The sequence below is a fragment of the Anguilla rostrata genome, chromosome 2, assembly GCF_018555375.3.
Source record: "Anguilla rostrata isolate EN2019 chromosome 2, ASM1855537v3, whole genome shotgun sequence".
NCBI lineage: Eukaryota > Metazoa > Chordata > Actinopteri > Anguilliformes > Anguillidae > Anguilla > Anguilla rostrata.
Window position 1 is genome coordinate 26616139 of NC_057934.1, and position 288358 is coordinate 26904496.

Sequence of the window (288358 nt, forward strand, 5' to 3'; positions counted from 1 at the left end):
AAGGATCATAGTTCAAGAACTGGAGAATTTAGTTGCATCTTGGGGTCGCCAAGTCTCAAATCAGCCATAAAACACCACCTCCATGGCAACAGGCTCTTTGGTGCATTTGTATAAAGAAAAATCTTACTAAAAGTAACCAACAGTTTAAGCCTTTGCACTAAATGTCTGAGTTCAGTAATCTCAGCACGCCGGCGTGCCGACCACTGAGAGGTTAAGATCACTAGCGTAATGAATTCCACCAAATACCAGGAAATCTTAGCCAAAAACCAGGTTGCCTCTGCAAGGATGCTGAGACTTGGCCGTAAGTGGAATGTCCAACCAGCACAGAAATAGTACTGGGAAAACTGAAGAGGGCAGTCCAAAAGTGCAACCATAAGGATATCCAGGAAAAATGTTCTGCATGGAAGAAATGTTCAAGATCCCTAAAAAAGGCCCCTTTATTATCCTGTTTTCATCGTTGCCAGGGGAGGCTGTAGAAGGTAATATGGGTGCCAATAATTGTGAAACCTATTTTTTATTTATATTTGAGAATGTTAAAATCATTTGGTTGATTCTATAGAATCATTAATAAATTATATTATATTATATTTATTATATTTTCTACACATTAGCTACAATACACGTGGGTGTTCTGTGGCTTTGGTTTCATTATTATTATTATTATTATTATTATTATTATTATTATTAATAATAATAATAATAATAATAATAATAATATGTATTTATTTATTTATTTAATATAGTGTCATGCTCCTTAGTGTCCAGCCCAAAAGAGCTTACAGTGCCATGAAAAAGTATTTGCCACCTTTAATATTACGCAAAGGGAACCTGAGTTAAGAAACTTAAGTTTTTAATTATTTCATTTATTTAATGAAAAAAGTTATCAAACACCCATATCACCCATGATTTATTGCCCCCTTATTTACTTAATCAAACAATTAACCAAATTTAATTGATAATTAGATTCAGCTGATTGAACACAGCTAGATTTGATTGCAGCCAGCCCTGTTGAATCTGAACTTCAAACATATTGAACTTTACCATCAGAGTGAAGTAGTCACCACAAAGTTTCTGCAAGCACACTATGCCACGATCAAAGGACATTCTAGAAGAGCATCCAAAAAAAAAAAAAAAACACACAGGCCTCTCTAACCTTAAGCCACATTTCCACCGCAGGAACTTTCCCCAGATACTAGGAACCTTTTTAGGAACTCAGTGCGTTTCCACCGCAGGGACCAGGGTTAGGGTTAGGGTTAGTTAGGGTTTAGTTTTAAATTAAGTTTCGGGGACTTTATTTTACCCCAAAAAAAGTCCCTGCTTGGGGGGTAGTACTTCCCAAAAGTACCGGAACTTTTGGGGTGGGGCGCAAGCGCTGAATATTTCTGATTGGTGGACTACTCGCAGTATTTTATTTCAACCGCCATTTTTAAAAGTCTGCAGCCGCAAACCGATTTATTTTCATAATAATAACTTGAATTCAAACTTGTATGTTATGCGGCGCAGTAGCCTACTTTTGGTTATAGCCAGCCAACATCTTGGAACAGATGAGAAATTAAAATTGAGGATTATAACGTGTACTTTTCTGTTTTCTTGCTTTAGTATTCGTTTTATAAAACGTTAAGCATTCGTGCTGGGACAGCATATTACGTACCAAAACATTCAAACGGTTTAATTCGGTTGCTGAATATTTTCTTCCGGATTTTCTTTGTTAGCCTGTTATAATTGACTCAAAACGTTTGATACAGTTATGTGAAGTAGCTATGCGGTAGTTATGCGTAATTTACATTGGTGATACAGTAAAGGCAAACTGGAAATCACTTTCCGCACTTTTTGTCAGGGTGAAATAACAGGTTAATTCTAGTAATCGTCCCTTTTTCTTTTTCAGACTGCCATAATTTTACTCTGCGATTTTTCAATTCCACAAAAGACCAGGAAGACTATGGACTAATTTATGGTGCATGGTTCGCATCTGGAGGGCACACTTCGCTGCTCCATTAGCAGTAACTTTGAAGGAAAGCAAACGGTGGCTGTACCACTGCAATATTAATTTAAATTTTCACGCAAGTCTGAGTTTTCATTCTATTTATTCTTGTCATTTTGCGATTAGCCTATATGGAATTGACGATGAGAGTCGAAGTAATCAATGCAACAGCAAATTATTTACGACGTGTGCATGTTTTCTGCTGTTACCAGTTATTTGTGGAATGTGAATGTATTCTGTCGCCTCGGATGTCAAGACATGAAAGTGAATGTTCGCATAGAAACATAATGAATGTGTTTGAGAGGATATATAAAACAGTTACAATCTGACTATTGGCCTGTTATATCCTATTTGTTGCATAACAACGGTCCAAGTCAAACTACCAACGAGAGTTTTGCTTAACAATGGTAAAATATGCCCAAACAGCAGTGGAAGAATATTTCAATTTCAGGTGATTAAGTCGATAAAAATCAATAAATACTAAAGTAACAATATATAGTCATTGTTGGTAACCCGTTGTATAAGTGGAATTAACCCCTCCAGGCTGTCCCGGTTATTAGAAAATAATGTAGGCTACTTCGGTGGTAGTATGGGGTTACAGAAGAAATCATATGACAGATAGACCAATGACAACGTTGCTTTTTCATACGTCAGTGGACTAATTTGCCTAATCTTCGCGGGTTTTTGGACCGTGGTGGAAACGCAGACAACAATGGGCTGAAGGAACCTTTTAGTTCCTTGAATAGTAGTTTGTGGGACTAAAAGTTCCGGGTACTTTGGGTGGACATGCGGCTTTAGTTAAACAGCCAAACATGATGGTGGCAGTGTGGTGGTGTGGGGATACTTTGCTGCCTCAGGACTGGACAAGTTGCCATTATTAAACGAACTATGAATTCTGCTCTGAACCAGAAAATTCTTAAGGAGAATGTCTGGTCATCTGTCCAGAACTGAAGCTGAAACACAATTGCAGCAAGACAAAGATTCAAAACACAAAAGCAAGTTCACATCTGAATGTTCTGACTTGAATCCAATAGAGATGCTGTGGCAGGATCTGAAATGACCAGTTCATGCTCAAAAACTTACCATTTTGTCTGAATTAAAGCAGTTCTACAAAGAAGAGTGAGCTAAAATTCCTCAACAGCAACATGAAAGACTAATATCAAATTATAGGAAACATTTGGTTGCAGTTGCTAAAAATGATGTAATCATTTACTAAGTTTAAGGGGGCAATTACGTTTTCACATGGGTGACAAGGGTGTTTGATAACTTTTTTCATAAAATAAATTTATTAATCATTTTAAAATGTTTTGTGTTACTATTCCAGTTCTCTTTGTCTAATATTACATTTTGTCTAAAGATATGAAACCATTCAGTGTGACAAATATGCAATAACAGGAACAGGTGAATACTTTTTCACAGCACTGGCTCACACAAATTAAAAGGCTCTATTTCAAAGCAATGGCACCAAATGGCCCTGTGTTTTTCATCAGAAGAGAATGTGCTCAATCAAACTTTTTCACATCGAAGTGTCAAATAACAAAATGTCCCTCATGGATGACGATATTTAAATTGATGTTTTAAATGGTGAATAAATTAATTTGATAAAAATATACAAGTTTTGTATATTTGCAACATAAATATCAATTGTAGAATAGAAACTACTGACATATTGATAAATCAATTGATGATTTATTATTTGCATAGATACATTTTTATAGCAGCATATAACATTCACATTTACATACAGATATTTATTCCAAGAAACATACAATTATTTACACTAGAGAAGGGGGTTGGGAGTGAATAAATAAACAAACAAATCAAAACATTGGATGGATTAGATGGATTAGAAATATTTAGGCCTATAAAACAAATATTGAATCTTACAAACATATCCGGACATATTTACCCCATTAATGTTCTGTATGTTTGTGAACTTTTGCTACAGTAAATAAGTGAAAACAGTATAATTTATTTAATGTAAAATATTTTGAAAAAATTTTGAACACAATTTCCCAAACAAAATAATAATAATAATAATAATAACTCATTTTATTCATGATGTGCTTTTGATTCAGTACTAGATGCAGAAAATTGTTCAATGAAATAGTGTTGTCATTTTTTAAGTGTAACACAGCTGAATTGCAGATTATGTTCACTATAAGTGATTGCCATTTCACACTTTCATGTGACACATACAGATTGAATGACCACAGTCTCTTCAGATGGTAAAACAGCCAAGTTACATGAAATTCTTTAGGAGACATTTGGTAGTATTGCTTTGGAATAGAGCTTGTTTAATTTGTGTGAGCTAAGATTTTGATATTAATACTTTGAATAGCAGGCGAAGATTTATCAAGTTTTCATGAATGATTTATAGACAGTGCTTTGTTTGCGTGAGTAACCAGGCATTTTTGTACATTCAAAATATTTTTTCTTAACATTTTATACACAGCAGTAAGCATACTGACATGTTAATTTCTTAACACCTGCTTTCAATGTACGCTACATGGCCAAAAGTATGTAGACACCTGTCATCCAACATCTTATCCGAAATTATTGGCATTAATATGGAGTTGGTCCACCCGCAGTTGGCTTTCCAATTGATCCCAAAGGTGTTGGATGGGTTTGAGGTCAGATGTATACAATGGATGGCAGATATATCCCAAAACCAGCCTTGTACACAGGGATAAGCGAAATCTCATGAATGGACAAGCTCACATTGGGTACTCGCTTGCACTGCTTTTTTTGGGCTGATCTACAACATGTGTACAACTAGACCCATTCTCACATATATACAGTGGAATACACAGCAGAAGATGTATTGATGTAATAGTGCTGATTGTGATAGAGTTGGAAAGTGATTACAGTGATTTATTGACTGACTTCATGTTTTTAGTAGACAACTAAAATCTTAATGAGGCATTGCAAGCCTAGGCAGGATGCAGGATGACAGGGTGACCCTACTGCCTCTGGCACAAGGGTTCATATGCATTCCCATTTTAAGAGCGAGTTAATAAAAACTGGATCCTGAATTTCAGCTCTGGTTTGAAAAGACCACAGTGTCTGATTTTCCAGAGTGCTGAGGAATGGAATTCATGAAGCGGAGGGTTTGTAAAAACTGCAAGCACCATGGTAACAGCAGACCTGCTTGTCAAGAGGCTGAGCAGTAAGGAGTTGAAAAGGCCCACTTGAATAAGAATTTATTTTTCTGATAATGCTCAGCAGTTTTTTTCAGGTGCATTCCTGCTTCTTCTGCTCATTTTCCAGGCATTCAAGGATTTAACTGGAAATTGTACTTTATTGGGGCTGTATGTAAATTTTTAGAGGACCTTATTTGTAATATATTTTCTTAAAATTGTAGTTGAACTCAGCACATTCTTCACCACTAATGTTGAGCCCTTTGAATGAGTTTTATGGTGGTTATGAGAAAGTGGACATATAAGGTTTTATGGGCTTCATATGTAAATATTCCATGTTTCCTGTGAAATTTAAAGTGGCTTTCAGGCAAAGGTGGAAATCCAGGAGTTAAAAAATAAAAGTCCTGCCATGTGTTTCTTTCACCCATGAACTCACCCAGCTGATTTCACCAGTTAGTTTTACCCCCTGGCTGAAGACTTACAGGTTATTGGAACAAAATACTGGGAAGGACTTTTACTTTCTGAACCTGGACTTCCACCTTTGTTTTCAGGCATTTATTAGGTGTAAACTTATAATAATAAAATTTAATATAAAAACATAAAAAATTACATAAAAATAAAATATATAGAACTTTAAACAAAGATAACATTCAAGGAAGGAAAAAGACCTAAGTACAACCTCATTGACCTGTACAGCCTTCATTTTTCACTAGCCCTGGCCAAAAGTTCAAATAACTGGACCATTCCTGAAATGTCACATTCCAGTATCATGACACCTCCCACTTCCTCCCCAAGAGTCCAAATCCTCTAACTTAAGAATACTAGTTTTATAAAGCTAGACTATTTGCAAAGTTTAAGCCAAGTATAAACCTTAGAATAGGATTGTTGTTCCCTTCTGTTAATGAGATAAGTAATAGAGAGAATAAAATGGAGACATGCAATTGAGGAAGAAAAACAAAAAACAAATGAAGAGTGAAAAATTATTAATTACATTCTTTCTGGAAGGAGGATGTCCTGGGTTGCAGTTCATTTATAAAGGTTTTTGTCCTGAAGGAACAGAGACTGGTGTTGGTTTACAAGGGGACTCACAAAATGGCCATGCTTCAGTTTGACTGTACTTTGTTCATGTGCAAGGAATGTAGGTTTGTTTCAGTGGACAGACTTTTAGCTACATTGCACACTAAAGAGAAAGCTACTGAAATACAATATACACACTATGTGTCACTGTGTCATTGCATCTGATGCAAATGTGTGCACACACATAAGTATAATTAATTATAATACAATACAAACAAACACAGTGTGAATATGGTCTGTGAAATTGTGTTCCCTGTAAAATATTGTACATGGATACAGTACATGTTTCAATGTCTGAGAAAAATTCTCAGATTAGTATTTGTACAGTATGGTTAATCTGCTGTCAGTTTTGGTAGATGAAAATATAGAGGTGGGAAAGGGGGTTTGAGAAGCCGGTGTAAAGTGATCCTCACCTTTCTCAAGACTACGGATCAGATAGCTCAAGTGCAGGGGGAAAGGCCAACCGTCTTTTCTGTTTTGTTATAGGTTTTATGTGAATATAATTCAATTTTCAGCACTACTGGCTGAATATATTGCTATCTTCCATATTAGGCTTACTATTTTGTCATTTTCTGCAGATTTACTTGTCCTCTTCCTCTGTTACTGAGGTACTGTATTGACTTAAGGCGGGGTTTGTGGTTTTTTTTTTCATTTCACTGTTGGTGTATCCCTAGGGATGTAACGTTCATCCTGAAAAGCTGAAATATATGTATTTAGGCCGCATAAAATGGCTGGAAATTTAAGGACAAGTCACAGGTAAGATGGCCACTTGATAAGAGTGCCAGGATTTTTGTGTCAATGTTGACTGAATACACAAAGGCCTATTGTGCCATCATTATCAACCTTGAAAACACAAATGTCAAAATCTCAAAAGAATTGAGTCCTTCAGGGGAAATAAATGTTTAATGTCCGGGATTGGGTAAATAACTTCTGTCAAACTCAAATGTCCACAGCTTTGCTTCTATGCAGATGACACCCAAATCTATATCAGCTCTACATCCACTTATCAGCCACCCACTGCCATCATTGAAAACTGTCTGACACAAGTCAAATCCTGGATGCAACACAATTTTCTTAAACTCAACTGTGAAAAAACTGAAATCATTCTCATCGGACCAAAACCCCAGCTCAAAAACTACACAACTTCTCCCTCACCATTGACGGTACCCCAGTCTCCACCTCCCCCCTGGTCCGCAACCTCGGTGTCATACTCGATCCAGCCCTCTCCTTTGAAAAGCACATCAATAACACTGTCAAGGTTTCATTTTTCCATTTACGCAATATCTCCAGATTCAGACCCTCTCTCACCCATCCCGATGCAGAAAAACTCATCCACGCATTCATTTCCAGCAGACTGGACTACTGCAATGCACTCCTCACTGGTCTTCCCTCCCGCCTCCTACACAAACTGCAACTGGTTCAGAACTAGGCTGCAAGAATACTCTCCCGCACATCCTCCCGGTCTCACATCACCCCTGTCTCGAAAGATTTACACTGGCTCCCAATCACATCACGCATCACATTCAAACTCCTCCTCCTAGTTTATAAATCCCTAAATGGCCTCGCACCCACTTACCTCTCTGACCTCCTGCTCCCCTACTAGCCACCCAGACAGTTACGTTCATCCACTGCCGGCCTCCTCACCACCATCCCCTCTCATTGCCGTTCTTTTGGCGACCGTGCCTTCTCAGTTGCCGCCCCCAAACCCTGGAATGCCCTCCCCCCTGACATCCGTACCTCAGACTCACTCACCTCCTTCAAATCACGTCTTAAAACCCACCTCTTTTCCCTAGCCTTCCCTTGATGTTTGTCTTCCTCCTCTCACACCCCCTCCTACCACCACAGCACCACTGGTCCCACTGCATTTTCTGCATTGTATGTTATTTATACTGTATATTTGTATCTTTTTTTTTTGATAATTCATGTATTGTAAAGCATCTTTGAGACTATGAAAAGCGCTATATAAAATAAATGTATTATTATTATTATTATTATGATGCACTGGAAATCTATGTCTTTACTTAGTTTCACCAAATTCCTGCACCTTTTACTTGTATTTGTTATTCTAAAATGTGTTCGGGATGTTTAAATGTGTGGCCCTCTTTTCTGTGTTGGGAGGGGTGGACATGGCTACAGAGCCAATGATTTTGGATCAGATTCCAGAGGTATTTGTTGCTTGTTAGCTGCTGCAGTGATGGATGCCAAGAAGCCTAGATACAGCGAACCAAAAAAACAAGCTGACATGGCTCATTCAATCACTATTGTCAGTCTTGGAATTTCTTGTCCTCGGTGCCATCAGCTGAAGTTCGCCATGGGGATGAAATTCGACGCAGAGTTAGCCTGTTTTTTGTTGGACCTGTAAGTAGCTTACTTTTAGCTAGATAGTTATATTAGGCAGCTAGATGCCAGAGGTTGGGGAGATTCTGTTCTCTCATTAAGATGTTTATATCCCTATGGGAACTGCTGTTACTGTTCATAGTCGCATCTTAGCTAGCTTGGTAATTCACCCGCATTTATTTCAATCGGGAACTGAATTGCATGCTATCTAGCTACGTGTAGGCAACTTCACTAACAAAGCTAACAAAGTTGCAAACAAAGACTCTTGTATTCATCAGGGTTCACTGATTATAAAACATGGCATAATTTGAAAATTGAAATATTTCAATAATTACTTTCTTGCTCTATACCTCAGGAATATAAAAATGTAATAATGTTACATTTCATTTTATTTTTCAGCAACTTTATCCAAAGTGACGCACAATAACTGCATACCGAAGGACTTTGGAAGAACTACAAAACACAGGTCAGATAAGGTAGCTACAATTTGCATAAAGTACCAGTTATCCATAGCCATGAATGTATACATATTATGTTGTATTTGAGAAAATAAAGAGGATAATATTTCAATAGGATACAGATAACTTTGTGAAAGTAATTAACTTTACAAGTGTATTAGCTAGCAATAATGTACCTATGGCCTGCTAATGTTACTTATTCTACACACGATTCTGTGTTTACATCACAGTTCTAATTAAAGGAAACACACAAAATAGCTACACTATGGAGTACCATATGATGTTCTCACATGTTAAGAGGTGTGCTCGGTGTAAAAGATTGTTATAACACTGCCTAATTACTGTTAACATCTATATGGAATCATTCATGTTGCTAAAAATGTGATTTTCAATATCCCTGACTACCTCACCTCTTAGCTTTCAGGCTTGTTGAACTCCCACTGGACCCTGTAGTAGAAAGAGAGAGGGAGAGAAAAATGAAGAGGTACAAAGAGGGAGAGAGAAAGAAAGAGTGGTCAGTTGGGACGTTTGTACCTGTATAACGGTACAACTACATCAGGATACGATACAATAGAGACACTCAAAATGACAGTAAGTTTTCTATTAATTTATAACAATGTGATTTACAATTAATAACATGTAATCACAATACAATTAAATTAGTTGTGATGTAAATGTGACAATTAGATTTGACAGATTCTCCCCGCCTCACTGACACTCAACAGATTATTGACACAACAAACTGTATAACTTTCAAAGTTAACAAGTGTCTTTATTAACTTCAGTGTCTCAATCTGCCTAAATACAGTTTAACATGTAAATGATTCCTTAAAATACAAAACAATTCATACATGTCATATCGATGCAGCTGTATTGCGACATTGGCTATGCAATGCATTGATGCATCAATGTTTCATCACATCCCTAGAAGCTTGTCACTGAAGGCCTGTAATAATTATCAACGGTAGGCTCTGCATTGCCAGGGAACAAGAAGCTCCAGTGAGGATTTACAAAAGAAGTGTATTCCCCTGAGGTAGATGTTAATTGTAGGGATATCTGATGGACAAAATATGTGAGCTTATGTAACAAAGTTGGAATGAACGAAAATTGTAGGTTTAATTCCTTACGGGAAGAGTGTTAAGAATTCCATGCCGCCCAGTATGTGAAAAGGGTAGATGCCAAGTTATTGACTTGAAAGAATTGAGGAAATATTGGGTAGCATTGCTTTGGAATACATCTTATTTAATTTCGGTGAGGCAAGATAGCCTATATTGTTTGTAGTACCGTAACTTGCCGTCATTTTGATAGCAATACTTTTAATGGCAGGCCTGGATTTTGGCAGTCTAATTGAATGAGTTATAGACGGTGTATGTCTTGTATGTGTGAGTAACTTGGCATTTTTGTACGTTGAAAACTTGTTTTTTTATGAGATTTGAATTTACAGACGTGACCCTCCACGCTCAGGAAAATCTATATCCACAAACACAACGTTTTTTTACATTTTCAACTTGCAGTGTACAAACACAAACCATAAGTTGCAAGCACAAGTCATTACTTACAAATACAAAATACTTTTGGCATTAATTTGAGCCCATATAAGAACACGTCGTGAATCTGACGTAGACTTTTCTTAGGATCTTTCTTAAGAATAAATTTAAGAAAAAACATTATTGTTTTTTGGTGAATGAGGTCCAACGTCTGCAGGTACGTCCACATCAGAAGTCGCGCAATGATATGTATCCTCGAGTTCGACACTAAACTGTCTGGGTCTACTTCCTGCATTTGTAAGGGAAGCAACAAAACAGCGTAAAATATTAACATAATGAAATAACTGATTGGAAAATTAAGAGCGACACATTCATTAGAAGGACTATATCGGTCATGAGAAGCAGAAGTGTTATAAAGTGCATTTCCCCTTTAATATTTATTGATTTTTATTGACTTAATCAGCTGAAAGTGAAATATTCTTCCGCGGCCGTTTGGGCATATTATTTTACCGTTGCAAAACTCTGAGGTGCGTTCAAGTTCAGCGAACAAGGCGAGCGTTTGCAAACTATTTCAAACTTTTTTCCGTTAGTTTTGTGTTCGCCGCGAACGCTTGCAAACATAAGCGAATGGTCTGAAAAGGTAGTTTGCGGCGAACAAAAATGGACGCTGGACTGAGGGAAATGTTCCCGGTTGGGTATTTCAATTGAAGATGCCGCAGTTTGATCAGTTTTTTCAATAATGTTATTGCTAACGCTAGCCAATGTTATTATTGTTCGCTAGCTATCTGTTTTTTTAATCATCGATGAACACAAAAGCGGCTTTGAGTACAAACACTCTCGTCGCCATGTCTGTTTACGTTTAATGCAAACAATTTGGAATGTTCATAAAAAACCGTCAAATTGAACTGTTCAAACATGTTCGCCACGAACATTCGCCTCTGTTCGCTGAACTTGAACGCACCTCTGGTTAGTAGTTCTAATTGGACCGTTGTTAAGCAAAAACCTCTGCTCGTTATTTCTATGAAAACAACGATTCCATCAAGAAAAAATAGTTCCTTCTCGTTTTATACCATACAATTAGCACCAATTTAGGTCATTTTTGTTATTACATTATTTAAGAAAACTGAATGAAACCATAACTCAATCAGATTAATAAGGTATAATTATGTGGCCTATACTTTACCATGCTATTGCAATATACACATTGCTTTGGAATTTTATTGTGCAGAGCTAGGGAGATTAATGATTTTTATTTAATGTGTAGATATGTTCTTCCTGGATTCAACAGTAATGTGGGTTCACATTATAAGCAATATACGTTGTCTGCCATGAACATTAGTATTCTATTTTAAAACTTGAAGTCATGGACAAAAAGCGTAAACTACTAGTTCATTTCCATCAAATAGCCTAGGCTACTACACATATTGTAGTAGGCTAATGTAGACCTATTGACAAAATAGCTGTTCTGCTTTGTGTATGAACAAAAACATTCGTTTATGCTTCGCCTACTCTGCACCCCGGAAGAACACCTTTATTCAACGTTATTTCTTTCTGATGGGTGTGGGACGACGACACTGAGGGAGGGGGAACAGGAAAAAAAAAAAAAAAACATTTACTCAGCGAGTTTGCAAAAGGCTTCTCAATGATGTGCGCGCTTTCAAGCTCAGTCGAGTGAAGTGGTGGAGAAATCCTCTTCGTTCTTGCATTGAAAGTGGGATCGCAATAGCCAGTCGGAGTGAATTAAATGGCTTCAATTCAGTTTCACTTGCTATCACAGGATCTGTTCCCTTTGTTAATAGCCTTATTTTCCGTGGCTCAGACCTGTTGTGGATTTAATTTAGATGTCAGATTCCCTGTCATTAAAGAAGGAAAGACTAAGGGCAGTTTCTTCGGATTTTCTGTGGCAATGCATAGGCAGACGGAAGGCTCCAAAAGATACCTGTAAGTATCCGTTCCGTTTCTGAAATAGAAAAGTGTGGTGCCACAGGTAACCCACACTTAAGTGGAATACGATGTTTCTGCGTAGTTCAATTAGCCTACAGGATGCATTGTAAGCGTTCTCGCAGATGAATTTGCTACGAGTCAATTACATTTAACGAATGGTTCAAAAGATGACATTGACATCGCTTAAGATATTTAATTTATCTTTATCATTTAGCGTAGTTGTTCTGTATACATTTTGTTTAGGATTAGGCCGAAGTTTATAGTGGGCTAGCGTGTGGCTTCGGCAGATGGCGAAGCTAGTTTTCAGTAGTCATGGCACCTTGCACCGTCTTTTCAACACCTGCCTTGGATTTTGGTCGGGAATTAGAGGGGACTCAATTATTATGCATTGTATAGTTATGTGCACCACCTCCCAAATACAACGAAACTGCTTCTTTGAACTGTTAGGCCCATACTTGTCACCTGTCACTATCTGACTCCCAACCAGCGATAAATTGGATGTAGCCTAAGGATTTATAATTACGTGGACAGTGGCCTTGAAAAAGTTTGTTTTCGCTACTAAATGTATTTTTTTTGGAATGTAGGCTACATCATCGTGTAGCCTACAGATGGTCTTTTAAGCATATGTTTTCTTAATGTAATCCGTTAATGTATGTGCTCATTGAAACTTTGCCTCTGTGCACAAGGTTTCAGAAGTTATCTATCCCACTGAAGTACCAAATGGCAGATATTAGCCCGTACAATTAATTTAGCGTTACACCGCAACTATTCTACTCACAAGCTGGCGAAAGTGCAGTAATTCATTCTGACTGTCTTGTTCATGAAAATAATGCCTTAATGGTGTCAGAATTAAACCGTCTTTTTCATTATCCCCCACAGTGCCCAGACTTTTGTTAGCTTTATGTTTTGTTCTGTGTATCGTTTGCACCATTTTCAGCTTTTTGATAGGCTACTGTTAAAAAAAGATGTATATTTTAGCTATATTTAAATCTGTAGCTGCAATGAATTATCCACAGCTATATGCCTCTAGCAAGGTGAAGGTCTTTAATGGCAAATCCGCCAGTAAACGTGGGTTTCCATAGAAATAAATTATGCTTATGCTTGTTACAGTGCACTACTTTTAGCCTACCTGTTTTTCTCAGAAAAATATAAGTGGCACTGAAGTCCATCAACCTAATGCTTATGAAATAATCGCCTTAAAGTGTTCCAAGAATATTTAAAATGCATTTTTGCTGCTCATATAAGTTCTCAGTTTCATGCCAAATCATGTTTTACAGGAATTATGTCTTTTGGTATGCAAGATTAATTGAGATGGCAGTTTATTGCCCTGCTTTTAGCTCCGTTATTCCCTGTGATTGACTCGTGAATATGAAACCTTGTAATTGGGATGGCGGGTATGTCATCCCGCCAAGTTATGCAAGATTTCCTGTAAAAAACGTTGGTTGACATGTAATGCCTTTATTAATATTATTATTATTATTATTATTATTATTATTATTATTATTATTATTATATGAAAGGGTATTTTGCAGTTTTCAATCAAATGCATTTATGTGTGTCAGCTTTGTAGATGTATCTCAAAAAGTTATTGTAATTTTGGTTAAAATGGAACATTCTACAGAAAAAGTTTACATACACTTTGTTAGTATTTGGTGATATTGCCTTTTAATTGCTTAACTTGAGGGTTAATTGTTTACAGAAGGAGTTAACTTGGTGTATGTAAACTTTTGACCCACTGGAATTCTAATATAGTGAATTAAAGCTGAAATAAATCTGTCTCTAATCGATTGTTTTAAAATTACCTCTGACCTGAACAAAGTAGATGCCCTAACTGACTTGTCAAAAGAAATGTATGGTAACATGAAATGTGCAGAGTTGTGATAAACTGAGTTTAAATATCTTTAGCCTAGGTGTACGTAAACTTTGGCCTCAACTGTATGGACTGCTACTGTACTGCAGTGAAAAACATGTTTTATTTGTCCTGTCTGTTTAGTCAACATGAGTCTATGCAGGCATGCACAAAGCGAAGGCAGTATGCTCCCTCTCCCCCTCTACAAGAGGTTCTGGATGAGAGCTCCATCTCATCTGATTCGTTCTGGCATTGAAGGGCTGTGCCTCCACAGAAGTTAAAAGAAGGACAGCCAGTCAAAGTGGCACAGGAATGTAACGCTCATTTTATTATCTTTAGTAATCATATCATGGCCCCAGGTAAAACAGGTGCTCCATGGTGTTTTAAGACAACATCTATGGCTGCAGGGTGTACTCTAAAAGACATCAGAGGGCTGAGGGGAGACTGTGGCACAGTCTGTAGGGCAACTGGCTCTTGGCCCATCCCTCATGTAGCCAGGGGCTTGATTTCCCGCCATGGCACTTTCTTTACTGTGATCCCATCTCTATTTTTAACCCTCCCAAAGCCAGAACAGCAAAAAAGACAGCAGAACCCCAAAACAGTTTTCCAAATTGGCTTATTTATTTGTGAACATGAAGAGTAAAGAATTTTATACAATATACAGTGCACTTTAAAAGCATGGTAAGTATAGTGTGAAATTTGTTATTTTTGTTGTTATTTTTGCTATATGCTTAAGGAACTTTGATTTGAGCTCAAAATATGACCGAGACAAAAGTACAATCAGCTTTTATTTCATGACATTTACATGTGTTATTATGTTATAGAATTTTACAGAAACAACTGCTTGTTTGTGGCACTCATTCTCAGCTATGCAAAAGTATGTTAATGGATAAAATTAAAAGTAAATAAAAGCAATATTTTGGTTGCAGAGCCCTTAAATACAATAACTGCACCCAGTCTATGAGCCAGTGACATCACCCAGCATTTGGTATCTTCCAGGCTTTCACTGCAGCCGCTTATACTTGATCTTTGCTTTGGGGGGTTTCTGTCTTCAGTCTCCTCTTCAGCAATTTAAATGCATGCTCGATTGGATTTAAATCATGTGACAGTCTTGCCCAGTCCAAAACTTTTTTCCCCTTCATGAATGCTTTGGTTGCATAGGCAGAGTATTTGGTGTCATTGTCTGGCTGTGGGATGAAACGCTGGCTGATGAGGTTGGAGGTACAGTTTTTTAGTCAGACAAAATCTGTCTGTACACTTCTCACTTCTGAATTCATCCTACTGCTGTCATCCTTTGTTACACCATCAGTAAAGATGAGTGAATCTATTCCAGAAACAGCCATGCATGCCCAAGCCATGACACTACCGTGTACTTTAGTATACTATAAAATACATTTCATGTTCTGTGTAGCTGGCACATTTCTCATATCATACACTTTTAAACAGCATCTTGGATCTTTATAGAATTCTTCAGAATAGGGAAAGCCAATAGATGTCTAACTAGAGGACTAAAATGGAACTTTGCAACAAAGGCACATAAAAAAAATTTTTTTGGAGTGCTTGTAGGAACTTAAAAGTCAGTAAAAGGAGTTGAAATATTGAATCAGTAACTTATTGATATGGTCTAACTGCTCTATATTCTGCTAGTTTCCTAGGGATATGTGATTGAAGGCATAAAATATATTTTTTTATCAGCTTTACTAGCATTCTTAGCTTCAGGCCATGATATTGTCATGGTGCAGTGCTTCCTTTGCTCGTTACAGATATGTATATTATCAATATACTTCAAAAAAATTTATTCTACTGCTGCCTAGAGATATAACATTATACTGCTGCACAGTTCAGAGTTAGAGATTTTCTTTCCTGAGATTAAAAGAAACAGTACCTAAAGACTTAAAAGGTGAACCACATCTCATCAGCATGGACCTCTGTTGTATTTTAAATGTAGATGACATACAGTAGCTGAGGAGTGAATGCTGCATTTAGCTGTGTGCTGTTGTCTCTCTGATACTCACATTGAAAAGGTGAGGAGTGCTCCCTAGACCGTTCTGCATAGAAGAAAATGTCTGTGTACTGTCTCAAGGGAGGATGTAGACAGATGGCTGCCATCGAAGGGCTGCAATCCAAGAGGACCATATGGCCCAGTTAATGGGGGCACACAGGACAAGCCCAGTTGCACCAGGGGGCCAAAGAACAATAATGTCTATGGCCAGTACAGACCTTCGCTGGTGCATTAAACTCTTCCTGACATTTCCTTATTTAGTGTGCAAGTTCTTCACTAAAAACACAGCTAAGTGTATTCACATATGGAGATTAAATTGTGTGGGAAGAGGCAGGCTTGTATAGCCTATTTTGTTGAGTATGACTCATGCTTTGAAACTCACCGTTTTAAATCTATATTTGTTGGCCAACAGGAGAATGCTTTGCCTATGCCTTATGCTTGGATGTATTTGAGATGTTGTGTTATTTCTCTTTGTTGTGTTGCTCAGAATCTGTTTGGAATGTGGTCTGAAATAGTCTTTTCCTTCTCTTTGCTTTTCTTATTATGATGGATTTATGCTGAATACATGCAAGCAGGGACACAGATGCCACACCAGTGTTATTACAATCTGCATAATTGCACTTTTTCAAATTCCAACAGTTTTCCTGAGACATAATAAGAAGATCATTTCTTCAGTTGTGTTGGGGGAGCATGGCAGAGGGATTAATTCATTTTGGAGGACATCTTTAAACTACCCAAAGGATTATTAAGAACATTGTATCCATTTAATTGTATATATTTAGCAGAATTTGTGAGTGCTGTTTACCTTAGTGTAGGCCTGTGCTAACTACCAGAGAGGAATGTGCCTTGCAGGCACTCCAAGTTCTGGACAGTGTTGCACCGTCCACCCACCTCTGAAGCCTGTTTGTACTCGCTAATCCCTAGCCATCCACAAGTCTTGACACCATCCTCCACCCCCATCCCCAGCTAGCCCCCGCACCTCCCAAGAAACCTCCTACCTCCTCCTCTAATACTTTTGGGCCCAGTCTTTGAGAGCTCTTTCTGCTTTTCCTGGAGGAGGGGAGCAGGTTGTCTGCAGGGTACTGATTGGCCATTCCAGCCCTCTAAACTGAAGGAATGTGTGGAATGCTTTGCTCTTCTTTGTGCTCAGTCTGTTAGACTGCAGGTTGGGACATGACTGAAAGCAGGAAGCAGGGAACTCAGACCCCTCATATACACATACCCCCCGAGCAGCTAAGGGCTACATGCTGCAGACTGTACTACTGAATCCAGTGCAAAGGCAAGGTTTCTTATTAACCGCTGCACTTTTTGGTCTCTGAAAAAGCAATGAATAAATGCAGTTCCCTGACTCAAACACACACTTAATTAGATGAGCATTACTGTTAGGAGTCATTTTCAATGGTATTAGGTTCTTGTTGCGGTGCTTGAGAAGCTGTCCGCTATGACTGGTGTCAGGTATTTTTTATTTTGATATATTTGTACAATTTTTTTACTTTAAGACATGTAGTTTCAAACTTGACCACATATTTGTGATACATTGCCATTTTAAACATCTAATTCTTCCATTTTTATTTGTCTGTATTTCTTAATTGACAGATGAATAAGCTGTCTTTGGTCAGGGGCAATATATTAGAAATGTACACTTTGTTCAGGTGAGTTTACCTATGGCCAATCCTTTCCCATTTAGGGGGTGCCCTGTTTAAAGCTTTATACAGTGACTCCAGGTGTGAGCATCACAGAGACGTGGAAAATGGCTTAAGTGAAGCAAGACATTTGTACCATTTACAATACTTCGATTAGTTTATATTCATAATTTATCATGCATTTATCTTGGCAAAAATGAACTTGTTTTTTTAGTTTGCAATGAAATACTGATACCCATATGGAGAAGGCAGGTATGCCATCCCACCAAGTTATGCCTTGGCGGAGCGACATACCCCATACCTGTGTACAGCACCAAGGGTTTGGTACTTTTCAGGGTTTTCTACAGAAATAACCACAATGACCAGTGACTCTCAGCCCTTAAAAACATTCATTTCTGTACCTGCTGACCTCATGTCAACAGACAGAATTCACAACTTCACACGTCCGCACAATAAAGCCCCAAACTTTTGGGATTTTTACTCCTCCTCCTTCTTTTCCCTGCCTGATTACATCATCATAAATGCCCCATGGCCCACAAGGAATACATCTCCCCATTGGACATTTAGGTATATCAGCCAATAAAAACATTGGATACACACAAATATACAAGTGCACAAATGAAACAATTTAGGAATAATTGGGTAGCATTGCTTTGGAATACAGCTTGTTTAATCTGTGTGAGCTAGGATAGCCAATATTGTTTCATGTAACTTGTTGCAATTTTGATATCAATGCCTTTAATGGCAAGTCTAGATTTGAATGAATGGTTTATAGTGCTTTTTATGTGTGAGTAACTTGTCATTTTTTCACGTTTCATGTTTTTTATCACATGAGAGAGAGAGAGAGATATATATTTCTAACTCTCATTCAAATTCAAAAAAGGGCGATAATTTTATTGAACATCTAAAAATGAGTCGAACAGACTCCTTACAATTCTTGGCACTCCAAACCCAAGAGCTCAGCCCAGGAAAGTATCCCCTCAGTCAGCTGGTTCTGAACCTCTCTAGACTAACATTAACACATACTAATGCAAACCAGCTTCAGACCAGCACTGCTTCACAACAGACAGCTCATTAGAGTCAACCAAATTATAAAACATCAAAAACTCCTATCTGGACCATTGGAACCAAGAAACACAATCCCAAAATAAACTGAATTGTTATCGGGCCCTAAATAGAAAATACACACAGGCAGAGTATCTCTTCTCTGTCAGAGATACAAAGCAGAGATGGATCCTGACCAAGTACAGGCTCAGTGACCACACACTTGCAATTGAAATAAGCAGATACAAAAACTCATGGCCACTGCAAGACAGGAGAGATGGAAACAGATGCACTTCCTCCTTACTTGCACAAAATATTTACAAATTAGAAAAAAATATTTCCAAAAACTATCCTAAATTATAAATTATTTTAATTTCATATCAAAAGAAGAAAAATGTTCAATTCTGTTAGGGGAAGGATCAACAGCCCCAATTGCGGCACAGTTCATTTCAGCCTGTCATAACCTGAGGGACAGTGAGTGACCACCCATCCAATATAAACATTGTGCATATTTAGGGGTCCAAGCAGCGAAGCTGGTGGAACCCTATTGTATCTGTTCGGATTATTATTATTATTATTATTATTATTAGGGGTCCAAGCAGCGAAGCTGGTGGAACCCTATTGTATCTGTTAGGATTATTATTCTTATTTTTCTCCGCTAAAAGTGTCTGAGGCTCAGCAACCAATACGTCCTAGAGCAACCAAATTTGGCAGATGGGTTCCTATGGCCCCCCACTACTCAGGCACTAAAAATCACCTATGGCAGCCAGATGGTGGTGCTATAACAGAGGGTCATGTTTAAAAGGTCATAACTCCCACACCGTTAGTCAGAACAACACAAAACTTCATCGACCGATGCATCTGAATGTGCTGTACAACTTTGCTTTTGGGAGCACCTATGTCCGCCATATGGTTTGCCCGCCATTTGGACTTTTTCATTAGGTGGGGAGCGGAAGAGCTGGAGCTCCAAATCTAAGTGCTACGACATCTAGTAAGCTTCTTTACGGCAAGCGACATCCATGGCGACGCAAGTAATCCGACACCGTAGGTCTAGTTTTTAGCAGTGAGGGGAGGGTCTGAGCATCGCGGAAGCAATGGAAGACAGTTCTTGAGCCTGCATCCATTTGAAGACAGTATCAGGTGAGTTCGTTTAGTCTTTGAATCTGTCATTACGCTGAGAAACAGCTAAACCATTTTATTTATAGGTTCTGAGTTTCTGTGCAAACGCGCGAAAACACGCTGGTATAATGAAACAATGATGGTAGCCTAATACATATATCGTCCGCTTCGTTCCGTTGCTACCATAACATAACGACCTACAGCTGCAGTTTCTCGCTGCAATTACTAATATTGAATATAAACAAAAGACGCAATTTATGCTGTAAATCGTATTCTCAATTTAATCTCTACATCGACTGTAAGCTTAGGGTTGTAACTAGGTAGTTGTTTCGTAGGTGACTTAACTCGTCTTAACTATTGCTTGTATTTTTGCATAGACTGCGTTGTTGCTGTTCTTGTTTGTGTTAGTGTTAATAAGTTTAACCTACAGGGTCCAAGTTGAACTATGCGGTTGTTCCCTGCACTCGGAACGGTAGGCTACTGCCCTCTAGGGTTTTCGACACACTTGTTCCTGCTTATGGTTAAACACTTTGTTGTACGTCGCTCTGGATAGGAGCGTCTGCCGAATGCCTGTAATGTAATGTAATGCAATATTTTGTAGCAACAAGATAAACCGGACATTAGCCCTAAAATATGCCAATACAGCAGTGAAAACGCTGCTCACTGAATAACGAAATAAACGAGACGTTTTTTTAAAATTATACCATGTCATTATACAGTCAATATCTGGGACTACGCATTTAATAAATATAGAATCTTACCATCGGGTTTTCGTGTAGAGATGTCCCTTTTGCGAATGAGTGGTCATATATTGTCTTGGACAATCCGTTTGTGAAATATAGGCTACGCGCATTTGTGATAACTGGGCTATCTTCAAAAATAGCTGTGTGTAATACCTTACCTGTTGCTTATGGCGTTGTCGCCCTTTTTAGGGCAATTTGGCTTGATTGACAATTCATTTATTCAGTAGGTGAGAGTATAAGCTTTCTAACGATGTATAACATGTCTGATTTTGCTTTTGGAATAGCATTTTATAGGTCAACGTAACCAAAATTTTTCTTATCTGCCAATGTCTAAATAAATAAAACGGTAGGCTACTTTGCGCGCAGCATGCAGATCGCGAGTCTTTTTTTTTCGTTTTTTCTCAATGTCGTATTTATTATTTGAAATGTGTATTTATGTGTTATTATTCTATCTGTCTCTGTGGCGCTCTGAAATGTGCATTCTCTGCTAAGCTGAGCAATGGATTGGAATATGTGTCTGACGTAGTGTTGCACGGTATACTAAAACGTCAGCACTTTCTCAGTACTTAAAAAAAAAAAAAAGAAAAGAAAAAAGAAAAAAAAAAAAAAAGAAACGGTTCGGTATTAGAATATTCCGACGTTCGGTAGTTTTGAGTCAAATGTAAAAGCCTGGGAAAATTGTCGCCCGCATAACTGATTGAGAGGATGAAAAGTGTAATTTGTCATAATCTTCGCTGGAAGGCAGTAGCAACTAAGGTTGCCAAGTGAGGTGACTTGCGCTTGTGCACTCAGCTCCTTGATACAGCGCAAGCTTTGACTCAGTTCACTTCAGTAGCAATAGGTGTTCCAATTTGGAAATATTTAATTATAGATAGATGCTGTATTGTTATTAAAATATGCTGTTTTAAAATCTATTTAAAGGTGAAAGACCTGTTTTAAAGATTATTTATTTACAACTGTTTAATTTTTGAAATATATTTCACATATTTTTCTATTGTTCAGTGTTGTAACACTATAGGCCTATGCATATTAATATGTTGAAGAGGCTTCAACTTAAAGGTTGCTAATGAACCAGGTTGCTTATGAACCATGAATTCGAAAATGAGGTCAACCCTTGTGGACATTACGTTTCTGATCTATTAAGGTAATTGCAGTATCGTTAGGTACCGAGTATCGAATTAGCATCATTTAAGTTTCAAGTATCATTTCATTATTGAGTATCGTGATACTAAACCTGGTATCAGTATCAAAGTCAAAATTTTGGTATCGTCACAACACTAGTGTGACGCCTTTTTTAGTTGCGGCGCAGAAACACTGCAGCTGTGCATACACGCCGGACCATCTAAGTGTTACGACATGCCATCTAAGTGTTACGACATAGTAAAGGCCTTTACGGGAAGCGGCCAGGACACATCCATGGCGACGCAACTAAGTCATCCGCCAGCTTCTCTTAGCACAAAATTGGCCATAAGTCATCAATATTTTATACAATCATCATGATATTCAGTAGATATGTTGGGTGCAGGCATATGATCATGAGGACAAAGCCATTTTAAAATCGCTCCATAGGGGGCGCGATGGTGCCAATGCTTGGACCCCTCCCAACGCCCCTTGCGGCTTTAATTATTTATTTACTTCTGTTGCTGTCAATGCTGTTATTGTTATACATTGTTACATTTATCATTATTATTTTAGTATTATTATTATTTGTTATATATATGTATGCTTTGGCAATAATTACATTTGTATTTTATGCCAATAAAGCAACCTAAATTGAAAATTGAAATTGAGAGAGAGAGCACAATCCTTCAGAAATGAAACAAAACATCTTTGCCTTTCACCCTAACGGGATCCAGATAAATAAAAAAAAATTAAAAATTAATAAAACACAAACTAAAGTAACAAAGACAAAATAAACAAACAGTCCCACAGCAGCTTTCAGCAGCAGCTCCTTAGTTGGTGCAGCTCACACTCCATTTCTGATTTCCCCACCCACTGGGGAAAGAGCACACTTTATATACTAGGACTAATTGCACTCCAGGTGCGTGTGCCAACTTCACCAGTGGGCTTGGTCCTTTGAATGCTCTGAACCTCTCCCACAAACTGAGCCATGCCACAAAACTGTTTGACCATTAAGAAGAGAGTACTGGTGAGTTCAGTAATCACAAACCTCTACAGTTGATGACAGTGGAATTTTCACCATAATGAAGGCAAACCCCAAAACACATGTTGAGCAGATCAGGAACACTCTTCACCTGTCCGACAGATTAGTTTGCAGATGCTTATACTCCTAATAATAGTAATATTATAAGGAGACAATGGGGCAATGTGTCACAGTAACATGTTTTTATTTACATGTCATTTCATTTTAGCCTGTGTTTACAATCAAAGATGTCTCCTCCGTCTTCCACCCCGCAACCTCGCATCTGAGTACCTGACCGAGTCACAGACACACACATTTCTGTTCGAAACTCCCGGTAAATGTCTCCCATCAATTACTGAGACTGGACATTAGGCTACCTTGTCCAGTTGGGACCACGAACCAGACATGTACAAATAATTTGAAAACCTGGCATTCTGGTCAAAAACTGTACGCCTGGCAACCTTAGCTGCATAGCTAGAGGTAACGTTACTTACAGGTCCAAAAGAAAACTAGCCAGCCCATGTCCCTTTTCATCCACTTGGGGAATTTCAGCTGACATCACCAAGTAGCAGTAGTTATTGAATGAGCCCTGTCAGATTGTCTTTTTGCTTTGCTGTATCTGGGCTGCGTTTCCGAGTTTCGATGTACCTTAACGTTTTACGAAGGTTCTTAAGGTATACCTTCTTAAGGGAAACCGCTTTTTTACGAGTGTTTCCCAGACTATACCTTAAGGCAACTGTTAAGGGACAACTTAAAGGTACATCGTAAGTTGGAACTGGCCTTCACTGTGGTGCTGAAAAGTTTATCAATCGATGCCAAGCGAATCGATTGTCTCACTTGTAAAGGCTTGTGAATGACGTTTTAATATTACACGTGTTGTGATAATCATTTTACATCAATCTAATATTGCAGAAGAGGAAGCTATGCCTACTAGAGATTATCTGCTAATCTCTTTAAGAGTCCGTTAAGACGAGACCTTGTGATAGTTTCAATAAATACGTACATATAGGCTACAATGGATAAAATAAAAAGCATCAATCGGGACATATAAGCCATAGTCTGGGACTTCGTGGAAGCCCAGGGAAAAGGATATAGGCTACATATGGGTGAATTATTTTGTTCTTATTGAAACAAAGGTCTAATGTTAATTTGTTTTTGTCACACAATATATAGGCAACTGTAGCAGCATATCACTGCACTGCACTGATTCCCACGAACTTTTCTCTGCGATGCAAAAATGATCGTAGATGAAAGGCAAAAGCGCTTCTGTGGAAATTGATCATGATGAATTATATACCGGGTGCCTTATGAATAGGTCTACCTGTTAAAGTGATTTGTTCATCCACCTTAATTTGCTGTTGGATAATCTTAAATTTAACCAAGAATATCATTATTGGGTTGTTTACCGAAAATCGTAAAACAACATGGTAAGAAAAATGTTCCGTAATGTTGATATTTACCCAGTGCTATTTTGTTTTATATAGGAGGTGTGAGCTAAAGGAAGGGGATGTAGATCATTTGGCTATGTTTGTCCATTATAAGCCACTGTACCTGTATGTGTGTTTATGGCTAGGCCAATCAACGTGCTCTAGTTCGGTCATACAAGTAGACTCACTCAACGTTGTTTTTGCACACACAGGTTTTATATTCTTAATAAACCGGCGGTTTGTTCCAAGTCAGTGTGATCATTGACTCACACACAAACAAACTAATTTCTACAGGGTATGCAGTCAGAAAAGCCATATCCTAAGTTAGCGCCACTACATTAAAAAAAAACTTTTTTTTTTCTTTTCACAAATTGGATTATTATCATGGATAGGCCCTATACTTAATTACCATCATGATGGGGATAGACAGGTAAAACGACAACATTCTCACAACGTGCTATGCACAGACACGTTGATTGGATAATTACTTTTCGTAAAGTAAATATTAAACTCATTTTCGCATGCCGATGTGCTACTAGATGCGCACTGTAGTACAACTGTCGATTTGAAAAGCAAAATGTTGGCATAATAAGGCTGAAACCGCAGAGCGCATCGCTAAGGGACAGCTTATGAGTGCCTCAGACCACCCTTTTAAAGGTATACCTTAATTAAGGTATACCTTAGCTAAGGAGACGCTGGGAAACAGCTCGAGAGCTAAAGGAAGAGCTTAAGGGATACCTTACGACGCACGTAGTGCTAAGGAGACTCTGGGAAACGCAGCCCTGGGCCATTAAAACAGCTAGCTAGCTATAGCCACAAACTCTCTGCTGAAATTTTAATCCAAACCACAGGCTTTGCAGGTCAAACTCACCCCTCCCAACACAGAAAAGGGCACCATGCCCGGATACATCCTGTACATAGTTTAGAATAACAAATACAGCTAAAAGGTGCACAAATTTGGCCAAAGTACATAAAGGCAGAGATTCTTAGTGCATCATCGATAAGTCTTAGCATGACTTTTTAATTATAATTTCAAGTTAAAAATCCTGCATATTATGCCTTTAAATTTCTGGCAATTAACTACAATTCAAAAGTTATTCCTGGGAGTAGTGACTATTAGTATTCAGCAATCCGGTGCATAAACTGGCAAAAATACTGTAACTGAGGAGTAAACTTGTAGCATTTAAAATGAGCTAGTTCTAACATTGTAAATATAGAAATGTCATCGTTATAATAAACATATGTAACATCACAATATTCAACACCAAGACTGCTTGCTTAATGGCTAGCTATGACTATGATACTGTTTTATTTAGCTGAGTGTGAGGTATTTGCAGCTAAAAGGTTGTTGTTAGTTAGATTGCTAACAATATACCTTAGTTTATCCTATTGTGCTTAGTTAACTTGTGAACACATTATTTGTTTAACGGTATTTTGTTTACTGACCGCAACATTATATTTCAGTGCCTAAAATATTCTCTGCAGCGTCAGTGGATTCTAAATCAAAACTGCAGCATATGGCCACACTGTCTCCTAAGGTGAACATTGTTCAAATATATGAGTCTAGAAAGGGTTACAAAGATATTTCTAAGGCTCTGGGAGTCCACCGAGCCTCAGTGAGAGCCATTATCTCCAAACGGAGAACACTGGAAGCAGCAGTGAATCTTCCCAGGCCAACCTACCAAAATTTCTCCAAGGGTGCAGTGACAACTAGACAATTTGCAAAAAAGCATGTGGATGATCCCCAAACCTTTTGGGATAATGTTCTATAGACTGATACGTGAAAAGGGGAATTTTGTGGATGACAAGGGTCTCATTATGCCTGACATAAAGAAAATACAGCATTTCACTGTAAGAACATCATATCAGTAGTCAAACATGTTTGTTGTAGTGTAGTATCATGGGTATGCTTTCTGATCTGTACGAGAAAATTCTTAAGGTAGATGTCTGGTCAACTATCCATGAGCTGAAGCTAAAGTGCAATTGGGTTATGGAGCAAGACAATGATCAAAAACACAAAATATATCTTTCATACCAGTAACTAATTTGGTTGCTCTTCTTTGAACCGTTTCCAGTGCTTCTCCAACTTTCTTGTAGTACGGTCCCCAGAACAGCACACAATACTCCAAGTGTGGTCTAACAAATGTATTGTATAAGATAACTATAACTTCCTTGGATTTATACTCAGGATTTATAATCCCATCATCCTGTTGGCCTTTTTTTTGGCCTATCTGGACAAAATCACAGATTTTATATTTACACCATTATCCGTTGGATATTTAAAGCGAAATTCCCTGCCTAAAGTGGACCTGATTTATCGTCATCACAACTGCTCTGCCCCATATAAAATGAAAGTTATCGTGTTGCTATCAGGTAATATTGGACATTTATGTGACCATACCACAAATGAATGGACACGCTTAATGTAACAAAGTTCTCAACAGCAGCAGATTGGCCAAATTTCACATCAATCAAGTGTATCTGTCTGTCAGGCAGAAGCTGTAGGGAAATTGAATAAAAATTGGAAGAATTAGACACATTTTTTAAAATGATACAGCAATCTACCAGCATGGCCTCTGTGATCGACATATTGGGCACCCCTGCTTTAGTAGATTCCAGACTATTAGCTGGGCCTCCCAGTTTTCGTGTCTTCTGTAAATTTTACTAATGTACTTTTTTATGTCCCTGTCAAGGGCATTGATATAAATGAGGAAGAGCAGTGGTCCCAGCACTTATCCCTGTGGGACTCCACTTCCTACAGTTCCTTGCTCGGATAATATCCGTCCTACTACTCTTTGTGTTCTACCCTGTTGCCAGTTATGAATCCACTCTGAAATACCTCCTCTAATTCCTACTGTCTTCATTTTGTGTTACCTTATCAAATGCCTTTTAGAAATATAAGTATATGATATCATAAGCCTTTTTATAATCAGAACACTTTGTAGCTTCTTCAAAGAATGCCAGAGGGTTTGTCAGGCATGATCTTCCCTTGTAAATAACCATGCTGGCTATCCCTTAGGATGTTGTTATTTTCAAGCAACACTTCTAACTTGTCTTTAATCATAGATTCTAGTATTTTATGTGATGCAAGTTCAACTGACAGGGCTGTAGTTTCCTGGATCAGTACGATCCACTTTCTTATATAGTGGTATTATATTACCTTGATTCCAGTCCTGCCAGTGGTTTAAAGACACTCACATCTCACCTAATTCTTTGAGTACCCTTGTGTTTACGCCATCTTTAGTTATTTATTTAAATTTTTATTTCATGTAATTTATCAAATCTTCATTCTCTATCTCAATATCTGTTAAGATGTTCTGAGGACTGAATATGTCTTCCAGTCTATTAGTAACCTCCTCTCTAGTAAAACTCTCAACAAAGTAACTATTTAACCTCGTAATTCCCCTAGTGGTCGGCATGCCATTGTTCCTAGATTGCTCAACTCAGACATTCATTGCTCCTGCAACCAAAGTATGAGTTGAAAACAGAAACTAGTTTCTGTGTTCTAGTTTCATTAGTAGACGATACACGGCAACTATGCTGAATACGGAGTTTTGCAGCATCACCATTGTCACGCTGGTCATTCATTTAACAAGCACCCCCTCCCTGCAGTCTCATCTGGAACTAGACCCCCCACCCATAACATAATGGACAATATTGTCTATCTGGGCATTCATAGCCCAGATCAGTAGCCCTAAGATATGCCAATACAGCAGTGAAAACACTGCTCACTGAATAACGAAATAAACGAGAAAAAGTTTTTTTTAAATGATACCATGTCATTCTACAGTCAATATCTGGGACTAAATATTGAATAAATGTACAGCCTTACGATTGGTTTTATGCGTAGAGATGTCCCTTTTGAGACTGAGTGGTCATACATTGTCTTGGACAATCCGTTTGTAAAATATACGCGCATTTGTGATGCCTGGGTACCTTCCAAAATAGCTGTGCGTAATACCACACCTGTTGTTTACGGCGTTGTCGCCCTTTTTAGGACAGTTTGGCTTGATTGACAATTCATTTATTCAGTAGATGAGAGTATAAGCTTTCTAACGATATATAACATGTCTGATTTTGCTTTTGGAATAGCGTTTTATAGGTCAGCGTAACTTATCATCGCATTCACTTACGCATTCACTCTGTGGTAGCAGTAAAAGACGTTGCTCCTAACGAAACGTGGTCAATGATTTTTCGTAATTTCTTGGAAAATACTATTATTATTGAGGACTTCTGGGCATAGCTAAGCCATATGTTAGCTGATAGACCTATCTGGCATCATTTTCTGGAGCAAAACAGAAGCGAATAGAACAGTATCATTTATTTACTGTCTCTGTGTCTACTGAATATAAGATTTCATCATTGCTATGTAAGTATTACTGCTCAAAATACTTCGGTTATATACATTATTTTTTAAATTGAATGTCTTTAAATAGGTTAGTGGTATTATATAATGTGGATATTTCACACTGTAATGTAAGCGTTAGTTAAGAGTGTAATAGTTTTCGTGAAGCATGCAACAGTGATGACGTAAGAGTTGGAACACTACCAAAACGGTTGAAAATTGTTTTCATGTCGTCCCATCCCCATACAAGAAAACATAAGAGAGTACAGAGTATGGAAATACATACAAGAGCTAATTGTTAGTTATTAATTATATAATTATTACACATTTAGGTACTGTACCGCATTATGTGACAATATCTTTGCATTATTTTCTAATCTGATAGCAATGTTCCATCTTAAACCTTCATAATGGGCTCATTTATATGCTTTAATGGATTTTGGATATGTTTCTGGACCCCTAGATATTTTAGACCACTGTACTGATGGAAAGCTTGTAATTCCCACTCGAAAATGATGCAACAGTGAGTTTCTTGAGACAAAACAGTTGATTGCAGTGAATACGTGAATATGTTGTGATTTACAGCAATGCATAATTTAGACATTTTGGATAGATGTGGAGACGCTGGGTTACACAGCTTAGTTTTTGCTTCATAGATCTATAGTAGTTGTACATATCCACCCTTATATTTTATGAACTTGTGGTCAAGACGTTTTTGATCCAGGACATGTATAGTTTAACCTGCTATATAGCCTATATGCAATCTCTCAGTATTTCATTGCAAACTAAAAAAGTGCAAATTCATTTTTGATTTTTTGTCTAGACAATTGCATTTGTGGCACTTTGTTTCTTCCAAAATTATGAATATAAACTAATCTACGTTAGTACTGTAAATTGTACAAATGTTTTGCTTCATTTAAGCTATTTTTCAAATCTCTGTGGTGTTCACATCTCGAGTTACAAGGCTTTAAATAGGGTACCCCCTAAATGGGCAAGGATTGGCAATATTTGGCATGTGCGCTAAGGGGTTAATAAATAATTGTATTTAACCTGTGTCTGTTTTGATGTTGCTAGAATGCGGGAGTCTGAGTCAAAATAGCCTATCCAGAACTATATCCTTCAGGTTATCGTAAATCTTTGATTTAATGATTTGATCCTTAAAATTTCTCATTTTGATTATTAATTGAAGTTCCAAATTTATGGTCGAATAGTCTAGATAACTGTTATTTCATGAGACTGATTTTTAATTGCGCGGTTATACCGCTTTGCCTACATAAGTGGTGCCCAATGTGAGAATATGGAAATATAATCCCTACATAAGTGATTCCCCGTGTAAAGCTATAATGTCATTTCCCCGACAGTGATAACTAACCATTATGAACAGATTTTATGAATAGAATCTCTCCAAAATGACAGCATTTGATTGAAATACAGGGTTTAGTCAAAAAGAGAGAATGGGTAAATAAAGAATATTTGTTTTGTGGGGTTTCAGATGGTACCACCCTCAATGAATTTCTCATCTGTAAGTGGAATATGGCCGGGAGAAAAGATATACAAAATATTACAATTTGGAGAGGCTTGGTGCCATTTGGAGAGGTTTTCAGGAGATTTGGGCCCACCTTTAGGAAAATGCATGTTAAATCTTACTTTTGTTCTGCTTTGTTCAGTCCACTCCAAACTGATTTCTCTGTGTTTTATACATCCTGGTGTACAATTTAGTCCCTCCAGGAATCACGTAATTAATGCAAATTCAACCAAACTCCGCAATATTTGCGGGGGCTTGCAATTTAGCATAATTCCAGCGATTTCTCCACATTAAATGTCCAAATCCAGAGCCGTATATATGTGTTAACGCATACAAAAAAATACGTAGCAAAATGCGTCTGTCGGGGCTGCGGTCATAAAGAAATGCATGACAAAATGGTTAGGGAAAGTAATCATAAGTACTTATCTGTCACAGGAGTCTTCAGTAACGTTGACTGGTGATCCATTTTGTGAATAAATTTGTTCTCTGATGAAAAAATATCTTTGGCATACGGCTCCTTCGGACAATCTCTGTTATCAACACTGCTATCTAGCATAATTAGCAAGCATAGCGTAGCTCAACCTGTGTAACGTTACTTGTTGCTCTGCTGGGAAAGACCATCCATCACTGCATACAACTTGGTTTACTCCAAAAGTCAGTTCGGAAAGCCACTGCAAAATCAAGCATTTTTGATCGCAACAATCACAAAAAAACTCTGCTAAATCCTGGAGGGACTAACAATTGGAAAAAGAAGTCTGGTTCAGTCCAATATCAGAAGTACATATAATCACTACAGAATAAAGCAAATACAAATCCATTTTTGGATTTCTTTGTTGTTTTTTCAGTATAAATATGTCCTGTATGTTTACGGAGTGAGACTCCTATAGTAATAGAGGATTTGGTCAATTTAAGAATGCCCTCTTTATTGCAAGCTTTGAACCATGTCTATACTGCATATCATTTTGGAGATAATGGGGTTTATTTAAGACAGGGAGGAGTCTTACAAAAACCCTTCCACACTTTTCATTCACAGTCTTGTGACGTTGCACCCAATCTATATTATTTGCTTGCATCTTGTAATAATTGGATCATCTAAAATAAAACATTCTACCCTTAGAGGAGGACCTGCTCATTTGCCAAAATATATTACGTTACATTACATTACATTACATTACATTACATTACAGGCATTTAACAGATGCTCTTATCCTGAACAACTTATGCCGAGTTCACACTACACGATTTTAGCCCTGATTTCCCACTCGCCGACAGTTTTTGGAGATTGCCGACAAAAGCCCCAGATCGGAGGCAAATCGGCGTTCGATCAATATGTGTGAACTGCACAAAGACGCAATCCGAGAGACTTGCCGATGCATCGCACACGCCGGAAAGACATCAAGCAGGCTAAATATCTGGACCTGTCGGGGAGTCCAAATCCTGTAGTGTGAAAAGTGTTGTGACTGGTAATGAGGGCGGCGACGAGCTATAGCCAATGACAGCAAGACACGGGGTGAGGGGAAACCTGGAGGAGGAGTCATAACACATGCAACGCGACAGCATCAACAAGTATGGCTACATTATGGCTTTATTTATTTATTTATTATTTATTTAGATATTTTATTTATTTATGGCTTTATTTTATACATGGCTTTATTTAACTCCAACTCTCTCTGCAGAACAGGCAATCCTTGCTGCCCACGTATCCCAATCCATTCTCTCACCCATATTCTTTTCTTTTTCTTGTTTTTTCGTTGCAAATCAGCGCACAAACAACTTGGATTGCTTGTTTTTTGTGCACATCCATTTTTTGAAGAAAAAAATCCTATCTCGCACATGGTATTGCGTCATTTCTCGTGTCACTTCTCGCGTGTGTTTTTGTGACAAAACATAGTTTGGAGACCAGATAGACTGGTCGGGGATTCCTCCTGGTGAAAGATCTTGTAATCTGTGACCCCCTGTCGCCGATCAGTCATGTAGTGTGAAAACCACAACGACTTCAAGATTCCTGATTACAAGACAGAAAGTTGTGTAGTGTGAGTTAGTACAGCGATCTGACAACTTTTAGAGTCGTGTAGTGTGAACTTGGCATTGCACAACTTTTTACATAACATTTACATTGCAAATATTAATACAGCTGGATATATACTGAAGCTAACCAGGTTAAGTTCCTTGCTCAAGGGTACAATGGTGTTGAACCTACGACCTTTAGGTTACAACTCCTTACCCGTTATACTACACTGCCGCATCAAAACTAACTGCAGAATGTTCAATTGTCCCAAGTGGCTCGATTATCTCTATGCTGCTAATTCTGTCTGGATCATTACATAGCGCCAGATCCAAAATTGATTTCCCTCTTGTGGGCTGACTGACATACTATGCTAAAAAAGAGTCATTTATAACATCTAAAAAATTAACTTTTTCCTTGTCCTGTTGTCAATTCCCAACTAATAGTGGGGTAACTGAATTCACCCATAATAATAGACTCTACTTCCTGACAAGCCTGTTTTATGTTTTCAAAGAGCACTGAATTCACGCTACTGTCTGAAGCTGGCGAATGGTTACACAGGCCTATCATTCCCTTTTAATGTTCCCCTAAGAGCTTAATACAAATATCCTCACTAGGCATGAGTTGGCCAATTTCTGGAAGCTCCAGCACATTAAGATTTTCTTTTACATAGAGCTACACCCTACCTCTTGCACTGGATTTATCCTTCCCAATGAGATTGTATCCCTCTATATTATATCCATCCCCATTCTCCCCAAACCATGTCTCCGTAATCTGTCATAGCCCCCACTATTCATTGCAGCCTCAAGTTCCAAAAATGTATTTTTTATACTTCTAGCATTTAAACAAAGACATTTCAGCTTATCACTGCTACACATCCTCTCCTGTTCCGTCACTCCCTGCTGTCCCAAGCCACTCTTACTAAAATTTATCTTTAAAAAGATTGAATTGCTGTTCATACTAGTACAGGTAGCCTTGATAGCTTCCATCCAGGCACCTCCCTACCCTTTCCACTCTCTAAACTCCCTGCCCCCCAAGTCCATGGTTTAAATAATCCGCTGCTCCTAAGCATATGCTCATCAAGTGCAGCAGTACCCCTTGGGTTCTGGTGCAGCCTGTCACACTTGTACAGGTTGCCCCTGTCCCAAAAGGAGTCCCAGTGCCCCATAAACCTATACCTCCTACACCACATTTCTGGCCACGTGTTAAACCTCCAAATAAAAATTTGCTTCCTTCTGCTTGCACATGATGCTGGTAGAATTCTAGAACAAACTACCATGGAGGTTCTGTTCCTAATCCTTTCTGCTAGTTCTACTAATTTGTCCTGCAGAACCTTAAACCTATCCTTACCTATGTAATTGGTTCCTACTTGAACCATTACCACTGGAACTCTCCCCGCTCTGGCCAGGAGCTTGTCTGCACACTCCAGGAGATCTCCTACATCTCTCCCCATCCTAAGTCTACCGTTGCTACCGAGATGAAGACTCCACAAGACCACAACTTGCTCAAGGTGGCTCCGGACAGCTAGCAGTAAATAGCAGCAAAAACTGGAGAGGAAAAATAAAGCACTTTTAATGCTTATCGAAGGTTAAGCGTTTAAATAAATAACACAAAAAATGTCTACCTGGTATGGATTCAATCCGGTTATAATAAACTAACTTACCTTTTACTCAATAGCAATAACTGAAGGAAGTCTTACTTACGTACTTACGTACTAGCTAGGTAATATTTTATTCACAGCGGTTTAGGGTTTTATTTGGCACTGCTGCCTAGGAGATCTTCCCAGCAGAGACAAATTTGCTAATATTTTTTTGTTTTTTCACAGGAACTACTTGTTGTTCCACAACCTCCACCGGGTTGCAATTGTGAGCACAAAAACACATTAACACTTCAACCACGGGACTCATAAACAAACTAGAACAGCTGCTTGCAGTATAATTACCGCTGCTCTTATTTTAATTGGAAATTTTAAAGGCGAGGAAAATCAGTTTTAGTGATGAGCTGTAAATAGGGACAGGCTATTCTTGTTACCATAATATTTTTATGTGTATCTGAGTAAAACTGACATTTATAAATGGTTATCCATGGAACTTTGTATTCAGACTGTGTAACTTAATAGTCAGATAATTTTGAGCACAGTAGAGGCTGATGTTATTCATGTTAGTTTCACTTAGGATATAGGGGAGAGTCAGTATAAATGTATTTATTTTTTATACTTCTTGCATTTAAACAAAGACATTTCAGATTATTACTTCTACACAACCTCACCTGTTCCCTCACCCCCCACCGTCCCAAGCCACCATTACTACAAGTTTGCTTGAAAAAGATTTAATTGGTGTTCACACTATTATAGGAAGCCTTGACAGCTTCCATCCGGGCATCTGCATATAGAGAGCATATACAGGCATATTTCCGTTCTCACCTACAACTCTTTTGAAGTACTGTCTGTTTTGGCCACAGTGATCCCAACCAGCCTGATGTCTTCTTTTTAATGTGTTTTTCTGTGCATATAGGCTACAGGCGCTGACAGAAACTGCATGCCGCCACTTTTTCTTAATCCATCGAGACCGTTTGCTCTTACAGTTGGCAGCCCACACATGCAAAAGTCTGTCCCTTGTCATTGTCTTGTAATGTGCGGCCTCATGTTGTTTCCTCGTCTTACAGTATGTGCACAATTAAAATGGTAGGATGGGACTCCTGGATGGTAAATGTGAGATGTCCTGCCATGTTAAGACATAAAATGTTGTGGTGTACATCTGACCTTAACTGGACATCAAGAATGCATGACAAAACTCTTACATGTAAACTTGTCTAGCCAGTCATTTTTTCATGAATACATTAAAAGAGCTTTATTCAAATTAATGGAATTTATGTCACGTGATGCTTTTATCCGTCCACCCGCTTATCCTGGGTAGGAGGGTGCTGGAGCGTATCCCAGCGTGCATTGGGCAAGAGTTAGGAATACTCCTTGGACAGGCCACCAATCTATCGCACGGAACGCACGCCATTCACTCAACATTCATTCACATACTAATACCTATGGGCAATTTAGAGTATCCAGTTAGCCTACCTGCATGTCTTTGGACTGTGGAAGGAAACCGAAGTACCCGGAGGAAACCCACGGGGACATAGGGAGAACATACACACTCCATACAGGAAGGCCCAGGCCTAATTCAAACCCAGGACCACCGTGCCGTCCGTTTTCCTATCATATAAAGGATAATACTGAAAACTATTTTTTAAAATGTAGCATTTTTATACTAGATTTTATACTAGATCACAGCTAGATTACAACAAATACACATGCAGATAATACAGCTATCCTTCTAATTAGGCTTGTGTTTAGGCACTGTCCTCCCTGATCGGTTCAACATACGCCGGCTACAAGAGGGAGGAGGGAGGGCCAGCTAGCGCAGTGAAATGAGTCGTCTGTATGTCACTTGGACATTTAAAAGAAAAAAATAGCAAATAAAAAAGTATAGTGTGTTGCTTAAGGAAATAAGCAACTAAATGCCAAAACATTGTTTGGGTGGCAGGAAATCTATTTGTGCTAGCCACCCAAAGTAGTATGGGGTATGTATGGGAAACATTGAATAATAATAATAATAATAATAATAATAATAAGGCCGCAAGCTTCAGTTACTTTTTGGTGAACACAAGGAACTGACTCACCTCCATGTAAGAATTTGTTCCTTTCGTTCAGCTCTCATTAAGTTAAATGGGAAACTGGTCATTTGCTGAAGCTGCAGCTACACCTCCTATTTAACCATTTTCACCATTAGGCTCTGTTGTCTGTAGTAGCCATTAGCCAACGACAGCATTGATCTGCTTGTGCAGGGGGCGTGCTTTGCTCTCTGAGCTCCTCTCACCAGTGTGACTGAAGCAATGTATGATGCAGGAAACCAAAACAATGCTGTTTACCAATGTAAATACAAATATAGCCCAGATAGAACGCAATAGCTGTCTTGCTACAATTGTGCACAGCACAACATTCAGTAGATTCTGCATAGAATTATGGGTCATAAAATTATGACAGGCACTGACTATGAAGATAAGTGTAAAACTGAAACGTCAAATCATGATTTTAGCTATATTACAACATTGTTTATTTTGTTTCTTTTCAACCATTCAGATGTGGACTTGCTTTTGTGTTTTGGATCATTGTCTTGCTGCATATCCCAATTATGCTTCAGCATCAGCTCGTAGACAGATGACTAGACATTCTCCTTAAGAATCTTCTGGTACAGAGCAGAATTGGTGGTTCCTTCAATAATGGCAAATCATCCAAGTCCCACGGCAGCAAAGCATCCCTGCAATGTCACACTACCACCATCATGTTTTACTGTTGGTATGATATTCTTACTGTGAAATGCTGTATTTGCTTTGCAGAAGATAAAATGGGACCTGATTCATCCAAAAAGTTCCACTTTTGACTTATCTGTCCATGGGACATTATTCCAAAAGGCTTAGCTTGAGGATTATCCAAGTGCTTTTTTTGCAAATGTGAGATGAGCATTTATGTTTCTCTCGGTTAGCAGTGGTTTCCGTCTTGCTATTCCCCCATGAATCCCATTTTTGCCCAGTCTCATTCTTATAGTGGAGTCATGAACACTGAATTTAGCGTAAGCTAGAGAGGGCTGCAGTTTTTTTGATGTTCTTCTGGGATTTTGTGTGACTTTATGGATGAGTAGTTGCTGTGCCCTTGGCAGACCGACCACTCCTGGGAATATTCACAGCTGTTCCAAGTGTTTTCCATTAAGAGACAATGGTTCTAACTGTGCTTATTTGGGAGGTTCATAGCCTTACAAATGGCTTTGTAACCCTTTCCATATATTTCAACAATGTTTTTTCCTTATCCCTTCTGGAATTTCCTTTGATTGTGGCATAGTATACTTGTATAAACTTTGTGGTGACAACTTCACTCTGATGGTAAGGTTAAATATTAATGAGGTTTATATTCAACAGGACTGGCTGGAATCTATCCTGGCTGTGTTCAATCAGGTGAATCTATTCATCAGTTATGTTTGGCTTATTGGTTGATTGAGTAACTAAGGTGGCAAATACTTTTCATATGGTTGTCTAATACTACATATTGTCTAAAGATCTGAAACCATTTAGTGTGACAAATATGCAATAATATGGAAAATCAAGAAGGGGCAAATACCTTTTCATCGCACTGTACATTGGGCTGATGAATTTGATTACATTGGCAGATGTTGCGGCTTATGTGTGTTTACGATGCAAATACATTTTTGCAGAATTTATATTTATCTTTTGAAAACAGTAAGGCCTTAGGCTGGTACTGGCACATCTGCATACTGTTGTTTCTGTGAAATTAGCATACCTGCCTGATTCATTCATGTAGTAGGTGACGCTTGCCATGAGAGTTTCTGTCCTCAGGGCACCGAACAGTCTGGGTTGATGACATCATCTCATCTCCACTGTGCTGTCAGATATTTATATATCATAGAAGCAGATATTTCACTGCTCTTTAGCAGTTTCCTGCAGAATTCCATCATAGAAAAGTGTTTTATCATGACTGTACACTAGTCACCCATTTAGTCATTACATTCAAATTTACCTGAGCCAGCACATAAATCCACATGATTCTTGCTTCTGCAACCAAGAGATGGTTTATTTTTTTCTGGCATGTCAGCAAACCTGATTGGGCAGGTATCTATGTTGCTGTTTGGGCAGTGGTATGAATGCAACCTGTGTCCTCACATGTAAGCTCTTAGTAACCTTGAAAGCTTGATGTTGACAGAAACAGTAAGCAGATTAAAGGGAAACATGGACTCTGGGTTTGCTTTCATGTTTTGTCAAGTCCAGACATGCTGGTGCTCACATACCCTTTTCCTCGTTCATTCCCAGCCAGACCTCATGGGTTGTCACAAAACTCCCCCTGAGAATGGTTTATGTAAGATGGGGATTCACCACTTCTCATCTGTTTCATCCATTCCATCCAACCTTTGTTATTTCTTTCTCTATTCTTCCCCCATCAGGTCTCACTCCACTTACTTTGAACATCAATGTGACTACATCAACTGGCTTACACACTTTCAGGAGAAAGAAACAAAGCAGCACATGCAATAACACTGATTGGTGTGATTGTAATTATCACTGCTAATTTTTTTTGAAGGTGTAAAATATGCTTTTATTCCCTTATACTACTTGCATATCATGTGACTTCATTCATTGTTTTCTCCCTACTTTTTTGAAATTTTTACTGAAATCTGATTCAGACATTCATTCAGGTATCTTTGTATTCCATTTATTTCCAGGCTTCTGACAGGAGCACCAAAGGAGAAAGCTTTGCTGAATATGCAGATCAATGAGACAGGTGCGATCTACTTCTGTCCAGTCAACACTGACACCTCGGACTGCACCAGAATGGATCTGGTCAGCTCAAGTAAGGAATGCTGTTCTGCCTGACTGTGTCTGATATATAGGTGTGTCTTTCCACCTCTATAACCTTTTATGCAATCATAGATTCATCCATCAGAAAGCACCAGTATGTTTGTGTTTTATTTTCTGCTGAACCTTGTAGAATACGCTGGATTTTTTTGTAAACAGTGAGCGCCTCATGGCCCCCTCCAGAAACACATAGCGAACAGAGCAAAAAACACTCCTCATTCATTTGTGAAAAGCAGACTGCTGGGGTCTGTCAAGCTGTGAGGCTCACATGATCAGCAAGGACATCTAACCTTGTAACCCCCACACCTCAAGTGGGCTGTTTGTGATGGAGGTCTTAACTTCAGCAGAAAAGGCAGTTCTGAGCTTTAAGAGAACTGGAGATGTACTCTACATAACTTTTTTCCAGTCAAGTATAGATTGGAAGAGAAACTCTAATCAGTCTACAAAATGACAAAATGGGTATGACTTGTCTTTTTGATATTGTGTGGAAATGGAAGCACAATATTTAGTCTACCTGAGGTTTCCAGCATTCTATAATTATCAAAAAACTATTGTGCAAATTCTGTGATAAAAACTAAGAAAAAAGGCACGGTTCCAATGTTCATTCAAGAAGACAAGTTTATTTACAGGAACGGAAGTTGTCAGAAAGACCAGAAATGCGCTATCGATTCAGTGGAGTTAATCAAAATAATGATGTAATAACTGAATGGCTTTAAGTACCTATCTTCTGAGGCAAGAAACAGAAATGTATATTCAAAATAATGTGACTGATTTAAGAAAGCTAGTGTCTGCTAAATCAATCAGTCTGTAAATCAGTAGGGGGTATGATGGTCAAACTTCCAGTGGCCTAGCCAGGAAACAGCCTATTATACTGTTAAGAGAGCCTACTTGGTTGGACTAGCTTTCAATCACTCATTTCCAGTTTTTGTTCTATAGTGAATATGCCTACTAGTGGTGACAAATCATTGCTTACACTTATCACCTCCATTCGCCTTATGATATGCTGGCCAAAATGATCTTGGTTGAGACATCACCTTACAATCTTATGAAGTAGTTGTCACTGGTGAAGCGGCAAGTTTAAACCATACACCAAGTTCAAACAATACACCACACACACACACACACACACAAACACAGCTTTCTCATGTTGCTCTCATGCACTCCGTCATGTTCATTTACAAGCGCTCATTCAAATATATGCTAAGCTAGCTATCGTCAGGTTACCTATAGATGGACGCTTTTTGATGTTACTCTTGTGTCGAATTGAGTCAGCCGCTGCTAATCAAAAGAACTTAGTAGAATACCTTCACCTCTTAGCTGAATAATTTCTATTAATTTGGTATTAGCTGAAATTTGATATTATAATTTAGTTATGATTAACTATTAATGTGTAATGTGTATTTAAATAATAATTTATTTAATTATTAATTTAAGTTGCCAATTTATAGTTTGTATATTTAATTTATGAGACTGATTATTACATGCTGGCACCACCTGTGAGGATATGGATGTATATCTTCAACATTTGGTGCCCCACTATGAGAAGTAGCAGCATGTCCCCTATATTACTGTTGCTACAGTTGTGCATGGTATGTCAATCGTATCTCATTGATGATGAAAGGCTATATAAATTTAATGAAATAACATTTAACAAAACTTTTTTCAGTTTTTCATGATTTTCAAAAAATTTGCTGTGACTGCTCCAGGACTTCATTTAATATTTTCTGTGACAAACGCCCAGTCCTTTCTGATCAGTAATATGAAGTACAGTATATGCCAATGCGCATATCAAATAATTGACAGCAAATAGGCTTATTTTATAGCCACCCTTCCAAATTGTGTGCAAAAGTGCAAGACATCAGAAGACACAGGCATTATTGAAGTTCTGATTCCATTGAATTTCTCTTCATTTCTTGTGTCACATTTCAAGCAATACATGTTTTTTTTGTATTGCGTGATTTCTTTTAGCTCTGAGGCTATTGTGGCACTGATTGTTCTCTCTTGTTGGAGCACCATCCTGACTGGTTGAAGTTACACTCCTTGAGGGTCCAGCTGAGGCAACGTCTCTCTGTTCTTCTACAATTAATATACAGAACATTGAAATAGAATTGTTTTCATTGTTGGCAAGTATTCTGGTTTCCATGGCGGAACCTGTAGGAGTTGGTGTGGGAAAGGGGAAGGCACTTGCCCTTTTCTATAGTTCGAAGACATGCTGCTTGATCCTTGCCGCTGGCCCCTTGCCTTGTGGGACTTACAGGAGTTGCTTTGCAGAATTCGCCACTTAGTGGGTGGCAGTCTCTTTGTGGTACTTGCAGGAGCACCACCAATCATCTAGCCTTCAGGCGTCTCATCTGTGTTCCGCCATGGCTAATAGCCGAGGGCAGTGGGGTCACAAGGGGTGGGCTTTCGGGGCTGAAGCCCCCGATGTTATTCGTCCAGCCCCGGACCTTTTGACACACAAAATTTTTTTTTTTTTTTTTGACGCCAAAACAAAAAAGAGATACAGCACCAAATATCATTCTATTTAATGGAGCCCTAACGTAAACAAATCACCCCCTTCAAATTGAGCAGTAAGTAACCTAACCGACCAGTAGGCGCAATAGGTTGTAATCAGACGATTGGATGGCTAGCACTGGTACAGTAAAGTTCAGTCACAGAGTTCTGAGTGACAGACTGACAGTTCCGCTTGTCTGGCAAACGTACGCAGACTACGCACTGCGCAGAGTTCTGTAGACGAGTTTGTAGAATATTTCTCGTTCAGTAACGTTAGTGTCAGTGAACTGTCTGAAACGATGGATATCCGCTGATTTTTAAAGAAAATATCGAGGCAGGTTGTTGAGGGGGAGATTCAGAAGAATAATGATGAGATTGACAGCGTTCCAGCGGATGTTGAGAGCCAGTCAGCAGCCGGAGAGTGCAGAGCAGCTAGCTTCAGGTTTGTGCAGGGCAGCACAGGGTTGATGATACTTGCTATACATGCAGCTAATTGTGATTAACTAAAATTAAGCTATTAGCGAGCTAAAATCAGATTTAGAAGTGTAACGTCAGCAAAATGATTACTCGTGATGCCAGCTCAGTAATGTTAGTACGGCTAACGTTAGCTAACAACGTTAGCTAGCTAGCAACATAACTGGCTGGCTAAGCCAGCTAACAACATTAGCTATGTATTCTTTTTAGCTTGCCTGCCCAGTGCCTTGCCAGTTACATGCTAGTATGAAAGATTTAAATTTTAAAAAGCCATTACATATCATCACTCACAGCTGCATAGGATAAGCAGCTAGGTAGTTAGCTAGCTATTTATGGGTAGTATTTTATTAATTTAGTTACAGTATATCTTATACATATTCTGGTAACTAAGTGTGTTTGTATAGCCAGTTATATTGAATCACGTAGCTATTTACTCTGTTAGTCTGTTTCACTACTGTAACATAACCACTTACGTTAATTGTGTAACTACATCTAGCTGTCTTCATTCTGCTTTGCAATATAGCCACATACATACATATCACATTCATTAAACATTATATCCCTATACTAGCCAGATTAGTATAGCACTGTCACTATTATGTTTTGTAATCTACAGTAATGTTTGTATGTGTAATAATTAGGGATGAGCGAGTACACCATTATCCGTATCCGTATCTGTATCTGTTCAACCAACAAAATTATCTGTATTCGTATCCGTACTCGGAACGGGCGGGGCTTAAACCGGAAATGGACAGGGAATAACTGGAAGTTGGTGTTTTAACTTCCAGAGCCCCTAGTGGTCGGCACGCTGGCGTGCTGAGATTACTGAACTCAGACATTCAGTGCTTCTGCAACCAAAGTATGAGTTAAAACAGAAACGCTTTGTTTTAGTTCCATTAGTAGATGATACATGACAACTATGCCGAATACGGAGTTTCGCCACGCCACCATTGTCGCTCTGGTTGTTCATTTAACACGCACCTCCCTCCCTGCAGTCTCATTTGCAACTACACCCCCCACCCATGACATGATGGACAATACTGTCTATCTGGGCATTCATAAACATATACTTTCACCACTGAAAAATCGTATTCTGTCATAGCAACACGATAAACCCGACAATAGCCATAAGATGTGCCAATACAGCAGTGAAAACGCTGCTCACTGAATAACGAAATAAACAAGAAAATGTTTTAAAAAATGATACCATGTTATTCTACAGTCAATATCTGGGACTAAATATTGAATAAATATACAACCTTACCGTTGGTTTTACGCGTAGAGATGTCCCTTTTGACACTGAGTGGTCATATATTGTCTTGGACAACCGTTTGTGAAATATACGCGCATTTGTGATGCTTGGGTACCTTCCAAAATAGCTGTGTGTAATACCACACGTGTCGTTTACGGCGTTGTCGCCCTTTTCAGTACAGCCGGGCCTGATTGACAATTAATTTATTCAGTAGGTGAGAGTATAAGCTTTCTAACGATGTCTGATTTTGCTCTTGGAATAGCGTTTTATCGGTCAGCGTAACGGAAAATTTACTTATCACATTCACTTGCGCATTCACTCTGGGGTAGCATCAAAAGACGCTGCACCTAACGAAACGTTGTCAACGATTTATCATTTTTTTTTCATTTTTCATTCATTTCTTGGAGAGTACTATTATTATTGAGGACTTCTGGGCATAGCTAAGGCATATGTTTGCTAATAGACCTATCTAACATCGTTTTCTGGAGCAAAACAGAAGCGGATAGGACTGTGTCATTGATTTACTGTCTCTCTCTCTATCTACTGAACACAGATAAAATGTCATCATTGCTATGTAAGTATTACTGCTCAAAATATTTCAGTTATATACGTTATTTTTGAAATTGAGTGTCTTTAAATAGGTTAGTGGTATTATATAATGTGGATATTTCACACTAATGTAAGCGTTAGTAGTGTAATAGATTTTGTGATGCATGCAACAGTGATGACAAGAGTTTTGGAACAAAACCTGATGGACGGTTGTAAATTGTTTTCATATCTTCCCATCCCCATCCATCATCATGCTAAGAAATACCTAAACCATTTTTATTGATAGTATTTGAGTTTCTCTGCAAACGCGCAAAAACATGCTGGCATAATAAAACAATGACGGTAAATATAGCCTATATATATAGTCTGCTTCGTTCTGTTTTTACCATAATATAACAAACTTTCTTGCGTCTACAGCTGCAGTTTTATTTATTATTTGAAATAGGCTATATATTATTATTCTATCTGTCTCTGAGGCGCTCTGAAATGTGCATTCTGTGCTAAGCTGAACAATGGATTGGAATATGTGTCTGACGTAGTGTTGCACAATATACCGAAACCTCATCACTTTTCCGGTACTTAAAAAAAAAAAAAGAAACGGTTCGGTATTAGAATTTTCCTACGTTCGGTACTTTTGGGTCAAATGTAAAAGCCAGGGAAATGTGTCTCCCGCATTACTGATTGAGAGGATGAAATGTGTAATTTGTCAGCATCTTCGCTAGATGGCAGTAGCAACTAAGGTAGCCAAGTCAGGTGGAGTGCGCTTGTGCATTCAACTTCGTTGATACAGCACAAGCTGCGACTCAGTTCACTTCAGTAGCAATAGGTATTCTAATCTGGAAATATTTTACTATAGGAAGATGCTGTATTGTTATTAAAATATGCTGTTTTTAGATCTATTTAAAAGTGAAACATCTGTTTAAAGATTATTTAGTTTACAATTGTTTAATTTTTGAATTATATTTAATATATTTTTCTATTGTTTAGTGTTGTAACATTATGGGCCTATGCGTATTAATATGTTGAACAGGCTTCAACTTAAAGGTTGTTAATAAACCAGGTTTTTAATAAACCGTAAATTTGAAAATGAGGTCAACCCTTGTGGACATTACGTTTCTGTTCTTTTAAGGTAATTTCAGTATCGTTAGGTACCGAATATTGAATCAGTATTATTTAAGTTTCAAGTATCATTTCAGTATGGAGTATCGTGATACTAAACCTGGTATCGGTATCAAAGACAAAATTTTGGCATTGTGTTTCGTGACAACACTAGTCTCACACCTTTTTTAATTGCAGCGTGAAGGGCTGCAGCTCTACGCGGGGCCATCTAAGTGTTATGACATGCTATCTAAGTGTTACGACGTAGCAAAGGCCTTTACAGCAAGCAGCCAGCACATATCCATGGCGACGCAACTAAGTAATCCGACAGCGTCTCAGCACAGAATTGGCCATAAGTCATCAATGTTTTGTATAATCATCATGATTTTCAGTAGATATGTTGGGTGAAGGTATATGATCATGAGGACAAAACCATTTTAAAATCTCTCCATAGGGGGCGCAATAGTGCCAATGCTTGGACCCCTCCCAACGCCGCTTGCGGCTTTAATTGGAATTGGAGTTGTACAATTAAGCTAAAATGACAGACAGGCAAAAATGAGACAAAGACAGAAACAAAACTACAAGGACACTCTCTGGCAAGGTGCTGATGAATCTGTGACAGGGCCCCTCCTTCCACAAAAAGCTCCCGCTGTTCCACAGTGCTACTGGTGGATGAGCTCGAGGATGTGCCCCTCGGGTCCATCACCCTCCCAGCCGACAAGATACTGCATGGACCTGCTGACGTGGCGACTCTCCAGAATCCTACGGACAGTGTAGGCTGGCTGTCCACCGAATATGCAAGGTGGGGAATGGAGGAGGAGGCGGAGGCAAAAATGCGCTCATGGTGTTATCACTCCGTTTGCAAAGTCTTCAAGTACTTCAGTACTAGTGTAGTCATGGTTCCTTGAATGTGACTAGTTCACAAATAGGTTTTTATAGTCTTGTTCATAATTAGTTAATATTTCACAACTGTGAAGCAATTAGCATGTTATTTCTTGTTGCAACTTGCAAGCACAATCACATGCCTTCCTTACTTTGTTGTGCAGTGTAGCTATTACATTACATTACATTACATTACAGGCATTTGGCAGACGCTCTTATCCAGAGCGACGTACAACAAAGTGTATAACCATAACCAGGAACAAGTATGACTAAAACCCTAGAGAGAAGTACCGGTCCAAGTGCAGGGAACAACCGCATAGTTCAACTTGGACCCTGAAGGTTAAACTGATTAACACTAACACAACGAGAACGGCAACAACGCAGTCTATGGAAAAAATACAAGCAGTAGGTAAGACAGTTAATGCACCTAAGTCACCTACGAAACGGCTGCCTAGTTACAACCCTAAGCTTACAGTCATTTACAGGGGGGTAGGGAGGGATGGGGAGAGGTGCAGCCTGAAGAGGTGAGTCTTCAGTCGTCGCTTGAAATGGGTCAGTGTCTCAGCTGTTCTGACCTCCACGGGGAGGTAATTCCACCATTGTGGGGCCAGAACAGACAGGAGACGTGTTCTGGAAGTGCAGGTGCGAAGAGGGAGAGGTGCCAGGCGTCCTGAGGTAGCAGAACGGAGGGATCTGGCTGGCATGTAGGGTTTGAATATCTTGTGGAGGTATGCTGGGGCTGATCTCTTGACTGCCTGGTATGCTAGGACCAATGTTTTAAATTTGATGCGAATTCTATTTTCTATTCTATTCTATTTACATTATGTTTCTATTTTGGTCATTTAGCACAGTCTTTTAATGTCTTGGCTCAATTATTAATCTGAATTTTATGGATGTTCCTACAACCCACATTAATGCATGTACTGTAAGTAGTACTGGAGTTTTTTGGGTGGAATTTTTGTCTATATTATTCACATATTGCTGTCGCTTTTGAACAACTGAACTGATGCATTTACACTGTCCCGCTCGTACACACTTTATGCTTTTCAAATATCAAGGCTGTTGACAGATCAGGAAAATGTATCTCATGCCTGCAATACAGCTGAACAGCCACACGGAATAGTTTGTACGCATGATCTGGGGCGTGAGTAGAGGTACACACATTTTCAGGACAATTTATAAATATCTAAATCTCAATGTTGTCATGGATTTCGGTGTACGCCCAATTTACGATCTGTGCGTATGACAGTTCTATGCATGACGCCCTGTATCCGGGTCTTTCTCTGAGGGGCCAGACTGGTGGTACAGAGCATCTGGTTTGGTATTTTTAGATCCTGGGTGGCATGAAATTGAGGAGGTAAAAAGATTAAAAACAGTACCCATTGTGCTTGATGTAAGGTAAGCTTCTTGGATATAGGCTAGATTTGGTTAACACCCCCTCTAATGCCCCCTCTAGCCAGTGCCTCCATTCTTCCAGGGCTAATATTAAGGCCAGCAGCTCTATACTAGAGCCCGACCGATATATCGGTTTGGCCGATATATCGGCCATTATTTGACTTTTTTGACGACATCGGGATCGACAGTTATGCAGCCGATGCGTCCTGATTTTTAAATAAGTATAATAAACAAAAAAAATATTGATTATTTATCTGTACTTGTCTGTTCGAATGTTGTAATTGCTATTTACTAGAATTATCCAGTAGAGGGAGCTCTAATACAAGTGTGAACTGCAGCAGCTGACGCGCTATTTGTGTAATAAGACATTTGTCACTCGTGCCTCATCCAATATTCTCCACTGCAAGACTTGTTTGCACAGATTCGATTGCCGCAATAAAGGTATGTATATTTAGTGAAAGTTTTTAATTAAATGCGTTTATACGACCACTATGTTTATCAATCCTCATTATCAAGCGAGCGAGCTAGCTAACATATTTGGTTCACTTTAGCAAGCTAGCTGGCTAGCAAGCCTTTATGAAGTGGCAGTGAGCACATAAGCAGCGTAGAATCTACATTTCCAGAGGACATCGCTGTATTCTCAAATAAATAGCCAGCCAAAATAAAATGGTGATTGAATGCATCACACATTTGTTTTTTATCTGAGATAATGATATTAGCTACTATATGATGCTGTGTCAATAGCCAACGCGTTATTGCAAGTGTGTGTGTCATCTAGTCACGAGTCATCGTAGCAAGCTAACCAGACAGTAAAAACGCAGATAAAACACTTCTAACGTGGATCATTTTAAGCCATGTTATCTAGCTTTGTCATGATAACATGAGAGAAGGATTGCTGTTGGAGAAGTGAATCAACCAACAGTTAGCGCGGGTAACCTACACGAAAGCACATTGTAGTTTTTTTCACGTATTTCATCCAGTCAATTTAATTTCATCTAACGTTACACTTGATTCACTCATTAGCTCCGCTCGATAATGTCTTACTCTTTGAGATCATGTAGTAGAAATAAAATAAGAAAATATAATTCATTTAATTTACTGAGAATATATAAGAAATAATGAGGCTGTGTCAATAGCTAATGCATTATTGCGAGCGAGTGTGTCATCTAGTCACGCAGCAGAGCGCATTGTAGTTATTTTCACCACCGAATTCTTATGGACAGGGAAGCTCGCTAAATAAAGTCTTACTCTTTGAGATCATGTAGTAGGAATAAAATAAGAAAATATAATTAATTTACTGAGAATAGATACTAATAAATAATAATAACAAATTAACAACAATAATAATATTCATAAAAATACATGTTTGAAACTGGAAAACTGATTTTTTTTAAGTTAATTTTTTATAGATGGCTGGAAAAGAAAGGAGTAAAAGCAAGGTGTGGAGTTGTTTTGATTTCACACACTTAAAGATGGTATTAATATATATATATTTAATTTAATATCATCTTTTAAATTTTTTTATCTAAAAAGTTCTTTGTGTGTTTATTTTTATTTGTTTGCTTATGAGTTAAATGTTCTTAAATATAGAAACTTTAATAAAATATAAGTTTTTCAAATTGATTTGAAAATGTTGCATTTTTTGACAAAATATCGGTCAAAACATCGGTAATCGGTGGGCTAGGACTCTCCAAAATTGGGATCGGCATCGGACCCAAAAATCTGGCATCGGTTGGGCTCAACTCTATACTACCTATATCATAGTTGCTTTTGGTGGGGCTTAGTCGCTCAGAGAAAAGGGCACCGGGATTCAGTCTCTGGTTGGCTGGATTATGTTGGGACAAGACGACTGACCCTCACATCAGAGGCATCTACTACAACAATAAAAGGAAGAAATGGATGAGGCAAAGTCAACACACGAGCTGTAGTGAATCTTTGTTTTAGCTCAGGAAAGGTTGCATCCAGCTCAAGACACCAGTTAATTTTAAATCCAGATAGTAACACATCTCTGAGGGCGCCCTCTGGCGAGGCGCTGATACATCAGTGAGATGCACAGTGAATTAATAGTCACTGACCTGAAGGAAGCCCTTATAATAATACTGTACCATATATTACATGACTGCATTCTACTAGCTGAGTGATTTCTTTGTGCACAGCTCTGCTTCAGTTTTATTTTCTAGAAACTTGCTTAGTAAATGTTTCTCTTACATGGAGTTTGTCAAAAATTACAAAAATATAGCTAGAAATGTAACAGGCATTCTTTTTTTGCGCAACACAAGACTTTGCACAACAATAATTTAACATAAAATTTGAATTATGATATCTACGCTTCTACTTGGTCTGAAAGCTCCAAATGTGCAGTTTCGACAGGCTTTCCCTACTTGTCTCCCAGTGCTATGAGCAGGAAGCTATGCATCTAGATATATCATATGCTGTTTGTAATCGTCAATGATGATGCCACCAGCTTGAGGGGGTTAATACACTTTTATCTCAGTGATTATCCCCCGTTTAACATTTATTGCAGGAATATTAGTGGAATCTCTGTTTTTAAGAGGGTTTGCTAACTTCATTTTGACTTTGTCCCCTCCTTCGTGAAATGTACTTCTCAACCAATCCAGATAGAAATCGTAATTTTGTTGTGTTGTTGCCTTGTACAGCAGCACAATGACAATAAAGTTTCTTATCTTATCAAAAAAAGAAAGCATATTCAACCATTGTTCATTTCATGCAATTGAAGTTTTATATCACAAATCCTTTTTTTTAAAGTTCTGTAGAATTATGTGCAACTATTTTCTTTTCTGACTGGTGTATCTGAATTTCAAATTTCACCATTTTCCCTTTACTTTCTTTTTTAATTTAGAGAAGAAGCTTATGGCCTTTCCATTTGATGCATCCCATTCTGTACTTTCAGTGTGGAATATTGTGTCAGTGTCTATATTGTCCTTTAATGAAAGCTCATTCTTCTCTGCTGTAAGAGAAAAGTATTAAAATGCCGCACTTCTCTCTGTATTTCCACTTGTAGTTCTACAACGGAATGATATTACACCAATATCGCAACTTATTACATTATCAGTAATCCTATTTTAAATATAAAAAATTTAAACGAGTTAAGACTAGTTGCCACAACTCTATGTGTCTTCAATCCCCATAATTCCTTCGTATTGCAATAACGAACTTGCCTGAGTAATAAATAGACCTATAGAATTAAAAGCAACTGGCTTACACTAGGTGGGTAGCCCAGTTACATCTGAGAAATGCTACAGGCTACTAGGAGCTATACTCTCTTATTTGTGTGATGTAAATAAACTGTGAACTATGTGAATTATGTTCTCTCCCTTTCCACCTTCGCTAATGTGTGGTGAGCTTTCTGGCGCAAAAATGGCTGTCGTGCATCACCCAGGTGGGTGCTACACATTGGTGGTGGGTGAGGTGAGTTCCCCCTGACTGTAAAGCACTTTGAGCATTCGGAAAGATGCTATATAAATGCAAGGATATTCTTATTATTATTATAAGGCCACCAGGAAATGCAGGAGACCGACACAATGAACTTACCCAACACAAATGTAGCCGAGGGATATCCAACAATCCTGCTGCAGTTACGCATGGCATGGCATGGCATTCGGTAGAATCCATGAATTACGGCTCATAAAATTAGGACAGCCAATGACTATGAAGATAAAGAGTGTAAAATTGAAATGTAAAATCATTTTGGCTAGCTATTTTTCAACCTGTTTGATCCACTATATAACATTTGCACCAATAAAGCAACAAATTCATAAGCAATTGGCCCACACTGCTAATTTTAATGTGCTGTCTTTAATAAAATAAAATAGTCTATAGCCATTATATTGTTATCATCAACCGTTCTGTCGTTTGCAAATTATTTAGTAGGTTAACTTGTGCCACTTATTTGCGAGCTAACAGTAAACACTATTTGAGTAAATTGCAAGAAAACATGCCCATGTTGGCTATTCATTTTTCCCACAGCCCGCAGGAACTGCCACTGTGGGCTATGCATGGCAAATTGTGTCACTTACTCACTCACTCAAGGACGACCTGAGAGGGACGTTTGGTGGGACGCATGCGCAGGTGGTGCTTTGTTTAGTAGGACACATGCGCAGGTGCATATCCCAAAATCACCACTTCGAACGGCACAAGATTTTTAAGCACCGCTTTATCGCAACGTTACTTTAGCTAACCTTAATATGTTCGCATTTCGCCTACTTTAGTTAACCTAGTTAGCGCATATCACTGATACAGATATATGGACACACGGATAACAACTAATAACGTTACAGAGGTGAGGACATGCCATAGCTAGCTAGCTATATAGTTAGCCAAGTTTTACTCATGACACTTTGTACAGGTGCACCGTGGGTATGGACGGTTTTGTGCTTGTTAAATCTGTGAAATGTTTCAAAAATGTCTGTCAATTGCATAATAACAGTGTCGTGGTTCCTGTAGGAATTCACATACAAAGGACAGCATGTCACATTTCTTTCGCTAGGAACTAGAATCTGAAGTTGGAATCAGTCCCTGCATGACTCTCGTTCTCGTTCACTAGGAACTGGAGTCAGTGAACGAAGAATCAGAATTCGTAATCAGTCCCTGCATGACTCTCATTCTTGCTCACTAGGAACAAATAAATATCTATGGAATGCCTATTCTATTGTTCAAGTAAGGGACGATTCTGTATTTTGCGGGATGGTTGGCAACCGTAAATCAAGCCATAAGTTGCAGTAGCCTAACCAAAACCGTGATTTAGCTTTGTCATGAAATTAGAGGGGATGTAACATTAATTCAAAATCAAAAGAATAAAATTGCTGTTTAATTTCTTTAGAATGTTGGATTTTGTAGCGCATTAATTGTAGAACTGTTAAAAGGCCGACGTGTCCTGTTATTGAAAATGAATGCACACCCTCGGACCAACCAAAAAATGAGCATTCAGCCAAGCTGTTGTATAAAAACGAATAATCGAAAATTCAAGACAATTAATCAAGAGACATCAAGAGACAAGGACACAATAGGATTGGAGTAGTGACGATCTCTAGTGGCTCTTAGGTGCTGTCATTTCTAAACGGTTCATCTGATATGTTTGAAAATACCCTCAAATTAAAGCTGACACTCTGCACTGCAACCTCATTGTCATTGTATCCTTTCAAAGAATCAGAAGTCGGAATCAGTCCCTGCATGACTCTCATTCTTGTTCACTAGGAACTAGAGTCAGTGAACAAAGGATCAGAAGTCGGAGCCAGTCATTTCGTGACACTCGTTCTCGTTCGCGGGAGTCAGGACAAGAGCTGTGAAGGAACCAGAGAACGAAGCCAGGAATGAATCCTTTTAGGCAACTGAGTCAAAACATTTGTGTCCCTGAAAGGAACTGGAATGCCCACCACTACTGCTCGCATTCACTCCACGATCTTCATTACACAGAGTCCCTCCTGGCATTATGTAGTTAGATTACTTGGGAATGGCTGGATCCATCAACACCAATGAGGGCTCATTTGAAAGGTTAAATTCTTGTTTAATTTATTCTCTGATTTGATTGGCATAAAAGTAAACCTATCACTGTTCAGATAAGCAAACATCTGCTATACAAATTACTACTGTACTGAAGAGAGGGGTGGTCAGATAAACCAGCCATGTTCTAAATGGATTATTGTCTGATTGAGTTTAAAATAATGGCTGACCTTGCTAACAGCGTTAGCTTGAATACGAGCAGGGGCATTTTGGATTACAGGCACATGCACATAGACAAAGGAGCCAGTATTGTATATTCCAAAAGTGAATGCAATGTAAGTACATTACATATTGACATTTAAAACTTTTTGAAAGCTGAAAGGGTATACAATTTTTTGATTAAAAAATAAACGAGACCAGGTAACCGTAGAAAGTACAAAAAAAAGTTTTATGATGTGGGTTACTGTGTAATAAGTGATTGGAGGCTGGGGAGCCTCCTTTTATTTTACTGCCATGTGTTGTCCTTACTGCTGATAAGGGAATGAGGGGTGTTGTTGTTGGCCAAACGTGACGCTCCCTCTAAACTGGCCTACACGTTATTTTCCACGAGCGGGCAGTAGAATAGAGGACACCGGTGAACTTTAATACTAGGTTACTACATCTGGGGCCTCATTTACAAAACGTATTTCAGATCAACTGTGTGGCGCGTGCATAGAAAATCACTTCAAAGTAGTGATTTTAAAAATTTCAACATGACTCGATTTGACCGTGGAAACGGTCGTCGCTCTACGTCAGGTCTTCACTTGACGTATGCACGCAAGTTCATTTTATAAATGAGCCCCCTGCAGTTTCTATAGCCTAATAAGCAAATGATTAAAGCACTTTCACGTGGATGTAATTTGCCACACATCGGCATTTATTAATCATCAGGAAATGATTGTTTATAGGAAATTCCTGTTTATTTCTTAACACAAAAACTATTCAAACGGCTAATACCTGTAGCCTAAAACAACATTAATTACTTACTCTGTTTAGTTTGTTTAACTTCTTTCATCATCAAATTTTTTCAAAATCTTCAGAAAAGAAAGGAAACATAGCCTGCCATGGGAACATTATTTAGCCTAAATTGTTAGCTGCCCAGATCTGTTGAACGAAGTGAAAAAAGAGACTGGCTCGCGAGGCTAGCTGACCAGTAACGTTAGTTGTCAATAGAGCTGGAAGTATCACCGGAGGTTATTGGCAAGGAAAACCAGACGATCCACTTGCCCTGGGTCCAGGGCAGAACGTTTTTTGTTGACAGAGGAAGTAACGTTAGCACAGGAAATGAACTTTGCATGCATGAACATGATTCGCCGCATGAAATTACAGCCTGCATGTTAATGCATGAACATGATTCGAACTTCGAATATTTTTTGACAGCCCTAGTGCTCACTGTAACTCAGGGCAAGAAAATTTTCACTTTTCAAACAAATGTAGTTCTTCACCGAACGCTTAGATGGTGTTAAACCGAATTCTCACCAGAAAAATGTTAATTTGGTTTATTTTGCTAATACCGTTCCTCTTTATGTTGGACTGTACTGTAATTTTGTACATACATACATTTTTCCTTGATAAACTGCATTTAGTGATGAGTATTGTAGGAATTTCTTAACAAAAATGATGGTATTGAAGATAAAGATAACAAACAAGTTTTAATAAAATGACTGGTTGGGAAGAGGTACAAGTACAGTCTTCGAAAATATTAGATCCAATACATGAGTTTAAATTGTTTTCAGAGACAAAGAGCTGTTGGTCCAGTCAATTATATTAATTTAATCGCCATATGCAAAACTTCCAATTATAGCTCATTTGAGGTTAGAGAGTCCATTTCAAGACAGAAATAGTTCATCATAGTTATAATCGGGCCAGTTAAACAGAAGTAATTTATTCCCTTAATGCACTTGATTACTGCAGCTGGTGTCTATGCCCTCTTACATTCCAACCAATACACTGTATGTGGTGAAACAGCATAGAATTAGATACATTGGCTATTGAATGTTAACATACAGCACTTAGTGAACTGTATCAAGTCATTAAATTTTATATAATTGCTTTTGTAATGCTTTATGTAAGTCATATTTTAAGGTATGACATGATCCTATAGTATGCAAGTTGGGGAGTGGTCTTATGACACATTCTTCCCCTCTCAGCGGATCCCAATGAAATGGTGGAAGGGATGTGGCTGGGAGTCAGTGTGGCAAGCCAGAGGCAGCAACAAGGGGGACGTGTGCTGGTAGGTTTTGCCACACTTTCCTGTGCATGGACTGATGTTGTTTTCGGTTGACATAATTAACACAGAAGAGCTCACTGACTCTCCATTGATATAGGTAGTTATTGATAGAGGAATTGCCTAGTGCACATTTTGTATTTTTCTTGTTGTATTGTAACAGTGCTGGCAAGCACAAAATATCTTTATGTATTCAATTCAATAGCTTTATGATATTATTCCAGTGCAGAAAGAAGGTTTTGAAAGTGTTGAAGGATGAATGAAGTGAATAGGGTAAAGAAAATACATTTTTCTCCATTTTGTCCTTTCGCTCTCGTCCAGGCTTGTGGACATCGCTATGTGAAGGTGATCAGAGGGGGTGCAGAGGAGCAATGGCGGATGATTGGAAAGTGCTATGTGCGGGGCAATGCCCTGACCTATGACTTCACTGATGATTGGCAAGAATACAACTATGAGGCCTGCAACCCAAACTTTGACATGGAGCTGGAGGGAATGTGCAACATGGGCATGTCAGCAGGCATAACTGAAACAGACATCTACATTGGTTCCCCAGGCAGCTTTGTATGGCAAGGTATGAGCCATTGTGGGCTTTTATGTCAGAGTATACCTCATGTCATTTATACCTAATTTGCACCATTTTACTTTGTGATCATTGTGATTGTTCCTGAACATCTGTGATGACTTTCACGTCTGTCACCTTATTTTAGGCAATGTTCATGTCACATGGCGGGATCCCACTCCTGGGAATTCCTGGGACTCCAATGTTAAAGACTTTGGCCAGCTGAGCAAGCGCTACAGCTACATGGGTATGGTGTCCATGCTACAGGCAGATTTCTGCACTGTGCCACACTAGCACTCCCTGATGCCAGAGGAAATTGATAATGTTGCAATACAAAAGACACTACAATTGATATAGATATAATTTTTGTTCATACTCTTTAAGTTTCTATGGTTATTATGTAAACACTTTTAGACGTATTTTAGAGTGCTGTGTAGTTTTATGTTTCGATAGTTGTGTTGCAGTGGGTGATGCATGTTCTGTTGAGTGTGTTACCCTGAGTAGCATATGACCCAGTGAGTGTTACAGTGAGCAAAAGATTTAAAAATGAGTGGGTTTTGGTGGCAAATGAATGACGTGTTACAGTGTTACAGTGTATGATTGGTTAAATTGAACCACGTATGTGATATGTTGCAGGTTACTCTGTCTTAGAGGAGAAGAAGTTGTTGAGTAGGCATGAGTACACAGTGGTGACAGGGTCTCCTCGGGATGAGGCCAAAGGATCGGTCACATTAGGACTGAAAGCGGATACTGAACTGCAGGTCGTCATCACCATTCCTGGGCAACAGGTGGGCTCCTACTTTGGGAGTAGCCTTGCTGTCACCGATCTCAACAATGATGAGTACGTCACCGTCAGCTTGACTATTTCCCACTCTTGCATTAGATCTGTCTCAGTAGACCATTCACAGTGGTAAAACTGAATTATATGTACATGTGTACTGTGTGCGTGTGTGTGTGTGTGTGTGTGCATGCATGTGATCACATGGGGTATTTTGCAGCTGGAATGACCTGATTGTGGGGGCCCCATTCTACTTTGACCGCAAGAAGGAGGAGGGTGGGGCAGTCTACTTGTTCATGAATGAGAACGGGGCATTTCAGAAAACTGCCACCATGGTGCTGACAGGTTTCAGGGCTTCAGCTTTTGGCCTGGCAGTGGCAGCCATCGGAGACATCAACCAAGACGGATTCCAAGGTAAACATCACTGCGGTTCCACATTCAACTTTTCACTAAGGGAGCTTCTGGGGAAAGACTCTGAACATATCTGTAAGGCCTTTCCTACTAGAAATCCAGGTTCAGGCTGCAGTCAAATGAAATTTCATTTTTTACTTTATCCAGAAGGCTCCTTATTGTATCTGTAAGTCACATCCTACCTCACACATACTTATAAAATGCTTGTACACACATGCTGTACTGGAATACACACTTATGACATTTTTGCAATCGCTACTGTGAATCACTGACAGACATTTGAAAGACAAGTATACAGTGCCCTCCAAAATAAAAATAAGAATATAATATAAGAATATACAATAAGAATAAGAATATGAATATAGCTAATGCTCTGCATTGCTTGTATAAAAATGGGAAAATTAAATTATTTTATGCTTATACAATTGCTCAGAGGAAATGCTATTTAACAAGTAACCATTTTTTGTTTTCCAAAATGAAAGATGCTGAAATTACTGTACTGTTTTCAATACTTTGTGCACCCTCCTTTTACAAAGATGAAACAACTGAGTCAAATTTTATAGAATTGATGAGAATGGTGAAGATAATATAAGGATTTTGACAATTTCTCAATACGAAATATTTCAAGGTCCTTTAGTGAAATTGTGGACTGCCGTCCAGGAGTCAGAAAGTAAAAGTACTGCCATTTGTTTCTTCCATCCCTGAACTCAACCAGCTGTTTTTGCAAAATAATTCTACCTCCTGGCTGAAGACGTATGCTAATTTGCAAATTCAGGTGATTGGAACAAAATACTGGGGTGGACTTTTACTTTTACCTGGATTTTCCATCTCTGGGAAAACAGTAATCATGTAGTCAGCCATATCTCTTGATTGATTTTGAGGTCAGGGTCATTGTCTTGTAGAAAAATCCATTCCTTGATATGACATCTTTGGATAACACTGGAACTTTGATTAGAACCAGGTTTTATGATCAGATAATCATAATATTTTTTATGAAAATATTTTTCAGTATGAAAATTGCCATAACATGGCAACCGTAAGTCAATTACTGAAGCTAGACAAATTTGTTTATCTCATCAGAGGCAATGTTTCAGAATTAGCCTACAAATGTTCCATGTGGATGAGCGCAAATATTCCGTATGTGTGAATATTTTGGATATGTGTGTGTGCTTCATAAGCAAGTAGTAATATGTACAAGCATGTTTTGTGTCTTCGTTGTAAAATATTAATTCCATAGTCATGACTCACACCATTGTCTATTAGTAGAGCTGACTGGACCCCAGCTATTTAATCACCAATGATTTCCTGCCTCTCCCCTGGAGGAAACTGTTGTAGTTCACTGACAGAATGCTGTTGTGAGTGTTAGCGATGCATCCATCATATAGCACCCACACCATTATATTTGCCACCTAATTTTGAATAAACAAGGCTTGTGGAAGTGGGAAGAGGTCATGTTGCTCATTTATGTTACTATTGTTTTTTGTTTCGTTGAGATGCTGTCTCCATGTTAATGGTGGGAAGTTACTGATTTATGGTTCACACCAAACCAGTTTCAATTTGTCCCTGATACCCATTTCCTCTCTAACCTGCAGACTTTGCAGTAGGAGCTCCATTTCATGGCACTGGGAAGGTTTTCATCTGGGTGGGTGGCAAGAAGGGCATCTCCCAAGAGGCCAGTCAGGTAACAGCTCTCACTTCGGTCATTTTATTGTACATTATCCCTCACCAGAGGTTGGAGATTTGAATCTGGGTTCATGTGCTTATTGTATGTGTACCCCTTAGTTATGTATCCAGCATTACTTAACCCCTTTGCACACAAATGACAAATCTGGCCAATCCTTTCCCATTTAGGGGGTACCCTATTTAAAGCTTTAACTCATGACATGGCTTAAAAATGGCTTAAATGCAGAAATACATTTGTATGATTTAAAATGCTACATTAATAATAACATATTAGTTTATATTCATAGTTTAGGAATAAATAAAGTGCCATACATGCAATTGTCTAGGCAAAAAAGCAAAAATGAATTAGCTCTTTTTTAGTTTGCAATGAAATACTAAGAGATCCCATATATTAGACAGGTTAAACTATACATGTCCTGGATCAAAAACTTGACCACAAGTGGGTAAATTATAAGGGTGGATATGTAGAACTACTGAAGATCTATAAAGAAAAAAGTAAGCAGTGTTCCCAGTGTCTCCACATTTATCCAAAAAGGTCTAAGTAATGCATTGCTGTAAATCATAACATAATCATGTATTTCACTACAGATCAACTGTTTTGCATCATTTTCAAGTGGGAATTACAAGCTCTCTGTCAGTACAGTGGTCTAAAATATCTAGGGGTCCAGAAACACATCCAAAATCGCTCCAAATGTGATTTAAAAATAACGCAAAAGCATTATCACACAATGTGGTACAGTACCTAAATGTGTAATCATTAACTCTGTATGTTTTTCTGTACTCTACTGTATCTAATGTTTCCTTGTATGTGGATGGGACGACGTTAAAACAATATTCAGCCGTTCACCACTTTTTGGCAAAGTTCCAGCTTACATCACATCCGGTGCATGTGCACAAACCCTGCTGAAGCTACTGACGGAAGCTTACATTACAGTGTGAAATATCCTCATTATAAAATTCCACTAACCTATTTGAAGACACTCAATTTCAAAAATAACGTTCATAACCTAAATATTTTGAACAGTAACACTTACATATCAATGAAAAGTGTGAACCTGTGTTCTTACCTGTGTTCAGACAGAGACAGAGAATCAATGTTCCTCTCATGACTTACTCCAGAAAACTATGTCAGCTAGATCCATCAAGAAACATATGGCTTAGCTATGCTCAGAAGTCCTCAATAATAATAATATCTTGCAAAATAAGATTAAACTGATCAATTTCATTTTGCCTGGTGCACAGAGTGAATGCATAAGGCGGAGATGATGATTCACAATTTTTGGTTATGCAGGTTTACAAAACGCTATTCAAAAAGTTAAATTAGACATGTTATACATTGTTAGAAAGCTTATACTTTCACCTATTTGATAAATTAATTGTTAATCAAGTCAGATTGTAATACAAAGGGCGACAACACCATAAACTGTCTGCGTGGTATTACATGCAGCTATTTTGGAAGGTACCCAGGCATCACAAATGAGTGTGCATTTCACAAACGGATTGTCCAAGGCAATATATGAGATGTCTCGAAAGGGACATCTCTATGCGTAAAACCAATGGTAATGTTGTATATTTATTCCATATTTAGTCCCAGATATTGACAGTAGAATGGCATGGTATAATTTTAGAAAAATGTGTCTTTATCTTTGTCTTTAACTTGTTTATTTCGTTATTCAGTGAGCAGGGTCTTCACTGATGTATTGGCATATCTTAGGGCTATTGTTGAGTTTATCTTGTTGCTATGATGGAATACAATTTTTAGTGGTGAAAGAATATTTTTATGAATGCCCAGATAGACACTATTGTCCAGTGTGTCATGGGGTGGAGGGTTTGCAGATGAGACTGCAGGGAGTGGGTGCGTGTTAAATGAATGACCAGCGCGACAATGGTGGTGCTGCGAAGCTCCATATTCAGCATAGTTGTTCTGTATCATCTACTAATGAAACTAGAACACAGAGTTTTCATTTTTAACTCATAGTTTGGTTGCATTGAGCAATCTAGGCACGCCGGCGTGAAGACCACTGGGGTCAAAGGGGTTAAATTACTTAAATTAATTAAATGATAATGTAACCTGGTCAGTGAGCTGTGGGGGGTGAAGCACTTTGACAGTCAATGATGATGCGAGCCAGTTTTTGTATTCATTTATAATAAATATGCAGTGATATCAGCAATTGAGATGGCCCAACTATTATACTATTGTAAAATGTGATGCTCATAACAGAATTAAAGGACAAATTAATTTTTAAAAAAGGTTATTACTCTACTGCTATTTTACAAGCCCTTTTTGTCTTGGCAGGTGATTGAAGGGAAGGAGGTGGGTGATGGCCAGTTCCAGACATTTGGCTACTCTATCAACGGTGGCATGGACATGGATGAGAACAGCTACCCTGATGTCTTGGTGGGCTCCCTGGATGACCGCATCGCTCTGCTGAGGTGGGGAGTGTTGGGAACTGTTTCTTATTTCTACACTACATTTTATGGTTATCTTGGAAAATCTGAAACACCTGTCCTGCTCTTGTAAAGCTCTGCCTATCACTGATCCTCTGTACCAGCTCAATTTAAGCATACCAGTCTTGATCCATGGCAGGTTTCCAGCTAGTTCAGTAGATTTACATGTACATTGATGTTTATTATTATACAGTAAGTGCAGACCTTTGCAGGGGCAATTAGTGAGGATGTCAGCAAGCCAAACAAGCAAATATTTTTAAATGATTCTTGTGGAAAAAACAAAAAAACATTCCCAAATTGGCTTGCTTTCCCCTTTGGCCAAATACCAGGTTTTCAGTGGGCAGGGTTAAGTGGGTGTTGGCTACGTAACAAAAGCCTTAAGTCCAGTGAAATCTTTTCGACATGTGATATGTAAATTATGCACTTTCCACTTTTGCGTGGGTAAGGCAAACTAAGCTGAAAATGCCTAAGCATTGCCCCTTTTCTGGATGTGGAGAAAGCAATACACTTCATAAAATAAAGAGACCTACAAGAAATGGGTTTTATCTCTGGAGCCCACCGGCACTGCAATATTGCAATAACTTGTACAGATAGTATTTGCAGTGCCCAATTTTGCCTGGAACTTTTTGCAGAACACGGTGGATCAGTAAGTAGTCCTACCGTTAGCTGGCAACAAGTAAATATCTTTCAAATATAGACATGTGGCAGCAAATACTTTCTTCATTCGAATGTAATGTCTGTAGTTTGAGACTGCTATAGAGTTTAATGTTAGTGTAAAGTAGCTAGGTGTACAATGTTATTACTCATTGAATTATCTTCAGGTTTAACTATACGATGGTAAAGCTTAGTTTATGTTGCTTTCTTTCATTTTGTCTGTAAGGTTTCTGCATTGGACAATCTGCTCTAACAAGCTCTAACCTACTGTAGCTAGCAATGAGGCATGGCTTATACATGACCTGACTTATGGATATGAATGTTAATGAGCGCAGGATACACGCCCAACCAGTCCTTGTCTGCTGAACAGGTTACAATAATCTAATAGTGTTTATTACAATTTAATGGTTATAATTGGGTTAAAAACGTGAAAGAAATATTAAGAAGACAATAAATTGTCATTTCTGGGGAATATAACCACAATTTGAATCCAGTTGCCTGATTGTACAGGTATTTTACTGAGAGTGCTGAAGAGCACTGTGTGCTGTATCAGCACAATTAGACGCCACAGTATGCTTTGTATATGCTTCCCTTTTAACCTTTGCCTTTATGGTCTCCCTATTACTAGGGCACGTCCAGTTATTCACCTCTCCAAAAACTTCACTGTGCTACCCAAGATAGTGGACCCCAACCACTGCACCCCTGGTGAGAAGGCCTGGTAAGAAGCCCTATTTTTTATAAGAAATTTCTGGCAACTCTGCTTCTTGTACTATTGTGCCCTGGAGTTATTTAACTTGTTGATGCAAACCCCTAGTGGCCATGACGCCGGCATCATGAGATTGTTCAACTCAGATGTTCAGTGCTCCTGCAACCAAACGAGTTTAAAACCCAAACTTTGTGTTCTAGCTTTATTACTAGATGATTCAGGACAACTATGCCGAAGACAGAGTTTGTAATCGCCACCGTTCTCGTGGTTTTTTTATTGTGCGCTCCAATAAACAAACAAACAAAACACACACAACAGGAGAAGGGAATAGATGATATGCAGCTCTTGTGTGTATCTCATTCCAGAGTCCCATTCTCATTGCAGGCAGAACAGATAAAGTGTTACTAATTACTGTAATTGCATACAGCTGCAGTTGCAGGCCAGCAAAACCACTGCATCTCCGCCTGCAGATGGCACCCTAACCAAAACTACACCTCCACAGTGATTTTCTTAATAATGTAGGAGTTACAGTGTATGCTGCAAAGAAAAATTACAAGCCATTTATATTTATGATATGCTGTTTGAATATAAGAGTGAAGCATATGGCACTGTTTCAGTGTGACAGAATTGTTTATTTGTTTAATATTGGCAAATAATACTTTCTTTAAAATCCTTAATCATTCCTTGTCCAATTAAATGTATTGTTTTAGTGCAGAAAATTAAAGGTTGGGGTTGTGTTTGCAATGGTCATAGAATGGGATTACAAATAAGCAGTACTATGGCTGTTGGATGGGCCATCTTGTCAAGATATTGGTCTAGAGCACAGGTTTGCTTGAATTTAATTTTTGTAAAGTTTTTATTTTTTGTAACTCAAGCAAAATCTCTCATTTTCAAATGTTTCACTGCTGTGCTTTACAGTGTGACTGTCAAGGTGTGCTTCTCATACACCCTCAGCACAGGCAACAAGGACTATAAGAAGAACATCAGTAAGTGGCTATCCATTTTTTATAATAAACATATTTTTACCACTTATGTTTTTCCATTGGTTGACTCTTCACTCTACTCTTGTACCTCCTCAATTTAGCTGTGAAGTATACTGTGGAGGCTGATCGGAATCAACGCAGCGCACGTGTTCGTTTCATCAACAATAAGCATGACATCTACACAGGCTTCCTGTCTATGCCCTCTACCATGTGCCAAGCCTTGGACCTCAGCCTGATGGTATGAGCCCACCCTTACTTTTTATACTGATTCACATTGCAGCCTGACTCTTTAACCCATGATTGTTCAGATAATATAAAACTGATAGATCGACAGATATTAGACTGACATTCTGACCCTGTTGGACCTGTTGGTCCTTTCCATGAATGCTGATGAAAACAAAATTTGATTTTAAAACATTTTCATATAGTTGAGGCCAAAGGTTTAGATACACCTAAGTTAAAGACATTCAAACTCAATTTTTCTCAACTCCACACATTTTATGTTACCATACATTTCCTGTGTTAAGTCAGTTAGGGTATCTGCTTTATTTCTATAAGAGGTCATTTTAAAATAATAGCGATGAGACAGATTTATTTCAGCTTTCATGTACTATATCATTTTATGTATATATTTTCAGTGGGTCAAAAGTGTACATGCACTTTGTTAGTATTTGGTGGCATTGCCTGTTAATTGCTTAACTTAAATCAAACACTTGGGGTAGCCTTCCACAAGCTTCTCACAATACTTTGGCGGAATTTTTGCCCATTCCTACTGACGGAATTGGTATAACTCAGTCAGGTTTATGGGCCTCCTTGCTCAGACACGCTTTTTCAGTTAAGTCCACAAATTTTTCTGTGGGATTCAGTTCAGGGCTTTGTGATGGCCACTCTAGTACTTTTACTTTGTTGTCTTTAAGCCATTTTGGAGGTAGACTTAGGATCATTGTCCTGCTGGAAGACCCAATTGTGAACAGGTTTTAACTTTCTAGCTGATGTCTTGAGGTGTTTCTTCAGTATTTTTAGATAATCCTCGATGCCATCTATTTTCTGAAGTGCACCGGTCCCTTTTACAGCAAAACACTCTGACACGATGCCGCCACCCCTATGCTTCACAGTTGGGCTGGTGTTCTTAGGATTGAAAGCCTCACCCTTTTTCCTCTGTAAATAGCGCTGATCATTATGGCCAAACAGTTAAATTTTTGTTTCATCTGACCAGAGAACACTCCTCCAAAAGGCTAGGTCTTCATCCTGGTTATCACCTGCAAACTTCATTCTGGCTTTTTAATGCCAGTCTTCGAGTAGGGGTTTCTTCCTTGCGTGACAGCCTTTCAAGGCCGTGGTGATATAGGATTATCTTAATGGTGGATGTAGATACCTTGGTTGCCTCAAATTCATTCACCAGTTCCTTTCTTGTTGTTTTGGGGTTCAGTTGAACCTTTCGGACCAAAGTTTGCTCAGCCCTGATAGTTAATTTGTGCCTCCTTCCTGAACAATGCAGTGTCTGTGTAGTCCCAAGATTTTTATTTTTGCATACAGTTATTTGTACAGATGCTTGTGGTACCTTCTGTTGTTTGGAAATTGTCCACTTTTTTTTCGTGAGGTCTTGGCTGAGTTGCTTGGGTTTTCCCATGGTATCAAGGGCAGTGGCTGTATAGGTAGGCGGTTAAATACAGCCACAGGTGCCAGTTAACTCCTAATTATGACAGTTGGGCAACAGAAGCTTCTAAAAAGTCATTACATCAATTTCTGGAATCTTCCAGACTGTTTAAGCCTGGTGCATACTAGAGGATTTTCAAATCGTAATCCCGATTTTAAAAACGTGGGAGACCACAGACAGATTTAACCGATTTTTAATATTTTAATCGTAAGAACGCACACACCAGACGATTCAGTCCAGACGCAGGACCACACACTTGGCATTTATACTAAACGATTTCAGAGTGGCGATTCCAGGGACTTTTTTTATTTCTGCAAGCTGATTCCCCATCTCCATGGAGACCACAACGTTACAATAATTACATATATACATAATACAATAATATTGATACTTTTGTTGCTACGTGCAGTTGCCTAACCGCATCGAGTATAAAACAATATCGTCCGCAGAGAACTTCTTCGGTTTCGGCAAGCCAAAATTAATTCGGTTGGTGACGCTTCCCGGTCAGCTCGCTCTCATTGGCTGTTGCTGGTTTCTGCTCAATATTCCATTACATTACATTACATTACAGGCATTTGGCAGACGCTCTTATCCAGAGCGACGTACAACAAAGCGTATAACCATAACCAGGAACAAGTATGACGAAACCCCTAGAGAGAAGTACCGGTCCAAGTGCAGGGAACAACCGCATAGTTCAACTTGGACCCTGATGGTTAAACTGATTAACACTAACAACGAGAACGGCAACAACGCAATCTATGGAAAAATAAAAATAAATAAAAATACAAGTAGTCGTTAAGACAGTTGATGCGCCTAAGTCACCTATGAAACAGCTGCCTAGTTACAACCCTAAGTTTAGTCATTTACAGGGGGGAAGGGAGGGATGGGGAGAGGTGCAGCCTGAAGAGGTGGGTCTTCAGTCGTCGTTTGAAATGGGTCACAGTCTCAGCTGTTCTGACCTCCACAGGGAGGTCATTCCACCATCGTGGGGCCAGAACAGACAGGAGACGTGTTCTGGAAGTGCAGGCGCGAAGAGGGGGAGGTGCTAGGCGTCCTGAGGTAGCAGAACGGAGGGATCTGGCTGGCACGTAGGGCTGTTCCTTTCACACTATAGGACTTCGAATCGTAAATATCAAACATGTTTGATATTTACGATTCGAGATTGGGGAGACTCCGATCCAGTCTGTAACATTAAGATTATGTCTGTAAACCCCTCACACTACAGGATCATTTGGTCAGATAATCGGTTAGATTAACCTTGGATCGGGAACGCCCCCGCGATTATCAGGAAGAGCGAATCGGGCACAAAATCGGCCCAATTATCCTCTAGTGTGGGGCCAGAATTAAAGAGACAGTCAAGTTGGTGTATGTAAACTTTTGACCCACTGGAATTCTGATATTGTGAATTAAAGCTGAAATAAATCTGTCTCTAATCGATTGTTTTAAAATTACCCCTGATGTGAACAAAGTAGATGCCCTAATTGACTTGCCAAAGGATATTTATGGTAACACGAAATGTGCAGAGTTGTGAATAACTGAGTTTGAATATCTTTAGCGTAGGTGTATGCAACTTTTGGCCTCAATTGTATATGCTAACACTTTCTAAATTAACTCATATTATGAAAATGTCAGTCCAAAGCTGCAGATTGTATTCCTTTTGTGAGGAACAGGTATGAGTTATTGGTGGGAGGTTGTAAGAGGTATATTTTTGTGTTTTCTTTCCACAGGACCCCATCCATGACAAACTGGAACCTGTGGTGTTTTCTCTGAATGTGTCTCTGTATGAGCAGAAGGCCAAGGCACGGCGAAACCTGCAGAACCTGGACGCCTTCCCAATGCTGAGTGGGGCACAGAGCCTCAGTGAGAGAGCAGAGGTATGGTACACTTCCCGCAGTCCAGCATTAAACCATCCAGTGCTTTACCAGCACAAATGTAACAATTTTCCATAATGGATGGATGTTCACCCTTTGGTGTCATTATACTCAACAGTTTTAATATGAGCCTAAACTTTTGTTATATTGCTTCTTTCAGTGAAATGGTGTTGCATGCTGACAGCAGACTTTATACTGTGTCTTCAGGAGGTACACTTTAATTCCTGTGCACAAGCCCCCTAGTGGCCAGGATGTCCTGAGATTGTTCAACTCAGACATTCATTTCTTGTGCAACCAAAGTATGAGTGGAAATAACAAACTCTGTGGAAAAGCTTTATTAATAGATAATACACAAGAACTATGGTGTCACCATTGTCGCATATATCATCCATTTAACAAGCACCCACTCCCTGCAGATTCATTTGCAACTATACCCCTCAGACAATAGTGTCTATCTGGGAGTTCATTAAGATATTCTTTCATCGCCAAACATTCATGTTACGTCATGTCATATCAAGATACAGTCAACAATAGCCCGAAGGCATGCCCACACACTTGTGAAAAACACTGCTCACTGAATTGCAAAATAAACAAGGTATTTTTGTAGAATTATGCTACATCAGCCTACTATCAATATCTGCAACTAAATATGGAATAAATATACCATCTTACCATTGGTTTTACACAAAAAAGATGCCCCTTTCAAGATTAAGTGGTCATTTATTGTCTTGAACTATCCTTTTCAGAAATAAACACGCAAATAGAGTGTGAGGTAGGCATTTACGTCCGCCACTTTCTCTCAACAGCGTTATAACTCATTTCAGTTTGTTCTAGTTTCATTGATTTATCAGTAGAGGACAGTATAAGCACAGTGTGATGCATGTTTCATTTGAAATTTATAAGGATTGAGAGCCCTGCACTACAGCTTTAATTATTGCTTTAGCACAAAAAGCTGAGTAAATCTGGCACTCTGTTTTTAGAAATTCAGTTTGCATGCATTCAGTTTCAAAACAAGTACAGAACATCCAGGTTACTCAGGAAAAGGATTAGAATTTGGGTGTAATCAATTCTGTCTGTAGCCAGTCATCATCAATGTCTGTGAAAGATGAATGAAGATTCCAGTCGATAACTTGTAGCGTGAGCCACCTGTAGCAGACACACATACAGTATGTCTGTCTAACTCTAATGTTAGCAAACAAGGCATAAATGGTGAGTGCAGTCAGTTGTATTATCGATCCATTTGTCATGCACTTTTGTATCTAGTCAGGCAGATTTTATTGTCTATCTGTCAATTCCTAGAATGATATATGTTTAAATTATATAATGAGTAAGCCCAAATATACCATTCTAAATACAAGTTAGCCAGCTCACTAACCAGACCCACATTCAGCAGATTGTTAGAAAACCGCTAGCTATCTAGTTCTGCTATGATAATGTATGTATTCTGGCTAGATAATTCACTTATTTTCTTAAAGCCCAATTAGACGCAGGCAATTAAAAATAGCATTTTCGTAAATTATTGCTTTCATCAGTCACTGATTCAAGTTGGCCTCTTTGCACTTTGATGCAAAAACCCCTGTCTTGGTCGGTAAAACCACTAGAGCTGAAAAAAGAAATAACAAGGCATTCCCCTTCCCCAAAGGAGGGCTGAAACTGACACCCTAGATTGACTATTATGGTATTTTATAATCCAATAACTGAATAACTGTCCGCAACAAGTCAAACAACTGCTAATACTACAGTGATTGTATTGATATTGCTAAAATCCCCCTCTGATCTCTAAGCAATCAATCTACTCTTTGTATATAGGCTAGCAAAAGTCATTATTCATTATGCATGATTTCCATTGAACTGAAAGCATTTTCATGAGCATTTGAAAGCGACCATTTCTATGCATGTAAATAGAACATAAGACATGAAAAGTGCAGTTTTTCTAAAAAGCAGGCATGTGAAGTATGTCTTTATAGTCTAAAACTGTTTTTTTAAGTAGGTTAAAATTAGTTTCCTCTTGATTTTATAACTAAAACAAGATTTATTCCTCAAATAGAATCCTAACTTTGTCCGCAGATTAAAAAAAAAAAAAATTATCTATATGCAATTTAAAACTAAGCTTATCATCAAACCAGATCCCAAGGTATTTATAGCCAGATACCTTTTCAATGCATTTACCATCTAGAGTGGTGATTTTAAGTTCATCTATGGACTGAGAATGAGACCTTGAAAACAGTAGACACTTAGTATTGCCTGCATTAAGTACCAGCTGTAGATCAAAAAGAGCTGACTGAATATAATTAAAAGCATTCTGAAGTATTTGAAAGGCTTGGGCATGGCATGGCAATAAATAATTGCATCATTAGCCTATAAGTGGATATTACAATTTGAGTTGATTAAAGCATGTGAAATATTATTAATATAAATTGTAAATAACACAGGGCCCAGGGTGGAGCCTTGGGGGGTAAAGATGATTTTTGGCCATCAACAGATACACATTGGATTCTATTAGAAACGTAATTTGTAAACCAATTTACTGTTGCATACTCAAAACTAACATTCCTTAATTTATCAATTAAGATGGAATTGGCAACTGTATCAAAAGCCTTAGAAAGGTCAATAAAACGGGCAACAAAGTGTTTTTTTTTTATTGTCAAGCACTTTGACTATGTCATTAATTACTATAGAGGCTGCAGTAATTGTACTGTGACCAGACCTAAAACTAGACTGCACATTACTAAGTATACTGTTGTCAAGTAGGAACTGCTTGATCAGAGTATTAACCAGAGATTCTAAAATTTTGGAAAGAAAAGGGAGTTTTGAAATGGGTTGTTAACTATTCAGCTCAGACGGGTCACCACTTTTAAACAAGGGGAGCACATATGCTGCCTTCCAGCCATTGGGAAGAGTGTGAGTCAAGAGTCAGATTAATAATATGAATGAGGGGATCAGCAGTAAGAGGTGCAGCGAGCTTCAGAAGCCTTGGCACTAACAGATCAGGACCGGCTGTTTTTTTAGGATCTATATTTCTTAATGCTTCAAGAACATGAGCAGAAGAAATAGGACTAAAGGCTCAGTTACAACTGAAGGTGGTGAAACTTCAGGCCTAGTAAATCCTGATGACCCCATATTTTGATTGTTGAAAATATGACCCGCAGATATAAAGTGTTTCTTAAAAAGACAGTGACGACGAACAAACAATATCGTCCTTGTTAGTTGCTGGCTGAGTATCCAACATAATTTTCTGAGGAAGAGAAGAGGAGGCGTTTGTAGCAGCTAATGATTTTACGGTCTTCACACCCTATTTGCGGGATGGTTGGCAACCCTAAATGAAACCAGGAACTAAAACCGTGATTCAACGTTGCCAACAATTGCGAAATTGGACACTGAAAAAGGGAGGGGACGTAACAACAATTAAAAATCGAACAAATAATGTTGCTGTTTTAACTGCGTCACCTCTATCCAGAAAGTAATCCGTTACCATATTAATCCATTCGTTCTTGTTGCTGGCACTAACTAAATTCAGCTCGGCAATTTGGAGGAGAGCTTTAGCCACATTACCAGCATTGTCACTCATGATAGAATCTCCCGAGACACTCATAATCACTTGTAAAAAACGTTGACTAGATTTGTAAACAACACAGGGTATTTCCTGACTACTTATGCAGGAATGTCATGCGGAATGGTCATTAATATGGATGTTCCGCCCATTGTCCTGCCCCCTCGCAACAAGCAGACAGAGTGAGAGATAGAGAGAAAGAGAGTTTAATTATTTAAATTTTTCTTATGTTTACCGATCAAATACGAGTTTGATATTAAGGTATTAGAAAGTATACATGTTTAAGAAGTCATTTCTGCAAAAAAAGTGAATTTTGGTGAAAATTTTTTTAAAAAATTAAAACGCGATTTTCTGGAGAATCACCTCATGTGACTTACGCCTGGGTTCAGTGGCTCCTGTCACATATATCCTGCACGTACACCTTGGTAACAGTAGATACCACTACAGTTGAGGCCAAAAGTTTACATACACCTAGGCTAAAGACATTCAAACTCAATTTTGCACAACTCCACACATTTCATGTTACCATAGATTTCCTGTGTTAAGTCAATTAGGGTATCTACTTTATTTCCATAAGAGGTCATTTAAAAATAATAGCTAAAACAGATTTATTTCAGCTTTTATGTACTATCAGATTTTCAGTGGGTCAAAAGTTTACATACACTTTGTTAGTATTTGGTGGCAATTGGTGGCATGGCCTTTTAATTGCTTAACTTGAATCAAACGCTTGGGGTAGTCTTCCACAAGCTTCTCACAATACTTTGCCAGGATCTTTGACCATTCCTGCTGACAGAACTGGTGTAACTTGGACATGCTTTTTCGGTTCAGTCAACAAATTTTCTATTGGATTCAGGTCAGGGCTTTGTTGATGGCCACTGCAATACTTTCACTTTGTTGTCTTTAAGCCATTTTCATTTTGTTACAACTTTGGAGGTATGCTTAGGATCATTTTCCTGCTGGAAGACCCAGTTGCGACCAAGTTTTAACTTTAGCTGATGTCTTGAGGTGTTGCTTCAGTATTTCTAGATAATCCTCCTTCTTCATGATGTCATCTATTTTTTGAAGTGCACCAGTCCCTTTTCCAGCAAAACACCCCCACAACATGATGCCGCCACCCCCATGCTTCACAGTTGGGATGATGTTCTTCGGGTTAAAAGCCTCATCCCTTTTCCTCCATAAATAGCTGATCATTATGGCCAAACAGTTCAATTTTTGTTTCATCTGACCAGAGAACACTCCTCCAAAAGGCTAGGTCTTCATCCTGGAGATCACCTGCAAACTTCATTCTGGATTTTTAATGCCAGTTTTAGAGTAGGGGCTTATTCCTTGCGTACCTTGGTATCTGTTGCCTCCAATTCCTTCTCCAGTTCCTTTCTTGCTGTTTTGGAGTTCAGTTGAACCTTTCGGACCAAAGTTCGTTCAGCCCTGATATTTAATTTATGCCTCCTTCCTGAACAATGCAGTGTGTGTAGTCCCAAGATTTTTATATTTGACTACAATTATTTGTACAGATGCTCGTGGTACCTTCAGTTGTTTGTAAATTGGTCCTAAGGAGGAACCGGACTTGTGGAGGTCCACAGTTTTTTTTTCATGAGGTCTTGGCTGAGTTGCTTGGATTTTCCCTTGGTATCAAGGGCAAAAAGGCAGTTGCTCTAAAGGTAGGCAGTTAAATACAGCCACAGGTGCCAATTAACTCACAGTTAACTCCTAATTATGACAATTGACCGACAGAAGCTTCTAAAAAGTCATTACATCAATTTCTGGAATCTTCCAGACTGTTTAAAGAGACAGTCAACTTGGTGTATGTAAACGTTTGACCCACTGGAATTCTGATATAGTGAATTCAAGCTGGGGGCGACAAAGCTCAAGGGGTAAAAGCAGTTGTCTGGCAGTCGGAGGGTTGCCAGTTCGATCCCCCGCCCTGGGCGTGTCAAAGTGTCCCTGAGCAAGACACCTAACCCCTAATTGCTCCCAACGAGCTGATTGGTACCTTGCATGGCAGCCTTTCACCATTGGTGTGTGAGTGTGTGAGTGTGCGTGTGAATGAGAGGCATCAATTGTAAAGCGCTTTGGATAAAAGCGCTATATAAATGCAGCCCATTTACCAAATAAATCTGTCTCTAATCGAATGTTTTAAAATTACCTCTGATGTGAACAAAGTAGATGCCCTAATTGACTTGCCCTAAGAAATGTATGGTAACATGTGCGGAGTTGTGAAAAACTGAGTTTGAATATCTTCAGCCAAGGTGCATGTAAACTTTTTGCCTCAACTGTATATAGTAAACTAATGGACAGAATGAGATGACATTAGACAAGAGTAATTGAATTTTCAATTTCAAGATCATCTTTTTTACTACTTTAAATTTTTTCATGAAACAAGAACAAATGATCAATTATTTATTACAAATAATTGATCATTTGTTCTTGTTTCATGAAAAAAATTATTTAGATGATCTTTTGTAATAGCATAGCAAATCTAGATGCTATGCTGAACATGGGTCTGACTAACTGCTGTAGTTTAAGAGATATGCTGTATTTTTTACTTTAAAATAATGTAAAATAACTTTGTGAAGGCATATATATGATGCAATGTCAATCTCAGTCTTTACGCACTTTCGCTGAATTCGTGCACCTTTTCCCTGTATTTGTTATTCTATGTGTTTGGGATGTTTCTGGGTGTGGCGATCTTTTCTGTGCAGGGAGGGGTGGGTGTGGCTACAGAACCTGCGGTTTGGGATCAGATTATAGCAAAGTGTTTGTTGCTAGTTAGCTGCTGAAATGGCAGATGCCAAGAAGCCTTGATACAGTGAAGCAAAAAGACAAGTTGACAGGGCTTGTTCAAAAACCTTGCTTTTGCTCAATGCCGTTACCAAGGGGATGAAAAGCAACATGGAGTTGGCATGTTACTTTTAGTTAGTTATGTTAGGCAGCTAGATGCCTGAGCTTGAGTAGCTTTAGTATCAATTTAAGTTCTCCCATCAAGATGTCCTCCCCCCTATGGTAACTGCTGTTACTATTTATAGATGCAACCTAGCTAGCTAGGTAATTCACCTACATTTATTTCAATCAGGGAAACTGAATTCAATACAGCATGCTTGCTATCTAGCTACGTATAGCCAATTTCACTAACAATGCAAACAAAGTTTCTAGTCAATGGCTTGTATTCATAAGTTTTTTCATTGAATTATAGAAAATTATTCTAAATTAGTATTTGCTAAACTTTCAACATATTTTTATTTTAAACTCTATACCTCAGAAATATAGCACTATAAATTTAGATTACATTACATTTTATTTGTCAGATGCTTTTATCCAAAGCGACGCACAATAATTGGATTCTGACGGTCGTTAGAACAACTACAGAACACAGGTCAGATAAGATAGCTGTAATTTGCATAAAGTACCAGTTCTGCATAGCCATGATCATAAACATATTATGTTGTATTTGAGCAAAGAAAGAAGCTAATATTTGGATAGGCTACAGATAACTTCATGAAAAAGTCATTCACAAGTGTATTAGCTAGACCCATGGGTGAGATTACGGGGGGGGGGGGGGGGGGGGGGGGGTGGGGGTGGGGGGGATGGGGGGACAGGGGGGGCAGGGGGGGGGCTCCCCCTGACTTATAAAGAAAATAATGAATATATCTACATAACTATTTTTAAAAATAATAATTAAAAAATGTAATTACACCTATGAAGTTGGCCTTGAAGTTCATATTTACCTTCTTTAATTAACCAAAGTTGTTGTTGCACAATGTTCTCAGCTGAAGAGATAACATTTTAGCTATTTAAAATGGCCAAATGGGTTAACACATTAACAAATTATTTTACAAAGAGGACAAGATCAACTAAACAGAACAAAAATGAAGAATTTCTTTAGGATGAAGCGTCCCTCACAGACACAGGCAACATTTCTCTGTGAGAAGTTGGCATTAATGCAGAGATGAAACCTTCACAGCCTCGGCAGGCCGCTGAGAGGCAGACAATGCAGCAGTCCAACCTGCAGAGTGAGATCCAATTCTTAGTGTAGGAAACTGCTTGAAATTGAGGTATGAATCTGCGTGTCTGCGTGTCTGCATGTGTGTTTGTGCGTGTGCATGCATTGAAGCGGGCGTCCTCCCCCCACCCCCTCACTAGATAAAATATGTGGCTTTCTTTTAGTTAAGTCAGTCTTTGGCCAACTTAACTAGAAGCTTGTCACTAGTTGGAAGTGAGTCCTCCATCTACGCATTGCCTAGACATTTTATATCTGGTCTTTTGGAATACCCTGCTGTCTTTTGGTTTTGGAATTTCAGTCTTGCATTACTTACATTACTTTGGGACAAACACACTGTGGTTTCGTTGTTTTTTCACTCCTTTCTTGTGTGACTGTGAACATTTCAATGTCTACAACTTTTGTTTTGTTATGAATTGTACATTTTGATTAAGGTTGTTCCAACAGTTTTGTCTGCCTATCAATGAATTTGGTGATTTCAGTGATAATTGATATTTTTTGATAATAATTGCCAAATTAAATCAAATAAATATATTTTACATGTTGTATAAGTGAGGTGGCTTAACTATTGATACACTAGTGTTTGGTTTTGTGAGTGCAGAATGTCAAATGAGGGTGTTAACGGGTAAAACTGCTGGGCTCAGAAAATTAAACCTATTTCACATAATCCTCACAATTGCTGACAATTAAACATGGATAGATAATATAGCTGGCTGCATTCACCGTTTCTGCCTCGCTTGGTAACGTTAGAGAGTTGCTGTGTGTGTGACTACTGCAGGTGGCTCAGGTCACAGGTTATCAACTGGAATCTTCATTCATTGGCATTTTTCACAGAGATTGTACTCACTTTTGACTTCTGAACTCATTTTGAAACAGAATTTCTACAAACTGAATTTTTTCAAATTGAATTAATTTTTTTTTATTTGAGATATTATAAAAACGGAACTGATGGAAATAGGCAGGATTTTTTGTACTATTAGAATTCTGGGAAGCTACATTTTTCAGATGTTTATTCAAAACTAAAAATGTTTAAGTGAATAAATTCAAATGTATTGAATTCAAAATCTAAAACTTTTTGATCCATATTAAGTCTAGTGTCAGTGCCCAAATAGTCACTTGAAACATTGGAAAAATTTGGAGGAAGACTGCAAATGTTGACATCTTGTACCAAAAGGTTAGTAGCATCTTCAAGCATTGTTGAAAGATGGAATTCTCAGTGTAGAAAGACAACTGAGTATGGCAATCTGAGAAGAGCAAGTTCCCTGCCATACTCCCAAAACACTTATTTATCCGCCTTCATTGTGCGATACATACATTAAACAACTGGACATGGAAGAAGAAACCTCATACCCTGTGAAGTGTTGCAATGCCAGTGTTGCAACTGCTTTCATCAGGGCTGGGGAGAAGCCAACACCAGCTGCCAGGACCACCTCCTCTGGCCTGCTTGCAAGCAATGTTCGTCTTCACTGGGCGGAGGGGCTTACACCGGCTGATCCCACTGCAGATGGTGTCTGGGATGATTTTCAGGATCTGGTCGTGGCACCACCGGTAGCGCACCTCCCCCAGGGCTTTCGAACAGCAGCTGAGGATGTCCAAGGTTCCTCTTTTGAGGCACAGCGGGCATGCTGGTGACTCCACCTTTCCCCAGCAGAACAGGTTGGATGGGCTAGGTAGAATGTCATAGACAGCCTGGATCAAGAACTTGATACGCTGAGGCTCAGCTTTCCTAAGCTCGGCCCATGAGACCTTGCGCTCGACCGCTTGCACCAGACTTAGTGCGCGGTCCTCTGCACTTGACTTCAGCAGACTTCACCAACATGTTCATGGCAAGCACAAAAAGAATCACTGAAATGGTGCAACCAGTGATGATTCCCTTCTCAAGCTTGTGCCACTCCGACGTTGTAGATCCGGAAGAGACTCTGGAAGAGACTGAAGCTGTTTTAGTAGTCCAGTATGAGGTCCATGAACTTGTCTGGGATGTAATGCTGGTTTAGTGCCACCTCCACCAGCTTGTGGGGTATGGAACCATAGGTGTTTACGAGGTCCAACCACAGAATGACCAGGTCCCCCTTGTTCTCCCGGGCTTCCCTGATCAGCTGTGTGCTCCAGACACCCCGGTAGCTTTGGAATCCCTCCTTCCTGCACCGAGGTGTCAGTGTAGGAGTTCCTCAGGAGGTAGTCAGTCAGGCGTCTGGCAAAGTTCATCACCCAAACTGAAGACAAGATTGAAGGCAGTCATCGAGTACAAGGATTTTCAGCCAAGTACTAAATATGATGATTTTATTTATGATTATGTTAATTTGTCTGATTACATTTGGTCCTGTAAAATAGGGAACAGTTATTTATGGTGCTAACATCTTGTATTAAGGCTACAGAAACGCAGCTTTCAATGTTACAAAAACAACAATAAAGCCAAAAATGTCAAAAGCAATGATAAGAACATGAGGCAAAAGTGCCTCATGATGGGCTTGTGCTTAATATCGTAAACTAGGAGTGTAAGCCATGTCTCACAAGATGCTGGCTTTGCTGCATATTTAAGAAGACATAGGTCTATTCTAAAATAAATAAATATAAAATATTAAGTCAATGTTCTGTTTAATTAAATGACGATAAAAATGCTGGCTGGCTTGCCTACAGTAATAAGTCTATAAATTGTGTCATCTCCTCCACTGTAACAGAGTAGGCTATACAAGTCTAAAAAAAGATGTCTAAGCAACATTATGTTTAATGCGCCAGAGTAGTGTTATAGACAATTTGCCCCATATAATGATGTTTGTTCATTCGTTTGTACACACATTTAACAGGATTTTAACAAATCTTTAGCATTTTTAATATATATTTTCTTCTCATTTATTCATTGTAGGCAGGGACGGACATTAGGCAACTCTAGTCGACTTCCCAGGGTGGCAAAAGACGTGGGGTGGCAAATTGACAGCACTAGGACTCCTGACCTGCTGCAAAGAACAATGACAGAAAGCTTGTCACTGGTTAAAACCCATGAACGGTATCAGAACTTGAATAGAAATTGTCCTCTCAAAACAGTGCTTTTTCCACGGCCCACAGTTTTTTTTCTGATGGGCAAACATGACGTGTCAGGTGAACGTGGTCATTTTGCCCCCTTTGTACTGTGTAATGGCTGCCACAGGTTTTAGACTTAATGCTATGTTAGCTAGTGAAATTAGACACACACACCAACTTCAGAAATGAACGCGAGGCTTCTTGAAGCTGCCGTCACATGCTGAAATGTAATTTAATGTTTCAGTTTGAAAAGTAAGTGAATGAAAGTCTTACGTAGGCATAGGTCTATTTAATTTATTTGCAATTATCTACCACACTTCCTTTCATTTAGACAGCTCTGGCTGTGTATGATTTGCTAGTTAAGTTTGCTTTCTCTTTTGAGGTGAAAATATGCCCCTCTAATTTCATGATCTACAGCTCCAAAACAAAATTAAAAAACAACAATATTTATTTTTGTCAATTTTGACGTGTTATGTGATCCCGCAAATGGCAGCGCTTTATATCTAATCCTGTTTTGGTGAGCGATTCATCTCCACTTTATAGCAGAGTGGGTGTGTGCAGTTATCGAAGATAATTCAATCCTAAATTAACTAATCAAATAATAATTCACATTCATGAAGCGCAAATTTTATTAATGAGTTAATTTTATAAAATACACATCAACGTATCCTGGATTGTTTAAGCAACATAGCCTGTGAACCTGGGCCATGGGCAGCTCTGTGGACATAATATTGATAAAACAAGCCATGGCAAAGATACTTCCCCTAAGGGAAGTTATGCCAATCAGATGGCTCGAAGTGCAGTAAGTACAAAAATGAGGATTGCCCAAAATCACATATTTGAATTTTAAGGAATCCTGGGCTATATTTTCTAATTGGTGTAAGAAGTCTGTTAATATGTTAAATAAATTTGATATGTGCCATAGTTTCTGAGAAAGTTGCACTTTAATTTTTTATCCTGAGTGGCGTCAGTGTGTCATGCACATACATGTTGAAACTGATTTACGATAGATGTTGGTTTTGCTTTACGGTAGATGATGTGGTTTCATCATGTTAAACACTTATTTTGTCTATGTAGTCAGGTCAATAGGAAAGAGTAGAGAAACCTTTTTCAGCCAATCTGATAATATATTCAGTATAACCCTGTCCTGTTTTCAGGTGCGTCACATGTGTGCTGCTTGCCTTTGTTCCTGAAAATACTAACAATCACCAGTGCCATTGACTGTGCCCATGTGCTGTGCAACATTAATTCTGCAAAATAGAGCCCTTTGAGAAAAGCTATCTTTTTCTTCTGACGATTTCAATAAACAGAATAAAATGTAATAGAATCTTCAGAAACTTCAAAAGGCGAATCCAAACAATGACTTTAATCACAAAAGGATAACAAAAAGAAGGCAACCAAAACAAGGCCATGCAGGGCTACTGACAAAAACAAAAACTTCCTCAAAAGGGTAAACAGCAAAAATTCCAAAAGACCAAAAAACATGGAAACAGAACTCGGGCGGGGCAGAAACAGGCAGGAGCGTGGGCAGAAACACACAGGCAGAAACACATAGGCAGAAACACAAGGAACCAGCACCCGAGTCAGGGAAACAGAGAACTTAAATAGGCAGAGAAACTAATCAGACACAGGTGAGAACAATTCACAATAACACCAGACAGGGAAGGGATATCGAGACGCAAACAGAAACAATGATTGAATAATAGGAAGCAATAATACAATTAAACAGGGAAAAGGAACATAACTACAAACTGAAGTGCCACCATCAGGCAGCCCAAAAGGAAACACATAAACAGAAACACAGAACCATGACAATAGTGTCACCTATTGGATAGATTAATTGTTAATCAAGCCAGATTGTATTACAAAGGGCAACAACACTGTAAACAGCATGTGTGGTATTAGGCACAGCTATTTTGGAAGGTACCCAGGCGTCAAAAATGAGCGTACTGTACATTTCACAAAAGGATTATCCAAGATAATATATGACCACTCAGTCTTGAAAGGGACATTTCTACATGTAAAACCAATGTTAAAGTAATAATCTCGAAGATTTTCATTAAAATAAATGTCTGTTAAGTCACTATCTATCGCCAAATTAGGTAAAACAATGGTGATTAAGCGTATTATTATATTAATTTATACTATTATTATAATAATAATTTATGATTAAAGAACTGGGTGTCTGTGGCAACATTCCTGGGAAAAAATCACGAGCGGCGCATAGTTAGTGACGTGTTTCCATCACCCATCAGTGGTTGGTCCGCCAGAGAGGGTAGGCGGAGCTAACGCAACAGGCTTGCTCTTAAACTCACTTGTGTGTGAGCGGCATACTGTGTCTGCCAGCGTTACAATAACAGAGAAGGGGGGGGGGGGGGGGGTTATGGAACCCTAAAGGTTTTTGTGTAACATGAGAGGTCATATTATTTGTTGATGTAGATTTCGTATTACATTTGATGACAATGTAACGTTACTAAATTACATAGCTATTTGCACAGCTAACGCTAGCTACCGGACCATGTCAAGAAAAGCAACATTAGTTTAGACAACGTTGCGTCCATCTCTCATATCAGGTAACGTTGTGTTAGCTAGCTAGCTAATGTAAATAACACAATCTAATGTCAGCTAACAATTATAAAAAACGTTAGGTAACGCCACCGACCGGTACCCACCTCGCAAACTGTCTCTCGAATGTAATATGCTACCTTGTTGCAACGTTGCAGTGTAGCTAACTAAAGGCCAGTTCAGATCAATGATTCGCAACGAGACTGGATGCAAATTCCAAGATGTCTGATTGTAAACGTTCTAAAACTGCACTTGGCGATTTGACAAGGTGGGTCTTTTGAGACCCCAGGCAACGGCTTCAGACGCTCTGCAGCTAACCAGTTCACACCGCTGCAATTTTCTCTGCAACATTCTAAAACCGTTTTGTCTCATTGCGAATCATTGATCCGAACTGGCCTTAACGATACCGTTATTTACATTGCCATCAAGTTTAATGATCGGAATAAAGCCGAGGTATAGGTGGAGCAGAGCCGGGTCTGATTTCTGTGTAAAGATGTCAAGCCGGAGAAAACTAAATAAAAGAATATAGCAGTATGGATTAGCGTCGTTGTTATTTTATTACGCTTCCTCATATGTTCCTTCAGCCCGGATGCCCTTTTTTGATGAAATCTTCTTTGTTTTTGTTTTATTCTTCTTGTTCTGATTGCTAATTTAACACCCAGCTCAGCTTTATCCTCAAACAGTTTAGCTAGCAAAACCAGAAACACCAAGGGTAACATTTTGCAAGGCAGTTTCAAAAATATCACGCAACAATCATTCACCAGATACATAATTGCACAAGCCACAGTGAATCCCGCGAATTCTTCTCTGCAGTGTAAAGATGTTCATACCGGGCAAAAGGTGGATAATGAACGTTTGTGGAAATCGATTATCACTAATTCTACCCCAGGTCTGCTACAGCATTTTAACCCTGCTCAGCAGTGTAAAGACAGCGTAAGTTAGCCTAATGTTAGACAATGAATGAGTATGTACATAACGTTACTTTTATAACAACCATTTTTTATTCAGTAAATAGTAACTGTTATAGTTCTCGTGGCCCAGGTGCCAACTGGCTGACGTCACACAGGCGACACTGGTTGGATCCGGTTGGATCTCTGGGCAGTGAGGTCCAAAAACATACCTGCAATTACTGCTTTTCGCCATTGGTACCGCCTAAGAGAACGAAACTGAAATCTTCGAGATTGTAACTTTAAGGTTGTATATTTATTCTATATTTAGGCACAGATACTAACAGTAGAATGACATGGTATAATTTTTGAAAAATTAGGGTTATTGTTGGGTTTTTCTTGTTGCTATGATGGAATATGAATTTTTAGTGGTGAAAGATTTTTTTTTTTTGAATGCCCAGATAGACACATCCATCACACATCCATCCATCCATTCTCTAACCACTTAGTCTAAGTCAGGGTCGGGGTGGCAAAGGGGCAAGCAGAGCAGCCCAGATGCCCCTCTCCCCAGCGACTTCTGCCAACTCATCCTGGTGGATCCCCAGGCAATCCCAGGCCAGCCTTTGAATATAATTCCTCCAGAGTGTCCTAAGTCTACCCCTGGGTCTTCTCCCTGGTGGCTGAGCCCGGAACACCTCCAGAAAACGGCGGCCAGGAGGCATCCTTATCAGATGCCTGAACCACCTCAACTGACTCCTTTCAATGCGGAGGAGCAGCGGTTCTACTTTGAGGGCCTCCCGGATAGCTGAGCTCCTTGTATGGCCGCTTGTAATCGCAATCATACTCTTTCTGTCACTACCCATAGCTTGTGACCATAGGTGAGAGTAGGGATGAAGATCAACTGGTAAATCGAGAGCTTTGCCTCTCAGCTCAGTTCCTTCTTCACCACCACCGTCCGATTCAATGCCCACATTACTGCGACCACTGCACCTGGGCGGCCATCGATTTCCGAATCCCTTTTTCCCTCACTCGTGTGGGAATGAGACCCCAAGATATTTGAACTCCTCCACCTGGGGCAGTTGCTCCTCCCTTACTTAAAGAGGGTAATCCATCTTTTTCTGGGAGAGGACCATAACCACAGACTTGGAGGTGCTGATCCTCATCCCGATCACATCACACTCAGCTGCAAATCGCTGTGGTACGCATCGAAGGTCACAGTATGATGAGATGTCCCCTAACTGGACACACTCCATACCTCGGCTGCGCCTTGAAATCCTTCCATGAATACCACGAACTGGAGGGGAGACAAAGCGCACCCTTGGCAGAGTCTGTCTAGTGCAGAAGTCCAATAACATAACACCGCTCGGGTTCAGATCAGAGAGGCCGTTCCTCCCAATCACACCCTTCCAAGTTTCCCAGTCATTGCCAATGTGAGCATTGAAGTCTCACAGTAGGACAATGGAGTCAGTAGGTGGGGTTTTTTCCAGCACCCCTCCCACCTTTTCCAAGAAGGCTGAATACTCTGAACTGCTATTAGGCACATTAGCTCAAATAACAGTCAAAGTTTTCCTCTCTGTCACACGCAGTCGCATCAAGGCGACTGTCTCGTCCACTGCAGTAAACTCCAACTGAGCGGCCACCAGCCGGGGACTTGTGAGTATCCCCACTTCTGCCTGGTGCCTTTCACCCTGAACAACTCCCGAGTAGGAGAGAGACGACCCCCTAACCAGGAGTTTGGTTTTAGAGCCAACACTGTGTCTAGAGCTGAGCCCAACTATATCTAGTTGGTACTTCTCAGCCTCACACACCAGCTCCGGTTCGTTCCCCACCAGAGAGGTAACGTTCCATGTGCCAAGAATCAATTTCCGTTGTGTGGGCAGATGAGGCATGGATCTACCCTGTTCTTGCCCCCTACCCGATGGGCATTGCACCCAACCCCTAACCTGAACCTTGCGGGTGGTGGGCCCACACGGTTTTCCCACATAGTTTTTTTGGGCTGGGCTGGGCTTGGCCAAGATACATGAGCTGCCCGACCATTAGGTGCTTGCTTGAGAACACCACCCCCAGGCCTGACTCCAGGGATGGGTCCCAGTAACCTTATTCTGGGCAGGGTAAACTTAGCTCTGCATTTTTTTTACCGTAAGTAGGGGTCGATTGGATCATATTCATCTGGGTCCTTACCCCAGACCTGTTCACCTTGGGAGACCATACCGGGGGACATATAAAACCCCCAATGGACATATAAAACACCACTAAAAGGCCACAATCCAGGAAGGGGGTAGAGTATCTAGTACCCCTTTTATTAGTTCTCAAAGCTAATGACAGAATTTCTCTGGGAAATTTTGAAGTGAGGGAAGTCATGTCTTTCCCCAACAGCCTCACACAGACGCACACACATACAATAACAGTTGATTTGTCTGTGCTGTCCTCTCACTTTAAACCTGTCCAGTGTAGTAAAAACCTGCCAAGACTTTCCTCCCACTGGCATAGCTAATTGCATCAAAGAGGTATAATCCTCCTGATTAAAATAATAGGGTGATTTGAATTACTTACAAAAATATATAATCAAATCGTAAATAATTTACAATAGTATAGTGCCCTTTATCATTATCGCAGTGTCCTTTATGCAATCATTTGCTGATAAACAAAGCTTCGATATACAGTCAAATCATGAGCTAACAAGTGCTGTATAAAAACAGAAAGTGAAAGTAACTCTGTATGTCATATCGCCCTTAATTACATGGAGTTGTCTTAATTAAAAGATAACACCGGTAATTTCTGGACAGAAACATTTTTGCTTTCATAGACTATGTTGATGATACTGAAAAAATGAAAATGACTAGTGTTATCCTTTAAATTAATAAAATGAAATAAAAAAAATAAAAGAATAGTTTTAAAGCAAAATAAATGTTTTAAAACATGTAAGAGTTATTTTGTATTGTTACAATATAACTACATGTTTCTGTTCCAGTATCACACATTTTCTAAATGCCATTTATGCCCTTAACCCCATAGCGCACATGCCAAATCTTGCCAATCCTAGCCCATTTAGGGGGTACCCTATTTAAAGCCTTATAACTCCAGATGAGAACACCACAGAGACTTGAAAAATGGCTTAAATGAAGCAGGACATTTTTAAAATTTACAATACTAATGCAGATTAGTTTATATTTACAATTTTGGAAGAAATAAAGTGCCACAAATGCAATTGTCTAGACAAAAAATGAATTTTCACTTTTTTAGTTTGCAATGAAATACTGAGAGATTGCATATATACAGCAGGTTAAACTATACAAGGGTGGATATGTAGAACTACTATAGATTTATGAAGCAAAAACTAAGCAGTGTACCCAGCATCTCCAAATCTATCCAAAATGTCTAAATTATGCATTGCTGTAAATCACAACGTATTCACGTATTTCACTGCAAATCAACTGTTTTGTCTCAAGAAACTCACTGTTGCATCATTTTCAAGTGGGAATTACAAGCTTTCCATCAGTACAGTGGTCTAAAATATCCAGGGGTCCAGAAACATATCCAAAATCTCTCCAAAAATGAATAAAATGATTTTTGTCCATTATAAAGCATATACCGCTTATGAAGTTATAAAATGGGACATTGCTATCAGGTTAAAAAACAATGCAAAAATATTGTCACGCAATGCGGTACAGTACCTAAATGTATAATAATTAACTCTTGTATGTATTTCTATACTCTGTACACTCATATGTTTTCTTGTATGGGGATGGGACGACATGAAAACAATTTTCAACCGTCCACCACGTTTTGGCAATGCTCCAACTCTCACGTCATCACTGTTGCATGCTTCACAAAAACTATTACACTACTAACTAACGCTTACATTACAGTGTGAAATATCCACATTATATAATACCACTAACCTATTGAAAGGCACTCAATTTCAAAAATAACATATATAACCGAAGTATTTTAAGCAGTAATACTTACATAGCAATGATGAAATCTTATCTGTTTTCAGTAGATAGAGACAGAGACAGGAAATCAATGATATAGTTCTATCCACTCCTGTCTTACACCAGAAAATGATGTCAGCTAGGTCTATCAGCAAACATATGGCTTAGCTATGCTCAGAAGTCCTCAATAATAATAGTATTTTGCAAGAAATTCCAAAAAATTTGACAACGTTTCGTTAGCAGTGTCTTTGTTTTACTGCTACCACAGAGTGAATGCGTAATTGAATGCGATGATAAGAACATTTCCGGTTACGCTGACCTATAAAACGCTATTCCAAAAGCAGAATTAGACGTGTTACAACATCATTAGAAAGCTTATACTCTCACCTACTAAATAAATGAATTGTCAATCAAGCCAGACTGTACTAAAAAGGGCGACAACACCGTAAACAACATGTGTGGTATTACGCACAGCTATTTTGGAAGATACCCAGGCATCACAAATGCACGTATATTTCACAAAGGGATTGTCCAAGACAATGTATGACCACTCAGTCTCAAAAGGGATATCTCTATGCGTAAAACCAATGGTAAGGTTGTATATTTATTCAGTGTTTAGTCCCAGATATTGACTGTAGAATGACATGGTATCATTTTTAAAAACCTTTTCTCATTTATTTCGTTATTCAGTGAGCAACGTTTTCACTGCTGTATTGGCATATCTTAGGGCTATTGTCAGGTTTATCTTGTTGCTATGATGGAATACAATTTTTTAGTGGTGAAAGAATATTTTTATGAATGCCAAGATAGACAATATTGTCCATTATGTCATGGGTGGGGGGTGTAGTTGTAGATGAGACTGCAGGGAGGGAGGCGTGTTAAATGAACGACCAGAGCGACAATGGTGGTGCTGCGAAACTTCGTATTTGGCAGAGTTGTAGTGTATCGTCTACTTATTAAACTAAAACAACATGTTTCTGTTTTTAACTCGTACTTTGGTTGCTGTAGCACTGAATGTCTGAGTTCAGTAATCTCCGCACGCCGATGTGCCGACCACTAGGGGCTTTGCGCTAAGAGGTTAAGAACAAAGAGAACGTAATGAAATGTTGGTGCTCAAAAGGTGTAAGTGATTTTTTGACTAAAATTTAACTGTTAACTCTTTTTCAGGCAATTATCGTATAGAATATGAATTCATTTAGCATAATCTTTGTAAAAGTATTTGTTACTGTTGTTAAAATAATTACAAACATTTGTATTTGCTGTCTTGTAAAATTCTGAAAAATCATTGTTTTAGGGTTTGTCTTCACAGCTCTTAGGATTCATCTGTCACCAACTGCAGTTGTCTTCCTTAGCCAACCAGGACCAAATATATGTATATATATATACATATATGTGTGTGTGTGTGTATCCATGTATGTATGTATATCAAGTACAGCAGTGGATTCCGAAACAAACTCTATAGGGAGTGCAGGGGATGGGATATATTAAAATATATTAAAAGCAGTAGACCAGATTCAAACCTTTGGGGACAATGGCCTTAACCACTGGCCACCAACGGCATGATACCTGGTGTTAATTGGATATAAATCAAACATATAGACAGTAAGCTGTCATATTATAACATTAATGGTTGAAGTATTACATTATTTAAAAAGAGTTGTAACCCTCGGTTTATGTAATACCCACCAATTCATGTAATAAGTTATTACATTAACCGACAAAACTTATTACATTAAACATTTTAGTACAGCCAATAGCAGACTCCACATGCAAACAAAAGCCTAGAATCAAGACTAGGTACTGAAATCTCTCTAAAACCTACAGTAAAGCAATTGAACACACCTGACTAATCAGAAACACATGCAAAGCCATTTGTCCCAAACATTATGGTGCCCTGATATGGGGGGGGGGGGGGGGCTAATAAAAAGGGCTATAATTTCTACATAATGAAACAGAAATGTATACAAATTTATAATAGCCTTTAATAAAAACTGATAATTAGCTGAGAATTGTGGAGTACAGAACCAAATACAGAAAATACATCTTTGTCTCAAATGTTATTGAGGGCACTCTACATAATTTCTTGAAATTCATAGGAAAGTGTATCATGCCATTTCATTTAGCATTTTCAATGGGCATAACAGGCTCTCTCTCTATCGCAGATTAATTTCCAGAAGGAGTGTGGTTCAGACAACACCTGCACTAGCAACCTCCAACTGAAAGCAGTATATGCCAATGAACAGCAGATACCTTTCCCCAGGTGTGTAAACTGGATGATTAGAATCTATCTTGGTTTTTTTTGCTCAGTAACAGCACTCAGTAGAGTGGTAGAGGTAGAGGATTAATGACCAGGTGAATATTGGGTTCAAGGGACAACCTAGGTGGGCACTGTAATTGTACTGATGCTATCATGATATACAGTGCCTTCGGAAAGTATTCAGACCCCTTTACTATTTCCACATTTTGTTACATTAAGCCGTATTATAAAATGGAAATCAGAGGGGAATAGGATAACGAGGCACAAACAGAAATAATGATTGAATAATAGTAATACAATTAAACAAAGGGGAAAACAAAAAGGAAACCAATGACGGAGAACTAACAGAAACACAAAACTGCAGTGCTGCCATCTGGCAGCCCAAAAAGGAAAAACAGACACAGAGACAGTACCCCCCCCCCCCCTCCGTCTCCTGACGTCCTAGAAGACTGAGCTGGGGAGGGGGTAACCAACAGAACAGGACTGGACTCAGGACTGACTCAGACTCTGGACTGGACTCGGGAACTGGACTGGGACTGGCCTGGACAGGACTGGAACGAGACAGAACTCGGGACTGGAACGAGACAGGACTCGGGACTGGAACGAGACAGGACTCGGGACTGGAACGGACAGAAAGAGACTCGGGGCTGGAGCAGGACAGGGGACTGGACTCGGGACTGGGAACAGACAGGGGACTGGACTCAGGACTGGGAGCAGACAGGAGACAAGACTCGGGACTGGGAGCAGACAGGAGACAGGACTCGGGACTGGGAGCAGACAGGAGACAAGACTCGGGACTGGGGGCAGACAGAGACTGGGCTCGGGACTGGACACAAGGCTTGAGACTGGACACAGATGGGGAACAGGACTCGGACGGGGAATAGGACTCAGACGGGGAACAGGACTCGGACTCAAAAACAACACGGGACTAAACTCAAAACAAGGAACAGACTAACACACAGAACACAGAGACTGAACTCAACACCACACTGGACTGAACAAAGACAAAACACTAACCTGAACAGAACAGGGGACCTAACAAAATGATAGACTGAGAGACAAGCACGCAGGGAGACAGACAGAAAGACTAATCGACACACAAAGGGACAGGCAGACGGGGAAGGTAAGGGGAGAACCCAGAAACAGGCACAAGGACCAACAGATGGGCAGACAGGACAAAAAACAAGTTGACTGACTTACAGACAGGCAGGCAGACAGACGGGTCAACGGATTGGCCGACGGGTCGACGACCTGGGGGACAGACAGACAGACAGGCCAACATAATGGCCAACAAACACGCAGGCAGACAGGCAGGCAGGCAGACAAATAGACAAGGGGGCAGGTGAACAATTAGGGGGATGGACTGGACTCATCCCCTGGGGGGAATGCCAACCACGGTGTGGCTGCGGGAAAGCTCCAGGGCTGCTGGACCGACAAGGTCTCTGGGCCCTGGGCCGGGGCAGCAACGGCTCGGGAGCAATAGGGGACGCGGGCACACTGGGGGGCCCGGGAACTCTGGAGGGCTTGGGAACACTGGACAGAGCAGGTGGCTTCTCCTGCGGGACAGTGGGCTGGGCAGGCGGCTTCTCCTGCGGGACAACGGGCAGAGTAGGTGGCGGAGGCCCCTGCTGGAGACTAGGCAGAGCAGGCGGCGGCCCCTGCAAGAGACTGGGCAGAGCAGGCGGTGGCGGCCCCTGCGGGAGACTGGGCAGAGCAGGTGGCGGATGCCCCTGCAGGAGACTGGGCAGAGCAGGCGGGGTGGCCCCTGTGGGAGACTGGGCAGAGCAGGCGGAGGATGCCCCTGCAGGAGACTGAGCAGAGCAAGTGGCGACGACCCCTGCAGGACAGCGGGCAGGGTAGGCGGCCCCTGCGGGACAGCGGGCTTAGCAGGCGGCCCATGTGGGACAGCAGACTGGACGTACTCCTTGGCCAGTGGGGGCATCTCTGCACACCCCTGGAGATAACTCTCCCACTGGAGGGCCGTTGTCATGAGGGCTTCAAGGTCAGATGACCCGATAAGCCCAGAGTAGACCAGCCCACCATGGAGGGAGTCATTTAAGCCATCCAGGAATAGCTGGCACAGAATGGCCCGGGTGAGCCAGTGAGCAAAACTCGGTCGCGTACTCCATAAATGAATGCGACCCCTGACGTATGCTCATCAGTTTGTCCGCCCAATGTCCACCGGACGTGGGGTCTGTCCGACGGCAGGACTGGACTCAGAGGGCCTCCCAGCGACCACCGGCTTGCTCCAGACCGGTGGCATGTTGAACACAAAAACCAAAAACCCCAGGGAGAGAGAAAAGGGAAAAAAATCTCTGCTGGGTCCAGTACTGGCTGGTTCCTTCTGTAACGCTTTTCGGGGAAATGGACCCAAATGCAGAGAGGGAACACAAATACAGAGAGGCGTCACAAGGAAAATTCAAACAAAGACTTTACTTCAAAAATGCAAAGAACAAACAAAAGGCCACATAGGGCAACTTTCAAAAAACACAAAATTCTTCAGAGCGGGAAAAAGCAAAACTTCTCAAAATCCAAATGAACACAGGCAGATACTTACGAGCAAAATCACACAGGTGGAAACACGGAGGCAGAAACAGTATCAGAAACACAAGGAACCAGCACCCGAGTCAGGGAAGCAAAGAACTTAAATAGACACAAAGCTAACAAGACACAGGAGGGCACAATTCAAGTCAGAGGGGAATAGGATAACGAGGCACAAACAGGAACAATGATTGAATAATAGAAAACAATAATACAATTAAACAAAGGAGAAACCAATGAGGGAGAACTAACAGAATCACAAAACTGCAGAGCCGCCATCTGCTGGCCCAAAAAGGAAAAACAGACACAGAAAATACAGAACCATGACAGGGCCGTTGTCTTGTTGGAAGGTAAATCTTCGCCCCAGTCTGAGCTCCTGAGCGCTCTGGCGCAGGTTTTTATCAAGGATATCTCTGTACTTTGCTCTGTTCAACTTTCCTTTGATCCTGACTAGTCCCCCAGTTCCTGCCGCTGAAAAACATCCCCACAGCATGATGCTGCCAGCACCATGCTTCACTGTAGGGATGGTATTGGCTAGGTGATGATTGGTACCTGGTTTCCTCCAGATGTGACATTGTGGCCAAAGAGTTCAGTCTTGGTTTCATCAGACCAGAGAATCTTGTTTCTCATGGTCTAAGAGTCCTTTAGGTACCTTTTTGCAAACTCCAAGCTGGCTGTCATGTACCTGTGGAGTGGCTTCCGTCTGGCCACTCTACCATAAAAGCCTGATTGGTGGAGTGCTGCAGAGATGGTTCTCCTTCTGGAAGGTTTTCTCATCTCCACAGAGGAACTCTGGAGCTCTGTCAGAGTGGCCATCTGGTTCTTGGTCACCTCCCTGAAGAAGGCCCTTATCCCCCAATTGCTCAGTTTGGCCGAGCGGCCACCTCTAGGAAGAGTCCTGGTGGATGGAGGCCACTGTGTTCTTTGGGACCGTCAATGCTGCAGATTTTCTTTTTGTACCTCGACACAATCCTGTCTCAGGTCTACAGACAATTCCATCGACTTCATGGCTTGGTTTTTGCTCTGACATGCACTGTCAACTTTGGGACCTTATATAGTCAGATGTGTGCCTTTCCAAATCATGTCCAATCAATTTATCACTGGTGGACTCTAATCAACTTGTAAAAACATCTCAAGTATGATCAATGGAAACAGAATGCACCTGAGCTCAATTTTGAGTGTCATAGCAAAGGGTCTGAATACTTATGTAAATGTGATATTTCAGTTTTTTATTTTTGATAAATTTGCAAAGATTTCTAAAAACCTGTTTTCGAATGTGATTGTATGCTGTAGCATTAAGATTTGCCTTCACTGGAACTAAGGGCCCTAGCCAATACCATGGAAAACAGCCCCAGACCAAGGGCTGTCCAGATACTTTTGGTCATATATATATATATATATATATATATATATATATATATATATATATATATATAAGAAGAATCATTCTCCCATTCTAACATCTGAAATAGGCTGAGATGTTTTATAATCACTATGTGGAAAAGATAGAGCTAACAGATACTTTTGGTCATTTTGTGTATGTCACATGGTGTCATGTTGTATATCTGCCAACATTTTTTTAACAAGAGATTAAAGAATGTACTTCAGTTTAATTTAAAGTGAAGTTATATAACATACTTGTGTGATATAGTTTAATGTCATGTGATATGATGTGATGTGATGTGTTTGCCTAGACGAGGAGGTCACCAAGTCCTACAGTACAGCAACAGTGTGAAAAAGGTAGTGCTCATGGTGGAGGTGACCAACCTGCCGGCTCCTGGAAAGTTGGCCGAAGATGCCCACCAAGCCATGCTCAATATCACAGTCCCACCCACATTGCGCTATTCAGGAGTACGCTCCCCAGTGAGTACAGAGAAGGCTGTTTTACTCAAAATGAACTAGTTGCTGTGAATGTTTTCATCATTAATAGCAGATCTAGGATCACCTGGTCTGTTTTAATATTTTTTTAAATGTAAACTTTTAAAATAAAAATGTAGTCCTTTCTTTGTGGCATTTCTTTCCAGCTGAGTTTGAAGTCAGTTTGTTAAAGTATTTACAGTAGCACTTACTCTTTCTGTTTGTTATGTCATGAGATGGATTGAATCTGGTGGTAGCAGGGAAACTTGAAACTGATAAAGATTAAAACATTTATGATACACTGTATCTTCAATTAGATATCTGAATGTGAAAGCTCTATACAGCAAAATATTTTTTAGCATTGATGTCTGAATTTCACCTTAGGGATAAGAAACCCTAATTATTGAATGAATGAAGGCGAAGTAGTGATGTAATAAGTAAACAAATTAGTACTGAATTTGAACAAACAAAGTTGCACCATGAAGTTGCACCTTGTCTTCAAAATAATCTTCCCTTTTTCTCTTTTAAGAACCTGGATATTCAGTGCCATGCAGAAGAGACACTGTTGTGTGAATTAGGAAACCCATTAAGTGGAAATGAGCAGGTAGGGGCAATAAACACCATCTTGCCACATCCTTCCCCACATTATTCCCAGCAGGATCCCTGTTCAGCTTTTCTTTTCAGGTTGTGGTATCTGTAATCTCTAACTCCAGAGGGTAATGCATATCTCTACCTCCCTTCTCCTATAGGCAAGATTACAGCTTATATTTGAGATGACAGGGATCAGTCTATACACACAAGAGATTGAGTCTCATTTGCAGCTGTCCACGTAAGTAATTGACTGTTCTACATCAAGTATCTTTGATGGGCTGTACACTATACTCACCTCAAACACCTAATATGTCTAGCTATAGCCCCCTGGTCTCACATTTGTTTATGTTCCTCAATCAGCTAGCTATGGACCTATCAGCAAGGCTGTGCTATTAGTTATTTGTTTACACTAATCAGGGGTGGAGAAACATGAAAAACACCACTTAGATTCATTATCTAGAGTATCTGCTGTTGGAGTCCAGTTACGTATTTATTCTGTGCCTAAAATGTGTATTATACTATAAAGCGGTTATAATGCATACACCTTAATGGGTACACGTGTGTTGTTTTCCAGGCTGAGTGAACAGGATGACCTCTATCCTGTATCTGTGGCTCTCATGATCGAGTTTTCAATACAAACCACCTTCTCCATGTAAGTTGGCAGTTTGACAGTACATATAAGGTAATTGCAGTCCTTCTAAAGTAACATATTGTCCCCTGTTCTGTCTTCATTTTGTCGTCTTTCTCCAGAAACAAACCCACAAGACAAACCCAGTTTAGTGGGAAAGTTATAGGGGAATCAGCCATGAACTCCACCAGTGATCTGGGCAGCTTTGTGGAGTACACATTCAGGGTGAGTGATAGTCATTTCATGGGTTGCTGTGTAAATCATACTCTTTAAACCCTGGGCTCCATTGTGTAAATGCACACTACAGTTTAGTATAAGCCCTGTCTGGATAAACTGTGGCCAGCAATCTTATAGGGTAGTGCATTACTGGCCAAAGCATCCCTGAAAGAAGTATTAATTTGAAGAGGCACTAGTTGGCAGCATGAACTTCTGAGAAGTGTTTGTGATAGTCTGTATTCTTCCTGAAACTATGGAAAATGTTGGAACTATGCAATTATGAGAGAAGCCTACAAGTATAATTAAACATTACAAAAATATACAAAAAATACACTACATGGCCAAAAGTATGTGGACACCCATTATATTTAGTGGGTTTGGCTACTTCAGCCACACCCATTGCTAACAGGTGCTTTATGTCAGTTAAAGATCGTGTCAAATTCCTAAGTCAAAATCATGATTTTATATCAAGCATACAGCCATTCAATTTCCTTAGACAAACATTGGCAGTAGAATGGGTAATACTGAAGAGCTCAGTGGCTTTCAACATGGCACTATCATATTTTGATTGGATTTGATTTATTTGCACTCATCATATAAAAATTACAAAATAGAACAAATACACTTACTTAAAACAATACAAAGAGGACTATTGTAAAAAGTGAAATGTTAAAAAGAGAAACTATTTGTAAAGTAGTGAGTGCAAGGATTACCCGTTAAGCCAGCGAAAGCTGGCACATTTTCAATGGGGTCCTTGACTGGACTATTGACCGAACTAAATATACAACAAATATACAAATCTGGATTTCTACATTTAAAAATGTCTTTTTTGAAAACATGATTTTGACTTAGGAATTTGACACAATCTTTAACTGACAGGTAACCTAGGCTGGAATGCTCCTCTCTACCAATATGTGTGCACAGGCCACAGTTTAAAATAAATTTTAAAGTTTTGTTTTGAGCCACCTGCAATTTCTTTTTATAATGCACACTGACACCGTTGAACCAGGCAGGAGCACAATAATCAAACTGACAGGTAATCAATGCAGAGCATTGTCATAGGACACAACCTTTACACTAAGTAGGTCCATCAAATTTCTGCCCCACTAGAGCTGCCCCAGTGAACTGTTAATACAGTAGAAAGGGCACAGATTAAAGTTTTAAGAGTACTACACTTCTTTAAGCATATTGTTTCCATAATTGTATAATTTTTTTGCCAGGACTATACTATGTATAAACACACTACATGGCCAAAAGTATGTGGGCACCTGACATCCAACTTCTCATCCAGAATTATGCACCTTAATATGGAGTTAGTCCACCCTTTGCTGCTATAACAACCTCCACGCTTATGGCATGGCTTTATACTAGATGTTGGATCATTGCTGCAGGGACTTGCTTCCATTCAGTCAGAAGAGCATTATTGAGGTCGGGCACTGATTGGACGATTACGCCTGGCTCATAGTTGTCTTTCCAATTTTTCTTCACATCTGAAATAGGCTGAGAAATTGTATTTTTATAATCATTATGTGAAAAAGCCATTTGTTTGCTTAAGTAGACTTAGGTGTGTCAAAAAGGAAACGGTAAAGCTGTATTTGATAAAGCTTACATCCTGCATATACATTGGTGCCCTCTGATCATGATTTAATGCTCAAAGTTTTAATATTTAATGGCTACTGATATCTTCTTGCATTAAATTCAAAACCTTGACATACGCCTACTGGTCAGCCAAAGGGACAGCTCTGTGATATTTTCAAGTGATGACCAGACCCTACAGACTAGCTAGACCCTGCCATTATGCAATCCCTGGGCACATGGCTTGTGTGCCAAAATGTCCTTGTTTCCTGTCTGTTGTGGCCCCTTGGTGGTGAAATGTGATTGCCTCAGCAGAGAGAACAGCAGAAACTCTCCCTCATCTTTCTGATGCAGAGAAGAGATCTACATCTACAGACTACACTAAGACTCCCCTGATCTTTTTTTAGTGATTCTCTTTTTTTTTTAGATTTGGTTTTGGGATAGTAATTAATATAGGTACATGAGAAAATACAGGTCAGCTTTGTAATGATATTTACTTTTGTTGACAATACTACTTTTTGCCTTGTTCAGCAAACTTCTCTGATTATAAATGAGCCTTCATGGCCTTCTTGTGAATATCACACTTTTGTATCCCTGCGACTAACTCCAGTGTTCTCCACTTTTGTAAGTCACTTTGAATAAGCACACCAACAAAGTGATTGTCATGTAATATGGAATACAGCAGTGGTGTCATGTGTGCATGTAATGTCAGAAGAAAGACGACCAAGAGGTGACCAAAATCTGCCCTGCACTGTTCCAGGTGGCAGTAGACGGGGAGCCCCTTGGGACAATGGGAAGTCTTGAAGTTGAATTTGACTGGCCTCATGAGGTGCCTAACGGCAAATGGCTGCTTTACCTGACAGAGATTGTGATGAAGGGGACATCAGAGTCGAATTGTGTGCCCCCTGGGAAGATTGTGAACCTGCTGAACCTTACGGTAAGGGAAGGGGCATGCATTGTTAATGGCTATTATGATCCAGAAAAACTATAAGTAGCAATGCTAGATTAATTACTAGCTTATTTAAAGATGACTATGAATGCATGCAAGGGCTGACCAGCCGTACTTGGTGGTTTGACATCAGAGTGAAATCCATATGTAATTCAGAGACAATACTCCATTTTCTCTGGTTTGTCAAATAGCTTTTCCAAAGTATCCCCATTCAGTGTGTCTCATTTGGTGGGATACATCTGCATTTATGATATGGAACTCAAGAAATATCTTCATTCAGAATCTGAATCTGAATTTGGTTAATTTAGCTGAAAATTGCAAATTTGGAAAAAAATCCACAAATAGGTTGTTTTTTTCACTGGGTGTAGTCCAGGCAATCAGATTTTAGGATACACCCTTTTGCTAATGCCCACATTACTCCAACCAATCAGAACATGTACACTTCAGGATTGTGTTGTGTAGTGCCAAGACAACCACTTGGTTGGGAAGATGTAATGGCCATCTCTTTGATCAACGAATTAAGCTTTCAGATATTGAACCAAAATGAAACCACATCTCCTTATAATTGTACTAGGGATGAGCGAGTACACCATTATCTGTATCTATCTGTATCTGTTCAACCAACTAAATTGGTATCCGTATCCGTACTCGGAATGGGCGGTGCTTAAACCGGAAGTGGGCGGGGCCTAACCGGAAGTTGGTATTTTAACACCTTAGCGCAAAGCCCCTAGTGGTCGGCTCACCGGCATGCCGAGATTACTGAACTCAGACATTCAGTGCTACTGCAACCAAAGTATGAGTTAAAAACATAAACGCTTTGTTTTAGTTTAATTAGTAGATGATACATGACAAAAATGCTGAATACGGAGTTTCGCAGCGCCACCATTGTCGCTCTGGTCGTTCATTTAACACGCACCTCCTCCCTGCAGTCTCATCTGCAACTACACCCCCCACCCATGACATAATGGACAATATTGTCTATCTGGGCATTCATAAAAATATTCTTTCACCACTCAAAAATCGTATTCTGTCATAGCAACGAGATAAACCCGACAATAGCCCTAAGATATGCCTATACAGCAGTGAAAACGCTGCTTATTTAATAACAAAATAAACGAGACAAAGTTTTAAAAAATGATACCATGTCATTCTACAGTCAATATCTGGGACTAAATATTGAATAAATACACAACCTTACCATTGGTTTTACGTGTAGAGATGTCCCTTTTGAGACTGAGTGGTCATATAGTCTTGGACAATCCATTTGTGAAATATACGCGCATTTGTGATGCCTAGGGTACCTTCCAAAATAGCTGTGCGTAATACCGCACATATGTGTCGTTTACGGCTTTGTTGCCCTTTTTAATACAGCCTGGCTTGATTGACAATTCATTTATTCAGTAGGTGAGAGTATAAGCTTTCTAACAATGTATAACATGTCTATTTGTGCTTTTGGAATAGCGTTTTTTAGGTCAGCTTAACCGAAAATTTTCTTATCATCGCATTCACTTGTGCATTCACTCTGGTAGCAGTAAAAGACGCTGTTATCGTTACTCTGGTTTTATTATTTTTTTTAATGAACTGACGGTGTGAAGACAGTAGTAGACAGAGCGCGCCAGGTTACAGTTGGCTAACCATGATGCACTGTATGTCTTGTGATTTCAGGTAAGCGACAACATCTAAATGTGCACAAGTGATATTGCATTAGTACAGTGCAGACCTGCCAACCTGCACGCATTTTGTGTACCAACCACGCAATTCTTGGTCAAAATACGCAGGTACAAAATGCCAGCTGAAACTACGCAAAAAAAAAAAAAAAATATATTATTGTAATTTAATTACGGAAAACAATCAATTAATACAAAACAATACCGTACATTTATTTAAACTACATCCCTCAGATTGAACCAGATGCTACGACCTTGTGCTTGTGGTTCTGTAACCCCTCCCCGACCCACTCAACATCCACTGATACGCAGCGGTACTTTATTATCCACCGGGGCGTAACGCTGCATTGCTGAGGTAAAATGGGAAGTGGGGAGTAATAATCAAGCACAAAAATGTGACCGTAATGTTAACATATAAAACGTTAAAACATGTTCGGTAACTTTACGAGATGATGCATTTCAAGGGGTAAACCTCTAAACCTATGGGGCGACATAGCTCAGGAGGTAAGACCGATTGTCTGGCAGTCGGAGGGTTGCCGGTTCAAACCCCGCCCTGGGCGTGTCGAAGTGTCCTTGAGCAAGACACCTAACCCCTAACTGCTCTGGCGAATGAGAGGCATCAATTGTAAAGCGCTTTGGATAAAAGCGCTATATAAATGCAGTCCATTTACCATTTACCATATCCTAATGAGATAAATTTGTGTATATAGTTAGCAGTAGTAGTAGCTCGCGTACGATTTAGCCTCGTTAGGAGACGTGCGAATAACTGATGGAGTAATTTAGCTGCAGTAACTCAAATGCTACGGAGACTCCCTGTTCAAACTCTGAATCGCACACGCTCTGTTGGAGCAAAGTGACCATTGCAAAGGTGTTTGAGTATAGACTGCTAACGTAGCAAATAATTCCGATTATTGCATCCAGTCATCCGACCAGCCTTGCAGTTAGAAAATAATCATGACGTCAGATGACGAGGATACTAACAAGGAGAGAGAGAGAGAGCAGCAGACCTACTAAAAAGAAGCGAGTCCATGCCCTCCAGAAGTTCCTCGCAAAATATCAGCAGCAATGGCCGTGCCTCCGCCCCTCAAAACATCCGTTTTGCACATTGTGCAATTATGATTTTGACATTAGCCACCAAGGAGCTTCAGGTAATAATTTAGCTAAACCTCTAGTTACAAAGGCCTACATTCCTAGATAATTTTTCAATTGAATACTTCTTTTTTTCATTAGGCCTATATGATGTGTGCCTATATAAGCTGATTCAATTATTTAATTATTAAATAAAAATGGAAATCATGAACAGAAACTTGGTTTTATTCATAATTGACAGTGTTTTACATCGCAACAGTTTTTCTTTTACATTACAACATAAGTTTCTGTAAATACTTGAAAATTAAAACATATGTTACAATATACAAAATAAATTATTTCCATTTTCATTAAATAATTGAATGCAATTCACTTAACTGATGGTTATCAGTTTGTATAATATCATATAATGAAATATTAATCATGAAAAAATTGTTTTAAGCAGGCGTACTCAAACTTCTGACTTGCAAGTGTATCATATAGCCCAGTGCATGTGATATTTTAGAATCAGGTCAAATTATACAATTTTGCCTGATCACTTCAACAGTCAAAACTAGAATTATGAAGAAAGACTTGTGTGTGCGTGCAAAGCGAAGTGGTGAGAAAGCATGTGAACTAAGCGTTACACTGACTATTGTGGTACTTAGAATATTTTCCTACGGTTGGCAGGTCTGACAGTGGATGTATAAGAATGCTAGGATGTCAATGATGCTGGTAGAGTGTGTGTATGAGATCACTAAATGTTATAAAATACAAGTACATGCTTATATCATGTAGTCGCTAGCTAAGTGGCTAGTTAGCCCCACTGTAGCAGCTAGTTAACTGGCTAGTTAGCCCCACTGTACAAGCTAGAAATGTCCGTTTGTAATCAGTAATATGTGGTTACGTGTGAATGTCCAGTAAATGTGTGTTTCGCTATGGTGAGAATAATGTGTTGAGCCGAATCTGAGAATTGCAAACTTTATTTCATTGAGAATATATGACAATAATACATCCCTGTGGACAGAGTGGCTGTGACGATGGCAAGATTGTGTTGTGTGGCGCAGCAGCAGTGAACTTTGTATAGGCTCTGTGTAGAGGAGGAGCTCTGTGTGTGGCTGGCCTATCACGGAACGATGTGGACACTGGACACAGCTACCCAATGAGGATTTTCCTTCATCACGAGTACGGACATTGACACTTTTTACTCGGATGGTACTCGTGCTTGTAAAAAGTACATTATCCGTACCGGATACTCTTTTCATCCGAGTATCCGACTCAACCCTAATTTGTACTATCCCATTAGATTTGGAGAGGGGCTGACAAAAAAGCTGTAACTTATTTTCAACATGCCATCCCATAAAGACTTGCAACACAACTTATATATTTATACTTTATACATTTTAGGATTACACTTTAACTCAGAAATGTTGGTTTAGCTTGCTTTCAATGGAGTTGGTGCGTGCGCACACTCAGTGATATTCCCTGTAACTGGCTTGAGGCAATGGAGGCGACCTTATCTGGGACTCTCGAATGGACTCAGTGTTATATAAAGTCTTGGATGTCGGACACAATAATACGACTACACTGGGTCTGAGGTAAATTTTTATGCACACCATTGGACCTTTGTAGTTCAATCATCTTGTTTACACTTTTTATCTTTATTCATTATTGACAGTTGGATTATTTGGGAGTAGTGGGTAAGAGTTGTAAGAGAAAGATGTAGATTTTTCAGAACTTTTAATTTGAAAGGCTAGGCCTATCCTTTAAAATAACCACTTATTAGGCACATGGGATTCTTACTATTATTATCTTAATTATTATAATTATCCATCCATTATCTATGCCCGCTAATCCTGAGCAAGGTTGTGGGGGGTGCTGGAGCCTATCCCAGTGTGCAGTGGCAGAAATACACCCTGGACAGGCCGCCAATCTATCGCAGGGCACACACACCATTCACTCACACACTCATACCTACGGGCAATTTAGAGTCTCCAATTAGCTTACCTGCATGTCTTTGGACTGTTGGAGTAAACCGGAGTACATGCACATGTAACGTTAAAAAAGAAAATGAGCCAGTACTTGCCTAAGTAATGTTACGTCTTCTGTCTCCAATGTGGGCCTGACCCTGAGTTTTATTTTTCGAAGTTATTCTTGTGGTCATTCAAAATGGCATGGTGAAATGTGTCTACTGATGTTGTGCTGCAGGATGTAATGCTGCTGTATTTAGCTATATACTCTGTATTTGTATTGCCCTTGACATTTGTTATGTTTATCTGTTGGTTGATAACAAAAATGTATGCACTGCTGCCAAACACCCTAGTGGCAACCGTTTAAGAACGTTTATTTTCTGCAGTAAGATGTCACTAGAGATGCAGGTGTCAAATGGTTCATGACCCCGATGCTTCAACCAACACAATAGTGCCAACTGTGTCATTGCTTCGGAAAGCTTCTTTCTGCCCACCACTCTAAATGCTTGGGCAACCTGTGTAAATCCTTTGCCGGTGACAGTATTAACCCCAGATGTGAACACTACAGAGACTTGAAAAATGGCTTAAATGAAGGAAGACATTTGTACAATTTACAATACTAACGCAGATTAGTTTATATTCATAATTTTGGAAGAAATAAAGTGCCACAAATGCAATTGTCCGGACAAAAAAATCAAAAATGAATTTGCACTTTTTTCATTTGCAATGAAATACTCAGAGATTGCACATATACAGCAGGTTAAACTATACATGTGCTGGATCACAAACATCTTGACCACAAGTTCATAAAATCTAAGGGTGGATATGTAGAACTACTATAAATGTATGAAGCAAAAACTAAGCAGTGTACCCAGCGTCTCCAGATCTATCCAAAATGTCTAAATTATGCATTGCTGTGAATCACAACATATTCACATATTTCACTACAAATCAACTGTTTTGACTCAAGAAACTCACTGTTGCATCATTTTCAAGTGGGAATTACAAGCTTTCCGTTAGTACAGTTGTCTAAAATAGCTAGGGGTCCAGAAACATATCCAAAATCTCTCCAAAAGGGAATATAATGCTTTTTGTCCATTGTGAAGCATATAAATGAGTTCCTTATGAAGGTTTAAGATGAAACATTGATGTCAGATTTAATGCAAAAATTGTCACACAATGCTGTACAGTACCTAAATGGGTAATAATTAACTCTTGTATGTATTTCTATACTCTCGTATATTTTCTTGTATGGGGATGGGACAACATGAAAACAATTTTCAACCGTCCACAACGGCAGTGTTCAAACACTCTCGTCATCACTGTTGCGTGCATCACAAAAATTTCTAGACTTCCAATGAAGGCTTGCATTACAGTGTGAAATATCCTCATTATAAAATACCACTAACCTATTCAAAGACACTCAATTTCAAAAATAACGTATATAACCGAAATATTTTCAGCAGTAATACTTACATAGCAATGTTGAAATCTCATCTGTTTTCAGTAGATAGAGACAGAGACAGTAAATCAATGATATAGTCTTACACCAGAAAGCGATGTCAGCTAGGTCTATCAGCAAACATATGGCTTAGCTATACCCAGAAGTCCTCAATAATAATAGTATTTTCCAAGAAATTACGAAAAATCGCTGACCACGTTTCGTTAGGTAGCACCGAATGTCTGAGTTCAGTAATCTCGGCACGCCGGCATGCCGACCACTAGGGGCTTCGTGCTAAGAGGTTAAATGGGCATATATCAATGCACCACATGTTGACACAGTCATTAGATAGCCACTTAAATTTCACTTAGAGTGGTACTTTCCTGCTGTTTGCACTCTGTCCTGGCTGGCTGCTGGATATCCCACCGCCATACATATGACGTACCATGTTTGAAGTACCCATCTTGTAGATGTCATGTATATACAGCGTTTCATATTCAGGACTGATAAAAAAGCCTACAGTGGGCCAAAGAACAATCACGCTTCAAAAACGAAAGCACAAACATAAAAGGAATGTGCTCCAAATCAGGAAGCAATACAAATGGATAATCATGCTTCAAAAACGAAAGCACAAACATAAAAGGAATGCACTCCAAATCAAAAATTTATGCAAAGAGGAGAAAACCAGTTGATACAACGGAAGTGCTTCACGCCATTAATCACAATGGAATGTACACTTGTATAGAGAAGAACACATCACGACTGCTTTATTTGGCAACGGAAAGAGATCAGATCAGGCTGAATGTCTGAAGAGTCTCTATGAAATGTGAATAAATGAAAATAACTGTTCTTATATGATCATCACAAATCCGTTATTTATTATGAAAGAGAAACATGGTTTGTTTTCAACTGCAGGTTGTTAGCTGGCTAGCAACTTAGATGGGTATGTTAGCTATGCTAACTAGTGAGTTTGCGTTATCTCACAGCAGTTAGCTGCATAAAACTAAAACTCACGTTAGTTACCAACCCGCATCTCTGGTGTCTTTTGCGGGTTAAACAAGTCATCCAGCCGTGATGTACTGGGATTCACTTCCATGTTCACAGTGCCAGTTGAATGTGGATATGGCGCCCCCTGATGGACATACAGTTGTTTTCCTTTTTTTTTGGGAAAGCATGCCAAGACACCACAAGAAAAAAGGACTGCGTGGCAGCTGTCCTCCTGGCCAGCCCTATACAGGGCCCTTCACATTGGGGATGGTGGAGTCCAGTCCTCTAGACTGTCTGGGAGACCTCCTAACTGGTGACTTACCCCAACCCCAGTAGGGAACAGGATGTCTGGTCACCAGAGGACCTGGGCCCATGTCTGGGACACATCTAATATGCAAACAATGTCTCAGAAGATGAAGATGTCTGGCCAGAGCTGTGGTGCGAAAGCTGTGTGAAATGTTACCAACTGGATTTCTGTACCCTACCTGAAGCTGCAGCCCAGCCAGCCTACCAGGCTGAGGAGCCCCTGCAACCTGCTACCACAAAACATTGATTCCTGTTGCCACAAGCCCTCCTAAGGCTCCATGTACACACCAAAAGCCGCCACCATCCCACTGACCAGCCTAGAAAGCCTTCGCCACCCCACTGCCCAGCCTAGAGGTCCATTTAGAGGCCACAGCTCCGCTGCCCTGTCCAGTGGCAATGCCAGAAGCTGCCCCCCATCTTACTGCTATAGAAGTCCTGACTGTGAGACCTCTAGAAGGGGACCCTCACTACCAGTTGCAGCGGGCCCTCCAGAAAGAGCCCCTTGCAACCACCAGCCACAGCAGGCCCTCTATCCAGTTGCCACATGGTCTCCTATAAATACCTTTCCTCACCCCAAACCACCAATGCTTCCCTTGTTTTCATCTTGCACACTGGTTTTCTGCTGAAGATATCTTTTTCAGATAGCCACTGGGATAATTTTCTGGGTAATTTGTGTTGTATTGTCTTTTGTCTAATAAACAATTCATCCTCCTCATTCACCTTTCTTGATGCAAACAGCGTATGACTATGAATTTGGAACTGGTGGATCTCTCCCAGGTGTAATGAACTGACTGTGCCCCTTCTCTCTTCGGCTCCTAGCTGTCAGACCGCAGCTCAAGCCGGCAGAAGCGAGAGGTGGACAGCACAGGACCACTGAGCATCCAACCACAGGCAGCCATCACACTTCAGACTGCCCAGAAGAAGAATTACCTACTGGTGAGGACTGTGATGACATAAAGCTTTTTCCCCTGAGATTCTCTGACCTGGAAAAAAGAACATTCCTACCCCCACAGTATTACTGTACATACTCTCAAACTCATTTTCTATTTTAAAAAGTGAGGTTACTCACAAACACAATGCACAAACTGTATGTACCTAATTGATATCAAAATGATGTTATAAACAATTCACCAATATTTTAACTAATTGAAACTATTCATTTCCTAAAATAAAACTACTCATGACTTCAATCATTCAAGTGCTTTCACCATTCCAATGTCATTTTTGGTATGGTGATGGTGGACCAATACCCCAGGAACAGACTCCAAGAAGTCCAAAGAGATGGCAACAATAAGCATTATTTATAAATCTCCTGAGCCCCCACAAAATATATTGCTATATCTTAAAGCAGCAATAATTTGTGAATTTGCCAATATACTGTGAAGCATATACAGTTTCAATATGTTTTCTGATCTTTTAAATATATTTTATAAAGTATTACATAATGGTCAGTTTAGTACAATGTTTAGGAAACTGGGCTTGTAATTCTAAAGGCTGCATGTTCAGTTCTCAGGTAGGGCACTGACATTATGCCATTGAGTAAGACACTTAACTTATATCAGTATATATCCATCTGTGTAAACACAAGGCTGTTTGTTGCATTGAATAAGGGTATCTGCTAAATGCAACTAATGCAATTTTATTTTAATATATTGGCAGTATATTTGTTGCTTGGCAGCCATATTGTCACCCAACTGACATCAAGTTCTCCAAACAGTTTCCGGCTTTGCTGTTCCCTGCTGGGCACTTACACTTGTATGGTGTGTTGTGCAGGACTGTGGATTGGGCACTGCACGCTGTGTGAGGTTCTCTTGCCCCCTCCAAAACATGACGAACATGGCTGCAGTAATTGTACGGGCTCGGGTATGGAACAGCACAATGCTGGAGGTAAGACCCAAACCAAAATGCACCTAACAAAATGAAATCATGATCAGTAGCAATAATGACTGGATGCATTAATCTCCATGGATGCCATGTCATATTTGACTGAAACATGGGAGTTTCACATGTTTCAATCACATATGTGTGTATGCGTGTTGCATGTGCAGGGTTTAAAGGCACCTACCCTTTGGGAAAGTAGTGCAGGTATGCTGCTCACCTGAAAGTTGAGCTCTTTCACAAAAATAAAATTGGAGGATGCTATATAAAACGTGTCTGGTTATTCCGTTTTCATTCTTATGTAGTTTAATGAATGGGCCTCAATGGTGGTAGCATTCAAACACCTACTGTTTTATTATTTATAATAGCCTTCCGTGTGTGTTGATACTATTTCTATTTATCATAATTTATTGTCATTAATTAAAGTCATAAATAGGTAAATGGGATTCAATTTCTTATCAAATAATGACTTTCACAACATGACACAACGTTTTCTCCATATTGGGATGGCCAGTATGCCATCCAGCCAAGTTATGCCTTGGTGAGGCATGCCCCATACCTATACAGAACCGAGAGTTTGGAACTTTTCAGGGTTCCCCACAGAAATAACCTCCACAGCCACAGACTCACAGCCCTTAAAAACATTAATTTCTGTACATTCTGACCCCATTTCAACAGACAGAATTCATAAACAACTTCACATGTCCACACAATAAAAACTAAGGGGATTTTGTGTTTCTCCTCTTCTTTTTTTGCCACAAATGCTCCTAGCCCACAAAGAATATGTCTTCCCTTTGGTCATTTTACGTATATTTTACAACCAATAAAAACATGCAAACACAAAATGATCATATATACAGTACAAGTGCGCACGTTTAACAGTATAACTTTGTGTCTCTGATGTCTACTTCCCTCGTAGCCTAGTGTCTTTTGGTTGAAACTTTTTACAGGACTATGAGTGTGAAGCAGGGCGTTGCTGCAAAAGAGCATCCGTGCTCAGCGAACCTACCCTGGGTAAATAAAGGTTAAAAAGGCAAGATAGCTTATATTGTTTGTAGTACAGTAACTCGGCATCATTTTGATATCAACACTTTTAATGGCAGGCCTAGATTTAGCCATTTTGAATGAATGACTTATAGACAGTGCTTTGTAAGTGTGAGTAACTTGGCATTTTGTACATTGAAAACCCGTGTTTTTAATGAGATGTAAAATTACTGGAATAAAAAAAATCAGTAATGTCAAGAGTCAGTGATGTTATGATATAAAACGCTATGACAGACTTAGCTCATGCCATACGTCTCCAAAATGATGACAGTTGGTCAGTATCAATAAAGACTGCTATTAATATTATGTTTTTTACAGAATACATTTTATAGCTACTGGCCAGTTAAAGAGAAATGGTGAAACTGGTGATTGAAAGTCTTATTTGATCATTTTCTCGCTTTTACATTTGTGACAGCAGAACATTTTCAGCAAATAGAAAAAGGGATGAATTCCAGAAGTTTTATCCTGTTGCAACAAAACATCAGCACGCATCATTGCCTACCGTTAAAGAAAGTAGCCTGCTGGAAAAGAGTAATTGCCTGGCCAGCAGCTGGTGCTTGAAAAAAACAATGGATTTAATATCTGAAAAAAAGTGATTGTTATCCCCCTTGAATAAAATCAATTAGCATTGAATAAGTGGAGAACAGCAAGCAGTCACGGTGCTACAGCCAAGGAAATTTTTTTTTCTTAATTTTATTATTATTATTATTATTATTTTTCTTTTTTTTTTTTACTGAAGTGTGAATGCTTGTGTTTTCCAGGACTACATTGATGCTTCACGGGTAACAGTGAAAGGCCAGGCTACGCTGAAACTGGTTACTGATAAACATACTATCAAAATGAACAGTGAAACAAGACAGGTGAGCATTCAAATTTTTGCTAGGCTTCACGGTCACTTTAGTATTGTGTAGTTATGTTTCTGAAAATAACAATTGGTCAGCAGTGTGTTTTACAATTGCATGTTTTTATTTTAGCCATGCTTTTCCCCTTGATAGCTATTCCCTGCAGACCAGGGAATCCTCCATCGTTGTTTTGTTTTTTATTGCTCCACTGACAATTGAACAGTTCAAATGAAATGTTATTGTCATTGGTTGATTGTCATTATGTGACATTTATCTTTTTCCACACCCCTCTCGATAGTTTACCCTGGACATTGACCCAGTGCTGGGTAAGGACACACCTTATGAAGTTCCCCTGTGGATCATAATCCTGGCTGGAGTGGCTGGAGTCCTTCTCCTTGGTTTGATAGTCCTCATTCTATGGAAAGTAAGAGCTTCATTCCTCTCACCAACTTCACGTGCCATCACCCTTATTCGTAGTACAAAATAATCTAAGATAAATCATTTTATAGCTCTGGGTGGCATGGTAGTGCAGTGGGTAGCACTGTCGCCTCACAGCAAGAAGGTCCTGAACCTTTCTGTGTGGAGTTTGCATGTCCTACCTGTGTCCGCATGGGTTTCCTCTGGGTACTCCGGTTTCCTCCCACAGTCCAAAGACATGCAGGTAGGCTAATTGGAGACTCTAAATTGCCCATAGGTTTGAGTTTGTCGGTGAATGGTGAGTGAATGGTGTGTGCCCTGCGATAGATTGGTGGCCTGTTCAGGGTGTATTCTTGCCTCTCGCCCAATGCACACTGGTATAGGTTCCAGCACACTCCACAACCTCGCCCAAGATAAGCGGGTATAGATAATGGATGGATGCATTTTATAGCTCTGGTCTTTGCCTTTCACAAGATGTTATCATTTAGTTCTTTTTTTTATGATGCAGAAAAATGTAAGTTGTAATAAAGGGTTGCAGCCTAGTAATGAAGTCCGGCTGAGCCATAAAGCAGATCTACAACTAAATTAAAGCCGCAAGCGGCGTTGGGAGGGGTCCAAGCATTGGCACTATCGTGCCCCCTATGGAGCAATTTTTAAATGGTTTTCTCCTCATGATCATATACCTTCACCCAAAATATCTACTGAATATCATGATGATTGTATAAAATATTGATGACTAATAGTTGCATCGCCATGGATGTGTCCTGGCCGCTTCCCGTAAAGGCCATTACTATGTCGTAACACTTAGATGGCATGTCGTAACACTTAGATGGCCCAGCGTGTATGTACAGCTGCAGCGCTTCCATGCCGCAACTAAAAAGAAATGTCACACTAGTGTTGTCATGATACCAAAATTTTGACTTTGATACCGATACCAGGTTTAGTATCACGATACTCAATACTGAAGCAATACTGATTCAATACTCGGTACCTAACGATACTGAAATTACCTTAATAGATCAGAAACGTAATGTTCACAAGGGTTGACCTCATTTTTGAATTCACGGTTTATTAAAAACCTGGTTCATGAACAACCTTTAAGTTGAAGCCTGTTCAACATATTAATAAGCATAGGCCTATAGTGTTACAACACTAAGTTGCTACTGCCATCTAGCGAAGATTCTGACAAATTACACTTTTCATCCTCTCAATCAGTAGGAGACAAATTTCCCTGGCTTTTACATTTGACTCAAAACTACCAAACGTCAGAATACTCTAATACCGAACTGTTTCTTTTTTTTTCTTTTTTTTTTAAGTACCGAGAAAGTGCTGAAGTTTTGGTATACTGTGCAACACTACGTCAGACATATTCCAGTCCATTGCTCAGCTTAGTAGAGAATGCACATTTCAGAGCGCCACAGAGACAGATAAAATAATAACACATAAATACACATTTCAAATAATAAATACGACATTGAGAAAAACCAAACAAAAGACTAAATATCAACTCGCAACCTGCGTGCTGCGTAGCCTACCATATTATTTATTTAGACATTGGCAGATAAGAAAAATTTTGGTTACGCTGACCTATAAAACGCTATTCCAAAAGCATAATCGGACATAATGTTATACATCGTTAGAAAGCTTATACTCTCACCTACTGAATAAATGAATTGTCAATCAAACCAAATTGTACTAAAAAGGGCGACAACGCCATAAGCAACAGGTGTGGTATTACGCACAGCTATTTTTGAAGGTAGCCTACCCAGGTATCACAAATGCGCTTATCTTTCACAAATGGATTGTCCAAGACAATATATGACCACTCAGCCTCAAAAGGGACATCTCTACGCATAAAACCAGTGGTAAGGTTGTATATTTATTCAATGTTTAGTCCCAGATATTGGCTGTAGAATGATATGGTATAATTTAAAAAAAACTTTGTCTCATTTATTTCCTTATTCAATGAGCAGCGTCACTGCTGTATTGGCATGTTTTATGTCATGGTTGATTTTGTCGGGTTGATCTTGTTGCTACGGAATATTGCTACGGAATATTACATTACATTACATTACAGGCATTTGGCAGACGCTCTTATCCAGAACGACGTACAACAAAGTGTATAACCATAACCAGAAACAAGTGTGTCGAAAACCCTAGAGAGAAGTAGCCTACCGTTTCAAGTGCAGGGAGCAATCGCATAGTTCAACTTGGACCCTGTAGGTTAAACTGATTAACACTAACACAAACAAGAACAGCAACAACACAGACTATGCAAAAAATACAGGCAATAGTTAAGACGAGTTAAGACTAAGTCACCTACGAAACAACTACCTAGTTACAACTCTAAGTTTACAGTCAATTTAGAGATTAAATTGAGAATACGATTTCTCTCAGCATAATGACGGATTCAAAGACTAAACGAACTCACCCGATATTTTCTTCAAATGGATCCATGCCAAAGGAAAGTAATGATTCATCCTCTCAAAAAGCTTTTGCTAACAAACTTTTGGTAGCCTAGCATGCACTCTGACTGGCACTGTCTTACATTGCTTCCCCGACGCTTCAGCGAAGTGAATGCACAAGCGCACGTCACCTGACTTGGCTACCCTAGTTTCTACTGCCAGCGAAGATTCTGACAAATTACATCTTTCATCCTCTCAATCAGTAATGCAGGAGACACATTTCCCTGGCTTTTACATTTGGCCTAAAGGTACCGAACGTTGGAAAATTCAAATACCGAACTGTTTTTTTCTTTTTAAGTACCAAAAAGGTGCTGAAGTTTCGTTATACCGTGCAACACTACGTCAGACACATATTCCAATCCATTGCTCAGCTTATCAGAGAATGCACATTTCAGAAAGCCTCAGAGACATAGAATATTAATACATATTTCAAATAATACATACGACATTGAAAAAACGAAACAAAAAACGAAATATCAACTCGCCATCCCTGCTACCTGCATGCTGCCCGCAGAGTACCGTATTATTTATTTCGACATTGGCAGACTACAGGATAAATTGCATCTTTTGTTTATAATCAATATTAGTAATTGCAGCGAGAAACTGCAGCTGTAGACGCAAGACAGTTTGTTATATTATGGTAGCAACAGAACGAACCAAAATATTTAGAGCAGTAATACTTACATAGCAATGATGTGTTCAGTAGATAGAGACAGAGACAGTAAATCAAGTCCTATCCGCTTCTGTTTTGCTCCAGAAAACTGTCAGATAGGTCTATCAGCAAACATATGGCTTAGCTATGCCCAGGAGTCTTCAATAATAATAGTAGAAATTAAGAAAAATCGTTGACAACGTTTCGTTAGGTGCAGTGTCTTTTAGCTACTGCTAACCCAGAGTGAATGCGTAAGTGAATGTGATGATAAGAAAATGTTTGGTTACGCTGACCGATAAAACGCTATTCCAAAAGCAAAATCAGACATGTCATAAGTCGTTAGAAAGCTTATACTCTCACCTACTAAATAAATGAATTTTCAGGCTGTACTAAAATAAAGCCAGGCTGTACTAAGCAACAGGTGTGGTATTACAGCTATTTTTGAAGGTACTCAGGCATCACAGATGCACGTATATTTCACAAACGGATTGTCCAAGACAATATATGACCACTCAGTCTCAAAGGGGACATCTCTACACGTAAAACCAACAATAAGGTTATATATTTATTCAATATTTAGTCCCAGATATTGACTGTAGAATGACATGGTATCATTTTTTAAAACGTTGTCTCGTTTATTTCGTTACTCAGTGAGCAGCGTTCTCACTGCCATATTGGCATATCTTAGGGCTGTTGTTGGGTTTATCTTGTTGCTATGACGGAATACGATTTTTGAGTGGTGAAAGAATATTTTTATGAATGCACAGATAGATAATGTTGTCCATTATGAAGTTGAGACCTTCCCCTCACTGATAAAAACTATACCCGACGGCGTCGGATTACTTAGTTGCGTCGCCATGGATGTCTTCTAGCCGCTTGCCGTAAAGGAGTATACTAGATGTCGTAGCACTTTAGATGTGGAGCTACAGCTCTTCTGCACCCCAACTAATAAAAAAGTCCAAATGGTGGGAAAACAATATGGCGGACATAGGTGGTCCCAAAAGCAAAGTTATAGAGCACATTCAGATGCATCGGTCAATGAGGTTTTGTGTTGATCTGACTTATGGTGTTGGAGTTATGGCCTTTTAAAGTATGACCCTTTGTTATAGCGCCACCATCTGGCCGACATAGGTGATTTGTAGTGCCTGAGTAGTGGGGAGCCATAGGAACCCACCTACCAAATCTGGTTGCTCTAGGACTTGTGGTTGCTGAGCCTCAGACACGTCACCTCAGACCCCAGCTTCGCTGCTTGGACCCCTAATTAACAGAGAGCGTGTTTTATGATGCCAATTGGCGTCATTCAGGTCCAAGGCGTTTTAATAGCCAATAGCCAAAAAAATTAACCGCTTTTCAGTCACTTTTAAGAGCTCTGCACATTGCACAGGGCGTGCTGCCAATTTCCATAGTTTACCGCTGCAATGGAAGATGACATAATGATATACTAATCAGATGTTTCTCATAAGACGTTCTTTTGCAGAAGGTTGCAGAGCTGGACGTTCACTTTTTTAAAAGTGAGTTTGAACAAATCTCATAAGAGAAATTTGTTCAAATTTGTTTGAATTTTCTTCCATCAGAATTTGAATATTGCCTAAACGTTTATTATTGGTCAGTTTTAATTTCCCATTAAACCAGTAGCTAAATAGCTTAAATGTCCTATAACTAAGAAATAATGACAACAGTATCTTGAAGTTTTATTAAACAAAATAAAATCAAGGGAGTGACTCGGTGTTGCTCAAATGAAAGAAAGAAAAAATGACAATGCACAAGTCCATCATTACATTACATTACATTACAATTCACAGTAATGGCATGGCTTAAAGGGGAATTGCATTTTATAACACTCCCCCCCCCCCGCCCCCATCCAATAGAAGCCCATTCATCATCAAACTCCACATTAGACTCATTGTAAACACATGTCCCTGCTTCTCATGACTGATATTGTCATTCTGATGAATTTGTTGCCCTTAATTTTTTGATTAGTTATTTCATTTTAAATTTTTAACGTTAGAAAAAAATACCTATTTTTTTAGCGGAAGTCCACATAGTAGTACGGTTTCCAGTTTTCTTCTTCGATTTCGTTTTGCTGCAAAATCGAGAAGAAGCAAAGCAAAACATTCCATTAAGGCTCATGCAGATATTGGCAGATTATGTCATAAAAGTTCTAGGTATCATTTTGATTGTCACTCTTGCTAACTTCATTCATGTGTGAGAGATGTAACGTTACAGTCTTGTAGTTTAGCTGATGCGCCAAGCCCTATACCTCTGTGTTCAAAACAGGATTTTACGGTAACGTTACTCTCAGCGAGACACATGCATAGACTACCACACATGAACACCATTCCTCAAAACTAGGATTTCCATTAGCTAACGATGTTATGCTATCCACTGACATTACTACGGTATATAGCCAACACACTTACATTTCCGAGAGTCCCGTTTGGACTATCCGGTGTGGAATGTCGTTTCCAATTGATCCTTGGCATTCTGAACAAAGTCTCCAAGACTCCGGGGTTGGTGACAGCCGAGAAATCGGAGTGTCCTGTCGATAGGGTTGCCACCCGTCCCGTATAATATGGGATCGTCCCGGTAAAAGCTACGTCCTGTATTGATTCAATACGAGACGCAGTTTGTCCCGTATTTTCGTGCACGTAGTTTCATATATAACATTAGGTCTTCAACGTGCTGAGAATAACATTCAAACCAGTTTTACAAGCGGAGTTGAGAAGCGTAATTTTACTGGTGACTGTGAGCTCCAGACAGATAGGCTCAACCTCTGCACGCTGCTGCACGAGAGTGCACGTTATGTCAGTGTCATCATCGCTGCCTCACTGATTCCCTCGGGAAGTGAAGTGCCTCGCTGTTTTTTATATTTTCACGATGTCTGCAAGTGCGCACCGGGTGAAAATAAATTTTGGACCTCAAATCAGCCTGCAAATTAGCCAGCTCTTCTTCTGTGTATTCCGGCTCGAATCGATAGGGAACAACAATCCCATGATCAAAAACAAAATCTCCTTCCTCCTCAGACATTTTCGGTTTCGTTAGCTAATAGTAATGCAACACTACTTCTACGACCAACCTAGTGTTATTGTCTGCAGGTACGCCCACATCAGAAGTCGCGCAATGATATGCATCCTCGAGTCAACACTAAACTGCCTGGATCTACTTCCTGCATTTGTGAAGGAAAGCAACAAAACAGCACAAAATATTATCATAATGAAATAACTAATCGAAAAATGAAGGGCAACAAATTCATTAGAAGGACAATATCAGTCATGAGAAGCAGGGACGTGTGTTTACAATGAGTCTAACGTGGAGTTTGATGTTGAATGGGCTTCGAGTGGATATGGGGGGGGGGGGTGTTGCTCACACGGGAATCAAAAATCTACAAATATCTAAATATTGAAGCAAGCAACTTAAAAACCATCTGGGATGCACACAGAACTCCAGGTAGGTGTGAAAATGAGCCCAGAAGTGTTAATAAAGTGCAATTCCCCTTTAACTAAACTGGGCAGGATTGGATGAGTGGTGGTTTCATCATGTTTAAAATATACTTATTTCAATTATTTATCTCCTGGTTCCAAATCAGCAGAAGTTTGTCTTGTATTAGTTACTCATTGACATTGATAAGCAATGAAACAGCAAGTCTGTCCCCATGCACATCTACATATAGAATGTAAATAGAACATATTACTAATTATTACATTACTAATAGATAATTTGCGATGAACCCGTTTGCATTCTAATACTTCTTTTATCGCCTTGAATGTCCACATGGTTGTTTTTATGTGGGAAGAACCAAGAGGAGGTTTAAGGATAGACTTGGGGACCATTGTAATTTCTCCATGGCTGCTCCCTATAAGCAAGTGGGACATGGGAGCCCCTCTTCAGCGAAAGTGGTGGCTCTTCAGGTTATATTCAGCCATATACAATGTGGGGATATATTAAAGAAACTCCTTCAAATAGAGTCATATTAGATTGTTATACTTAATAACACTACCTTCCTTGACTTAAATGATGAAATGTATTATTTACCCTACCTTTAACATATGATTATAGGGGCTCTTTGTGTATCCTTTGGTACATGTAGGACTATGTAATTTTGATGTGAAGTTGAGGCCAAACGTTTATATACACCGAGGCTAAGGATATTCAAACTCAGTTTTTCACAACTCTGCACATTTCATGTTACCATACATTTCTTTTGGCATGTCAATTAGGGCATCTACTTTGTTCACGTCAGAGGTAATTTTAAAACAATAGATTAGAGACTGATTTATTTCAGCTTTAATTCATTATATCAGAATTTTAGTGGGTCAAAAGTTTAAATACACCAGGTTGACTGTCTCTTTAAACAGTCTGGAAGATTCCAGAAATTGATGTAATTACATTTTAGTAGCTTTTGATTGGCCAGTTGTCATAATTAGGAGTTAATTGGGAGTTAATTGGCACCTGTGCCTATAGTTAAGGTCTTACCTTTAGAGTCACTGCCTTTTTACCGTTGATACCATGAAAAAATCCGAGCAACTCAGCCAAGACCTCAGAAAAAATATATATTGTGGACCTCCACAAGTCCCGTTTCTCCTTAGGAACAATTTCCAAACAACTGAAGGTACCACGAGCAACTGTACAATTGTATGCAAATATAAAAAATCTTGGGACCACACAGACACTGCATCGTTCAGGAAGGAGGCACCAATTAACTACCAGGGCTTAACAAACTTTGGTCCGGAAGGTTCAACTGAACCCCAAGAAAACAACAAAGGAACTGGTGAAGGAGTTGGAGGTTCTATAGCTTCCTCTATATTGTGCATTTACCAATTAGACGTGTGTGGAATGTATTATGTGCGGCCTATGTATGTTGTGTACCACCTATTGTTTTTACGACCCTGATGAAGACCTAGTGTCAATATGTGTTGGTTTGTTTTCCTGCCTAGTTCTAGTCCAGTTAAGAAATACTTTTTATCCATTTTTCACTTGGAGACTAAGTGCCTTGGCCTTTTTCCTTGGTACCACACTTTCTAAAGTTTATTCACATTCCAGAGGCGGTTTCTTTCTCAAAGACTGTTGTTCAGTGATTGTCTACCTGCCTTGCCAATGAGAACCTGTTGTTCCTAGAACCAAGCAGTGCTTCTTTTTCAGTTGTTTGAATTATTCAATGTTAGGGTTTTTCTTAGGGTCCATTTACATTTATGAATAAAAAATGTACCATAATTAATGAAAAGGTTTAATACAAATAGTTTTTACGTCTGAATCCCCTGCATAAAAGATATCACATATTTCATACATGGTTTCACAGTTGAACCAGTCCAAATTCTGAAAAGACATTTAAAATCTACCCAGAACAATTTAATGAACAAACAATCAAAAAACAAGTGTTAAGAAGTTTCTATGGCATTATTATAAAATAGGCACATTTGATCAATATCTGTGTATCTTCTCAGTATCTGGTTTATGGGATAAATGAAATGTAAAATCTTAAATGAAACCTCTTCTCTTTATTTGTGACACAATATCTGGTCGGTCAAGTCCAAGCCTTTGTCTAATCAATATTTGAGAAACATAACTACAACACAGTATGCAAAAGCTAAATGGAGCTAATTTGGCAAAACTTTCTGCAATTTCTTTATACATTTTATATCTTTAATACTTGCACTACCGGTCAAAAGTTTTAGAACACCTCCTGTTTTTATTGAAATGCATGCAGTTGTCTCAATATACTCTGAAAATAAAGCATAGAACAAATACACAATTGGAGATTAAAAAAAGAAATCATGGAACAGTATTTATTCAAATTCTGACTCATCAAAGTAGCCACCTTTTCCAGATATAACAACTGAACACACTTGTGGTATTTGTTTTACAATGAAAATCAACTATTGTTCGAAAAGATCTTCCCAACACTGTTGCAGAAGTTTCGACAAATGTGTTGCACTTGTAGGTTGCTTTGGTTTCACCCTTCTGTCCAGTTCAACCCAAACCAGCTCAATGGGGTTTAATTCTGGAGACTGTGCTGGCTATTTCATGATTTGAAGCTTGCTGTCTTGTTCTTTTCTTCTAAGATAGTTCTGATATAGCCTGGATGTATGTTCTGGGTCATTATCTTGCTGTAGGATCAACCCCTGACCAACTAGGTATTGACCAGAGGGTATTGCATGGCGCTGCAAAATGCTGTGGTAGCCCTTTTGGTTCAGGGTGCAAGTCGCCAACTCTGGATCCAGCAAAAGAGCCCCAGGTCATCACGCTTCCTCCTCCATGTTTGACAGTTGGTGTCACACACTGAGGAACCATCCTTTCACCTGCTTGAAACCAGCTTACAAAAACCCTGCGTGATGAACCGAAGATTTCAAATTTTAATTAATCGGTCCATAAGACCTTCTTCCAGTTTTCAGTAGTCCACTGCCGGTGCTTCATGGCCCAGGCAAGCCTCTTTTTTTATTTAGTCATTTTAGCAATGGCTTTTGTACTGCCACTCGACCTGTCAAACCTGCAGCTCGAAGTCTTCTCTTCTTCATGAAACTGAGACTTGCTTACTTCGAACACTGTTAAGCTGTGCTTGAAGCTGTTGTCCTGTGAGCAGCCTATCACGCAAGCTGTTGACTCTCAGAAACTTCTGATTCTATTGTGGCTTTGGGTCTGCCGGACCTCTTCCTCTCAGAGTTTCCTCCAGTTTCCAATTGCCTTTCGATGGTGTAGGAAACTACTCACTGACACCTTGGCTTTCTTTGCAATTTCTCTAAAGGAAAGACCTGCAGTTTTAAGGGTTATAATGGTCTGTGTGTCTTCCTTTGTTAATTGTCTTTTTCTTGCCATTATGATAGCAATATACAACTTCCTGCAGTGCAATATTATCCAAATAATAATCAGAGGGTGTAGTAATACAGTCTGTTCCAACACTGATTTTATACAGCCAGAGGGTTTGTAAGTAATCAGCAAAGGTTGGGACACCTGTAGGAATTGTTTGCATCAACTTTCAAGGCTCTTTTTACTTCCATTGCTGCAGAAAAGCAAGTAAGTTGTTAACCCATTACTTGTTCCATAAAAAAAGGAAACTTTGAAATTGACATTATTTTTCAGTTTTTAGTAACCTAAATGTTTTTTTTTTTTTTTTTTGGGATAAAATTAAAATTCCTTTCATTTTTGTTGATTACAATATAGACTACTTTATAGTCAGTAAGACTGATGGTCACATCCACAACAAACCTTTCTAACTCTTGAAAGCCACCAAAAATCATTGCTAGATTGTCTTGATAAATCTTTACTGCACCATGCAAATTGCATTTTGTCTGCATTCCTATTCTTCCATATGTCAAAACAATATAGATTTAAACACAATTTTTAAAATTCTGCATAACCACGTTCTCTCAAGGGATGAGATCAGTAGCTCCATAGGGCAATAGGCCAATTGCGTTGTCAAATGTTTCGGATGGTTCCTTCAGTTAGAGGTCTGCATTTCATCGCTCTACAATGACCCCTGCTGGTCAATCAGGTGCTCATGGACTGCATATGAAAGTCTTCCTCAAACACTTTTTTTGAGCTTGGTTTTAGGCTGCAGTGTGAAAAGAAGCAGGTGGTGCCTCCACATGTTTCAAAAGAGAGTTGTGGTTGTCTATAGTCCAGAATCTGCAGTGGGGTTCATACATGAACATGGTTGCAGTTGCAGATAATTGGACATTCCAGATTAGAGCGGGAACTGAACATGTGCAGCCCCACATTGAGCATCACATTATATAAAATTAATTTTTAAAAATACATTTCATATGAAAAGGTGTAACTCCTGACCACAGAATCCCATCCTCACAAAATACTATGCACATCATCAGTATGCAGTAGCAAATAGGTGAGTAAAATGTGGTTATGCTTGACCTCTGAAGCCCTATTGGCACAAAATTAACTTGACATAAGTTAACGTGAATTCACACAAAAGCTCTGCTAGGGAGATTGGCTAAAACACGGTGCATGTAGCATTAGCCTGATTAAAGCAATGGCAGTAAGGCATAGGAGGGAGAGAAAACATTGAATGGATTTTATGACAGAATGGGCATTTTAGTAGAAAACAGGTGGAATGGGTTTTGGAGGTGAGGCTAGCAGGATGGCACGTTCACACTGTCCACATATCATTTATTGTGAATGGTTAGCTAGTGAACACTTAAATATTGAGGGAGAGCAGTCCCCTTTTTGGAATGATGTCTATTGTTTATGCTCATAGGGCTAAACCTCAATTTTTTTCCTAGCTTTTAGTGGTGCAAGTCTGAAGGGCTTTATTAGTGTTTAAAGTCTAAAGGGCTTTACATTACATTACATTTATTTGGCTGACACTTTTAATCCAAAGTAATGATATCTTTATCCGCTATTATTTTCCTCTGAGTCTATTACTGTTGTTTTCCTCAAGTTCACACAATTTACCATGTGATGGTATATGCCAGACTTGGCAAAAAGTTTCATAATTATGTAGGGCACCCACATATGTAATATGTCCCCAATAGCCCACATGGTGGCACTATAATTAAAGGTCAAAATTACATCACTCCCTCACACTCCTCTTTTGACTCCCCAAATCCATATCAGCCAGGCAAAGATATGCCTTAGCCAGGCTGCAAAGTTGAATAGTATTTTCCAAAAATTGAAGTAAAACAACAATTATGCCTGGCCGGGTACGTGTCTTTTCCTGGATTGTCCAAGACAATAAATGACCACTGAATCTTGAAAGGGACATCTGTATATGTAAAACCAATGGTAGGGTTGTGTACTCATTCCATACGTTGTGGCTAACATTAATAGTAGAATGCCGTGGTATAATTACACAATAATTTCACTTGTTTATTTAGCTATTATGTGAGAAGCATTTTTCACTGCTGTTTTGGCATGCTTTTGGCCTGTTGTTGGCCTCTTGTTAGTTTTTCATTATAGTTTATATAGTTGCAAATGGAGGCGCTTGTTAATGGGTGAAGTACGTTCCAACGGTGGCACTTAGAAACTCTGTATATGTCATAACACGCTGCTTGTTGTTTGCACTTGTAGAATGGTAGCAGGAGCAATGAATGTCTGAGTTGAGCAATCTCGGGACACCAGCATCTTGGCCGCTAGAGGGCTTGTGTGGCTAAATAATTCCTTTTATCTGTCATTGTTTCAAGGACCAGTGCACCGTTGTAATGCTTACACTTGTCGCACTTGGAAAAAACATCTCTCGATCAGTACAATTAATAAAACCCAAAGGAGAGCTGAAATTGACACCCCAGGTTGATGATTACGGTATTTTATAATCCAATAATTGTCCACAACAAGTCAATACTACAGTGATGGTATTGACATTGCCAACATCTCCCTCTGAGGCCTAAGCAAAAGTCAATGCATGATTTTCGTTGAGCTGAAAGCATCTTCAGGAGCATTTGAAATCAGTCATTTCTATTTACTTAAATATATCATTGTTCCCATTGTTCCATCTTTATATATATCCACATCTATTATTATTATTATTATTATTATTATTATTATTATTATTTTCCTCAGCTTTTCTTTTTGTATAACAGTCCCTTCCATGATACAATATTCACAGCTTTTGATATTTACATTGATCTCTCACCAAACGTTCAACCACAAAGTCCCTACCCTCTCCAATGCTACCTCACTGCCCATTCCTACCAAGCTGCCCTCTTAGGATGTCCCTGTCCATGGGATCCCTTTCCCCCACCCCCCACAAGGTCTACGCCAAATGCCCCTGCTGCTTTTTTGTTTGATGTGTAATGTTCTGTCTGTCTGTCCCCCTACTTTTGTTCTCCCTCCACGTTTATTATTGGTGCAAATTGTACAATTCAACATCACATTGTCTTAACATTAACATTACTTTAATTACTCTCATAGGAAAATTCACTTCTTGAAATGTGAGAGGGATCAGTTCCACTGCAAAAAGGAAAAAAATATTGATCAATCTTTATTAAATTAAATTTGACATCTGCAGGAAACCCATTGAACAGAGGAGGAAACTCAAAGTCAGGTGGATTCACTGGGCCTATCATTCCACTTACAACAAACGTAGTGTTTGCATCTTGATTTGTAAAAATATCCCATACTGTCATAGAACTATTATTACAGACCCAGAAGGCAACTATATTATAAACAATGGAACCATCAGCAATGACAACATGTTTATGGCCCAAATATAGATTACTCCCATTTTTCACTCTCTTTTCAGAACTGCCAACTTTTCAATCTTCCACATCATATTGGGTGGTGACTTTAAAACAAAACACAAAAAAATCATGAATCCTTTAAATTCAGGATACACCTGGCAATACTACACAAAATCCAGCTTAGATCAATGATGTATTAATATTGTTCTATTCAAAGCTTTGCACGCCGGACCACAAGGCCTCACTATGAAATTCTGGCACTTTTCTGAGGAATGTCTCCCTACCAAAACTATCCAAAGCTCATTCTGACTGCTGAGAAAAACCAATCACTCTTAGAAAAGCACTTTTTCATATGTCAAATAATAAATCACCAGGAGCTAATGGATATCTAGTGTAATTTTATAACAATTTTGGCCACTTCTTGCACCCCTGATAATAGAAATTCTCTCCAATTCATCTATCCCATCACACAAGAATACTGCTCTCATTAACGAATGCTAAAACAAAACAAAGACCCTACCCTACATTTTAGCTATCATTATCACTCATCAGTTCAGACATTAAAATTATATGTAAAGAATTATCAACTTGCTTAGAATCGGTAATATCATCACTGGTACATACAGACCAGACAGGCTTCATCAAAGAGAGGCATTCCTCAGAAAGTATGCAGAGACTGTTTGATTTAATTTGATTTTATCTATCAAAAAATACCACCCTATCAAATCATATCAAAAACAGTAACTCACCATTAATCATTGCATCTCTAATGCTGATAAGGTGTTTGACAGGGCAAGTTGGTCCTTTCTCTTCAAACATTTTAGATCCGGCCCATATTTCATCAACTGAATAAAATACTTCACAACTCCCCCAATGCATCAATAATTACCAATGGACAAATTTCTAAACCCTCCCAACTGCAGAGGTATCAGACAAGGATGCCCACTATCACCAGTACTATTTGCACTTTTCATAGAACCCCTTGCAGCATCCATCAGACAAAATAACAATATAACAGGAATATAGACCAAATCATACCATCATCTATCCAATCTATGTGTTGATACTATACTGCTATACATAACAAGCCTTTCATCCTCCCTTCTGTCAGTCCATAGTCTGATCAACATGGTATCTGGTTACTCCATCAACTGGTCCAACTCCAAGATTCTGCCTCTTAACGAAATCAACCTGGATACTGAGGTCAGGGATCTGCCATTCAAGTGGACAACCTCAAGTATCAAGTACCTCGGAATCATGTCTCACAAAATTTAAACAAACTCTTCTAACTCAGTTTCCCCCCATTACATACTATAAAAGAAGATTTGGAAATATGGAACTGCCAATAACTCTAATAGGTTAAATATCAACAGTCAAGATAAATAACCTTCCAAAAATCAATTATCTCCATAACCTCTGTACCCTCCAAGCTTGTTCTCCTCTCTCAACTGGAGTCAATAAATTTTACTGGAAAAACAAGATTCCACAAATCAGACTGTCTACCCTACAAAAACCCAAATCACTTGGAGGACCACTTTTTTACAGTAATTTACTCTTCACCCAACTACAGTACATACAAGACTGGACGAATGAAGAAAACCAATGATGGCTAGATACAGATCAATAACCACTGAACTGCTCATTGAGGATATATCTATCATTGATAAATCCATTAAAAATCACAGCTGTTTTCAAGCCAGTACCATCAGTACACATACAGCCTGGTGGAAAGCAAATGAAATCCACTCTTCCCCTGCCCCCTCTGCTTCCACACCAAAAGGACGGAGTGTAGCACAGTGGGTAAGGAACTAGACTTGTAACCGAAAGGTCGCAGGTTCGATTCCCGGGTAGGACACTGCCGTTGTACCCTTGAGCAAGGTACTTAACCAAAATTTCTTCAGTATATATCCAGCTGTATAAATGGATACAATGTAAAAGTCGTGTGTAAGTCGCTCTGGATAAGAGCGTCTGCTAAATGCCTGTAATGTAATCTGGCTCAACCTCATGTTCCAAATCAATCAGAAACCATTCATATTCCCAATATGAAAACAGAAAGGAATAACCAGCTTGGAACATCTTTTCAGTCATGACTTTCTCATGACCTTCAACCTCCTACAAAATAGATACAATATTCCAGGCAATTGCTACTTTGAATATCTCTAAATTAAAGAAGCGATGAAGAGTAAAATTGATACCACAACTTTTACAGGCCCATTCCACTCCTTTACACAAAACTCAGCTATATCATAACCCTCAAAAACCTCTCAAATCTATAAATTTCTCCTCTCACTAGATAAAACCATGTCAATACCAATAGACAAATGGATATCATATCTTAATATACAATACTCTGACACTCAATGGCAAACCATATGCAATAACACATTCTCTATAACCAGCAACTCAAAGACTGAACTTGTACAGTACACGATCCTACATTAAGCTCACATCACTAACCATAAACTACATCTTAAGGGATATGCAGACGGCAACATGTGCTCACGCTACCCAAACACAACAGGTAATTACTTTCATGCAATCTGGCTTTGCCCATACATCCAATCATTCTGGTCAGAGGTCATGAGCAAGCCATCAGTGATCCTTGGCATCAGCATCCCTATCAGCCCATCCAGCTCAATGCTGGGTGAGCCTTCCACAACTTAGACATCCCCTGTATATAGAATGTTCATACTCATATCACTAACTATTGCTAAAAATGTTATATTACTCAACTGGATCTATCAGCACTCATTACAAGACAGAGCTGTCCATAACCCATTGGCTCAATTTATTAACAGAACACTCAGCCCTATAAAAAACTTACAGCAACACATAAAGAAAACATCCAATTCTTCTGTAACACCTGAGTACCCTTCCTGCAAAATCTTGAGAGCTGACCCCCCTGCATGCGCCTCCCCATTCCCAATATACCACATCAAGTCATTTCAATATTTCAACCATTTCACCAATATTGTAGTTACAGTATAATACAATATGTTCTGTCTTGATTTATGTTAATGTTCCTCAAAGGTGGTGCTTCCTTTAGTCGGAGTAGGCGAAACGTGAACATGTTAGGGTTAGCTAAAGTAACGTTCGGCGATAAAGCTGTGCTTAAAAATGTTGTGCCGTTCCGCAGGTGGTATGGCACGACATTTTTAAGCACAGCTTCATCGCCTAACGTTACTTTAGCTCACCCTAACATGTGTTGGCACTTTAGCTACCTGTTAGCGCTACGTCGCCTACTTTAGTTAACCTAGTTAGCGCGTACAGATGCTATCCTGCACGCATTAGTAGGAGCTAAGGACACACAGCTACAACCACCGATACAGATGTATGGACACACGGAGGACAACAAATAACGTTACAGAGGTGACGACGTGCCATATCTAGCTACCTATATAGTACGGAGGGTTTTGTTCATTTCAGTGGTCGTACAAGTGACAAGCAGTAACTGCTACTGTGCTGTTAGCCTTTATTGATCGCCATACAAGGTTCATGTAAAGTAGCTAGCACAATCTGACAGCACTAGCCCATAAAAATATACTGCGAAAATGTGAAAAACTTTCGCTTACAGTGAGCGCCACCAAAATTTTCTGTCACACCCTCAATAAATGGCTAAACTCCCAGTAGAACATTGAATTAAGTCTTTTAATGTTATATATTTTCTGAAACGTTATCGATTCCGCTTGGCCACAGTGAGTGAAACTACGCGATCTGACCGCGTAGTTTCTATGTACATTCCATCAAAAGGATTCAGCCTTGTTGTTTGCTACCTAAACTTCACAGCAGAGTCATTGCCGTTATCATGCTTGTAGCATGAAGTGTCTCTTTTCAAAATCCATTTCAACCATTCACAAATCACCTGGGACTTTGAAGTTATAAGGCGGTATCAAGTCTCCAGTGATAATATTGCCCTGGCTATGTCAGTCAGAATTCAAGTTGCGCCGTGGGTCTGAACGGTTCCGTGCTTGTTATTTGTTTTGTTTCATCACAGTTTGCTTATTTTGGTTTTTGTTGTACCCTTCCCTCTCTGAGACTTTATCAAATTTAGTAAATTATAATTTTAAATAAAAATAAAGTTGGCCCCCAAGGAAGGGGATGGTGGCGGGAGATTAAAAAAAAAGTTTTTACATAAATAGAATTTTCAAACACAAAAAGTGCTGTTTTTTAAAAAAAAAAAAACAACTTCTTACCTTACAAACAGTGAAAAAATGATCTCAATTAGACATTCCAGTGCTGAGTAAATTACCTAAAAGCAAACTACAACCTGAAAAAAATCAACCATCTGTATGATCTACCCATCATGACTTTTACCCCTGCTTGGTATGCTGCATCAGTGGCAGCTTAGTGCATGCTTCATCGATTGTTTGTCAGAGCAAATGCTTACAGAAAGGACACTGTGATCGTGATAAAGGGTGATATATTATTGTAAATCATTTATCATTTTTGGAAGTAGTTCAAATTTTCCTCCTTGTGGGCTCTCATCCTGTTGTGATCAGGAGATTTACGAACCTCTTTGACGCAACAAGCTACACCAGTGGGAGGAAACCCCTGGCCTGGCTGGTTTTTTCCACACTGGACAGGTCTAAGGTGAGAGGTAAACGCAGTCAAATCAACGGTTATTGTAGAGATCACTGCCTGCTGACATATATATGTGTGTGTGTGTGTGTGTGTCTGTCTGCATGTGAGGCAGTTGGTGAAAGGCAAGAGTTCCCTAACTTCGCACTTCCCTGTGAAATATTTTTTGTAAGCTTTCATAATTAATAAAAGGAGTGCTGTGTGGCTCTGCCTCATTTTATGCAGCCACCGTTTAAATATGCAGATCAAAGCAGCCTATTTACAACTTACAAGCCTGATTTACAGTAGCCCGGCAGCTGAGTGTGGGTCAGAGTGTACAGCAAGGTAAAACCGACTGGTTTTAGTGAATTTAGTGTGTGTGTGATACGTAACCATAATGCACATGTTTTGTACATAGAGGATCTCCAAAAGGACATATTTTGACTAATACAGGGCTTAGCCAAAAAGAGGGAATAGGTAATAATAAAATATTTTTTGTGGGGTAACATGTCAGATTATACTGCTTTATTCACACTCAACTTTTATCCTGGCACTATATACATCTTGGGATATGATTTGAAAAAAACATCTGGCTTCGTCCAGTATCAGAAGTACATACAAAGAAATTTGTTTCTGTGCTAACAGACTCAATAGTCCAGAATACAACAGCGTGAGATTCTTTCGAGCCTAACATGCTGACTATAGGCCAAAGAGCTCCAGACTAGTTCACAAAATTAGGTCACAAAGCACAGTCTATAAGTCATGAATTCAAACTTGCAAAATCTAGGCCTGACATTACATTACATTTATTTGGAAGATATAAATCCATCTGCCAAATATCCAAATAGCGATGTACAATAAGGGCATACCGAAGGTCATTGGAACAACTACAAAACACAGGTCCGATAAGGTACAATACTCAATTTGTAACAGTTATTCATAGCCATGAACACATTAAGTCCAGTTCACCCTGTCAACATTACTCTGACCTAACCTATGCTAAGTCAAACTAGGAGGCATGACAAGCTACAATATCAAGATATGATGCAAAGTACAATAAGTGCTGAATGGAGATACATGTAACATTAAAGTGGCATATGAGGTACATGTGTAGCATGAAATGATCCCAGATTGGGAGTGCCCTGCAGAGTGGTGATAATTAGTTCAGGTGTAGTCTAAAGGGATGAGTCTTCAGACCATGGCAGAAGATGGGCAATGACTGAATGGTCATAGAGGAACAGGGAGCTCATTCCACCAATGGGGAGCTAGGGTGGAGAAACTCTGTGGTAGGGATGAAAGAGAACCATCCATTTGGATGGCAGGGGGTGCAAGTTGTCCTGCTGCCGTAGAGTGGAGTGGTTGAGCTGGCGTGTAGGATTGAATCATGTCCTGTAAGTAGGCGGGGGCCGTCCTGTTGGCTGCAGTGTAGGCAAGGGTCAGGACTTTGAACCTGATCCTGGCAGGGACTGGTAACCAGTGGAGTGACCTCAACTTGGGAGTGACCTGAGAAGGTTGAAGTGGAGCAGCAGCATTCTGAATAATCTGTTGTGGCTCTACGGCACAGGCTGGCTGGCTTGCAAGGAGGTAGTTGCAGTTGTCAAGACGGGATGTCACCATAGCCTGGACAAGTAGTTGGGTGGAGTGCATAGTCAGGTATGGTAAAATCCTACTGATGTTGCACAGGAAAGTATTAAAAGTATTGGTATCAAAATTAGGCAAATTTTTCTGCATTTCTCAATAGCACAAAAGTAGTTTTTCTGGCTGAAGGTGAATAGCACAAAACATCCTAAACAGCAGTGTTGATATGACAAAAATTATTTTAATATGCGCATGCCCACACCCACCTCTCAACACGCAACAAATAAAGTTGTAGAGCAGTGCATTGTGACTGTTGAAGTAACAACAGAAGGCTGAAGAATATTGCTTTTGAGAGATTTGGAATGGCTCTATCTAGAAAACATTCATATTCATATTGTTGCGATCGAAAATGCTTGATTTTGCAGCGGCTTTTCTCAAAAATTGCGATGCAATTTGTGAAGTTATGTTATTTTTTTGTGGTAAAATTGCAGAAATTGACAAACATTTCAAATCGAGGAAATGTTGCAATTTTTGCAAATTTTTAAACTACTACCTAATGAAGAAAGAGTCATATGTAATCACTTCCTATGATATTAAGCATACTGCACATCACAGAAATAGCTGGAAATATTTTAGTTATCATCTTTTTTTATTTTCTGAACATAAAGAACCATGGGCTCAAAGTTACAGAAAATTTTACGTCATAAAAGTGGCGTAGCTTTACAAAACAGACAGTCTGTGACTGCAATATAGAATACATAGGCTACATCGTCTGTAAAAATAAGTGCTTTAAATGCTTTTAAAATAATATTAATTCAACACATACTGTATGCACAAAAACAAAGTGAAATCTCTTACCCTAACTGTAAGGGTGCATAAAACTCATGTAATTCTGTATGCACAAAAACATGTGCAATCTCTTACAACCATTCAACGTTATTGAAGACTCCTGTGGCAGATAAGTACTTATGATTACTTTCCCTAACCATTTTGTCATGCATTTCTTTATGACCCTACAGACGCATTTTGCTACATATTTTTTATATGCATTAACGCTTATATACGGCTCTTTATACGGCTCTGGATTTGGACATTTAATGGGGAGAAATTGCGGGAGTTTTGCAAAATTGCAAGCCCCTGCAAATATTGTGAAGTTTGGTTGAATTTGTATTCATTATTGCGATCGCAAGATCACGATTTCTTGGAGGGATTAAATATTGGGGAAAATATATTTGGGTGCAGTTCCCCTTTAATTCAAGACTTAGTTTATTGGATTGAAACCTATACTGAGGTCTGCAGTGGGTAGCACTGCCACCTCCCAGCAAGAAGGTCCTGGGATCGAAACCGCCCTGGGCCTTTGTGGTGTTTGCATGTTCTCCCTGTGTTTGTGTATGTTTCCTCTGGGTACTCTGGTACTCCACAGTCCAAAGACATGCAGGTAGGCTAATTGGAGACTCTAAATTGCCCATAGTATGAGTGTGTGAGTGAATGGTGAGGGTGCCCTGCGATAGATTGGCGGCCTGTCCAGGGTGTATTCCTGCCTCTTGCCCAATGCATTCTGAGATAGGTTCCAGAACCCTACCCAAGATAAGCAGGAGTAGATGATGGATGGATAGAACCTATACTGAATCATAGGGCACATCTGTCTGAACAAAACTAAATGGCGTTGATAGCAGACCTGGGTCAAATACGTATTTATTTTGGATTCAAATACTTTTCTACACTTTACTGATGTTGTCTGGTGTATTGGAATCAATTAAATCAAAAAGTGCTAACCCTGCCTTCTGGTCATATTGGCAGGCTCAGCTACACCAGTCAAGATCAGTAGAGCACAGAAAAGTATTTGAATCCAAAACAAATACGTATTTAACCCAGGTCTGGTTGATAGCTTACCAAATGTGAAAACTAGACAAAACTAGGTGTCCAAGCAGGAAAGCTGCTTGAATTTAAATCCAATTGTTTTTGCTGAGTTGAAGTCCTCTCATTCTGTGTTCTGATGTGTTATTTATTTCTGGGTTTTTGGCCTCTTCAATTTTGATGATACTGTTTGCCCTGATTGACCACTTGGTGGCGCTATGCAGTTCATTGCATTTCTCAATATTGAAACAATCATAACTATTGCCAAGATTGTTTTGGACAGTAAATTAACATTGCTGGATTCCCCTTCTCACAAAATAAATTTGACCGTTACAATATGCCAGGTTACATTTATTGCTATTTTGCATTTGAACTCTTGAAATTTTGCATGAAACTTTGACTAATGTGTTCAGAGTATGCTTCTGTTAGAAAGACAATTTTGTATATAAAGAAAGTTTAAAATGTGCTAAATCCTGCAGCATGCAAATAAAATTTTGCATAATAGTAATACAAATTACTGTAATTCTAAACTTGGCCTATTGGCTTGAGAGCCCTTCTGAATCGGAGGGAACATCACTCTGAACTAAATATAAAAGGTGTTGATAGCAGAAACCTGCTAATCTCCAGTAAATTCTTTATTGGAATCCTATTGTTTAAATTCTATTTTTCTGTTCTGACATTTTGTTAATTTCTAGTAAATTGGTTACATTAAATTTTATTGTACTTGCCACAATTGTTGTATAGGAGTAATTTTTGCAGACTTATCTCAGCACAATTATTTAGCTTTGTCTAACTGCTTCTTGGTCCTGCTTCCACAGTGTGGTTTCTTCAGGCGGGCAAGCAGGAGAGAGATGTATGAGGCCAAGGCACAGAAAGCTGAGATGAAAATCCAGCCCTCTGAGACTGAAAAGCTAACAGAGGACTACTGATTGGGGAGGCCCCTGGGTCCAGTGGCATACTTCCTAAGAGCTCCTTGGTAATATGGCTGCCATGAGGGAAAAACTTGTTCTCTCCCAAGATTCAGTTATCTCCTCTTTCTTTCAGCTTCTCGTTTGCTGATCTTTCTGATTGCTCTCCCATCATTCTCTTATCTTTTGACTTAATCTTCATTTATTTAGATTTATACTTTTATCCTTTCATATATCTTTTCTCATATGCGATTGTTCTTTTTCCATGCTGGGTACTGCATTTATTTTCACTTCATTAACCTTTCTTTTTCCTGTTTAACTTCCAGATGGTGTACATCTAAGCTCAAACCCAAGCTTAACCATTCTTTCATAGAGCTCCCAAAAGAAATATAAGGGCTCTAGCCATTCAAGAAACTCTGCTCTGCTAATGTCTGTAATATTTACATCACATGAATATTGTGATAATGTTCTGTGTTTTCAAGCAAATGATATGTACCTTCTTGTCTGCTCATGCCCAACAGTGTGGTTTCTTCAGGAGGGCCAGCTACTACAGGATAATGCCGAAGTATCATGGTGTGAAAATATCAAAGGAGGAGCACTAACAGCTCAATGAAGGGTTCTTGACTGAACACCCAAAAAAGAAGCACTGGGTCACCAAGTGGAGAGATGCATAACTTTAACACTACTGATCCCGATGCCCCTGAACCTGATTGGGAGCTGGGTGGGGGCACACAGCTCTGTATAACAACACTCTTGGAACGAATTGTATATATTATGTTATTCAATTCCTTTTGTCTGTAGAAACTATTTTGTTGGTTTCTTCAAAATGGTTTGTTTTGTGTGCAATATAAACAGTTCTGTTAGAAGTAGAAAACAGGATTGCAGAGTTCTGATGCAATCAAAATGAATTGAAGTTGGTGGGGGTGTAATAGCATGTTAATGTGCTTTTCAATATATTTCTAAATTATTGCTAAAATCTATTCTTGACTTATTTTCTAACAGCAGCATAATTATATATATATATATATATATATATATATATATATATATATATATATATATATGTATATATATAAATAGAATAATAAGTCACTCAGTTACTCGTGTGAAGTGATAGACTGTTGTGGAGGAATGATGGCAATTAATTGTGCCGGTTATAGTTTGCTTAGAACTTTGCAGTACAACAAATACATTTTCAAGCCATAAGTCCATTGATTTTATGTTAAATATAAATTATGCGTGTGCCATGATTGTGCTAAACTTTGATTGCAGTGCATTTAAATTGTAATGGCCATTTGAAGATGAAATGGCAGATTTGGAAATGACTGACAGCTTTTTTCAGGTAAAAATTGAGAATTCTGTCTGTAAGGTCAACCTTTTTCTATTGCATCACTATGCTGCTCTGTGAATAATTTTCTTAAATAATCTATGACATGTATCAGTAATGTGCCTTAATCATATCTGCCGTTTCCGGTAAATTCTTGTATCCGTACACTACATGTGATCAGTGTGGAATCATGAGGACTGCTAACCCCGGTGTATCAGAGGTACCATTGGTGTCAGTGGCAACATCTGTGTATATTGAGTTAATATCTCGTAAGAGTTAATGTCTTCTAAGAGAAGGGATCCTCATTCCTTATCTCAAACACAAGGAGGTGACAGGCTCAGGGAAGCACAGTAAATTAATGTCTATACTCCTTTTATACTATTGGTAGGCATGATTCTATTTATTTCAGACTGATTTTAAAAATCCAAGACTGTTGGTAACATGACTGGCGGTAAATTCCTGAATACATGGCCAGTCAGGTTTGGTTGACTGCAGGCTGTCATGTTCACAGGAGTTCACATATTGTTCTAATGGTGTGTTTGTTGCAGTCTTTCTATGGTACACAGATATGTGATGTGTGCTTATAGGGATCACGCTGGGGCCTGATAAAATGCAGAAGATCCAAACAGCACAATTAAATTCAGTACTAGAATAAACAGACCAAGCCTGTTGAGTAGCTAAATTATCCTCAAATTCACTGCAGCCAGGGCCTCTATTATTGTCCACTGCTATTGAGAATCAGTCGTAAAATAATCTAATTCTTACACATAATCCTCAGCTTTGAAACAAATAAGAACAGAACAATATTAAAGGATCAAAATATACAGTAACAACCAGCCATTCTGAACCCTGAGGGGACTATACTTGAGTTTCAAAGAGGAAACAGGAAACACATTTTCCAGAATTATTTCTCTATACTATATGATTTGCTCCTGTCAATGTGTTCAGGTGTGAAATGTTGTTGTCATTGTAATCAGTCTCAAGACTATACTGAAAGCAAGTTTAAGATCAGGCAGCTCTGTCACATTTTGGCCCATCTGTGAGGGCCACAGCCCAGCTTGAGTGTAACAGGGCTGAGCAGATGTTGATGAAAGAGACATCTTTAAAGGATTATATCCAAACTAAATTCATATTCCTGATGTTTGGTCCGCTATTGTATCCTATCCTAAATTCATTACATTGGGTTCCACAGGTATTTCAAACACATTCACAGTTAATTTTACAGTTGAACATTTTATGTTATTATGATAATCATTTTATCTCTATATTATGGCTACCGATCGCAATTAAACTTGGACGTATTGCAAACACTTGGAAAGTGACAAATCGACCCATGTTTTTATCAACTGTAAGGAGGCTTTCACATCAGGGATCCGGGCCCGGATCCGAGTACACTTGACCCCAAAGACCAGTTTGTTTGATTAGTGTGAACACTGTGTACTGTACCCGGGCACACTTGAAAAGGTGGTCTCGAGTACGGTTCATGTGTACTCGGGTACGGTTCACATCAGGTGTTAAAACTACTGTACCAAAACACGGAAGTGGACTACTATTTAGAATGGGACATCATAACTATTCTGGTCAACAACTGGTCTGTTTCTCACCTTATTGACGAACACGAGCAGCAGTCTGCAAGTAGAGTTACAAATGCATTTCTCAACGGCGCCTGTCTCCTCTGAAATCTGCGTATGTGCACAGCACGCGCCGATCTCATCCTCTGAACTGCACAGCCATAGCTGATAAAGTAGGAAGGCAGGTGAGAGGGTCGTTCTTGACATTGTCTACAAAATATCAATAACAGTAGGCATAGTGCAAAGGTCGACTCCATTGTATGGGCTTTGGATCTTGTGATTGGCGCGCTTTTCTACACTGGAGTGACAACATAAACAAATGTTGCGTAGTTGATGCAAGTGTACTCAGGTTCAGAACAACTTACTAATGCGAAAGCTGAGCGGCGGGGGATTGGGGGGGGGGGGTTGGGGGGGCAATCGTACTCAGGCACGGTACCTAATATGAAAACGCCCTAAATGTCGCTATACATACCAAGTACCACAAAAGAGTGCGGAGTGCATTAGAGCAGTGTCCAAAATTGCTCCCTATTCACTACAGAGTGCACTATATTGAATTTTCACCATTTTATTTGAGTGTCCGAATTCCAACTGTAAAATTTGTGCCCTCAAAAATTAATACAATGGAAAATGTAGTGTACAATGCACAGTATTTATGCTAAAAAAAATACCACAATACAATGCTTTGCCTCTGCTCGTGCACTCCTGTGGCACATCACATTCACTATGGTTTATTGAGATAAATTTGAGGACAAGTGTACTGTAAATTAAAGATATTTATGGAAAGCCACACCTGTCAATGGTGTCGTAAAATGATGATTCATAAGTGTCTGAGATCTCAGTTTACTACTCCCTATAGAATGTCCTGTGTAGAGAATAGCAAATGAATGAATGAGGTAGTAATTTTTGATACTGCTTAGGTTGCAAAAACCACTGAATGTATTTTGGTAATATCTACGAATAGGTCAAGGTAGCAAAAACCTCTCAACTAAAACATTTCCGAAACGTTTCGGAACTAAAACTGCTAGTGTATACAAGGCGTTAGTCTCCGATTTTAGAGCCATACAATCAGTGATGTTGTAGTTACTGTATGTTTCATGTTAATTAATCCTGTAGCCATTATATACAGAAACACAGTAACCTCTTCAGACTTATAATACTGTCTAGGATTTCTTTTTTTGCAAGTACAGGGGCCAATTCTTTTTTTTTTTTAGGTGTATGTATATAACCAAGACTATGATCATGATCACCTCTTATATAGTAGCAATAGGGCCTTTTTTGTCCTTTAATATTGTTCTGTTCCATTAAAACATGTTTAAGGTCACTATCCTGATGCAAATGCTTCTGGTCTTTATTGCAATTCCTAATTTCAATTGTGGAAAACAATATATATCTGGTACCTGCAGGGTTTTGGTAGTTTTGTGATGCAATACAGGTATTCGTGTCAACTTGGATTGGGCAGAGCAAAAAGGGATGTGTTAATAAAAAACATTTTCAACTGTTTTACATATATATATATATATATATCTCTGGTGTCAAATAATTTGTTTGCAGCCAGAAAACCCCTTAACTGTAATACTGGTGCTATTTTGGTGGTGTAACTAATGTGCACATATGAACATTGAACATGGGAGCAGACAATCGAGAAGTACTTTCCATCACAAGACTGTTTTGTGGGTGTTGTGTATTTTGCCTCAATCTGGTCATTATCATTCAATGAATGATATTGGAAATGCAACCCATATTTAGTAATGTGCTATAAATAATTGTGCTTCTACAGAGTGGTTATTCTAAGCACTTGAATGAGATAGAGGCCATCATTATGCAGTGGGACATGCCTTGATGGTCACCTTTGTCTGGCAAGTAGACTAGGTATGTTGTCTAATGTTATTAATAGCCAGAATGCCGCTGATCTTGGAGCAAACGTAGCTGTGTCTGTCTAAGGCAGGGATCAGCAACTCACAGTCCTCGAGAGCCGAGAACTGCTGGTTTTCCACCCTCCCTTTGCCTGGGAGTCAGGTGTGAAGACAGTCTGGCCAATCAGTAGCACTAATTACCTGGGAGAAAAGAAAACCAGGGCTGTATTTGGCTTCGAGGGCCAGAGTTGATGATCCCTGGTCTAAGGCATTGACTGTAGGTGTCATAAAGTTTTATCCACAACAGACATATCTTTACCAAGTTTGTCTTCAGCTTGGGGAATAGAATAAAAATACCCCCCCCCCCCAACCCAAACATTCAGAATAACGCATGTCTGTTTTGAGAGTTCCCCAACAGCAGATTTAACCACCTACAGAGCTATGTAACTTGTAGCTAAAGTTTTTTTTCCGCTATCAGCTATACATTTCCAGACAGTGTTGGAGCTACATATTGGAGGACGTAGTACATAGAGACAGAGTGCAATTAAGTCCCGCCCACACCGGAAGGGGAAGCAATTCATCACTCTCCATTGATTTTGTATTGCGTGAAGGTGCCTCGTTGTCACATTCGTCTGCTAGCAAACAACAGAAAAATGCCTAAAAGCTGGTGTGTAGTGGGATGCACTACCAACTGGGTAAAGAACCCAGAAATAAGTTTTTATAATCTGCCAAACCGAAAAACCTGTCCTAACATTGGAGTCTAGTGGCGTGTCAAATAAAAGATGTATATATATAAACTCACCAGCCACTTCATTAGGGCCACCTGTTCAACTGCGAACTGCACCCGTTAACACAAATATCTAATCAGTCAATCACGTGACAGCAACTCAATGCATTTAGGCATGTAGACATGGTCAAGACGATCTGCTGAAGTTCAAACCAAGCATCAGAAAGGTGATTTAAGTGACTTTGAATGTGGCATGGTTGTTGGTGCCAGACGGGCTTGTTTGAGTATTTCAGAAACTGCTGATCTACTGGGATTTTCATGCACAACCATCTCTAGGGTCTACAGAGAATGGTCCGAAAAAGAAAATATCCAGTGAGTGGCAGTTCTCTCGGCGAAAATGCCTTGTTGATGGCAGAGGTCAGAGGAGAATGGCCAGACTGGTTTGAGCTGATAGAAAGGCAACAGTAACTCAAATAACCACTCGTTACAACCAAGGTATGCAGAAGAGCATCTCTGAACGCACACCACGTCAAACCTTGAAGCAGATGGGCTACAGCAGCAGAAGACCACACCGGGTGCCACTCCTGTCACCTAATGAAGTGGCCGGTGAGTGTATATATCCTTTATTTAACCAGATAAATGTCTCATTGCGATTAAAATCTCTTTTTTAAGAGTGACCTGGCCAAGAAAGCAGCATAAACATTGTTACAACAATAAACACAAACAATACAAACAGACAAATACAACTGGTACACACTACTAATGAGTGAACACAATATCCAGTTAAAAATGCAATACAAGGTCAAGGACAAAAATCCAGGTATGATGCATAAACATACAATTTTCTAAAACGATTTCAGTGAAAATTTAGGAGTAGTCACATTGACCAAGAGTACTATTTTCATAATTTAGGAAGAAATAAAGTGCCACATGGGCAATTGTTCAGGAAAAAAGCAAAAGTGAATTTGCTCTTTTAGTTTGCAATAAAATACTGAGAGATCCCATATATACAGCGGGTTAAACTATACATGTTCTGGATGTAAAAGTACTAAAGATCTATGAAGCAAAAAGTAAGCAGTGTACTCAGTATCTCCAAATCTATCCTAAAATGACTAAATTATGCATTGCTGTAAATCACAACATAATCATGTATAACACAACAAATCAAATGTTTTGACTCAATTACAAGCTGCTTGAATTACAAGCTTTCCGTCAGTACAGTGGTCTAAAATATCTAGGTGTCCAAAAACATATCCAAAATCTCTCCAAAAATGAATAAAATGCTTTTTGCTCATTATAAAGCCCCTTATGAAGCCCCTTATAATAAGCCCCTTATGACGGTTTAAGATGAAACATTGATATCAGATTCAAGAATAATGCAAAAACATTGTCACACAATGTGGTACAGTACCTAAATGTGTAATAATGAACTCTCGTATGTATTTATGTACTGTATTTCATGTGTTCTTGTATGGGGCTGAGATGACATTAAATCAATATTCAATATTCCACCACATTTTGGCAATGTTCTAGCTCTCATAACTGGTACATGCAACACAAAAACTATCCCAGATAGCAAGAGGACATTGAAAAAATATACATTTTCCATCTGAATCATCATTATGGTTGAGATTGAAGTCTCAATGCTAAGAAATGTTGGATCATCGTTACAATACCGATGACACCCGACAGTATAGTAATGTTGATGACAGTGACATTGGAATAACATTGATTTATAGTTGTCCTGATTATAATTGATTGAGCATCAATTTGTAGTTGACCAGGTGGCGACAATGATGTTGAAAATTCATCGAATTATAGTTGACCGGGAGACCATTGTGTGGTAGACCAACGTTACTGCACCCCACACATCTCATTTGTGAATCCATATCAGGTAAGCATGCATTTACTTATCTAATGTTTTAATGATGAATTGTACCAAATTGAATATTCGTAAACGTTTATAGTTTATTTACATTGTAAATATTATATGCGAACATACATACATTTGTGCCTGTCACAATGGTCATTATTATAATTTAGACACCGCTAAAATGTCATTAAAACGTTAACATCTGTCAAATTGTTGTCAAATTTAGACATAGACATAAGTTCACTCTACAGCTTCATAAACACCAACACTAAGTTAATTTAGTCAGTTAGCTAACCTTAGTTTACTGTAGCTTTGTATTATATTCGTGGTAGCTATAAATTACATTAAATATTTGGGATGTTTTACTGTCAAAATGTCAAGACTGAAAGATGCAGCTCGCTAATGTAACTGATAAGTTACCGTGAGGAGCAATTCGCTGAATTTGTCAGAAAGTGTATTGGATTAGAATCGCGGACACTAACTTTAATTACAATATTAAAGCCGCAAGCGGCGTTGGGAGGGGTCCAAGCATTGGCACCATCGCGCCCCCTATGGAGCGATTTTAAAATGGCTTTGTCCTCATGATCATATGCCTTCACCCAACATATCTACTGAATATCATGATGATCGTATAAAATATTGATGACTTATGGCCAATTATGTGCTAAGAGACGCTGTCGGATGACTTAGTTACGTCGCCATGGATATGTCCTGGCCGCTTCCCGTAAAGGCCTTTACTATGTCGTAACACTTAGATGGCATGTCGTCACACTTAGATGGTCCAGCGTGTATGCACAGCTGCAGTGTTTCTGCAACTAAAAAAGGCGTCACACTAGTGTTGTCACGATACCAAAATTTTGACTTTGATACTGATACCAGGTTTAGTATTACGATACTCAATACTGAAATGATACTTGAAACTTAAACGATGCTAATTCGATACTCGGTACCTAACGATACTGAAATTACCTTAATAGATCAGAAACGTAATGTCCACAAGGGTTGACCTCATTTTCTAATTTATGGTTTACTAACAACCTGGTTCATTAACAACCTTTAAGTTGAAGCCTCTTCAACATATTAATATGCATAGGCCTATACTGTTACAACACTGAACAATAGAAAAATATGTTAAATATATTTCAAAAATTAAATAGTTGTAAACTAAATAATCTTTAAAACAGTCTTTCACCTTTAAATAGATTTAAAAACAGCATATTTTAATAACAATACAGCATCTATCTATAATAAAATATTTCCAAATTGGAACACCTATTGCTACTGAAGTGAACTGAGTCAAAGCTTGCGCTGTATCAAGGAGCTGAGTGCACAAGCGCAAGTCACCTCACTTGGCAACCTTAGTTGCTACTGCCTTCTAGCGAAGATTCTGACAAATTACACTTTTCATCCTCTCAATCAGTAATGCGGGAGACAATTTTCCCTGGCTTTTACATTTGACTCAAAACTACCGAACGTCGGAATATTCTAATACCGAACCGTTTCTTTCTTTTTTTTCTTTTTAAGTACCGAGAAAGTGCTGAAGTTTTGGTATACCGTGCAACACTACGTCAGACACATATTCCAATCCATTGCTCAGCTTAACAGAGAATGCACATTTCAGAGCGCCACAGAGACAGATAGAATAATAACACATAAATGCACATTTCAAATAATAAATACGACATTGAGAAAAAACGAAAAAAAAGACGTAATATCAACTCGCGATCTGCGTGCTGCGCGCAAAGTAGCCTACCGTTTTATTTATTTCGATATTGGCAGAAGAGAAAATATTCGGTTACGCTGACCTATAAAACGTTATTCCAAAAGCAAAATCAGACATGTTATACATCGTTAGAAAGCTTATACTCTCACCTACGGAATAAATGAATTGTCAATCAAGCCAAATTGCACTAAAAAGGGCGACAACGCCGTAAGCAACAGGTGTGGTATTACGCACAGCTATTACTGAAGATAGCCGACACAGGCGTCACAGATGCGCGTATATTTCGCAAACGGATTGTCCAAGACAATATATGACCACTCATTCGCAAAAGGGACATCACTACGCATAAAACCAATGGTAAGATTGTATATTTATTCAATGTTTAGTCCCAGATATTGACTGTAGAATGATATGGTATAATTAAAAAAATTATTGTCTCTTTTATTTCGTTATTCAGTGAGCAGCGTTGTCACTGCTGTATTGACATATTTTAGGGCTAATGTCGGGTTTATCTTGTTGCTACGAAATATTACATAACATTACATTACAGGCATTTGGCAGACGCTCTTATCCAGAGCGATGTGCAACAAAGTGTATTAATCATAATCAGGAACATGTGTGTCGAAAACCCTAGAGAGAAGTACCGTTCCAAGTGCAGGGAACAACCGTATAGTTCAACTTGGACCCTGTAGGTTAAACTGGTTAACACTAACACAAACAAGAACAGCAACAACGCAGTCTATGCAACAATACAAGCAATAGTTAAGACGAGTTAAGACTAAGTCACCTACGAAACAACAACCTAGTTACAACCCTAAGCTTACAGTCAATTTAGAGATTAAATTGAGAATATGGTTTCTCTCAGCATAATGACGGATTTAAAGACTAAACGAACTCACCCGATATTGTCATCAAATGAACCGTATTATTTATTTAGACATTGGCAGACTACAGCATGAATTGCGTCTTTTGTTTATATTCAATATTAGTAATTGCAGCGAGAAACTGCAGCTGTAGGTCGTTATGTTATGGTAGCAACGGAACGAAGCGGACTGTATTTAGGCTACCGCCATTGTTTCATTATACCAGCGTGTTTTCACGCGTTTGTACAGAAACTCAGAACCTATCAATAAAATGGTTTAGCTATTTCTCAGCATAATGACAGATTCAAAGACTAAACGAACTCACCCGATACTGTCTTCAAATGGATCCATGCTCAAGAAAAGTAATTATACATCCACTCAAAAAAAAGCTTTTACTAACAAACTTTTGGTATCCTAGCATGCACTCTGGGTGGCACTGTCTTCCATTCCTTCCCTGACGATCAGACCCTCCCCTCACTGATAAAAACTAGACCCTACGGTGTCGGATTACTTGTGTCGCCATGGATGTGGCTTGCCGTAAAGAAGTTTACTAGATGTCGTAACACTTAGATTTGGAGCTCCAGCTCTTCCGCACCCCAACTAATAAAAAAGTCCAAAAGGCGGGCAAACAATATAGCGGACATAGGTGCTCCCAAAAGCAAAGTTGCAGAGCACATTCAGATGCATTGGTCGATGAAGTTTTGTGTTGATCTAACTTATGGTGTAGGAGTTATGGCCTTTTAAAGTATGACCCTTTGTTATAGCGCCACCATCCGGCCGACATAGGTGATTTGTAGTGACTGAGTAGTGGGGGGCCATAGGAACCCACCTACCAAATTTGGTTGGTCTGCAACTTATGGTTGCTGAGCCTCAGACATTTTAGCGGAGAAAACTTCCACGCCCCAACTAAGAAGTCTAAATGGCGGGCAAACAATATGGCGGATATAGGTGGTGCCAATGGTAAAGTTGTAGAGCACGTCCAGATGCATAGGTCGATTAAGTTTTGTGTTGATCTAACTTATGGTGTGGGAGTTATGGCCTTTTACGCATGACCCTTTGTTATAGCGCCACCATCGGGCCGACGTAGTTTATTTTTAGTGCCTGAGTAGTGGGAGGCCATAGGAACCCACCTGCCAAATTTGGTTGCTCTAGGACTTATGGTTGCTGAGCCTCAGACACTTTTAGCGGAGAAAAATAATAAGAATAATACTAACAAAAACAATAGGGTTCCACCAGCTTCGCTGCTTGGACCCCTAATTATGTGTTAGTCTATTTGCCAGCCTACAGAGCCCTATTGTGAACCCGGAAATGTTGAGTACCCCAAAGTTTTATGTTAGAAAAGTACAGTATGGGTCCCCAGCATTTAGAAACTGCCGGATGCTAACTTGCATATGTTGAATCCATTTCTGATAGTGATTATAGTAAGACAACACTTAACAGCTTAAAATGCAGGTCCAATGTACTAAGCATGTAAATAACCTCAAAATAGACTCAAAATTCATCAAAACCGGCTGCAGGAGTTGAAATATGGCCACTTCTATGTTTTTGCTTCTATGTTTTCTGTTTTAGATGCCCTGATCAGCAAATGGGGCAGGAACAGTCTGAATTTGCCTTTGCCTAGACAGTTCAAAAATGGCTCCGCTATGCTCCAGACCGGATGGGTGGGGCTGGACGCCAGACAGCGCAGGAGTGAATTCGCAAAGAATAAAACTAAACTAAATAAACTTGTTTTATTTAACTGATGTAAGTTGTCCATTGTCATTTATATATTAGATAAAGCCTAATGTTTAATAATATAGGGCTATAGATATATTTCCTAACATTTATCCTGGCTGTAGATAAAGAAGGACATATTTTTTCACAATATTTTGAAGTATTAATAGTAATGTGCTATAGTTTAATATTGGTTGAAATACCATTGAAGTCCCGTTGATCTTTAGTTATGATTTCAACGTTGTTTCAATACCCAGATAGCACACATATGTCTTGCCGATGTCAGCCCGATGTATTGAAGTTACGTTGGCAAGATGTAGTATGGAGAGCGTTTGCTAATTGGCAAGACGTCACCGAAAGGTCGGCATTGGTCGAAAATGCCCTCCAGACGATGTTTGGACAATGAATCAAAGCTGCACCGCCCAGCCGCTCTACAGACTAGCCTCTGTTAACTACGACATTTTATTTATTTAGGTCGGATCTTTCAGACAGCACTATCCATGACCAAACTGAAATTTCACTTACCAAATGAACATGTAATAAACATCAAATGTGATGGGAATATAAGGAAAAGACAATGAAAAAACAATATGCTTGACCACCAAAAATGGGCTATAGCAGTAGCTCCCTGATTTTGTGTGTGGATATAATGAAGAGACACAATTCAAGTTTAATATCAGGCTGGATATGTTGAAGCCATCAAGCTCTTAAAAGAACTCCAGCACAGAAAAGAGAGAACAAGGAACAGAGAAACAGAAATATAGAAATATATATCACATTAACAAGAGTCAAGATTTCTAAGGGGCTAGCTTGGCACAAGTCATCTCCAGCAGGTAGCTGACACTCCCCCAAATGCCTACCGAATGAAGCATTGTGGAAGAGTTCAATTCACCTGGGGGGTATCCCCCAACTTCACAACGAAGGAGAAACATAAGCCTCATTTCCACTGTAGGGCCGAACGGTCACCAGAGTCGCTCCATGTCGTTCCATGCTGCTCAGGACTCGTGGGAACGGTTACCGTTTTTTTCGGGCTGGTAAAACCAGGACTGGGAAGTATCTAAGAAAAACTAGTGACGACAGCAAGTGACACAGTGGATCAGCGATGGCGTCCCGTTGTGTATGTAATAAATGTGCGCCAGTTGTTGTCGTCGCTCCCCATTCTGTTTTGTTTTTGTTATGTTCTGTTTTGTTGGCTGACGATATGGACGGGGATTCTGTATATTTTGGTCTGTTTTTGGTTTTTCTTTTTAGCTTATACAATGGCTTGGCTGAATACTCGATTCTGATTGGTCCAAGGGGGGGAATTATTTCTCAGTAAAGGGACACCTCGGCCTTTTAACAGTTCTAAAATCAATGCACTACAAAATCCAGCATTCTAAAGCAGTTAAAACAGCAACATTATTCTTTCGATTTTGAATTGTTGTTATGTCCCCTCCCCTTTTCAATGTCCAATTTCACAATAGATGGCAGTGTTGAATCACGGTTATAGTTATTGGCTTCATTTAGGGATGCCAACCATCCGGCAAAATACGGAATCATCCCTTCCCTTATTTGGACAGTAGAATAGGCGTTCCGTATTTAACTCATGGCTATGGGACGCATTTGTACGATTTGTAGTAATCGCTGTTTTGAATACAATTCAATAGTTAGCTAGCTAGCTAGCTGGGACAACAAGCCGGCTGTGAGACCATTCTGACCTAAAACCCAGAATTTTAATATTGGCTAGGTGACAAGTGACGGCGAACCTATCATAAAGCTAACTGGCATTCAAACCTGGTTCAATGTGTCTTCGAAAAATGCAATGTCTCCACTGCAAGATCGCAACATTTTAAAAAAGAAAGACAGAGCTAGGGAGAATAATTTGATTGAGTTATGGTTTCATGCAGTTTTTAAAAATAATGTAATGACAAAAATGACCAAAATTGGTGCTAATTGTATGGTATAAATCAAGAAGGAACTACTTTTTCTTGTCGTTGGAATCGTTGGTTTCATAGAATTAACGACCAGAGGTTTTTGCTTAACAACGGTGCAAATAGAACTACTAACCAGAGTTTTTGCATAACAACGGTCCAAATAGAACTACCAACTACAGTTTTCCTTGACAACGGTAAAATAATATGCCAAAACGGCCGCGGAAGAATATTTCACTTACAGCTGATTAATTCGATAAAAATCAATAAATATAAAAGTAGCCATACATAGTCATTGTTGGTAACCCGGTGTATAAGTGGAATAAACCCCTCCGGACTGTCCCGTTATTGGAAAATAATGTACTTCGGTGGTGGTTAAGCAACCCTCGGCTTCACCTCGGCCGCATCACCACCCCCGTCGTACATTATTTTCCAATAACAGGACAGCCCGTCGTGGTTTATTCCTTACGTATCCTTTACTGACCATGACACAGTTTCGGGTATTTTTATTTATATTAGCTTCTCTACCGACCTAGCTTACAGAAGAGGACATTAAGAGACCGGATGCGGAGTCACAAAACTGACGTAATGTGAAACCAATCAGTGAATACCTATGTCATTAAGCCCACCCACCCAAACGGTTCTGCTGAATATCATGCTGGGCATGGTGTGTAAGCGTTCCGCGCCAAACCGTTTTTACATTACATTACAGGCATTTAGCAGACGCTCTTATCCAGAGCGACTTACACAACTTTTTTCATTGTGTCCTTTCGGTTAAGTACCTTGCTCAAGGGTGCAACGGCAGTGTCCTACCCGGGAATCGAACCTGCGACCTTTCGGTTACAAGTCTAGTTCCTTACCCACTGTGCTACACTCCGTCCTACGTCCTACGTCCAGATGGAAACGCTATTGGAACTGTTCCTGTTCGTGCTCAGAACCGTTCAGCCCTACAGTGGAAAAGGGGCTATATTGTAGCAGTGGGGTAGATGGACGTTATTGGTGAGAGTGGGCACCTCTCTTTCCTAGAGTGCTGGTTGCGGTGACGGCAAAGTTTAATAGTCAGTGAGCCGACCTATCTGAGACTTTTGAAATAGAGCACAAAGATTTGAAGAAATCCGCCTATGGGCCGATGCTTGTCAGACGTTATGAATAGAATGCGATGTTATGATCTCCAGCTGACATCGGCGAGATATATGTGTGCTATCTGGGTATTAACCGAGGGTGCAAAAGTGATGAAGAATCAACATCGGAGTTCGACGTTGATTCAATGAAATTGACGTTGACAGCGGAATGTTGATTTAACATAGTGTAATGCTTCACTTATGAGTCAGAGACGAAAGTCGCATTCACGAATTAAAATGGTTCATTTATTACAACAGAAAACAGCGCTGAATGAACACTCAAATGCTCACAGTAGAAAGAGAGCGGAAACACACAGAATAGTGCATGTGTACCAAGCGGGGCCAGCCCTCCCCCCTCCGCTGCTCCCCCAACCACAAGCACGCACGAGACCAACATTCCATGCATTCCTGTGATTGGGAGAGAGCAGGGTGATTGACAGGCTGACCCCGTGAACCCAGAACTGTACAGGGTCACTACACTACCCTCCCACCACAAAGTTCCTCACCCCCGAGGGAACAAACAAAGTCTCTGAAGCGACCCGGAGGCCTCCTCTGCCTTCGTGGGTGCGTTGCCTGGGGTGCTGAGGACAAGGGAACAGGGACAGGGGACTCCGCCACTGGGATCACTGACGGGGGGCTGTTGTCCTGTGGGTCAGGGAACCAGGACATGGTTGCTGGGGAAAGGGATGTCACTGGTTCCCTGACCCACATAGTCACTGGAGCCTCCTGCGTTGCCAAGGGGAAGATGGCAGGGGAGTGAGCAGGACGTGAGGGGGAAAGACGGGGAGGGGATATTGGCGCCCCTGGTGCATGTGGGGAAGAGCCCCCTCTGTAAGGAGCTAGTCTGTCTCTATGGAGTGCCACCTTCCTTCCCTTGGAAGGCAACTGCACCCAGTAAACTACCTCCCCCAACCTCTCCAGTACTCTGCAGGGACCCACCCACTGGCCGTCGAGCTTAGGGCACCGGCCCTTCTTCCGCTGGGGGCTGTAGGCCCAGACTAGCTCTCCAGCCAGAAAGTGCCTTCCCTGGGCCCTCACATCATAGGTCCGCTTTTGCCTCACTCCGGCACTCTGCTGCTGCTCTCCAGCAAAAACATGGGCGGACTCGAGGCGGTCCTGAAGCCTCCAGGCATACTCAGGACCAGGGGGAATGGTCAGGGAATCGGATGGCTGACCAAATGCCAACTCTGCTGGGGTGCGGAGCTCTCTCCCCAGCATGAGAAGGGCAGGCGTGCATGATGTGGACTCCTGGACCGCAGAGCGACACGTCGTGAGCACCAAGGGCAGATGGGTGTCCCAGTCTCGCTGGTGCTGAGAGGTGAGAATGACCAGCTGCTGGCCCAAGGTGCGATGGAATCTTTCCACTAAGCCATCACTCTGGGAATGCAAGGGGGTGGTACGAGTCTTGTGCATGCTCAGCCGCTCACACATGGAGGCAAACACCCGGGACTCGGAATTCCTCCCCTGGTCACTGTGTATGGTCCCCAGCATTCCAAAGCGGCTGAACATGCCCTCCACCAGGGCATCTACGATTGTCTCTGCCTGCTGGTCTGGGAGGGTGTACACCTCTGGCCATTTTGTGAAATACTCTATGGCGGAGAGGACATAGCGGTTACTCCAGTCTGAGCGAGGCAACGGAACCACTCCATCCACCGCCACTCTTTCCGTCGGGGCCCCCACCCCCACTGGGAACTGTTGGAGCGGAGCATGTGAACGACCAGGGGGACCCTTACATGCCATGCAGTGGCCACAGTGGCAGCAAAAGTCCTCAACGTCCCTCCTGAACTGACCCCAGTAGAAGCCCTGGCGGAGACGGCAGAGTGTCTTAGTGACTCCAAAATGCCCAGACCCTGCTGCTCCATGCATAGTCTTAAGCACGAAGGGCAGATGGGTGTCCCAGTCTTGCTGGTTCTGAGAGGTGAGAATGGCCAGCTGCTGGCCCAAGGTGCCATGGAATCTTTCCACTAAGCCGTTTCAATGATTGTTTGCTATCAACGAACGCTTACATTATATTGTTAAATATCCTCATTATAAAAGACCAATAACCTATTTAAATACACTCAATTTCAAAAGTAATGTATATATTGATATTTTGAACAGTAATACATAGCAATGATGAAATATTATCTGTGTTCAGTAAAGACAGTAAATCAATCCTGTAGTTCTCTCCTCTTCCTCCAGATAACGATGTCAGCTAGGTCTATCAGCAAACATATGGCTTAGCTATGCTCAGAAGTCCTCAGTAATAATAATATTTTCCAAGAAATTACAAAAATCACTGATAATGTTTCTTCAGGTGCAGTGTCTTGTGCTGCTACCACAGAGTGAATGGTGAATGTGTAAGTGAATGTGATGATGAGATAAGGACAATATCAGTCAAATATCTAAATATTTAAGCAAGCAACCTAAAAATCGGAGGAGGGCGGGAGGAAAGATACGTATCCATATGCAAAGAATTTTTGCATTTCACTCCGTTAGGGATGTATTCGAATACTGTATTTGGGAAAGCAGGAATAATGCGATAAAAACTGATATTTTTTCTACCCGAAGTTGCTCGTTATTCAGATTCGAGAAAGTAAAAAAAAGTCAGCTCCATGTCGAGTTCTCATAGCCTCTATCTAACGTTACACGGGCAGAAAGAGAGAGAGTGAGGGGGGTGGGGGGGGGGCACCAGTTACACACACCAATAAACTTTGAGCCACTGCGCTGCAAAACGTTTAATAAATAAGTTCTATGCATCAGCCATTATGTTTCTTCAAATCGATTCATATCATTGTGGATGGCCACTAGATAAAAATGCCCATTCTGTTTGCAACTTAGGACTTTGATTTCACTAACTAGTCGTTTCATTTACTACACATTATTGAAAAGCGATCGGTATATTCTGTAGTTGCCCCGACCAAGTCAGTGCACAGTAGGCAGCGGGATGAGAGCTGACCGTTCCCGGCTATCACTCAAGGAAACTCTCGCATCGAGGAGGAGGTGCGGGAGCTAGCGAGACACAAGCCTGGTGTGGCAGCTGGATTTCTTTCAAACCCCCGCAACCTATACATTAAAATCAAGCTTAGAACCTGTAGTTTTTAGCTGTATGTGTTAATTTCCTCCATTAAAAAACCCAGTCGAAATATTGATAAAACCGATGTTTTACCTTGTATTTCAGTCAGTATTCATCCGTTTAAGATGTAACATGCTGTATGTATCAGTCATAGGTCTTGGCTATAATGAACACAAAATCCATTCATGGTAACAGACTTTGCCACCAAGGGAAAATATGAGGACATCAGATGGTTTGCAGTCTATCCAAACTTAGTTCAGTAGGGTAAATAAATAAATAAATAAATAAAAATAAAACAGGCAAAAAAAGGTCATGTAGGCTATTACTGTTATATACTGTCTCCCTAGTGAACTGCAGTAACGTTAACACAGAAACGCAAACGCAGCATCATTGAAATTTAAGATTATTCCCTTCAACTGAAGGAGATGTTTCTATATATCTTTACTGTAAATAGTTTCTACTTCCAATGCAAAACAGAATCTTTATAAAACATTTTTTTCTGTTTCTGATTGTTCAATGTACCCCAGTTAAAGTGGGGGGGCTGGGGTTCAGATAGTTCATAAAACTTAGTTTAGTTAAAAATAAAAAAAGAGAGAGAGAGATGAAAAGTACAGCATGAGGATGTGGAAATATTTCATAATTAATTATATGTTATTCATTGCCAATGAATATTAGATTAGAAAATACAACATTTGCCTGATTTAAAGTGACTTCCGGTATAAACCACGCCCACTTCCTGTCTTCTATCCGAATACAGATACAGATAATTTTGTTGGTTGAACAGATACATTACATTACATTACATTACAGGCATTTGGCAGACGCTCTTATCCAGAGCGACGTACAACAAAGTGTATAACCATAACCAGGAACAAGTATGACGAAACCCCTAGAGAGAAGTACCGGTCCAAGTGCAGGGAACAACCGCATAGTTCAACTTGGACCTTGAAGGTTAAACTGATTAACACTAACACAACGAGAACGGCAACAACGCAGTCTATGGAAAAAATACAAGCAGTAGTTAAGACAGTTAATGCACCTAAGTCACCTACGAAACAGCTGCCTAGTTACAACCCTAAGCTTACAGTCATTTACAGGGGGGTAGGGAGGGATGGGGAGAGGTGCAGCCTGAAGAGGTGAGTCTTCAGTCGTCGTTTTAAATGGGTCAGTGTCTCAGCTGTTCTGACCTCCACGGGGAGGTCATTCCACCATCATGGGGCCAGAACAGACAGGAGACGTGTTCTGGAAGTGCGAAGAGGGGGAGGTGCTAGGCGTCCTGAGGTAGCAGAACGGAGGGATCTGGCTGGCATGTAGGGTTTAAATATCTTGTGGAGGTATGCTGGGGCTGATCCCTTGACTGCCTGGTATGCTAGGACCAATGTTTTAAATTTGATGTGAGCTATAACAGGCAGCCAGTGGAGGGTAGTGAGCAGGGCAGTGACGTGGGAGTGTCTGGGGAGGTTGAAGACCAGACGAGCCGCAGCATTCTGAATGAGTTGCAGGGGTCTGGTGGCAGATGCCGGTAGTCCAGCCAGAAGAGAGTTGCAGTAGTCAAGGCGGGATAGAACCATTGCTTGGACCAGGAGCTGGGTTGAGTAGATGGTGAGAAAGGGGCGGATTCTGCGGATGTTATACAGGAAAAATCTGCATGCCCGGCTTACTGCTGCGATGTTCTTGGAGAGGGACAGCCTGTTGTCCATCACCACTCCAAGATTCTTGGCACAGGGTGATGATGTCACTAAGGTGTCCCCTAGGGAAATGGAAAAGTCGAGGAGGGGAGAGGATAGAGCAGGAATAAAGATTAGCTCCGTCTTTCCCGGGTTGAGCTTCAGGTGGTGATTGTCCATCCAGCTCTGTATGTCCCTCAGGCAAGCGGAGATGCGGGCAGGGACCTGTGTGTCCGATGGGGAGAAGGAGAGAAAGAGTTGCGTGTCGTCGGCATAGGAGTGATAGGACAAGCCATGGGAAGATATTACAGGGCCAAGGGATCTGGTGTACAAGGAGAAGAGAAGGGGACCGAGGACTGAGCCCTGGGAACTCCGGTGGCGAGAGGACGGGGTGGTGATACCTTACCCGCCCAGGCAACCTGGAAGGAACGGTCAGATACAAATACAGATACAGATAATGACGTCTCTGCACACCCCTACACTCTGTACCAGAGTTATAGTTTAGTGAATTTTGACCTGCGAATTCGCCTAACGGAAATGTATTTGACCAATAGACGGCCTTAACGTCACGGGTTGACCCCTAAGCTGAAAAAAAATGGAGGAGGCTATCATTTTGGCTGTATCCCATCATTCAATCTTATTTAATTCAACTTTAAAGTAATAATCTTGAAGATTTTCATTAAAATAAATGTCTGTTAAGTCACTATCTATCGCCGAATTAGGTAACACAATGGTGATTGAGCCTATTATTATATTAATTTATATTATTATTATTATTATAATTTATGATTAAAGAACTGGGTGTCTGTGGCGACATTCCCGGGAAAAAATCACAAGCGGCGCATAGTTAGTGACGTGTTTTCCATCACCCATCAGTGGTTGGTCCGCCAGAGAGGGTGTTGCTAACGCAACAGGCTTGCTCTTCAACTCACTTGTGTGTGAGGGGCGTACTGTTTTTCCGGTGTCTGCTACAATAACAGAGTTATGGAACCCTAAAAAGTTCTTGTGTAACATGAGAGGTCATATTATTTGTTGATGTAGATTTCGTATTAAATTTGATGACAATGTAACGTTACTAAATTACATAGCTATTTGCACAGCTAACGCTAGCTACTGGACCATGTCAAGAAAGGCAACATTAGTTTAGACAACGTTGCGCACAGTATCTATCTCTCATATCAGGTAACGTTGCGTTAGCTAGCTAGCTAATGTAATTTACACAATCTAATGTCAGCTAACAATTATAAAAAACGCTAGCTAACGCTACCGACCGGTACCGACCTCACCAACCGTCTCTCGAATGCAATGCTACCTTGTTGCAACGTTGCAATGTAGCTAACTAAAGGGGCAGGCAACGGCTCTGCTACTAACCAGTTCACACCGCTGCAGTTTTCTCTGCAACATTCTAAAACCGTTTCGTCTCGTTGCGCATCATTGATCTGAACTGGCCTTAATGTTACCGTTTTTACATTTCCATCAAGTTCATCAGTATATTATAACGATAGGAATAAAGCCGGGGTACGTGGATCAGAGCCGGGTCTGATTTCTGTGTAAAGATGTCAAGCCGGAGAAAACTAAATAAAAGAATACGGCAGTATGGATTAGCATTGTTATTATTTTATTACGCTTCCTCATGTTCCTTCAGCCTTGATGCCCTTTTTTGATGAAATCTCCTTTGTTTTTGTTTTGTTCTTCTTGTTCTGATTGCTAATTTAACACCCAGCTCAGCTTTATTCTCAACCAGTTTATCTAGCAAAACCAGAAACACCAGGGGTAACATTTTGTAAGGCAGTTGTTTCAAAAATATTACACAACAGTCATTCACGAAAACGACTGTTTATTGTGCACGAGATACATAATTACACGAGCCACAGAGAATCCCGCAAATTCTTCTCTGCAGTGTAAAGATGTTCATACCGGGCAAAAGGTGGATAAAGAACGTGTGTGTAAATTGATCATCACTAATTCTACCCCAGATCTGTTACAGCATTTTAACCCGGCTCGGCAGTGTAAAGACAGTTTAAGTTAGCCTAATGTTAGACAATGAATCAGTATGTACATAACATTACTTTTATAACAACCATTTTTTATTCAGTAAATAATAAGTGTTATAGTTGGCGTGGCCCAGGTGCCAACTGACTGACGTCACACAGGCGACAATGGTTGGATTCGGTTGGATCTATGGGAAGTGAGGTCCAAAAACGCACCTGCAATTACCGCTTCTCGCCATTGGCACCGCCATAGAGAACGAAACTGAAATCTTCGAGATTGTAACTTTAAAGGAATATAAGATGCAAACATGGAGAGAGGCAGCATGGTTTGCCATGTCGCGGGAAACTGGAGTCGGTGGTAAACATATCTTATTCTAACATTTTTTTATTATTATTTATTTTAGCATCCGCAGCCACATAGTTTGTCGTTTAGCTTTGAGCCTATGTTTATGGCGGCAGAATGTGGTAGCTATATGCTACACAGGTCGTTATAAAAGGACCAAATTTTATTTTCTAATTTTTTGGGGCAAACTAGCTAGCTAGCTAGTTTAAGTCAGGTTATCACAGGCCTACACTTAGCTACCTACAATGCTGTGTTTCTTACCTGTCCCTGGGACCCCAATTGCTGCACAGATTTTATGTATACCCCCACCAGCATACTTTGGTCAACTGCATTTTCCCAAAACAGATCGTATTGCTTCCAGTGCTGTCTGTAATAATTACTGTATCTGATTATCAGTACATTGTCATGTGGATAATAAAGATTGTTTCCCTGAGTTTCACTGTCACACACCATATGGACACCAGAAGTCAAATAAGGCACTGAAGTATGTCAAACTTTATTGTTGCGTAGACAGTTTCATTGTGCAGACCGTAATAAGTTTCCTTTAAGAATCAAATGTGCAACATTTCTTCTCTTCTTTTCTGTCAGTTGAAACCTGCAAGAAAAAATGGCGTGGCCTCAGGGATACCTATATGAGAGAGAGAAAGATAGAGAGAGAGAGAGAGAGAGAGAGTAAGCGAAGTGGAATAGGAGGAAGTCAAAGAAGAAAGTGAAAGTTTTTTGACATAATGTAGTTTATTGAGCCTTTTGTATCAGAGAGGCCCACAACTGGAAATTTCCAGCAACTGGAACCAATTCCAGCAACTGGGTCCTCTTAACTGCTCATTATTGACGAAAACTGCCAGGTGAGGTCAGCCAGTTCAGACAGCACAACAGCGTCCAGCAGCCAGGCCCCCGTAGCAGGGTCCAGCAGCCAGGGCAGCACGGCAGGGCCCCAGCAGCCAGGCCAGCACGTTCAAGACAGTTTTTTTCCCCCTCTATTTCATACCCACCTCATTCTAACAACTATTTAAATGTCATAAGTTGGATTGTTGTTCTACATCTAGGTCCCCCAAAATAAAGACAATGGTGTGCATGCCCCTAACAATTTACTGAGGTTTACTACACCACACACAGAGTGGAATACAAACTCTTTTAGTGATATTGATATGGCTCTGAAAAGAGCCCTTGTTTGAGGAGGCATGTTGCCTCAAATTTGGTTATACTGCCAAGGAACAGCACCACACGGGGAGGTGAAGTACTGTGTGTACAGCTTCATCACAGCTAGGGAGTTGCTTCCTAGTCGCCCAGCTGGATTCAGTACAACACTTGGGGTGGCACAAGCACTGCTTGAAGGAGAATCCCAAAGACACCACCTGATGAAATTGTGAAGAATGGTGGTGACTTGCACGATCTTCTCAGCATTGCATGGGCTCAACTCCATCATTCTGTGGTAGATACGGAACTGAGCTGCCATGATGCCAAATGCATTCTCCACAATCCTCCAGGCATGGGACAGGCGGAAGTTGAAGATCCTCTGGTCAATGGGAATTGCTGTTCCTGGGTAAGGATGCAGAATATCTCGTCTGAGGGGAAAAGCCTCATCTCCGACAAATGCAAATGGCGCTGGACCAAGATGTTCAAGATTCGGGAGAGGCTCATCTTCAGGGAGGTCAAGCGTGCCATCACAGAGAGCTCTTCTAAAAGCAGAGGCAGACAGGGTGCCACCATCACTACTCCTGCCATAGGCACCAATGTCTACCATTCTGAAATGGTAGTTGGCATCCACCAGTGCCAGAAGGACTATGGAGAACTGTCCCTTGTAATTATAATACAGGGACCCAGAGTTGGCGGGAGCTTTGATGACAATGTGCTTGCCATCAATGGCCCCACGGCAGTGTGGAAATGCCCAGTGCTGACTGAATCCCTCAGCAATTGCGCTCCAATCCTCCTTCCGAGGAACAGACATGTATTCTCCTATCAAATACTCCCAGATGGCTGTAGCTACAGATGGTACAATGCCAACGACAGTAGACTTGCTCACTCTGAAGCTTTTGGAGATAGTGGTAGGAGTCACCAGTTGCCAGGTATCTGAAATCAAAAAATGGTCTTTATTAATATTGAACTATACTTAAAAGTTAAAATATTAACTTTCAAATAAAATAATGAAAAAATAATTAAATTAAAAGAACAATTCAAAAATAAATAATAAAAAAATTTAAGCTTGTCAATTATTTATTGTAACAAGAGACTCATAATGTAATTATCCGTTGCAAGTTAAATGATGGCATCTATTATATGCTGATGTAGTTATGTCACTGTAGACTACAGAAATGTAATTAGACACTGATGGCCCGATAAATGAATTTGGACCAAACTGAAATATTGAATAGAACATAAAGATAGGTAGCTGCACCTTACGCCACTGTTGGGTAACTGGTGACTGAACATACTAACATTGTACTAACGCTACGCTTGCTGTAAGATAAAACTTATGAACTGCAACCATTAGCTAACACATTTTTAGCTAAAACAATGTTATGTTATTAAATTAACGTAATAAATATGTATATATACTCACCATAAACAGATCACCAGTCATTCGACTGGACCAATTGCCTCACGAAGTTTGGTGTTCTGCCTTTCGATAACTGGAACAACCATACCGAGCAACCGGTCAAAGTCATGAGAACCCATCCTGAAGTACTCCCCATGGCGATCCTCATCCAGCCGAAGCTCCTGGATCAGAGAATGAAACTCTCCCCGCTCATTACATGACTGGAGGACAGGGTGAACCTGCAGCCTTCTCTTTTGGTTTCTCTTTCACTGCCGCCTCACAACAAGATACAATGCAAGAATTTCTGCATCCATGATGCTAGCTAACGTTAGCTCAAAAAACGCGGATACTGTAGAAGCACTGGAGCGTCATATCCGGTTTCGCTGCGGGGTCCGTAATGATTTCAAAAGCGTGAATTGTAGTGTGACCGCACCTTTAGGCTGCATTCAGACCAGATCAGGCAATGCGACAAAAACTGCAGCCCTCCCATTCATTTGAATGGGGGTAGTGCGTTTAGGCTACGGGAGTGGGGACTGCATGGGGTGCAGAAAAACACTGCAGTGGCCGTGCTGGAAGAAGTAGAACCAGAATCAACTTTTGCCGTAACGCAACCCAACGTCACGCTGCGGTGGCTAATCACACAAGTTGTCAATCTCACTTAAGTTGTCATGCTATGGTGGCCAATCTCCCAGTTTTGGTTTATTTTGTGTACCCAGCTTCGACTTGCTGCGTCTGGCTTGCAGTCTACGCTGAAAAATAATGATAGCAAGAATTACTTCCTTCGGTTTGTGTCCATTTGTTTGAGTTAGCGGACAGGAAATGGAGGGGGGGGGGGGTTAAAGTTCACAACATGACGTCACACAAATGGGCCATGTAGTGACACACCCACACCTCCGCACAACCCTGCGGGAAGGTGCCGCATTGCCTGATCTGGTCTGAATGCAGCCTTAAAGTTAGCTACAGTAGCATACCTTAGTAAAGAAGTAGTTATCAGAACAGGAGCAGTGGTGAACGTGAACCGTTTTTGAGTGAAAGAAACTGGGCATACCTGGCGTGAAATCATTCTCTTGCAGCAGTTTCTATATGCCCGGTAACATTACCAACCAGACCAAATTGCAACGCAGATGTTCGACATCAATTTTGGAGGTGTCTGTATGTGTAGCCTATTAACGTTAAACAGTCAGTTTGCTGTGTCATTAGCAAGGTAGCTAACATTAAACACGGTGAAAATGCAGAAAGCGGAACTGTGTAAAGTGTGGGTGTATTTTATTTGGATTTCAGCAATGTAAATCAGTTTCCCACAAATGTTTTACAGATGCAAAAGCAATAGTTTAAATGTTGTATTTTTAGTTAGCCAGCAAGCCAGCGTGATGAGTTAGAGATTTGCTTCAGTCAGAGGGGAGATTTGAACCCGGGTCTTTCAGTCATGCAAATAGTGCCAAAGGCACTACCCAGTGAGCTACGAGGGAAGTAGACATCAGAGGTGCAAGGTTTTACAGTTTTAAACATGCAAACTTGTATGTATGTCCATTTTGTGTGTGTAGGCTATCCGATATTTTTATTGGTTGATGTATGTAAAAATACCATTCTTTTATGGCAGGAGCATTTTAGGCAGGAAAAAGAAGGAAAAACTGCAAAATCCCCTAAGTTTGGGGCTTTATTGTGTGGATGTGTGGAGCTGTTTGTGAATTCTGTCTGTTGAAATGGGGTCAGAAGGTACAGAAATTAATGTTTTTAAGTGCTGAGAGTCTGTGGCAATTGTGGTTATTTCTGTAGGGAACCCTGAAAAGTGCCAAACTCTCCGCACTATATAGGTATGGGGCAAGCTGCCCCACCAAGCCATAGCCATAACTTGGCGGGATGGCATACCGCACATCCCGAAATTATTGGACCAATATTTTTCAGCTGTATTTAGTTTAAACAATGTGCACCAGCACTTATATCCTGTTAATACAACCAAATTTGTAATTCTTGCATGGAGAAATGTATGCCTCTATTATAATATGGTAACCTTGGGAGAGTGGAGCCTACTGTAAATTACCAAGACCTCCTTCACTACCTAAACCTGCCTCACATAAAGCACCACAGGTTCTAGTTGGTAATCAACTTCATTTTTTCCCCCACACAGTATTATATTTACAACAAGCTGTTCCGGGACAATCACTTTTTAAAATACAATTTTTGTGTACTTAACAAATAGAAACGGGATGAAAGAAACACATCGATTTCCGCGTAAAACTACGGAAGCTTGAATGACGTAACTACGTAAGTACGTGCAAACTGTGTAACCCACTTGCTCCAGAAAAAAAACACTCAGGTCTGTCACTTTTTTGTCGAGTTATAAAAGAAAGTAATTTTTGACCACTGTAAGTAAAATATCGTGTTTTTTGGTTGTACAAGTGTGTTTATGTCTTGATATTTCCAAACATGCATAATTTACTTAACACAACTGTGGACTAAATGACAGCATAGGTTTTTAGTTTCATGCTAGCAAGTGTTGGCTGCTAGTCAAGTTCAAAGCAAGTGAGGGAGGGGTGGACCAGAGGGGTGGGATGAAAGAAATCAGGGCCGGCCACTGGCATAAACACTTTATGCGGTTGTTTAGGGCCACAACCGCTGGAGGGGGCCACATGCCAACAATTTTTTTTTTTTGTGTGTGTGTTAATTATATTTAAATAACATTATTTGTTTATATATTCTTCATTACCTTATTTATCCCCTACCCTGAAACTATTGTTATTAATTTAATATGGAATGAAAAGAGAATATTTCATATTATTATTTTAATAGATAATTGTAACTCATGGATTCACCGCAGCTTACAATGTATTCTTTTGGTGTATTTTGCAGAGCATGCCCTGAGTTAGAGTCAGGAAGACCAGTAGAGGACTGTTTGAGCCAGATGTGTTTGAGAGGGCGTCAGAAGAAGTATTAGTAGGAGGGAAATCTGTGAGGAGTGTCGCAAAGCCAACAGCATAAACCACTGCACCCTGTTTAGGTTTTACAGGTGAAAAAAAGACACTGTGAATGCCAGGCTGCCAGGATATAGGGCACATAACAGAGTGTTCATGGACGAGCAGGAGTATAATTTCCGTCAGTACTTACTCAGTGCTTCTGACATATATTATGGATTTAGTCCTAAAGAGGTAGGCATTGTACCCAGTTAGCAATAACCAATGAGTTATTGATTTGATCTCACAATTAAAAAGGAATTCATGGTAGTTTATTCAAATGGTGAAAAGACGTCCGCACATTCAGCCCAATTATGGCTCAGGTGCTACAAGAACAAAAATCATTTAATAAAGGATGAACTTGGCACACTGAGTATATTGAAAATCTAGTTTAATTAGCTGAAAGAAGGTCTTTTTGACCAAAAGCTCAGCTAATTAAACTAGATTTTCAATATACTCAGTGTGCTAAGTTCTTCCTTTATTTATTAGTTTATTCAAATGAGCAATACATAGATAAAATACATATAGCCTACATTACATATAGCCGAATAAATATATACAATATATGGTAAATGGTAAATGGACTGCATTTATATAGCGCTTTTATCCAAAGCGCTTTACAATTGATGCCTCTCATTCGCCAGAGCAGTTAGGGGTTAGGTGTCTTGCTCAAGGACACTTCGACATGCCCAGGGCGGGGTTTGAACTGGTAACCCTCCGACTGCCAGACAATTGGTCTTACCTCCTGAGCTATGTCGCCCCAACATACAATATAAATATATAAATAGGCCTATAAATAGACAAATACAATAAATAGATTAAAAGAACAATTCATGAACTATATATAAAGTTCATTAGATAATAATTCATATAAAAAGTTAGATAATTCATAATGTACACATAAATAACAATTAAAAATAATTATAAAGAGTGTATATATTAGGAAAAACTCTTTACCTCACCCATCCTTAAGGACTGACTCTGGACCAGCACTAGGCCTACAGAGCTGCATTGTTAAGGCAGCTCCATGGTGCTGATCCAGAGTCAGTCCTTAAAGATAGGTGAGGAAAAGAGTGCTCCTGTAAATAAAAAATAATTAATAGATTAAAAAGTAATTAAAAAGTTAATATTTATTTCATATTTTCTAGGTGCATCAGTTTGCATACCAGCTGGCCCGGCAATACCACTGTGCACACCCAGAAGTGTGGCATGTGAAAAAGATGGCTGGCAAGGTCTGGTTCAGCTCCTTTATGGAGCGGAACCCCAGCCTCTCAGTCCGCCAGCCTCAAGCCACAAGTCTTTCCCGGGCTACCAGCTTCAACCCAACCAACTCCATCATGGGACGGTATGAGTTCCAGCCTGTGGCTATATGGAACATGGACGAGACGAGCACCGTCACAGTCCAAAGTCCAGACAGGATTGTCGCAGCCAGAGGGAAAAAGGAGGTGAGGGCCATGACGTCAGGCAATGGCCGTGAACGCCCTCGGCAACAGTACCCCACCCCACTTCATCTTCCCCCGAAATAAATATTTTGATCATTTCGTCCGGGATGGTCCCCCAGGCTGCATGGGCACTGTAAATGGCAGTGGGTGGATGCAGGAGGGGGATTTTGTGGCGTTTCTGCACCACTTTGCCAAACATTATAACGCCTCCCAACAGGCCCCCCAACTCCTACTACTGGACAACCATTCATCCCACCTCTCTCTCCAAGGGATCAAATTCTGTAGGGCAAATGGGATTGTCCTGCTCTCATTCCCCCCTCACTGCAGCCACAAACTTCAGCCCCTGGACCGAAGTGTCTATGGCCCGCTTAAAAGGTCCATCAACAGTACCATGGACTGCTGGCTGAAGATGCACTCTCGGAAGACCGTCACCATCTACGACATCTCCAGCATCGTTAAGGCGGCTCTCCCAGTGGCTGCAACCCCAACAAATATCATGTCCGGGTTTTGGTGCACCTGCATCTGAACCCCATTGTCTTCACAGAGGTGGACTTCTCACCTGCTTATGTGATGGACCGTCTTGCCCCCACCATCACCAGGGAGCCAGCATCAACAGGGGAGTCCGGGGTGGGGCCAGCAGCACCAGGGGAGCCTGTAGTGGGGCCAGCGGCACCAGGGGAGCCTGGGGTGGGGCCAGTGGCACCAGTGGAGCCTGGGGTGGGGCCAGTGGCACCAGTGGAGCCTGGGGTGGGGCCAGCGGCACCAGTGGAGCCTGGGGTGGGGTCAGTGGCACCAGTGGAGCCTGGGGTGGGGCCAGTGGCACCAGTGGAGCCTGGGGTGGGGCCAGCAGCGTCAGGGGAGCCAGGTGGAGCTGCTCCGGTCCAGCCAGGTGTCGGGGCGTCAGGTGACTGCTTCAGCCCTGTGTTACTCCGTCCTTTTCCCAAGGCTGGCCCAAGAATTGGGGGGACCCGGGGTAGACGGAGAACAACTGCATTGCTCATGGACACCCTAGTCAAGTGTGCCCTAGAAGAGTTTTGTGCATGCCCTTTGCGCAACTTGGCAAAGGGCATGCACAAAACACCGGAAGAAAGTGGGGGAAAAAGGGGGGAAAGGATAGAAATCCATCAGGCCTAGCTGTAGCTCATGTATCAGGCAACAATGTGGAAAGTGGGGAAAAAAGGAGAAGAATAGTAATCCAGCAGGCCTACCTATAGCTCACAGATCAGGCAACAATGTGGAGTGCGTGGTGTGTGGGGAGGACTTTGACTCGTCTCTGCCTGGGGAGTCCTGGATTCAGTGCCTGTTCTGTGAGGAGTGGGCACACTTTGAGTGCATGTCACAGGAAGAGGTGTACATCTGATACATCTGCGATGAATAACATTTTTATTTTTACTTTTAACCAGGCCTAAGTTAAAGTTAAAAACAACTAAATGTTTGTTGTATTATTTGTTGTTCTCCTAATCTTTGGGGAAAGAGCCAGTTGCTCTGTAGGATTAGCCTTTTATTCACACTGACACTAGTTCATACGCTTGTGACTGCACATGAATGTTAATCCTGTGCAAAGTTCCCTTGGTGCACAAATTTCTATTCTAATCTGTTCTATTCTCGTCTTGAATCAAACATCTTTTGAAGAAGTAGCTTAACGTCCAATAGGCTTATGGCATTGTATTTTATGTTCTGGTAGCGTTGAAAGTGAAATGTTACAAGTGAATAATGCTACTGTAGGCTGTATAGTAGGCTAGTGTAGGCCTATAGGCTACTGTATATAACTGTATATAGCCTACTGTAGGCTATCACCAACAATGCCTAGGCATGTTCTGCTGTAGGCTATTCGGCTTCACTAGAGATATTCAGAACAAACATTTGTGAGAATAAGCATAGCCATGTAATTAGCCTACCTGCTGTTTGTCGAAATGTTCCCTCTCTGCTCCCAAATTGGTTTTGGTCCTTTGCTTTTTACCCGTGAAGGTACCTATCGTGTAGCCTAATCCAGTGCAGTTAGCAAAAAAAATTTGACATCAACGTTGTAGCCTATTGACCGTTTTTTTTTTTTAATTCCCCCATCGTTGGGGAAAAAAGAGCCAGTTGTTCTGTGGTCAAACTTTGTTTGTTCTGCTGTTTCCTGCTGTTTGGGAACAAAAGAGCCAGTTGCTCTGTAAAATAAAATGACCATTTGAACACACTTTGTCTGTCTCCCCCTTTGTGCACCTTATAGGGTGATTTAAATTGAACACCAATTATCTCTCCTTTTGCGCACCAGATTGAGCAAAGACTTTCAGCCATACAGAAACTAAGAGCACTTTCTGTTGCACCTCACATTCTGTCACTACTGTACAAAAGCATCATCCAGCCCATCTTACTCTACTGCTCATCCTGTTTCTTCACCATGTTAACTGCCACAAACAGGAACAAACTCACCCGCATCACACATAACGCCTGAAAAATCATTGGACTTCCAACCCAAAGCCTCTCAGAGCTCAACAACAGAGCCCTTACACACATAGGACTCACCATAGCGCATGACCCCACACACCCCCTCAATCCACTCTTCTCACTCCTTCCATCTGGCCGCAGGTACAGGTCTCTGACCTGGACATGGGCCCATTTTATAAAGAGTTTTGTCCTCTCTGCTATCGAGGTGGTGAACAAACTGCCTCGCTGAATGTCAGGTGTATTATATGTATGTATCTAATATTTATTACTGTATGTATCTATGTATTTATTATATGTGTGTTATATGTATATACTGTACTGTATGTATCTAGGTATTTATGTGAGGCTGCAAGGCAAAACTGTGAAAACAAATTTCCCTTTGGGGACAATAAAGTATTGTATTGTATTGTAAAATATTTCAATGGTGATTACACTGACCACTAGCCAAAAGTATGGCAGCCGGTACCAGCCTGATATTAGCTGTGGCTTTATTCTTCTTCAATACAAATGATATATCTAAATCATAGAGCTAAGCCTCTAAATATGGCAAGTCACCTACAATGCAATGCAGAATGATGGAAGCTATCCTTATGAGGAAAAATTACACTCTGCTGCTCCCTACTGTCAGAATCCCACAAGTATTCCCCTCTACCGTGGAAGCGTCAAATGAAAGCCTAAACCTCTGTAGATTTCCACCGCTCTAGATTCAGGGATGAGTATGTGTGAGTAGGGGAGAGTGGTATATCATATTTGGTTCAATTCGGAAAATATTATTAGATATAGATTAATTTTTTTTTAAGTATTCTCAGACATACCATTTTCTAGCAATCTGACCGAAACTACTGAGAGTGAATTGTTGAATTGATGTCCATGGTGGGGGTGAAAAATAATGCGGTGCTGGGTATACCTAACAGTCTTGATAGCTTTAAAATTTAACACAAAGTAAGGCAATTCAATACCAATTCAATTCCAAGTTAAATAATACAAACAGTCTAATCTATTTTTTGATTAAATTTCTATGTTTTTTGTGACCCACCTATATCAGTGGACTGTTTTAGGACTACATTATTCTCCAATTCCTGTTCCATGTCTTTTCGATCCAAACAGCTGTAGCAATCGATGTCATATGTCATCACGTAGCCTAAAGTTAAAGTTGAGTAAAATACATTTATGAAGGTGAAGTCTGAGTTGAAAAAAGCCAATCAATTGGTTCATTAATAGTCTAATGACAACAGGCTAACAACCCTGCAACCCTGTTAGGTTTAACCCCGTGTGGGGGCCATAAACCTAACAGGCCTGGCTAGCAGTCCCAGCAAGCTAACATGCTATATCAAAACTATGCAATCTATTAGTCACTAAAAGACAATTTACGATTACATACATTTTGGCAATAACACCCATAATATTTATTGAACTCTCCTGCCGTTCGTTGGAGACAAAGAGATGGCAGTTCTGTGTCTTTAACCTGAAATATGTCGTTCTAGCTTGATGCATCTAACTAAAAAGTCTATGTTACATTTTACGCCGTGTTCCATTTGGCCCTGCTCTACCCTATATCAGCTGCAGCTTGATGCCCTTTATAAACCTGTCAAATGTCATGAACTTTCAATAATCTTTGTATGTATATTTTCAAAAGTGGTGCATAAGGAATAACTAAGGGAGAAAATTTTGTACAATAGAGTTCTAGCAGTTTTGCGCTTGCCCCTGAATAGCGAGATATTTTCATGTAAACTGTTGTCAAGGAAGTGAAGATTAAATAAAATATGTTCAATTTCTAAATTCATCAGTTTTAACGGCTGACACCCTTGTGTGATGCCCTCCGCTCTGAATACCATAAACAAGTACATCAGTTAAAACCCCTCACTTATCCAACATGTAAAATAAATTTAGTAAATTACATTTTTGTCATAGATAACAATTATTGAATCACAGAATTTGTTGATAGGCAGAGAAATCTGTTGGATCAATCTTTATCAAAATTTACAACTCATTACGATAGAAATTAAGACATTAAGTGACAACACGTATGTAACATCTGATATATTGACGAAGGTTGACTACCTTAAAAAAACACAATGTTACAGGCATAGGCATTGTAAGGTGCAATTTTGAGTATTCATGGACTTTCACCACTGCTGAGGACTGATGAAGCCACACATGCCGCAAGTTATATTTGGCAACCAGCAACTGGAATACCAGGCCATGGACCTACCAGGTAGAGGGGTCAAACGTACAGGCAGATTACCCCCCTGGAATACTAGGCTATGGACAATACCAGGCGGTGCGGTCAACAGAGCAGGACAAGACTGGACACCGACAGAAATAATACAACGTTGCAATGTATTGACAGTGCCAATAAATGTGCATGAATGTGGAACAGAATGTAAAAGAGGGGAAATAGTTACAGAAATATGTGAATGTGGAACCGTAAGTGAAAGAAGAAGTGATGTATAGGAATAAATGTGGGAATGTGGTCAGAAGTAGGGTGTATCAAAAATGGACTTTGCCTACATGAATATCTGGATAACAGAGGGACCATGACCTTAGAACTCCATAGAAAACTATCTTGGAAGATAGTTACAATCATAAGATCACGCGCAGTCGCACAAAGAATCTTATTTCTATCAATAGATCACAAAGGAGTATACTCTGCAGTTTCTCTGTTCTTGGAGGAGAAGGGGTTTTGGTGCCTATTCCTGTCCAGACCTGATGTGGGCAAACAAAGGGAACTGTGGTCATGGAAGGCTTGCTCAGGGATGTACTTAAGGGAAGTTCAAAGAAGCATTCAGGGAGACACTGCTTAACAGTTCTCCTGGTACCATAGGCATTGACGTGTACAGAGTCATTTAGTTATGTATTTGTCAGTGAACATGTTCATGTTTATTTTCTGTAGCAAGCATGTGATTCTGTGTTCAGCTATAGGCAATTAATGTTTTCATATGTTCTGTCATTACTTAACTGGTGATTATGTTTTTTATTAAATCTTCATATTTCCGTCAAATCTGCATCTTCCTTCCTAACCCTTTTGCAGCCTCATGAACACCACTAAGGGCTGGTGCATAAAAATGCTAGTAAGGTAACAAGACTCGAGATTGAGTTTCTAAAGCAGATTCCTAGTCTTAAAGGAGCCTCTGAGTGCCATGATAGATAACAAGTTTCAGGATATGAGTTTCTAAAACAGTCCTAAAGGAACCTCTGAGTATTGAATTGTGAGTAACACGTTTCAAGATATGAGTTTCTGCTAAAATTAGATTCCTAGTCCTAAAGGAACCTCTGAGTATTGAATTGTGAGTAACAAGTTTCAAGATATGAGTTTCTAATAAAAATAGATTCCTAGTCTTAAAGGAACCTCTGAGTACCAGGATAGATAACAAGTTTCAGGATATGAGTTTCTAATGAACAGATTCCAAGCCTCAAAGGGACCTCTGAGTACGAAGCCAGATATAAAATATAAAAATAAAATCCCTCACGAGGAAAACAAAGCCTAAAAGGGGGGTAGCAAGAGGGGACCAGGTTTTGGGTATTTGATTCGTGCCCTTGTCTAACCGATAACTAAAATAAATTATACAAATTTTCCTTTACAGTTTCGGCGCTGCAAGCAGGAAAACAAATTTTCTTTTACAGTTTAAGGCAAAGACCAGGGCAACAAATTTTCCTTACAGCATGTTATCGTCACAAAATAAATTAAGGGGGGAAAAAATGAAACCACAGCTTTCTCCAAAAATAATCACAAGAAAATCAAGATCAAAGTTCAAAAACCAGAAGACAGTCGAATATTGCAAAAAGGCAGAAAAAGGGAAAACTGCCAGATGAGCTGTCAGACAAAAATGTCAGAGCCTGCACACATGAAACTTCAAGAAGCACAAGGCCCAGAAGACATCACACCCCCCCCCCCCCCCCTCAAATGTCCACCATAACAGACCTTAACTGGCTGAGTAAAGCTCCCCAAAAAATAAAGAAAAGTCCCTCTTTTAAAAAATTGTCTCAAGAGGGAAGGGGGAAGGTTTGAGACAGGCTACATGGCTGTATGGATTGGCTGAGGTGTGGAAGGGCAAAGGCTTGGTAGCAGGGTCAGAAGAGAGGGGCTGACTTATCTAAAAGCTGACAAATTTATGTATTAAAGTTTCCTTATGTTGTTTGAAGCAGGGCAAAGTACTATGATATTATCCAAATAATCCTTGTCTTATGGTCTTTACAAAGAGATCAAACGTGAATATGTTAGGTAATCCAGCTCAGCTACCGCATACCTCATAAAATGGAAATTTATTTCTGCTTCTAACAACATAGTTGGAGATAAATAAATGTTAAATCCTGCCAGTTGAAATCTCCACCTTCAGGCAAGATAAATTCTACACATAACAAAACCAAATCATACAATGTCTGTTTCTGCTTAAGACTGGAATGGTTTCCAGATTTCAGTCTTCAACAACCATTAACTATATAGACATTAAGACATTTCGCTCAATGATTTCAATCTCAGGTCCCAGATTGCATTCAAACTTAACCAGAAGGAAAATTATCTTTGAAAGGGTATATGCTAATGTCTAGTGTTTGAGTTTCCTCCAGAGGGCAATAAAGCCATAAAGCTTTCAAAGGAGAGAAAACCTTCCAGGACACCCCAGTTAAAGACCTGGGGTGACCTGGCTTGCCCAAGGATGTTTACTTTGATGATTGTGGAGTGTAGAGCAGGGAGAGATGACAGAGATAAAAACAAATACGTTCCTATGGTCACACAAATTATATTGTCCGTTTCTCAAAGGTGATAATCTAAAAACCACATATCTAACACTGTATTCATAAATGGAAAAATCCAAGGGTAGTTCTATCAAGTCGATTTAATTTCATTATTGTATTACTTAGCAATGTACTCCCTATATGTATAAAGTAACATCATTTAATGATTTTCAAAGCTAGGATACACTAAGCACAGGACATGGCAAGTTTTGTTTTTGTTTTTATGCATTTAAGTGAAAATCCACAGTATAATATTTTCACTGAAGCCAATAATGAGTCATTTACCATAAACAGTTTGTTGGTGAAAAAGCAACTTTGTGACTAGACATCAGGCTAGACATCAGAGGGAAGAAAAAAAGGCAGAGTTATGAGACTTTGGTAAGTGGCTGTCAACATCACACTTCAGTCAGCAGTAGTTCTGAGACGGATAGAGAGTGTAACAGCAAAAAAGAGAAGTTGAGTTTCTACGGAAGAGCAGCTCAAACCAAATGACACCATGCCATCTGTTACACGTAAGTCATTAATTGTATAATAGTTCAGATTATATACAGCAGTTCTATTTTCATTGCTTTCATTTTAAATGGAGAAAGAACCTAGTAATGCTATACATATAAAGCAGTTAGTGTGCACTTCTCAGCCACGTAATTTATGAATGTAGCTTAGTTTATGAAAAAAAAAAAAAAATATATATATATATATATATTTCTTGACTTTTACTTTCTTTACTTTACTTTCTGACTTTTACTTTTTACTAAATTCTAAATTCAATTTGGTGACATTAGTATTTTGGGGAAGCTGCCTCTGATTTTCAAGGTTAATGTGCAAATTAACTTTGTAAGTACTCTCATTGTGTTCATGTTGGTGAATATTCAATTTAGGCAGCTGTAACTATGTACTGAAAGCATGCTTCAGGTTAAGACATTCTATGTGGCATTTAATGCGTAAAACTAGTCAAAAACTTCTGCCTAAAAATAGCAGTGAAGTGGGGACAGGTTGTCAAATGCTAACCTTAACAATTCTTCTGAGGAATTATCATTGCTGTTCTTTTCGTCATTATAAGCATGCTAAAAGTATGATGTAAATTGGCTCTTTGAAACAAGATGAGTCCACTTGCAAGGTTCACTGATGGGTACTGGCCAGGCAGTCGCTCAGTATAGCTGATGGGACCCATCGTGCACCAGCAACCACTCCTGCCCAGTACACAGTCAGCCACTGGCAAGATATTACAGTGACAACTGAAAAGGATGATTTTAGCCAATGAAATTACATTTCTAACAATGAATAGTTTGTTAGGCTTGCATGAAAGAAGGCTGGCTGTTTCCCTGCATAAACAAAACATGCGTTTTTGAATATGCAAGCTGAAAATGTTACGCACTGGCATGAAAAGTTCTTGAGGCTTTATCCCTAAACATGTTGTTGTTTTACAACAAAATTTACTTTGCAATGCTTAAGTCTTAACAGAAGACTCAAAACTTGGAAAATCATTGGCTGAGTTCATATTTATGAGGAGAACAGTGAAAACAGTTTTGACTCCACAGGACAGGGTATGTGCAATGAAGGACTTGATCCCAATTTATATTGGTGACCATCTAAATACATTCTCAAAATATATTTATTATTATTCGGAATGCTTATAAATGAGTTAGTCTCCTGATTTTGAATAATAAATGTGGCATGTGGAATTGTGGGACTTGTTTGACATGTTGATGGAGGTTGGGTATTTGACAAAAACTTCAATCAATGGACGTCAATCAATGGATTAGTAAACTAGTTCGCTAATGTAGTTATTTTCTACAATCTTCCAGACTTTCTGCTGCCAGAGGTGCCATGGAGAGGGGGGTGCAGATCGAGGGAGAGAGAGAGAGGGAGGGGGAGTGTATGCAATGTATAGTATTTTATACCTCTAAACATCTGTAATATCATTTGGTTACCAAGTGTCCTTTTGGAGTCTCCAAATGGCCTTTTTGGAAACCTGTATAGTCATAGCTTAGAAAAAACAATGCAGAATGGTCCTTTTTGGTGGTATTGTCATCACATTTGAGCCAGGATTTCTGGCTGTGGCTCCACTGTGTTTCTAAACCCACAAACATCTGTATGCATAAAAAATAATCTTTTAGGTGAGAGAAAAACTTCCACTTCCACTTTTCAGAAGAGACCAGAATTATGCCTGTAGTCAAAGGGGTTCAAGAATAGTAGCCATTTTATTTTGGGTATGTCATTTTCAGGATTGTGTTTAAAAAATGGAGCAATACAGAAGGGGTTAATATAGCCATGCATTTTAAAATATTTTATCTCCGTTTTTCAAGGATGATTAATGTTCTAAGTGTAAATTAGTGTGTTTTGACATCACTTTCCAAGTCATAGTACAACCTTAAGAGGAGGTCTGGGTGGGTATAAATGCATATGCATAACGTATTAGTTAAACTTATTGCCACCTTAAATTGATACTTAATTGAATATGAATTTCACAGGCAAGATATCTATTTGAGGGAAGGGGAATGTGGCGTTAGCTAACGCAGCCCAGGTGCATGTGCTCTCTTCACCAGCCAGCGCAACAAAGACCAATCCGCTTCTCCGGCGGACCGAATGCCACAGGGAAATACTACTTTCAAGGGCTCAGTTGCAAGTTCCTCAATTGCAGTGCCCTCCAGAACTACTTCCTAAAGATGAGCAAAGAAGGATGTATCATATAAACAATATAGGTATACTGTATGCTAAAAAAACTGGCAAATTACATTGCCGACCACCTTAACCCTCCTGTTATGTTGCGGGTCAAATTGACCCTTTTTAAAGTTCTTTAAATCTAGGAAAAATACTTAAAATTATTTTTTCAGTATGAAACTTCTTCTACTGGCCTTAATTAGTGTAATCAACATTTTAAATGAAAATGGTTCATTTCATGTATTTGCAAACCCCCCCTGTATGGGGATTGACCCGGGAACATTTTTGCTGTACCTAAAAAATGAACAGAACAGGAGGGTTAAAGAATTGATATCAAAATGAGACCAAGTTACAACAAACAATTTTGGCTATTCCAATGGCGATGCTACCCAATGTTTCCAAAATTATTTCATATAACTTGGCCCAGTGTTTTTTCATCAGAAGAGAATGTGGTCATGCAAAGTTTATGTGCTGTCACGAAATCCATGACTTCCCCTTTGTGACTTTTCCTAAACACATGTATTGAACATTCTGATATGATTTTGAATATCAATATTGCACAAGGAAATAAAGTTATAGACGCTTACTTAAAGTTACAATCTCGAAGATTTACGTTTCGTTCTCTTTGGTGGTACCAATGGTGCAAAGCAGTAATTGCAGGTGTGTTTTTGGACCTCACTTCCCAGAGATCCAACCGGATCCAACCAGTGTCGCCTGTGTGACGTCAGTCAGTTGGCACCTGGGCCACGCCAACTATAACACTTACTATTTACTGAATAAAAAATGGCTGTTATAAAAGTAACGTTATGTTCATACTGATTCATTGTCTAACATTAGGCTAACTTAAGTGGTCTTTACACTGCTGAGCCGAGTTAAAATGCTGTAGCAGACCTGGGGTAGAATTAGTGAAGATCAATTTTCAAAAACGTTCTTTATCCACCTTTTGCCCGGTATGAACATCTTTACACTGCAGAGAAGAATTTGCGGGATAAGCTGTGACTCGTGCAATTATGTATCTGGTGAATGATTGTTGCGTGATATTTTTGAAACAACTGCCTTGCAAAATGTTACCCTTGATGTTTCTGGTTTTGCTAGCTAAACTGTTTGAGGATAAAGCTGAGCTGGGTGTTAAATTAGCAATCAGAACAAGAAGAATAAAACAAAAACAAAGGAGATTTCATCAAAAAAGGGCATCCGGGCTGAAGGAACATATGAGGGAGCGTAATAAAATAATAACAACGCTAATCCATACTGCCGTATTCTTTTATTTAGTTTTCTCCGGCTTGACATCTTTACACAGAAATCAGACTCTGCTCCACCTATACCTCGGCTTTATTTCGATCATTAAACTTGATGGCAATGTAAATAACAATATCGTTAAGGCCAGTTCGGATCAATGATTCGCAACGAGACGAAACGGTTTTAGAATGTTGCAGAGAAAATTGCAGCGGTGTGAACTGGTTACCTGCAGAGCGTCTGAAGCCGTTGCCTGGGGGTCTCAAAAGACCCACCTTGTCAAATCGCCAAGTGCAGTTTTAGAACGTTTACAATCAGACATCTTGGAATTTTGCAAGTTGCATCCAGTCTCGTTGCGAATCATTGATCTGAACTGGCCTTTAGTTAGCTACACTGCAACGTTGCAACAAGGCAGCATATTACATTCGACGGTTTGCGAGGTCAGTACCAGTCGGTAGCGTTAGCTAACTTTTTTTCTAATTGTTAGCCGACATTAGATTGTGTTATTTATATTAGCTAGCTAGCTAACGCAACGTTACCTGATATGAGAGATGGATACTGTGCGCAACGTTGTCTAAACTAATGTTGCCTTTCTTGACATGGTCCGGCAGCTAGCGTTAGCCGTGAAAATAGCTATGTAATTTAGTAACGTTACATTGTCATCAAATGTAATACGAAATCTACATCAACAAATAATATGACTTCTCATGCTACACAAAAACTTTTTAGGGTCTACCCCCCCCCCCCCCTTCTCTGTTATTGTAACGCTGGCAGACACCGGAAAAAACAGTACGCCGCTCACACACAAGTGAGTTTAAGAGCGAGCCTGTTGCGTTAGCTCCACCTACCCTCTCTGGCAGACCAACCACTGATGGGTGATGGAAAACGCGTCACTAACTATGCGCCGCTTGTGATTTTTTCCCAGGAATGTTGCCACAGACACCCAGTTCTTTAAACATAAATTATTATAATAATAATAATATTAATTAATATAATAATATGCTTAATCACCCTTGTGTTACCTAATTTGGCGATAGATAGTGACTTAACAGACATTTATTTTAATGAAAATCTTCAAGATTAATACTTTAAATGACTATGAACGGTCAAACTGACCATCATTTATCTTTCCTGTATGCTTGAGCATTTGGATCGCTGTGTGTCACAAAAGGACTGCAATAGTACCCAGTTGCAAGCCCAAAGAACAACACCATGGCTGGGCGAAGCCTGCAATGGTAGCCCGGGGTTTTAGGCCTGCCTTGTAGTCATGCAACTAAAGAGTTGGTTACCAAAACCTGGACCAAAATAGTCAGTCCCCAATAGGCCTACCTACCAAACTGAATTGAAACACAGATTTTGGTGGTTCGGTGCCATCTTCATCTTTAAAGTTACACTAGCTCAATTCTGTTAACAAGCTAGCTAACGTTAAACTCATCCAAAATACCATTATGTTTTAAGCAAAAATGATGCAAGAGAATTTGAATGATAAGCCCACTCACTAACAGAAAACGAGCCAATAGAATACCTTCTGCCTCAAGGACAGCACTGCCTTCAGAGCATGTTGGATTTTGCTTGCCATACCTGACAAAAAGATTTCAACATGTTGGACAGCCTTAACTCTGGAAACCTGAGCATCCGTGAAAAACAACAGGAGTGAGCGTTACTTCCTGGCAGTTGCTAGAGGGCAAGCACCAGATTATTAAAAAAATTAAATTCACCAGCCAAATGGAAGTTGTCCTATTTTATGATTCACAACGTTAAAAAACATTATTTAATTGAAAATGAAATTAGAAAATGAGTTTAATTGACTTTAAATGATGCTAGGCTAATTATCTTGCTAGAAGTGGATTAGAGTAGGTCCTAATGTAGGTAAAGCTAAACTAGTTAGTGCTGTCCATCTGCAGCCATTGATTGTCTGCCATCCGTATTGTGTAATATCTTTGTATTGGATAAATCTTGGCCTATCATTGGGGTATGCCATTATGTGGTGCTTCCCCTTTAATGGCTTTGTTTACAAACATTCTGATTTGTGGAGAAGATATATACAAGTAATATGGGAGATAATTCACATGAGAATTCAGATATAAAACGACCAATCACACATTAGAATTCTTACATTTAATACAGGAATGTACAAGCACCTAAATGGAATCTTCTTCTTCTTGGGGTTTTATGGCAGTTTTCTACCAACATTTCAGAGCATTATCACCACTGACTGGAAGGGAGTGTGGATCAGGATTTTATCTAAATCTACTGAAAAAAAAAAAATCTTGTTTATTAATCCTGTGTTTCTTGAATATTGAAATATAAAAGAATAACATTTACACCCTGAGTTCCTTTGCAACACTATCCTCAAATCACATCACCTTATCTCTCAGGTTTTTATCAGTTTTCTCCCTCCAAATAATTGAGCACAATCACATGCCTTCAGGAAGAAACTGTTCAGCATGGTATCACAAGTCCCACTACTGTGTTTATTCATTAGATGAAGTGTACCATTTATGAAAAAATCTCATCCTGGATATGATTGTTGCTTCTCTTCAACTCCATCCTTCCTTCCACTCATTCCTGAATCTTAAAATGACTGTCCTATTCTTTCATTCTTCCATTGATTTTGCCATCCTTTCCTTATTTCAGTTTCAGACAAACTCTTCATTTCTGCCTTACAAAAATTTTAATTCAAATCAACATTTTCATGCCTTTTTAATAAAATTTAAAAAATGCTTTTTAAACGTATTTATCGGTAACCTCATTGCCTTCAACTGTGCTGGAACCCATAAAAAATAAAAAATTAATCCCATCATTTTAATTCTATATAATGTCTGAATGATTTTTTTAACATAATGTTTTCTGCATTGTGAATATCTATACCAGAGGCTCATCAGCACTGAACATGAACCTGAGCATACAACCACCCCAAATGACGTTATTTCTTCTATCCACTGCAGAGCCAATAAAATGGCAATTATCTCTCCTGTATGTATAAAGAAATGATCACTTAATCTTTCAATATATTACACTTTCAATTCAGGGACAACAAATGATACTCTATCATTGCTGATTTTTTCAGCATCTGTATAAATTTGAACAAATCCACAATACTAATTTCCAATATATAAGTTGACTAAATTTGCACTAAAATTTTCTAAAGTTTGAAATCAGCCATAAGCTCAGGGAGAAACCATGAGGAACTATCAGATAAGGTACTATTGGACTAACTTTCTTGCCTCTGATCTCCATATTTCTGGTTTTTTGTTCAATAACCCACCCAAAACTCTGAATCTTTCTTTCTCCCAGCAAGGCTTTAGTATCCGATTTGTTGGATGTTGATCGCTATGACCCTGTAGGTTTCATTATGGTGAAAAAGTGAAAGACAGTTTGGTATAATAAGAGTGAATTGTGATCATAAAGCATAATAAAATATAGATATGTTAATTTGACATTTGTGTGACTTTAATCCACAATTCCTCTCAGAGGTAGGTCCTATAATGTAACTTTTTTTTTCCAGTACTGAGAAACTAAACACCCTGAAATTTTGTCATTTACAGGAGCTCAACTCACTGGACCAGTCGTGCTTATCTGGATTTGGGTTAAGGCAAGCTAAATGCAATTCTTATTATTAACAGGAGCACACATTAGTGCGTTGTGAGTTTGACATACACTATATGACCAAACGTATCTGGACACCCTTTGGTCTGGGGCTGTTTTTCATGGTTTAGGCTTGGCTCCTTAGTTCTAGTGAAGGCAGACTTTCCTGTTTCAACATGAAAATGTTGAAATGTTACCCCTAGCACACAGCAAGGTCCATATAGAAATGGTATTGTCGAGAACTATGTGAAAAAACTTGCTGGGCTGCACAGAGCCCTGACCTCAACCCCGTCCAACACCTTGGAAATTGGAAAGCCAACTGTGAGCCAGGCCGAATTGCCCAATCAGTGCCTGACCTCACTAATGGTCTTCTGGCTGAATGGATGCAAATCCCTGCAGCAATGCTCCAACATCTAGTATAAAGCCTTCCCAGAAGAGTAGAGGTTGTTATAGCAGCAAAGGGTGGACCAACTCTATTTCAATGCCCATAATTTTGGATGGAGATGTTGGATGTCTGGTGTCCACATACTTTCGGCCATGTAGTGTACTGCCAACGTATTGCCATTTCAGTCACACAACTCATGATTGAATTAAGCAATATTTATTTTATTTATATAAATGGTGATGAATCAGGGCTCTGCCTCTTATGACTCCCTGTGTTCACAAGCCAGCTAAAATGATAACAGTGAGTGACCACTACAAACAACCATGGGGGTCATATGAGAAGCAGAGCCCACAGGTGGTGGTGGGAGTGCGAACTTTCTGACAGGCAAAAAGCAGTGTTAAGCACAGTGAGCAAACCATGCATAGCAGCAGGAGCACATGAAGCAGGCAGCAGCACGGCAGAATGTGCAATAGACATAACAGGTGAGGTTGGTGATTTAAATAGCCCTCCCATTAGGCTGTAAGTATTATGTCATCTGACAGTGATTTTGCGTGCTTCGCAAATTATCTGCCCAAACTATTCAAGCTTCGCATCATTTCAGTCACACAACTCACAATTCAACAATATTATTCGAGATTAATGTGGTTACAACTTTGATGTCAGGGCTCAGCCTCTTACCACTTCCTGTTTGCACAATCAAAACAAAATGATAGTGGAGTGACTACTAGAACCCCCCCAAAACTGCTTAAGACAGCAGAGCATGACCCACTGTGCTATGCATAGAATTCTTAACCATAAATACTTGCCATTAGAAATGTTTAGGCGCTAGATTAAGTGATTAACCCAGCAATCCACCAGTTATGCATATCCTCTTAGCAGCATTTGCTTGCCATGAGAATTACCCCAGCATTCCACAAGATATACGTATTGGGATGGCAGGTATGCCATCCTGCCAAGTTACACCTTGGCGGGGCAGCATGCCCCATACCTATGCAGCATGGAGAATGTGTCACTTTCAGGGTTCCCTATAGGATTCACCACAATAACCACAAACTCTCAGCCCTTAAAAACACAAATTTTTGTATCTTCTGACCCCATCTCAATAGACATAATTCACAAAGAACTTCACACTTCCACACAATAAAGCCCCAAACTTAGGGGATTTCATGTTTTTTCCTTCTTCTTCCTGCCTGTTTATATCATCACAAATGTCCAGGCCCACAAAGAATACGTTTTCCCATTGACCATTTAAGTGCATCAACTAATAAAAACATCGGATACACACACAGAGTGGACATATATACAAGTGCGCACGTTTAAAATGACAAAACTCTGCAGCCTGAATGTCTGCATGCCTTGTAGCTCACTGGGTAGAGTGTTTGCCTATGGAATCTTCTGGAATAGTGACACTCCTGAGTTCAAAACCCCCTTGGACACAAGCAAACCTGTAACTCATTACACTGGTTTGCTGGCTAACTATAAATAGAACATTTAAACTATTGCTTTGTATCTGTAAAATCTTTGCAGGAAACTCATTTATATTTCTGAAATCCAAATAAAATACACCCACATTTTAAACAGTTCCACTTTCGGCATTTTCACCAAGTTTAACATTAGCTACCTTGCTAATGAGATGACAGACCGGGTATACATAATGTCAGTACAGACGAAAATTAAACATTAAATCTGTGTCTCGATTCAGTTCGGTAGGTAACATTATCGGTCTTCTTCACACCAGGCATACTGATTGAAGTCAAAACAGTTCACATTCACTGCTGCGGCTGTACTGATGAATATATTTTAACTAGGCTACAGTAACTACCCTGCAACGCCACATTTCTAAACTAATGTTAGCTAGCACTATAGATCCTCTACCGACATACAAACAACATACAAAATGTGTAGGTCTGTTGTGTACAATAGCCCATTAAAAACACTTCCATTAAAAAATATCCATCTATCCATTATCTATACACGCTTGTCCTGAGCAGGGTCGCAGGGGGCTGCTGGAGCCTATCCCAGCATGCATTGGACAAGAGTCAGGAATACACCTTGGACAGACCGCCAATCTATCGCAGCATTGCACACACAGCATTCACTCACACACTCATACCTATGGGCAATTTAGGGTCTCGGCCTACCTGCACGTCTTTGGACTGTGGGAGGAAACCGGAGTACCCGGAGGAAACCCATGCGGACACGGGGAAAACATGCAAACTCCACACAGAAAGGCCCCAAGCCGAGATTCGAACCCACAACCTGTGAGGTGACAGTGCTACCCACTGCACCACCGTGCTACCTTCATTTAAAAATATAATGTCATTCATGGTAAAGGAAAAATTATGTTTTGTTCAGAATGTAGGCTATGTATGTTTGCATGCATTGATGTTTATGCATGTCTGTCATATGAATTACTGTTATCACTTACACATAACAAACACATGATATCTGATGAGAAACTTGTTTTCAATGTACAAAATGGCAAGTTACTCACATACAAAGCCCTGTCTATAATCTGTTCATTCCAACTGGCAAAATCTAGGCTTGCCACTGAAAGTATTGATTTCAAAATTACGTCAAGTTATGAGAAACAATATTGGCTATCTTACCTTAAACAAATTAAACAAGCTGTATTCCAAAGCAATGCCACCCAATGTTTCCTAAATTGTTTCAGATTGCGAAAGCCAGGATACCATCTTGATTGGCTAAACTTCTGAAACCACTGCCCTTATAGAATTCCCCAAACCAGCTTATAATGGAGCACACTATAACGACAATTAGGATGCTTCTAAGGGTGAAAATCATAGATTTTTCCCATCATCAAGAAAATTGCGAATTAGCAAATCACTTAATGGAGGAAAGCGGAAAGAATCCCTCTCTTTCCCTTAACGATAACAAGATTCATTTTAGGAACAATCCATCTTACCTTGCTAATATGAATTTAAATTTTAGAGTAATTATTTGACTGGCAGCGATTGTTAAAGCAGTAGTGATTGTTAAAGTAGCAGCAATTTTTTGGGCACTAGCGATTCTCTGAGCAGCAGCAAATCTTTCAGCAGCAGCAATTCTTCTTTGAGCGGCTCATCAGCAATTGTTTGAGAAGCACCAGCAACAATGCTTCTTGAGCAACATCGGCAGCAGCTATTTTGCAGTGAGCACAATTCTTTGAACACACAGTGCCAGCAATTTCTTTGAGCAGCAGTGCAGCAATTTTATTTTGAGCAGTGCAGCAGCAATGTTTCTTGAGCAGCTTTGACAGCAAACTTTTTGAGCGGTAGCTCAAAAAGTCAGCTATTCTTGAGCCACAACAGCAATTAGTCCATGAGCCAGACCCCCAAATTGTGGCTATCGGTACCATTTGGAGGGACGATGTCTCATAGTGATTTTTTTAAAGGTCTATGTCCCTAGTGTTGGAAAATGTGTGATAGCATTGCAGCAATGGTAACTTTCTATGTCACTCCTTTTTTCATCCCTCCATCCTTCATTTTTTGTTCATATTTTAAGCCATTTCACACAGAGCCAGTATAAAACAAGCTAAAAGATACAAAAAATACCATCAAACCATTTATCATTGGAAAGCTGACAGTAACATCTATCCACCAGTCACATTTCCAAGATGATAAATCAGCTGACCTCTGACCTCTAAATCTGTATTAGGGTACATTTGGAACTGCCTTTATAATTTGCTTTATAACAAACACTAGCTTGATCCCACATTGCTTTTGACAGTTTCTTCAGAAGGGCAATCAAAAAGGCTTTAAAATGGTACATAACATGTTCAACTAAAAATAAAACATTTAATATGGATATCTTAAAGTTTGTGCCACCTGCTTCCTTTGGAATGTTCATGGTAAATGGTAAATGGACTTTTATTTGGCATTTATATAGCACTTTTATCCAAAGCGCTTTACAATTGATGCCTCTCATTTGCCAGAGCAGTTAGGAGTTAGGGTTTAGGGGTTAGGTGTCTTACTGAAGGACACTTCGACATGCCCAGGGCGGGGTTTGAACCGGCAACCCTCCGACTGCCAGACAATCGGTCTTACCTCCTGAGCTATGTCGCCCCTATAGGATAGGGGTGCTACACTGAAGAGCAGCTAGGTCTTGGAATTGTACCTTTGGTATTAAAAACACCAAATTACTTACACTTTTAGACCAGGTCTATAGAATTATATTTATTAACAGACCCATGCATAATTTTGCATATTTCCCTCTCTAGACCAATTTTTCAACATGGCTGCCATACAATCAAATGGGGTCCTATTGGCTGGAATTCGCCTAACCATATCTTCATATCTCATTGTTGTAGAATGCCCAATTATGGCTCAAAATGTTTGTAGACATGTAGAAAATACAATCAAATAAGACAGCCATGCCAGATGTACAATTTATATAAATTTATTGCAGTGTTTTGGAAAAAATGTGCAAAAAGCAGGGCAAATTATGGATTTTTAAGCTGTTCAGAACCCTACCTCAAAAATATTACATACAAACATATAAACATGCATCTTAAAATATTTGTCTAAATCAGCTGATTGTAACGATGTGCAATTTTATACTACTAACATTTCTAAATGTTTGTGTAACTTGAAATCTTTTTTTAATAACAAATGGCCTAATGTGAATATCAGACTTTCATGCAATACTCAATGAATTAATGACACATTATATCTACCTTTTCTTATTTCTAAAGTAGATACAAAAAATAAAAAAGCTGCATACAACCTCTTATATTAAATGTTTTTTGTTTAATTTCTGTTTAAATAATGTATATGTTGGTTTGCAGTTGTAGTAGTTATCTTCAAGGTCTTCCTCTACTGTTTCCTCATCTGATGGCTGGTTTCCACAGTGCTGGAGTCTGCACATGTCAGTGCACTTTAGCCCATTTGTTATGCGTACACATTTTGGTGCCTCACATTTCTTGCTGCAAGTGCATGCCAGCAAAACCAAAACCGCTTCTGGTGCTGGCTTGCCCTCCATCCAGTCAATAACTAGCTTCTTATTTTCCATTTTCTACCCTCTTCCAACAGGCCTGGGTGTCTCTGGATCTTCTTTCGGGCATCTCTTCCACAATGCAGCTTAATAGTTGGCCCGTTGTGCATGTTGTCTTAGAGTTTAAACAGGGTGGTAATTGGTGGCTTTCTATCTCCCCTTTTTTTGTGCAGAAGAGATGGTATCTGAGGTCATTGACCTTCAACACAGAGGCTTTAGGTGCATACAGAAGGCATGTGAAGGTCTCCAGTTTTTCTTGAAGTGCCAGTGAGAGATTCCAATTCTTGCCTAACTCCATGAATGTTTCCTGGACATCGGTTTGGCTCCTCAGTAGCCTAAGGGCACCAGCCTTCCCTTTTCCAGCAAATGCAGAAACAGAATCGCATCCAGTGAATGCACGAAGCCCAATAAGAGCTTTGCAGACGTTGCTCCCCAAGGTTGCTCCTATCCTCCCTATATCGATTAATCTGGTGTGAGATCTGTTCCCACATTGAAAAAACACGAGGGAATCAATGTCAGCATGGAATGCCAGACACCTTACAAAAACATGTGTCCTCTGAGCTGATCACAACAGCTTTATGGCCTGCTTTTGCTGCATGAGCTGCATGTAGAAGCAGACGGCCGCCTGCTTCCTCTTGCACACATCGAAGGGCATTGACTGCTTCACTGCTTACCTCTGTGATCTTGTAGCATTTTTCTGAGGTCACAAAGAGTTCTTTTCCATGCAACACTTTTGTGTACTCTTCTTTTCTCCTCTCTGCTACAAAGGAGATCAGGCTGCTTTTGTTGTTCCCTTGACTCAAAAAGTTTCTCCACTGTCTCGCAAGTTGAGAAGATGAAATATTCCGCAGATGGTGGCCTTGCTCCTCTCGTCTTGCAGATCGTTCAAGGTTCTTAATAGATATTTCCTTGTATGTATCAAAGACAACATCGATCCTCTGGCTCTTACTGCCCTCTCTCAGTGCCCTATACAGAATAGACTTGGCTATCTCTCCAAATGCTGTTTGATCACCTTTTACTTTTTGGACTAAATGCATTCCATCAATGATTGTGTATAGGTACTTCCTCGGCTGGAGGGATGCTCTTCTGGAGGCAAGCAGCTAGAGTTGCCTTGTTGGTTTTCCACAAGAGACCCTCTGTAGTTGCCAAAGCCCATGGTAATGGACCAAGGGAATGGGAGAGAATCTCACTCACGTTAAGATTTCTCCCATGTGCTATCACAATAATACGACCAAATAGGGAACTGTCAGCCTTCAGAATGAGGGTTTTCCCTTTCTGAAGGTCTGCATGATGATGGTCTGCTTTGTTCCCATGAACCATGTCCCTTAGTTGTCCTAGGAATGTGCTGCGGTGCTCTGTTGTGATGTAATATCTTCTTACAGCGCCAGATTTAAGACTGATATGTTTGTATGTAATATTTTTGAGGTAGGGTTCTGAACAGCTTAAAAATCCATCATTTACCCTGCTTTTTGCACATTTTTTCCAAAACACTGCAATAAATTTATATAAATTGTACATCTGGCATGGCTGTCTTATTTGATTGTATTTTCTACATGTCTACAAACATTTTGAGCCATAATTGGGCATTCTACAACAATGAGGTATGAAGATATGGCGAATTTCAGCCAATAGGACCCCATTTGGTTGTATGGCTGCCATGTTGAAAAATGTGTAGCATCCTATGCTATGCTGAACATTCCAAAGGAAGCAGGTGGCACAAACTTTAAGATATCCATATTAAATGTTTTATTTTTAGTTGAACATGTTATGTACCATTTTAAAGCCTTTTTGATTGCCCTTCTGAAGAAACTGTCAAAAGCAATGTGGGATCAAGCTAGTGTTTGTTATAAAGCAAATTATAAAGGCAGTTCCAAATGTACCCTAATACAGATTTAGAGGTCAGAGGTCAGTTGATTTAGAATCTTGGAAATGTTGCTGGTGGATAGATGTGACTGTGAGCTTTCCAATTATATATGGTTTGATGGTATTCTGTATCTTTTAGCTTGTTTTATACTGGCTCTATGTGTGAAATGGCTTAAAATATGAACAAAAAACGAAGGATGGAGGGATGAAAAAAGGAGTGATAACACATAGAAAGCTACCATTGCTGCAATACTATCACACATTTTCCAACACTAGGGGCGTGTTGCCCTTCAAAAAAATCACTATGAGACATTGTCCCTCCAAATGGTACCGACTAACTCCCCTGGCTCATAGACTAAATTCTTTGAGCGGCATCCCAGCAATTCTTCTTTAAGCAGCAGCAGCAAATCTTTGAATAGCAGCAGCCATAGCTGTGGCAGCAGCAGCAGCATTTATTTGAGCAGTAACAGCAGCAGCAACTCTTTTGGCAGTGACACAGTTTTTTGAGCAGCAGCAGCAATATTTTGATCAGCATCTGTTCTTCTTGAGCAGCAGCAGCAGCCATAATAACTTTTTGCTCAGCAGCACAGATTCTTTGAGAAACAGCAGCAATGCTTGAGCAGCAGCTGCAGCAATTATTCTTTGAGCTGAATGTGGGTTCAGTTGAGCTAACCTAGCCCATGTCAAAACATCTGTCAATACAGATGTTTAGATACCGCAAAACCCTGGGTCTTTATTGTGTGGATGTGTGAAGTTGTTTGTAAATTCTTTGTTGACATGAGGTCAGAAGGTGCAGAAATGTTTTTAAGGACTAGTCTGTGGTCATTGTGTTATTTCTGTGGGAGACCCTGAAAAGTGGCAAACTCTCTGTGCTGTATAGGCATGGGGCATGCCGCCCCACCAAGCCGTAACTTGGTGGGATGGCATACCTGCCATCCCAATATAAGGAGAAAGATAAAGAAGAAAGAAAATACAGGGAAAAAATCATAATAATAAATGTAACCTTTCAGTGATGCATGTTATTGAAGTAGGAACATAGTTACATAAATTTCATTTATCAAGCAATTATTATTTTGACATTAATCTCTTTCCAGAACTATAAAGTGCAGGCCCTAGCTTTATTGACTATAGCTGTTGATAATTCCATTACGGCAATATCTTGAAAGGTCAATAGCCATTTGTCACATGGCAAGCATGACACCCCGGGGAGGGAGATGCAGCAGTGCGGAACACCATTGTCTGTTGCACGGAGAGAGAGAGCGAACCCACACGAACATGAAATAAAATAAACGGACACCTTCACCCTTCCCCCTCATGGGTTCCAATAAAATTAAAACAACAAGCTATAATAACAAAACCAAAGGAAAGTAAAACAGAGCAACAACTATTTCTGCAGCTCTGTAGCTGGACTGCTTTCCAGCAGACCAGCTCCTCCGACTTTTCAGTGGGGGTTTACTTTTCCTCGTCTGTTTAAAGAAAGAAAACTCAAATAAAGAAACTCGCTCTCGATGATAGCTCCTGGTCTCGGCCCCGAACTGTGACGACGAGCTCTAGCTTGTCTTGCTGGTTAGCAAGGGCAAATGAAATGGTGTCCATAATGTGGGCCTCACTGGAACTGTGAGATGATTTCTCACCAGACGGTGTCGAGAGAGGTGAAGCAAGGTTTTTTAATGTTCTGAGTTCTGACATTGTAACTTTGCGTATTAACCACAACAGCTTAGATGGATTAAATTTAAACCTTAAATACAATAAAAATGGAGGAGTGAGGCAAGAGTTCAAGCTATTCCCAACCATAGCCCATGAAGGTCACGTGACTTCTCATTTTTCATCTTAATTACGCTCATTCCATGCATTGATATGTATCTTTATCGTTTGCCTCGATTGCTGTGTTGATTGGTTTCCATTACTGCTACGTTTTAAATGATCCGGTTTTAAATAACTAGCTAGCTATATGAAAAAGGATATGACAGCTATAGCAATGTGTGTATGTTCTTTAAATTACATTAGTTTAAGTTAGCTAACTAGCATGGTCATGTTGATGTTTAGTTATATGTTATGGATGAGGTAGTGTTACTCATACACAATAAAATATCCAGTGTTAATTCAACTCCAACAAAGTTAATTCAACTGTCAGCAGATAACATTTGGCCCCATTCTGGAGCATGGGACCCAATTTTATCTGTTAACAGTTGAATTGACACTGGATGTTTTACTGTGTAGCTTTTAAGACAAACACATTAGAAAGTGATTTCCACAGCCTACCACACCAAAACGTTAGGGAACCACATTCGCGACTTTGTGATGTCACTGTATATTTGATAGCTAAATTAGACAAATTTAAAGAAGCAATTCTATAATGAACATCTGATAACTACCTAAATGTCGACCAGAGCTAGGTAGTTGGATAATGTTATACTACGTTTGTGTTGTTTGAAGAATACACACATCTAGCTATCATCCTATTTATATAGCACCTTATTAATTAATGTAAGATAATTGTATAATTTAAAACTTATCACAAATTAAGTATCTCTACTACTCAATTATTGGAAGATGTAAACATTTAAGTGCTTATCATCTTAGGCTAACATAGCCCAGAACTACGTTTATTATTATTTATAAGTTGCACATGTGCAAATGCAATGTTAGTCTGCACTCCAACAAGCTCTGCACCAGTTAACACTCGACACGCCCAAGACCACTAACTTCTCGGCAGACTCCTCCACTCATCCTCAATCCACTGTGCCAGTTAACGCTGGTCAGGGCCTGTGCTGTTCTGAGCAGGCTTGAATGAATCGGCTACCTAGTTGTTGCAGAGAGTGTGCGATGAGCGTTAGGTCATCTACTGGCAATGACAGCTGAACAGCATGGGAGTTTGTGTCACTTAACTTAGATTCCGCACTGATAAACTCCAATGATATCTGCCTTGACAAGCATAAGACGAACACCAAACAGGTAGGCTAAACCTTTTTAGTGCAGCCGCAAATAGAGTGCAAAACCTTCTGAAAGGCAAAAAGCAGAGATAAGCACAGTGAACAAAGCATGCACAGCAGTATTAGCAGACAAATCATGCAGCACCTGCATGGCAGAATGAGTAAAAGGCACAACAGGTGAATCTGAGGCGTAAGCATCATGTCACCTGATGGTGATTTAGCACAATTAAAGTTGTCTGCCTGAACTAGCTCCGCAAGCTTTACATTATTTATATTACTTCATTAACAACTAAGCAAATAATACCGTGATTAACACTGAGGCAGTCGGTCCACTGGAGAGGCGGATTGGTCTCGGCTGCGCCGGCTGGTGGAGAGAGCACACGTACCTGGGCTGCGTTGGCTAATCAGCCCAGGTGCTTAAAGGTGTGCTGCTCTCCACAGTTCGGGGCCGAGACCGGGAGCTAACACCAAGAGCGCAGTTATGAGTTTCAGTTTGTTTTATTTTGAGCGCAAAAGTCAAGAAAAGTAATCCACAGCTGGGATGCTGGAGGAGCTGGACCTGGCCGGAGAGCTACAGAGCAGCGAACTGAAATAGTTGTCGCTCTGTTTTACTTTTGTATCTTTGTTATTTTAGCTTGTTGTTTTAGTTTATTGTTTTTGCCCGGAACCCATGTGTTTGTGTGGGTGCGCTCTCTCTCCATGTGACAGAAAAGGTGTTCCCCATTACTGCCGCCTCTCTCCTCCTCGGAGTGTCACGCTTGGCATGTGACAAACACCAATAGGTAAAACTGATTATTCCAAACCGTATTTATGATTACATTGTTTTTGTTTATATCACAAAATTATGCAGCTTTTTTTCTATCTGCAGACTGTTTGCAATGGTGGTCCTTGAGCTTGCAACTGGTTGGACGGAAGTCCATAATTGGATGTATAATAGCTGTATAATTGGATACAATATAAGTCGCTCTGGATAAGAGTGTCTGCTAAATGCCTGTAATGTAATGTAAAAGTCCGATTATGACCTTCATTTTCATTTGTTTGATTAATAAGCAGGTCAACTAAACAAATAATCAATTAGAAAGTGTTCCAATAATTCTCTTAATTGTAACATATCTTCTTCATAGCATATCATAGCTTGTCATGTTAGTGGACATAAATCACTCAAGTTCTTTTTGGTAAAACAAATTTAATAATTTAAAAGATTATGTAAAGTATGAAATCCCTCTGTTATACAGTGGCCTCTAAAATGATTGCCACATGAAAGATTATCAAAAAAGGCTGCATAAAAAGCACAGGTAATGAACGATATGGTATGCTCAAAAAGGTCAGATTGTTTTATAATAATACAATTCCTTATAGAAAAATATTTTGTCAAGTAATAATTTTTCACCAGAAAGTGTCAAAATTATTGGCACCCCTGTTTTCAATGCTTTGTGGACCCTCCCTTCACAGGTGTTGGACTTAGATACAGAATATATAGAATGTGGCAGGCCACAACTGAAGACCAAAGTAGCTGAAGGATCTTAAAAGATACTGTATGGAGGAACAGTCAAAGCTGTTCCCCAAAATGTTCACAAATCTCTCAAAACACTGAGAGACAACTCATTCGTTTTATTCTTGCTACAGTAGAGGATAAAACTAAGCTCACTACCCGTGTTGTTTATTTTATACATCCTGTTTTGTTCATTTATCAAGCATGCCAATAATTTCAGAGGCCACTGTAAGTATATAGCTTTGGGTGGCAAGCACAATAAGGATAAGCAACAATATGCTTTAAAAGGCATATGTTCAGATGAACAATTATTCATTTTCTTGAATTTAGGAAGCAAAAATAAACAGTTGGTTTGACGATTTAAAATATGGATAATAAAAGATATAAATAAATAATTAAAATAATTATATTAAAGTAATATAATAAGTCAAATTGCTACACCATTGATAAAGATGAGAAAAAAGGTTGGAAAAAATAAAAATTACAGCTCACTGGCAAATCCCACTTTTATACATTCATCCATCCATTCATTATCTATACCCACTTATCTTGGCAGGGTTGCAGGGGGTGTTGGAGCCAATCCCGACGTAGGGTAAGGGGCAGGCATGCACCCTGGACAGGTCACCAATATATCGCAGGCGCTTTTATACAATGCATGCTCAAAAATGGAAAGGATATTATTTTTTACTAAAGAAACTGCTTAATTTTTGCAAGCAATATTTTTTAATAATGATTTCCCAAAAAGGGGGTCATAATTGGTTAAATAGTAAGCTGTCCACCCTGTCTAGTTCAGGCTCACAAGCTCCTACATACACGTTATTAAAAATAAAAAATGAAATACAATGTGCTGTAAAAGAATATATGCTCTATAGACATTGGAAGATGATACTTTATGTACCATGAGGATGTATATTGATGTTTTTTTTACCTTTAAGAAAAATTTTATTAGCATATGCCTATGCCTTGTGTATACCCAAAATTACCTGATAAAAACATTCTTGTTTTGTTTTGCTCACGCTAAGTAAGAGTGATACTGTGGTTTTTTGTACTGCAGTCTGTTAACTCAGGAAGTGGTGAAGAGATCAGACATATTTTGTGAAAGTGTGTCAAGGTGTGTTGCGGGTGGAGATTAAAACTTTAATCTGTAAACATGAAATCTTCTTTCCTGGAAACGGTTTGCCTATTATTCTGAGCCACAGTACCAGTTCTAGAAGCCAGTAAGATGTATCTCTGTTAAATGTACTTCTTATACAATGTCCTATATATCCTTATATAAATATGTTCAGTAATGGTCATGTCCTCGAAGTCTACTTTTGCATATTAATTCAAGATATGTCAGGTTTATTTTGAGCACATTTATATAATCAAGGATACATGTTTCTTATTAGTACACCTTTTACTAATAGTTTTACTACTGACCACTGTCAAAAAGTAGGCAGTTGATCTCAGACTACACAATTAACTGGTCTAAATCCACCATTCTCCCACTCAGCCCTAATAGCTGGGATGTGGCAGTCCAAACACCACCTCTTCCTCTGCGCACTGGTAATATCACATATTTAGGAATCAACATTTCCCCTAGGCTGTCAGAGTTAGTTAATCCCAACTTCACCCCACTTTTCAAAACAGTAGAGGACAACCTTCAGCGCTGGATGCATCTACCAATATCCCTCATAGGCAGAATTGCCACAATCAAAATGACCATACTACCCATGATAAACTACCTATTCTCAATGATCCCCATCAAGCCGCCACCCTCCTGGTTCAAATCCCTAGACTCCATCATCACAAAATTCTACTGGAAAAACAAAACACCTAGAATCAAACTAGAGGAAGGTCCGGAAGCACCAAATTTTCTCCATTACTTCATTGCCCACCAACTCCAATACATTCATAAATGGACCAATCCAAATCAATCCGACAATTCCTGGACAGACATAGAACAAACATTATGTAATGAAATCCATATATCAGACTTGCCATTCATAAGTCGCTCCATTGCACACCATCCTTGTTTCAAAAACCCTACCATAGATACAACTCTGACAGCCTGGTGGAAATTTCATCAAATAACTAACACCACATTCTCACCCACCAAACACACTCCCATCTGGAACAATCCTGATTTCTTAGTTAACAGAAAACCACTAAACTTCCCTTTCTGGATTAGTAAGGGTATCACGCACCTCAAATATATCTTCCATAATAACACTCTGGTCTCATTCTCTCATTTGGTCCAGAAGTACAGCATTGGGCAGAATCACTTTTTAGAATTTCTCCAGATTAAATCTTCTATTCAGACCAAAGTCAACATTAAATCATCTAACTTAGATCTTCCCCCATTAACATCAGATCTGATCAACATCACTACTAATAAAAAACTACTATCCAAATTCTACAAGACAATTTCCACATCCGATTTAACAATATCCATCCCTTCAAATAAATGGGAACAAGACCTACAGATCATCCCAGGTGCCGACTTTTGGACTCAAATCTGCAAAAACATCTTCTCTATATCCACCAACACAAACATACAACTCAAACAATACAAGATTATTCATAGAGTACATTACACAGGGAAAAGGATGTTTAAAATGGGCTTTATAGATTCTGAAATTTGTCCGCAGTGCACACAGAACACCACAGACAGCTATATGCATGCCACATGGGACTGCACACCAATCAAACAATTCTGGTGGGACATCACTGACAACCTCTCTCTTCTTTTAGGCTGCCACATCCCACTATCCCCTCCACTCTGCTTACTAGGAGACACATCCAACATCAACCTAAACAACACATCCAGTAGAATACTCCCCATAGCCCTAATCATCGCCAAGAAAACTATCCTCATGAACTGGAAATCAAGGGAAAAAAATCAATATTGCACTTTGGAAAAATCTACTAATCGAATACATATCAATGGAAAAATATCTGCCTCCATTAAAAAACAAACCGCTGACTGTGACATAATCTGGAATCCATTCATTAATACCCTACATTCTTAATTCCCGCAATGACTTCACTCATCACCCCTTTTTGACTGTCCACCATCCACAATAAACATACACATCGTCACTCACATACACATATCCGCCATTATACCTACACCACAATCCCTACCAAATTTAGAATCTGACTTACATTTGCACACACACAGGCATCACACACCTACACCCAACAAACATTCACACATTCAGACCCCTCCCAGCATTCTCTAATCTATCACTTCCCTCTTTCTTTTTTTTTTTTTTTTGTTGTTGTCCTCGTGCACTCTCCCTACTGTTTTGTTCTGGTTTGATTAGGTCATTTTATTGTATGACTTTGTTACCTCCTTTGCCCTTTTGTTTTGTTTGTTTTTGTTTACTTAATAAAAAAAATAAGAATAAAAAAAGTAGACAGTTAATCTGTATCACTTCTATATCTTTAACCCCACATTACTAGACCAATGGGGAAAAAGCACTTGAAAATAGGATTCTCAATGTCAGGAATGCAGTTTTAATTACAATCTGGATAAGGAAGTGAATGAATAACATATAATTTATGAAACATACAGATCGATAAGAAAGCCAGCAGAATGTGCTCTAAAATCTGGTGTCAAATCCCGACCGGGCCAGTGCTAAATATGGCTGGCTTCTTTACTTGGCGATGTGCAGTTGGCTCAAGCATCACCCAGGTAAAATAAGATTTTAGTTGGCCAGAATGACAGCACTCCGTTGTGCACCATCAGCCCCCACTGGTTGAGCGGACAAATCCCACTGTTAATCCGCCCATTAAAGCTACCGTAACTTTTTTTAGAAACATAATTGGGAGTGGCCATGCTTAATTGGTAGCAATCACAGCTTCTGTGAGAGAAATCTAGCACTATGTTTATATGCATTGTGTTTTGGGATTTGGCCTAAGTTTTTGTTTTAAAAACAAAGTGCTTTATGAATCAATCAGAGAGATAGGCCTGTTCACGTTATGAACCAATCACCAAGACTGACCAATGCATGTTCACATAACAGTACGCATAGCAAGATGAGGGGGGAAAAAGGGTTCACCAGTAAATCCAGTTGGAAATGACCTGCTCCTGCATCACTGGCTCTATTTAATACCAAAAAGAAGAAAAGAAAATTGGATAGAGCTCGCTCTACAACAAGAATAAACATCTGAGCGTCGGGGGCCTCGACACATGCTCTGCCCCATAACTGATTTTGGGGGTGGGTGTATGTCTCTTTCTCTGTGGGCAGGGACAACAGGTGTTTTGATTTTCAAAATGTTTTCACAACATCGCGACTGTTGAGAACTGCAACAGACTACTACTGCTTGAAGTAGCTTCCTCCGACTCACATCTGTGCAATCCTGACTTGTGAATTGTGGACTGCTGCTGCAGACTGCAAGGACTGCTATTGTGTGTCTCTGGGCAGTCTGGAGTATCCATCTTGTATGAAAGACATTAAAAAAGGCCTGAAGAGCATTTTAGGACTTTAGCTCATTATCTGGAAAAAAAATTATACACACACAAAATGATTAAATCTGTTGCTGTGCATGTGTACAAGGGGATACTCTGTGGATGTCACCCCTCAAAACATCCTGGATCTGGCCCAATAAAGAAACCTATATTATAAAGACTGCACAGAGACTGGCAGCTGGATCATGTATAGTTACTGATAAGAATGTACTGTATTAAGTCTTTTAATCACATTTTGAATAAATTGTAACTTGTGAAAAATTTTGTTTCTTTTCAGACTTGTATGTCAGAGGACAATATGACATGGGCAACCGAGACATCCTACGAGAGTGATTATAGCACTGGGACAGAACCAGGGGAATTTGATTATGACCGTTTTGAAATGCAGTGCCTGAAGGCGTCCAACCGCTATTTCCGGTCTTGGTTCATGCCTGCCATCTACTCTGTTATTTGTGTTGTGGGACTGGTGGGGAACCTGCTGGTGATGCTAACCTATGTCTATTTTAAACAGCTGAAAACCATGACTGATGTATACCTCCTAAATTTAGCAGCAGCAGACCTTCTCTTTGTTTTGACATTGCCTTTCTGGGCAGCTAACTGCCTTGACAAGTGGGTGTTGGGGCTGTTCCTGTGCAAGGCTATGTACAGCATATACAAGATCAGCTTCTTCAGTGGCATGCTACTGCTGACCTGCATTAGCGTGGATCGTTACTTTGCCATCACCCGGGCTATCAAGGCCCACAGCTGCCGCTCACAGGCTGTTTACTTTAGCAAGGTATCATCAGTGGCGCTCTGGGCTTTGGCACTACTCTTTTCTGTGCCTGAAATGACCTACACCCATGTAAGTGAGAACCAGACCTGCACTCCCTTCACAGGGGACTCCAGCCATCTGCGGGTGGGCATTCAGGTGGGCCAGATGGTGGCTGGGTTTTCCTTACCTGCTGTAGTGATGGGCTTCTGTTACTGTGCTATTATGCAGACCCTGATGCAGGCTCGCAATTTTGAAAAGAACAAGGCCATCAAGGTAATATTTGCCGTGGTAGCTGTCTTCCTGCTCTGCCAGGTGCCTTATAACCTTGCTATGTTAGTGACCACCCTGAATATAGCCTATGGGGGCAGCAAGGATTGTAGCTTTGAAAAAGGGCTACAATATGCGGTGGACATCACACAGAGCCTGGCTTTTATGCGCTGCTGCATCAACCCTTTCCTGTATGCTTTCATTGGTGTCAAGTTTCGTCATAATCTGCTCAGACTGTTAAAGGACCTGGGCTGTGTGAGCCAGCCCTGTCTTTCCCATTATACATCTTACTTCAAGAATAGGGCTTCTGTAACAACAGATATGGAGACCACAACCTCCTTCTCCCCCTAGAGCAAGATCGTATCCACCACCCCTTTGGATAAGCCTTACATCTAAATCCTGGATTTTTATTTCGGAACAAACTCTTCCATGCTGATCTTAATGTCATACTCACCACTGAAATGGACATATATCCAAAGCAGATCTTTCTGTCCCTTCTTTTAGAGTATTTATGGAACACCTCGTCTCCTCAATCCACCAACCCCATTACGTAGACAGGATAAGCATGCTTCGCAGTTCCAGAACAAACTAGTTAAATATATGCAATAGTCATCTGGTTCCAATGTGTGCTATGCCACGTGATGAACTGCTTGATGTGGGCCCATGTTAGGAATGGCCATCTGCTTGTCAATGTTTATTATTTGTGTGATTCATGCATTTGCATATTTGTATTATTAGCACCACCACTTGTACGTGTGTGTACTACCACTATTTATCTGTATGTTTAGTGCAGCCTCTTATTTGTGTGATTCATTGTATTATCAGTCACAGCTAAGCCATAGTTTGATAGTATTAACTAATGGGAGAGCCTTAATAGTTTTGACTAATGGAAAAGTTTTGTTCTAATAAAATGAGCCTGAAACTTCAGCATTGGACTGTTTAATTCATTTGTGGAAACCCAAAGAAACATATTTTCATATTGTTCGATTGCTACTGAATTGAAGTCCCCTTCCACATTCATTCTAAACAAGATTGGCTATGATTGGCTGAAATAGCACCCTTAGTAGCAGCAGCCACTTACATTGTTATCATTAATACAGGGTAACCACATGTTCTTCAACATCAAATTCAAGGAGTTTTCAATTATTTTCAAGGCCCAGTCTCCTCAAATCCAAGTACTCAGTGAGACATTTTATGTGACATCAATTAGGGTTAGTTACTTTGCCTCAACACTAAATCATCAAGCTATTAAGAACTTCGGGACAACATTTCAACGCACTTAACTTCAGTTCTTGAAATAAAATTAACCCCAGTTTCATTAAATTGTTGACCAACAACACATCAAGGCTAACACCATATGAAATATGGTACAATTCTTCTATGGTCAACAAGTTTCATGGCTTGCTTACATAATTCTGGCACAACAGCATGCATGTTTCATGTATTTTGATTCTAAGAAGTTATGCTGTATTTAACATTTCACGTGTCTTCTTGTATTATGGCCACTTTCTTACTAAAAAGCAAAAAATAATTTTATATGGGATTATATGTGCATATATGGACATTGTATTTAGTCTTGTATAAGCATTATATTGCAAGTATTTAGTACAACATATGGATATAGAATCCAATGTACAGATGGGAGACAAATTAAAGGAAAAACCAACATAAAGTGTCTTAGTAAGGTGTTGGGCCACCATGAGCTGCCAGAACAGCTTCAATGCACCTAGGCATAGATTCTATAAGTCTCTACAAGGAACTAAACTGGAGGGATGGAACACCATTCTTCCAAAAGATATTCTCTCATTTGATGTTTGATGATGGTGGTGGAGACATGTCTGTCTAAAATATCTCATGGGTGTTCAATTGGGCTGAGATTCGGTGAATTTAAAGGCCATAGCGTATGATTCACATCATTTCCATACTCATCAAACCATTCAGTGACCCCATTTGCCCTGTAGATGGAGACATTGTCATCCTGGAAGAGACCACTCCCATCAGGATAGATCTCATAGGATAAAGGTGATCACTCAGAATATCGTTGTATTGATTTGCAGTGACCATTCCCTCAAAGTGGACAAGTGGACTCAAACCATGCCAGGAAAATGCCCACCACAGCATAACAACACTACAATTGATGCCTCTCATTCACCAGAGCGGTTAGGTGTCTTGCACAGGGACACTTGGACACGCCCAGAGCGGGGATCGAACCGGCAACCCTCCGACTGCCAGACAACCGCTCTTACCTCCTGAGCTATGTTGCCCCTAGTCCATATTTCTATAGACCAGTGATTATGGTTTTTGCACCACTAAACTCTGTATGGAAGCATCTGCATTCATTATGTTTTTTCACTCATTTATTCAGGATTTACTTCAATTTGTCACCCGTCTGTATGTTTTACTATGAATCTTGCCTGGTTTATATTCAGTAATATGCTTTAAGCTAAATTTATATATTATTCTGAAGAAAGCCACATACGATTGTTCTACTTCATCTACATTATCCTTATATTTTCTTAAAGTAAATTTAATATAGTATGAGTATGTTGTAAATATGAAGCTTAAATGTGTGCTTTGCAATTTTTGCATGTCTTCTACCGTAAGAATTTGGTGGCAGGGAGGAAAACAAGTTTCTGACTCCATTTACTTCAGAATCTGTAACGTGGATGTTTGTGTGAATACAGGTTCATGTGTACGTGCATTGACTAGAGTGTGCTGAAATAATGGGCGGCAAGATTTTTTTATCCTAGAGAGCAAGACTATCTACTGCTTCCAGGCATTCATCTAGTTGATCTTTGACACTAAGTCCTTCTATCCTACCAGGTAAAGGTGCCACTTAACCGGGAATCTTGAGAATAATGTTTTTGCGCCATAAAGAAGCTACTTATATCTGAAAAAATATGTCTATTAGGGTAACAAAACTAACAGCTGAATCAGGGAACCGTAACTAAGGATACTCCATCTGGTGAGTGAGACCTAAATATCCCAGACCATGGCCCCTCTATTTTTTATATCAAATAACACTAGGTTTCATCTGTATACTGACTCAAACAGCTATCCCAAAGCAGCTGCACATCTGGTTAGTGAACCTATCAATATATGCAGTGAGTAACCCATTTATGGTATTACCCTAAAACTGCAGATGAGGGCAATACACTGATGCACACTTCATTACATTACATTACAGGCATTTAGCAGACACTGTAATCCAGAGCAATTTACACAACGTTCTACATTGCATCCATTTATACAGCTGGATATATACTGAAGTAATGCAGGTTAAGTAACTTGTTCAAGGGCACAATGGCAGTGTCTTACCTCAGAATCAAACCTTTGACCTGTAAGACCAACTCCATTACACACTTCCCTTTGTATGCCAAATAAGGTATGTTGGTGGGGCATAAAGGTCACAAGACTCTTTTATTGCCTTTCCAACTGCCTTTTACAGCCTTCTGATCTGTAGGGCAGGCTATAAAATGATTCAAATCCAGAGGTGCCATGTGGTTATAACAGTCAATATTTTACCTTACACTACATTATACATTTTCGTAAGGAATTTTTTATTCTGAATGAGTGAATTTTAAATAAGAAAGTTGATTGTTTGCTATGAAATTCTTGAATTTTTTCAGATAAATCTTAAATTTGTCAAAATCGAAAGGTGATTTCTTAACTGCATTAACACTACATTACATACAATTGAAGACAAAGACATAGGGCCATATTTACTAAGCATGCTGCAAATTACTGTCAGTGCCCCCAAATTAGTGTTGCAGCATGTTTTCAATTTAGTGGGATATTTATTAAGACTGGTTATGTAAATGAGCACAGCAAGTTTATTTAAATGCACTGCTGGTATTTAAGTCTGGATGCAATGGATAGTCATTGTCACCTTAATATCTGCAAAATAAGAAAATACTACCAGCACACTGCTATTATGCTCCCAAGTGATTTTTATTTAACTAAAATCTGTGAGCAGTGACAATGTTTCGACCATTTCGGTCTTCGTCAGGTAAAGGTGGTCACGTGAGTACACCTGTACAAATAGACAATAGTGACACGTCAGCAACTCCTTCTTAATTGATTCTAGAATACGTAACATTACACATCGGTCACCGGATGGTCATCATACAAGTGGTCCTGGGAAATACACACAGGTGATTATATATCTGGAATATATAAAAAACACATACAAAAGTTAAAAGACTTAGCTAGTAGTAGCTCATGGAGTTTCATAGATACAGTAAAAAAGAATAACATATGCTCAGAGTAAGACCATATGAGACAGCAAGGACATCAGGCAAGTGGTACAAAGGCTCAAAGAAATGGTCTTATATCAAACTCTTCCTTAAGACCTTTTGGGGATAGCGTGTTTAATCTATAAATCCAATAGCATTCCATCTGCAAAAGCGATCTATTAATGTCTCCTCCCCTACGTGGAAGCTACTGGATTCCTCACATCTTTAGTCCTAATGTTACTCCTATGTTCACTTATGCGTGTTTTTAGACTTCTGGTGGTCTTGCCTATGTAGGCTAAACCATAAGGTCTCAGAGAGAGAGTTTCCCGTTTAAGGGAAAACCCACTTTTATGCCACCTAAAAACATGAATGCATCTCTTGATACTTATTGCAGACTTGTTGAAAAAGATGTAAGCATAATCTTGAGTAAGAAAAGAGAGTACAAAGTTTTTAATAATATGTCGAAGGCTGAAAGAGAGGCAGTCAGGGAACTAAAGGCAGATTCCTCAGTAATTGTGAAACCTGCTGACAAAGGCAATGCTATTGTAATCCAGAATGTCACTGATTATGAAACTGAAGTATGCAGACAATTGGGAGATACCAAATTCTATAGAAAACTTCCCAGGGATCCCACCTAGCAGTTTAAGACTAATATACATGAAACAATTCCTAGATGAAGCGCAAATAACAAAAAATGAACTTGATTTTATGAAAGTGGACTCTCCTTCTATTCCTGTATTTTTCACCCTACCTAAAATCCACAAACCCTATGTGGATCAGCCTAAGGATAGACCAATTGTTGCTGGCATTGGATCATTAACAGAGAAAATGTCTCATTTTGTTGATCATATCCTGAAATCAGCAGTCAAAACGCTTCCCTCTTTTATAAGGGATACCATTGAAAAATGTTGACTTTGTTGAGGACCAGGCTCTGTAGTATCTTTGGACGTGGAAAGTCTGTATACTAACATCCCACATGAGGGTGGGTTAGATGCTGTGGACACATTTTTAAATCAACATCCTCCAAATACTTTACCCAGTACCAGCTGTATTAGGGAACTTGCAGCACTGGTGTTACTGAACAATTACTTTATGTTCAAGGATGATTTCTATTTACAAGTTTCTGGTGTCTCCATGGGGTCCCGGTTCTCACCTAATTTTGCTAATTTATACATGGGAGATTTTGAGAACAAGTTTATATATGACATCCAGAACAACACATTCCTCCCACACATCAAAGTCTGGCGTCGGTATATTGATGATGTATTCTTGATCTGGACAGGGACGGAATCAGAACTCCTTGATTTCAGCCATTACATAAATAATCAGGATGAAAATTTACGTTTTACAATGGAATTTAATGAAACACAACTCCTGGTCCACAATGTTTCCTGGACATTTTAATCATTAAAGAGAACAACACAATCAGTACAGATTTGTATCGGAAGCCAACAGACAGGAACTCTTTTTTGAGAGGAGATAGTTTTCACCCTACACCCCTTAAAAACAATCTTCCGGTTAGTCAGTTCAGTAGGGTAAGGAGAATCTGCAGTTCAGACAGCCGCTATATGAGCCAAACACAAGAACTGAGCAGCAGATTCAGAGACCGGGGCTATCCAGACAACAGGGTAAAAAAGGCGTCTCAGAAATTTGAACACACCTCCCAATCAGAATGTTTACAAACAAAGAGGCTTAAAACATCTACTACTTCAGTCCAATGTTTCACACAATACACCCCACTAGGAGTTGAGTTCCAAAACATTTTAAAGAAACATTAGTACATTGTAAATTCTGACCCACTTTTACAGAACATATTCAACGACCCACCACGTATTGTTTTTAAGAGAGCACCCAACCTAAGGGATATATTGGTGAAGTCTGATCTGCCACCCCCTAAACAAAAAACTTTCCTCAGTGATGTTAAAGGGGGTAATTACAAGTGCGGTAAATGTGCCCAATGCAATTTTACATACAAATGCAATTCATTCAATCACCCCCATTCAGGTACTAGGATCAAAATACAGGGTATTATCTCTTGCTCCACAGCTAATGTCATATACCTTCTGAGATGCCCTTGTGGTTTAGCCTACATAGGCAAGACCATCAGAAGTCTAAAAACACACGTAAGTGAACATAGGAGCAACATTAGGACTAGAGATGTGAGGCAAATCACAATGTCTCATCTCTCCAATACATAGGTATAGAAAAAGTGAGCCACGTAGGGGAGGAGACATCAATAGATTGCTTTTGCAGAGGGAATGTTATATAAATTTGATCAAAAAGTATGTAATCGATAGGTGCATGTAGAGTAGATTGCACCTCAAATATTGTCACTTTACAGAGCCCTATGCAGCAGTACTCACCTTACTGAACTCACATGTCCAGAAGTACAAGTGCAATTTAAAAATAACAAGGAAACATGCAGGTAAATATGGTACATAGTACAGATCACAAGAATACACTATGGTAGAAAAAGAATTATAAAAAAGGTTTGATATCAAATTCTTCATTTAATCCAAAAGGAGCCATAGGCCTCAGAAGTTGTGTCGTCATTCCCTTCGGGTTCGTTAGCATTTTCGAGACTTCCGGTTCAAAAAATAGACACCCCTATGGGACAAATGAATGGCAATTTCCGAATTCCTTTTTGTATATGAAAAAATAATGCTTTTTACCCATTTTTTATAATCTAAAAAAATTCTGTGTCATTTTAAAAAGCCAATTGCTAACAGCTAAGTGGTTAGCCACCCGAGATGACCCGTCGCACAATTACAACATCAACACACAGAGCTGTTTCGATACATGCGCGAAAACCATTTTCTTCCCATTGTTTCCCGTTAGTGTAATAAATTATACATTTTTCCATTTTTTACAGTTGTATAAATCATTGTAAACATCTTAATATAACTAGGCTACTTGCGCTTCACAAGCGTTGCCAGGGAACCGCAAGAGCTGTGACGTAAATAACATGCGCAGCAGTGTTAGCTTTTTGTTAGTACAATAATTGTTTCGGTTGAAAAACGACATCAGAATTCAACGGATCCAGTGCCATTTAAGAGAGAAATGTGTCCGGATAAAAATGTCCAAGTTTTAAATGCCAGCTTAAATCACAGACTGTGACAGGGACGGTTATGTGAAAATCCATTCATTTTTTCCATAGAGAAATTTCCCTTTGAACCGGAATTCCATATATGGGCAATGTTTTTGCTCTGCGTTACGTCAGACTTCTGAGGCCTATTGTGTTGAGAGCATAAATGTTAGGGATGAGCGAGTACACCATTATCTGTATCTGCATCTGTTCAACCAACTAAATTATCTGTATCCTTATCCGTACTCGGATTGGGTGGGGCTTAAACCGGAAGTGGGTGTGACCTAATCGGAAATTACTATTTTAACATCTTAGCACAAAGCCCCCAGTGGTCGGCACGCCGGCGTGCCGAGATTACTGAACTCAGACATTCAGTGCTACTGCAACCAAAGTATGAGTTAAAAGCAGAAACACTTTGTTTTAGTTCCATTAGTAGACGATACATGACAACTATGCCGAATACAGAGTTTCGCAGCACCACCATTGTCGCTCTGGTCGTTCATTTAACACGTACCCGATCCCTGCAGTCTCATCTGCAACTACACCCCCCACCCATGACATAATGGACAATATTGTCTATCTGGGCATTCATAAAAATATTCTTTCACCACTCAAAAATCGTATTCTGTCATAGCAACGAGATAAACCCGACAATAGCCCTAAGATATGCCAATACAGAAGTGAAAACGCTGCTCACTGAATAACGAAATAAATGAGACTAAGTTTTAAAAAATGATACCATGCCATTCTACAGTCAATATCTGGGACTAAATATTGAATAAATACACCTTACCATTGGTTTTACGCGTAGAGATGTCCCTCTTGAGACTGAGTGGTCATATATTGTAATTTATTCAGTAGGTGAGAGTATAAGATTTCTAACGATGTATAACATGTCTAATTTTGCTTTTGGAATAGCGTTTTATAGGTTAGCGTATCCGAAAATGTTCCGAAACTGATCTGATGATCCGAAAATCATAGCATTCACTTACGCTTTCACTCTGTGGTAGCAGTGACGCTGCACCTAACGAAACGATGTCAATGATTTTTCGTAATTTCTTGGAAAATACTATTATTATTGAGGACTTCTGGGTACAGCTAAGCCATATGATTGCTGATAGACCTATCTGACATTGTTTTCTGGAGCAAAATGTTAGGAAATACAAGTACATGCTTATATCATGTAGTCACTAGCTAACTGGCTAGTTAGCCCCACTGTAGCAAGCTAGAAGCTAGAAGCTAGAAATGTCAGTTTGTAATCAGTAATATGTGCTTACGTGTGAATGTCCAGTAAATGTTTGTTTAGCTATGATGAGAATAATGTGTTGAGCCGAATCTGAGAATTGCAAACTTTATTTTATTGAGAATATATATGACAATAGATAATAGATCCCTGTGGACAGAGTGGCTGTGACGATGGCAAGATTGTGTTGTGTGGCGCAGTGAACTTTGTATAGGCTCTGTGTAGAGGAGGAGCTCTTTGTGTGGCTGGCCTATCACGGAACGATGTGGACACTTGACATAGCTACCCAATGAGGATTTTCCTTCATCATGAGTACTTGATGTTGACACATTTTACTCGGATGGTACTCATGCTCGTCAAAAGTACATTATCCGTACCGGATAGGTGGGTCAGTGGGTTTACAGAATAGATCGGTATGTACGGTATTGCCTTCTTTAATAACCAGAACATCTAAAAAACTCATGCGTGTATGGTTAGATTCAAGAGTAAAACTTAAATGTTCACTAGCAAAGTTCAAATATTGGTGAAATTCTCCAAGGGTGCCTGCAGTGCCCGTCCAAATAATGAAAAGGTCACCAATATAGCGTTGATATGTAAGGATATTAGAGAAATACAGGTTAACACCCGGATTTAAAACAAAATGATTCTCAAAGAAACCCATGTAGAGATTGCCATAATTGGGGGCCATGGTGCTACCCATAGCTGTGTCCTTTGTTTGTAAAAAATACTCATTCTTAAACAGAAGGTAATTAGTAGTCAGTACAAGTTCAGTAAGCTCAGTGATACATGTAATACTGGGTTTCATAGTGTGAGTTCTTTGACTCAGAAAAACGTGGGCAGCCTCTATACCACCACTGTGTGGGATATTGGTGTAAAGCCTGGCAACATCCAACATGACAAGAAGAGATTCTGTGGTGGGTATTGTTACATAGGAAAAGACTGCCACGCATACACGGTTCGGTTTTAAACACCACTTCTATTTATCGTCTGCCACCCTCCTAGCTCCACAAAACTCCATGCGTAACGTAACGTAACGTAATGCATATCACCAACTGGATCGCTTACCCAATGTATAGTGAACTCACAGCATAACCTATGTTATCAAACATAACAGGTATGTCATGGGTTTGGGGTGCAGATCTGTTTTTTGGCCTCCCAGCCTGATTATTACCTCATTGGATGCACCTGTTTCCAATTATTCCTCCCTATGCCGTGATTCCTGCCACCTGCGTCGTGCAAGGCTATTTAAGACGCTGTCTGACTTTCAGTCCTTGTTTCAGCGTCAACTTATGTTTTCATTGAGCCGGTAAGGTATTTCAGAGCTTGTTTATTAAACCTCCTGTTCTCGCTTCTCAAGAAGCGTTCCTCCCATAGAAGGTTTGTATTTCAGTCTGTGTTTCTGGGCTTCGTGCCGGCAGACTGTTAGGGCTTTACCTTTTTGTTTTCTTAAGCTGCGTCTTAGGTTCTTGGGTATCTCGGTGTTCGACCCCAAGTTTTCCTTTTGTTTTGGGTCTGAGCTGCGACTCAGTTATGTTGGGTTTCCCTGGTTTCTATCCCAACTATTTTTCGTTCCTGAGCGGTGCCCAGTGTTTTATTTCTCTGTTTCTTGCCCTTGTTTTTACAGGGTTGTTTTCTGTTTGGCCGTTGGCTTGACAGGGAGTTTGAATTTTCACTCCTGTCAGTCGGTTTTATTTTTTCCCTTCCTCGTTTCCTCTAGCCTCAGTGGGTTATCTCCTCAGGGATAAGCTTTTCGATTCCCTGTACAGTTGCGTGTGGTCCACCGACACTCCCCCCTCCCTCACAGGGTAAGTCAATGGCCGTTAGTTAATTGATAAAATCAATGGAATCTCTGGTATATGAAGGAAGAGAGATCACCCATGGTACTCACCTTACTGAACTCACATGTCCAGAAGTACAAGTGTAATTTAAAAATAACAAGGAAACATGCAGGTAAATATGGTACATAGTACAGATCACAAGAATACACCATGGTAGCAAAATAATTATAAGAAAGGTTTGATATCAAATTCTTCATTTAATCCAAAAGGAGCCATTGTGTTGAGAGCATAAATGTGATATGTCTCACGCTGCAGAAGCAAACGTTCTTGGTTGCCACCTCTTGGGGGCTTTTCCACTTTTTCGATGCCAACATATCTAAGAGCACTGATGTTATGATCGGCTTTTTTGAAATGCACTGCCACAGGGTTTCACTCATCCCCACACCTAATGTTACTGCGGTGTAACTGTACTGCAGTCCTTCTCCCCACAAACCACACAATCCGCAGTTCTGGGACACACATGGGTTACATACACAGGTACACGAACAAAACAAAACACACACAGTATGGGAGGGGATTCAACAGCACGTCGCTCCTGTGTGCGTCTCATTCCAGTGCTCCTGTCTCACTGCAGGCAGAACACATAAACAATTCCCAATAATTGTAATAGCGCTCCGTGGCGGCAACGTCACTGGTGACGTCATATTTTTACTAGCGGAACGGAAGTCAGACATGGAAATGCGCATTTTCGCTCAGTGCCTATTGTCGTAATGGCTGTACTACCAACTTCCAACCTAAATACTAATATAAAATTAGGGTTGAGCCGAATACTCAAATGAAACGGGTATCCGGTACGGATAATGTACTTTTGACAAGCACGAGTAGCCTACCATCAGAGTAAAATGTGTCAATATCTGTACTTGTGATGAAGGAAAATCGTCATTGGGTAGCTGTGTCCAGTGTCCACATCATTCCGTGATAGGCCAGCCACACACAAAGCTCCTCCTCTACACAGAGCCTATACAAAGTTTGCTGCTGCTGCGCCACACAACACAATCTTGCCATCGTCACAGCCACTCTATCCACAGGGATCTGTTATCTATTTCCATATATTCTCAATAAAATAAAGTTTGCAAAGCAGTTGGCATATTTCATGTAGTGGAGCCACTGAAGGGGCGTGTGGTCCCAAAATAGAGTGAAAGGGCATCCCAGGAGATAATAGCAGATGCCCAGACACTCCTTTTCCACAGTGCTGTACTTTGCCTCTCGCTGTGACAGCTTCTGGCTAATGTACAGCACAGGGCGGTTGACCCTCCTCATACTCTCGGGACAAAAAAGCCTCCAACCTGCTGTTCAATGTGTCTGTCTGCAGACAAAACAGAGCAAAGTTAGGTGTATGAAGGAGCGGTTCACCACAGAAAGCCTATTTTACCCTCTCAACGCCTGCTAACACCGGTCCGTCCGCTGGACTGGATCTGAGGCACCCTTTCGTGTCAGATTGATCAGGGGACTGGTCAGCTTAGAGAATGCTGAAATAAATCTTCTATAGTAGCCTGCCAGTCCCAAGAACCGTCTAACCTATTTTTTGTCTTGGGTCGCAGGCAGGCTGCAATCGCTGTCGTCTTATCCACCTGGGGAAGCACCTGCGCACTCCCCAATTGGTACCCCAGATACCGTACCTCCCTCTATCCAACTGCACACTTTTTTGGGTTGGCGGTAAGCCCCACACACCTCAGAGACCCAAGCATCGCCCACACATGCTGTTCCCAGGTGTCGCTAAAGATGATTACAACATCCAAGTAGGCTGCAGCGTACACCATCATTTTTGTTAAGAAATTCCTACAAGGGGATGCAACAGGCGAGAGCTAACCGCAGCTTTTACTTTACGCTTTCTTCCCCCCATGTTGAATTTTCACTGGTACCGATGAATAATCGTGAATTTCCCCATGGACACATCTTATTGACACCCATGATGCTTCCACCAATGCCTCGGGCCGAATCAAGCTTTGATGAATCATGGTTTGTTTACACCCTGAATCCACAAAACCTGGTGTGTACCCCATTGAATCCTTACTGATATCCATTACATCCCCTCCTGTTAAGAAATTCCTACAGTTACTTTTGGTGGCAGTGGTGGGATTGTAAATAATCTCTCATTTTGGCTACAGAACCTGAGGACTCCAAAGAGAGGTGAGAAAATGTAAAATACCACCCTCATTAGGTTATGGGAATTCCTCTTATTCTGTTGTTAAGATGAGAGTGACCCAATAAGCCTTTTTTTAGATATAGTTGTATTTATTTGATGGTTTGTTGATATTGAAGCACAGCTAAATAGTATTACGTGCATGTGTGTTATGCTAAAAAGTCCTATAGGCGGGGGTGTAAGACCAGAGCAGGGTTCTGGCTGCTATTTCAATACGGCAATTAAGACCATAGGTAGGAATCCTGTGGCGTAAGACCTCACAAGGAGGTGGGGCTGCTATGTTATTACGGTAAATAATTCCACAGGTAGGAATTCCTGTGGTGGGCTGGGGACGTAAGACCACATCGGGTGGTATGGCTGCTGTTTATATTTTGGTACATTGGTGTACATCCAGAACAGGGTTTCAGAAGAAACTAGTAGATAGAAACAGGTATTAAGCCTTATTAACAACTGAAAGGGTGTAGTTGATTTAAATTAATTTACTGAAATGATACTATATGAATTAATATAATAGAGGAAAATCTAAGATAAGACAAGATTTGTTTAAACTCAAAGTTAAACAGGAAAAAAGTAGTATGTAAGACATTTTCTCCTGATGACTTCTGACTTGCTGAGATTGCAACTCTGTGAGACACTGCCACGGCAACTAAAAGGAATTCTCTATAAAGTGACCCCCTAGACTTGTTTTCTCATGTGTCTGCAGTCCGAGGGAAGATTGACATTTTCTTTTTCTAAAAAATATTTCAGTGACCGATGAAATATTATTATTATTTAGAAACAGGAGAAAAAAAGAGCTCTTCATTACACACTAAGTATGCTGGCATTTAATACAGTGCCTTCGGAAAGTATTCAGACCCCTTCACTTTTTCCACATTTTGTTACGTTGCAGGCTTCTTATAAAATGTATTAAATTCATTTTTATTCTCATCAATCTACACACAATACCCCATAATGACAAAGCGAAAAAAGGTTTAGAAGTTTTTGCAAATTTATTAAAAATAAAAAACTGAAATATCACATTTTCATAAGTATTCAGACCCTTAGAACTTGGTTGAGACACCTTTGGATTACAGCCTCGAGTCTTCTTAGGTATGATACTACAAGCTTGGCACACCTGTATTTGGGGTATTTCTCCCATTTTTCTCTGCAGACCCTCTCAAGCTCAGGTTGGATGGGGAACGTTGCTGCACAGCTATTTTCAGGTCTCTCCAGAGATGTTCGATCGGGTTTAAGTTTGGGCTCTGGCTGGACCACTCAAGAACATTCACAGACTTGTCCCAAAGCCACTACTGTGTTGTCTTGGCTGTGTGCTTAGGGTCGTTGTCCTGTTGGAAGGTGAACCTTCGCCCCAGTCTGAGGTCTAGAGAGCTCTGGCGCAGGTTTTCATCAAGGATGTCTCTCTGTACTTTGCTCCGTTCATTGTTCCCTTGATCCTGACTAGTCTCCCAGTTTCTGCTTCTGAAAAACATCCCCACAGCATGATGCTGCCAGTAGGGATGGTATTGGTCATGTGATGAGCGGTGCCTGGTTTCCTCCAGATGTGACACTTGCCATTGTGGCCAAAGAGTTCAATCTTGGTTTCATCAGACCAGAGAATCATGTTTTTCATAGTCTAAGAGTCCTTTAGGTGCCTTTTGGGCTGCATTGTGTCTTTTACAGAGGAGTGTCTTCTGTCTGGCTGCTTTACCATAAAGGCCTGATTGGAGGAGTGCTGCAGAGATGGCTGTCCTTCTGGAAGGTTCTCCCATCTCCACAGAGGAACTCTGGAGCTCTGTCAGAGTGGCCATCGGGTTCTTGGTCACCTCCCTGACCCTTCTCCCCCGATTGCTCAGTTTGGCCTGACGGCCAGCTCTTTTGATTTGTAGTTCTGATGTGCATTTGTTTTGTTTTTTTCTCAGAAATGGTGTTGGACTTTAACTCATTTAACCCAGGGTTTTCATAATTCCCCAACATAGTTTAATTTCGCTTTAGCTAGAATACTTAGAGGATTGCCAAAGTTAAAGTCACACATAATACAATATGTTGATAATTTATTGATCTCATCCTCAGACGAGAGGACACATAGGCGATTCTGCAGCATTTGGCAGACAGAGGATTGATGCCAATGAAAGTGATGTAGAACAGAACTTCAAACTTAATGTTGACAGGTTGACCAGAGAGGACACCTGGAGATCTCTGCCTAAAAGGTGGAGAATTGTATGTTATGGGTGACTTATGTATAGCAAGACATTCTCTCAATCTTTTCCCAGATCCAACTGTGATGACGAACTCCAGCTTGCAACGGGCCCTGACGTCAATATCTAAGATTAAACTCTTTGTAAAACAAACGATTAATGGTTAAGAAAGGACCTTTCCACTCAATCTGGTCCAGACCATACTTCCTGCTATTAGTGGTAACATCAGCAGTAAGACTGCAGGGCATTATACTGTAGATTCACAGGAGTCAGATCAAGTTAGTTCCACCTGCACTATCTGCACATGCAGCATCCAATTTTCTGCCTCCAAACAAACCTAAAATGGACACTTTATTTGGTCAGGGCAGTGGGAAGGAAATTTAGATGCCTTTTTGATTGCATAAATATTTTTTTGACTATTTTAAAGGGGGCCGTTGCTCCAACTTTTTCTATCTTCATTTAAGTGTATATTGTTTTCATTTTGTGTGACCATTGATTTAATTTGAATACTTTTACTATTTATGACTGCGGGCACAATTGGCCATTTGAGTGCCGTTATACCCTTTTGGGAATGTGGAGCGTTTATATTATCTGCTTCTCAGCGGAGAAGCATAGGCATCACTATCTCCAACTAAAATTTTTATATGTACCACACAACTTGTGTGGAGGTGCCTTGACTTTCTTTCTTCACAAAAGGAGGGAAACCTGGAGTTAGCGAAGCTTGAAAGCCAAGAAAATGAAATCGTTAGGTGGATCGAGAATTATCCTCTTGTTGGGAATGTCTAATTTAACACAAATTAACAAAACAATAGGAGGCAAACCCAGAGTGGGAAACAATATTGTACCGTGTATATTATTATAATTATAGTTATTTACCAAGGAAATGTTATTTGGTAGGACCTCCTGGGATAATATCTCAGAATATTAACCCCTAGTGGTCGGCGTGCCTAAATTGCTCAATTCAAAAATTCTGTGCTCCTGCAACCAGATTATAACTTGAAAACATAAACTCCGTGTTCTAGCTTTTTTAGTAGACAATTCAGGACAATTATGCCGAAGACGGAGTTTCTAAGCGCACGACACAGTGGACAATAGTGTCTATCTGGACATACATGAAAACATTCTTTTACCACTAAAAATTCATATTCCGTCGTAGCAATCAGATAAAGTCAACAATAGCCGAAGGTACGCCAGTACAGCTGTGAAAAATGCTGCTCACTGAACACTGAAATAAACAAGAGGAATATGTTTAAAAAATATACCATGTCATTCCACTGTCAATATCTGGGATTAAATATGGAATAAATATACAACATTACCATTGGTTTTACGCAGAGTTGTCCCTTTCGAGACTGAGTGATCATATATTGCTGTGGACAATACGTTTGTGAAATATATGCTCATTTGTGACGCCTGGGTACCTTCCAAAATAGCTGTGCGTAATACTACATATGTTGTTTACGGTGTTGTCGCCCTTTGTACTACAATCTGGCTTGATCAATAATTAATCTGTCCAATAGCTGACAGAATAAGCTTTCTAACAATGTATAATATGTATAATTTTACTATTGGAAAAGCATTATATAGCTCAGCGTAACCGAAAGTTTTGTCTCATTATCGCTGCATCACACATTTAGTCTGTGGTATCATTAAAAGATACTTTATCAATGACTTTCACAATTTCTTGGAAAATATTATTCTTGAGAACTTCTGAGCATGGCAAAGGCATATGTTTGGTGATAGACCTAGCTGATATACTGTTTTCTGGAAGTCAGAACAGGGGAACAACAGCATTGATTCTGTCTCTGTTTCTATCTACTGAACACAGATAAGATTTCATCGTCCAAATGTAAGTGTTACTGCTGAAAATATTTTGGTTATATACATTATTGTTTGAAATTGAGTGTCTATAAATAGGTTAGTGTTATTTTATAATGAGGAAATTTCACACTGTAATGTAAGTGTTTGTTAGGTTGCTAATTGTGTTTAATGCACCGGATGTGACCTCAACTGGAACATTGTCAAAAAAATGGTGGACGGTTGAATAGTTTTAATGTTGTCCCATCCCCATGCAAGAAAACATCACATACTGTAGAGTACAGAAAAACTTACGAGAGTTAATGATTACAAATTTAGGTACTGTACCACATAGTGTGATAAAGTTGTTGCATTATTTTTTTCATCTGATATCAATGTTTCATCTAAAATCTTCATAAGGAGCTCATTTATATGCATCATAATGGACAAAAAGCATTTTATCCATTTTTGGAGAGATATTGTATATGTTTCTGGACCCCTAGAAATGTTAGACCACTGTACTGATGGAATTCCCACTTGAAAATGATGCAACAGTGAGTTTCTTGAGTCGAAATAGTTGATTTGTAGTGAAATACATGATTATGTTGTGATTTACAGCAATGCATAATTTAGACATTGGGTACATGGCTTAGTTTTTGCTTCACAGATCTTTAGTAGTTCTACATATCCTCCCTTGGATTCCATGAACTTATGGTCAAGGAGGTTTTTATCCAGGACATGCATAGTTTAACCTGTTGTATATAGATATATACGGGATCTCTCAATTTCACTGCAAACTTAAAAATAGCATATTCATTTTTACTTTTTTGCCTGAACAAAAGTTGGCCCTGTGTTCTCTCTTCTTACTATCTGAACACATTGTGCTCATTCAAACTTCTCTGTGTCACATCAAAGTTTCACAACAAAAAATGGCCCCATGGAAGAACACATCATTTAAATGGATGTCCTTAACAGCTGATGAACATTTACACACCACAAAGGATATCCTTATGCTTGCTTGTCAAGTTCATTTTTACAAAAGGTACAACCTCTTCAATATGTTCAACATTTGTGTGTACAATATTGTACATGCTGCACACACATACATACGTACATACATACATCCACATAGACTACACAGAATACAGTGTCCCTAGTACAATAGTATGTCTTCTGCAATGTTAAACAATAACATATCTTCTTCTGAACAGAATTTTCTCAACAAAACTATTTCATTCATGCATTTCATTGAAGATGTGCTTCCCATACACGCAAAGCACTGCATGTACACAATTCTTAAAATATATTGTGTAGTCATTACAAAAAACTTGTTGTAAAACAGATGCAATTATTTAGTAAGATTATTCCCACTATAAATGATTGCCATTTCACACTTCCATATGACACATATGTTTTGAATGACCAGATTCTCTTGACATGGTAAGATGAAAAAACACAGGGCCAACTTTTGAAGAGATTTGAAGAAGAACTGGGTGGCAGCATTGCTTTGGAACACAGAATGTTTAACTTGTGTTAGCTAAGGTAGGCAATATTGTTTATTGTAACTTGGCGTAATTTTGATATCAGTACTTCTAATGGCAGGTTTCCATGGAATGTGGCTTATATTGTACGTGATAGTACGAACTTTGGCAGCGAAATTAGTAGAGGAAATCATGGTGGTGACACGATGTGGTCCATTTTCAGTTTTGCTTTAGCTGACGGTAAACTCTGTGAAAATGGCGAAAGCGGAACTGTCTGTGTATTTGGGTGTATTTTATTATTTTAGTGCTTATTAATTTCACAGTGATTATCTTGCGCCAGCTTCTATAGGACCAGTAACGTTACCTACCGGACCAATGTGCAACACTGATTGTAGAGTTTAATTTGACAGCCGTCTGTACTGTTATACAGTCGGTCTGTCCTGTCATTAGCAAGGTAGCTAATGTTAAATGCGGTGAAAATGCTGAAAGTGGAACTGTCTCAGAAAGATTTTACAGATACAAAAGCAATAGTTTAAATGTTGTATTTTTAGTTAGCCAGGAAGCCAGTGTAATGAGTTAGAGATTTGCTACAGTTAGAGGGGGGATTGAACCCGGGTCTGTCAGTCCCTGTAAACAGTTAAAAAAAAAAAAAAAAAAAGCAAAGTCACTACCCTGTGAGCTACAAGGGAAGCAGACATCAGAGCTGCAAAATTGTACCGTTTTAAATGTGCGTGCAAATGTGCATTACTTTATGTTTGGATCTAATGTTTTTATTGGTTGATGTACGTAAAATGACCAATGGGGAGACACATTCTTTGTGGGCTAGAAGGATTTGTGGCGGGGGAAAAGGAGAGAACTGCTTTTTATTTTATTGCAATTTTTAATGTCATTACATTTTATTTTATTCAAAGTGTAATCACAATTACACTTAGCTGGCTCATTTTTAATGAGGTCCTAGACTGGACTATTGACATAAGTAAATATACAACAAATATACAAATCTGGATCTCTACATTAAAAAAGGTCTACAATACAAAGAAACGCACACGTGCGCGCACACACACGCAGCATCAACAACAACAGTCAACAAGGATCACTGGGCAAGGAGAAAGCACTTTAAACAATATTTAAATACATTAAGAGAACTGGCCATTTTGATTGAGACAGGTGACCTAGACTGGAAAGCTCCTCCTTACCAATATGTGTACGCGGGCCACAACTTAAAATAAATCTTACAGTTTTGATTTGAGCCACCTGCAGTTTCTTTTTATAGTGCGCACTGACACCGTTGAACCAGGCAGGAGCACAATTATCAAATTGACAGAGCAAATGAGCTTTCTTAACTTCAGGTCAAAACAACTGCATTGTCTGTACAGAAACCTGATGCGAGTATTAACTTTAGAAACAACAGATTTTGCTATGAGATCACAGGAAACATGTTGATCAATTTCAAGCCCCAGATACTTCGCAGACTTTGAACCCAGAACAGAGTGACCAGAACATTGCACTTTAAATTCTTTCACCTTCCTAAATTTTCATTTGGAACAGAACAGGATGCATTCGGTCTTGTCGATATTTATTGGCAGTTTGTTGTCTGTGAACCAAATCTGACAAGATTCCAGGGCTTTACTCAATTTGAAAGCAATGATATCTGGATCAGGGTGAGAAAATATTATGGTGCTGTCATCAGCGTAAAGTAACAATTTACAATAAGGACTGATACACTGGATCATATCATTTATGTAACATAAAAATAAGAGCGGTCCAAGGATGCTTCCCTGGGGGACCCCGCTGCTAACATTCATGGTATCAGAAAAAGTATCTGGAAGCATCAAGAATCTGGCAGATATGCTATTGAGCCCAGTGCTTTTGTTTACATTCAATTGATCCAGCTGTCTTTTAACAAATTCTTCACTGACCGGAGAAAGCGTGAATTTTTCTACAACATTGGCTCCATGAAAAGCTTTCATTTTGTTTGAAAAACAGGAATAAATTCCAGTGCAAGATGGCAGACGCTTCACAAGATTTAAGGCTATTTCAGTAAAGAATTTGTTTAAAAGCATGGCTACCTTCCGTGGAGAAAAACATTTCTTGTTATTAACTTCAAGTACAATGTTAGATTTACAGACAGCTTTCTTAGAATAGCCAAGATTTTTCAGGTGTTCCCAAAGTTTTCTGGGATTCTGTTTACATTCATCCACTTTTGAAGTGAAATAAATGAATTTGGCTTTGCGAACATCTCGTTGCACTAAATTTCTAAGTTTGCAATACATTGCATGAACTTCAATACTTTTTCTAAACTTGTGCAACAGTTTGTCGCGTTTTCTAATGTTTTGAAGAATTTCAGAATTTAGCCATGGGACAGAATTCTGTTTAATGCAAACTTCTTTTAAAGGGGCAACAGTGTCAATGACAGAAACAAAGGTCTCTTTAAATGCAGACCATGCCTTGTTGACATTGCTACAGTTTGTGACACAAGACCAATCAAGGGCAGATAATTTCTAAACCAAGATGGAAGGACTATAATTTTTTAGTGAACGAATAGTAATGTTCTTGTGTGATGAAAATTTGAGCTTTTTGATCTTGCATGTACAATATGTAAGCAGGTGGTCACGGAGACCAGAATTGATAACCCCCCTGCATTCATGATCTTATCGGGCGAGTTCGACAATATGTGGTCTAGGCAAGAGGAGGATGTTTTACTGAAACAAGTATTTTCTTTAATCATGTGGCTAAGCCCATGAGATTTGATGGTATCATCGTATGCTTTCTTATTGCTGGAATTTTTGTTGAGATCAATATTAAAGTCTCTATTTACTATCACCTCAGCAGTTTGATTCACTCTTGACAGAGATTCGTCAAGATGTTTGAGAAAACTTGACACATTCTGCTTTGGAGGTCTGTAGTAAGTACCAACAAGGATTGGTTTGGTCTGAGGAAGGAGCAGTTCAATCCAGAGTGATTCAGTGTCTTTATTTATGATGTCTTCACGCACTGGATACACTCTGTCAGATCGGATGTAAATACAAACACCACCGCCTTCCCGATTACGGTCTTTACGGACCAGTGTGTATCCTGGTATCGTCAGATTAGACCTTTAGATAAGATGGCGGACAGATAATCTGTATTCAAGTGGGATATCATTGATGCTGCACTCAGCGGCGGGTAGGTAAATGTCACTGTGTGCTGAATGGCATCATGTCCCAAACACAGTTGTTGCAGCAGAAGTTGAATTCTTGCCCACTTTGACAAAGCAAGGCGTAGCTGTCATTGGTCATAAAACCTGAGGTGCATCTTACATGTGTCCATTTGTCACAGGAGCCACAACTAATAGCTTTACTTCTTATTGTGATCCTTTTTTTGCAGACTACATAGCTGTTCTTACATTTTATAGGCTTGGCTGGTCCTGGATTTGTGTCTATGTCGCCACTACATAGCAGACAGATAAAGACAAATTGAGAGGAAGTCTCAGAGTGTAGACAGGTGTCTGTGATTCTAGTTTTCCCAGTCTGAACAGGTGTAGTAAGGGTCTGCCTGAGGAAATGTTCCAGGTGCAAAGGCGTGGGGTAATGTTCCTGGTGCAAAAGCATCAACCCTGGTGAGCATCTGTTGTTATTTGTATTGCTCAGACTCGCAACTTGTTAGGAGTAAGACCAAGAGTATTGTCCATGTTTTAGTTTCTGTATTCATGGTGAAGAAAAGACCTTGACTGTTTCCCCTCCTTTTCACTTCCTTTGGATTCCAACACATTGTGTCACCCAGCAGGTAATGCAGTGTTTGCTTTAAAAGTACTTTTTAAAATATTTGAAATTCTTAAACAAACTACTATAAAATATGTTGTCTTATGGATTCGATTTTTTCTATCAGCGGATGACTGTTTAAAAGGCAGGATTTTTGATGGATTGAAAAAAATTGAAGAGCAGACCTGGAGCTGTGTGAAGCCGGAGCAGTGTAGGCCTCAACATTAACTGCAGTCCGTTTGCTTTAAAATTACTTTTAAAAATGTTTCAAATTCTTAAACAAACTACTATAAAATATGTTGTCTTGTGGGTTAGATTTTCTTCTGTCAACGGATGGCTGTTTAGAAGGCAGAGTTTTGTTGTATTGAAAAAGCAGACAGAGTCACGGCAGACAGAGGTGTGCTGATCTGCGCAGAGTTGGGTGAGCAGTATAAACTGCGAATGTAGCTGTGTTATGATCCACATTTTGCGATAAAAATAAATTATGCAGTCCTTCGAGCAAAGCAGAGTTCCTGAATTTTGTGTAGATACATTTTGCTGATTGTAGTGACACGAATGAGCTGCAATCTTTTGGGTGTACCTAAATTATGTGCTGGTGCAAATGAAAAAGTTAGGTGTACCAGTGCCCCCAATGTAAAAAGTTAGTCTGGAGCCCTGTAGGCTGGTGCATAGCTAGTGGTTAACAAGTTAGCTTGTCAGTTGGGTAGCTAATAAGAAGAGGGAGATTGGGAGCTTGTACACATTTTATGTTCATGATAACCTTATCAAGACATGTCTGACCATCTAATTCTTTGCACTCCCTAACTTAGTTGTGTCATGAAAGTGGGTGGTTAGGACTAGAGCCCGACCAATGCCAGATTTTTGGGTCCGATGCCGATCCCAATTTTGGAGAGTCCTAGCCCACCGATTACCGATGTTTTTACCAATATTTTGTCACAAAGTGCAACATTTTCAAATCAATTTGAAAAACGTATATTTTATTAAAGTTTCTATATATAAGAACATTTAACTTAAGCAAACAAATAAAAATAAACACAAAGAACTTTTTAGATAAAAAAAATGTAAAAGATGATATATATATATAAATGAATATATATATAAATATATATATATAAACACCATCTTTAAGTGTGTGAAATCAAAATAACTCCACACCTTGCTTTTACTCCTTTCTTTTCCAGCCATCTATAAAAAAATTAATTTAAAAAAATCAGTTTTCCAGTTTCAAACATGTAATTTTATGAATATTATCATTGTTGTTGTTATTAATTTGTTATTATTATTTCTTAGTATCTATTCTCAGTAAATTAATTATATTTTCTTATTTTATTCCTACTACATGATCTCAAAGAGTAAGGCTTTATCTAGCGAGCTTCCCTGTCCATAAGAATTCGGTGGTGAAAATAACTACAATGCGCTCTGACGCGTGACTAGATGACACACTCGCTCGCAATAACGCATTAGCTATTGACACAGCCTCATTATTTCTTATTATATATTCTCAGTAAGTTAAATGAATTATATTTTCTTATTTTATTTCTACTACATGGTGTCAAAGAGTAAGACATTATCTAGCGGAGCTAATGAGTGAATCAAGTGTAACGTTAGATGAAATTAAATTGACTGGATGAAATACGTGAAAAAAACTACAATGCGCTTTTTTTCAACTGTTGGTTGATTCACTTCTCCAACAGCAATCCTTCTCTCATGTTATCACGACAAAGCTAGATAACATGGCTTAAAATGATCCACGTTAGAAGTGTTTTATCGGCGTTTTTACTGTCTGGTTAGCTTGCTACGATGACGCGTGACTAGATGACACACTCGCTTGCAATAATGCGTTGTCCACTGACACAGCATCATATAGTAGCTAATATCATTATCTCAGATAAAAAAACAAATGTGTGATGCATTCAATCACCATTTTATTTTGGCTGTTTATTTATTTGAGAATACAGCGATGTCCTCTGGAAATGCAGATCCTATGCTGCTTATGTGCTCACTGCCACTTCATAAAGGCTTGCTAGCCAGCTAGCTTGCTAAAGTGAACCAAATATGTTAGCTAGCTCGCTCGCTTGATAATGAGGATTGATAAACATAGTGGTTGTATAAACGCATTTAATTAAACACTTTCACTAAATATACATACCTTTATTGCGGCAATCGAATCTGTGCAGACAAGTCTTGCAGTGGAGAATATTGGATGAGGCACGAGTGACAAACGTCTTATTACACAAATAGCGCGTCAGCTGCTGCAGTTCACACTTGTATTAGAGCTCCCTCTACTGGATAATTCTAGTAAATAGCAATTACAACATTCGAACAGACAAGTACAGATAAATAATCAATGTTTTTTTTTGTTTATTATACTTATTTAAAAATCGGGACACATCGGCTGCATAACTGCCGATCCCGATGTCGTCAAAAAAGTCAAATAATGGCCGATATATCGGCCACACCGATATATCGGTCGGGCTCTAGTTAGGACCCAAACGCTGAGTGAGGGCAAAAAAACCCCAAAACTCCAAACGGAATAGAAACAAAGACTTTACTTAACAAATCCGGAACAAAAGGGAACAAAAGGCCTCGCAGGGCAACTCCTAAAAAACACAAGGAAACAAAGGAAACAAAGAAAATCCAAAAATCCAAAAAGCACGTAAAACGGAACATGGGCAGAAAGACACGGGGAGCTACTCTCAGGAGGAAACACGCAGGGCAGAAACAATCAGAAGCACACACACAAGGATCCAGCACCCGAGTCAGGGAGGACAAGCACTTAAATAGACAAGACACTGACGAGACACAGCAGGGCACAATGCACAATCAGGCCACAGAGAGGGAAGGGAAAACGAGACAACCAAAAAACAATAATTGAATAATTGAAAACAATACTACAATTAAACAGGGTAAATGAACAGAACTAAAAACTGAAGTGCCGCCATCTGGCGGCCCAAAAAGGGAAACACAGACAAACCACAGAACCATGACAAGTTGTTGCTCAGTTGATGAGAGCCACTTAAAACGAATAGTGGCTAGCTTCCCTTGAACAACATTAGCCTATACTCTGTTATGTATCACCATGTCAACTGTGATAATGGCATTTTTGTGATTCAGGGCGTCATCTCCTGGTTCAGTTTATACATAGCACAGTCAATGATGCTATCACCATTACTGGCAGATAATATAGCTCCCAGTTATGAAAATAAAAGTTGTCCATTTGTAAAAAAAAATATTTTAAATTACATTACATTAAATATACAATTTAATTTTTCTAATAATTTTGTTAACAATTTAATTATTTAAAAGGCCTATTATGCAAGTATGCTAAATACAATTTTTTCATCTACAGGTGGCCAGGTGGACAACATGTCTCATCAAGGAGATGATGTTCAAGCAGAACCATCAACAAACACAGATGGAACCAAGCCTGGATCTGCGATATTAGACGGAAAGTTCTTCAGCATCATCTCTCAAACACCAAATGGGAAGGTCCATGCAGAGTATCAACTGTGCACCAAAAAGAAAGTAATAATATCTGGAACTCTGGCAACTACATCAAATTTCAAAATTCACCTGAAGAGACTGCACCCTGAGAGTCTTAATGATTTTGAAAGGCACAAGGCAGAGTTTACTTCTGGTGGTAAGAAGACAAAGACCCCTTATAGGCAGACCCATGTTTTTGAACACACAGTAACACAGGGTAAACTAGATTCTCTCATTACTTCGTATGTAGTGAAGGGAATGCATCCTTTGTCTACAGTTGAACAAACTGAATTCATTGAACTGATTCATGGATTAAGCCCCAATACGACAGTGATTTCCAGACGGACACTTCAAAGGAAAATAAGCAGATTTCAATGCCAAAAAAAGTGATTTGAAAGAGAAACTGAAGACAGTGAAATATGTTTGCACCACTGCTGACATCTGGTCTGGTAGTAAGACCAGCTTCATGGGTGTAACAGCACACTGGATCAAACCAGATTCAACTGAACATGAATCAGTCGCTCTTGCATTCAGACATTTCCCAAATCCACACACCTACTACCGCATTGCTGAGATATTGGAGGAAATCCAGTCAGAATTTGGCCTGTCAAATGAAAACATTCTTGCAACGGTGACTGACAATGGGTCCAATTTTGTGAAGGCCTTTAAGGAGTTCAACATATCTGTTGTTGCAGATGAAGAGAATGAGACAGAAGAGGATGGAGTGTCCTTCATATTCATCAATTCTTAAAGTGGAATTATCCTACCACCTCATGTGAGATGTGCCACTCATACTCTCAGCTTAGTATGTACCACTGATGCAAAGCAGGCGATGAAGGTCTCTCCCACATTCGCCCGCCTGAACAACTCAGCCATGGGAAAGTGCTCAGCTTTGTGGAATGCATGAAAAAGACCCAAAACAGCAGAGCTCCTATTAGAAGTGACAAAGTAACAGTTATAAACACCTTGCCCAACACGTTGGAATTCTCTGGAATTCAGCTGAGCCATTTAAGAGACAAACTATCTGAAATGATGGCAAAACTTCAGCTCCCTGCATTCAAAGAGGTGGAGTTTGACTACCTGGGAGAGTACTGCAAAATCCTGAGACCCAGGCATGTGCAAAGGGGGTGCTTGAGCACCTGCCCCTTTGCCCCTAGTTGTCCAAAGTGCCCTTTTGTCAAGGCGTTTTTTTTTTTTTTTTTTTTTGGTGAAGGCCTACCCATGGCCCTTCAAGAAGAACATTTAACAATTACTTTAGCTATAAATAAAATGACCTGGCTGCCATCAGTCAGTTTACGTCACATGATGACCTTTCACCTGAGGTCATCCGTGACGTGCCCTAAGAGAGAGTTGTGACCACCGGACGCCACAGACGCTCAGCGGAATTGATATTTCATTTCACTCTCTAAAAAGGGGGAACTTCAACTGCCGGTAAGTGGTGTTTGCTGTTTGCAGCCATATTATGTGCACGTTGTTTGGTGTATTTTACAAGACGAAGTGAAGTGAGCATGCACGTTTGTTTATATTGCCGCGCGCAGCCTTCACAGTAGAAGCAGAGAGACTCAAAAGGCGCTTTTCCACCGTAGGGCTGAACTGTTACCAGGGCCACTCCGTGCCGTTCCGCGCTGCTCAGTACTCGTGAGAACGGTTACCGTTTCTGTTTCCACCGTCGGGCTGCTAAAACCAGGACAAGGAAGTATCTAAGAAAAACTAGTGAGGACAGCAAGTGACGCGGTGGATCAGCGACGGCGTCCCGTTGTGAATGTAATAAATATGCGCCAGTTGTCGTCGCTCCCCATACTGTTTTGTTTTTGTTATGTTATGTTTTGTTGGCTGACGAAACGGATGACGGATTCTGTGTATTTTGGTCTGTTTTTGGTTTTTCTTTTTAGCGTATCCTCCGCTGACCATCACTGTTGCATGCTTCACAAAAACTATTACACTACTATCTAACGCTTACATTACAGTGTGAAATATCCACATTATATAATACCACTCACCTATTTAAAGACACTCAAATCAAAAATAACGTGTATAACCGAAATATTTTTAGCAGTACTACTTACATAGCAATGATGAAATTGTATCTGTGTTCAGTAGATGGAGACAGAGACAGTAGCCTAAATCAACTGGTTTAATCCGCTTCTGTTTTGCTCCAGAAAACGATGTCAGATAGGTCTATCAGCAAATATATGCCATAGCTATGCCCAAAAGTCAATAATAATAGTATTTTCCAAGAAATTATGAAAAATCGTTAACAATGTTTCATTAGGTGCGGCGTCTTTTACTGCTACCACAGAGTGAATCGGTAAGTGAATGCGATGATAAGAAAATTTTCGGTTACGCTGACCTATAAAACGCTATTCCAAAAGCAGAATTAGACATGTTATACATCGTGTGGCGTGGATCGGGGCATGCCCCCGCGGTGCCCCTCCCAGCCTTATAGGCATCAGCCCAAACCTGCCACCAGGCCAGCGGTTCAGGACCCGGGACAGTGCCACTCTAGGAAGCCCAGCCACAGGACCCTGGAGAGCGGCAAACTGGAAATTCCCCAACTCCCTCCTTTGCATTCAACACACCTGCAATCAATGAGGCTCCACAGCTGCCGCCACTCCAGGGGATCGGGCTGGGAGCTTAAAAGGAGGCCTTTGTATCCCTTGAGAGGAGGGGTTTTGGGCTGCAGAAAGGCTGTTGATAACTGTGTATAACTTTTTCCCTGCTTTTCAGAGTCCGGTGGAGACGCAGGATCACATCCCTCTTCCGGCGTTAAAGAGGGATCCCTTCAGCTGTCTCCCGGACGTCGCTACCCCTAGATTCGGTTACTTTACTTTACTTTAAAGACCCGCAACTTTAGTTGTTGAGTTTGGTTTTGTTTTGTCTACTATTTTTGATTAAATAAAAGGCCCTGTTGGGCTATTTTTCCCCACACCTCCGGTCTGTGTACTTCTGTGCCACCCCGCCTGCACCGTCACGCCCAGTACGGTGCCACAATCATTAGAAAGCTTATACTCTCACCTACTGAATAAATGAACTGCCAATCAAGCCAGACTGTATTAAAAAAGGGCGACAATGCCGTAAACAATACGTGTGGTATTATTCACTGCTATTTTGAACGTACCCAGGCATCACAAATGCGCGAAATATATTTCATAAACTGGATTGTCCAAGACAATATATGACCACTCAGTCTGAAAAGGGACATCTCTACGCGTAAAACTAATGGTAAGGTTATGTATTTATTCCATACTTAGTCCCAAATATTGACTGTAGGATGACATGATATACTTTTTTAAAACTTTGTCCCGTTTATTTCGTTATTCAGTGAGCAAGGTTTTCACTGCTGTATTGGCATATCTTAGGGCAATTGTCGGGTTTATCTTGTTGCTATGATGGAATACGATTTTTGATTGGCATTTTTATTTATATTAGCTTCTCCACCGACCTAGCTTACGGAAGATGACGTGAAGAGACCGTATGCGGAGTCACAAAACTGACGTAACGTGAAATCAATCAGTGAATATGTCATTAAGCCTGCCAACCCGAACGGTTCTGCTGCACTGAGCACAGTTGTCTAACCATGCCGAAAATATCGTGCTAGGCATGGTTTGTAATCGTTCCGTGCCAAACCGTTTCCAGGTGGAAACACTATTGGAACCGTTCCTCTCCGTGCTCAGAATCGTTCGGCCCTGCGGTGGAAAAGGGGCTAAAGTGTATAAATATCTTTGGCAGACGCAGCCGTTAGCCGCCAGCTAACCACAGTGTGCTGCGAGAGGGAAAGAACGAAGTATGCGGCGCCTTGTTTCTGTATGTCTTTGTTACTTTTTTTGTCATGGCCGAACTGTATTTCTGTCCACCGTTTTTTAAAATTTATTTAATTATTAGGGCTGTCAAATTAACACGCTCATTTTGTTAATTAATTCATTATAAAATAACGCATTAAAAAAATAAACGCATATAATATTATTTAATGTTTATGTTAATTAATTGATGTACCAATGTTACTGTAAGTTGCTGCGTGTTGAATAACACTACCTATATTGACAAATAACCCAACCGTCGCATTTTGCCACACTGTCAGCCATTATGGGGTTCAGGCACGCTGACAACCCGGCCTTTCAGCTGGAGCGGTCGGTGTGGCTCTGAGAGCAGCGCTAATTTCTAAACGACAAAAGAGCACTGACACCACCAGAGTGAATTTACGAACACACCCCTCTGACACCGTGCGTCGCACAATTCCAACTGGTGCGTTAAGGCCAGTTCAGATGAATAATTCGCGATGAGACTGGATGCAACTTGTAAAATTCCAAGACGTCTGATTGTAAACGTTCTAAAACTGCACTTGTGTATGGTTTGATGTGTCATCACATTCGGTTTATGGATTTTTCTGCCCTTGTTTTTGTTTTGAAATTGTGTAAACTTTTTTGGGAGAGATGTACACAGATAAGTGATTGTTTGGATTGCTGCATCCTAGTGTCTTTTTGAGGGGGCCCCTAAAATAGTTTTTTTCACCGTGTGCTTTGTGCCCCTTTTTAGCTTTGAGCACCAGCCCCTCTAAAGGCCCTGCTGAGACCTATTGCAATAGCCATAGATCGGCTACAGGGTCAGACCTCCTGCTACTATGGTGAACTCATTCCCACCCTTTTTTCTGTGCAATCCAAACTCGACGACCTACAAACCTCAAACCTAAGCTACACTTTTCCCCTTGTGTGAATGGGGCGACATAGCTCAGGAGGTGTCCTTGAGCAAGAAACCTAACCACTAACTGCTCTGGCGAATTAGAGACATCAATTGTAAAGCGCTTTGGATAAAAGCACTATATAAATGCAGTCCATTTGAATGAAGCCATCTTGGCAATGGCAACTCACCCATTCTTCAAAATGTGCTGGCTACCACCACGATTGTCAGAAGAAAAAAGGCGAATTCACCAGCTCATACTCCACTCAGCGGAAGAGCTTGGCCTGGTGGTGGCAGAGAGGGAAACGGCTTCCTCCAACCTCCAAGATGATGGAAGAAGACTTCTTTGTTTTCTCAGCAGAAGAAACTGCAGTCTGGGAAAGACCTGAGATCACAAGCCACAGCAAAGCTGAGTTAGAGACCCTTCATTTTCTGGAGGACACCAGAAGGGACCTGCCTTCTCTGAAGCTGTACCCACTGATCAAGCTCCTTTTCGCTCGATTTAACACAACCCTCCCCTCTTCAGCTCCGGTTGAGAGACTGTTTTCATTTGCAGGAATGATATTCCATCCGCACAAGAGGCGGTTAACACCAGAAATATTTGAAAAGTTAGTTGTTCTTAAAGGCAACTAAATAGGCCACTAATTTAAGTGGTGTTGGGAACAAGGGGCAACAACTCGCCTATTAGTGAAGCCTTTTACCCCAGTGGCTACTGCATGAACTGCAACGCCTGGTTGCAAAAAGAACTTGAAACCCCGCCCACCCAATGTTAAGTCAATGGGGAAAGCCTGAAAAGGCTTCCTCTGAATTTTTTCAGAGGAAATATAAAGTCAATACATTTTCTTACACAAGAAATTATGGTTTAACTAGTTAATCCCACCCCTTGTAATGTCTCCTCTGGGTCTGATTTTTTAAACTAATTCCGCCAAAATTCCCAAATCTGGGTTAATTTCAGCGCGTACAATGTGGCTTGTCTCACTACCGTATGACCATATAAGGATTTCCCCATCCTGGCAGGCAGGCAGAGTGCTTCAGCGGCAGGTGTGATGCTGTGCCGTTTTATTCCGATTAGCTAGCTACATACGATCTCACCATTTAAAAGTCCAAGGTCCAAAAATGTTGTGTGCTGCGTTCAACTGTACTAACCGCTATTCTAAGGATTCTTCTCTCCAGTTCTTTCGGGTTGAGACATTTTCAGATAAACAAAGTTCTATGTCAAAACGCGATTTCTGACCATTTCTGGGTTTCAGTTGATTCTCATAAAGTCTCATCTATTATAATTTGTATATGTTGTTGAAATCAGATTTGTAAGAAGTTTTGAAGCTTCTTTAAGAAGACAAGCTAGGGGGATTTACTTAGCTAGGGGGAGTAAGCTTACTGTCTTGCTATCAATCTGTCTATCTAGCTAACTTGCTAGCTAGTTATCTAGTGATATATCTGTCTAGCTATCTAGAGTTCTGTTATCTGTCTATATAACTAGCTAGCTAGTAAGCTAGTTAACTAGTGATCTATTATATCTATTTTTCTATGTAAATATTTTAACACTAAATGTATCTTGCACAATCAACTTTCTTGAAATGTTATGACAGTACGGTTCTGAGGTTGCAAGGCCACTCTTGTTGTCCAAATGTGGGCATGTCTAATTACAATGTAAGGTAGTCGGGGACTCCACTCTTTCGCTCTTGCGTTGGTTGCAACGGGCAATGTAGCGGCGCCCGTGTTTGGGCTTCATGCGCCAGTGAGCACTAACCATAGCAAATCAGTGGGTGACCTCATGAATCACTTCATCCATATTTTTTTATGTTTTATTTTAATATGTTTTATTTTTTGAAATAGCCTCTCCTACAGTGAGTGGTAGAGTTTTTTAGGGGTCCAAGCAGCGAAGCTGGTGGAACCCTATTGTATCTGTTAGGATTATTAGGGGCCAAGCACCGAAGGTGCAGGGCACCTATTGTAATCGTTAGTATTATTATTCTACTTTCCGCAATGGGAGTCTATGGCAGCCCATAGAACCCATTGGTGGTTTTTTATTAAATTTGGCACATTGATAAAGGACAGTCCAATGTATCCAGGCATCGGTTTTGGGGTCAATCCATCCATCAAACTTCAAGGTACATTTTTGCTTATAACTTTTGAACCGTTTGTCCTAGTTGTTGGGGTTGTTTCCCCTGAATCCTTGGGTCATGACGAGTCCAATGCTGTTAAAGTCCGTCATAATGGATTTTCTGCCATTTCGAATTTTATGAAAAACCTACTTTTGCAAACTAGTCCTAGGGCGTTGATCCGATCACCACCAAATTCGGTTGGTATCATCTGCAGATGGTGCTGACCAAAAGTTCTTCACAGAATTTTGCTTAAGCTAATTATATGGCCATTATGAGCCAATGCATTTTGAGGAGGGTGTGGCTTTTAACATAAAGGTGTATAAATTCTGAACGGTTTGACCTAACACCACAAAACTTCATAGGCATATCAGCGCCCATAAGTGGAGGCTAACGCTCCATTTTTGGCCCGATCAAACAAAATGGTGGCGCTAGACAGCTCATTTTCTGTTTAGGCATAACCACTATGCCGATTTTTTTCGAAACTTGGCACATTGGTATAGGGGTAATCCAAATGGACAGGGAGCAAATATGAAGCCAATTGGCCATATGGTGGTGCTACTATGAGCAAAAATGTGTTTTTCTTGCATAATTTTGAACGAGCATATCTCCTGCCCCATTTGAGCTACAGTCATGAAATGTTACACATATGTGCAACTCGTCAAGGGTAACAAGTTTCCCATAAGCTCCGCCCATTAGATCTTCTGCAAATTAGACCTTTTTGAAAAATGCTTCAAATGCTTTCTGCCATGGAAGTCTATGGCAGCCCCTATAACCGACTGGTCGGTTTTTACAAAACTTTGCAAAATGGTAGAGAGTTATGCTGTTCACCCTGCGATGAACTGGTGTCTTGTTCAGGGGTTGTTCTTATTGCTTGTCTGCCTTGTGCCCCTGTAGTGCTTGGCCCCTTCATTGCTGCTCGCAGCTATATTTATTATTATTATTTTTCTCTGCTAAAAGTGTCTGAGGCTCAGCAACCGTAAGTCCTAGAGCAACCAAATTTGGTAGGTGGGTTCCTATGGCCCCCCACTACTCAAGCACTACAAATCACCTATGTCGGCCAGATGGTGGCGCTATAACAAAGGGTCATGCGTAAAAGGCCATAACCCCCACACCATAAGTCAGATCAACACAAAACGTCATCGACCTATGCATCTGAACGTGCTCTACAACGTTGCTATTGGGACTGCCTATGTCCGCCATATTGTTTGCTCGCCATTTGGACTTTTTTATTAGTTGCGGTGCGGAAGAGCTGTAGCTCCACATCTAAAGTGTTACGACATCTAGTGAACTCCTACGGCAGGCGACTAGAAGACATCCATGGTGACGCAACTAAGTAATCTGACACCGTCGGGTCTAGTTTTTATCAGTGAGGGCAGGGTCTGAACTTCATAATGGACAATATTATCTATCTGGGCATTCATAAAAATATTCTTACACCACTCAAAAATCGTATTCCGTCATAGCAACAAGATAAACCCGACAATAGCCATAAGATATGCCAATACGGCAGTGAAAACGCTGCTCACTGAGTAACAAAATAAACGAGACGTTTTAAAAAATGATACCATGTCATTCTACAGTCAACATCTGGGACTAAATATTGAATAAATATAAAACCTTACCATTGGTTTTACGCGTAGAGATGTCCCTTTTGAGACCGAGTGGTCATATATTGTCTTGGACAATCCGTTTGTGAAATATACGCGCATCTGTGATGCCTCGGTACCTTCAAAAATAGCTGTGCGTAATACCACACCTGTTGTTTACCGCGTTGTCGCCCTTTTTAGTACAGCCTGGCTTGATTGACAATTCATTTATTCAGTAGGTGAGAGTATAAGCTTTCTAACCATGTATAACATGCCTGATTTTGCTTTTGGAATAGCGTTTTATAGGTCAGCATAACCAAAAATTTTCTTATCATCGCATTCACTTACGCATTCACTCTGGGGTAGCAGTAAAAGACGTTGCACCTAACGAAACGTTGTCAGCGATTTTTCATAATTTCTTGGAAAATACTATTATTGAGGACTTCTGGGCATAGCCTGATAGACCTATCTGACATCGTTTCTGGAGCAAAACAGAAGCGGATAGGACTATCATTGCTTCACTGTCTCTATCTACCGAACACTTTCATCATTGCTATGTAAGTATTACTGCTCAAAACATTTCGGTTTGTTCCATTGCTACCATAATATACCATAATATAACATAATTGTGTCTACAGCTGCAGTTTCTTGCTGCAATTACTAATATTGAATATAAACAAAAGACTAGTCTTTTAAGACTTATGCTGTAGTCAAAAGACTTATGCTGTAGTCTGCCAATGTCGAAATAAATAATATGGTACTCTGCGGGCAGCACACAGGTAGCAGGGATGGCGAGTTGATATTTTGTTTTTTGTTTCGTTTTATTCAATGTTGTATTTACTATTTGAAATATGTATTACAGAGGTGGGTAGAGTAGCCAAAAACTGTACTCAAGTAAAAGTATTGTTACTTTAAAATAATAATGACTCAAGTAGAAGTAAAAGTAGTCATCCAAATAATTACTTGAGTAAGAGTAAGAAAGTATCTTGTGAAAAGACTACTCAAGTACTGAGTTACTTCATATAATCTGATTTAATGTTGAACGTAAAAATCCAAAATGTCCAAAATATAAAATTGTAAATGCTTGTCCAATAGAAATAAACAAAATATAAAATAGCCATGTGCAAATTCAAATATGGCCTAAATCATATCCCTTTAAATAAAACAATACACAGGAGGTTCGTCAGAAGAGGAGGATTTTCGCTTTCTGTTGTACTCTATTGTCTGTATACCTCATCAGTTTGTTGGGGTGAACCCTCAGTTGACAGAAAAAATATCAATGAGGCTACAGGGGATTTATCCATTAAAATAGACTCATCATCACAACAAAGAGGAGCCTGCTCAAATTCAAACAGAAACTTTATATGGGGAAAACATAATGCTTTGTCACACCATTATTGTACCTTATGATGCACTTATATGTACTTTTAACGAGTGTAACGAGCTATATTGAATACATCGGTGCTAATCGTCGGGTCCCGTTTTGAATTATAAACTGCCGTTTTATCCTCGCCACTGCCCATCTTTTCATTTAATTTGAAATACACCCCTTGCCTATGGAGTAGCCACCACAAACATGACCGGCTCCATAAATGTTGCCTAACTGAGTACCCAGCGCGAAAGTATACAGCGCGAAAATAATTAAAAAACAGACACGACTGTTTACAATGAAATGGCAACTTTATTATGGGGTTGACAGTACACTGAAAGCTATCCAAACTGCAATTAATATTTTCCAACCTATCGTTGCCTTCCATTGCTCTTCTGACAGCAAAAAGGAGAATTCAATTGAAGTGGCTAGCTTGCAAAAAGTTGCTAATATTAGCCTACTGGTTAGTCTAGATCATAATATTTCAGTAGCCTACTACTACTTTAGTGTGAGCATCTATCGACCGGGTTCGTTCGGTAGACAGAAAAACATCAGATTTTCAACTGTAGTCTATATAAAATAGGCGAAATATAAGTAACAACCTGTACATAGTTATGTAGAAAAAAACGTCCTTGTTATCCTCCGGAGGTAATTTTTTCAGTACTTTCACGATTTTTTTCTGTGCCGGGAAATATGTCAGAGGTCGCCCAGTGCTAGCTTTAGTTGCTACGGGGACGTGTATCTGCCACTGCATAGAGATTAATGGAACTTGTCTTTACTTGAGATCATATTGTAGAAGTGTCCCGTCTTGTGTATTTCAGGTTAATATGAAAAAGGCTGGTCCCTACTAACATTTCTAGCGATCCGTTACATATTCACAGTTGTAACCCAAGTAGCAGGAAGCAAAATAGCCATTAAGAAGAAGCGACATTTGCACTACTTAATGTTCGCGATTATGGAATTAATTAGTATATCAATATAACTAAAATGTAGGCTATATGTATTAAGTTGGATTTTTTCCCATTTAGACAGTTATGTGTAATTTTTTACAAGACTTGCATTTAAATAGGTAACGGAGTCCAGTCCGCTTGTTTAAATATGAAATAAATGCGGTAGCATTTCAGATGGTCGATAATACGTCCTTTCACTCTCACGTTATTCCCCTCAGGTTTATTACCGGAATTTTACCGATGGTTACGGCAAAGGTTAAAGGTTATGGGTCAGATGTCGTCACGAAGTGCATCCCACTCATTTAACTGTTTCTCCGTGCTACTGCACTTCCATGGTTCGGAGTGCGTAGTCCCAAGCATTGCCTGGAGTGCGTATTCCGGAGCACGGTAGTGTGGAGCATGGAAGTTTGCGGTTTGGGACACAGCCTATGTATGCTATGCTATGAAATGTTCCAGCGCTCACGTCATGACTGTTGCATGCTTCACAAAAACTATTACACTACTAACTAACGCTTACATTACAGTGTGAAATATCCACATTAATACCAGTAACCTATTTAAACACACTCAATTTAAAAAATAACGTATATAACCGAAGTATTTTGAACAGTAATAGCCTACTTACATAGCAATGATGAAATCTTATCTGTGTTCAGTAGATGGAGACAGAGACAGTAAATCAACAATACAGTTCAATTTGCTTCTGTTTTGCTCCAGAAAACGATGTCAGCTAGGTCTATCAGCAAACATGCGGCTTAGCTATGCCCAGAAGTCCTCAATAATAATAGTATTTCCCAAGAAATTACAAATAATAGTTGACCACGTTTCGTGAGTGAATGCATAAGTGAATGCGATGATAAGAAAAATTTCGGTTACGCTGACCTAAAAAACGCTATTCCAAAAGAAAAATTAGACATGTTATACATCGTTAGAAAGCTTATACTTTCACCTACTGAATAAATGAATTGTCAATCAAGCCAGACTGTACTAAAAAGGGCGACAACGCCGTAAACAAGGCGTGTGGTATTAGGCACAGCTATTTTGGAAGATACCCAGGCGTCACAAATGCGCGTATATTTCCCAAACGGATTGTCCAACACAATATGTGACCACTCAGTCAAATAGTTAGCTATCCACAGCCAAAACTAACCTACAACTTACCGCCACATATTTTCTCAAGTTCGAAGTTGAGTTCTTGTAGGCTGAAATGTCCACATTTCTAGGCAGACAAAGAAGGCAGCGCATAATGTAACTACTGTTTTTGGTAGTCTGTAAGTAAAACATAGTTTGAACGTGAGGCCAGGGGTGTTCTGCCTCCTACGAATCACCCGCCGTTGTTTCAGCCATTGTTGTCGCCCGCTTATCCTTCTGTGTGCTGTGACTGGCTACGTTTGATTGGTGAAACGGGGTCATTTGGGGCTGTGACAGAGCCAAAGCAAAGACCAGTCAGCCTCTTTGGCTGAAGTCTCTCCGAGAGAATGAAACAAACAGAACGTGCATTGAATAAAAAATGGGTAAAACATAAAAGTAACGAGCGGAATGTAGCCGAATATAACGGAGTAAAAGTAACATTTTTTCTTCGCAAATATACTCGAGTAAAAGTGAAAAGTATGTTGCATTAAAACTACTCTTACAAGTACAATTTATTCAAAAAGTTACTTAAGTAAATATAACGCGTTACTACCCACCTCTGATGTATTATTATTCTATCTGAGGCACTCTGAAATGTGCATTCTCTGCTAAGCTGAGCAATGGATTGGAATATGTGTTTGACGTAGTGTTGCACAGTATACCGAAACTTCAGCACCTTTTCGGTAGGCTACTTAAAAAAAAAAAAACGGTTCGGTATTAGAATTTTCAGACGTTCGGTACTTTTAGGTCAAATGTAAAAGCCAGGGAAATGTGTCTCCCTCATTACTGATTGAGAGGATGAAAGGTGTAATTTGTCAGAAGCTTAGCTAGATGGCAGTAGAAACTAAGGTAGCCAAGTCAGGTGACATGTGCTTTTGCATTCCCCTCGCTGATACAGCGCAAGCTTCGACTCAGTACACTTCAGTAGCAATAGGTGTTCTAATTTGGAAATATTTTATTATAGGAAGATGCTGTATTGTTATTAAAATATGCTGTTTTTAGATCTATTTAAAAGTGAAAGACCTGTTTAAAGATTATTTAGTTTACAATTGTTTAATTTTTGAAATATATTTAATATATTTTTCTATTAGTGATGTAACATTATGGTTCTGTGTTTCTGTCTGTTTTTCCTTGTTGGGCCACCAGATGGCGGCACTTCTGTTTTGTGTCCTGCTCGTTCCCGTTAATTGTATTATTGCTTTCAGTTAGTTTATTATTGTTTCTGAATGTGTCTCGTTGTTCCCACCCTGTCCTGGTTTGATTGTTAATTGTGCCCTCCTGTGTCTTGTTGGTGTTCAGTCTATTTAAGTTCTTTGTCCCCTTGACTCAGGTGCTGGTTCCTTGGGTTTGTTTCCGACTTGTGTTTGTTTCCGACCATATGAACCTACCCTTGTACTCTGCCTGCCTGTGTTCTGCCCTGCCCGTGTTTTTGAGTTCCTCTTGTTTTCTGTTTTCTTAGATATTTTTAGATTTTGTGTTTTTTCCCATCGTGGCCTTTTCTGTTCTCCATTTGAGTTTGCCCTTTTGTTAGTAAAGTCTTTGTTAATTTTCCCTTTTGAGTTTGTCTTTCCTTACTGTGCTTTTGGGTCCTCCCTACCCGTTATGTGACAACATTATAGGCCTTATCAATATGTTGAACAGGCTTCAACTTAAGGGTTGTTAATAAACCGTTAAATCAAAAATGAGGTCAACCCTTGTGGACATTTTGTTTCTAATCTATTAAAGTCATTTCAGTATCGTTAGGTACCGAGTATCGAATCAGTATCGTTTAAGTTTCAAGTATCGTTTCAGTATCGAGTATCATGATACTAAACCTGGTATCGGTATCAAAGTCAAAATTTTGGTATCGTGACAACACTAGTCTGACACCTTTTTTAGTTGCAGTGCGGAAGCACTGCAGCTCTACATACACGCTGGGCCAGCTAGTGTTATGACATGCCATCTAAGTGTTACGACATAGTAAAGGCCTTTACGGAAAGCGGCTAGGACACATCCGTGGGGCAACATAGCTCAGGAGGTAAGAGCGCTTGTCTGGCAGTCGGAGGGTCGCCGGTTCGATCTCCCGCCCGGGGCATGTCGAAGTGTCCCTGAGCAAGACACCTAACCCCTAATTGCTCTGGTGAATTTGAAGCATCAATTGTAAAGCGCTTTGGATAAAAGCGCTATACAAATGCAGTCCATTTACCATTTACATCCATGGCGACGCAACTAAGTAATCCGACAGCATCTCTTAGCACAAGATTGGCCGTAAGTCATCAATATTTTATACAATCATGATATTCAGTAGATATGTTGGATGAAGGTATATGATCATGAGGACAAAACCATTTTAAAATTGCTCCATAGGTGGCGCAATAGTGCCAATGCTTGGACCCCTCCCAACTCCGCTTGCGGCTTTAATTTTACATGTTGTTGTCATTTAACTTGTTCTGTATATGGCACTTAAACAACAATATATGTTCAGTTCACATTTGTTATTACCTGTTGAGGACGTGTTGTAATACAGTAAGGTTGTTATTGGTTTCAAAAGATGTATGTTTTGAAAATAAGTGAAAAAGAGTTAGCCAATTTGTTACGACCCACAACGGCAGCAATACAAGAATACCGCATAAAAAAAATTAAAAAAAGAATTTCGCAGTAGAGCCGTGTTCACTACCCAAACAGGGCTAGAATTTATTTACAGACACAACGAACAAAAAAAAGATACTTAAATACTTAAATAATTAATCATAGACACGGAAGACAGCTGGTAGGCAATATCATAAAATTAACAAAAAGAGAGGGTCAGGCCCCCCAGCAGTTGGAGGTCTGAACCTGGTGGCCCTCTCATCTAACGGTTTCCAATCTAGACAAATAAATAACAAAAATAACAAAACGAAAAAAAATCTACCCTGCTTCCAGTCTGCACCAAAATCAAAACATAAGTGATGGCAATGTAGCTTTTCCAACCCGGCGTGGCAAGTGATCAAGAGAGCCAGATGCTCAAGAGCTGGAGTCTTCTTATAAGCAGAGCCAGGTGTACCCAATCTCCAATTGGGCAACCTGAAACACAACCACCACAGGGGGGAGGGGGAAGACAAAACGAAACAAAGCAAAACAAAACATACATAACACAATTACTGACAAGATAGTTTAGAAGATCTTCATTGATGTAATAAATTGCATCGACTGAAGTTACTCACTACTTGAGTAGTTTTTTATGATACTTTTTTACTCTTACTCAAGTAGTTATTTTATGAGTACTTTTACTTCAACTTGAGTCAATATAGTTATAATGTAACAATACTTTTTCTTGAGTACCATTTTTGTTTACCACCACTGGTGACTTGTGTGTATCCTTTTTACCCACAGATTTTATACTGTGCATGTTTGATTGCTAAATGACAGAAGATTTATTAAAAAATGAAGCAGGCAGTTGGTAAAAAATCTCTGTTGAAGCATTTAATTCAAGTATTTGAACACAGCTTCTTGTGATTTCTTCATTTCAAGTCCAAGAAGAAAGGTTGAACAGTAAAGTGAAATCTGTCTGGCATTTTGGGGATAAACTGTGTGAAAATGGTGTGAGTGTTCTCGTGTGCACGCGTTGATATGTGTGCAAGTGTGTTTATGCCTGGGTAAAATATGTACATACACAGTACAGGCATATGCATAAACAGTAGCATTCTACTTCCTGTATGGCTCAAACTCTCACCAGAGCCTTGTGTACATTATAAAAATCTGAATGTTCGGCCATTTTTAACAAATTCACAATTCCCAATGTTACAAATGTATTTTCATGTATTTTGAAAATACAAAATACATTTTATCTCGATACATTTGCTGGCTCCAGTATTTTGTATTTTATTTTTATACATTTAGTTGAGGGGTATTTTGTAACAAGATACATTTTGACGTATCTTTGCCCATCTCTGCCTGTTATACTAGCAGTTTTTTTTCATTTATAGCAAAATTTTCAATCAACCTTTTGAAAGTGTTAAAACTCATGATTCCATCCCTATAAAATATTTCATGATCTCATTTATATTGCAACAGCAGTTCTTTATTTCGTAACAAATGTATGCAAAACTGGATAAAAATGATGTCCCCTTACCTTTTTCATTCTGGAAATCCACAGACAACATAAATCATGTTAAAATCTAGGTATTCTATTTTGGATATATCATTCTCGGGCTTGTGTTAAAAAAAATGGTGTGCATGAGAATATCCAGTGCATATTGGTCTGGAAATCATGAGTGGCCTGTGTGTAATCATGGTGTAGAATGCATATTCTTATGGTAACCAGACCCTAGTCTTCGGTAGCTCAGGCCCTACTCCAATTGAGTCATCCCTCCTGGGGTTTCCTTTTATTTAGACTGCTTTAAGAACCACTAAGTGTCCCTCACTCCCCTGGGATAGCTTGGTACACCATGCACCCCATTTTGCTCATGGTACCCACAATTTAACGAATCGATATTAAAGCTGGTAGCCCTCTGCACTTGTAACTGTTTTAAATGTAACTTTTAAACAATAAGAACTTATATATTTCTACTTGGAAGCCTTTGTCTAAGTTAATTTAAATATAGTGATTTAGAATATCTTAGGAGGGAAGTATAGATCCAGAAAAAAAGTAGGATCGCCTTTACAATATTACCACTAAGACCACACCCTTCCAAAAATATTTAATATCTATTAACCAAACTCATTAGATAAGTGAACAGATATACACTACAGGTTAAAAGTTTTAGAACACCTCCTTTTTCCCAGTTTTATTGAAATTTAAGCAGTTCAAGTGCAGTGAATAACCTGCAATGGTACAAAGGTAAGTGGTAAACTGCCAGAGGTTTACAAAAAAAAGTTTAGGTTACCAAATACTGAAAAATAATGTAAATATCAGAGTTATAAGGCCTTTTTCATGGAACAAGTAATGGGTTAAAAACATACAGCTTTTCTGCAGCAATTGAAGTAAATTAAGCCTTGAAAGTTGATGAAAACAATTCCTACAGGTTTCCCAACTTTTGTTGATTACTTACAAACCCTCTGGCTGTATAAAATCAGTGTTGGAACAGGCTGTATTACTGCACCCTCCAAAGCATTATTTGGACAGTATTGCACTGCAGGAAGTAGTATATTGCTATCATAAAGGCGAGAAAAAGGCAATTAACAAAGAAAGACAGACAGGCCATTATAACCCTTAAAGTGAGAAATTGCAAAGCAAGCCACGGTGTCAGTGAGTACAGTTTCCTACACTATCGAAAGGCACTTGGAAACTGGAGGAAACTCTGACAGGAAGAGGCCCAGCAGACCCAAAGCCACAACAGAATCAGAAAACAAATTTCTGAGAGTCAACAGTTTGCGTGATAGGCAGCTCACAGGACAACAGCTTCAAGCACAGCTTAACAGTGGTCGAAGTAAGCAAAACTCAGTTACAACTGTGAAGAGAAGACTTCAAGCTGCAGGTTGGACGAGTCGAGTGGCAGTACGAAAGCCATTGCTAAAATGGCTAAATAAGAAAAAGAGGCTTGCCTGGGCCATGAAGCACTGGCAGTCGACTACTGAAGACTAGAAGGTCTTATGGACCGCTGAATCAAAGTTTGAAATCTTTGTTTCATCACGCAGGGATTTTGCATGCCGTTGAGCAGGTGAAATGATGGTTCCTCAGTGTGTGACACTGTGGTGGAAAATTACTGTTTGCAATTGTTTGTGACAACATTCCTCCTCCTCCCCCCCCCACCCCACCCCACAGTACATGTTGTTCTTCTGAGCCTTCGCTGAAGCAGAATTATCTGCTAAAGACAGGAATTCAGATAGGAGGGACTGAGAGAGATTAGAAGCAGACTGAGAAGTGTTGCTAACAAAACAGCCTTGAGAAAAGAACATATTCAAGCCACATTTAACTGCAAGAGGCTTGTAGCATGCAGGTGCAGGGTATACTACAATAGATAAGTAGACTTAAGCTCATAGGGTAGAATATTCCAGTAAATTTTGCAAAAAATATAGCTCAAGTGGTCCAGGAGGGACGGACTAGGGGCCGTGCCAAGAAATACCTGATGTTGTTATGCCTATAAACGTTTTGTGCTGTTATTGTTTGGGGAGCACTCTAGCAGACTTAGCACCTCTGTGTGCGTCCTCCTGTTTGGTCAAATAAAGTGTGATCACGGTGAAGACTTCGTTGGTGTATTCTTTCTCCCACGTGTGGAAAATTCTATGACAACAACACCTGTCAAATGTGGAGGAGGAAGCGTGATGGTCTGGGGCTCTTTTGCTGGATCCTGAGTTGGTGACTTGCAGAGTGACTGGCACCCTAAACAAAATGGGCTACCACCAGTATTTTGCAGCGCCATGCAATACCCTCTAGTCAACGCCTAGTTGGTCTGGGGTTCATCCTACAGTAAGATAATGACCCAGAACATACCTCCAGGCTATGTCAGAACTAGATGAAAAAAAACAAAACGGTAGGCTTCAAATAATGGAATAGCCAGCACAGTCTCCGGACTTAAACCCCATCAAGCTGGTTTGGGTTTAACTGGACAGAAGGGTGAAAGCAAAACAACCTACAAGTGCAAAACATTTGTGGGAACTTCTGCAACAGTGTTGGGAAGATCTTTCCGAATTTGATTTCCATTGCAGAACGAATGCCACGAGTGTGTTCAGCTGCTATATCTGCAAAAGGTGGCTACTTTGAGTCAAAAAATTTGAATAAATTGTGTTAAAGTTACAATCTCGAAGATTTCAGTTTCGTTCTCTTTGGCGGTACCAATGGCGAGAAGTGGTAATTGCTGGTGTGTTTTTGGACCACACTTCCCATAGATCCAACCGGATCCAACCAGTGTTGCCTGTGTGACATCAGTCAGTTGGCACCTGGGCCACGCCAACTATTACACTTATTATTTAGTGAATAAAAAATGGTTGTTATACAAGTAACGTTACGTACATAGTCATTCATTGTCTAACATTAGGCTAACTTAAGCTGTCTTTACACTGCCGAGTTGGGTTAAAATGCTGTAGCAGACCTAGGGTAGAATTAGTGATGATCAATTTCCACAAACGTTCTTTATCCACCTTTTGCTCGGTATGAACATCTTTACACTGCAGAGAAGAATTTGGGGGATTCGCTGTGGCTCGTACAATTATGTATCTCCTGCATCATCATTGTGAATGATTGTTCTGTGATATTTTTGAAACAGTTGCCTTGTTTCTGGTTTTGCTAGCTAAACTGTTCGAGAATAAAGCTGAGCTTGGTGTTAAATTAGCAATCAGAATAAGAAGAATAAAACAAAAACAAAGAAAATTTCATCAAAAAAGGGCATCAAGGCTGAAGGAACATATGAGGAAGCGTAATAAAATAATAACAACGCTAATCTATACTGCCGTATTCTTTTATTTAGTTTTCTCCGGCTTGACATCTTTACACAGAAATCAGATCCGGCTCTGCTCCACCTATACCCTGGCTTATGTATTGATGAACTTGATGGCAATGTAAATAACGGTAACCTTAAGGCCAGTTAAGATCAATGATTCGCAACGAGACGAAACGGTTTTAGAATGCTGCAGAGAAAATTGCAGCGGTGTGAATTGGTTAGTTGCAGAGCCTCTGAAGCCATTGCCTAGGGTCTCAAAAGACCAAGTGCAGTTTTAGAATGTTTACAATCAGACATCTTGGAATTTTGCCAGTTGCATTCAGTCTCGTTGTGAATCATTGATCTGAACTGGCCTTTAGTTAGCTACATTGCAATGCTGCAACAAGGTAGTATTGCATCCGAGAGACGGTTTGCGGGGTTGGTACCGGTCGGTAGCGTTAACTAGCGTTTTTTCTAATTGTTAGCTGACAATAGATTGTGTTAATTACATTAGCTAGCTAGCTAACGCAACGTTACCTGATATGAGAGATGGATACTGTGCGCAACGTTGTCTAAACTAATGTTGCCTTTATTGACATGGTCCGGTAGCTAGCGTTAGCTGTGCAAATAGCTATGTAATTTAGTAACGTTACATTGTCATCAAATGTAATACGAAATCTACATCAACAAATAATGACCTCTCATGTTACACAAAAACTTTAGGATTCCATAACCCCTCCCCCACCTTTAACGCTAGCAGACACCGGAAAAAACAGTACACTGCTCACACACAAGTGAGTTGAAGAGTAAGCCTGTTGCGTTAGCTCCGCCTACCCTCTCTGGCGGACCAACCACTGATGGGTGATGGAAAACGCGTCACTATCTATGCGCCGCTTGTGATTTTTTCCCGGGAATGTCGCCACAGACACCCAGTTCTTTAATCATAAATTATAATAATAATAATAATATAAATTAATATAATATGCTCAATCACCATTGTGTTACCTAATTCAGCGATAGATAGTGACTTAACAGACATTTATTTTAATGAAAATCTTCGAGATTATTACTTTAAACAGAACGATTCCATGATTTCTTTTTTATCTCCAATTGTTTATTTGTTCTATGCTTTCATTTCCGAGTACACTGAGACGACAGTGTAAATTTCAATCAAAACTGGAAAAACTGAGGTGTTCTAAAACTTTTGACCGGTAGTGTAAGTGTATAAATGTTAATTGCTCCAGTATATTTCTTTCCCAAATTGTAATTATGAAACTAGCTGATGAGTTCTGGCAAACTTCAGGAAGAAAACCTGACCTTTCTCACAGTGTGGAGGTTGAATTTAAATGAATGTAATTACAAATAATTTATGGACCTTGCTTTGTGCATGGGAGCATTGTTATTGTGAAACAGGAAAGGGCTTTCCCCAAACTGTTTCCCCAAAGTTGGAAGCACAAAAATAGCCCCAGACCTTAACTCCAGACCTTTTTGACAATCTATATTTGTACTCCCAAGTTGTTTATCAATTGTACAAAAAATATTTTGCTTTAAGTCTCCAGTTAATTAAAACCAGTGGTATTCAAGGAAGCTGACCTACATACACAATAAACTCATTTATTAATGTACAAATGTTATTTGTACATTAAAACAAATCTGGCATACCTTAAACATTTTTTCAGTATTTACAGTCATTTTCCCTCATTTTTGTTCTATATTGTTGTATTTTGTTAGCTTATATCCTCTGTGTTAATCACTTCTGGGTAGTGAGGACATTTTGTATATAACATTTGTTATATAATGCAATAATAAATATTAATCCTGAGGTTGTGTGTGCACTTATGAAAAAACAACATGAAATCATCTTTGGTTAGAACCATTTCCTATGATGCATGCAGCCTGAGGATACTGCTGTCATGGAAAGATATATCACAGCTTCCTGAAATGACAGCACAACATCTGAGAGTGCAGCCATGCAGCAAAAAAAAATTGACAAAAAAAACAGTTCCTGTGAGAACAATTCAAACTTTCAGGGGAAAAAATGGCAAAAACATCTTCATGTCACTTTCACCAAGTGTCTTTAGACAACCCAGAAACAGATGTCAGATGAAATTAACATTTTTTTGTTGCAATACCAGGATGGTAAAAAGTAATCTTAGAGTAGCAACTATTTTCTCATGGTTTAATAACATGTTACAGTCGATACACAAGTGGAAATAAATTGTACTTTTAACTTTAAAACTCATAAAACTATGAAATTATACCTGAATATCACTTTATTAACAACATATTTCTAAACACAGTAAATCAAAGTAAATATATGACTGTGTAAGAACAATGGGGTCCAAAGTTGTATTTCAAGTCGTATGGTCTCAGATGCACTTTAAACTCCCATATGAAACAAATAAATCATATTTTCCAAAGCTTTCACAGAAATACATCACTACCGTTTTTTTGAACCTGAATGTCCCTTCACTGCTTTCTCAGGGAACAAAGACACAAGAAAAAGGAAAAAGTATTTTGTGAGCGACGCAACTGTTTAATGTGGAGGACTGATGCAGTGTTGTGTGTGTGTGTGTGTGTGTGTATATATAGACACACACACACACACACCTCCTTCCCTCTCTCCATCTATTATGTATCCATCTAACTTTATAGTTATCTATTCATGAAGTTTTTCTCAAGGGCAGCAGGAGTTCTCTGCAGAGAGTGAATGTTCCTTTTCACCCGCTCCTCTAGAGTGGAGCAAGCACCTTGCAGCTTCACATCACTGTTAAGAGAAGAACTGGGTATTAGGCCAGTGTAGGTTAGAACATGACATCAGTAAAGAGGAGCAGTAGTCAAGCAAACAGAAATAACTGACAATACACATCATAGGCGCCGATAACGTAGACTCAGTGTTCTATGATCAATGAAACACATAATGTAGCATACAGTTGCCATAAATTTAACAGTTGTTGGATTTTGCTCATTTAATCTGAAAATCTTTAGCCTACCACTATGAAATTTTACTTTAAAGAGCTTTCATGTGTCAATAGTCATGAGCCTAGTCAAACACATTCATAACTTAATTGAGTTGGGTACAATTAAAACCAAAGTACACACAGTCCAATGTTACATTCATACCACTTTGTCTGTATGATCCTAACCGAGGTGCGTAATAATTTTAACAGTAAATGAAAATGCAGCAAGCAAATTAGTTGAACACATATAACACTGAACTAACTTAAAAAGCCAAACACGTAGAGGAGTAAACTGAATTTTTTAATGAATATTAAACAAATAAAATGCCTTAGGCCTCCCTAAAAGGACACTACATTTAGATCCCTAATCTCCAAATGTCAAGCCCCCTCCATGACCTCCCTGGGTACTAACCCTCTCGTTTTATATAGACGGCATGCAAAAAAGCATGTTGTTTGTTATAGCATCTCAGAGGTGGCATAACTGTAAACATTTAAACAGAATAAATGTAAACATAACAAATGTACGTTTAAAGATACATTAATACAGACTGAGGCGCCAAGCTTTCTTGGTCACATAGCATCCAATTCCCGCTAGAATACACTCCGAAAACATATTAACTTTTCAAGGACAGATAACTTTTTTAGAATGATGTTTAATTTGATTTTATAATAAATAAAAATAAAGTCTTATTCCCAAAAATTACTTCCGGAAAAGATTTTGACTGTTTTTGTAAACATTTCATGCTAAGATTATCACACTGTTCCACTCCTTTGGCAGGTGGTAGAGGACTGAATTGCACATGCACCACACTGAAGTGGTATGCCCACTGCATTGTACATTAAGTCATTGACGGTGTGATATTTATTTATCAAGGGTTCCATTTATGATGACTCCCCTATAACAGACTGTACCAAAAACAAATTTTAAAGAAATAAAAACAGACACCCATGACCAAGTTTTATTTTAGTAATCTAATTTCAGTATGCTCCATTTCTGACAACGTTCTGTTAAAGGCAAAAAAGCATACTCTTTCTTTCCGTGATGGACAAAATTATGCATCTGCACATGAGATCTATTAATTAATTTAATAAATTAATGTTTCAAAAGATTCCTTGATTTCTTTTGCTTTTTTCTGTTTTCCCTGATTTTAGACAACTGCTCCAGGACTTAAGCTAATATTTTCCATGACAAACACGCAGCTTTACTGAGCAGCAATGTGTGCTATTTTCCCTTTAGAATTCACCAGACGTAGCGGCCCCTCCGGCTCCCGCTAACGGTGCTAGTTGTATTAATGTTTGTTGTAACGTCTGTCCTACCTGTCTAACCTACGATAGTAAGACCCTTCTGGACATGGGTTCATCCAACAGCAACGAAACCACCGGAAAAATATATAAACCACTACTACAGACAGCACTGACGGAGGAGCTGTGTAGCCACAGGCTACTACGCAGATCAGGCCCCACCACCATGGTGCTGCCTGACACAGCCACCCAGGAGAGGAGGCACCGCAAGCGGTGCAAGAGAAGGCGGAAGCGAGGTAAGCAGTCGGGAGTCCGCTCTAGGCTAAAAGCGAACCCTAGCCGACCAGTGCTACCATCAGTCCTATTAGCCAACGTTTGCTCTCTGGACAACAAACTGGACTACCTAAGACTCTAACTAACCACCCAGTCTGAAACGAGGGATTTCTGCGTGCTTATTTTTACGGAAATGTGGCTACACGACAACATCCCTGACACAGCCCTCCAGCTACAGGGGTAACAATGCTATGGTAGTCGCAACCCACTGTTCATCGCAGCTAGAGTTTTTAGTGGTGAAGTGCAGGCCGTTTTATTTGCCGAGGGAATTCACAGCCATTACTGATGTTCTGCATCAGCTAATGGGGATCCTAATAAAAGCCTAAATCCTAGATTACCGTGGTGGCGGTGTACATTCCCCCCAGCGCTAATGCTAGCGAGGTGCTGTGCGAGCTATACGGCGCCACCAGTGAGCAACAAACGGCCCACCCCCGATGGTTTTTTCATTGTAGCCGGGGACTTCAACCATGCTAACCTAAAGACTGTAGTACCCAAGTTCTACCAACACGTGAACTTTGCCACAAGGGGGGATAGTATGCTGGACTTAGTATACACCAACATCCGCAAGGCCATTCCCCGCCCCCACCTTGGCTACTCAGACTACCCATCTGTTATGCTACTCCCGGCATACAGACCACTGCTGATACGCTCCAAGCCGGCACACAGGACCATCAGAATCTGGCTGGAAGGAGCCACTTCAGCCCTGCAGGACTGTTTTGAGAGTACAGACTGGAAAATGTTCAGGGAGGCAGCTACCTATGGCCAGCACACGTGTGTAGAGGAGTACACAGACTCTGTGACTGGATACATAGAGAAGTGCATTGAGGACGTCACTGTTGTGAAGCTTATCACCACACGCGCCAACCAGAAGCCGTGTCTGACGGCTGAGGTCCGTGCCCTGCTGAGAGCACGAGACGCCGCCTTCAGATCAGGGGTTGGAGTGGCTCTCAGGTCATCGAGGGCTGAGCTTTCCCACGCCATCAGAAAAGCAAAACGCCAGTATGCACAGAAGATTCAAAACCACTTCTGTGATACCAGGGCTCTAAATTACACGCCAGCGTGTAAGACCCCTCCTCCCCCTGAAGAGGAGGTACTCTGTCTGGCCTCAGCTGACGTGAGGAGGACTCTATCCAGAGTCAACCTACGCAAAGCTGCAGGCCCAGACAACATACCTGGGTGCATGCTCAGGGACTGTGCTAACCAGCTGGTAGACATCCTCACGGACATCTTCAACATCTTCCTGAGCCAGGCTGTCATCCCCGCAGTCTTCAAAAAGACCACCATCATCCCAGTATCAAAGAAGTTGACTGTGACACGTTTAAATGACTACCGCTCTGTGGCACTGACTCCCATCAAGATGAAGTGCTTTGAGTGGCTAGTCATGAGACACATCAAATCCGCCCTCCCCACCTCACTGGACCCTCTCCAGTTTGCATACCGTCCACCGATGACGACATTTCCTACACCCTGCACTCAGCTCTATCTCACCATCAAGGGCACTTATGTTAGAATGCTGTTCATTGACTTCAGTTCAGCATTCAATACAATCATCCCCCAGAAGCTGGCAGGAAAACTTTCCCTGCTGGGCCTTGACGCCTCCCTCTGTAACTGGATTCTGGACTTCCTGACAGAGAGACTGCAGACAGTACGCATCGGCAGCAGAACATCAGGCACCATCATGCTAAGCACGGGCGCCCCCCAAGGCTGCGTGCTGAGCCCACTGCTGTTCACGCTGCTCACCCACGACTGTTCTGCTAAGTCCGAATCCAATCACATCATCAAGTTTGCTGATAACATGACAGTGGTGGGCCTCATCAGCAACAATGATGAAACACCATACAGAGAGGAAGTGGAGAAACTGATGAGTTGGTGCAATGCCACAACCTATCTCTCAATGTAAAAAAAAACAAAAGATATGGTTGTTGACTTCAGGAGGACGCCGGCTGATCACTCTCCACTGTTCATCAGTGGCTCCACAGTGGAGAGGGTCAGGAGCACCAAGTTTCTCGGTGTGAATATCTCGGACAACCTCACCTGGTCCCTCAACACAAACTCTGTAGTCAAGAAGGCACAGCAACGCCTCCCCTTTCTGCGGAGATTGAAGAGAGCCAGTCTACCACCGCCCATCCTTACCACCTTCTACAAAAGCACTGTGGAGTGCTTTACAGTGAAGGGGAACTCACCTCACCCACCACCAATGTGTAGCACCCACCTGGGTGATGCACAACAGCCATTTTGCGCCAGAAAGCTCACCACACATTAGCGAAGGTGGAGAGGGAGAGAACATTTATTTAGCCAATTAAATCTGGGGATGGGTTTTGGTGGCAAGTTTGCGAGAGCCAGATCTCGGATTTAGCCAGGACACCGGGGAACCCCCTACACTAGCGATAAGTGTCATGGGACCTTTAATGACCACAGTGAGTCAGGACCTCGGTTTAACGTTTCATCCGAAAGACGGCATCTCCTACAGCACAGTGTCCCCATCACTGCACTGGAGCATTGGGGTTTATTTGACCAGAGGGAAGATTTCTCCCTGCTGGCCCACCAACACCACTTCCAGCAGCAACTCAGTATTCCCTGGTGGTCTCCCATCCAAGTACTAACTAAGCCCACACCTGCTTAGCTTCAGCCATTCGGCAGGAGCAGAGTGCATGGAGGTATATTATACTATATACTATTTGTATACTATGTATAATTACCACTGAGGCCACTGGTTAGGCATTATTTATATTACTTATATTCTTACAGTTTTTATAATTACACTTATACTGCACTATTTATATGTATCACTGTTTTTATTCTGCTTTTATTCTGTTTTTATGTTTCGTGACTATGTTGTATCTTTGTGTTAGCACCTTGGACCGTGAGGAATGACATTTCGTTCCCGTATACCACGTATGTGGAAATGAAAAATAAACAAACTTGAACTTGAAATGATAATTTCACAGCTGTTCTTTTAAAATATTCATTCGGGTGGGCAGGCAGTTAGTTTGCTAAACTCAACACAATTCAATAGTTATCTGACAGTAGACTAGGCTTCACATCACCACAAACGTAAATGTTCAGCAGAATTTGGCATTTTAGATGTTGGGTTTTTTTGCTCAATGTTCATGTCCATGTCTGTGGGGATTACTTAGCAAAAGTCTTTGCAGCATGTGTGTAGTCTATGCTGTAGGTTTGCCACTGGGTTACTGGCAGCATTACTGTATATATGAACAAAGTATAAGGCAGGTCACTCAAGTTTGATTGTATCTCAGTGCCAAGCAAATGTGGATTTGATCTCACAAAAATAACAATAAGGGTGAGCCTTTGAAGGTCAACTAACTTTTATCTGCACCAAAGTGTGGCACCTTGTTGTAAATCATGACATCATTGCAGCTTACCTGTTTGCTAGCCCACCCACTTCAAAACTGGTTCCGGCGCCACAGATATAATTTGGTGTAGTACAGCAACAACATACAGACTATAGCAGCAGAATAGGTATGAAAAAATTATGTTAAAGTAGTCAAAAGGCTAAGACTCACTGGATGAAGCCAGCATGCTGGTTGTACTTAGAGACTAGCTCCTTCTTCTGTTCCTCCTGACGCCGGTATTTCTGCACGTTGCTCAACCTCTGCTCATCGCGCTGCTTGGCAAAGTCCATCATCTCTTGTCGCTTCCTCTCCAGCTCCTCTCGTGACAGATGCCTGTGGAGTATTAGTGGGCATGTCTCACAAACAACAAATGGTGAACTGTAATTGGTGATACAGCAGTAACTTGTGTGTCCCACAAGAGTTACTGCTGGTTAATCCTACAGCCCAGACTTAAACTAGGCTATAGGGTTCAACCTGAGCTTATGTAAATGCCTTAACTGACTGAGACACTCATGTTTTGTAGTGCCAAAAGAAAATATACAAGACATTCTACATAATGCTTAAATGATAGCATACTTGGTGTGTTTGATGTCTTGATGTCTCTGAGAATGCTTCTTGTGTGAGGAGGGGCTTCGTGGCCTATGCTGGATCTTTTTGTTAGCCTTCTCAGAGACAGAGCTCCTGCCCTCATCCTTGTGAGGTGAGTGACTCCTTGATTTTTCCTGGTAATTGCTCCCCTGGTGGATGGGAACACCTACTTGATGACATTGCCCACGGCCTGGGAGCTGACAGGAAGCCAAAAAAAAAAACTGTAATTAGCAACAAACCTCTCCAAAAATGATTTAACCTCTTAGCGCAAAGCCCCTAGTGGTCGGCATGCCAAGATTACTAAACTCAGACATTTGGTGCTACTGCAACCAAAGTGTGAGTTAAAAACAGAAACGCATTGTTTTAGTTTAGTAGACGATACACAACAACTATAGCGAATATGGAGTTTCGCAGTGCCACCACTGTCGCTCTGGTCGTTCATTTAACAGGCACCCCCACACTGTAGTCTCATCTAAAAATCCCTTGACATAATGGACAATATTGTCTATCTTGGCATTCATAAAAATATTCTTTCACCACTCAAAAATCGTATTCCGTCATAGCAACAAGATAAACCCGACAATAGCCCTAAGATATGCCTATACAGCTCACTGAATAACGAAATAAACTAGAAAAAGTTTTAAAAAATGATACCATGTCATTCTACAGTCAATATCTGGGACTAAATATTGAATAAATATACAACCTTACCATTGGTTTTACGCATAGAGATGTCCCTTTTGAGACTGAGTGGTCATATATTGTCTTGGACAATCCGTTTTAGAAATATACGCGCATGTGTGATGCCAGGGTACCATCCAAAATAGCTGTGCGTAATACCACACGTGTTGTTTACAGCGTTGCCGCCCTTTTTAGTACAGTCGGGCTTGATTGACAATTCATTTACTCAGTAGGTGAGAGTATAAGCTTTCTAACGATGTATAACATGTCTAATTTTGCATTTGGAATAGCGTTTTATAGGTCAGCGTAACCGGAAATTTTCTTATCATCGCATTCAATTACGCATTCTCATGGTAGCAGTAAAACAAAGGCGCTGCTAATGAAATCTTGTCAACAAAATTTCCTGGAAAATACTATTATTATTGAGGACTTCTGAGCATAGCTTAACCACATGTTTGCTGATAGACCTAGCTGACATAGTTTTCTGGTGTAAGACAGGAGCGGATAGAACTAGATCATTGATCTCCTGTCTCTGTCTCCATCTACTGAAAACAGATAAGATTTCATCATTGCTATGTAAGTATTACTGCTCAAAATACTTCGGTTATATACGTTATTTTTGAAATTGAGTGTCTTTAAATAGGTTAGTGGTATTATATAATGTGGATATTCCACACTGTAATGTAAGTGTTAGTTAGTAGTGTAATAGTTTTTGTGAAGCATGCAACAGTGATGACGTGAGAGTTGGAGCATTGTCAAAACGTGGTGGATGGTTGAAAATTGTTTTCATGTCGTCGTTCCATCCCCATACAAGAAAACATATGAGAGTACAATGTATAGAAATACATACAAGAGTTAATCACACATTTAGGTACTGTACCGCATGGTGTGACAAATTTTTGCATTATTATTTTACCTGATAGCAATGTTCCATCTTAAAACTTCACTGTAGCGCACAAGCCAAATCTTGCCAATCCTTGCCCATTTAGGTGGTACCCTATTTAAAGAATTATAACTCCAGATGTGAACACCACAGAGACTTGAAAAATGGCTTAAATGAAGCAAGACATTTGTACAATTTACAATACTAATGCAGATTAGTTAATATTCATAATTTTGGAAGAAATAAAGTGCCACAAATGCAATTGTTTTGACAAAAAATCAAAAATAAATTTGCACTTTTTAAGTTTGCAATGAAATACTGAGAGATTGCATATATACAGGAGGTTAAACTATACATGTGCTAGATCAAAAACTTCATAAAATCGAAGGGTGGATATGTAGAACTACTATAGATGTATAAAGCAAAAACTAAGCAGTGTACCCAGCGTCTCCAAATCTATCCAAAATGTCTTAATTATGCATTGTTGTAAATCACAACATATTCACGTATTTCACTACAAATCAATTGTTTTGACTCAAGAAAATCACTGTTGCAGAATTTTCAAATGGGAGTGGGAATTGGGAATTACATGGGAATTACAATTTCAGTCAGTACAGTGGTCTAAAATAGCTAGGTGTCCAGAAACATATCCAAAATCTCTCCAAAATTGAATAAAATGCTTTTTGTCCATTATAAAGCATATAAATGAGCCCTTTATGAAGGTTTAAGATGAAACATTGCTATCAGATTTAAAAAATAATGCAAAAATATTGTCACACAATGCGGTACAGTACCTAAATGTGTAATAATTAACTCATTTCTATACTCTGTACTCTCGTATGTTTTCTTGTATGGGGATGAGACAACATGAAAACAATTTTCAACCGTCCACCACGTTTTGGCAATGTTCCAACTCTGATGTCATCACTGTTGCATGCTTCACAAAAACTATTACACTTCCATCTAACGCTTACATTACAGTGTGAAATATTTACATTATATAACACCACTAACCTATTTAAAGATACTCAATTTCAAAAATAACGTATATAACCGAAATATTTTGAGCGGTAATACTTACATAGTAATGATGAAATCTCCTCTATGTAGATGGAGACAGAGACAGTATCAATGATAGTGTTCTATTCGCTTCTGTTTTGCTCCAGAAAACAATGCCAGCTAGGTCTATCAGGTCTAGGTAGGCGGCAGTGTAGCATAATGGTTAAGGAGCTGGTCTTGTAACCTGAAGGTCGCAGGTTCGATTCCCGGGTAGGACACTGCTGTTGTACGCTTGAGCAAGGTACTTAACTTGCATTGCTCCAGTATATTCAGCTGTATAACTGAATACAATGTAAGTCGCTCTGGATAAGAGCGTCTGCTAAATTCCTGTAAACTAAACTAAACTAAACAAACATACGGCTCAGCTATGTTCAGAAGTTCTCAATAATAATAGTACTTTCCAAGAAATTACGAAATATCCTTGACCACGTTTCGTTAGGTGCAGCGTATTTGTCTGCTAACAGAGTGAATGCGTAAGTGAATGCGATGCTAAGAATATTTTCTGTTACGCTGACCTATAAAACGCTATTCCAAAAGCAGAATTAGACATGTTATACATCGTTAGAAAGCTTATACTCTCGCCTACTGAATAAATGAATTGTCAATCAAGCCAGACTGACCACACAGTCTCAAAAGGGACATCTCTACACGTAAAACCAACAGTAAGGTTTTATATTTATTCAATATTTAGTCCCAGATATTGACTGTAGAATGACATGGTATCATTTTTAAAAACATTTTCTCGTTTATTTCGTTATTCAGTGAGCAGCGTTTTCACTGCTGTATAGGCATATCTTAGGGCTATTGTCGGGTTTATCTTGTTGCTATGACGGAACATGATTTTTCAGTGGTGAAAGAATATTTTTATGAATGCCAAGATAGACAATATTGTCCATTATGTCAAGGGTGGGGGGTGTTTTTTAGATGAGACTGCAGGGAGGGGGTGCATGTTAAATGAACGACCAGAGCGACAATGGTGGGGCTGCGAAACTCCGTTTTCGGCATAGTTGTCGTGTATCGTCTACTAATGAAACTAAAACAACGCGTTTCTGTTTTTAACTCACACTTTGGTTGCAGTAGCACCGAATGTTTGAGTTTAGTAATCTCGGCACGCCGGCGTGCTGACCACTAGGGGCTGTGCGCTAAGAGGTTAATTAAAGAAAATATCATTGTGAAATTATTAGGGAGCCAATCACTGAAGTATAAGTGCAATGAGTTTGCAAAAATCCATGTGTAACATTGCTACAACTGAAAAATAGGCAGTACTGCATACTGGACTTCAAAGGATATTCTTTTCAGTCCAATGTCACCGAGTTCTGAATGTTAAATGAAACTAAAGCTTCTTAAATGAAAAGGGTCCAAACTCAATTTTTGTTTAAAAAGGTGCATCTACCAAAGGGGCTGGCAAGGTTGGTAATTACTGTCCATTTAGCAGCAGGGGCTAAAATAATTATTTTATTTTGACATTACAGTTTCATATACTGTAGAACCTCAGAGTTACAGGCTGAAATAGTGAACCAAAATTTAAAAATAGTGTATTTTCAATATCTTTGTGATATTAATATCTTTATGATACACAAACAAAAGTAAACATTGCGTATCATGCATGTTAGTGTGAAGGATTTTGGAACAAATTCAGGCCTGTGCATTGCCACTGAATTTTTACCTGCTGTTACAACCACAATAAAACAGTGAACAGGTGGTATGGACAATACTCACCTGCAGCCCGTAACCAGATGTATCATTCGATTGAGAATTCAACTTAGTTGGGACACCGTCCATGCGATGAGACCTTTATTATCACATGAAAAAATATGTTAAACGACAAATGACATTTATTTCTACGAAAACAGACATTTAATACAATTACACAGCAGCACTTATTTCTCTGACACTTTTAACTTTCACCCTTTCAATGGGGGATATGGGTGTTTGATAACATTTTACAATAAATAAATGAAATAACAATTTAATATACTGTGAGTACCTGGGATTCTCCACTTCAGAGCTGGAACTCTTCTCTCTTGTGTCATATTGCTTGTGCTTCTTCTCCTTCCTTTTCTCTTTCTTCTGCTTTATTTCCTTTTTGTCTTTCTTCCTCCTCTTTTCTTTCTTCTCAAGACTGCGCTGCAGCTGTGAGAAGGAAAGAACTACTAACATACCTCGATGGAAGTGGAAGCCAAATTTGTGTTCGGGCAAAACCAACTTTCACTTACACACACTTAGCACATAATTAATTTACAGTTTTTAAATGTTGCTGTCTTTGAAATGTAAGCATTATCAAAATTCATGGCTCTTCCTTAATCCCTTCATGTATATGCCAATTCCGGCCAATCCTTACCCATGTAGGGGTACCCTATTTAAAGCTTAATAACTCCAGATGTGAAGATCACAAAGACTTGAAAAATGGCTTAAATGGCGCAAGACATTTGTACCATTTACAATACTTTTGAAGAAATAAAGTTCCACAAATGCAATTGTCTAGGCGAAAAATCTAAAATGAATTTGCTCATTTTTAGTTTGCAACGAAATACTGAGAGATCCCATATATAAAACAGGTTAAACTATACATGACCTGGATCAAAAACTCCTTGACCACAAGTGAGTAAAATATAAGGTTTGATATGTAAAACTACTAGAGAAGCAAGAAGCAAAAAAGTAAGCAGTGTACCCAGTGTCTCCAAAACTATCAAAACTGACTAAATTATGCATTGCTGTAAATCACAACATAATCATGTATTTCACTAAAAATCTACTGTTTATACTGAAGACACTCACTATTGCATCATTTTCAAGTGGGAATTACAGGCTTTTGTCAGTAGAGTGGCCTAAAATATCTTGGTGTCCTGAAACGTACAGTCAGGTCCACAAGTATTTGGACAGTGACACAATTTTCATCATTTTGGCTTAGTACGCCACCACAATGGATTTGAAATGAAACAATCAAGATGTGATTTAAGTGTAGACTTTCAGCTTTAATTTAAGGGTTTTGTCAGAAATATTGTATGATCAATGTAGGAATTACCACCATTTTTATACATAGCCACCTCCCTAATTTTAGGGGCTCAAAAGTAATTGGACAAACTAACAATCATAAATTAAATTGTCATTTCATTTTTAATACTTGGTTGCAAATCCTTTGCAGTCAATGACTGCCTGAAGTCTTGAACCCATAGACATCACCAGACGCTGGGTTTCTTACCTGGTGATGCTCTGCCAGGCCTCTGTTTTTGGGGAGTTTTGCCTTCAGTTTTGCCTTCAGCAAGTGAAATGCATGCTTAATTGGATTCAGGTCAGGTGATTGACTTGGCCATTGCAGAATATTCCACTTCTTTGCCTTAAAAAAGTCTTGGGTTGCTTTCGCAGTATGCTTCGGGTCATTACCCATCTTCACTGTGAAGCACCGTCCAAGTTTTGAAGGATTTGGCTGAATCTGAGCAGATAATATAGCCCTATACACTTCAGAATTCATCCTGCTGCTTTTGTCAGCAGTCACATCATCAATAAATACAAGGGAACCAGTTCCAGTGGCAGCCATACATGCCAACGCCATAACACTACCTCCACCATGCTTCACAGATGAGGTGGTATGCTTTGGATAATGAGCAGTTCCTTCCCTTCTCCATACTCTTCTCTTCCCATCATTCTGGTACAAGTTGACCTTTGTCTCATCTGTCCATAGGATGTTGTTCCAGAACTATGCAGGCTTTTTTAGATGTTTTTTTGGCAAACTCTAATCTGGTCTTCCTGTTTTTGAGGCTTACCAGTGGTTTACATCTTGTGGCAAACCCTCTGTATTTACTCTGATGAAGTCTTCTCTTGATTGTTGACTTTGACACAGATACGCCTACCTCCTGGAGGGTGTTCTTGATCTGGCCAACTGTTGTGAAATGGTTTTTCTTCACCAGGGAAAGTATTCTTCTGTCATCCACCACAGTTGTTTTCCATGGTCTTCCGGGCCTTTTGGTGTTCCTGAGCTCACCAGCGCGTTCTGTCTTTTTAAGAATGTATCAAACAGTTGATTTGGCCACACCTAATGTTTTTGCTATCTCTCTGATGGGCTTTGTTTTCTTTCAGCCTGATGATGGCTTGCTTCACCGAAAGTGACAGCTCTTTGGACTTCATATTGAGAGTTAACAGCAACAGATTCCAAATGCAAATGCCACACTTGAAATTCTATTCTATTCAATTCTAGACCTTTTATCTGCTTACTTGTGAATGAAATAATGAGGGAATAACACACACCTGGCCATGGAACAGCTGAGCAGCAAATTGTCCAATTACCTTTGGCTCCTTAATTAAACCTCAGAATATGTTCTGGACCGATGGCTTGCGGAAGTTGAGATGCTGAACTCCAGCGTTTCAAAGTAAAGATAGTAACATTTTCTATGTAACCCCCCCTTCAACTCCAAGCTGCCTATATGGCATTGAACATTAGTGTAGCTGCTTTGTTCACATAATAACGTTTCCTTTTGAGGAATCAATGGAGGACAGCACTCCCCCGCATTCAATGGTAATTCTAACCGTTCCTACAGTATGTTATAACACCGCTCCCAAAAACATCTCCCAAAAATTTAACAGCAGTTATCAAATTATTTTGTCAAAAAACCTATTTCAATATAACAAATTGTTAATGTATCATGGATTATAAGTAAATGCATTTGAGTAATTTGACTCGTCAACTGGTCATTTTGACTGGTACAGGGAAAACGAGCCGGTCATTGTTTTAAAGTTTTAGGTCCAGCTGATCGACCCATACTTAACACTGTGTGCCACATCAGACAGTAAAAAATGGTTAGGCAGTTTCAGAGACGACGGTCAGAAATGTGTGTCGTTCACATCCCCCGCTGCTATAACAACCTCTACTCTTCTGGGAAGGCTTGATACGAGATGTTGGAGCATTGCTGTGGGGATTTGCTTCCAATCAGCCAAAAGAGCATTAGTGAGGACAGGCACTGAATGGGCTTTCCAATGATCCCAAAGGTGTTGGATGGGGTTGAGGTCATGGCTCTGTGAAGGCCAGTCAAATGCTTCCACACCTCTCTCAACAAAACCATTTCTATATTGACCTCGCTGTGTACCCGGGGGCATTGTCATGCTGAAACAGGAAAGGGCCTTCCCCAAACTGTTGCCACAATCATCTAGAATGTAACTGCATTAAGATTTGCCTTCACTGGAACTAAGGAGCCTATCCTGAATCATGAAAAACAGCCCCAGACCAAGCGGTATCCAGACACATTTAGTCATATAATGTAAACAGTAATTACTGTCGTTGAATGGCTATGAATGAGAATACAACTTGTGTCAAATTCTTCTCCACTTCAGGAGTGTGGATATAATGTGCGTCCACTTCAACATTCTGATCATGGAGTTCACTTAAGAAAATTTCCATATTTTATCCATCAAATCTACTCTGGTTACCAAATTCGTTAGTAAAGTGTTGGTGGCTGTATGATGTTCAAGAACGTTGTCAAGTTTGTTCTGAATTTCTTCAAACCATGTCTTGATTTTGGCTTGTTGCCTTGTTTTTGCTGTCATACACTTTTATGAGTATGCAGATTTACCATCCATTTGTATTCAAATACATTTCACATACAGTACATTTTCTTTGTTAAAGTTACAATCTCGAAGATTTCCGTTTCGTTCTCTTTGGCGTTACCAATGGCAAAAAGCAGTAATTGCAGGTGTGTTTTTGGACCTCACTTCCCAGAGATCCAACCAGATCCAACCAGTGTTGCCTGTGTGACGTCAAGTCAGTTGGCACCTGGGCCAACTATAACACTTACTATTTACTGAATAAAAAATGGTTGTTATAAAAGTGGCGTTATGTACACACTCATTCATTGTCTAACATTAGGCTAACTTAAGCTTTCTTTACACTGCCGAGCCGGGTTAAAATGCTGTAGCAGACCTGGGGTAGAATTAGTGATGATCAATTTCCACAGACGTTCTTTATCCACCTTTTGTCCGGTATGAACATCTTTACACTACAGAGAAGAATCCGGGGGATTCGCTGTGGCTCGTGCAATTATGTATCTCGTGCACAATAAACACTGTCGTTCTCGTGAATGATTGTTGTGTGATATTTTTTGAATCCCTTACATACCCCTGGTGTTTCTGGTTTTGCTAGCTAAACTGTTCGAGAATAAAGCTGAGCTGGGTGTTAAATTAGCAATCAGAACAAGAAGAATAAAACAAAAACAAAGGAGATTTCATCAAAAAAAGGGCATCAAGGCTGAAGGAACATATGAGGAAGCGTAATAAAATAATAACGCGAATCCATACTGCCGTATTTATTTCTCCGGCTTGACATCTTTACACTGAAATCAGACCGGCTCTGCTCCACCTATACCCCGGGGTTAATGCTCTGTGTAAAGACGGCTTTATTCCGATCATTATAATATATTGATGAACTTGATGGCAATGTAAATAACGGTAACGTTAAGGCCTACGTTCAGGTCAATGATTCACAACGATACGAAACGGTTTTAGAATGTTGCAGAGAAAATTGCAGTGGTGTGAACTGGTTATTTGCAGAGCGTCAGAAGCCTTTGCCTGGGGTTTCAAAAGACCCACCTTGTCAAATCGCCAAGTGCAGTTAGAACGTTTACAATCAGACGTCTTGGAATTTTGCAAGTTGCATCCAGTCTCGTTGGGAATCATTGTTCTGAACTGACCTTTAGTTAGCTACATTGCAACAAGGTAGCATTGCATTCGAGAGACGTTTTCGGTACCAGTAGGTAGAGTTTTTTCTAATTGTTAGCTGACATTAGATTGTGTTAATTACATTAGCTAGCTAGCGCAACGTAACGTTACCTGATATGAGAGATGGCTACTGTGCGCAACTTCGTCTAAACTAATGTTGCCTTTCTTGACATGGTCTGGTAGCTAGCGTTAGCTGTGCAAATAGCTAGGCTATGTAATTTAGTAACATTACATCGTCATCAAATGTAATACGAAATCTACATCAACAAATAATATGACCCCTCATGTTACACATAAACCTTTTAGGGTTCCATAACCCCCCTTTCTCTGTTATTGTAACGCTAGCAGACACTGGAAAAAACAGTACGCAGCTCACACACAAGTGAGTTGAAGAGCGAGCCTGTTGCGTTAGCTCCGTCTACCCTCTCTGGCGGACCAACCACTGATGGGTGATGGAAAACGCGTCACTAACTATGCGCCGCTTGTGATTTTTTCCCGGGAATGTCGCCACAGACACCCAATGCTAGCTACATTGATGTGAATGTGGTTACAATGGTTTAAAACATTATCTTCAGTATGAAGTTAGCAAAATCATCTGTATCCGACTCTGAAGTATAACATTATGTTGATTACGAGTGAGTGATACTGTGGATACTTGCACTGCTCTATGAATAATTAGCGGCTGGCCAAGTTTGACACATTAGCCTGTTTTCTGAGGTAGCTCTCACTACATTTACACCATTATGAACGAAACAGGGGTTACAATGTTCTGTAAATTTAAAACAACTAACGTTATCCATGTGCTTACTGTAAACTGTACTACTCGGCAACGTCATTTCTAACATCAAGTTGGAAAAGCTGCATCCCAACTGTGACATACAAAATATTATGTTGATCATTAAAATGTATTCAAAGTTGAATATTAATCAAGTTCAAGTACTGTTTTTAGATGAATGTTGACAACAGATGTTCATGTAGTTTTAATATCTTGCTTCTAAATAATCTCCCATTGAAACTTGTTGTTTGACATTTTAGCTATCTGAAGCTATCTGCAGAAATGTTTTTTATGATTTTAGTTGAGTGAGATTCTCAAAATCTGACGTAGCATGCAGTGTCAAATTTTTTACTGCAACTTTAGAGTGCCATTCCAAACGCTTTAAATAAACTGTACAACAAGTGACTGCTTTTGATTAATTTCTTTGATGGCTCAAGTATTGGTTCAAGCGTCTTAAAAGGTGATACAACTCCATGAGTTTATGATTGGACTGTTTACAAAAGCTCAAATTTTTCACAGATCTAGCCTCTTACTTTTTCTTTCAAAGTGCACCAGATTGATGGATTTAATTGTTAAAACTTACAAACTTTTCTCCCTGGGGAGCGTATAGGTCCTCCCCCCCTGTCCACCCCCAACCCCACCCTCACCTCAGACATTACTAATTTTGCCAATTTATCAGCATCGCTTAAGGAACTTATCTGGGGAGTGGGTCTATTGTGTTATATTTTTGATATTGTTATATTCACACTGGTTGTAAGAAACAACTGTTAGCCTTTCCTAATAATACTCAGCAAATATTTACTGTGGGCTAACTAATAAGCCTGAATAGCTGTTTGTATAGGGGCATTGTTAGCACAGCCTGGGCAGTGTTAGTGATAATGTGAGGTATGGGCTATACTTGTCACTTAGGGCATAGAAAATACTCATACATATTTACTGTGTGCCGATGTGTACTAGGTGAACGTAAAGCGTCCCTTGGAGGGATAATAAATAGTAACATTTAAAACGTCACCCCATCCCCATGCAACAAAAGATTGCATACTGTACAGAAAATACTGAGTACAGAAAAACATGCAAGACTGAATTATTTCATATTTAGGTATGTGTACCACAGTGTGTCACAATGTTTTTGAATTATTATGCGTCATCAATGTTTCATCTTAAACCATCAAATGTATATGCTTTGTAATGGACAAAAAGCATTTTATTCATTTTTGATGTTTTTGCATAGGATTTGGATAGGTTTTTGCAGACCTAGATATCTTAGACACCTATACTGATGAAAAAAGGTAATTTCCACTTGAAAATGATGCAAAAGTGAGTTGTGTGAGTCAAAACAGTTTATTTGTATTGAAATATATGATTGTGATTTACATCAATGCACAATTCAGACAATTTGAATTAATTCAGAGACACTAAAGAACAGTGTAGAAGGGCACACTGCTGACTTTTTTCTTCATAGATCTTTAGTAGTTCCGCATATCACTCTCGGATTTTGAACACTTGTGATCAAGGAGTTTATGATCCAGAACAAGTATAGTTTTACCCATTATATATATATATATGCAATCTCTTTGTACTTCATTTCAAACTAAAGGAGAACAACTTAATTTTTGCAAGGTAACTATATTTGCGCCATTTTATCTCTACCTAAATTATGAAAATAAACTAATCTAAGTTAGTACTGTAAGTTGTACTAGTGGCTTGCTTCATATTAGCCATTTTCATAATTAGCCAGTCTCTGAGATGCTCACATCTGGAGTTAAAAAGCCTTAAATATAACACACCCTAAATGGGTGAGGATTTGGTATCTGCACAAAGGGGCTAACCTTGCTTCGTTCTTCCTTGACATTATCATTTGTCTTCCTCTTTTCAACAGTTTTTTTTTTTAACCCCAGTGATGTTTCACCACAACTTTTTAGCTGACTAAAGGGCCTGACAGTTACAAAGCAGACGCTCGCGTCAACAAACACACCCATTGTTTTCAACGGCTGTAGACAAACTGGAGGCGTCAAGTGGGCACGTCAAAACCTGTTGACGTGCCTTTCAGAGCTTGGTTCTATTTTCGAGCATCTACACAGGGCACAGATCACCAAAATACAATGTGTATATGGCATTGACGAGTTGGAGCATCAATGTAGAAGGAAAAAGGTAATCTAATTTTATTTCAAACTTGTACTGCAGTGTGTAGGCCTATGTATGTTTGTGTTTTCACTTGTTTGACCGTTCTAAATTCTCTTTTGAGAAACACAAGTCTGTTTTTATAATTAAATAGACAAAGGTCTGCACAGATCGTGAAAAATAATAGGTTTGACAGAGAAGCTACAGTAGTCCCGTCTTCCTTTGCACGTACTAGCTGGTGACGTCAGCGCTTTAAATGGCAAAAATATGGATGAGGAGACTTTGATGCTTCAAATTCTCTGGATAATTTTTGCCATGATTTTCACAGAAACATATTGGCCAACGTTAGGTTACCACTGAACACTGCTGTAGCAGGTGACATGTCTTCCAACGAGAGCAGACCTCAGGCATGTCCAATCAGAGCAGCCTAACAAACAAAGATTTGAGCTGAAGTCTCGTATTCTGAAGCTATGCTTGCGATTGCTGTAACCGTGTGAACTGCCATGTATGTGTCAGGGATTTTTCTGGCAGCTTGATTTCTACACAACAATGAGTCTGACCAATTGGTCCCGTTTACACGACACTAATATAGTCTACCTCATTAAATTGCATCACATCGATCTTAATTGGCCATGTTGGAGGACATGTTGTGAGGGTAATGTTTCCATAGGAAGTAAGTGGGCTCAATTCAATTTCAATGGCAACTTTTGCATCTTTAATTGCCAATAATGGATTAACTGTGATTTTGAATCGCATTCATCTGCACATATAGTTGAATAATATGGTGCACATTTTGTATGGGCAGTATAAAAACAGTAGGACTAGGCAGCTTTTACAAAATGGGATATTAATAATAATCCTGAGAAAGAAGTTTGCATGTTTCACATGCAAACTGAAATAGGCTTACTAGACTGCTCAGGGATAGGACATTTCAAATTACCATGCTCTCCAACTTGATACCGAGTGTCAAATGAAAGGCTTTCACGTACAGACAAAAAACTTTTATACATTTTTCCCTCAATAATGAACTGAGATCTGGTTACATTATTTTGTTAAGAACCCTGCAATAAATAAAATATAAGTGAAAAACTTATTGGTAGTGGACAACTTACCATCTCTTTAATTTTCTTCATTTTCACAGGGTTGGTTAGAACCTCCCGCTTTTTTTCCTCCTCTCGTTTTCTTTGATATAGAAAAAGGGAAGGAAATAAGATCAAACATAAGAAAACATGCATACAAGCTGATTTCCTCAATTAATGTTTATTTGTTACACTGAATAGTTTCAGATCTTTATTTTAGATTTTACATGGTTTACAAATGTTTTTACATTAGACAAAGAGAAACTGTATGAAATAAATAAAATGATAATAAAATGCATTTAATCAGTTTTCCTTTACCAAACTCCCATGTGATTGCCCCCTTAGTTACTCAATATTTTATATCTTAAATTACAATGGGTGGTAGAGCCTTTTTCTTATAGAGCTCCTGTCTTATAGAACAATCTCACTGTGTATGTGCAGGCTTCAGACACACTCTCTGTCTTTAAGTGTAGACTTAAAACATACCTCTTTAGTCAATCCTACAGTTAGCCATTTATATAGTCCTATATCCTGTTAAATAGTAAAGTATAATCACTTATGAAATTAAATGTGGATGTCTGGGCTGGGTAGGGAGCTTAGCATCAAGTGTCAAGCTGGCTGCTTCATTGCTGACACATTAGGTAGCTTAAGCTGCGTTTCCACCAAAAGTCCCAGGAACTACTTTTCAAGGAACTAAAAGGTTCCTTCAGCCCATTGTTGTCTGCGTTTCCACCGTGGTCTAAAGACCCGTGAAGATTATGGAAATTAGCCCACTGACGTATGTAAAAGTCGTCGTCGGTCCATCTGTCCTTTGATTTCTTGTGTAACCCCATACTACCACCGAAGTACATTATTTTCCAATAACCAGGACAGCCGGAGGGGTTTATTCCACTTATAAAACGGGTTACCAACAATGACTATATATGGTTACTTTAGTATTCATTGATTTTTATCGACTTTAATCACCTGAAATTGAAATATTCTTCGGCGGCCGTTTGGGCATATTATTTTACCGTTGTCAAGCAAAACTCTCGTTGGTAGTTCGACTGGGACCGTTGTTATGCAACAAACAGGATATAACAGGCCAATATACAGATTGTAACTGTTTTATATATCCTCTCAAACACATTCATTGTTTTTATGCGAACATTCACTTTCATGTCTTGACATCCGAGAGGACAGAATGCATTCACATTCTACAAATAACTGGTAACAACAGCAGAAAACATGCACACGTCGTAAACAATTTGCTGTTGAATTGATTAATTCGACTCTTATCGTCATTGCCAATATAGGCTAATCGCAAAATGACAAGAATAAATAGAATGAAAACTCGGACTTGCGTGAAAATTGCAGTGGTACAGCCACTGTTTGCTTTCCTTGAAAGTTACTGCTAGCGGAGCAGCGAAGTGTGCCCTCCAGATGCGAACCATGCACCATAAATAGAGTCCATGTCTAGTCTTCCTGGTCTTTTTGTGGAATTGAAGAATCGCAGACTGAAATTATGGCAGTCTGAAAAAGCAAAAGGGACGATTACTAGAATGAACCTGTTATTTCACCCTGACAAAAAGTGCAGAAGGTGATTTCCAGTTTGCTTTCACTGTATCACCAATGTAAATTATGCAGAACTACCGCATACCTCACATAACTGTATCAAACGTTTTGAGTCAATTATAACGGACTAACAAAAAAAATCCGGAAGAAAATATTCAGCAACCGAATTAAACCGTTTGAATGTTTTGGTACGTTATATGCTGTCCCAGCCGAATGCTTAACATTTTATAAAACGAATACTGAAGCAAGAAAAGAACAGAAGAGCACACCTTATAATCCACAATCTTAATTTCTCATGACTTCCAAAATGTTGGCAGGCTATAACCAAAAGTAGGGTACTGCGCCGCATAACATACAAGTTTGAATTATTATGAAAATAAATCGGTTTGCGGCCGCAGGTTTTTAAAAATGGCGGTTGAAATAAAATACTGCGAGTAGTCGACCAATCAGAAATATTCAGCGCTTGCACCCCACCCCAAAAGTTCCGGTATTTTTGGAGAGTACTACCCCCCGAACAGGGACTTTTTTGGGGGTTAAATAAAGTCCCAGGAACTTAATTTAGTTCTGGTTCCTGCGGTGGAAACGCAGAGTTCCTCAAAAGGTTCTAGTTCCTGGGTAAATTTCCTGTGGTGGAAACGTGGCTATAGATCCTTTGTAGCATTTCTGCTACATTCCATTCTACTGCTACTTTACACCAGGCAGGCAAGTGAAGGATGGGCTTCCCCCTCTATAGCTGGGTTCCTCTCCAGATTTCTTCCCATTGGAGTCTTTTCTCACCACTAAATACCTTTTCTTTTCAGGCCCTAAAGACCACATGGGGATTATTGCCTCAAGTGGTGTCATTGTCCATGCTAACACCCTAGCACTGGGAGACCAGCAATCAAACCCATTTCTCACCACACCCTGGCAATAATGGCTGGACTTCAAGCTACTGCAGAGCGGAACATCAGCCACCACATTCACACTACAGTGAATGTTCCAAAGTTGGAGCAAGACCCCGGCAGTGCTTCACCTCTTCTGCTTAACCCCCCTGAACTGGTCCCTCAACCACAGCCACATCCCTGGCATCCTGTCCAATAATTCATACCATGGATAAGTGTACCTCTTGTCAGTTATCTCAACATCTTACTCAAGTTCCTCCTAGTGTTGTGGGGAATCTGTTATTCCTTGTATCGGTCTTTTTTTATTTTTCCTATTTTAGCTAATTGTAATCTGTTATTATGGTAGTTCATGGATACTAGATTTCATGTATTTTTATTACTTCTGGTAAGCTTCATTTATTAAAATCACTGCATTTAATTTTATATTCATAATAAATTGGGTATTCTGCTAAATTTTAATCTCTCTGTAGTAGCACTGAGTGAATGATCGACTGATAAAGGCCCATGTTGATATAACAAATTCAGTGATTTAATTTATGATTGCTAATTCCAGTAAAAATTATTAAATTAAATCCCATTAAATGTAATTTATATGTAGGTTAAGTGAGGGGTTTAGGCACACAATCACACTTGTAATTGGTATTCAGAGTGCTAAACATTATATGAGGGTACTGATCAGTTAAAACTGCTGGGTTCAAACAATAAACATATTTTATTCAGTAATCACTCCCCCGACACTGAAACAATCTGATGGCAACAGCACCACGGTTTCCGCCAGTGTATTGCAAGCCCAGCGGCCCGCCGGACCTAAGTTGACCCCCTGCCGGGCCTAAGCATCAGGGAATTTTATTTTTTTTTAAATGTATTTTTAATATGTTTTTTAAACTTCAGTTACAGTAGGCCGGCTCAGTACGAAAGCTCACCAGCGACATCTGTTGGTTAAAACATGAACGTACTATAGGAAAACAGCAGGTCTGAGATCAGTGTTCTTTACCCTCATTGTGCATGGAGTGACGTTCAACACGCTTCCAACTATCACAAGCTAACGTAACCTAGCAAGCCGCCATTTCTTATTTAGTAGGCTAACTAACCTCGTTACAAACTGCGTTATCACTTCATCTCTTCGGTAGATACATTCTTTTTATATTAACTTAAGCAGTGTGTAGGTAACGTTAAACTAATAGCATGAATGTAACGTTCGATACATTGCAACATTACATGATTTATTAATCGCCATCGAAATAATGACTTGTTTATTAATAACGTTAGCTTGATGACATTGATGTGCACGACAACATGGTCATTTAGCTAACTTAGCTAGCTAGCCAAACAGTCAGTAACACAGATACATAGATATTTTGTTGTTGTTGAAATGTGCCCAGCATTCCAAGGCTGTACACTGTCGTAAGATTCAGTAGCCAATCAGTAGGCAGTGTTGCACATATCCCGCTCTTACAGCTCGTTTCCAGCCCAAACCACTGCAAAGAGAGCAAACTTTTTATTTGTTTTGTCAGTGACTTTTCCTTCTGACATTTATGATGGCAATCACAACCACAACATTTATTTCACCTTTTTGTATTTGTAGCTATTTCCATGGATAAAATTGCATTTATTATTATTATTTATTGCTAAATACATTTACTTCATATCCAGGGAGATAGCCAATTACATGCACGTTACATGACATGTGTAGCCATTTAGTAGCCTAATACGATCACATTTCAGGCTAGAAAATAACCCGTTAATCCAGAGAAATTGCTGAGTTGTCTTAAAACCATTATCGCAACAGAATGTATCAAGCATCAAGGCTGGCAGTCCGGATCAAATTTGTTGTGACAGCTGCCGTCCAAAACAAACACCTGAAAGAGGCTGCCTACTATGGAAGGCCATTAGAGCAAATAATTAGACGTTATGTCATATGGAAGGCGTTACGTCATTGTTTTGCAATGCGCAGCTGTCGTAAAAACACAAAGGCTTCGATAAGCGGAATCGATGAGCTCGGAGGCATACGATTATGAATAGGACAACTTGGAACCAGTTCTCGATTCCCATCCCTATTCAAATGTGTCCAGCATTCCAAGGCTTGTTGTAAGATTCAGAAGCCAATGAGGACTTGAATACAAGTGTTTTGTAGAGTGCAAAAACTTATATTATTCATTTCAATTAAATTTCTTTTGTTGTTGTTGAAAACACAGCATTCCAAGACTGTACATTGTTGTCAGATTCTTTGTAAGACTCCGCTATGCTGTAAATATTTGTTGATTTTTTAAATTTGTGTTGAATAAATGACTTATTTATAACAACATTCACATTACATAGTCATATTTTTAAAATCTCCAGTCATCTTTCAGCACTGACTTAATGTAGGGCCCTACGGAATCTGTGTTATAGCTTTTTTAAATTCTCAATTCCGCGATTCCATCCGTGATTCTGTTATCACAGAAACTATAGGGCCCTACCTTAATGCTGCCATCAGTCTGTCGCTGGCCCGCGCCGGGCCCCCGTCAAAAAAGACACTTGGCCGCTGGGCCGCCAGCCCCCGTCAAAAGATACTTGCCACTGAGCCTAACAACTTTTCTGGGGGAAACCCTGAGAACATCAGCAACATCCATTCTAAAAGCATGTGTGTGCATATTGTAAACACCCCACAGCTAGACCAATGGGGGTTTGTAGCTGGAGGGGAAGGCACCGCGTGTTTTCCTTTGGCTGGTGTGAGTCAAAAACGGAGATGTTATTTATTTTTCCTCTGTTCGTAAGAACAGGGCACAATTATACTTAAGAATACACTGGTTCTGTCGCCGGGGGTCAGATATGAATGCGCTGCTTCATATCCCGCTTAAGACTGGCCTGAAACGGACCAGTAGCATTCTGGTTACTCTCCGTTCGCAAACGGGGCTATGCTGTCATCAGAGATATATCTGATCTGTCGCCGGACTGTCAATATTCCAATGGGAGCATCAGAATACTCACAAATGAGCGGAACAACACATCAAATATACCCATGACCACAGCAAGTAAGCGTAACAGTTACTAGTTTTACTCTTGTAATAATCTGACTCCAAATGAAATTAGAATTTAAAATTTGGGTTTAACTATACGTGGAACTTGGAGTGGTTACACTCGACTCTATCTTGTGCCATCATTCCTCAATATATGCTCCCGGGTTTAGCACTATTGTTAAATCTCAGTTCGGTGAAGCCTCCAGAGGGTAGGAGGCTGACCACCATAATACATGCCTTCCTTTGTGCATAGATAGTTATGAGCCCAGGACAGTGTGTATCTATCGGGCTCCTTAAGGCGAATTTGACAAGAACCGGCGTACAACGCCCATGGGTACTCTTAAGCCAAAACTCTAGAACCAATACAACACCAATCCCGTTAGCGGGCAGATCGTGGTCGCCTATCTAACTTGAGGACCTCACTAAAGACTTTCGCTGTACTAGACCCCTGATCAGTAGGTCCTAGTCATAATTGTCCCCCTGAGTATTTAATTGGAATTTCGGCTGAAAAGAAGATAAAATGGATTAGAGTCATGAAGACCACGCAAGTTAAAAATAAGAAGAATTTATTTAACAGGCAGGTAGGTCATTAGCTTCAAATTCCCAGTCAATTTAAAATATGGAAGGTTTTAAAAACATAAATACCAAGTAAAAAGTTCTTACCCAGCCTGTTTAGCTACACACGCAGTGTGGGAAGTCGACTGCGATCTTCCCTGTTCAGCTACGCACAGAGCACAGAGTCTGTGCCGTGTGGGAAGTCGATTACGATCTTCCCAGATTGCTTTGTCTCCCTTCCTTTTAAGCCAAATCCCACGTTTGATCTAGGCGGCATTGCCATAAATTAACCTGGACGAATGATAAAATCTGGAATTTAGGGCCCCACAATATGGGGGCTGTTGTCAAAACAATTAGTGGGGAAATTGGGAAAAGGAGATGATTACCAGAGAGGACATTCCATTGGGATAGTTTTTTCCTGAGTTTCTGAAACTATGTTTTATCAAATTCTATTTGGTATGAAACATATTTCATTCAATTTATTAAATTTCCCTGAATACGTCCATACCAAACATGTCAAGGGGATGTAATATTATGGTGCAGTTGTCATGAAAATACCCTTTTGTTGAACCATTTTACATGCAATCCATGTTATTATTACATAAGGCATAATACAGTAATATAATGAAAACATGTGCATGGTTTGTAAGGTTTTCCAGGGTTTGTAAATATGATAAACAGATGGTTTAGAGTCCAGATCCAGAAAAGAAATAAAAAGTGTAATGACAAAGGGGCCCACATAAGGGCACTGTGGTACTGTCACGCGCAGTTGCCCCACCATTTGGGCAGAGGCCTGATGATCTTTTCACCCGTAATGGCCCCAACACACACACACCCACAATCCTAGACAAAAGCCGCGTTTCCACCGCAGGAACTTTACCCCGGAACTAGGAACCTTTTGAGGAACTCAGTGCGTTTCGACCGCAGGAACTAGGGTCTAAATTTAGTTCCGGGGGCTTTATTTTCCTGCTCGGGGGGTAGTACTTTCCAAAAGTACCGGAACCTTTGGGGTGGGGCGCAAGCGCTGAAAATTTCTGATAGGTCGACTACTTGCAGTGGTTTATTTCAACCGCCATGTTTAAAAATCTGCAGCCGCAAACCGATTTATTTTCATAATAACTTCAAATCAAACTTGTATGTTATGCGGCGCAGTAGCCTAGTTTTGGTTATAGCCTGCCAACGTCTTGGAATTATAACGTGTGCTCTTCTGTTCTTTTCTTGCTTTAGTATTTGATTTATAAAATGCTAAGCATTCGTTCTGGGACAGCATATTATGTACCAAAACATTCAAAGGATTAATTCGGTTGCTGACTCAAAACGTTTGATACAGTTATGTGAGGTATGCAGTAGTTCTGCGTAATTCACATTGGTGATACAGTAAAAGCAAACTGGAAATCACCTTCTGCACTTTTTGTCAGGGTAAAATAACACGTTAATTCTAGTAATCATCCCTTTAGCTTTTTCAGACTGCCGTAATTTTACTCTGCCATTCTTCAATTCCACAAAAAGACCAGGAAGACTATGGACTCATTTATGGTGCATGGTTCGCATCTGGAGGGCACACTTTGCTGCTCGGCTAGCAGTAACTTCGAAGGAAAGCAAACGGTGGCTGTACCACTGCTAATTTAAATTTTCACGCAAGTCCGAGATTTCGTTCTATTCTTGTCATTTTGCGATTAGCCTATATGGAATTGATGATGAGAAAGTAATCAAACAGCAAATTGTTTACAATGTGTGCATGTTTTCTGCTGTTGTTGCCAGTTATATTGGAAATGTGAATGCATTCTGTCGCCTCGGATGTCAAGACATGAAAGTGAATGTTCGCATAAAAACATAACAAATGTGTTTGAGAGGATATATAAAACAGTTACAATCTGACTATTAGCCTGTTATATCCTATTTGTTGCATAACAATGGTCCAAGTTCAACTACCAACGACAGTTTTGCTTGACAACGGTAAAAAATAACGGCTGCAGAAGAATATTTCAATTCCAGGTGATTCAATCGATAAAAATCAATAAATACAAAAGTAACCATATATAGTCATTGTTGGTAACCCGTTGTATATAAGTGGAATAAACCCCTCCGGGCTGTCCCGGTTATTAGTAAATAATGTAGGCTACTTGGGTGGTAGTATGGGGTTACAGAAGAAATCATAGGACAGATGGACCGACGACATACGTCAGTGGGCTAATTTGCCTAATCTTCGAGGGACTTTAGACCGCGGTGGAAACGCAGACAACAATGGGCTGAAGGAACCTTTTAGTTCCTTGAAAAGTAGTTCCTGGGACTAAAAGTTCTGGGTACTTTTGGTGGAAACGCGGCTTAGTCTTATCTTAAGCCGCGTTTCCAAAATTACCCGGAACTTTCAGTCCCAGGAACTACTTTACCAGGAACTAAAAGGTTCCTTCAGCCAATGGTTGTCTGCGTTTCCACCGGGTCTAAAGTACCGCGAAGATTAGGCAAATTAGCCCACTGACGTTGTCGTCGGTCCATCTGTCATATGATTTCTTCTGTAACCCCATGCTACCCGAAGTAGCCTACATTATTTTCTAATAACCGGGACAGCCCGGAGGGGTTTATTCCACTTATATACAACGGGTTACCAACAATGACTATATATGGTTACTTTTGTATTTATTGATTTTCATACATCCTCTCAAACACATTCATTAACAGCAGAAAACATGCACACGTTGTAAACAATTTGCTGTTTTATTACTTTCTCGTCGTCAATTCCATATAGGCTAATCGCAAAATGACAAGAATAGAACGAAAACTCGGACTTGCGTGAAAATGTAAATTAGTGGTACAGCCACCGTTTGCTTTCCTTCGAAGTTACTGCTAGCCGAGCAGCGAAGTGTGCCCTCCAGATGCGAACCATGCACCATAAATGAGTCCATATTCTTCCTGGTCTTTTCGTGGAATTGAAAAATGGCAGTAAAATTACAGCAGTCTGAAAAAGCTAAAGGGAAGATTACTAGAATTAACCTGTTATTTTACCCGGATAAAAAGTGCGGAAGGTGATTTCCAGTTTGCTTGTACTGTATCACCAATGTTAATTATGCAGAACTACCGCATACCTCACATAACTGTATCAAACGTTTTGAGTCAATTACAACGGGCTAACAAAGAAAATCCGGAAGAAAATATTCAGCAACCGAATTAATCCGTTTGAATGTTTTGGTAGCCTACGTAATATGCTGTCCCAGCACGAATGCTTAGCATTTTATAAAACGAATACTAAAGCAAGAAAAGAACAGAAGAGCACACGTTATAATTCCAAGACGTTGACAGGCTATAACCAAAAGTAGGCTACTGCGCCGCATAACATACAAGTTTGATTTGAAGTTATTATGAAAATAAATTGGTTTGCCGCTGCATATTTTCAAACATGGCGGGTAATGGCGGAAAATAAATACAACACAAATGCTACGAGTACTCGACCAATCAGAAATGTTCAGCGCTGCAAGCTCCACCCAAAAGGTTCCTGTACTTTCGGAAAGTACTACCCCCCGAGCAGGAACGTTTTGGGGGGTAAAACAAAGCCCCCAGAACTAAATTTAGACCCTAGTTCCTGCGGTGGAAACGCACTGAGTTCCTCAAAAGGTTCCTAGTTCCGGGGTATAGTTCCTGCGGTGGAAACGCGGCTTTAGTCGTGTCCAGATGGCAACATTCCAGAGAGCCAACGGCTTGCTCACACACAACCATAAACAACCAGTCCAGTTCCCCTTATCTCAGTCTTGTCCAGAGGGTAAAAGTCCAGAGAGCCAAATGGCCTGCTCATCCAGAGGAAGTCCGAGTAACCTATTGTTTTATCACAAGGCTCTCGGGTCCTTTGAAGTACAGGATGAGTCCCAGCGTGCAGGCTCGTTCAAATGCCAGCCTTTTCTGGGTCCCAGTTTGACTCCCCTCTTACAATATGCAATCATGACAGTCTCTCATATTGCTGTTTCTTCCAGTTCCATTTGTTTTGAACACCAAAACAAAAAAGGAACAGCAAACTGAGATGAGAAATCACAAGTAATTCTCCACGAGTGTCCTTAATATTTTCTCCTGCAGTTTTTGCATCAAACGGAATTCCAGCATAGATATGGACCATGAACGGCAGTGTGTTGGAATTAGGACTGTGAGACAAAACCAACCATGAAATGAGTATGTTCGAAAAATTTTGTAAACAAACGAATTCTGGACCAAACCAAGTATACTAGCTTTACTAGTGTCTGATCAAAGAATAGCAATTCTATGGTTCACTCATTACCATTGGCTAGAACCTCTTCCGCCACTGCACCTACATATGGTAAATAAAGCAGACCTTACTGAAGAACAGCGCCAGGTTTTGGTTTTCATCATACTAAATTGCAAGTGCGCTAAAAAAAGATTTGATTGAACTGTGCTGATTGTGTCCTTTGCACAAGAATTGTTTTTACTTCTCACGTCAAGGTAAGTGGAACTTTCAGTATAACAATATGTCCAAAGTTTAACAGCAAGTCTCCGTTTAATGCTTATACTTACACAATGCAGTTTTACTGATCCTGCAGTCAAATATAAATAGTGACTAACCTAATGGCAAAAAGTGGGTCCTCTCGGATCTTGGTAGCCAGGTCAAGGGTGGAAGCTGGGGTGGTGAGGCAAAAGATAGAGCCTGGAAGTAGACCAGTTTGGGCAGATGGTCCACTCTCAGGCTCCTCATACTGCTGCGTGATCTGCTTGTCAATGGGGCGCCCAAGTAGGTACTCATCCCGGGACACCTGGCCTCCTGGCCCCTGGTACATCCAGTCCAAGCGGTCATTTTTCTTCCTGAAGGGGATGGACATAACAACAAGTAAATAGTACAGTGTTTCCCATACAATAAATGTATTTGGACAGCCTGCCAAACTTTGGTATTTAGTTGCTTATTTCTATAATGAAAATATTTTTGACAGAAATGAGTATAGAAAAGTACAACTTTAAAAAAGAGGAGGGAGAAACTACGCCACAGATAGGTTGCCGTAACATTACTCTTATAGTAAGTTACGATTAACAGTTAGGCCTTTTAACTTTAATTGAAAATCATTGTTTAGAAATGAGGGTAGGGACGTCAAACCTCTTTTGGCGATCTGTCAGAATACAAATTTTGACAGTTTATTTTTCATACATCAAGTCATAAATGCAATAATATAATCAAATAAGAACATAAATCGTTAACTTGCCAGAATGTAATGGCTGTTTGCTTTAATAAAAGGTTAAAAATTAGCCAATACCCTCGGCGCACAAGCACTATCATTGGAGGGAAACGCATCATCGCCTGCGCAACTTTTAGGGTGGGGTTACCTTGTTATATTGCATGAACCAATATTTAGTGGTATTCATACAGTAAAACTAATATACTGAATGCATTTACTAATGTATAGGCTATTGTTATGGGATGTGACATTTAAGGAAATATGTACTCTGAAAATGCAAAACATGCCAAAAATGATGTAATGGTATTATGATACAATTTTTTTTCATGACACCTAAACATACAAACGTACGATGAAATAATAACCAATTAACATGTAAAACATTTCACAGTGAGTTTTTCTTGTGGTTAGATTTTTTATAATGACCCCACTGATTTTGGTGAAGTGTTAAATGCAGGCACAAAAGCTCATTAACAGAGTCAAATTAGCATAATCATTTCTGATTCCTAAAGTCAAAAAGTAATATCACTGAACTGTCAGTGCACGTTTGAAACAATTTAATAGCATTATCTACTCAGATTTTGTATATTTTCTCATTAAATGACCTGATGCCAATTTTGTTTTTATTTTTGCGTGTGGAAAGCCCATTGTGATTACATTGCAGGCAGAACGTTCAACCTCCCTACTGAGGGCATTTTGGCACCAATCGGCACCGACTTCAAAGCCCTTAACTTAAGTTTAGAATTTGTATGTGATTATATTATCCTCCAAATCATTCAGATAGCATAAAGGTTTGTATGTAACAGAGACATTTTCTGTTGCCGGTACAACTTGACACAAAGTGGCGTTCATTTCATCTGGAGACACGGCCAAAGTAAAAGTAAATTAATAAAAGTGCCCTGACATAAAATATAAATACATATAGTGCCCAAACACAAAATGTAAACTCTGTGTCTGTGTAGGAAAATGTATTAACCTCTTACTAGTTACAATACAATTTAATAAACAGTAAAACGATCACACTGCCACACCCCCCCCCCCCCCCCCCTTAAACCTTAACCCACCCCTCGGTTTTTAACTGTTAACTAACTAGCAAGGTACCTATAAATGCTTGGAAACTGATATGTTAATTTATAACGGGTTCAATCAGGCAGCAAACAGTTTCTACAAGCCAGGGTGTTTATGATATAACTATGCAGGTAAGTATGAAATCACTGCAAGAAGTAAGATTAGCTACTGTTCCATTTCCAACTGAGAGATCCAACACAAATAAATACGGATTCTGTCATTGTAGCCACAATTGTCCTGATTCTCTATTTAAGGAAAAACAAAATAAGTTTTACGTTCAGCAAACCACATAACTAGCCACTAGTTAGGCTACTTTTTTTAGTTTTTAGTTTTAACAAGACTATCATATATGTTTGCTGAATACCCAAGTGAAGACTAGACTATGACTACTACAGGCCGATTGGAAAGTAACAGGATTACTAAGAGAATTAGCTGGCTACCTCAAAGAAAGCTCACTGAGGCTTAAAAATGAAATATATTATTGCCGTGTATTACATAATTAAAATGTGCTGTTAGATATAGCTACAACAAATCATATCCACTCTATATTCACATTTCCACCAGTTTCACTGGTTTGAGCTGCCATTAACTGAACAGTGAGAAGCCTGAGGTAATCAGAAAGACCTATGGGATCCATCCGATGTCTTCAAATTTAACCAATATAAAGCACCTTAGGACGCATTATTTGACGACTTCAGTTTGGAACATCCCTACAAAGGTCAAGTGTGCAAAATAGTGAAAATGCTGCCTTCAAATGTTGCTTTCTAAGGAAGCTGACTTTGCACTGGGACACTGTGATGGACAGTTCTAGGATATACCGGGTTCATGGCCACCTTGTGGCAGACACATAATACAACAGAGTGACGAAAGAACAAATGAACTGATGGAGACCGATGCATAGCCCCCCGCTCAACCTCCTTCCCAGTGTCAGAAACAGTAAACAGATGCAGAGAACAGAATAAACAGAGAACAGAAGCCGATGATTAAAAAGCAGGTTAAATAAGGTGTCATAAAACATATGCTTAATGGACAAGATTTCAAATAGCAAGACCAACTTCAGAGTGCCTGTTTCCTGTGCATATCTGGTGATTTCTTCACGAGCCCTCTCATCACGTAGCTCCTTCTGCAGCTCCTCAATCTTCTTGCGTTCTGCCTCATGCCGCTGCTCTGCCTTCCATACTCTCTCAATATTTTTGAGAGTCTGTGGGTGCCAGCTCTTCTTCAAGTTCTGTGAAAAGATTTCAAGATTCAAGATTTGTTGTAAGACTGTAAATTGGACTACGTCACTAAAAAAAATATATAGTTTCAGTCAACCATTTCAATGTGTGCATGATCAACTGGATTAACATTTTAGAAGTCACCAATTTTTACAAGGTCCTTCTTCAGTATGAACAGAATTAACTCCAAATCACATATAATCCAGTTTACATTTGAACAAGACAATGTAAATGTGCAGTTTTTCCATTTTGAAGAGATTAAAAAATTTCCACATTTATAAAAAATTACCAATTACCAAAATTACCATTCACATTTTTACTAAACAGAAAAATACTTGTTCAACAAACTAGGAACTCATAGGCTAAATCAGAATTAAAATTATGATTTCGCCTCTGGGGGTGATGCAACAGTCCCATGAATCGAAAGTGCCCCCACTACGACAGTGGGTGTAGGCATATCATATCTGCCCAAGTAGAGGAAATTGACCGTGTTTATAGTCGATTAGGCAACTCTTCAAACGAAAATGCAATGGAGATTAGCTTACAGACAAGCTTTTTAACAAGATTGTTTCATAAATTAGCATTGTATTCAAAGTTTCAAACCACTGAAAAGCCTCATATTGAGATGAAAAAGTGGGATGTATTTGCCTGTCTGCCACCAGGTTATGGAAAAGCTTTGAGATATCACATATGGCCCATAGTTTTCACTACTACTGAGGACCACTGGCCAGAAAAGGCCATCAACTTACTTGTCCATTATGGAGAGGCAGATTAGCATTTTGATGAGTAAAGGCATAGCTGAAGGTAAGCAGAACAAAAGAAGCACACCATTGATGACATGGATAACGGATGAGTTGGACATTTGTCTCATTGGCAAAATGGAGCAATGTCCTGCAAAGCAACGTTTTTCCAAAAAATTTGACTGGGATGAGTCTGTCAAAGAGAAACTATGCCATCAGGTTTTTTCCATGTGTTCTGTTTACCTGCACAACGTGCAACTGTGACTGGTCAGGCCTACTCAGCTTCTGACACTTCCGACAAGAAGTTCTCGCCTGTTTTCATTTAGGTAATTTACATTTTGAAATTGTCTGGCGACAGACTTTCGCATTTGTGAGAAAGTCTTTCAAAGACAGACCACTTGTTAATAAAATGTTAATAAAACTAGTTAAATAACCAGCCATTGTACAACTGACTGAAACATTTTCATTCTGAATGCATGCAGGTTCTTTATGTAAAGTGATCTGACAAAGAATTGTGTATTACTTTTAAACTACTGCTTTTGCAACTGCACAATTTTTCTGGATCCTTGTGGACAAAATCTAGCCAGTCTTTCATCAAACATATAGACTATATTATGACATACCTTCTAGCCGTTCGGTTAACCAGCTACATTTTGTTGCAATGTGAAAGTTTTTTAGCCGGCTAGGATACAGCCAGGCCAAATAGAATAAAACCGTACCTGGACTGTGCTTACTGGGCTACTTTCTTTAAAAGCACGTGCAAATGACGGCATTAAAGAACGTTTTCTTATTGTAAAGCGGTTCATGGCCGTTTAACTTAGTAGGTGTTCATAACTTCATTCCCTTATGCAATATTGATATTGATGTCAGATATATTGCTTCTCTTCAAAAGTTACAAAAGCTTACCGCTGTGGTGTTTCTGCATTTTAACTGGTTTTTCACTAAGTCACTGTATCTATAACGTTATCTGCAAATGCCAGGTTTCTAAATTCATGTTAGCCAGCCCTATTCTCTACCAATATACAATTACGTCTGACAGGTCTACGCCCAATTAAAAACACCTGAATTTAAAAACATGACAAACACTTTCATAACTAGCAGTCATTTATGTGAAAAAAGTATGTCTTTTACACAAGCTCTTAATTACATTTGAGACACTCGCTGATCACTGAATACGGTATTTCGCCAATTGTTTTATGTATGATTCAATAAGCGAACTTATCTCTGACATGGTTAGTACATGTTAGTACATTAGTACAATAGTCTAATGTCAATAGGCCATGTCAAACCTCACCTATATGCACATTCTGCCAAAGACATATTGTTTAAACTATTCAGTTAAATCATTTATGTTCATTTCTTTGATACTACTGTTATATTAAGTGACACATTATGACACCTATGTTTTGGATAACCACATTCTCTTCAGATGGTAAGATCAAAAAACACAGGGCCAAGCTACCTGAAATAATTAAGGAAATATTGGGTAGCAGCATTGCTTTGAAATACAGCATGTGTAATTTGTGGTAGCTAAGGTAGTCAATATTTTTTATTGTAACTTGGCCTAATTTTGATATTAGTACTTTTAATGGCAGGTCTAGATTGCGCAACTCATAATGACTTATAGTGCTTTGTATGTGTAAGTAATTTGGCATACGTGTTTTTCTTCAGATGTATAGTTAACGCACAGGCACGCGCAAGGGCCGCAGAATTGAAAACCCCAACGAAGACGCTTGACTCTGGTTCAGGTTGGTCTGAAATGGCGTTAGTAGAATGAGGACCTTCTTACAACAAGGATATGGCAAGCCCTTTAAGCTTTTATCCAACTTGTTTTTGATATCAACAATTGAATTTCAACTAGTTCTAAGGTTAATAAGCTTAATTTACATGTGTCAGTGAAGGCAAAGTAACATGTGCATTTCTTTCTTCAAGGTCCGACCACCAAAAAAATTATTCTACAATAACCTCGGGAGAGTGGAACAATTTGTGCAAGAAATTATGGAGCTGCTTTATGATTTAGGATTTAATTATAACTTAAATGCAGAGCTGAACATGCAAACAGGCTTTCTCTCGAAGTTGCACTTACGGCCTACCCTTCTAGTAGAGAGGCAAAAATATCTAGTGCCAACCTGATGCCGTAATTTGACAAATTACATCATCCCACTTTACCACAAATACATTAATGTGAAATTAGTTGATCTGGCCAGTCTGATATAATTTTGTCAAATGAAAGTTTCTATGTAAAAGTCATGACAAATGGAATCACGAGAAGTCCTCTGTAAACAGCAAGCTAAGACTTTGACCACACTATGACAAGTAACATTTTTAAATATAGTTATTGGTAAAATGTATGATTTTGATAAAACAAGACCAAGATGTATCAATTGTACCAAGGAATTACATCAGGACAATTTTTTGTTAAAGTATTGCCAGCCTTTCTAAAACCTTATTCGTCATATAAAGTTGTGCTTAATTACAGTCAATGAATAAAATATAGCCTATTTGGTTAAATGTGGCTTTTATTCAAATGACAAAGAACGCAAGTGTTATACTACACCACGCTTTTTCATTCCAATGTGTCTTACCTGCTAAAACAAATGTATTAATATTGTGACAGTAACCTTGCGGATAGTTTAAAATTCAAAGTCTTAAATCGTTCCCGGGTTATTTGTTACACAAGATATAAGCTGTCATAGCATTAATGATGTTTATCATATTTATTAAATTTTAGAAGCAGGGGAAGTAGGATAATCCTGCAGTGAAGGTTTTAAAGATCCTAACTGGGAATATCATGTTTTGATATTCGACATAGCTCAGGAGGTAAGACCGATTGTCTGGCAGTCAGAGGGTTTCTGGTTCAAACCCCGCCCTGGGCGTGTCGAAGTGTCCTTGAGCAAGACACGTAACCCCTAACTGCTCTGGTGAATGACAGGCATCAATTGTAAAGCGCTTTGGATAAAAGCGCTATATAAATGCAGTCCATTTACCATTTACCACTGACAGGATGCACTGAATTAGTTAGCTATCTGTCTATGAAATTATGAATAATAAGGAAATAGGATGTCATGAGGTAAACTTTAATTTTGTCAAACGTGATGAGGCTTACGTCACTTACATCTGACCTTCTGGGCTAAGTTTGCTATGTGTTCTGCAAAGAAGAATTCATGTCCACGACCATGTACGATAAGCTAAATTCTTTGTCTCCCAATGAAAACCCTTCTTGCTTATACCATCCTTTCTCTACATGTTCTGTGTACTAATTATCTACAATTCTGTGTACTAGCCTAATTATCAGTTCAGTATGTTTAGTAATAATGACAATATACAATGGTGCAAAATGTAAGTGGTGTGGTTACACGCATGTGATGCATAGGAGACTGTGTTGACAAGTCTTGACATGCTTGCCCTTGTATACAGGGTTTTCCCTACCATAGAAAGGCTTAGGTGCAGCGCCTAAGTGATTTTGCGGAGCGCCTTAAACCGAATGAACGTAAAAAGGCATTTAGGCGACATATCAGAATAAATGTAAAAATAATGGTGATGCGCTGGAAAAAAACAAAAACGGAGAGGTGGCTTTAAACATTCTGCGCTATGATGGCATTATAAATAGAAGTGGGTGATTGACTAGCGTTTTTATGTTTTTATGCATGGTAGGTTAAATGCATTTACAGAATATAGCGTTTGTTTCCCCAAAGACGGTATTTCTCGATATAATTGTGCCACCGTGTTAACATATTACTACGGTTGCGGGTCAGGCACTCTTCATGGTAAAAAGAAATTTTAGGATAGCGCTTCCGAATTGCTTGTGTCGAAAGTGCTGCGACGGAAACAGCGATAGATTTACCCACTAGCCACATCTGTCCAAAATGTAAACAAGTAATCTAGTTTTCACGGTTGGGAAAAATTTTATGACAACGTTAGCCAGTGAAGCTAGTTAGTTGACGTTACATAAAGATACCTTGATTGAACTAACGTTAGTATCTAACGTGGCTTGGTAGCTAAACAAAGTTAGGCTGTGTTCACACGTAACGTCTTTCTCTGATGAAAAATGCTGGTCAAAGCGTTTTTTCATATATTAAAAAAAAAGCTGTTCCAAAATATAGCTAAGTCCTCTGAAAACCTAGGGAAACCCCTGGTATACAAAAAGATCAAACAAAAACACTAAGTCATCAAATAAAGACACAATCATGACAAAACAGTATAGATCAATGGTCCTGCTTACACTATCTCTTTAAGCATATCACACAAGGTTTACCTCTGTTGCTGAGACACCACCTTGTTCCTCATGACCTCGGCTTTCCAACAATACAAAACATGATTACACTGTATTATGGAGAACCTAAGTTTTACATACTGTTGATCCAATCCACTCTCATTGTCTAAACATTCACAGTCCAGGCTGGAAAAAAGAATGTGAACCCTTGTATCTAGTAACTGGTAGGACCTCTTTAGCAGCAGTAACCTCAACCAAATGTTTCCTATAGTTGCCGATCAGACTTGAAAAATGGTTTGGAGTTAAGACCATTTCTCCTTGCAAAACTGCTTCAGTTCATTGATATTTCTCGGATGTCTTGAATGAACAGTCCTCTTCAAGTCATGCCACAACATCTCAATTGGGTTAAAGTCTGACTTGGCCATTCCCAAACATTAATTTTCTTCTGTTTAAGGGCTGAGAGTCTGTGGTCATTGTGGTTATTTATGTAGGAAACCCTGAAAAGTGCCAAACTATTGGTGCTGTATAGGTATGGGGCTTGCCACCCCGCCAAAGCGTAACTAGGCGGGATGGCATACCTGCCATCTCAATACAGACAATTTACTATCTCCAACAAGACGATTGTTTCGCCATCTCTTTCCACTTCATGGCATTTTCTTACTTTTTTTTTTTTAGAACAGCCATTGCCATTTCTTCAACCAAAATGAATCACACTAGGTTTTTAAAACATTTTTTTTTTTTTACATTATATTTTATTTGGCAAACGTTTTTATCCAAAGCGACGTGTAATAAGTGTATACCGAAGGTCGTTGGAACAACTACAGAACACAGGTCAGACAATGTAGAATTCTCATAAAGTATTGGTTATCCAGAGCCATGAACACAGCTAGTTCAAACAGTAAGCATAAATACCAATATCCATTGTGACGCCTTGCATCAGAGTCACGTCAGGCACAGCAGATTTGACTGAGAAAAATTCTAATTCAGATATTTGAAACTATCATTTTGACTATTCAAAACGAAATTACAGATATCTTTAATGCAAATGTGCAAACGATCTGAATACGATGGTGTGCAGATGGATATGGGGCTGACGTCAGCCAGATGAGTCTGTGCTATCGGGGAGGCGACATACTTATTAACTAGAGGGACCTCCTTCTCCCACACAAGCATGACACGACAGTCATCTTCGGTAGGGAATCCCTGGCACTTTACCCAGACCGTAATGTACAAGCAGCCAAAACAACCTATCTGGTGTAATGCTGCATCTACCCTTTAACAGACACCTATTCAGCATCAATAGACTTCTTTAAAATAAACAAGCAAAGACATTGTGGTCCCAACACCTCAACAGCAAATAGAGGATTAGTTTGTAAACTACATAGCTCACCATGATGCTACTTTTCGACTGAATGTTGTCAAAAGATTTCTTCATACCGTGAAGAATACCTGACTTGTTTACATTCTGAACAGATGTGACTAAAAAGTACATCTAACGCTGTTTAATATGAGAAAGTATGCAATATTAGACCCACATTGTTAAAGTTCCCTGTAGCCTAAAATGGGTTATTCACGTAGTAGGCTTATCATATATCAAGAAAGACATCCCAACACAACTCCATCATGTAATTCAGGGAAGAATCAGTCATAGTCAGTATAAGAAAACTGGAGTGAGCCTCAGCCATGTTTGTGGATCAATGAAACTGACTGCAAATCATTGAAAGTCCATGATAATAGGACATACTAATATAGCATACTTTCTTAAAATAAGAGAGTGTACTTCGTTCACTTTTGAACTATTATACACTTTAGGAAAATATACTTAGGCTTATATTTGAACTTCTCTGCAACTCAAGTAGGCTACAGAAAAATCATACTAAAATACTGAACTAGTAGTTCACTAGTGCGCACAAGATGTTTAGGTTACTTCAGAGTTTTACTGACTAAAAAGTGATCCAGTTTAGTCCCAAATTGTCTGTATTTAAACAGCATATGTAGCCAACAGGTTTTCTAATTTTTTTGTAAGGGGTGCAGCGGCCGCTATATGGTTTTAAACATTCCATGCTAGGATGGCAGTATAAACAGATTGAGCTGGTGATTGACGAGCGTTTTTTTATCGTCACCTTACCCATAGTCGGACAATAGCCCAAACCCAGACAAGCTCCCTTGTCCCGTATGTCCCGTCGTCCTTTTTATTGAAAATTTCGAACAAAATAAATTCTTGCCAAAAAAGTATTTGTCAGGTATTTAGGGAAATTAAACTACCTTTGTGTAAAATTTCATGTCCATCCAAACATAATTGGGCATATTACGAAGTGTTTAATAAACAACACTCTGTCCGAGAGCATAAAATGGGCCAATTCGGCACTGGGCGACGATATTGGTAGTTTACTCTCTACTCTCGCAGGCTTTTAATGGAGGTGTCCGTCTATTGGAAGGCCAGCCGTGCGGCTAGGCTAACCAGCGACGGTCTTCTAGTTTTCCCACTAGGAGGAAAATAAGGTCATCTGACCTTACAATTCATATATGTATGTTTGTGACAAGTGGTGTTTTGTTTTATTTATCGGGTAAACGGACATAGAACAACACTGGCACGCAGTCTATGCGTAACTTGGCGATAGTCTGCACAGGACTGGGCGCTACCCTTCACGGTAAGAAGCAGTTAGTAGGGAGGGCAAAACGAAGCTTTAGAATGTCGCCAGCAGTGTATGCGCGTGAGCTTGACAATACATTTCTCACAGAAAAGGTCGTTTGTTACCTTTTTTTAGTTCATTACAGTGGTGATAGAAGTTACTAGAATTAAGTGGTACTGTGCTGTTAGCCTTTATTGATCGCTGTACAAGGTTAATGTGAAGTACCTAGCACAATCTGACAGTACTAACCCATAAAAATATACTTTGAATGGTACTTGGTCAATCGAACGGTAAATGTGAAAAACATTCGATTATAGTCAGCGGCACCGAAATTTTCTGTCACACCCTCGATAAACAGCAAAAGTCCCAGTAGAAGACTGAATTAAATCTTTAAAAGTTATATATTTTCTGAAAGCTTATCGATTCCGCTTGGCCGTAGTGAGTGAAACTAGGCGATCTGAGCATATAGTCGCTATGTAAATTACGTCAGAAGGATTCAACCTTGTTGTTTGCTACCTAAACTTCACAGCACACTCAAATCCCTTAGCATGCTTGTAGCATGAAGTGTCTACTTTCAAAATCCATTTAAACCATTCACAAATGACTTGGGACTTTGAAGTTATAAGTCGGGATGTATCAAGTGTCCAGTGAAAATACTGACCTGGCTCTCAGTCAGAATTCTGAGAGAACCAACTGCCATAAATGACCGCGTAAAATCAACCAGTAAGAGTTATTATGATGTCACTCGTTCAGAACCCCATAAATGTAAACAGTCGAATGTTCAGTGAAATCTATCGGTTTTCGGTGCCGTCGGAGTCCCGATCTTATCATTGATGGAATTTTGGGAAAGTGCGAGCTAAAAGGCCACAAAACAGCCAATATATCACATTAATATTCCATATATGTACGATCGCTGTTCACAATACGTTAATTTAAGGCTAAACTGGTATTTTAATCACAATACTTATGCTAATTTCCGGAAATAAATTTTTCGATTGTCCTCCCTACAGTTAGAACAGGGCTTCCGATATTGTTGGAGCTGAAAGTGTTGCGACGAAAACGGCGATAGAATCACTTTGCAGACACAAAAACTCCGAATATAAACAAGTCCGACATTCTTAAATAATAATAATAATAATAATAATAAATTTTACAACAACATGTACTAGCCAGCTAGTCGGATAGCGGTGTTGTTTTCTAGCTGGCTAGTTAGACTAACGATACTAACTACTCGCATTCATATTGACAAAATACCGAAGAGTAAATGGACAAACACTTACGAGATCACCACCTCCCATAATGTTGCAGATCTTTTTCACACCCTCCAAAAGATTAATTAGGTTCTGTGTTATTAGTAATATTATTCACGGTAAAAATAAAAAAGTCGTGTAAGCCTACGACACAGTTGTGAAGAAAACAGGAAGGTGAAGCCAGCGACAAAGAAAAGGTTACTTCCGTTAACCACCAGAACGGGAAATTTTCACAATAAAAGTCATGCTGCGTTCAGGACAACTCGGAACTCAGAAGTGGCTTGAAACAGTTTAGGACAGTGGTTCTCAACCTCGGTCCTGGGGGCCCACTGTGCATGCTGGTGTTCGTTCCAGCCACAATTGCAATCCCGGAATTGTAACTAGCTATTATTTTTGCTTAATTACGTGCTTCTCATGTAAGAGGGATAATTTGCCGTCTTAAGCTACCTTGTGTCAGAAATAGCTACGCATGCCATGAAGAATAAAAGCCATATTCACATTGTGCTATAGTGTAGAGACGATCACTTAAAGAGGTTAAAAAAAACTTTTTAAATAATCAAAATAAAGACTGAGGTAAATCAACAGGTTCCGAATTGGGGACACCTGGCCACTAAATCTAATCATTTGATAGATAACGAAGAATTCAAAAACAAAGAAAATGATAACGAATCAAACCTGTATTGCGCTAATTAGTTTCAGGGAAATATTATGCACTTAAAGCACTTAAATACATGTGTTCAGAAACATAATTAGGAGCCTATTAATTCCCCTCGTTAATTTGATCTGTTAAAAATGTTACCTCTTTTTAAGTGATTGTTTGCAGTCCCTTAAAAACCAATACAATAACACAGTGGGATTTTATTCTTCATGCCATGCTTAGCATTTCCTGACATAATGTGGCTTAAGAGGGTAAATAATTCCTCTTAACATGAAGAACTGCTAATTAAGAAAAATGAACAGCTTGTTAAAATACTGAGATTGCAATTGTGGTTGGAACAAAAACCAGCATACACAGTGGGCCCCCAGGACCGAGGTTGAGAACCACTGGTTTAGGAGACATTGGGTAGCATTTCTTAGGAATACAGCTTCTTAAATTTCTGTGAGGCAAGACAGCCTATATTGTTTATAGTACAGTAACTTGGCATCATTTTGATATCAATACCTTTAATGGCAGGCCTAGATTTAGACAGTGTGAATGAATGACTTATAGACAGTGCTTTATAAGTGAGAGTAAATTGGCATTTTTGTATGTTGAAAACGTGCTTTTAATGAGATATTATTTATTTTTGCACTGTGTTTGTAATGAATAAGTGACAATAAGAATTTGTATATAAATGTAGGCTATGAGAGACATGCACTGGAGAATATGGAGAATTATTGAAAATAACTACATTTTCATTTCAAGGGAACATTGGTAGGGATGCAGAGGTCATGAATTCAATCCCCACATGAGACATTTATAAATCTGATTAGATGGATCATACAAACTCTTTCTTTTGTTATTTTCTACTTTATTATTTTTTATCTATGGTAAACAGGCTGATTTAATGTGTATTGTGTAATAAAATATTCCTAATGTGTTTCCTTTGATTAAAAGTAAGCCCAGTGCGCAAAATGCCGTTGAAAAGCCATTGAAAAAGCGTCAAACTCCAACGTTGAAATCACGTCTGTGGAGGGTTGAAAATGAAAATTGAAAAGACGTCAAAATTGGCTGTAGTTTGGATGTCACTGAAAAGCCGTTGGAAAAGCGGTCCAACTCCGACGTTAAAATCACGTCTGTGGAGGGTTGAAAATGCAAATTGAAAAGACGTCAAATCTGGCCATTGAAGTTCAACATATTTTCAACGCTGAAAATGGGTCCATCTCCAACGTAGAAATCACGTCCATAAAGGTCTGCAATTTCAAAACCTACTTTACATTAATTTGATTGCAAATCAAGTAAAAAAAATAAAAAAAAAACTAAATATTCTACCCTCCCTGGCTGGCTAGTTTGGCAGATAGCGAACAGTCTTCCAGTGAACACATAGCCAGTTAAAGTTTAGGCTGTTTGATGACACGTGGGTAAAGTTGTAAAAAGGCATATATTTTCCAAGGCTTAGCCAAAAGAAAATAGTGGTTCAGAGTTCTCTCTCATCTGCTGTCTTGCAAACACTGAACAAACTGAAAAAACTACGGCAAGCTCAAAGGACTAAACTTAAACCCAAATAACTATACACAAAACCACCACTAGGTGGCTACAATGCAAACAGTGGGCAGCACACTCCCCGCCTGGTATAATGCTTTATACCACTACACAGTCTCTTTGCTGAGGAGTAGCACAACTTCTGAGACAGGCCTTGCATACACTTTAGGGGTGCCCTGTCTGATGACTTTCACCTCCACCTTCCGGACTTTGTTGTCTTGACTGGGGAGAACCTTAACGATGAGTCCAGTGGGCCATTCGTTTCTCTTGACTTGTACATCTCTTAACAGCATAACATCTCAGACTTGCAGGTTAGGCTGGTCTGACTGCCACTTTCTCCTTGGTTGGAGAGTAACAAGATATTCTTGTCTCCATCGTCTCCAGAACATATTAGCAAGGCTCTGGACTTGCTTCCATTGTTTGCCGTGGAGGTCTTTGGGTTCTAATTCTCCAGGGGGTTCAGACACTGAGTCCATCTTCTGTGTCAGTAACATCACCGGTGTGAGTACTGCAGGCATCTCAGGATCAGAAGACACAGGGACCAGTGGTCGCGCGTTCATAATACCCATAACTTCAGCCATGAGAGTGGTGAGGACCTTGTGTGAGAGATGAGTAGAGTCCACCTTGAGAAGCATGGCATCGCGGATGCGGCAGGCCACCCCAATCATCCTCTCCCACACTCACCCCATGTGGGGGATTGAAGGTCCAGGTGCAGCTGTGATTTTGAAGGTGAGTTTTCAACTCTGGGTCATCTGTGTTGATCTTGAGTTCTGCACAAGCCCTGATTAAATTTGTGCCACGATCTGACCGAAGTCGTCTGACAGGCCCTCTGATGGCAGTAAACCGCCTGAGTGCGTTGATAAAGCTTGACGTTGTCATAGACTCTATGACTTCAATGTGTACTGCCCTTGTGCTCAAGCATGTGAAAATGACGGCCCAGCGCTTGCTTTCTGCTTGGCCTCCTCTAGTCCTGCGAGAAATAATTGTCCATGGCCCGAAGACATCTAGCCCGACGTGAGTGAATGGAGGATCCAAGGAGAGTCTATCCACAGGTAAGTCTGACATTCTCTGTTCTTCCACTCTTCCTCTCAATTTCTTGCAGGTGATGCACTTACGTATCACGCTAGACACAAGTCTCTTCCCTCCTGTGATCCACAGCCCAGCTGACCGGACTGCACCTTCAGTGAAATGACGTCCCTGGTGAGCAACCTGTTCATGGTAATGTCTTACCAACAAGGTAGCAATATGGTGGTTCTTTTGAATAATGATAGGATGTTTCTCTTCCCAGGACAGGTCTGCTGCTGCTATGCGGCCTCCAATTCGCACCAAACCATCCTTGCCTATGATGGGGCTCATTTTTGGAAGTGAGCTGTGCTTTGAGTCTTGTTCACCCTTGAGGAGACACTCAAGTTCTTCTTTGAAGACTTCCTGCTGTACACATTTGATGACTTGTATTGTTGCTTGTGTGCGTTCGTCGGTCTTGCAGCTGTCACTCTCTGCAGCTCTGGTACTGGTAGCCGACTTAGCTCGCTGAATGAGCCTGGCTACAGCTTGGGTTAGCGACTTCCAGCTGGAGAATCGTTCAAACTTTTAAGAGCCATGCTGGTTTCCAGTAGCTTTGGTGATGAAGGTGGCAACTTGTGGACGAACCTCTGAATCAGCATCTGGATCCAGGAGGTCAAAGGTCTCAGACTGAGAAATGACTTCTCTCTCAGCTCTTGAAAGGAAAGCTGGGCCTGACAACCAGTTGGTGTGTTTGAGGTGTGCTGTAGGTACAGGTCGAATTCCATAGTCTGCCGGATTGTTCTCAGTACTGACGTGATGCCACTGTTTGGGGTGAGTAGACTTTCTGATGTGTGTCACTCTGTTCGCCACATAGATGTAGAATCTTCTTGAGGTGTTGTGAATGTAACCTAATACAATCTTACTGTCTGTGTAGAATTTCACAGTGTGAATCTCGATGTCTATTTCGTCTATGATCAGATCTTCCATCTCAACCGCCAAAACAGCTGCACAAAGCTCCAAGCGTCGGAATTGTATGAGTCGGACATGGGGCCAACCTGGACTTTCCCATGACGAAACCTACATGACTGTGTCCCTCAATGTCAACTGTTATCAGGTAGGCCACAGCTGATATAGCCATGGTGGATGCATCTGAAAATATGAGTTCCCTGTGTTGTGTGGAGATCAGAGAAACAGGAACATGAAGTCTTCGGATTTGAAACTGCTCGAGTTCCATCGAGTCTTTCCAGTGCTTCCACTGTGCTTTCTTCTCTTCTGGCAGAAGAGTGTCCCATTCCCATTGCTCAGTGGAGAGTTCCCTCACCAGAGCCTTGCCTTGCATAGTGATTGGAGCTACAAACCCCAGGGGGTCGTACAGTCTGTTCACAGTGAACAGGATGCCTCTCCTTGTGAACGGCTTCTCCTCTTAGGACACGTAGAACATAAAGCTGTCCATCTCAAGATTCCAGCTTGAGTCCCAGGCTCATCTGTATAGGCAGTGGATCTACGCCTAGATCTAGGTCCTTGAAGTCTTTAGCGCGGTCTTCAAGGGGAAATGCCTCCATGATAGTGCTGCTGTTAGATGCTATTTTATGTAGCTTGATGTTCAATTCAGCTAGCATTTCCCTGGTTCTTCTAGTCCATCAGTGGCTTCTTCTTCACTGGAGAATGAGGCAAGTCCGTCGTCTACATAAAAATTTCGCATGACGAACTGTCTGGCGTCTGCGCCGTAATCCTTCTATCCCTCCAAGGCTGCTCGGCGCAAGCAGTATATAGCAACCACTGGGGAAGGACTATTGCCAAACACGTGAACTTTCATATGATACTCTGTCACTGGATTGTCAAGGTTGTTCTCGTTGTGCCACAGGAACCGGAGGAAGTCACGATGGTCCTCACAGACAGTGAAGCAATAGAACATCTGTTGCACATCTGTGGTGGGTTCTTTGTGGAAACGAACAAGGACTCCAATGAGGGTGTTGTTCAGATCTGGTCCACTCAGGAGGACATCGTTGAGAGAGACACCTTCATGCTTGGCTCTGGAATCAAACACGACCCTTATCTGACCAGGTTTCTGGGGATGGTAAACACCAAATATGGGTAGGTACTAACACTCCTGTTCTCCCATCAATGGTGGAGCTGGTTCAGCTTGATCCGCATCAAACATCTTCTGCATGAAGTTGGTAAAGTGCTCTCTCATGTCCAGCTTCCTCTCCAGAGTGTGACGCAGGGAAGTGAAACGTTTTGTGGCTTGCTGTCGGTTGTTTGGTAGGTGACACCGAGGGGAACGAAAAGATAAGGGAGCTACCCAGCTATTTGAATCGTCTTTGTAGACTTCTCTGTCCATAGTCTGGAGAAAGATTTCATCTTCGATGGATAAGGCTAGCTGATCATCATGATGTGTTCTCTGAAACACTCTGCTGCCAAAGTCATCCCTCTCTTCCACCTGGATGGATGTCTCCGTGGAACTCTGAAGACCGTGGTAAAGTGTTGAGCTGTCAAACTTCTTTTTGACTCATAAGACATTAGTGCATTGACTAAGGAAGGATGCTTGTCCATTCTGAAGAACATTGGTTCTGTAGACGCTGATGTTAGTTAGCTTATGGGCTCCTCCCAAGCACACCTCGCCGACAATAACCCACCCAAGGTCGAGACGTTGGGCATAGGGTGCATCGTGGGGTCCATTATACTGCTCCCAAACTTTATGCACACACAGGATGTCTCTGCCGAGGAGGAGTAGAATGGAAGCATCTGGGTCAACTGCTGGGATTTTGTCCACCACTGGCTTGAGATGAGGGTAGTGACGAGCAATCTCGGGAGAGGGAATTTCTGACCTGTCGTCAGGCATCCTGTTGCACTCGATGAGCGTGGGAAGGGGCAGTTGCATTTTGCCATCCATTGACTCCACGACAAAGTTGCTGGCACGTCGCCCTGCTGTCTCCGTGACTCCTGAACATGTTTTCAGGGTGTATGGCACTGCACCCACTCTGATATTGAAGAGGTCAAAGAAGTCTGCTTTTGCTAGAGAGCGATTACTTTGTTCGTCAAGAACAGCATAAATCTTGACCGATTTCTCTCTATGACCAGCAGGGTAGATTCTGACCAGACATATTTTCGAACATGATCTGGAGTTGGCTGCATCCTCACAGACCTCAGTGCATTTTGATGTTACTGCTGAAGTGTCGTTCTCTTGTTGCTCCCCACCATGATCTTTGTTGGTATCAGACCTGTCAGTTTTCCATGGGGGTGGTCCCGGATGTAGTGCAGAAGAATGTCTGTTGCTGTTACACTCCTTACAATGTACTGCCATGTTACAATCCTTGGCAAGATGACGAGTGGAAGCGCAACATCTATAACAGATACGCTTGTCTTTGAGATAAGCCTTTCTCTCTTCTAAGGGTTTGCTCCTGAAGCTGCGGTATTTCCTCAAAGGATGAGGTTTATTGTGTAGTGGACACTGTTTGTCTGGTTCCTCAAGCTTCTTCTCTGATGAGGAGCCTTGACCGGCTTTAGACTCTGATGAGACCTCAGTCTTCCTAACAGATACAGGCATTCTGTAGCTCTGCTTCATAGGTTTCTCTGCTTTGAGATTACTTGTACCTCCGTTGGTGACGCAGACGAAACTGGGATTGTTGCGAGTTTGTGCTTCGTCACATGTAAACCTCACAAAGAAAGAAAATGGTGGGTGAGACACGATGGTCTTTCTTAACCCTCTGGGGTCTAAGGGTAAAATGAGGCACACTGGTGATTGTGCGATGCTCTGACATTTGTGTAAATTTCATCAACTTTATATACAGTGATTCCAAAGTGTTTCATATCTTTGTTTTCAGCACAAACTCAGCTACAACAATATGGCAGCAGTAAGTAGGTCATAATAATGTGTGGATTGTAAACTGCTCTAAAAACACACAAACTGTAAACAGTAGTTTTGAACATGCATAGGAATGTTGTAATAAAACACACTAAACAATTGTGAATAAGACTTTTGGTCACTGAAATGTGTTCTTCAAGGTCTTGGGTATCAAAAGATGACAAAATATTTTAGCAAATCCAATGAGAAATATAAAATAAATTCCTAAAAGTTAGTTTTGTGACTACTATTTTTCAACACCAGGTGAGAATGGGAGGGCAAATGACCTTTCTGTAATGAATATGCATTGGGTAGGAATACCTGCCAGCTAAGTAGGCTATTCACACCTGGCCGCATGCCTCCCCACCACTAAGACAAAGACTCAGTGAGCCATTTAGAAGACAGAAACAAAGACAACTTTTGATTTTAGAACATTTATTGAAGTAAACTGCATGGAAGATGAGATGAGACTGGTGTACTCTTGCAACGTCTGCCTGGCCTCTTAGCTAGTGGTGAACTAGGTCGTGTTTCCTGATCAACATCTCTGCAAATATAATAAAAACAAAATTGTTAGGAAATGTGAAATCAAACTTTATTTATATAGCACATTTCCTTCAACAGTTGAAAATTAAATGTGCTTTACAAAAAAGGGACAAACCACTAACTAATGAAAACAAAATTTATGAAATGTGACATCATATACAAACAAAGAACCAAACAAACACAACCAGACGCAGAGAGGTAGCCTATAATTTTGAGAAGCAATGGTTAGAATCATTCATAGTGTGGGAATTTACAAGCGCGCATATTAGTGAATATTCCTACAAACACACAGAATGTAATACAGCACACATTCACAAATAATGCAAGCTATCAACGAAAAAACATTAGCTTAACTAAATAAACACTGATATTCCAACTAAACTACACGCAACTCATCAATAACAATGCCTCAATCTGAACTAGGCTAGGTCTGTTTAGCTAAGTGGTTATTTTATTGCTATTTCCCGAACTTACTTAGAGTATGCTAATATCGATTGTGCAAGGACATCAGTTTTAGAATCCTAGCCACGCCACTACACGCCAGGCATGAGCTATTTATTACGAATATGATCGAAAAACATACAGTCTACCTGATACTTCTAACACAACCAGACGCAGAGAGCCTAGCCTATAATTTTGAGATGCAATAGTTCAAATCGTTCGTAGTGTGGGAATTTACAAACGCGCACATTGCTGGATATTCCTACAAACACACAGATACGTTGCAATACAGTACACATATTTACCAATATGATCATAAGAAATATACTTACGCATGAAGTTGATCCTCAGCTGGATCAGTTCGCTGTTCGAAATGACACCGCTCTTCATCAGTGTCGGCTTCCGGACGGACCATTTTCCAAAATTAAACAAAATGTTCACCTCAAAAGAAGTGAATTAGGTGACACTCTGTGACATTCTATCCCGCTTTCGCAGACTTGGCATTTCTCACATGGATCTCGCATCGCCCCTCCTTTAGTCTCCTTCTATGGAGAGTAATTATAATGTTGTTAACATGTGAATGCGATTTGGGCGGACTTCCTGCTGAGCGAAATTCAAATAGTAATGAGTAAAGTTTAGCGAAGCATACATGATCTAATTAATCAAATTTGGAACATTTAAAACAATTTATATTATTTGCCAATGGGCACATTGGAAAGTCGCGATTCTAAGGTTTCTGTCAATGTTTTTGTTGCGTCTGTATGATAACAGCACGTGACGTTAATCCTCCAAATAGAAACGAAAGTTAATTTCATCTTGTCAAGCTCCGCCGGCGGAGCTCTCGACCCCAGATGGTTAAACCTTGACCCGGTGGTAACCTATTTCTCTTGAAGATTGAACGGGAGCTTTGTTAAGATGGGACTGACGCCATGTGCTGTGATGTGATAGACCGGTCAGGTATCCATTCATTTTTGCTGCCTCCAGCTCTAATAAAAGGTCGCCCAACTCTCTTCGTTTTTGGTTGTCTCTGTTTGAGATCCGTGGGAAGTCTTCAACCTTTTTCAGCAGTGCGTGCTCTATAACCTCAGGGGCTCCAAAGTAATCTTCCAGTCTCTGCCACACCATGTTAAGGCCTGCGGTTGCGTTATGGATGTAGGCTGCTCTTATTCTCTTGGCTTGCTCAGCTGACACCGGTCCTAACCATTTTGAGAGTAATTCGAGTTCTTCTCAAGGTGTCAGGTTCAAGTCTCTGGTTAAGCTAAGAAAGGATGCCTTCCAGGCCCAGTAATTTTCTGGGCGATCATCAAATTTCAGTAGACCAGAGCTGACCGTCTCTCGTCGTATCAGGTACTTAGCTAGGTCTGACGTGCCGGTAGGATCATATGAAGCAGAACTGGGTGTGGAGAAATAACGCTGTAGATGATGAAATTCATCTCTACTTGAGTGTCTCACTTTGCATGGTTCATCTCTCCAACTCCTAGACTCTTTCTTGGGGCTTACAGCACGACTGTGTTGTGGTAATATCTTTCCTGTAGCCTGAGTTTGTGTACGGGATCGGGGAGGTAATTCTTTGAACCCAAGGTCATTGTCTTCACTCCGTTGGCATTCATCAGGCCCTGCATAGCATCTTGCTGCTTCATCGTCGTCCATAGTTGGCTGGCGCCTTGATGAAGAGGTAGGTTCTGGTGGGGCTGCGTGGTGGAGTGAGGTTTGACCATAGTTTACCTCTGAGTGTTGCTGTACATACTCAATGGTGTGTTGAATTTGGCTGAGTGACACCATCATAGTGTCTAGCTGACGTCGTTGAGGTTCTCCGCTTTCCTCTTGGGTGGATGCCTCCCAAGCCTGAGCCTCAGCTAGTGCTACAGCGGCTGCTTTTTGTGGCTATAGAACATGCAAGTCTGCCTGTAGCTCAAGTTTCTTCTTAAGCTGTTCTGCTTTCTTTCTTGCAGCTTCCATTTCTGGCTCCAATTCCATTACCGCTTGTTGTTTTAACAGATCTGCCTCCTTTTGTGCATAGGAAAACTGGACCCGTGCAGCTAATGCTTTAGCACGTGCTCTGGCAGCAGCAGTGCTGGATGAAGAGGACCGGCTTGAATGTGTAGAACTGGAGCATTGCGACCTGGTCTCCAAAGTCTCATCTATGGCGTTTCCCTCTTTAGAAATCTGCATGATGAGGAACAGTCAAATGTGCTTGAAATGGTGGTTGCTGCAGAATCAGTGATGTGCTGGTGTTCCACTCTTTTCTGGAAAGCCCGCTGTGAAGTACGCCTTTTTACTATTCTGCCCTCCCTAGGTGTAACTGGCTGGCTAGTTTGGCAGACAGCGAACAGTCTTCCTAGTGAACACATAGCCGGTTAAAGTTTAGGCTGTTTAATGACATGTGGGTAAAGCTGTAAAAAGGCATATATTTTCCAAGGCTTAGCAAAAAGAAAATAGTGGTTCAGAGTTCTCTCTCATCTGCTGTCTTGCAAACACTGAACAAACTGAAAGAACTACGACAAGCTCAAAGGACTAAACTTAAACCCAAATAGCTATACACAAAAACACCACAAGGTGGCTACAATGCAAACAGTGGGCAGCACACTAAATGTAAAAGCGCCACGTGAATTCAGTCTAACTACACCAGCTACTGATGTACTATGAACATGCTTCACCCACACATCAGGAAAAACACGTAAAAACTTAAATTGTACATTTCATGAAGCTGTAATGTGAGGTGGATAGCCATACAAGTTGACATTACCACCAGATGGAACATAATGAAAGAAAATATTTTCCGATAGAGAGTTTATTAACAATTTTGTAGACCTCCATAGGCAACAGTGATAGTACATCAATTATCCTGATCAT

The 288358-nt window shown here is 39.7% G+C and overlaps 3 protein-coding genes and 1 long non-coding RNA gene across 7 annotated transcripts; 3 read left to right on the top strand and 1 right to left on the bottom strand.

The window, feature by feature from the left end:
* The first annotated feature begins 12029 nt into the window (after positions 1-12029).
* Positions 12030-130776, top strand: LOC135247694 (integrin alpha-3-like). 4 transcript variants are annotated; one of them, XM_064321442.1, is made up of 26 exons: positions 12038-12421; positions 38551-38678; positions 54476-54558; positions 54874-55123; positions 55260-55358; positions 55748-55952; positions 56110-56303; positions 57893-57981; positions 60280-60416; positions 61714-61803; positions 62710-62777; positions 62876-63012; positions 66159-66305; positions 86414-86511; positions 90744-90912; positions 91436-91510; positions 91656-91735; positions 92072-92149; positions 92248-92350; positions 94677-94853; positions 103124-103240; positions 104078-104191; positions 105988-106086; positions 106367-106492; positions 128540-128697; positions 129151-130776. In XM_064321442.1, the coding sequence occupies exons 1-25, from the start codon at positions 12225-12227 to the stop codon at positions 128648-128650; spliced, it is 3171 nt and encodes a 1056-aa protein (XP_064177512.1). In that variant the 5' UTR covers positions 12038-12224; the 3' UTR covers positions 128651-128697; positions 129151-130776. The 4 variants fall into 4 exon arrangements, 3 of the variants coding, with proteins under 3 accessions (XP_064177513.1, XP_064177512.1, XP_064177514.1); XM_064321443.1 differs by lacking the exons at positions 128540-128697; positions 129151-130776 and adding an exon at positions 120841-121039 and having other exon boundaries at positions 12033-12421; XM_064321444.1 differs by lacking the exons at positions 12038-12421; positions 38551-38678 and adding an exon at positions 49065-50255.
* Positions 130777-164822: 34046 nt separating this feature from the next.
* Positions 164823-190013, top strand: ccr7 (chemokine (C-C motif) receptor 7). The gene is made up of 3 exons (XM_064321445.1): positions 164823-164974; positions 171908-171954; positions 188346-190013. The coding sequence occupies exons 1-3, from the start codon at positions 164959-164961 to the stop codon at positions 189435-189437; spliced, it is 1155 nt and encodes a 384-aa protein (XP_064177515.1). The 5' UTR covers positions 164823-164958; the 3' UTR covers positions 189438-190013.
* Positions 190014-235601: 45588 nt separating this feature from the next.
* cwc25 (CWC25 spliceosome associated protein homolog) lies at positions 235602-277736 on the bottom strand. Its single transcript, XM_064324496.1, has 9 exons — positions 277521-277736; positions 268493-268665; positions 265768-266004; positions 255249-255318; positions 246523-246668; positions 246255-246327; positions 241901-242109; positions 241496-241657; positions 235602-236203 (listed from the first exon to the last, which is right to left on the bottom strand). The coding sequence occupies exons 1-9, from the start codon at positions 277536-277538 to the stop codon at positions 236092-236094; spliced, it is 1200 nt and encodes a 399-aa protein (XP_064180566.1). The 5' UTR covers positions 277539-277736; the 3' UTR covers positions 235602-236091.
* LOC135249174 (uncharacterized) lies at positions 275758-280873 on the top strand. The gene is made up of 4 exons (XR_010328607.1): positions 275758-276258; positions 280057-280401; positions 280641-280724; positions 280831-280873. It is a non-coding gene; the product is annotated as an uncharacterized LOC135249174 (long non-coding RNA).
* The last annotated feature ends 7485 nt before the right edge of the window (positions 280874-288358 follow it).

Coding starts and splice junctions, on each gene's coding strand:
- LOC135247694 (XM_064321442.1), top strand. CDS start 12,225: ATGGCTTCAATTCAGTTTCACTTGCTATCACAGGATCTGTTCCCTTTG. Junction 62,778..62,875: donor GGACTATAAGAAGAACATCA/GTAAGTGGCTAT, acceptor TCCTCAATTTAG/CTGTGAAGTATACTGTGGAG. Junction 92,150..92,247: donor ATACAAACCACCTTCTCCAT/GTAAGTTGGCAG, acceptor GTCTTTCTCCAG/AAACAAACCCACAAGACAAA.
- ccr7 (XM_064321445.1), top strand. Junction 171,955..188,345: donor TTATCTGGATTTGGGTTAAG/GCAAGCTAAATG, acceptor GTTTCTTTTCAG/ACTTGTATGTCAGAGGACAA.
- cwc25 (XM_064324496.1), bottom strand. Junction 255,319..265,767: donor GACCCACTTTTTGCCATTAG/GTTAGTCACTAT, acceptor TCTATATCAAAG/AAAACGAGAGGAGGAAAAAA. Junction 246,669..255,248: donor TGAAGAAAATTAAAGAGATG/GTAAGTTGTCCA, acceptor TCCTTCTCACAG/CTGCAGCGCAGTCTTGAGAA.